General features: G+C 42.7%; 3 protein-coding genes across 6 annotated transcripts; all 3 read left to right on the top strand.

The window, feature by feature from the left end:
- Positions 1-12,317: 12,317 nt before the first annotated feature.
- APOH (apolipoprotein H) lies at positions 12,318-19,822 on the top strand. 2 transcript variants are annotated; one of them, XM_068210006.1, is made up of 8 exons: positions 12,318-12,478; positions 14,121-14,297; positions 14,881-14,977; positions 16,297-16,373; positions 16,924-17,112; positions 17,723-17,902; positions 18,358-18,555; positions 19,392-19,822. In XM_068210006.1, the coding sequence occupies exons 1-8, from the start codon at positions 12,415-12,417 to the stop codon at positions 19,460-19,462; spliced, it is 1,053 nt and encodes a 350-aa protein (XP_068066107.1). In that variant the 5' UTR covers positions 12,318-12,414; the 3' UTR covers positions 19,463-19,822. The 2 variants fall into 2 exon arrangements, with proteins under 2 accessions (XP_068066107.1, XP_068066108.1); XM_068210007.1 differs by lacking the exon at positions 14,121-14,297 and having other exon boundaries at positions 12,355-12,478.
- A 4,894-nt stretch (positions 19,823-24,716) lies between these two features.
- On the top strand, positions 24,717-183,774 carry CEP112 (centrosomal protein 112). Its single transcript, XM_068210027.1, has 27 exons — positions 24,717-24,833; positions 25,526-25,646; positions 26,569-26,759; positions 27,452-27,600; positions 33,007-33,097; positions 35,900-35,974; positions 43,535-43,582; positions 43,721-43,798; positions 55,380-55,466; positions 57,238-57,337; positions 58,491-58,609; positions 59,606-59,749; positions 61,977-62,131; positions 62,455-62,572; positions 63,518-63,593; positions 64,357-64,439; positions 66,835-66,914; positions 81,539-81,674; positions 84,901-85,008; positions 95,913-96,095; positions 123,189-123,419; positions 138,790-138,852; positions 142,591-142,740; positions 166,737-166,826; positions 179,945-180,046; positions 182,382-182,440; positions 183,319-183,774. Exons 2-27 carry the CDS (start codon positions 25,547-25,549, stop codon positions 183,320-183,322), a joined length of 2,820 nt encoding a protein of 939 aa, XP_068066128.1. The 5' UTR covers positions 24,717-24,833; positions 25,526-25,546; the 3' UTR covers positions 183,323-183,774.
- Positions 183,355-234,880, top strand: AXIN2 (axin 2). 3 transcript variants are annotated; one of them, XM_068210015.1, is made up of 11 exons: positions 183,355-183,373; positions 211,287-212,217; positions 218,035-218,175; positions 223,369-223,471; positions 225,347-225,487; positions 225,643-226,130; positions 226,244-226,426; positions 226,711-226,929; positions 227,445-227,540; positions 228,861-229,028; positions 233,105-234,880. In XM_068210015.1, the coding sequence occupies exons 2-11, from the start codon at positions 211,394-211,396 to the stop codon at positions 233,229-233,231; spliced, it is 2,490 nt and encodes an 829-aa protein (XP_068066116.1). In that variant the 5' UTR covers positions 183,355-183,373; positions 211,287-211,393; the 3' UTR covers positions 233,232-234,880. The 3 variants fall into 3 exon arrangements, with proteins under 3 accessions (XP_068066116.1, XP_068066117.1, XP_068066115.1); XM_068210016.1 differs by lacking the exon at positions 183,355-183,373 and adding an exon at positions 210,036-210,269 and having other exon boundaries at positions 226,247-226,426; XM_068210014.1 differs by lacking the exon at positions 183,355-183,373 and adding an exon at positions 210,036-210,269.
- The last annotated feature ends 6,990 nt before the right edge of the window (positions 234,881-241,870 follow it).

The raw sequence follows: 241,870 nt of genomic DNA, 5'->3' as shown, positions 1-241,870 counted from the left end.
AACATGTTTATTTCCATTCCTTTTGTACTGTATCACAAACACAGCCACCAAAACTGGAGAATCTGAAAGAGACACAACTTGGATTACATCGGGTTTGGGGCAATCTGCGTATTTTGCTGTTCCTTAAAATCTCACAGACCTGCTGAATCATTTTGGATTCCAGTTTCTTTCCTGCCACTGACTCTGGACCAGATTCATTCACTGAAATACTGGCAAGTGTGCCAGGCTCGTGTCAGGCCCCAGGGAAGAGCCAAATGGCACCAGTCACGGCACTACAGGATCACAGTAGGATTGTTTCCTGTCTCTGTAAAGCATCTATTTCATCTCAAACCTAGCAGTTATTTGTACATCGTGACTAGACACACTGGGCAAAGAAAAACTCCATTATGTGTGCCCAGACAACCAGGTAAACCCTTACAACACATCCTTGCCCTACTGTGTTTAACACACAACTCCTTTTACTGCTGCAGTTTGGATACACAGCACTTACACAGTGCTTTTATTATATTTACCTCCAATATCAGGCTTTGTCACCATGGCCAGGCCACTCTTACAGTGATGCTATAGGGGCATGGTATGTTCCACTCCCAGACACATTTGGGATGGGCTGTTGTGACAACAGCTCCTCTTGCTGGGAGGTTTTTAATTGCCTGGACACTCATTTTTCCTACTCTGGACTCAGGTCCTGTGGGTGATGCAGGAACCCATCCCTCTTTTGCAAATAACTGGAGGAAAGACGTCTGCCACCTCTTCCTGAGTGAGCACATTCCCCCAGCAGCTCATGGCTTGCTCTTCTGCCCAGGGGAGTGTTTGCAATTTGCTTCTGGTTCAGGCCATCTGGACGAGGAGTCAGCATTTTCACTGTTTGTGTTCAGGCATATACATGGCCATTAAATCAGAGCACCAGCTTTTCCAACCTCCTGGTCAGCAGCTTCAGAATTCCTGACTCCAAAGTGCCATTTATGGGGTCTTCTCATAGGAAATTTACTCCTGTATGGCTATTTGGATAATATCTTAGAGACTGTCACTGATAGAAGTTTCTATTGGATGATTTAAAAGTATTTTTTTTCTTTGTGTAACAAGCACAACTTCTGAAGTTCTTTCTATATTTCCATCGATACCACCCTAGGGCTGTAAGTGCATCTGGGTTCATTTTGAAAAAGGTTTCTCCTGAAATGTCTTTGCTTTTACTCCTCTGCTGGAACAGCAATCCACCGTCTGCATCACTTTTTAATCAAAAAGCAGTAAAAAAGGAAACATGTATCAGGCTCTGTTCTGCCTCAGATCCATTCAAAGGGAGCCAAGGAGAACACCTCCATCAACTGTTTTGGCAACTGTGACTGTTTTATTATTTCCTGCTTCTGAGAAATACTCAGCCAACAGGAATCACTTCCTGCTGGAGGCCCATAAGGAAGTTCACAAGCCAATTCCTCCTCACATTTCAAAGCAAATCACAACTGCTTCCCTCTCTGTAGAGTCAGGGGGACAAGTGTCTATTTTCCAAAGCGCTTTTAGGAAGGATGATTGCAACACTGCTGCCTACAATTTATTTGCTTCACCCAATCTCATCTTCCAAAGGAATTTCCACAGGGCCAGCTCATGAGACATCTCCACCAGCAACTGTTGTGGGATAATCACTTGCCATAATTAGGTCAAAACCAGTTACCAGTTTCCATTAATTCACAGACTAATTATCATAAACTAAGGAGCCAGGTTTTCCTAATTTATTTTTTCCATGCAGTATAAACTTTGTTTCTCTCTTTGTCTGAAATCACCCATCAAGTTTAATGTTGAAGCTCCCATTCTTAAGTTTATCATGTTTTAACCAGTCCTGGTTTTCTACCACAAATTCATTCACCAAAAAAAAAAAAAAAAAAAAAAAATCCAACAACAACAAAAAAGCCTGTTTATTGTTCTTACCCCTGCTTTGGTGACAATATACCTTAAATGTTTCCAAAAAAAATAGAAAAAGGTAGTCTGTGGTAACATAAACAGATACATTTCTGAAAGAAGCTGTCTTTTATCCCAGTGGTGAGGAGATTGAAATAATTTTCTCTCAGCGTGGGTTTCTGCATCTTTCTGTGTCTTTTAGCATCTGTGTTTAGAGTCTCCACAACTTTATCCCTGTCTTTGCAGTTACACTGGTCCTCCTCTCTGCCCCTTTCCCCTCAAAGTTCCTCAGAGTGCAGGTTGGGAAGCCCTGGGTCATGAGACGGGTTTTATTATTAAATTATTCCATGTGACAGACAGCTTGTTTACACAGGCCAGTACTGCATTAAAATACAGTCAAAAAGAACACTAAGTACAGGGGGAAAAAAGTCCTGTGAGAGATGAAATGTCACAGAAAGAGTATTTCTGAAAAAATCCTGGGGAAAAGAAAAATAGTATCTTATAATAATTAATAATTTCCCAGGGATGAAACTGCAGTCCATCGATATGTCCTAATCATGAAAATCCTCCTTCCCATTGTGACAGATAAATGATGCTATTATTTCAACTTGAGTTTCCTTGAAAGCCTTGCAAAACCCTTTCCTCATGCAAATAGCTTGTGTGTTATCCTCACAGCAGCTCTCCATAGGATTGGAAATAAATGGCTGATCATATACAGAACATTGAATGTAAAAGAGCTTTTTTATATCAGAGTTATCAGAATACCGAGTGACAACCCATTACTTTCTTTTCTCATATCTCAGGAGTATGAGGAGCATGGTAAAATCTCTCCTAGTTATAGAGCTTGATGCTGTTACACACTGAAGAGTGACGGGGGTCCTTTGGGATGTTTCCTGGATTTTGTTGCTTTCTAGATTGTACAAACAAAAATTTCTGCCTCAGCTGGAGTATTTGCTATCTTTGTTGTTTTGCTGATTTTGTCCTTCCCACTGGCAGTCACTCTGGAAAAAATTTGAATATCTCTTCCAAAAAGGAATTCACACCCTTTTGAGTGCATCAGAACAATTCTCTGGTGTAGGCAAACTTTCGGTCTTCAACTGTACACACAAAAAAAGGCAGAAAGACTGAGACTTTGAAACACAAACAAAGCACTCAAGCCATGTGGAAAAAACAAACTGCTCTTGTACCAGCTAAACAAGGGAGCCTCTGTGATTTATTTCGAGAAACGTGGGGCAAAGGTTTGTAAGGAACAAAGTAGGTGGGTTTGGCCAGGGCCAGCTGACCCCTGGAATTCCTTGCCCAGAAGAACCAAACCCAGGGGACCAGTGCTGGTGCAGGGTGTGAGCACGGGCTCGGGGCAGTGGGGTGGCCTGGGACGGACAGGAATTGGATGTCACAGGCCAAACACAGCACATGGGTGGCTCAGAAAGTTCCCCAATGGAAAATGCTCAGAAAGTGAGAGATCCTCTGGAGGAAGCATCAAGCACCTGGCAGAGACAAAGCACTGGTGGCCCTGCCTGAGCCACCACCCCCATCACCATTTCTGAGACCTTCTCTTTTTTTCTTTATTAAAAAAAAAAAATACTCGATCACTGTCAGCTGACCTAAATAACCCTCAAAACTCTATTTTTCCACCCAGTTTTTGCATTAGAGTGTAAGCTGTACCTGGAGGGTTTAAGTTTGCAGGTCAAGGCTCTCTGTAGGTACACATGGGGTGAGGCCTTGACAAGCAGAATGTCACTGTCCTGAAGCCTTCTTGTGACACTTTTGGGATCTCCAAAGGGCTTTAAGGCTTTCCTGATGTTAAACTGCTACAAAGAGTAAATGACTTTGTACTGCTGTATGGCTGGGAAACATCAGCTCCAGAATATCAGCCTGTGAAGCAGCAGAGAGCTCCTGGCAGAGCAGGACAACACCGTTTCCTTTTGGGGTGAACACAGATCAGAGAATCCCAGAGTCACTGAGGCTGGAAAAGCCCCCCAAGACCACCAAGTCCAACCTGTGACTCATCCTCACCTTGCCCCCAGCACTGAGTACCACGTCCAGGCCTTCCTTGGACACCTCCAGGGATGGGGACTCCAAACCTCTTTGCAAGCTCTCCAATTCCTAACCACCTTTTCCATGAAGAATTGTTTCCTGATGTCCAACCTAAACTTTCCCTGCTTGAGGCTGAGCTTTGTCTTTGCTGGCACTGAAGCCAAAGTGAAATTTCCCACCATTTCAATGTGAGCAGAAAGGTGTGGGCTATTTTATTTACCACATTCCCACAAATCTTCAATTGAAAGGGATGATTATTTTGCCAGAGTAGAATTTTGCCTTGTGAAGATGAATTGTAAATAGCTATTATGTATATCATCCTGCAACCCATTATTTCTGACAGGTCAATAGCATTTATCAGAGACACAAGAAATAGCAACTTTCACATTGCATTTTGTTTATTCCAGAGAATAAATGCAAGAGAAAAACAAAATTGTATCAGCTGGAATATGCAGGATATTCACTTCTTTTCCTGTGCCACCCCTCTATTATGACATGTTGACACAGGGAAAGCAGAATGCCATTTCCAATGGTAAGATTTCCAATTATACCACGTCCGTCTGTGCTCTGCACAAGTGTTTACACTCCTGGAAACACTAATAACTGAAATGACAAGAGTTTGGCTGGACAAACACAGCTTTAAAACATTTGTTTAATTTAGAAAGACTGAGAAGTGACAACACTGACGCACAAAACAAGCTAGCATTAATTTAAAAAAGAAACATTTCCAAAGCCCAGAGTGGTGAAAAATGAAGTGTCGAAAACCTCTGTGCCACAAAGAAGGAAGGAGAGGAACGATTCTCTTTGTCAGCACTGAACATTCATTCAACTCTCCACCAGAATTTACATTTAAGAAAAAAAAAAAGAAGCAGAAACAATCCTTTAATGACAGTGGGGACTATTTTTGGTCTTTTAATACAATATTGTGGATTAAAGACTGGAAAGATTAGCAGACTAATACATATCATAACAAGGAACATCTCCTCAGGTGGCTCTGAGTCAGTCTCATACTGCCATTCAGGTTCACAAGCTATTGTGACCTCAACAGCCCAAAATTTCTATCTGGATGTAAATAAAATTATTGACTATTTGCATATTATTTACAGATTTCAATGTGAATTGCATTTAAGATAGTTTTCTTCCAGAAAATGTAATTTTAAAAATCTAACATCTCACCCACAATGCTGTTAAGAAAAAAGAAAGACAACTCAGGGCATTCTATATGAATTGCCAGTGGCTTTTATTCCAGATTCGTTATGGTGTGAGACAAGACAATCTTGGTTTAAAAAGGTTTTGAACAGTGGTTGAACAAACTTGTCCAGAGGAATAATATTATTTAACTTGACTGTAACCTGATAACCACAAAAAAAAAGTCCTTATCATTAATGACCACATTATTAGATGACATGAGGGAGAAAAATGAGATTTTTTTTTTCCCTTAGAAATAATAACAAAAAAAAAAGAAACAAAAGATGCAGTGAACATACTTGTGCTTTCTGTGCATTTTCAACTTCTGTAATAAACACTTTTCACTTTGTAAAGTGCTCATGATCTGTTCTTTCCAAAACATCTGGACATCTTCTCCCTTCAAGACTTGAATTTATGAGAATGTCACTGATATCAGTCCCGGCAATGCTGGAACGATTGCAATTTTCTTTCACTCCTGTTGCCAAAATGCTGGCAGCATCATTCTGTCTTTCTGGACAGTGAAAAAAATCTCCATGTGCAATGAATAAAAGAAAAATGACCTCTGATATTTATTTTTGTTATTTTTACAGAAGATTACAAAATAAATGCAAAACTCCAAGCAGAGCCTGGCTTGCTGATGGTGCAGATAACACCACCAGAATCAGAATTTTTAGAGATATACATGTGGAGATTGTCAAAGATTTCCAGATTGTCAAAGCCTTCTGGAAACCACAAGACAGAGCTGCATCTTCCGAAGAAACCAACACACCAAAAATGTACTTTAATAAAGTGAGCACTTTTAAAAGCATGGCCTTCATTTCATTGTCCAAATAGGATTTGAGCCCTTCAGAAAATCTGATTCCAGTTATTTATACCGACCCCTCCAAAATCTGCTTCCTCTTAGGAAAGCTTCCCCTTGGATTTATTGCTGCAGATTAGAGGCTGGAACAAAGGGAAATTAGTTTATTGAGATCTTCCTAATGGTTCCCAGCACAAAAGAAGCATCCCTGTGGTACAGCAATAATCTGTAACAGGATCCAGACACAGAATAATGCCACGAGCATGGGGCACAGCCTCACCCCAGAGGTGGAGGAGCAGCTTCAACAGCAGCACGACGTTTCTAGAAAAATTCTTAGCTCACCGCAAACCCGCGGCATTACGTCTAAACTCATCCACTTGTGCTGAAATATTCAAGAGCACTCTCAAATAGCAGCTCGTAAAATCAACGGTCTTCCCTCTGGATCCAGCATTACGTGGAGTTTTCAGTTCTGAGATTGTGTTTTTAGATTCTTCAGGCTTGTCAGTCAACAGTGAAATGAGGAATCTCCCCCTTCGGAGTAACTTGCTAAGAATACAAGCATATATATGTTTAAAAGGAAGAAACTAGATACAAATGTATAAAAATATATTCTATTTATTTAATATATATATATTTATCTTATGTGTTATATGTTTTATATGTCGTATTATATAAAACATATAATAAATGCTATATATTATAATATACATTATATATTATAAAAATATACAAGAAAAAAAAACTCAGCCAACTGTTTGTGTAGATTAATAAAGACCTAGGGGGAAAAAAACCCTAATCTTGCAATTTTGTTAATTGTATATAAACTGATTCAAATCACGTATTAAAACACTGATGAAATCCCATTTTAAAAAGCATCAAATGAAACCAATGACAAGACTTGGACCGGCGTGGGAAGGGCTTGGATCGCCATAAGGGAGATCAGTATCCACTTTTTGATTACACTGCACAGGAACTGAGTCACAAAGAAGGTAGATTTAATCATCCGGAACGCTCTGGACACGGGCCCAGGGAGAGTTTCCCAGCTGATATCTGTGGCTCACACAGATCCCAGGGTCTCTCTGGACTGGGATGGATTGGAAGTCTCAGACAGGGCATCCCAGACACGGCCGTTCAGTGGGGTTTTAATGTGCATGAATATCCCAAACAGCTCCTCCATGCCTGATCCTCTTATCCATCACTTGGGAAAGCCACAGAGTGGCAGGAAATAAATCTGGTGGTGGCCAGGCTCTGGGACAGCACCGTGGCACCGTGCCAGGGCAGGGCTGGACAGAAATCCTGCCTCAGGGTCACGCCAGGGTGAGCCTGGCCAGGATCCTCTGCCGGGGCGCAGGGTGGCAAAATGATAATGACAGTTTGATGTACTCAGTGTAAAGTGCTTTCTGCAGCACAGAGTGCTCCTTGGAGAACCTGCAGCAGATCCTGGCCACGCCTGACCTCTCTCCAGCTTGTAAACAAGATGACAACCACAGGAAATACACATATATATATAAAATAATTTTAAAAAATAGGTCAGATGCTGCTGTCATGGAAATCTGTGGCATTTGGCTTATATAGAAAGTGGAAGAATAATGATGAAGAGAATCTTGAAAGCTTTGTTGCAAGCTTGCTGGGAGAAGAGAAGCAGTTTGGCCTGAGCGTGGAGAGCACCCTGGCTCTGAGGCTTCTCTTTTCTCTCTTTTTCTTCTTTTCTCTCTGATGGCTTCTCCCTGGAATGCACTGAGAAGGCAAAAAGGTGGGACCAAAAGCCAAAAGAAAGGAGAGAAAGTCTGTTCCTCCATGCTGTGCTTTTACACTGACATCTCAAAAGTTGTCCCTTGCAGATCTGCTCCCTGCACATTCAAACTCTCACAGAAAATAATTTGCCCCTGAGGCTTCATAATTAGACATTCCTGAAGAAGAAATTTAACACAAGATTTTTTTAGACTGCATTTAGATAAATTTATCAGAGGAACAGACTGTTTCACAATATTTGGGTCACAGCAGAACTGTGAGAGAGATTCTCCGGGTTTTCTGTGCAGGAAATGAGAAGGCGGAGAGGAGGAAGGAGCTGTAAAATGCTCTCTGGTTTTGTACACTGTGAGTTTAATGTATGTGAAAACTGGAACACCTTCATGCCTCTGCAGGAGAATACAGGCCTGCTGTCACCTAGAACACTTGTGAGTGCCAGCCCTCTGACATCTCAGATTCACACAGGAATGGGGATTTTAATACCCACAGTGGGTGCTTAAAGTGATTTAAGATCCAGGACTAAAATCATAATTATTTTGCTAACTTCAGAAAAAAATTCAGAAACATCAGTGCCAACTAGGAATGCAACTTACCCCTAAAGTTTGCTACTGAGTGAAAACAGTATTTTTAAGAATTATATACTCACTGTTTACTTTTTCTGTGACCAAGACATTCTGTTACTACATGTTTACCTCCAACATCAGAGAATCATTGAATGGTTTGGGTTGGAAAGGACCTTAAAGATCATCCTGTTCCAACCCCTTGTTCATAGGCAGGGTCACCTTCCACTAGACCAGACAATATAAAAATAGAAATAAATTTATTTATATTTATATATATAATATTTCACTGGAAAATAATACACTGCAAGTGGATCCTGGTTTCTGGCTAGCTGAACATGACCACCCAGTCACCAACAGGTGGAACAAGAGAAACAGTGGGAAAAAAGCTGGAATCTGAGTATCTGATCCTTACGGGAGAAGGATGAGATTGCTGGTCCCTTTGCAGCCCCAAAGGCAGCTTTCCTGCCTGACAGAAATCTGCAGCAAGCAGGGGCTGGCACACAGAGATGGCTGCACTTTATCAGAGACACAAGAAATAGCAACTTTCACATTGCATTTTGTTTATTCCAGAGAATAAATGCAAGAGAAAAACAAAATTGTATCAGCTGGAATATGCAGGATATTCACTTCTTTTCCTGTGCCACCCCTCTATTATGACATGTTGACACAGGGAAAGCAGAATGCCATTTCCAATGGTAAGATTTCCAATTATACCACGTCCGTCTGTGCTCTGCACAAGTGTTTACACTCCTGGAAACACTAATAACTGAAATGACAAGAGTTTGGCTGGACAAACACAGCTTTAAAACATTTGTTTAATTGTAAATGCACTCAGGCCTCTCCTTAATATTCTTCCTCAGTGTCTCCAGTCAACATATTCCTGTTGATTTGAGAAACTCCTGCATCTTGACCTGGCCATGTGGTGCACTTTGTGGTTGAAGAGAAGCCCTAAAATCTTGAGAGCAGAGGGCAGTGCAGACCCAGGCCTCAGTGTCCAGCAGGACAGGCCTCCAGCAAGTCTGTGCCAGGAGCAGAGTGTAACATCCTACACCTCCAGGAAAATGACAGCATCAACCAGAGAAGTAGAACAGCAGGTTAAAGGGAGGACAGAAGGTCATTAGCTGGCAACTGTTCCCTCACTGATCCTCAGTCTGCCTGCTCCTTGAAAACTTCCTGCATAATAACTCCAGGGGAGACCAATTCCAGTTGAAAGCCTCTGCTTATCTATTATCTTGTGTCCTGATTATTATAATGTCTTTTCCTACTGTCCTGACAGCTCCAGTTGATCCTGGTGTCAATGAACAATGCTGCTGCACAAATTGCTTTCACCATTAGTTTTCTTTTATTTTTCTCTATTTTTTCCTCCTTTCTTTTCATTTTTACCTTCACTTTCAAGGCCTTTTCTGGCTTATCCTCTTCCTCTCTCCTGTTTCTTGCAGAAACTCCTCTGATCAACCAACAATGCCAATCTCCATCATTTAATTGCTGCCTTTTCAAACATTCCCTCTGGATCTCTCCTTCACATTTTAGCTGGGCAGTGCCATTCCTGCAAAGGCAGTTTGTTCACATCCTCCTGCATGTCGTCCCTTCAGGCTGTGTTAGCACAACCCCAGGTAACAATGAGACTGCTGGGACACTGATCTGGTCACATCACACTGGCTGATATCCCCTCAGAGTGTTGCTGCACTGCTTTCACTGCTTGCAGCTGCCATTTCTTTCCTTAGGATATGACATTATCTGGGGCAGAGACCAACACTCCACTCTGTGTTCATGAGGTCTCTGATGAAACCAAATTCTGCTTCATTCTTTGGTTTGCAGGAGCTGTGATATTAAATAGCTCACATGTGAAAGGAGTGGGCTGGATTTGATGGAAGATCACCTGATGTATATAATTGCACACAATCACAATCACAGTAAGAACTGGGTCGGTTTTGCTCATGCTGTGACAAGGTGAATCCATATGATAATAGTCACATTTTCATAGAATCATAGAATAAAAAAATCATTGAATCAAAAAATCATAGAATCACAGAATGGGTTGGGTTGGAAGGGACCTTAAGGATCATCTTATCCACCCTCCAGCCATGGGCAGGGACACTTCCACTGTTCCAGGTTGCTGCAAGCCCCATCCAGTCTGCCTTGGGCACTGCCAGGGATCCAGGGGCAGCCACAGCTGCTCTGGGCACCTGTGCCAGGGCCTCCCCAATCCTCACAGCCAGGAATTCCTGCCCAATATCCCATCCATCCCTGCCCTCTGGCAATGGGAAGCCATTCCCTGCGTCCTGTCCCCCCATCCTTGGTCCCAACTCTCTCTCCAGCTCTCCTGGAGCCCCTTTAGGCTCTGCAAGGGGCTCTGAGCTCTCCCTGCATCCTTCTCTTCTCCAGGTGAACACCCTCAGCTCTGCCAGCCTGAGCAGAGGGGCTCCAGTCTCGTGGTTAACTGTCTCCTTCTCCAGCTTCTGGAACATGCACAGCTATTTGCAACAAACTTTCAGATGTTTCTTACTGCAGAGAAATAAGTTTTCAAGAAGAATCACAAACATTGGCAGTTACTATGCACTAATACACATAAATATTCATTCCCCTGTCCCTTTCACATGCAGTTTTAAATCTCGGTTTTAAGAGCGGTAACGTTTTCACACACAAAATCGATGGAAGATGAATGTGCAGGTAATTTAACTCTTTTTCCCGTTTTTTTAGTACAGAAAACTTTGGAATTCCCTGTCCAAGGCACAGCGCGTTGTGCCCCCTGCTGCGGGCGGGGGGAACTGCGTGTGAGCGACGCCGAAATGCCCCAAACTGTTCCCATCCATTCCCGGGATTTTAAACACAGAAAAGGAGAAAATCCAAACAGCGGGCGGACCCACGGAAGGATTTAAACCAGAGGAAATAAGGTTCATTAAAGCAGCGTGCCTTGAAGGGAAAAGCTCCTTGTGAAAGAGAGGAGGAAAAAGCAGGCTGTGACAAACGGAAAAATGATCAGCTGTAAATACAGAAGATGAAGTCAATCTTTTTCTGTTGGTTTAGCAGTGATACTTTGCCCTTCGGCACTGTGTATTTGGTAAACACTCTGAGCAGGACATTCACAGCGTTTTCTTTCTGAGAAGAATAGCATGTTCCCAATTGTTTAATGTTGTGGCTAAAATTCATGTTTCAAATACAAACAGAGAAATTTCATAAAACAAAAATAAACAAACTATTGGAGATCCCAGCAGTAAGAGCTTGACATAACCCAACTTCTCTCGGAGCTTCAAATGTCCCTCACTCCCCCTCACAGGCTGTGAGTCAGCAGGGGAGGAGGATACTTAGATTAGAAACACCAAACTGTGGAACAATCATTACACAAATGTTATTTTGGTTGCTCTTCAGATGCTCCTACAGTTAAAATCTGCTAAATTAGGAGAACTGCAGTGATCAGAACCTCAGCTGATACCTGTCGAGTTCTGACTTGACCTACCAAACTTGCAGCGCCACAACAAGGCTTTATGCCACCCAAAAACCTGATTTACGACCCCCTTGTCACAAATAAGAACAGGAATCATCATTTCAGCCTTCCTGCAGAGCTGGCACTGAGCACTTTCTCTGCTGCTTTTGTTTAGCTGGTAATTGGAAGACAACAGGAATCAGATCAAACGGGGCCCTGAAGTCCCAAGTTTCAGGCCAGATCATCATCTGTGTATACTGGCATGAGGTTGGTACCTCACTGGGGGCACATTCCAATACCAATGTCACTCCAAAACGGATCATTTTGCCTTGGAATGATTTTGCAATAACTATCAGGAGTCTTTGGTACACAGAAATGTCCACGCTCCAACGATAAACACGAGCCTCGGAGTGACAGTTCTATTATTCAACCCAATTTTGCATTCCAAATATCCTCATCCACTACAGATGCTGAGAATACTGTTTTCCCCAACACCATGGGTCCCAACAGGAGATGCTCTGCAGAAACAGGCAGAGAGGAGCCTGTGTGGAGCAGAAATTGCCATCTGAATTCCTGCATTATGCCCCCAAGGCAACATGTGAGGATTGTTTCAGCCTTTATTAGCAGAGACACAAGGAAGCTTTTATCTTCTGTTTACTGGGATGGGAATAAACACAAAGAGTTAATATGTAACCATCCTTTTGTGGGTTTTTAAGGGCAGAGCCCTGGCCCTGGGGGCACTCGGGACGTCGGGGACTGGCAGGATGCATCCCCTGGCACTGCTCGGGTGCCTCGTGGCTCTGAGCCACTGCGCTCTCGCGTCCAAAGGTGAGTGCCTTCCACTTCCCAGGGGCAGCCCCATCCTGAGGTGGGAATGGGGGAAACTGGAGAAAACAACAGGATTTTAAAGCCTCTAGATAATCCTGGTCAAGTGTTTTGAACATGGTTTTTCTCTGAAAGCTTTTCTTCTCTTTTCGCTTTTCCATTCTTCCCTCTGTCTCTTCCTGTGGTGAGGTGAGTGGCTGTGTACAAAAGCATAAAATGAAGGAAAGCAGAAGAAATGCTGACAGATGTGGGACTCAGGCTGCCCGGGTGCCAGGGGGGAACTGTGTGTGCCAGGATTTAACCTGCTCCATCCCTGCTCACCCCTCCCTGCCCGCACAGCTCCTGCCTCGCTTTTCTCCTCCTTTCCCCCATGCCAAGAGCTCTGGGCTCTGTCTCACGTCCCCTCTCTCTGTGTCTGCCATGTATTTCTCCATCCTGAGCTCTCTGTCCTTCTGTGCTCTCCCCTCGATGGCAGCAGGAGCCTCTCTCCATGTCCTCAGCAGGAGCTCAGGCTGCACCCTCCGTTCCTCCCTCGCTGTTCCCTCCTGTTCTCACCCTCTGGCTGATGAGCTGTTCCTGCTGTCACCGTGTTAAAGCTGTTTGGGAAGCAGAGCTGGCTCATGGAACAGAGGGTCTACCCCAGTGAACAGAAAAATTGGAAAAAAAGGAATTTAATTACAAGAAAAAACACCTGATTTCAGGCTGACCCCCACCAAGCAGAAGATTTGGATTAAAAATGAAAGGCATTTGTTTGCTTTTAAGTCCTTCTCACCCTGTTTTGTCCAAGGAAATTTACTGTAACTGAATCCACAGAATTTACAGAATCACCAGGTTAGAAGAGACCTTCAAGATCATTGAGTCCAAGCCAGCCCCAACACCTCAACTGAACCCTGGCACCCAGTGCCACATCCAGGTTTTGTTAAACACACCCAGGGATGGTGATTCCAGCACCTTCCCAGGCAGGCCCTTCCAGAACTTTATCACTCCTTCTGTGAAAAACTTTTTCCTAATATCCAACCTGTATTTCCCTTGATGCAGCTGGACTCAATTTGTGCACCACCTTCATAAATCTATTTTGGAGGAAAAGTAAATTTTCATTTAAAAAGTGACACCAAATCTAACTGGGACCATTGGTAGAGCTGCTGAGGAGAAGAAGAACACCACATTTTTTTTCTGGCTAGTACTTATGGCAGCCATCAGCTGCCTTAGGAAGACAAAAGCTCAGGGCAGAGAGATACTATAACTCATAACAACAGAGAACCTTCTGCTTCAAGCTGAGAAATCAAAACAATTTTCTGTCGCTGTTGAGGCAGGGACGGGGATGAAAATGACTCCAAGTCCAGAAGGCAAAGAATGATCCGTTTATTTGAAAGTACATCTCTCTTTTATAGAGAACAGCGTAAAGACTAATTTCATTGGTCTTAGAGTAAAAACATTTCACACCATTGGTGCACTACGAATAGCACACGGTGGCAGAACATATCTATAAACAATATGAACAGAAAGAGAGATAATAGATACTTCACATTCCTCTTGGACTTTTTCCCAGGCTTAGCCTGGTAGAACTCTCTCTCCTTTTCTCTCTGACTGAACTGAGAATATCTATCATTTTCTACCCAATCTCTTGTGAATTCCTTTCCTCCAGTCTGTCCCAGGCCACCAGAAGTGATGTTTGCCACACTCAGTGTAGACAAAAAGGTGTACGAAGTGGGTGAGGAAGTGGAGTACACCTGCCGGCCCGGGTTCATGCCCAACAATGGGCAGAGGAAGTACACCTGCCTCCCGACGGGCAAGTGGGCCTTCAACACCCTGCTCTGCCTCCGTGAGTACCCCCAGCAAGTCCTGCCCCTGCCTGCATGGATCTGAAAAGGGTATTTCAGAACCCACATGAGGAACCGGACGGATTTCAACAGGTCCCTCTCCAGTGGTTCTTCCCTCACTCGTTGGAAAACAACAGTGTGTGGAAGAGGGGTGGTGATGGAAAGGATCTTCCCATCTGTGTCCCACGCCTGCCCTTCAGCCCCTGCTCCTGGATGGGGATGGAGATTGGAGCTGGACAGGGGGAACGCCAATGATCCACCCCAGCCCAGCAGTGCTTATTCTCTAACAACATGTGCTGCTTCATAACCCCTGCATTTATTGCATCCCTCAGAGGCATCTTCATCATTTCATTGCAGACAACTCACATTCCACAGGAAATTGAGTGTTAAAAATATTTAATCTCAAAAACTTGCATTTTGATGGCAATCTAGAACAGCCAGACATGTGGAATGTAGTACATGGGAGTGGAGAAGTGTGAAAGACACCAGGATGAACTTTTATGATCTACTTGTTCCCACTATAATGAAATTATGATGTCATGCCTCATGAAATAATATGATCCTTTTTTAATATTTAATTAATAGCAAAGAGATGTTCCCCTCCTCCACCCCTGCAGAATGGGAAAATGGATTTTGAAGAGTTTCAATACCAGAGTACTGTAACTTTTTCATGTGATCCAGGGTAAGTATTCCCTTCCTTATGCTGCTAAATAAACCACCTAAATCATGTTGTAGTATCACCCACTGCCATACTGCAAGACAGAGAACATTGAAAACTGCACATGAAAACTCATCTACACTTCAGAAGTCATTTAAAAAAAGCCTGTCTGGTGATCCACCTCTGTTCAGTCTCAGCTATAACATTATGGGGCTTTGCTACTCCAAAGAAAAGTCCTGCAAATATAGAAACCACCAAAATAGCAGAGATTTTATGAAAAAAATTATTCTGGACTGCTTTCTCCTGCTTTTCAAATCCTCTTATTACATCATGAGATGAAATCCTACAGCAGAGAGTAGATAATCTCCATCAAAGTTATGCTGTTGGGCTCTGAGGACTGGAAATTGTGTTTCTATGCCTTTCCAAGCTCAGTAAATGAAAACATGAGGTTAATCCTAACTTACCTGCAGTAAATGCACTTTTCCTCAGGGCTACTCGTTAGCTTTAGGAAAAAGGAGGCATTTAAAAAAATAGTTATGATAAATGCAGGGAAGCACTTGAGAGTAGCAGGTATTTTATTGTACTTGGGTAATTAATGACAAAACAGGGCTTACCTGGAAGGTCACAGGTGAGACAAAGCCTAGAGCTCACTGAAAAGTGCCAAGAGCCTCAACAACCTCCTTCTGTAAAAGAGGAGCGAGATAAGGAATAAATAAATTCAACTATGACACCAAGTGCAGCACTGGGACTTGATTTGATTTTGTTAATTCTAATTTACTGGTTTTCAGCTGTGTCATATTGAAATACCAGACACATGATTAATATTTCTTTAAAACTCAGAGTAGATGTTAATAGTGTCAATATAGAGGATGGGAGTGAAGTGTGTAATGTGCATATGGAAATTGAAATGTCTGGGATTAAAATATAACAATGCACCTCGGTGACTTCAGTTCTTAAGAGCACTGAGTTCTTTCCAATATTTGGTCCTAATTGCCATAATTAACTGGGAACGCCTCCCAGAAAACCATACCATTTGCACTAGCAATCACAGATCAATACTTGCTATTTATATACATCCATAGTATTAATCATTTTTAGAAATTAACATGTGAAACAGAATATAAAGTTGAAACAACAAAATATCTTGTATCAAGAGTTCTGCCTGGGTCTTTGCAATATTTGGACATTAACAGTTTTTCAGATCTGATTCTAAACTTCCTTTGAGGTCAGGAACTGTTAAACTAGAGAAGGATTTCAGAGCTGGATTCTTAATTCTGTTTAGGAGAAATGACAGATCTTTGATTGATCTCCCTGCTCTGATAACCAGGTCTGTTTGTTTCCAGCTACAACCTTGTTGGGTCAAGAACGAGCCAGTGCATGGCAGATGGAAAATGGACTGGAACTGTTCCACAGTGTCAACGTATGTGTTTCAATAAAAAAGAACTATCCTTGTTCCTATTCCAGAAATATTCCTTGCCATTGCTCAGAATTATATATACTCTTATTCAGAAGTCTCCTCTAGTGCTGTGCAAAAGCTGGTTAGGAAAAATCAAGCAGAATGCTGCATAGTTGGTGTTATCTGTGTGGATTTTAGAGAAATACAGTTGAAAGGTCTGAACAAAAGGTCGGGATCAGGGATGCTATTTACAGCTGGAGGTAAGATGCTTATCCACTCAAATTCCTCCTCCTTGTGTATAAAAAGAGGATATTGTCATGCTTTGTACTTATGCAGGGCTTTGCTACAACCTATCCTGCAAAAACACTTGACTGAAAAGCAGGACTATTATCTGAAAAATCCAGCATAACTCATGAATTCTGTACTCTGAGGCCCCTCTGACACTTTTAATTTAAATTATGTTTTGCCAGCTGTGATTCCATGCGGGTTCATTTAGTCATAAGAATGTTGCTCCTCTGATTCTACAATTATTTGATCTTTAAGATTAAATTTTCTGAATGCTGTGCTTTTGTAGCGGTGACTTGCGCACCTCCCTCGCTCCCGGAATTTGGGGTCCTCTCTTTCCGTCGCCTGCATCCTGGAAATGTCTCTCATTTCCTGGACACAATCCAGTTTGAATGTGTCCCTCCTCTCGCCCTGATTGGGAACGAGACAGCCACCTGCACGGCCAATGGCACATGGAGCAGCATTCCAGTGTGCAAGGGTGAGTAACTCACTTTTATCCACACCAAAAAATATTCCAGAGAATTGCATAAACAAAACTAAATGAACAACAATATTTTAATTTTTTGTACAACTGTAATTGCAAACATACAGCACAATTCATCTGCAGCTGAATTCTGCAATCATTCAGGCTCGTGGATCAAGGAGATTGCTAACCCATGGCACATAACACGGGACTGGCAAAACATTTGCTGCAGGTGTAAAGGTTATATAAACAAACCCTGCTAAACATGGTGCATGGCGGGGAACCTGAGCCTGGCCTCCAGTGTGCAGCCAACATTGGATTCTAAGTGCTCAGATTCACCTAAGAAATAGCCAACCTTACCCTCAGTCCTAGAAACTTCCCTGCTTTAAGTTAAATTACACCACGTTTAAGTCATGTTATAACCACAGATTGCAATAGATGTGTACTTCAAACAAGTAATGTTTATTTATTTGTTGTGGCTTTAAGCTATCTTTCCCCTGGCTGTGTTTCCTGTGAAAGAGGCTGCAATGGCCCACCGTGAAAGTTTTTCTACATTTTCCAGGTTTATAGTTGTCTTTGTGACCTGTGACACTGCTAAAGCTTTGGGTTTGGTTTTGTCCCCCAGTTGTCACCTGCCCCACTCCAATAGGAATAGAGAACGGGTTCATAGAGTTTGCTGTGCGCAGAACCTATCACTACAATGAGAGTGTCAGCTTTGGCTGCCAGCCCGGCTTCGTGATGGAGGGATCCAAACATTCCCGCTGTGAGAACACTGGAAACTGGTCCACCAAGCCAGCCTGCAGAGGTGAGCACACCCCATCCCTCAGAAACCAGGGATCAAACTGAGCTCTCCCACCTGACCACTGCTCTGACCGTTGAGCTGTCACTCCTCTGTGGAAGAGCTGTGCTCAAAAGGAAGCCAAACAAGGAATTGCAAGGCCCTGATAATCTAAGCCCTCTCCCAACACTGGATGTTGTATGACACTGATGTATCTGGATTGACTTCAATACTCAGTCATGTAACTTTATTCCGAGTATTTCCTCTCCTCTTCTTATTTCATGTCGTTAGAAATTACACTGAGGCTGGATTTTCACAGGAAACTTTTGACCCTATGCTTCAGGGTCTGAATTTCTTCAGCAGAAGTTCTGTCCATATGTAGGACACATTTTTCATTCCCAAATGTCACATACACAGAATTCTGCTGGGATCTGATCTACCCCCTTTTCAAACCCGCTCCTTATAACTGGATTTTTTTCCAGCACCATGTAAAATACCAGTTAAGAAAGCTGTAGTATTGTACAATGGTGAGAAGAAGAGAGTTCAAAATGACCTGAAGGATGGCATTCTGCACGGGGAAACTGTATCCTTCTTCTGCAAGAACAAGGAAAAGTCCTGTGCCTACACTGTAGATGTGGCATGTGTGGATGGCAACTTCACCCTCCCTGCCTGTTTTAAAGGTATGAGCCAGGCTGCTCACAAACCAGCTCCTGGTGGGGGAATTACAACTGCTTGAGTGTGGGGGACAATGTCATAATTCATCTTCAAGCCCTACTTGAGTGGCTGTTTGAATTATTGGGTATTTGAGTTATTGGGTATTCTGGAAGAAAATGGCCTGAGGAGAGAATGCCCAGCAAGAATTTTCCTTTGGTTGTGTCAGACCCCTGCTTGAATTCCTGCCCTGTTCTAGAAGATGCTACTTAAAGATGTTACTAGCCCAAAGAAAAGGCCATATGTGAAGTATTCTGGGATTTCACAAATCCTTGGATCAGCACCTCCTTTAGGGACAAAAAGCCTGAACACTGCTGCAGGTCTGAGAACCTGACACGTTCCCTCTTATTCTGGTGAATTATTCCCACCTTGTGCTGATCAGGAAAACACTTTGGACCAAGAGTGTTGAAAGGCAGCTGAGAGCTGTGGGGAGGAATTGATGCTGGGGGAACAGCTTCACAGGCAGGCAGGCTTTTAGAATAAATAAACAGACATTACCAGCTTTGCTAGCAAGAGGGAAATGTTTCACACTTGTTTTGTCAATATTCAATTGCATAGAATTTTCCTTGTAAGTTTTATTTTCATTTCTAAGTGAAGGAAAAGCACAGCCTATCCATGATCAAAACATCTCTCCTCATATTTGGCTTCTGATGCACGTAGCTCAGCTTTATTAAGATAGAAAATAAAAGTGTATTTCTTCCAACAGTTTCATTATGATGCAAAGATTGACTGCTCACCTCGCTATTGTTTTCAGCTGTCACATGTTTCAAGAATTTAACCCAAGTTCTTCACTTGTCTCCAACAGAACGTGGCTTTTTTTCAACTCTGGTGAAGAAAGACCCCTCAGACATGAAAGCGTGTGAAGATGAAGCTTGAAGCAGAGAAATAACCCAGTACTAAATTTCTGCCTTACTGAGACAGAAAATTCCACATACAAGAGGAAAACTTAGGTCCTGTGAGTGTAACTTGGATCTTGTAAATGTAACTCAGGTCCTGTAAGTGTAAATTTCCAGGTGAACTCTGGAACCTGTGAATGCTTTCTTCCCTCCCCACCATCCCCTCCAGTCTCTTCCACAAGCTACAACACATCATTTCAGCCATTAACTTCCACTCTCTTGTCTCTGCCTTCTTCCAAATCCCTGCACTAGTGCTTCTCTCTCCACATTTCCAACATTTATGCAACTGTAAATGACCTCCTCAACAGCAGTTGCTTTACAATAAAGTGATTTTCAGCCACTAGTGTGTTCCTATTTAATATTACCTAATCATCAATCAGATCCTTTATCTTTAGACTGATTTATAGCAAGAGCCCTTAATCATTAGTAATTACTGGGTTCTGATTCCATTACCACTCCCCTGTGACAGGGAGTGGACCTTTAATTATAGATAGACAGAGGGTCATGAGCCTGGGATTTTCCAGAATTTACGTAAGTAGAAAGACTGAGATTTCCAAATGAGTTTAGAAGCCAAGAATCCAGCCATGATTTAAACATCAACAGCATCAGATAAAGGGATTTTTTAATATTTCTAAAAAAATTTGCTTCAGTTAGTAAGACTATTTACATTTTAGAGATTTAACTTCACCTGAAACTGTTTTAAACCACTGTTAATTTTTACCTCTGTTTCAATATTACACAATATAATTGCTTCAGTTTTGTTTTGTTTTGTTTTGGTTTTTTTTGGTATTTTTAAAGAGAAATGTACACCATTGAGCAACAGTTCTGATCTCTGATCATTAAGTAGCTCTGAAGTAAACTGTACTTTTCATTTGATTTATGATACAGGCAGCTTACTGGTATAATCCAGTTTGGCAAGTTTTGCGCTTATGTCTGTATTTTCATTCAGAAAAAGTAATTATAATTTCAACATACTAGAAAGTGATAGAGAAATATTTGCGGTACACTTACAATAAATCGTCATGAGTCATACAAGGTTCCCTCTGCAGTTTAAAAGCCTTTTCTTTGATAAAAAGCATGAGCTCCACAGTAAGTAATAATCCACTGCAGGACTTTTAAAAGGACCATTTAACATTAAGATCAAGCTACTTGTAAGATGGCAGAGCTGCCATTAAAGAACTCTAAACATGTTCTAATAATCTTTTTTCTTTTTTTTTTTTTTGTAAGGCTGCATATGAATATTTTAATAGTATTACTGATATAATTCATCCTTATGCTTCCTATTTTTATAGAGATTGAGGCAGCTGCTATTAAGTATTTAGTACTTTGTACTCAGCAACAATTTAATTCTCTAATGCAGAGACAGACAGACACATTCATGCTAGCAACTGAAGTGGGTATTTTGTTGGTGCAGCGTGTCTCATAGTTTGGTTGAACACGTTTAGGTGGGATCCTCAAATGAAGTTTGCAGGCCAGGATAGCCAGAATTCCTTCTAACACATACATAGCTCAGCTGGCAGGAGCCAATTAATTTGGAAATCCAGTCTAAATGTGGTGTGGATCCATCTCTGGGATCAGGATGTTCAGGGCAGTTGCTGAGATACCAAACACTGTTTAATATTAACTCGTGTGTCACAGCAAACCCTGTGAAGTTGGCGTAAGGAAACTTAGCATTCACTGCCACCCAAATGCAGCTTGCCCCTGAAAGGACTTATGTTTTGCACAAAAAACAGCTGCCCCAGGAAAACGGAGGTTTTTCTAAGGAAATTTTCCCAGTTCTACTTACCCATGCAGCAGGATAATGACTGAACAAATCAGCTGGCCCTGCTTCCTCACTGGATGTGCAGCACTGGAATACTTGAAAGGATCACCCTTAGGAGCCAATGTTCACATGCTGAATTTGTTATCTACTCTCCTGAAGCAAGAAGAGGGAGAAAAAAAAAATCTGTGACCTGTTAACTCTTTGAAGTAGTGAGGTATTTGTGAATCACAACTCTCCAGACATGAAAGATTTTCTCAGAAGGGCTGAAAAATAATGTCTTGCAACTCGAAGTGTTCCAGAAGCTGGTATGAGGCAGTGAGACCTGACTGCTTTTTTTTTTTTTCTGTATTTTTGAGATGTTTGAAAAAATGCCTTAAGCTGTGTTCATGTTACTTGTGGCAACCTGCCGAGGCAGTTAAAGAGATAAGAGAACATGGTAAAATGTGGTGAAAAGTACTGAATATGTTTTGCTTAAATGACCGTATTTTTACAATTCAAATTGGCAATTTTTTCTGTATTCTGGTTGGGATATCTTTGTGCTCTGTATCAGTGTGTCTACAGTGATTTCCTCAGGAGGGTCAGGGCACATCAGTGCTCCTCATGTCCAGGCTGCAGCTTTGGATGGAGACAAGACCTCAGTCATTTCCTCAACCTTTTGTTTTTCTTTCTGTTTTTTTTGAACAGAAGTTATGCAATTATCAAATCACTTCAGTAGGCTCCAACCTCTCTGGCCACCCTGGTAGTGGGTCTGCCTTGGGAAGCAGACCCAGAAACTGGATCTATTCCCTCAGGAAATTTCTCCTGGAGTAGTGGCTGCAATCATTGATTTTGCTTGGCCTCATGTTCTTTTTGATCATGTTCCAGCAAATTCAGTTTTTCAAAGTACTTTGTGATGAGTATGACAAAGATATATTCAAACCTGAAGGCAACGTGCAGAAACACAGCTTAGTCTGCTGCAAGGATCTACCATGGATTTAACACAGATGAAAAGTACTCCATGTTTCAATATATATCAAATGACAACTATTTTAAATTTGGAATTTCAAGATAATAAATCATCCTCGTAATGTACTCCTGAGATTTTACCGTGGTTGAAATACTCCTTCAATGATTTTTGCACTGCTTCTGTGCAAATGTGGGTTTAAGGCACTCAGAGTAGGCTCCAGTGCAGCTGTCAGAACTATGACCCAATGAGCCCTAACATGGAATCATTCCTGCTGAAAATTAGCTGGGAAATCAAAGAAAACAGCCAATTTCCTACTGTACATGTACAGGTTTCTTGTTTGACCTGTATGTGCATCTGAATCAAACTCAGAAGTGTTGAAGAGTTTGTTTGCTCAAGATAAAAGCGCTTTAGATGCTACACACAAAGCAAAGCCCATGACAGATTTTGGGGAAAGAGAAATGTATGAATCAAAGAGGTCAGAGGGTTTATTTGGGATCATACATACACACAATCACTTCATTCACTCAGGAGGAGTCTGAACAGCTGAAAGATTTCTCTAATTCTCTTGGATTAATTCATGGTTTTCTCAAAATGGCTATAAAACAAGTACAACCCATAGTTTTTGTGCAGAAGTGTGAGGCTCTGAAATTCTTCTATTCCACAACCACCCCTCGTGTTCTCTGTCCTTGGGATAGGACATGAACAACCCAGAAACCATCAGCAACATAGAGCATATTAAATGTTTTAAAGTGAGCTCAAAATCGCTCTATTACCTATAAGAATATACTTGAACAGATTTTACTCATAAACCGTGAATAAAATTGGCTCTGCAATTATTGAACCTTCTCCTAAAATTTAATTTTCATTTTATCCACTCATATTTCTGGCACCCACCCCCCACTGCTCAGGCTCAAAAGCTACTTCTGATTTATTGACCTTTAACTTCAGGGTGGCAAATATTTCTCACTAAGCTCTGAATAGAAACATTTTTTCCCCTAAATGTTGATGATAATGAAGATACAAAAATAGATACAGCCAATATCCAGCCAGCAGGAACAAAATACCACATCACAAAGAACCTGGGCTTGTCCCCCACTGCTGCTGTACCCTCACTTTTCTAGTCCCAGCTCTCCTGTGCTCACAAGGCACCAGGTCCATCCCCTGCATATCAAGGAGCTGGACCAACCCCATTAAATTCATAGCACAGAATCGTAGAATTGAGTTGGAAGAGATCTTAAAGCCCATCCCATTCCACCCCCTGCCACGGGCAGGGACACTTCCACTGTCCCAGCTGCTCCATGCCCCATCCAGCCTGGCCTTGGGCACTGCCAGGGATCCAGGGGCAGCCACAGCTGCTCTGGGCACCTGTGCCACCCTCACAGCCAGGAATTCCTGCCCAATATCCCATCCATCCCTGCCCTCTGGCACTGGAAGCCATTCCCTGTGTCCTGTCCCTCCAAGCCCCTGTCCCCAGTCCCTCTCCAGCTCTCCTGGAGCCCCTTTAGCCCCTGGAAGAGGCTCTGAGGTTTCCCTGGAGCCTTGTCCTCTCCAGGTGAGCACCCCCAGCTCTGCCAGCCTGGCTCCAGAGGGGCTCCAGCCCTGGGATCCTCCTGGAGCCTCCTCTGGGCTCTCTGCAGCAGCCCCAGCTCGTTCCTGTGCTGGCCCAGGGCTGGGGCAGCTCTGCAGGTGGGGTCTCAGCTGAGGGGCAGAGGGCAGAACCCCCTGCCCTGCTGCCCACGCTGGGGATCAGAGCCCAGGGCACGGGGCCGGGCACGCCGAGCTCCTCAGCCATCAACAGCCCAGTCCTTCCCCAGGAGGGCTCTCCATCCATTCTCCAGCCAGCCCGTGTTTGTGCTGGGATCGGCCAAGCCCAGGGGCAGAACTTTGCACTCGGCATCTCCCGTTTCTCCTTTGGAGCTCCCCGAGTCTCTGCTGGCGACTCCTGAGGCGTTTTCCATGCGTGTCTGAGCAGAGCCGTAACTATCTACAAAGGGAATCTGGGGGAGAGCATTGGGAGTAGCCACGACCGCACTGCTGGGCTGTGGTGACATTCATCACTCCGGGCAGGAATCACAGAATATCCTGAGCAGGAAAGACCATCGAGTCCAGCTCCTGTCCCTGCACAGACCCCCAGCAATCCCACCCCGGCCATCCCTGGCAGCGCTGTCCAAGCGCTCCTGGACAGCCTCGGGGCCGTGCCCATTCCCTGGGGAGCTTGGGCAATGCCAGCACCCTCTGGGGGAAGAACCTTTCAAAATCCAACCTAACCCTCCTCTGGCACAGTTCCAGCCGTGCCATAGCTCCTGTTCCCGGTCCCCAGAGGGAAGAGCCCCGCGCCTCTCAGAGCTGTGGCTGCGTTTCCGCGGTGTCCCACCAGCTCCTTCCTCGCACTCCTCAATCCCAAGAGCTTTCCCCGTTCCTGGGGCCGAACAACTCCCCAGCCCCTGCGGGCTGTGCTCCCCGTCTCCATCCCCCGCCCGAGGCCGCCCGGGCCGCGCCGGGCCAGCCCCGGTCACCGCGGAAACGGAAACGCGCGGGGCCGGGGCCGGGGCCGCCGGGAGCGGGGCCGGTTTGAACGTTCGGCCGCTTTGAACGTTCGGCCGCCGCCTCCCCCCGCCCTGGCCGCGACCCGCAGCCCCCGAGGTAACGGGGCAGGGCCCGCGGGGCCCGGCCGGGGCTGGGAGGGCTGCCGGGGACACTGGTGTGCGCCCCGGGCCGGGGCACGGCCGGGGGTACGGCCGGGGGCCGGGGCTGACCGCCGGGAAGGGCCGTGGGGCGGGCCCGGGGGTGCGGCTCCGCCGGCTCTGGAGCGCCTTCATTGCTGGAAGGCGCCGGGAAAGGTCCCGCTCCGCCGGGCAGTGAAGGGCGCGGGAGCGAGGAGCGCTGCTCTGGGCGGTGCTGCTTCCTGAAAAACAGTCCTGACCGCGTTTTGGTTCTGTTCCTTGGAACTATCGCTCTACTTGCTGTTTTCCCTCCTTTCTCCCCCATCTTCTTAAAAAAAAAAAATAAAAAAACCCCTCTAATTCTAAGGAATATCAAGTTAGGAATGCGGTTTCACACAAACGCCTTGAGGTGTTTTATACAAATTGGGTGTAATGAATATATTCATTGTGTGGTTGGCTATTCCGTTTCAAATCTAAACAAGCACATTCTCGTAGATTACACTGAGAACCTGTTATTTACAAAGAATCTGTCTTAGGTTTGTGTTTATTTCAACATAACACATCTAGTTTCACTTCCTGTATGTTCCAAGCACATCTTTGTGTGTAAGATGAAGAGAGACTGACGTAAAACAGTATTTGTCCTTTTCTACATCAATGGCATTAATTTTGCAGGTTACTTTGTGTGCTTTCAAAATGAGCAGCGAGGATGAAATAAAGGAAAAACTGGATGCAGAATTAGATGGCTATGTCGTGGCTATGAAGCCCTATGTCCTTAACCTGCAGAACAGTTCAGGTACAGATGGTAAAATGTGCATTTAAACACTAATAACAAAGTCCTGGGGACCGACAATTAGTATCTGTAGTTGTATCACTTAATCTAACCAGCCACTTCATCTCTGACATTACAAGGTACAGTTTTGATGGGGGATTGCACAACTTCTAAAGTTGGATGTTTTAGGTGCTTACTGCAATTGTTTGACCTCATCTGTCTTGTTTTCATTATGTAAATGTGCTTTTGCACGTTTACAATACATTAACATCTATCTTTAAAAACCTATTTTAGCAGAAATGAAAATATTTTAAGGCTATTGTTTTTGAGATAGCAAATATTTTTAAATTATAAAGTTGTTAACATTTGTTTGGGAATATGTAATAATAGGAACATCAACTAATAAATGATGTTGCATAAATCTAATTTTTACAACAAGCTGGTTATTATTAAACACATAAACCCTACAAATTAAGAGCTTTATGTGTAAACATTTAACCAAATGAATAATTTCCTTCTCTGATAGCAAAGCTTATGTAAATAGAGATTTATTTTTTTAAATAGATGAGGATTTATTATGTATTTAAAGCATTAATGCTCATGCAAGCTGTAAGTTGTAGTTTATGGCAGCTCTTCCAGTGAGTGCAGAATTCCTGGTGTTTCCAATTCCATGCTGTTTCCAAAAGTGATGTGAACTTCTGGTAAAATGAATTTATAGAAAATGCTTGTGCAATATGTAAATTTGAACCGTTGTTAAAAACTTTTTTTTGTAAGTGTTTAACTATTTCTTTTATTTGATATAGTCATTCGGGAATTTGTTTTGTTTTAAACTTTGGTGTAGAAGGGAGAAACCTACAAAATTGGTGACCAGTGATGGCTTCTGTTTTCTGCATGTGTTTGATTTGCTCTGAAAATGTATAGTGACCACATATATCTGTATTTTCAGAAAGAAAAAGATGCTTACTATGGATTAAAAAACTCTGCAAACCTTTGGGAGCAGGCATAGGAATAGTGGGAAGGGAGAATCGAAACCTTTATGCAAAACTGCTGCTCCACATGCTGCAGAGAGGAGTTCTGAACGGTCCCTTCAGCCAGAAACCAGAGGAAGGAATGCTGAAAACTTTGCCTGCCTACATGGTGAGTGTCGTTTCTTTATGAGACAAACTTGCTAAAATGTATCCTGGAATTGCTTTTCCATCTTAGGTTCGGCACAAATGTGACAAAGATTCTGAATGGGTTGAGTGGAACTGCGTGTGATAAATAAAGGCATTTCTTGTAATTGATGCTGGGAAAACCTTTCAGTGGGCAAAACTTCTTGAGACCTGTATCTTCAAAATTCTGGTTAGAAGGTTTATGAAAATATGTGTTTGAAGGAACAGAAAGGTAACCTTTTTCCACTTCTTTGGAAAAAATGTAATAAAGGGCCCTTGAGGCTTCCTTTGTTCTAATCAGTAGATACCTTTTGTGAAAGGAAAATGGTTCTTAAAGGTGGTGACTTTAGTAGCCTGAGAATACTACAGAACATCAGACATCATTAAAGTTGCAGTTTGTTTTTTGAAGGACTGAATATGCTGTGTCAACCCTTGACATCAACTTCAGTGACATAACAATGCCAATTTTTGCTAAAATTACCCATCCTGTAAGAAGTATTGGAAAATATTTACACTTGCCGTGAATTCCCATGGGTTGGGAAGATGGCATTTGCACACCTCACTGGAAAAGGAATGATTGTACTGCAGATAGTCCTGCAAGAAATGACATTAAGGGTGTGAAGAAAGTATCTGTGTAAATATATTCTCGTGTTGATTTTGCATTTGTTCTCATTCTAGTCAGTTTATTTTGATGAACCGAGTTCACCAAAGGTTGGGAACAGCCGCCCTGACTGCTTACCTGAGTGGATGGTGGGAGAGCTGGGAAACCATGACAGTAATGTATCCTCTGTGGAGGACTTATCTTCAGCAACAACTCCTGCACATGGGTAAGGTCTCTGTCCTTGCGTTAGCAGGGTTTGATTTGTATTAAATAGATATAAGGTCTGGTTGTATCCGTTTGTATGGGTTTATTGCACTCCCTCATGGACTCACCATCAGTCTTTACAGAGAGAAACTCTGGTAGCAGCTTCAATGTAATGAGAACTTCTAGACTGCTCTGTTCTTACTTTTCTCCACCATGTCTTCTTCTCTGACTTCTTTAGATCTCCTTCCATGTCCCATCCCCCTATCCTCTTTCTCTTGCTCTTGTTCTCCCCCTCCTTTCAGTTCCAGACACTTAACATGGAAAATCAAAGCCTACATCTGTAGTCTAAGGCCATAATGCTGAAAGCAGCTGTTTTATCAAATAGTTTTTAATGGCTTTTTTCCTTATAGATTTGAAATATAAACAAGCATACAGATGGTAGATTTTGAGATTGTTCTGTGACTGTTGCTCACAGGTTTTTTAGAGGAAATGGAATAGTGGCTCCTTGCAGATAAGCAAGCTTTGCTGAGCGAGATTAAGGTTTTGATTTTCAGCAGCCAGTGAGCTGAAAGAGCATCCTCAGTCCCAGTCAGCTGAGAATAGAGCTGTTTACAGCAGGGAAAAAGGGGAAAAAAAAGGAAAAATGTGTCGTTATTAAGGCTCATTTTCCTGTTGGCTTAGAAAGATGTCCCTGCAATTTTGAAGGAGTGACAAGCTGGTCATTTAGATGCTTGGAAAACTTCAGCCCTATTCTGTCTTAATTTGTAGGAATCTTAGGTAAATTCTAGTTTAATCTGCTGTTCTTAAGTATTTATTTTCTGGATTTTCTTCCATAGTGCAACTTCGTGCTGATTATCAAGATCTGTGTTCTTTTTATTTCTTTATGTGGCTGCATTTCAGTCATGGGTGGAATTTCCTCTTGTTTGTCCCTTTTAAAGTCTCATTAATGTTTAATCTCTCTGAAATCCTTGGTGAAGGAAGCACACTTAGACATGGAGTGAATAGTAGTCAAAGCTCAGTAGGTACTGTACAAGGGGAAATGAGTGTTTGCTCTGCTTCTGGCTTTGTTTCATTGTGTTAGAAATACATTTTCAAGTTTAGTTTCAGAAGTCCAGTGCTTTTTTCATGTCTTCACTTACATATTTCATAAGTTACCACCATTAGCTGTTCTTTTGTAGGCACACTGGTGTTTATGCTGTTTATCATCATTTTTCAATCATATTTTTAGTTTTTCAGTAGTGATTTGGATAAGTGACGGAGACTTGCACGTTAAATCACATTGAGTATCGTGAAACTCTTCTGTATCCATTAACTGTGTGTAATTCTAACAATCATTAGAAGTTACTCTTACATCTGAGGTCTCTGTACCTCCTTTTCTTGAGGATTAGGGGCTCTTCTGGTTGCTTGCATTCATGCTCTGATACGAACCTGTGGTTTTGATAACAGACTTGTGGTTTAAGAACCAGAGGCAGACAACGGAGAATTTCCAGTTGAGTTATGATATTACTGATTTGGGCTTGATGATACAGAGAATTCACTTGAAAAGAAATTATTCTGGTTTGGTTTCATTGTTTTAGAAATACATTTTCAAGTTTAGTTTCAGATAGATACAGAAAATTGTTAAGAGGAGCTGTTCAGATACCCTTAACTAAAAAAAAAATTGACATTATGAAAACAAGGAGTGTATAATGTTTTAGAAATTTTTTTTAAAGACCTTGGAAAAAGTTTTGTTACTGTTGTGCCACGTCAGGATACCTGGCCTGGGTCTGACCAGGTGGTGTCAGTCCCTGGGAGCAGCATTATCAAGTCCAAGTATCACTCTGGGTGTTAGAAGTAATAAAACCCTATCAGCACAACTCTCCCCTGTTAGGCCCAATTTAGCACACTGATATCTCTGCAAGGCCATATTTGTGGTATAGAAATACACCTAATTACTCTGAATTCCTGACCTCTGCTGTCAGCTGGGGTGGGATTTGCATATTCCTCCCTCTTCATCCCACTGGGGCTGGTCCCTGCTTGAGGAAAGCTGAGGTGCAGTGCCACCTATTCCCTCCCTTCTTTGCCATAGTTCTTCTCTCTTTTCTACCTGGTTTATAGTAGAATACTGGGAATTTGATGTCTTTTCCCACTCTGTGTCTGAACCTCAGATTCAGCTTGGCCTGTCAAAGTCCCCATACTCATTTTTGTTGTAGTGAAGCTTTATTTCACTTGTCCCCTTTTCTCCTGTGGGAATAAAGCAATACCTACTTTGGTGATCAGTGTGGTTCCCAAGACTTTTATGAGTTCTCTGGAGACCTGCATTATAAATTATTCCCTGGATTGGAAATTATTCCATGCCAGAAGAAGCAAGTAAATGTAATTGAATAATGTTACTAGTTTAAAGGGATTAAAAAGCAGCTGTACAGGCACAGCTCCGCCAGTGGATGCTTGGACCAAGAGTGGGGCTGTGTCTAAGGAAATCTGAATTTTTATTGGAAAATTTTGATAGTTCTGTAGATTACATAAGTTAATCTTCACTGCAATAAGAAACTTGATTCTCCTGCAAGTTTTGCAGAAAAATACTGAAGATAAATATTTCAGCTGTTGTGTTTTGAAAAATACAAAATATTTACATATTTAATATTTACCTAAATATGACCATGTTAAGATATTCCCTCTATCCAACATATAGATCCTGGTTTTCTTTGTATTTACAATTTTAGATGAGCAATCAGTGCAGGTAAAAATGCAATATATTAAATATTTCTGGATGTGCAGTTTGTAGGGAGAGCCAGCAGATGGTGACCGAGTTCCACTGTATTTGTCTCTCTTCTCTGAATGTGCACCGAGAAAACTGCATCCATGGGCATGGAATTTGTGTAGTTGGATGAAAATTTTGCATTCCAGCCATGACTCAGTTCCTACAACATTTTCTCAGGGCAAAATAGATAATGTCAGTGAGACATGTTGGAGTAACTGCTTGATGTTCTTTATCTCAAGATTCTCTCTTTTCAAAGACCCAAACAAACAGAAATTCTTTTCATAGTGATTTTTATCTTGCAGTACAGATAATTCTGTGTTGGACAATTTTGACTTTTCCATATTAAGTTGTTTTTCTGCCTAAATAAAAACCTTAGATATACAAACCTTACTTGCAAACTGGGGTGTTGATGAATAAATCCAACCAGCTGGGACTGGAAAGGTGCAGCTTTATTTTGAAATGTGAGAGGGTTGATTTGAGAAATGTTTAGATTGGTTTGAACAGAAACCTGGGCTTTCTGACCCTGTAGGAAAATTCTACTCTATGTTTATAGAGTGTGCCTGAAAACATTGTTAAAGGTTAGTGTGTAGTCATGGTGGACCAGGAAGAATCAGTGAATTTCCCTCACTTTCTTCCTAGAAGGAATATTTACTAATCTCCTTTATTAGCAGCAAATTGCTGCCTCCCCCCGTGCCAGCTCCCTGCTTGGGCTGAAGCAGGAGGTCACAGGTTGATGTCAAAACTCTGCTCATCCTTCACTCACCTGCAGTGGGAGCAAAAAGAATTAATCTTGTGCTTTTTGGAGCCTGACTCATATTAGCAGGAGGCTGGAAAAGGTAGTGGACAGGTGGTACATACTGGATGTGAGCAAAATTGTGTTCATCCTTAAGAATCTTTTCAAATACTGTTTGTACAATCAAGTAAAGGAGCTTCCTTTTCAGTTCCTCTTCAAAAGAGCAAATACAGAACTAAGAATGCATCTAGACTTTTGTCCTCCTTTTGGTGAATTTGAAAATATTACAGGTAGCTTGGGTTGGCTTGTGTATTAGTTGGTATTCCTGAATCTCTGGATGACGAGGGCATGAATTCTGTTTTCTCTCATTATGAACAATTGGAACTTTATTGCATTGTTAGGTAACCTGAGTATTACTCAGAAAGGAAATCTGATGAAAGAGCAGATTTACTCACAGGCAAAGATTTATCTCCCTTTAATTAAAGGTAATTTTGTGTCAAATGAAATCTTGGTAAGAAATGCAAGAGGCAGTCATTGTGTTATCATATTCCTTTTGATCTTTTTCACCCCTAAGACTTTGCTTATCTAAACTATTTACTGCTTTGTAATTGTTATTGTGCATCCATACATGTTGTTTAGATGGGATTTATTGGTGCTGGAAGGGAAGGTAGGCTCCCAGTTGTTGTATTTCTCTGTTCCCTGCTGTTCTGATGAAAGCTGGGGCCCTGTGCTTCATGAAAACTTTGTGTTTGTCTCTCTAGAAGTGACTGGTTTATATTGTAAATCCAACAGTTGTTGTTCTGTTCATAAACACTTCATTCATCTCAGTGTCTTTTTGGCATAGCAGCCATCTCATTTGCTGCCAGATGGAAAGGAAGGGAGGTATTGAATGGTCTGATTTGACTTTAATATAATATGGCCAGTCACAGGAAGGTGAAGGGACTGACAGGAGTTTTTAATTACCTTAATACCTGTGGATCTGACAGTGAAATATGTGCTGAAGGGTATTTCACTACTGTTTTGGATCTTTTGCTGTATCAACCCATCTAATAAATGCTTAGAACTTCTACTTTATTTTGTTCTTTTCCCCCCTGTTGTGTGGCTGAGAAATGTCTGTGACCAGGTGCATCAGTGACAATTCTCTTCACCTGTCTGCTGAACTGCATTTCCCTTTGCTCAAGTGCTTTATTTACAACAAAAGCTTTTCCAGAAAATCCCTCTGCTGGACAGAGCACTTGGTCACGCTCTGCTTGTGTCCTGTGTTGTGGGCATTTCTTTACCATCCCCCATAAATTCCACTTTAGTCCATAAAACAGAAATTAAATGAAACCAAGACAATCTTTGCGGCTTGTTCCTCTCCACCTTGGCCTTTCAAGCTACTGCCTTTGTACAGAGCTGTGTGTGTCGTTCTTGCCCTTTGTGTGTTGTAGGATCATTTACCTTGTTCTAACCTATTTTTTTGGTCTTAAAGTCTCCCCTATGGTGCAGCCAACCATAACCTTAATTCCTCTTTCTTCTCTGAGTCACTGGACTCCATCTGATGTTGTTTCATATTCTTAGCAATTGTGTTTCAAAAACTTTCTCCTAGATCAGCCCTCTCCTTAGCTTGGGTTTATCCTAAAATCCTCTGGGAGATGTTGGGTCATGTAGTAAAAGAAAAGCAAAGAACACTTTTTAATGTCCTGTCATGTACACAATATTTCTCGTGGGTTTTTTGGTGTGGGGTTTTATGGCAGTGTTTTTTCAAGGGAACTCTTAAGGCTTTTGTTTGCCTTTAATATGAAATTTTTCTCTTTTTTCTCAGTTTTTGGTTTTTTTCCTGATCTTTCCATCTTGACAGTTATTTTCTTGTGGATATTTTAGCCATTTCTATTCTGTGATTAACATCCTTTGTGTGTTACAAGTTGCTGAAAATGAATTCTTCTCTTTCTGCTTCCTCCTGTCATTAATAACAGGGAAAGACTCAATGAGAAGCCATCAGTAATATCCCGTTGTCTGAGCTCGTCTCACCGGACAGATGAAGATGACCCAGGCACATCACTGTCTGTAAGATGCTTCTCCTTTTTGTCCTAAAGCTCTGCTTTCCCTGAGTTGCTTTTATATATCCCTGTAAAGCTGTTATTTCTAGCTGTGTGGGTCATGATCCCTGTGTAAAGGTGCAGACATTTGGGAGGGAGTGATAGGGAGTGTCAAGCTTTTTTCTTCTTTTTGCCAGGGTTGGGATTAAATGTGCTAGAGGGTGTTTCTTGTTGGGACTCAGATGTTTATTAGTTCTGATCTATGTCACAGTCTCACAAACCCTGAGTTCTGCAGCACTTCACTCTGACAAACTAAAACTGGAGGCCTGTCTCTCTCTCTAAAGGCCTTTTAAGGATAAACTGTCCAATTAAGAAATGACACCTAAATTATTTTTACTTTTAACCCAAATAACGAACCACCCATGGCTGCAATGGGGACTTTTTTATCCAAATACATAAAACCACCCAAACCCATGGAGAAGAAGGTGAAGAAGAAGGAGCAGCCTCTGCCCCAAAACCTCCATCTTGCTTTATATCTATTACTGTATTCTAAACCCTTAAATTCTAGCTTTTCCCCCCTGTGATATCACACACTTCTATTCAAATTCCACCCCCACAATCCCAGTTCCGTCATTCCATTTTGGAAGCTTCTCCACGGCCTCAGGTCAATGCAGTGTTCTCCTGGGGGTCAGTGCCTGGCAGCACAGAAAGCCTCAAATTCTCAGCAGTAACCAGGGTTCTAACAAGGGAGGACTAAAGCTCATCAAAATCTGTTCTCTGCAGTGCAGGGGAACAGAATTTCTTGTAGGATGCTCTCAGTTCATCCTAATGCTTGACCTCTGTTTAGTGTTGTGTGTTCAGTGTCTGCTGCATTGTTTTCCCCAGGCTTGGCAACGTGCCTGCATTGACATCATCTTGTATTTTGCAATAACAGATTAAAGAAAGCTGCATAGATGCCTCTGGCTCTGTTCAGTGATGGTTGACCTCTGAAAGAGTGAATTTTGGACAATTTGTTTCATCAGACTTTCCACAATGAGCATTTTGACTGATGAAAGAGCATTGAAACCCTTTTAGTCAAACATATTCAATGATGTTGTTTATATAATTGCAAGCTTTGCACTGACAATTTCTCCTGACAAATGTGTTATACCAAGAAATGTGCTGTTTACCTTCCAAAATGTGCTCTGTGGCCTTGCAGTGTCCTTCGCCACACCTAGAGCAACCCTCACCCCTCGGTGAACACTGAATTTCCTGTTTGTTCCTCCAGCTCTGCCCACGCTTCGTTTTTGATTCTAGCAGAGCAATAGTTGAGAAAGATTGCAGCTGGGCACAGTTGAGGATTTATGAGGACATGAAGTGCAAATAGGATAAACTGGAAGCTCCTTTCTGAGGAAATTTGTGTTCTGCTGTGCATCTGGAATAGAGGATTAGCAAGGGGATGGTTTATCAGGGGAGGTTACAGGTGCTCAGTGGGCAAAGATCAGTGTCTGTACTCTGGGCTCTGATTGCTGTGAGTGTATTTATGTGTGTGTTGATTGTATGTATACAAATGGAATTTAAATTCAGAAATGCCATCATTAAAAATAAAACCATATGCTGGCTTTACTACATTTCTTCTTATTCGTTTCCTGTTTGTTTTACTTCAGGAAATATTCATTATGGAAGAGTTATTGTAAAAAAAAATTATATTCTTCAGTTGAAACCTGGATTTGGGGCTTCAAAGTTTTGTAGGGGGATTTTGCTGCTTTGGTTTGTTTATTTTTAGTTTGTTTTTTTGTTGTTGTTGTTGTTGTTATTGCTGGCTCTGCTGCAGCTTCCAGGTCCGTGTTGGACAAATCAGTGCACCTGATTGTTCTTCAGCTCCACATACTGGATTCTCCTGTGATTACAGCTCTAAAAGGGCCTTTAAGTGAAACACTCCTCTCTTGCTTTGCCAGTTTGATAGTGTTTGGCTGGCTGGAACAAACAATACCTTGCTCCATTGTCAGGGATATTTTGGGATTTCACAGGTGTTCTGGCATGGTTCAGGCCCAGGTAGAGAAGCAAGGATTCTTTTACAACCAAGTGTTAACAGCAGCCCAAGCTCTGGTCACTGGATGCTTGTGACAAATGGGATTTAAAGAAAAGATGCTGGCAGGCCCATACACAAACCTCACTTCATGAGAAAAGTAATTCAGGCTTCAGTGTTGTTTTTCTAAATACCTGGGCCAGGAAAATGTTCTGTACCAGCTTTCCCCATTTGATCCATTAAATGTTGGTGTTATTGTTATCCCACAGGAAAAGCTTTTCTTCTGAGAGGCAATTCTCAGTTACTTCCTGCAGCAGCAATAACCACAGCCCTGGCTGGGTGCTGGAAATCAGGGAAGAGCCTTGAGTTGGGCAGCAGCTGCTCTGTCCTCTGCTTTGATAACCATCCCTGCCTTGCTGTGGTTTCCTTTCATTTTTACATCTGCTTTTTTATTTGGAGGCTGATCAGGTGATCTCTGAATTCTGCATTAGCCCCAGAAAAGGCACTGTGGGGATGAATAGATGCCTGGAAATGGAGTATTTTGGGTCTTTTAGTAAATTCACCCTCTGTAAAGGAGACCATTGCTTTGCAAATAAATAAAGAAGAACATTAAAGTGGAGGGCCAGGCTAATTTATCCTCTGAACTGCTTTCTCAGCCCAGTGTCCTCTGGAAACTGAGCTGTTCAGGTGAAAACTGTCAGAAGTATTGTGACAATATTAGGAAGTGCAGTGTAGCTATGGCCAAGTCAATGAGAAGTTTAATTTTAAATTATCTATCTGCCAACAATTGTGATATTTTCTTTGACTTTTTTTATGTTCCAGGATGATCAACACAAAAGAAGCTTTTCATTGGATGATGATGACCTCGAAGCACGACTCAGTAGTTGGAATCTTGGGGTAACATAAACTTATTTATTAACTTGCAGTGGGAACTTCTCAGTAGTGTAGTTTGCTTTCTGAGCTTAGCCAGCAAAACTCTGTGTGGGAATCAGTCTTTTAGAAATGAGTTGCTAAGGCTTGGAAGGGTTATTTATGAATGTATGAGAAGAAAACATTGAAATTTTAAGTAATAATAATCTTCACACATTAAATATCGTTAGTCATAAATCAGGCTAAATAATGGCTGTTGGTCAAAACCAAGAGTTTTACTCTGGTAGAAATTCAGACTAATTCTTGATGATTCTGTAACATTATTTTTTATTTTTAGTTGTATAAATGAAAGAAGAGTTTGGCTTTCTGTGTTTATTTTTTTAACCAAAGCATAATTTGTAAGTCATTAATACAACTCAGGTTTTTTTTGGTCAGTGTGCCTCCTTTTGAAAGTGTTCAGAAGGCTTTTCTGTGTGTTCACCTCTTCCTTTCCCTTTTAATAATTCAAATTTATTGCTCTTATAAGACTTTATTCCCTTGGTTGTATTTTCTGTGGTATTAGTCCATAATAGGTCTAAGGAGACAATGAAGTACCTCTTCTCTCTAGCTGTATTTTAATATATTTTTTTCTATTGTATTGTTTTGTCTTTTTTGCAACCCTTTCACTTGTACCACCAAATCTTTAACCTGTCTAATTAGGACTGATACCCTTATAGCAATTTAATTTTATTAAGATCACTTTGGTTTTAACAGGGACATTTCTTCTTTCTTTTCTTCCTTATTTTGGCTTATTCTCACAGGTTGAAAGCTCACAGAGTTGCAGCCAAAGTTAGGAGTGATGAGAGTGAGTTTAATGAAATAGTTCAGCCTTGTTTTTTGAAAAATAACCATGTATTTTCATGTTGTCATTTTAATCAGCTGCCAAATGATCCTTATTCTTGTTACACTATTGTCAGTCCAGAGGGAAATGACAGCATTTAAAAATCTTGCCTATTACACTCCAGGTTTTTTGTGGATGGCCAAGTTCTCTTCAGTGCAATCAGAAATGATATCAGAGAATATTAATGGTTTTCTGTCCTTCTTGGTGTTTCTCTTGCTTTTTCCAAGCTGAGGGTGGAGATGGGTTAAAGTATCATCATTGTACAGGTGCCTGAAACAAAGGTGCAGTCACTTGCAGATTTTGGATATTTGGGCTGTGTTTATCCATTGGATGATGTGAGCAGAAAGCTGTAATACCTTGAGCTTTTTAAGCTGCTTGAAGGGGGAAAACTTGCTCTAGGCCATTTTACAAATTACACCAACTGATGCTGACAAAGGATCTCTTTATATCCTGCATTTTTATATCAGTGTCAATCTGCCTGATTATCTCTTATCTCTGTCATTTTATTTGTATTTTATTTCTTTTCCTAATTAAAATTCCAGTTTGCAGTCATGTTGTGCTGATAGTGGCTGGGTATTAAACTGTGATGATCCTCTGCTGATACAGGAGCTCCCTTGGATAACAAATTGGCTACCGTGGCACATAAATCAGTTTTGCAAGTCTCCTCTCCAGGGATGGTAATTAAAGAAGTCGCTCATGAGAGACTTTGATTGCCTGATAAGACTTGTTGGGAGTTACCTGACAAAGGGGATTGGAGGCTGTAAAAGAGAGGTCTGTGAAGGGTTGTGCTGAACAGCGTTTCCCTGCTGAGGATCACGGCCTCCAGTGGGTTCTGAAAGGGTCAGGAAGTTTTAAGTGGAGTGTCACACTTAAAGAATATGTCACTGCTAAAAATAAAAAGCCCCACTAAATGATCCCTTGAAATCTGTAAGGTTTGAGTGTCAGATGTGGCTGCTGTTATTTGCAAGCATTTAAATTGCCATGGGAGCATCTTGCTGTCCTTTAATTGCTACTCCCAGCTGCATACCGTTTGGGAAACTTAATTTACAGTGATCCCACCTGAGATGCAGAAGACCCTTGACCCAAAAAATACTTCAGTAGTGGGGGAAGATAGGAAAGGACATACAGAATGGCTTTCACTCTGAGCTGCCTGGGCTGAAGAACAGCTGTTTAAAAAAGCTTCTGAAATTTTCCTTGGGTTTTTTTGGTTATTCAAGTCTTTGTACAAGGATTTTTGTCAGTAAGAATCTGTGTAATTTTAGGAAGCTGTGAGTATTTCAGGCAAGTATATATGGACACCATGCTTTTATCCAAGGATCTGCAAATACCCAGCTAGGTGCACACATTGGTGAGACAGCCCTGGTGTCTTCCAGCTGTGAGGTGCTGCTGAGCCTTCACTGCTCCAGCTTGGGATTGAAATGACCACTTATCAATTGTTAATTTATTTTTACTGTTATCTTTCAGCCTCCTGCTTCTTTAATATAGTCTAAATTTCCCCTTCTTCAGAGCTCTTGTATTTTTAAGGTCACATTCTGGATGTGTTTTCAGTTTTTATTATATACCTATATCAGTGATTGAGATTTTTTTTTTAATATTATTATTAAAAATACTGTGGAAAATTTTGGGAAATGCTTTTGTGAATTTTCTACTAAGCTGAGAGGTCAAATCTGGAGGCTTCAGATATCTGTTCTTAATAATAACATTTTCTACTGGAGAAGTAAATCTGTTGTGTTGCTTTGGTGATATTGTTACTTTTTGTGAGTAATAAAAGAATTTTCCCCTTTTCCTTGCAGCATTCCTGATTATCCCTATCAAACATTTTACGATTCTAGTTCTTTGGATTCTAATCAGGCATGAGTAAATGTTTGACAAAAAAGTTGAGTTTTGATTGTGATAAATTTGCCTTTCATACATGGAATACTAGTTTACACTCATTTGACATACATTATAAAATGTGTTTTTCTTAGCCTGTATTGACTCTTATCTGAACTGCTGTGGGGATTATCAGGTGTTCATGCCTTGAAGCTGCATTTGCAATGCAGAGGAGAAATCCTTTTGTGTGGCTGTTTGAAGGGAAAAGTTTCAGAAGCAGAAGCTGAGACAAATAAATACCAGTAGCTGAGACAAATAAATACCAGTAATCTTTGGTCATGTTGTTACTTTGAACTTTTTGTCATTCTTCAGCCATCCTGGAGTGTAATAAAAGTAACCTGGGCTAGGGGAATGAGGAGAACTTTAAGGTCCCTTCCAGCCCAGACTTTTCTGTGATTCTGTGGTCTTATTTCATCAACAGCTGTCAATAAATGTCTGCATATTGTTGCAGCTCTAGTGCACTTCATAACTGAAGGGAAGATGACTATCTCCTGTTTATGTCTCAGAAATAATTAAATATTGTGAAAGATGTGTAGTGTCAGAAAAAGAGCCTCGTTGGATAATGGAATTAAACTGCCTTTTTTTCCTTTTCTTTTTTTTTTTTTTTTTTTTTCTCTTTAGCTGAGCTTTTTAGATTGTAGACAAACATAATTTTTGGATAAAAAAATTAAAGTTACATAAAGGAACAGCAGTGAATTAAACCCCTGCAAATTCTTACCTCACCTGTCTCTCACTCTCTCTTTCATGAAGCCTGTGATGCAGTTTCATTGTCACCAAATTGTAGCCAATTTTAGGGGTGACAAAGCATCTCTTTCAAACATCCCGGGAAATTCAGCACATCATTTTAGGTAGAAAGCACACAAAGAGATTGCACCCTGGGGAAACAGCAAAGGGCTTTTTAATCAGTGAGAACACGATTTTTCATCACTGGAATTCAGCCAGGACAAGAATTAACTCTTTAGCTTTGCCCAGAAGTGATGTGGGACTGACTGGACGCTCAGTCTTGCCCAGAGGAGCTTGTCCTGGGAAATGTGATTGCCTAGGAAAGGTTTGAGAAGACTGAGACCAAAAAAAATTCCGTGGCTGATGGATGTGTTCCTTTCTCCTTCCTTGGAGCAAAGTGTTCTAACACAGGGTTAAGTGGATGGAGTGCTGGGAATTCCTGGGAGGCTGCAGCAGCAGTGGATGCTGTGCCTGCTCTGTGTGCTTGGCTCACATCTGCCTGTGTCTTTCCAGTCTAGTTAAGCTCAACCATTTCTGCACAAGCCATTTGATTATCTTTTGTTTGGTTTCTCAGTCTGGCTGCTTACTATAAACATACCTACTGTATATGTTGTGGCCTTGGAGGGCAGCAGTGCTGGAAAAATTTTCCCACAGTGAACTCCAAGTGGTGTTGCGACTTCAAAAAATAAATTCTACTCCCATGCTGACAAACAGTCTTCATGTGCTTTAATGTCCTTTCACTAAGGCTGCAACAGCAGCACTGAAGTGAACTTCCCTACAAATTATGATGTTAGATAAGAATGTCCTTACTCAAATTTCCTGAAGCTACTCAGCAGTTATTTCTGTAGGGAACATGCTGGCTGGCTGGGTTTGGTAGATTAAAGTAAGAATTTAGGGCAAGGTTCAGTTTAGTTGTTTACCATTTCAAAGTCTTAAGTGTTCTTAACTCTTTCATGTGTGTTTTTGCCATCCTTGTTTTGAAAACAATCCCGTTTTGTCTTTGATGAAGGTTAGGGGGGAATGTGCAATGAGCCTGTAGACGCAAGTGTGGGGGTTTTATTCCCTGAATCTTAATATTTACAATATTCTGTGAGTGGACTGACACGGGCTGCAGTTGGGCATTATTGGAGATACCCATCCCTGGATACGCATCTTCCAAAGAGTGGAACAGGGCTTTGGAGGGGTAGTTTGGAACCATGACTTCAGTGTTGTCATTGTTGTGGTATTTTCTGAGCAAAAGAGCAAAGATTTGGTGGGAGTTTCTGGACTGGACAATATTTTCAGCCTGAGGGATGGAATGTAATTGATGAGGATGAAACTTATGGAAGTACTTAAAGCTCAAAATTGTGATTTTTCTGCACTGTCCTTACTTTTGGAGGAAAGCATTTCAACTTTTGTCAGTGCTTCGCTCATTACTTGCATGGATAGATTTAAAATTGTTTAACTCATAAATATTTAGTTTTGACTACTTTAGGTGTTGTTAAAATAAATAGAAATTGCAAATACTGCAGTTACAAATTATGGTTAATTTGCTTGAAATGCAGTTTTGGAATTTTATTTTTATCTACACTTCTGCAATACTTTTTTTTTTTTTTAATTTAAGAAAATATATATATTTTAATGAAGTAGATTATCTCTGTTAGGTGATGGGGATTTCTTCATGGAGATCTGATCACCCAACACCTTCACAGCTCTGGTGTAGGAGAAGGAGAAGGTGACCATTGCACTCCTCACAAATTGAAACATGATTTCTTGTCAGACTGCCTAATAGAACAGGAGAATCCAAAATCTTTTCTACAAAGACATTCAAAATACCATTTCTGTTAAGAAGTGGTATTTACAAATTAGAGTTCAGTTCTAGTTCAAATAAAGATGTCTTTCATGATGACATTTATTTGGTTCATACTCTTAAAAAAACATGTGATTTACTGCTCTTCTCATGGCAGTCCTGCAGTTTCATACATATGTATTTTGGCTTGTCTTTGACCTTTTGCTTATTATTTTTAAATTTGCATGTTTCTCATAAATACTGACTTTTTTTTTCTTTTTTGGGGCATTCTTTATTGTGATATTCCCTCTTTAATGTGGTTTAATTTGGAGAACAAGAAGTTTTGCTGAAGACCAGCATGAAAAGAATGAATGTTGAGGCATTAAATGTTTACAGATCAGTTTAAGTGGATATAATCCACAACAAGTAACAAAGTGGGAACATTTAACTTCAAAGCACATATGGCTGCTGTTACAAAATCAAAAAATGCAAGACTTAGGCCCTACAAAGTATTAGAGACACATTTTCCTTCTTTCCCATAAACAAGTAGGATGTACCTTAGCTTTTCAGATGGTTTTGAAGTGAAGGCTGCAAACAGCTGAATGTCATGGGCAGATAAAGGATTTTAATTAATTGTAAATATTTACAACAATTTAACGATTTTTATATTACTTTGGCTTTAAAAAGCCAAAGTAAAGGGTGATTCTGCATGAGAGACAGGGCTTTGCGAAATCATGAAGCTTTGAAATGTGGCTCTGCAGCCTTCTCCAGATTCCACCAGGTATTGGTGAAGGCTTCCACTGCTCCCACTGATGCCAAACTGGGGAGTACCTTGAGCTTCTGGCAAACACCTTCAGCCCTGGGGATCATCAGGAGTGTGGGCTGGATGGGGAAAAGGCCAAATTGAGGTGGAAGGAGGAGTATAATACCAGTAAAATGTAGGTAGAAAATCCTATTGCAGGTACAAATGTGTAGGACAAAGAAAATCCTCCAAAAAATTTCCAGAGTGAAATTTCTGTACCTTTTATTTTTCTCTCTCTTGATTTGCTTTTCCTTCTCCTCCACTCCACTGGATCTCCCATGGTTGGTGCTCCAGGCTGATCCCATTCCTGTATTCCTCTCCTCACGGTCTCTTCTGTGTCCAAAATTCCTCATTTTTGTGGCAGTGGGTGCACCCAGGATTCCTTCATTCACTGCTGGCTGCCCATGGATTTAATGCCAACACAGGATACTTTGTGTGAAGGAAAGTTGAGTGTAACTGTTTTGGTAAACTCCCAGACAATAAATAGGTTATTGTTAAATTATTGGTTTCCTGATGCTTTCAACTAAAGTATTAAAGTTTTGGATAACACCATTCATTGAAATGGAATGTATGTGTTAAATGTATCTGCAACAACTTCTGGGTGAAATGTGACAACTCGACGCCACACAGAAATCCTACATCACCTTTTGGGACAGGAAATGAATAATACTGTATCAAATTGAAATTTCAGAGGGATTAAGCCTCTTTTCCACTGATAAATTCAACACACAAATTTATTTCATGCTACTGTAGAAAGTGCAAGCATTTGATATATTTGCCATGCCTCGTTGATCAACCTAATCCTACAACAGTTTTTAAAATGTGTATTGCAATCTCATTCATATTCCAGATCTCACTGCCACATTTTACAAGATTATACCCTTGAAAGCTTTTTTTGGGCATTCTGCTTTCTCTGTGATGTGATGTTTGAGCCTCATCATCTGAGAAAATGAGAAAGATAGAGCTGTCTGATAGAGGAAGTGGGTTGGGAACAATGCTTTGTCTCCAGTTCTTAAAAATAGTGATTAAGAGAGCTGTTTTAATTATACAGCCATGTTAATGAATTATTTCCTTATGTTTTGTCTCTATAACATACATGTGTGGCTATAGTTTCAACGCACCCAACTGTAATTTTTCAAAAGCACTAGATTTTAATCAGTACAGTCTGTAAATGTATTGTACCTTTATACTGATTTCAATGAGAATTTAGCCAACAAAGGTGGAAATCTTTTGCATAAGCCTATGTATGTAGCTGCCAAGTATTTTTATGATTTGCATTGATGGAATTTTTACAACCACAAGAGGTGGGAGGAAAAAAGTGCAGTTTTTGGTCCATTTACACTATCAAAATTGCTGAGTAGATTTCCAACCAAATGATCTCTTAGGAAGATTTCCTCTTTCTATAAGATTTAAGGGATGTTGAAATCTCATCTGTGGCTCTTTGAGTGATGCAGTTCCTGTGCTAAGTATGGTTTAGTTATGATGTCTTGGCCTAAATCAGACATTGTTGACCTGCTGATTTTTCTCTGCCTTGTTTTTCAGTTAGAAAACCCCAGATACCTGCGAGAAAAACAGGTGCCAATGACTGTGGTAGGTATTTATATTCCCTTGATTTTTCAGAAGAGCAGACAAACCTCTTGTGTTATTTTTAATCACTGGTCAGGATTGATTGTACTTGGATTTACTGGTTTTGACTTCATTGGTTGTTTTGAACTTTTTCCTCAATAGATGACACCTAAAATTGACCTTGAGCAGAGCAGCCCCTCTCGGCACCACCAGGCACTGCTTCGAACACAGGAGAAAGAGGTAGGGCTCTTTTCCTTGGAAATTGGGCATTATTGTAGTTATTGTAGCAGAAAATCTCATGGAAGAGAAATTTGCTGAAGTGACAGGGCTTGTCATTAAATACTTCATGGATTTCCCAATTATTTAGGGAGTAAAAAAGACTTTCTGAACATATTTACTGGTCCTTTGAAAGGATTTTTAGTGGACAGTTTGATTTCTAGGAATTTTCCGAATTGCATTTTAATAGAGGGAGTGAATCCTTTGATTTAGTGAGGACTTTAGTTTGCTTTCTATATACCTTTCAAAATTAGCAGATTTTGACCTTATTTCTGATAGGATCTACATTATTTCTGTATTTGCTTCATTGAGCTCCAATCCTCTTTTGGTCGTATGGGGTTTTATTTTACTTCTTTGTAACTTTTTGAATTCCTGAGGTTGCTTTCCAAGCCTGGCTGTCTAATTCTCTCACACCATGGGTTTTTGCTTTTAATATGTGTAAAAGTAAAATTTTGTGGTCATTTTCACCTTTTTCATGCTTTAAGGATGTCGACTGCCTGAGATATTTTGTCACAAGCTGCTCATCCTATTTAAGACATTTCTTTTTTTAAAAGACATTGAATTAATGGGCAGAAAAGGAAACTCAAGGTGCATTAGGAAAGTGATTAATAGAACCCCAAACCCAACCAACCATTAAAAAAACAACTAAAAACCAAATCCAGCACTCTACTCTGTTTGTCTTCAAAATTTCTGATTTCATCCATATGCTCTTGGAAAATTGACACATATGTACATAGCTCTCTGCTATCCAGAAGAGCCTGAATCCACAAAGTACCCCAGATTATCTGAATTGGGGAGGAAAGGGCATCATCAGCAAAGCAGGAAAATATTCTTTCATTTCCTTGGTGTCTTGGTTTCCTTGGGTTGGAACTGTCCTAAAGTTACTTCCATGACAATTCAGAAAACATCTTTAACAGAGATACAGATGAGGGTAAAAGTGGTTGGCAGATGCTTCAGTTGTTAATAAAAGAGTATGTATGAAATGTTTTCTGCTACCTGGCTGCCTCACTCGATGCTCAAACAAGCAGCTGCACAATCCACATGCCTTTCACTTTCTCTGTTCTGCTGTTGATGTTCTTCTGTATTGACAGTGTTCAAACCACCAATTCCTCAGGATGAGGCAAGGTTTCATAAGATGTGAAAATAGCCCAAGAAATAAATAAATTGAAAGCACAGTGTTGTCATTTAAACAATATTTTCAAATTAAATAAATAGGAATGCGTGCCAAGGAGCTACATAAAATACCCAGTTAATACTTTGCTAGTTCAGTGGAAAAATCCTCCAAGCCACACAGTAAAAAATCCAGGACTTTTTGCTAATGGTGCTCGACTGTGGGCTGGTTTGAGCTGGAAAGGTTACAGACAGTGTTTCACAATCACCATGTGTGTGCTATTAACGAGAAAACTTAAATGTGTTTTCATCTTATTTTGTTTGTGAAGCTCAATTAGGAATAAAGTCCTTTTCATTTATAGAATGTGAATGTATTAACAGAAAAATGGTTCTGCACAAAAGGGTCCGGGGGAACCATTAACTGTTTTCAACCTCTTTGTAGTACAAGGGGAGAACATAAAATAGGATAACTGTGGGGTTTTTTGCTTTTAACCTTTAGACCTTTGTTCATAAAGCATTCCTGCACCTGTTTAGAGTCTGTAATGCTGAACACATGGCCATGAGCAGTGATAACCACATCACAGCCCTGCGAGAACGCCGATGTCATCAGGCAGCAGCTTTTAGTCAGCTCTTCCTCAAATACTTCTGACATGGATTAAACCATCTGGGAAATGGTCATTACTGAAAAATTGTGGGTTTAAACAAGGGAGATGCAACCCAACAGGAATAAATCCATGTTCAGCAGGACAGCAAAGCACAGCAGATGGGGTGATTAGTCTGTCTTGATAAAAAAGGAAAATGTCCCTTTGAACTTCACCTCTGGCCATCCTGTGTCACCCAGAGCTCCACAGGGAAGAGGAGGGGGAAAGGAAAAGTCTGATTTGTGATTTTTCAGAAAAACAGATTCAGTGCCATTGCTAAGGTACAGGTTTGGAATTCTTCTGGAATGAGAAAATAAAATCAACTGTGTTAATAAACTGATTTCTTTAACCTTTCTCAAACAGCTAGTTTATCTGATATATCACTTTGAGACATTCTGGTGTTTCTTTAAAGAAGTTCTCTTTCCTAATTTTTCATTTTGTCAGTCTTGTTTATTCTTAGCATTTTTTCTCAATTTCCTTCTGTTTTATTATTTTGTAAGCAAAGATATTTATTTATCTTATCTCAACAAAGGAAGTCTAAACAAATCAGAGGCATATTGGAAATAATTTTCACTTTTCAGCTGAAGGTTATACCTGGAGTAAATTTGTATTGAATTGTATATCAGCTCTTTATTTATTTTTCAGACAAACTGGCAAGCTCAATGCTTTATACAATAAATTGTGAAGTTTCATCTGTCTGGGTTAACTGAGAACATTGAGTGTTTCCAATGGTTTTGTTGACTTTATCAGTCCTGTCACTCCTCTGTTTTGATTTTTGGGAATCCAGTGATAAAGCCTTTGGACACTGGACCCACTGGTGCTTTTCCAGCCTCCTGAAGCAGCCCAGACTAAATGATCGTGCAGCTGGGGGCAGGAGGAATTGAGGGGAAGGCAGTGGCTGGGTTTTCAGGAGAACACCTGGGAGATAGCTTCCACCAGTTTGTCATGTCCGCTGGGGAATGAGGAAGAGGAGAGATGAGATAAGTGCTGTTAGATAACAGAGAACATAGAGAATGGGAAAAAGACCTTTTTTTTCCCCCCCTGGAAATGCGTCTTCATTGCATTCGAGCACCAGAAGTAAGATGAAAAATGAAGAGTGTTTTATGGGTTTATGATTCAAGAAGTCTTATCTTTAGGATGCAGCCTTTTTAAAAAGCTATTTAGGACCTTCATCTTTGTAATCTTTATTTCTGTTTTTCTCCTTTTATTTTGGGAATGAGCACTCCCTTTTACTGCGTGACACAAATTTTGTTTATAAAGATCATCAAGCCATTTATATGGTTTTACTGCACCAGAAGTGTTGGGATCTAGTGATATATTTACATGAAGATAAAATCTGCAGTGCTGATACAGTTAAGTCGTGGTCTGGCTAAAAGGGCTCTGGATTGAAGGTGTTGAAAGCAGCAGATTTACTGTGCTTCTCACTTATCTGGCAGGAGATTATAACTTGAAACAGAGCAAATTGCACGAGGGCTGTGATAATGGATTTCCCCCAAGAGGGACCATACAGAGAATGTAGGGGAAAGAATGCAGGGGGGAAAGAAAGTTGTAAAACTCGGGAGGGAGAGTGAATAACACTGGCTGGTGTTAGCATGGAAAAGAGAAGGGCAAGAACATTTGAAGATAAGAGTCCCTGCAATTAGGAGATGGTGATCAGTGGGCATTGTCCTGCTGGGTTTGATTTCTTCCTCTTAATTGCCCTCTTCCATAGTGAAGTATTTAAATATATGAAATTGGTGCCAAATACGAGCAATAAATAAACCCAATATGGAGACAGGATCCTAAAACAAGGACTCTTGTAATTAAACCATTGTAAAATTAACACTACTGTATCTTTGGCTGGATTTTTATATTTTTTTCATCGATTTTATATTTTTTTCCTCATTTAAAAGAAATGTTTTTGTTCATATCTTTCAAGTATGGTAAAAAAATATATCAGTATTGTTCTCTTGTGTAATATATAGAATTAAAAGTGTGTGCTAATGTCTGTGTGTGTCTCTAGAGTTTAAATTGTGGTGGATGAATATATAAACATCTGTGTATGGAATCAGGAGAGCTGGATACAGCTCAAGGAACCTCCTTAGACGTGTTGGGGCTGTTCGTGCTTTTTAATAACAGCAGGAGAGTAGTTTTGATGAACTTTCTGAAAGCAGTTGAGTGGGCCCAAAAACTGAGTCTTACAATAACTGGAGCTTCGTGTGTTGGATTTTTTTTCTTATTATCCCTCTGTTCTTCCAGTTCTCTTCCTTTTCTGATCCCCTTCTTCTGTCATCCTGTTCACTGGGGACTGTCCAAGCCATACTTCTGCTCATAAATGTCATGCTGATTTCCAAGGGTAAAGATTGTTAAGGTTTTTAATTCTGGTTTTTAATTCTTGTTAAAATGTAAGAACAAGTGTTGCTTACTGTTCAAACAAGTGTGACCCATATGAGGGGGCAAAAAGAGGCAGATATGACATAATTATCCCTTTCATCATGATTTTCACTTTTCTGTAACTCTTTTTTCTTTTGACAACTTGCTTCTGAAAACACTGTTTTATTTCCCCTTGCAAATATTCCAGGCAGTGACAGCAACTATTTTCTGGTTCATTTGAATTTTCTCCTTTTCTCCACAACCCCCGTGTCTGTTTTGAAGGCAGGGTGTGATTTATATGGAGAATCCAGTTGTAAACTGATTCTCACCACTGAGTAATCGTTCTGGGTAGGAATCTGTTCGTTCATATTTAAAATCACAGCAATCTTGACTGCTGCTAACATAATTCCTGGCTGATTAATGTCCTGCTCCCAAAAACATGTGCAGATTGTCCATTGTGTTCCTTGTGAGGAAGTCACATCCTGCCTTGCTTTGATAACTCTTCAGAATGTAATGTAATAAACCCCAAACCTTATTTTATTGCTAGACTGGTGTGAGACACACAGTGGATGTCAAGATGAGACATGTTTTCACAAACTGGCTGCTGATTTATAATTCCTGATACCAGTCAGGCTGCTTGTGGAGATCTAGATGTACATGTACAGTTATTTATTTATTTATTTTTTTGCAATAGTTTGTGAACTATGTCTTTAATTATTGCACATATGGGCTGGAGACATTGAGAAAGATCAAAGGGGTAGGTTAGCAATTCAAACTAGTGTTTTAACCAGTAGAATGTCCAGATGGTTGCCAAGCAGCTGGGAATTAATCTTTTGCTGCATGATTAATCTCTACCTCAAAGTGTGTCTCTTTTTAAAAACAAAAAAAAAAAAAAAGAGGAAGAAAGTTTTATTTCTTTTTTTTTTTCATGTATAGATTTTGATTTTTAACGGAGAAAAGACATTGACTAGAAAAAGTAGGTGCTGTGCACTGTTATTTCTACATGTTGCAGTGGTGAAAAGAAGGTGGGAGTGCAGTTTTACTGGCTGGTTTAGGAGATCTTGAAATGAGTATAAAAAGTTCAGTAGCTGCTGAAATGCAGCATAAAAAAGACAGGAATAACACTGAGGAGAAGAAGTCAGTGTTGATGACTCTGTATTCAGACTCATTCACTGGACTGGGCCCTGTGCAGAATTCCATGAAATTCTCAAGTGCTAACTTTCATTATATTCTTATTTCCCTAAATCCCTCTGAAATCTGTGTGATTCCTGCATGTTCATGGATTCAGCTGGGTTCAGTTCTCAGTGCTGGCAACTCAAGATACAGCTTGGTGCATTTTTGAGCTGTCTTTTATGAAATTGCATTTAATACTGCTGTGCCTAAGCTGTCTTAATTTCTAAACATATACACAACTTTTTTTGGTCCTTGCTGATGTCAGTGTCTCCCACTGGTGGCAGATATTTGTTCCATGTTGGAAGTGGGACCCTGCAAATAAAGCTGTTAAATAACAGGATATGTTGTAGTGCTAATATCCATGTTATGTTCATTGGCCAGAGAAAACATCCTTGAGAGCACAAATACCATTTCCAGTTATTACAGTTGTTGGGATACAGAGCTGGGTGCATTTCTCCTTTTCCTTCTCTGTACTACTTCTTCCCACCACCCCCAGCATGGAAATCCATGAAAAATACATTGTTCTCTCTTGAAAGGGCCTAATGACATTTACATATGAATAAGAACAATTGTCCATTCAATTATTTCTCTGTATCAAGCAAATGTTTTTTAATAATTTCAGTGTTATTTAAAAAGTCAGATTTTCCTTGATGGGCAAAGCTGGTAAGATTTGATTTAGCACAAAACTTTTAGTTTTTAGTAGCTGGAAGACCAGGGCAATGTCATATTCATTTTTTAATTAAGGGAATATATAGTTTTCTATTAAAGAATAATGTGTAAAAATATTGCAACCAGAAATAGCAATTGTATTGTTTTTGAAGAGTAAAGATACAAAGAAGGGTAGATGTGTGATGGGAATTATAAATGTTTATTAGGTCAAATAATCCAGTCCAGATCATAAACATGGACTTTTGTGGAGGGACCTTTGAATCTGGGCAAAATGCCATGTTTATAAAGGGGCTTTTAACATTCTAATTTCTGGCTGTTCCACTTGTTTAATGCTGTTTTTATTTCAGTGCATCTCTGGTTTCCTGAGCTCTTTGCAGCAGAGACTTTCCAAGACATTTATTTCACTTTAGTCATTGCATTGGATAAAAACATTGATGACATTCAATGCTGTAATTGGAGTGGTTAATGATGTATTGTTTCAAAATGTAGTTGTAAGTTTGTTTATTTTCTGAAATGGGAAGTGAACAGTATTTTTTTCACATCCTGTAAACTGAGTGCAAAGTTTTCAGCTATTCCATTTGAAAATGGAAGCTTAGTTCCAATATGATTAAAATTTACATTTACTGTAGAAACTTCTCTTCTAATATATTGCCATGAAATATAATTTTTTTCCTGTTTTTCACACCAGTGATTTTCTTTTAAATACTCTGAGTATTTTTTGTAAAATGGGGAAAGTATTAATATACCTCAAAGCTAATCTTAAAAAATTTTGAGGGTACAGTGTGAAACAGAAATGACACAATGAGATCATACAGCTTGTTAATGATCAAGTGAAATACACTGTTCCAAACTACCTTAGTCTGAAGTCAGTGTATATTTATAATAAATCTTGACTGTTTTGTAAGTCTAGTCTCTCATGTCTTGGCCTTCCTGTATGGTTTAAAACACTGTATAAATTATCAATATTTATTATTTTAACCCTGCATGTGAAAATTGAGTAAGCACAATTTGGTAGAAAGTTTGACTTGTTTGTTGATATTTTTTAAGAAACCTTTTTCTTCTGTAGAAATATCAAAGCTTTGTGTGCTGTGCACTGATTCCTTTTAGCAGCTGCAGAACACCAAGACAAATAACTTTTGTCGTGTACTGTAAGATATACAAGTCATTGTTCTGCATTGTTAGTTCTTACTTTGAAGTTCTCATTTATTGTTTACATCCTTCTCCCCCTTCCTCGCTTCCTCCCTCCCTCCCCCATATATTCATAGGCTTGGAAAAAAAAAAAAAAACTGGCAAGCAACAAGTTCTGTTTTGTCAAATAGCCAAAAACCGCAATCTGATGGATGTTAAAGCTCTGAGATGTCCCCCCTGGCCTGAGGGTGAGCCCTGGAATGAAGACAAGTGGGCGGGAATTCAGTGATTGGTATTGCTAACCCACTTACTGATTTGCTTTTAAATCAGGTATTTCAATATTTCGACAAATTTTTGTACACGGGGACAAGATAAATGTTTGTTCTCTGTCGTGAAAAAAGGAGAGATCACTTTTCCCCCCTCCCCTAGAGTTTTATGACAGTTGCAGATGAGATTGGGTCAGTTTAAGCCTGGCAGTTATTAAATGTTCCTAGCACCTGAGCTGTGCTATGGGATCAGGGCAGTGAAACCCCAAAACTCCATTTTCAGGTAACTATTTGCTGGTTTTGGTGGTGTTTTGTTTTTTTTAATGAGGAAGAAAGTGTGACTAGGCACATAAAAGCAGCTATGTTGCTACCACCCTTCATGGCTTTAAATAACAGGGACAGCACAGATGTTTGACATCAGTATTGTTTACATGGCCTTAGGGTTTAATTGCCTCATTCTCTTTGTGAGGAGGATAAACAATGAGAGAAATCCAAAGGAATGATGTTCAGCCAACAGCAATGGCTGCGTTTCATACATAGTTGCAAACTTCCCAACTATAGCTAAATATCTACACTGTTTTTTTCCTTATCTGAATGGTAACATGCCATAAATTTCATATTCTCTGCTGCCTCCTAACTGGTGATAAAAGATATTAAAACCAACGAGCGCGAGCGCCGTAAATTGCATTTAACAAAGTGAACGACTTGGAAAGTTGGTTTTATCTGGTTTCTCTAAAAGTTGTGAAGCTCTTTGGTACTGCTGTAGGTTATTTTGTTTCTTAATATGTGTTTAATAAATAAAGTCAAGCTGAAGTGCAGAGGGCAGTGCGTGGAAGAGCAGCACATGCAGTTACCTAGAGCTGTTCCACAGGAAATTGGGACAAGCTGAGATTTGGCATTTGGGATCTGCGGACAGGCTCCACCTCAGTTTGGTGTGGTTTTAATTTGAAAGATATTCCTTGATTGGAATTAGTATTTAATGATGTGCTTCAGCTTTCAAATGGAAGGGGAGGCATTTCACTCCCAGCTGGGGAGAGCTGAGCCCTTTTGCTTCCACCCCAGCCTTCATGAGATCACTGCACAAAATGTGTTTACATGACTCAATTTTTATCGATGTATGCGGTGAGATTGGGAGTCTGCCTCAGAGGGAGGGTGGGTCAAAAAGCAGTTTTGGAAATGAAACCAGTCCTCCAGGCTTTGCTATAGGACGCTGTGGTGTTGTCCTCATCTTTGCTGGCTTCTCCAGCAGTTTTCCACTGAAGAAATTGAGTGTTGGATTTTTAAACTGATATATCATTATTTTTACTGCAAATGCTCAAATTAACACTTCCAGAAGTTATGATGAAGATATATGTGGGGTTGGAACTATGGACCATTACTAAGTTTAAATGCTGTTGGAGATTTTTAAATTTTTGGGGTTTTTTTACCAGTTACTCAGTACAAACACAGCTTTCCTCTCAACACAAACTGAAAACTACATGTGCACATCAACTGTTGAATTTCAGACACTTTAATATGGGACTTCTAAGATTTCTTTATATGTAGAGATAAAATTAGAAAATTTCATCTCAGATTGTGGAGCTGAAGATGTGTGAGCAAAATAATGATTCCTAAAAATTAGGAAAGTTGTGGATGAAGCACATGGGGCAGAAAAGTGCCTAGAGTGCTGAAACTTCATTAAGTTTATACAAGTTGAGGAGCTTGAGTACTTTTCAAGGTGTCCCCTTTTTAGCCTTCACCTGATGAGGAGCTGGACTTTGTGATTTTTCACCTATTTTCTTATTATTTTATTTCTAATATTCAGTGGAAAATCAACCTACTTTGTTATTACAGTGGTTGCATTCATTAAGAGCTGATTCCTGTATCTTGGACACATTTTTCCAGTTGTTTGGTTGCAATTAGCTCTCCTTTTTGGAAAGCAGTCCCAGAACTGTGACATTTTAAGAGATGGCTGTTCTGGTGGAGGGGGTGTAATGAATTAATGAGCTAAAATTGATGGGAACTGGTGCAAGTGCAAGGGTGGTGCTAAGGGGAAGATTAATGAGAAGTGGGAACCAGCTTCAAGTACAGGGAGTTCTGTTGTCAGCCTGGGGGAAAACATCCTGTGGCTGAGAACAATCACTAGCACTTGAAAATATATATGTCCATCTTTAATCTGAGTGAAATTCTCGATTTTGATTTATTTTTGTATTATTTCAGTGTACAGAATAATAAAACCTAGACTAGCTCTCGGCTGATACAAACAACCAAGGATCCATTTCCATCAGCCAAGACATTCTGACATTTTTAATGAGTTTTAAATGTAGTTTGTATGGATTTAGTAGCTGTGTGAGGGCAGTAGCTGTACCTCAGTCATTCATAAGCTTTTAATGTAATTCAAGTAGATTGGAGTCTCTTTCATATTTAGTTTCTGGTATTTGTGTTTTTAGGAGATCTCCATATTTATTTATGACATGTTCACAAGCTGTCTATCTGGAAGTGGATTATTACTGTGCTCTTTTTATTAAATCAACACTTATTCATCACCTGGTACTAAGATTTTCTTCTGTAATGTCACTTTGTTGCAGTGATATTTGCATATATTTCTTTTCATATATACATATGTGTAGATTTCATGGATAGAAGATGCACTATTATCATAATGCTTATTTTGGGAAGATAAAAGAGTTGGCTGACAGCTGGGAATATGATTTATTTTCTTTGGATTAATTTTCAACCTAATTTTTTTCCCTCCTTCATTAATTTGCATAAGTCTATGTGCAAACAGTTGGGAGATGGATTTCTTTATCTGTGGTGTAATAAGTGGTTGTTGGATATCAGTTGATGAGTTCAGAAAATGAAACAATTTTCTGCTCTTCCTTCTCTTTTCTCTTCTTGAGGAGCCTTCTGTTTCCCTGCACAGCATTTTTGAGTTGAGTTGGGCTTTTGGAGCTCACATTTTCAAGTCACGATAATGTGATGTTTTCAAGTCCCAACAAACCTGTAAGACAAATGAGTCATCTAGGAAATGAATAATTTGTGCTGTGTTTAGTGTTGGTCTGTGTGAGATAAAGACTCATGCTTGAATGGCAGCTTTTGATTAGTCAAGGGCATGGAAAATAAAGGCAGAATGAATAATGCTGTTAATTCCTGTGGAGTTTGTGAGTTGGGATATTACAAGTCAGGTTCTGAGTTGAGCTAAATAATAATGTGAGAGCAGGAAGGGGCTGGATGATGATGGGAGTCCAGTGTTCAGCCTTGAGTTGAGGGGACCTCAGCACCTTTCAGAGCACCCAAAAGTCAAAGACAGAGTTTTCTGTTGGCCAAAGACCACTTAGAGTCATCTCCTGGAGGGGGTTTGGTGCTCCCTTTCTAAAGTGGGGGGGGATCAGGGTCTGTCCTCTGAAAAAGCTTTCCAGTCCACTTTGCTTTCTGAACAGTGACTTAATAAATATAGGGGTGGAACAGCCTGAGTCTGAACTCAAGGTGTCACTTTTGGTTTCTGGAGAAGCCTGAGAAACATGAAATTCCTCTCATAGCTGTCCCAAAGACTGCCTTTAATGGCGTGCTCAAAACATGCAAGAGATTTCAAAAATACTTGAAAGGTGGAAACTTAGACTCTGAGTAAGAATTGGCAATGTATTTTTGTCTTGGAGGGGTTCAAGTACAGCTTTGAACAAACACAGGCAGAACAGGAAATGTATTTCAGTGATCCAGTCCTTAATCCCATCATAAGTCACCTTTAAAAGGAAATGTGTTTATAATGTGAACTCCAGGAATAATAGAAAACAAACAAAAACAAACGTGCATCTGGGCTAAAGGACGTTCTTTATGTAAATGTAACACCTGCCTGAAGAAATTAAAATGAGTTTACCGAACTAGGTATAATAACAGAAATATTAAAGTTTTATTCCTAAGTGTTTATTTAAATTAAGGATGATAACTTGTTCTGGGCAGTAGCAGTTGTGTTTATTGCCAACTAAAACATCCTACAAATCCATTTTTCTGAAGAAATGTTGTAGGATGACATCTTTGGTAACAATTGTATTGAATAAATATTAAAATATTGAGAAACTGAATATAGGTTTTTTTCACAAGATTTCTTTGTTGGTGACTTCCCATTGCCTTGTGAAAGACATAAATGATTAATTTAAAAGTTATGAAAAGGTCATCAGTGTAATTTATTCTTTATTTAAATTATGTATCTATTGTATTTTGCTTTTAAAGCTGGAAATGAAAATGAAAATAGCAGAAGGTAAATTTCATGAAGAAAAACTGAAGTTACAACAGAAGCACGATGCTGATGTTCAAAAGGTAAGAAGTGTTTGTACTTTTTCCAAAAGCAGTGTATTAAACAATAATAGAGACTACAATTATCATAAATATTTATCAGTTGTTCTTTAGCTTCTTCACAATTGCAATTAATGTTCAGTGGAAGTCAAATTGTAGGTAACAGTTGGCATAAACTGAGAGGAATGCAGAATATTTTTCTTAGAGAAGGGAAAGCAGTTCCAGAAAGGAGATGAAAATACAAGGCAATTTGTTTGTTAGAACAAGACAACCTATTTTACCAGCATAACAACTTCTGTGGGAAATCATAAACTCGTGATTTTTCTGTTAGAGAGAAAACATTTGTGTTAGAGAAGAACGTGAACAAAATTAATTTTTCATGGACAAAATGCAAAATATGACAGTAGGAAAACCCAACAGATATATTATATGTATCCAGGCTCATCCAGCAGCAGTGCTTGCTGTCCTGTGTCTGTTTTGACACTGTCTTAGAGCAGAGGCAGGTCACCAGTCACCCCTTGATTTATGTTACTGCATTTTTAAAGTCTATGCACTTTGAATTCTTGCAGCACTGACATGGCTCCCACTCTCTGGGGTTGCCTTTACTGTGTCACATAACACCCCTCCTGGGAGGATTATCCCCACACTGTTACTCTTAACCCCTGTTTTAGAGGTGGGGTGAAGTCCTGGGAGATGCCAGGTGCCCCTGGCAGGGCTCTGATCCCAGGGATGGAGCGGGAATCCCGATCCCAGTGTCACTCAGTGCCTCTGCTTTGTTTCCTAAAGACTGAGTCACAGGCTTGGAGGAAGTTGGTTGACACAACTCTGTGACACATCAAAGCCTCCTGAGAGGATGTTAATATTTGGTCAGGTGCATATTTGGCTCATCTGTTCTCAAGGCCTTGGAGCAGAAGCAGTGAGCAAAGCTGAGAGTCTAAAGGAAACAGCTTTGTGAGAATAAGAAATAGCTTAAATGCTTTCTCATCCCTTGAGTTGTCATCCCTTCCTAATTGATGTTAGAATTCCGTCTTTTGAAGTTGTTTAATAACGTTGGATATTTTAGAAAAGGTTAAATAGTGTCGTATTAATCTTTAAAGACACAAAACGTTTATTGCAGATGGAGTAATATTGTTTTAAGATGAAAGCTTCTGTTTGATAAGAGATTTGGGGCACTGTTATAAAATTTCTGCGACTTTAATCTTTATCTTAAACACAAAGTTTAAATTAAAATACTATCTCAAAGTGTGTAAATATTCAAGCTTTTTTATTTCCAAACTCAGCCTGTACAGAAATGAGGATGTAGTTACCCTCCTATACTTGCTCTGTTCCAGTCCATTGTTCCTTAGGATCCATGTGAAGAATTTCAATTGGTGAAGCACAAAAGACTGTAATGAAGTTCACCAACTTATTTAAATATTTCTTAAATCTGCAGAGAATTTTAGATGCTTTTAAATACTATTAGGCAACATAAGTATGGAATTCTTTTCTATTTGCAGCAGTAGCACCATGAAACTTCCAAACTCAACAAAAGCACCACTGGGTTTGCGCAGGTTTAAAGGAAAACAAAAAAACTCACCTTAAAACATGGAACTCCTTTTTTAATCTGCTTTTTCCTACATTTGTCTAAATTTGTTCTTTGTTTATGGCTTGACAGTTGTAGCTGGAAAAGTGATTTAGGGTCAATCACTTAATCCTGCATGACCTGAGGACTTCTTGCAGGCCAGGTATCTTGTGCACTGGTTGTAGTTTGGAATGTTTTGCACTTATGTTACAATATTCTGAGTTTTCTCTGCAGATTTTGGATAGAAAGAATGATGAAATAGATGTGCTGAAGTCCACCTACCTAAAGAAACAAAAAGAGTCTGAGGATATGATAAGAAAACTGGAGAAAAAAGGTGATTTTTATCCTCATGGTTGTCTTCTGTGTGGTGGTATTGTACTGCATTCTCTTGTGGCTCTGGGCTTGCATGTTCCTTCTGCAGACATCCCTTTCTTCATCATTTGCAGCTCTTGATTTAATTTTTTCCTTTAAATTCTGAGATTCTTGTCCAATTGTCTCTGCTGTTCCAACCCAAGTGTTCCAAGAGGCCTGTGATCTATTACACAGGTTTTATGAGCGTCACCAGAAAAAGTTTCTTTGATGCCACTGAAATATTTTGGCCACTTCTTTCCTTTTTTTTTGGAATCTCTGAGTCAAAGTTCATTTTTTTATACATTCAGTACATTTTAATCAAACCACAGCGGGTTATTTTTAAGACTATTGCGGCCGGAGATTTCAAACAAGAGTACTCTTGAGTGTGTCACAAGTACAAAATTCACCCTCAGAGTGACTTGTCAGCAGTTTTTCAGTGTCAGTTTCTTTCAGAATTCCTTGGAGTCCATTCACACTATGGACTAAACCACACTGGAAAATAATACAGGAGTTTGTTAATCTATGGACAAAAAGGAAGAGTGTTCCATGTATTTTGTTTCCTGCTCCTTGGGAAAGTAATTTGTCCAACAAGGAATCTGGGGCTTCTCTCTGTGAGCTGGTGGTTACTCTTGGCTGGAACAGGTAGAGTTGGAGTTGCCCACACTGTTCCAGGTAATGAAAATCCTCAAAAAAAGTGGAAGTGTGAATATGGACCTGCTTTTTCCACTAATGGTGATGCCATCACTTGCAATTCAAGTTGGGGAACTTCATTTTCATGTATGTCTTGGGCATTCAACCTTCACAAGAACCTTTTCTCCTAAGGATGCTCATAAAATTAGGTTAAAATAACTTTTTTCTTGAGGTTTTACAGAGTTTTGCTGATGTATATTTACTCCTTCAGGAAGGAAAACTCTGAAATATTCTGTAAACAAAGTAGAAAATAGAGAACACCTTGTAATGACTCAGAATTTAAATGCTGCATCTTAAAGCAGCACATTCATGAAGTATTTAAGAGCCAAAAACCATCAGAAAGCCAGGTCAGCTGAAAAACTGACATAAACTGATTATATCTACTGCCAACACTGAAAAATCCCAAAGGTCTTGAATGGTTGTTTATTTTTTTCCATTTTTAACAGTTCAGACCCTTGTTCGTGAGTCCCAAGTTGTGAGAGAAGCCAAAGAGCGGCAGATTGTGGAGCTGAAGAAGATGTGTGAGCAAAGCAATGATTGCTTGAACAATGAGTGGGAGAAAAGGGTAATGAACAATACTTCCCTCCTTTGACAGACTCCTGCAGTGTTTATCTGGGAAAATACATTTTGTCATTTAAAAAAAGAAATATACAGAATATGTTTTAGGGGTGTTTTTTGTGCTGATTTTGTTTTTTCCTGAAGTAATCAAGACTCTCTTTGCTGATGCTTTTACACCCAGCTGCTCACCCTGTTCCTGGGGTTCATCTGGCCTCCTGGCAAGTCTCTGGATGTATTAGGGAAGTGTTTATTTCTGGTTGACCTGACATGGAATTTTAATCTGGATAAACCTGCTGCTACCTGCTGTCACGATGATTCCTTTGAACTCTTAGTCTTGCAATGGGTCATGAATTCTTCAATGTATTTTTATTTATTGTTCAACTCAAGACAGCAGCAAAGCAAAGGGAAGAGCATGTTTATTGTGAGACAGTGTCACCTTTGTCCAGATTATTGTCAGTATTTCTCTTGCTTCCCCCTCTCAGGAGAAGGAGGGTCACAGAAAGGACAAACCCACCTCCCTTCATGAAGTTTGCTGTACGCAGTTTAATTTTTTTTGCAGCCCTGCATGTAGAAATGAAGTTGGATTTAATTCTTGCCTTCTTAAAGTCTAATCATAAATCATAAATTGTCCTTTGTGATGAAGATCTTGAAGCTCCAGTGTTGGGTGTTTTTTTGTTTGTTTGTTTTTTCCCCCACAGAATCCCAGACTGATTGGGATTGGAAAAGACCTTAAAGCTCATCCAGTGTCACCCCCTGCCATGGGCAGGGACACCTTCCACTACCCCAGGTTGCTCCAAGCCCTGTCCAACCTGGCCTTGAACACTTCCACGGATGAGGCAACCACAATCTTTTTTTGTTTTAGAGAAACAATATTTTCAGAGAGGACAGAAGTGTGACTACCTGGGCTTTTCACTGATTCTACTGATATGCTGTAATAATTGAACACTTCCCAATGCTAGTTGCAGATGCCATTTGTTACTTTGTGCCTTTTTTTGTGGTGCAGCTCCACGATGCCGTGGCCGAGATGGAGAAGGAGAAGTTCAACATCCAGAAGAAGCACACTGAAGACATGCAGCAGCTGGTGGAGGAGACCAACGCCCGGCTGGCCAAGATGGAGGAGGAGTATTTGCAGCAGACACAGTCAACTGTAGGTTTGGTTGTAAATCTCTCACCACAGCAAGTGTCTCTTAAAGTGTTAAATCCATGTGTTTGTGTTCAGGTGGACTGGACATGCCCAAGGCCAGGTTGGATGGGGCTTGGAGCAACCTGGGATGGTGGAAGGTGTCCCTGCCCATGGCAGGGCTGGAATCAGATGGTTTTTAAGGTCCCTCTCGACCCAAACCATTCCATGACTTTGTTATTCATGCACATCCATCCTTAATTTCAATAGTGCAATGCAGTTTTCTCTCCTGGGAGAGGGCACTGTCCTGGCAGCCAGTCCAACCAAGGATTTTATTCCCAAGATAAAATTAAACAAGGTACAGCCCTTCAATCAATGTTACACTAATATCTTAGAATGAGTCCTTAATTGCAAATATTTGATTCAAGTCAGCAGAACTTCTGTCTTTGCATGTTTGTACACCATTTATATATTACATCTGTTTTCATAGAAACATGATTTTTTACTCACCCACCTCCTCTTTAATATCCTTAATTAGGTAAAGAGGAGGTGGGTGAGTAACAGAAGCAAATGCTTCTGTTAGATGAAAGATGATATTAAAAGGATTTTAAAATAAGTATTTATTATTCTAATTTATTTCATTCCTTTTCTAGATTAATTATAAGCATGTAATTAGGTGTAATCTGGATTTTGTGCCTGTTATATAAATGATCCAAAAAGCAAAAAAATTGACAAGTAACCTCAAAAAAGCATCCTGTACTTTTCATCAGGATGAAGTACAAGGAAAAGTGAATGAGTGAAAAGACAATGTCGAACAAAATTTATTCCTTTATTAATGAATGTTGAATTTAAAAATTAACATTCAGATCATGTCATAGGTAACAGTAAATACAGAGAAAAATGGACACAGTCTGTCAGCAAGATTGAATTTAAGAACCATCAAAACTAGACAGATCTTGCCGAGCAGCTTCTGATTTAATAATTAAACAAGGTAGAGTTCAAGGCAGGGCTTAAGATGAAAGACTAGACTGTCACTGGAAATTAGTTTTCTTTTTTCCTCTCTCTCCTTTCTCTCTCCTGATTTTTAAATTTTTTTCTGTTGGTATTTCAGAGTTTCCCTGTTCAGAGTTTCATGTTGTCAGGAATGCCAGTGCTGTTAGCAAGTGGGATTGGCTGAACAATTTCATTAATGCCACAGAGCTGATAAGGAGGGGTTTGTTCCCTGAACAAGGATGAACTTCCTTGAGGGACATGGGGCCAGCCAGGAATTATATTTGGTGGTATATTAAAAATTCCTCTTTTTTTAATTATTAAAAATAAAACCAAACACAAAACCCCAGAAAACCACAAAACAAACAAAAGCCCCAAGCCCCCAAAGCAAGCAACCCCTGGCCCCAGAAAACCAAACCCATACTGAGCAGCTTGGCACGGATGGAGAGTTTTGCTGTGCTGTGCCTGTGAAATCCCTGTGGCCACTTGCCGGGGCTCAGGTGACCATTCAGGTGATGTCTCTGTGTGAGGTTCTTGCAATGGCTCAGGTTCATGTCACCTCCAGTGACAGTCAGGGCAGTGGCTGCACAGGGCAGATATCTGGGGTTTTATTTTACTTCAGGAGTGGGTGAAATTTCTGTTCCACTTCCCTCATCTTCAGGCCTTTGTTAATATAAAAATAACTCTGATACCTACTCTGGGTCTGATTTTCTGACCCCAGACTCCTGAGGAATTCTTCCCTCATTTCCCTGCATATTACCATAAATTTAGGGAAGAGTGGGAAGGCCTAGAGTAGTCTCATGCTACCTGCCTGTCCTTACTCTGTTCATTTTTACATTCCTTTATATTGTGAGATGAAGTTCCAGGAAAAAGAGACAGCTTTTGAGAGATGCTTGTAATTTACCGAAATTTCTGGAAAGTCTATAAATGCTTTATATATATATCATCCATTGAGGTTTTCCATTGAAATACGGTTTCCTCTCCCATTTTAAAGGATCTGTAATTTAGAAATCAGTTGCATACGCTGTTCTGTGTAAGGGAGAAGAGATGTCACTTTGAGGGGGAATAAGCACCCACATTTTGAAGATATATTTATTTTTATATACAGTGTAGAATTTACTGTCATGATTGATGACAGCTTTGCCATTGTAACTCTTGTGTCTCTGCATTGCCAGAGAACCTCGTTGCTAAAGGCTACTGAATAACAACAGGGGTATTCCCGCATTGATTCTGGGCTTTTCTCAATAATTCTCTATTCTTTTAGAACGAGACAGTCCAAAAGCTGGGGGCCCGTGTGCAGCAGTTGACTGTTGAGGCAGAAAATAGTAATTTACATCGTCAGAAATTATCTCAGGAGAAGACTGAGGTGGAACAGCGCTACCAGGAGGTCTGCTCCCAACTTGAGGAGCTGAAAGAAAGGTAATTCAATAACAATTGCTGGTTAAACTTTTAAGAACATGGAATTTCCAGAAGCAAACATTATTAATTTTGTTCCAGGAACACACTGAATGGCATTTGACATTAGAAAACTCTCATGAAAATATATTAATTGGTGTCAAACTGATTTAGAGTGACCCAAACGACCACCTTGAGGAGTGTCTTACCTTTCCATTATTTATGAGCAGCTCATTCTGTGACAAGAGCACGTGGCAGACGTGCAGTCTCCGTGGAATTGATACTGAGCAGGTAAAATGCCGAAATATGAAAGCAATTTCCATATTCTGTTTGCTTGCTCCGTGTAGGTACAAGTTACTTCAGAAAGACAAGAACCAGATTATGCAGAAATACAAGGAGAACCTTCAGCAGCTACAAAGTAAATTTGATGTTGATAGAGATTTTCTGAAGCAGGAACAAGCTCAGGTATGCTGCCAGGTGGAGCAGGCAGGAAAATGGGGTTTATTTCTTAAGTGCTCTCCTCACCATCAATATGATGCTTATGAATAAATCCAAGGAATTGCTCAGTTCCCCACGTTCGTCATGAGTGTAAGTTTAAATAAAATTGGGTTTTAATTTTTCATTCCCGAATTTGACTGAAAAGTCATCTGAAGTCGGTTGGTCATTCTGCTGTGTGTGTGTATTTCTACAGCTGATTCAGATAAGGTACAATTAACATCCTCATTTGTGCTTCTGTAAAAAATTCTGGATACACCCTTGAAGACTTAATCTTTTCATAAAGCCTCTTCCATGTCAGAAAAAAATTCTTCCAGAAAAAAAATAGTCCTGCAGGCCTCCTAGTATTGAACATTGTGATAAATATTTGTTTAAGGAAATCATTTTATATTTTGCAAGTGTAGGTTTCACCCAAAATGTAATAACTCTGGTTTGTTTCTGGAAAAGCATCTGTCAGGTTGATATTTACCAATATGCATAGGTACAGAGATGGTAGTATTTAAAGTGATTTTCAAGTTAATTAATTGTAGAAAAGACTCGAGTTTTAAATACCATTTATTAATCCATAAAGCCATAGGACAAGTGGGGTATTTGGTGTTTATTTGCTGAAATTCTTGGAGCTTTGATGATACTTTGCTGCATTTCATTTACAAGGTGTTTTTCTTTCTACCAATTTTTAGTAGATATTAGTCGGGGGTTTTTATTATTAGGGGTGTTTTTTTGTTCTTTTGTTTCCATTTCTAAACTCACCAGAGGGCCCAAACTGACGTGTCCAGAGCCATAAACTCATACAGGTTTTTTTCTCCCAAGCTGATAATTTTTCCAGTTTCTGGGAACTTTAGAAAAATAAATTCAAAAATGCAAAAGAGCTGATGAGGAGTCCAAGACAAAAGCTGTTTTTTCTGTTAAATCCAGCAGACATGTGATGTGATTGCAGAATTACGCCGTGGAATGGCTGTGCTGAAACAACAATTGCAAGATTCTGAGGTGAGCCCTGACTTTCTCAGAAATGACCAACTCTTTTTACTTTATTTAATGATTTAAATGTTTAGATATCCATCCTTAAATGTACTTCTGTACATCATGCTGGCTTGTTTCTGTTTTATGAATGGAAATATATGAAATGTCACGTATGGTTAAAGGTTGATTTAAAAAATGTGGCTAAAAGAGAGGTAAGAGCAGAATCTTCACAGAAGTTTTCTGACTGTTTCTTGTAGTTCACATGTTAAATAAAAGAGTTTAAATCTCTATTGGTGCATTACAAAGAAGCCTGTCAAAGAATGATGAATATCTTATTTTTTCTCGTAAACTGTAAACATTTTTAAAGTTTCTAAATTGTTTTTAATTTGCACTGTTTAATAGTTCAGTTCAATATTCTGTCTTCCTGTAGGCATTTAAATTAATCCTTCTATTTCAGGGTAATGAGTTCCACATCTGTATCATGTATCAGTCCTGGTTGAGTTTTGGCATCTACTTTTCTTCCAATGTCTTTCATTTCACAGTTGATATAGTACAGAATGGCATTTTAATAGCTCAGGAGAACAAGTTGCTGTTTCTCTTTAGCAAACATGAATCATGACTTTGGAGATAGTTGTGTTATTTGGTGTTGGTTAAATTTTTTTCTATGTCAGAGAATTTTTTCATGATGATATAAAGTGAGTTTTTATTTTGTTATGGCCTGTTCTATGTGATAGCTAATGTCTGTGTTTGATGAATGCTCTGAAATGGAAGAAAAATGGGATTTGTTGATTTAGAATACACATCTTTACCTCTGCAGGATCAAGAATACAAGTTTCAGCAGGACAAGCTTCACATGCAGCGTGTGTATGAGAAACAGGTAATATTTCCAGGAAAATCTCCCATCTTCTCCACCCTTCCAGTTTTGTTCTGTACAGGACTTTAAGGTTTAAATTTTGAAACCCCCAAATAGTAAATTTGGGAATCCAAGCACTTCACAAGGTTTGGAAAAAGAATTGGACAAAATCAAATAAGATTTTAAGGACAGCTGTTTAAGGACAGGGATATCACCTCTGATTTTAGGAACCTGCTGCCAGGGGATGGATGCTGGGATGGCATTCCCAAAAAAGTGGCCCTGGAAGCCTGTCTTGTGTGTGTACACTGCTCATGGTGGCAGCTGCTGATATTGAAAGGAAAATGAGCTGAATGAAACCTGGCCTGACCTCTGCCAGTGCTCATGTGTTCTCCCATACTCCTTTTCCCCCAGAGAATCCCTATTCCATCCTTCTCCACGTGTTCTCTAGATTTTGTCAACAGGCATCGTTTTTACATCAGGAGCTTAAAGTAAAAAATGTAATTTTCATCAGAAACACTTCATCTTAAAGCACTTTGCAAATCCTGCCTGCTCTTTTAGACTCGGAACATCAATAGGCTTCAAATTAAACTTCAATTTTAGTGACATTATATGTGCAACTCATGTGCAGCCAGAGGGTGCCTTAGATGCCTGTTTAATTGAAAGGATGTGTTACTCAAACATGTCATTGCCAAATGTGGCAAATTTATAACATAAAATAATGGATTGTGATCCCAGCTACTTGTCACTTGGTAATAGCACTTGTGACATGAATTGTAGAGAGGTTTTGGTTTGAGTTAGTTCCTTCTGCTGACTTGAAGTCAAAACATGCTTTGTTCCAGGATCTGCCTTGGTTTAAACCTAGCCTACATTTGTCTTTTTAGTCAAGTCATGGGTTTTATGTTGAACTCAAGAAAAATCCAGGATTGGAATGATTTGCAGGCCAAAATAAAAAATATATTGGCACAATTTGACCGAGGTTTGAGGATCTTTTGGGAGAAAGCTTCTAAGCATGGGGTGAGAGTGTGTCAGCAGTACCTCCAACCAGTGAGCCCAGGGAGGGAAGTTGGAATTCTGCATCAGCAAACAAGGAAGCAGAGCCTTTCTTTTTATAGATAACTTGACAGCAGTTTGTTCATAAATTGTGGTGTAACTGTTTTCAGACTCAAATCTTTGAGAAAGGATGAGAAGAAAAATACCAGTGAATAATCTATGGGTATAAATCCATAAACCAGGATGGATTGGCCCATAAAATGCTAAAACAAGTAAAGGAATCAAGAAGTCTCTGCTGCAATCTGTTCATTTAAAAACCTACCCATTATCTAATAATCTTTATGAGTCTGCAGTGGCTGTTGCCTCTGAGGATACTTAAACATCAAACAAATCATAGGTAGGAACCTTAAATGTCACTGTTTGATTAAATGTGCTTATCTTCTGGATCAGGAACCAGTTAGGCTAAATGGCTTTACAAGCCAAGGAAACACCTGCTTTTTATAAATAATCGACTGATTGTTTTCCAAACATTCAGCTCAGCATCAGAAGAGTGACAGATTATTCCTGACAGCCATTCCCAAGCCACCTGTTGAATATATAGAATTTTACCAGGTTTGGCAGTAGCTTCTTCATTCTCTAATAGACAGCTCATGGATTTGGAGGCTCTTGGAAGCCAGCTAATTGTTCCTGGAGTGAACACCTCCATGGAACTGCTCCCAGCAGAGCATCCCTGAATTTGTTTTTTCACTGGCCTACACACTTAGTAAAACACATTTTTCTTTATTGTAGTGTCTTAACAGCCTGGAACATTACAAATGATTGTAGGTGGATGAAGGATTTCCTGTATGTCCCATCCCCACGTTGCTCCTTGAGCAATTCTAAAGCAATACAACTCTTGGATTATGTACAAACTCTTGGATTTAACCTGCCCTTGGCAAAAAACTTTACAAAAACTCGTGATTTGGACCACACCTGGGAAGTTGCCAAATTCAAGGGTTTTTGTAACTATTTTTAGGATTATTATTGCTAATTATTCTATTATTATTCAGGATGTTTATGTAAGGTATTTATGTTTTATATTTTTTATTGTAAGAATTGATCACAAGTGATTCACTTTGGGTGGTCACAAATTTGGGAGTGGGAGCTCTGAACCCTAGAGAATACAGTCCACTGATATTTCTTTATTCTAGACAGATATAATTCACTTTGAGAAGGAAAATAGCTCATTGGCTACATTCTCATACTTCATCTCTCCGTTAATCTCTGCTTTTGCATTTCTCTTAATTTTAGAAATCCGTGGATGGTTGTCTGCATCAGTGGAAAAGGAATGTGCAAATAAATAATTTTTAGAATCTAAATAACATTGATTTATTTTAACTCAGACACAGTTTTGGCTAAAATAGATGGTGTTTTTTTCTTTAAATGGCAGATTAATGACATTCGGAATGATCTGGATAAGGAAAGAGCAGATGCTCAAAAGAAAATTCACCACCTGGAACAGGCTCTGAAGTAAGTGAATATGGAAATAATTTTGAACCATCCCTGGTATTTTAAAATATTTATTTATTAATGTTTATTTATTAAATAAACTTATGCTTTATCTCATCTAGCTGCCCTCCTATAGTTTTCTTTCCAGTTTTAAAGCTGCACCTTCAGGGTTCTAATAAACCAGAAAAATTTAAAAAAACTAATGTAAGATCCAACTCACCAAATTTTTTTTACTTTTAAGTGGTGAGAATAAAATAGAATTAATGAGAATTAATTAAAATAGAGTTAATGACGTCAGCTGGTCTTGCCCTCTCAAATGAATGGGCCCAGGTTCAATTCAGAGTTTATTCATAGGAAGCAAATATTCAACACTAAAGACTTGCTTGAAAAGATGTATTTACTTAAAATATATTTTAATTTAGTAGAAGATGCTTCTGATTTTATATTTTATGTTTAATATCCAGAAATTACAATTCTAATGCAGATTTTTTTATCATTAATACAACACTTCTTTGGGGGAGTACTTGTTCTTCTTGTGGATCTGAAGCTGGGAGAAATGCTCTGTAGCAAACAGTTTTCATTAACTAACTTGGAACAGGTATTTTTGCTGACTTTGTCCATGAACAGCTAATCAGGCTGCACCAAATGTGATGTTTTCTGAGCAAGGGAGTGGTTTATGTACAGCAGATATGCACATAGGACAAGATCAACTCTTGCTATGCTCCTTCCATTTTTGATTATGTAAACTATTATTTCCATGTGTTAATCCAGTTAAAAGTCAAAGCTGTGGAAATAATTTCTAGGGGAAACAGATTATTCTGAAACAAAGCAGAAGTTATTTGCTAAAAGTATTCGGTTTAATATCACAATGTACCTTATCTAGGCTGGGAGAGGCAAGTAAAGATACTTTTATTCTATAAAAGTGACAGGGCTGAAGTCTGTATTTCTTTATTTCTATAATCTCTGAGGTATTTGGCATAAATAGAGACTATCTTAAATCACTGCAGACATTAATAAAAACTCCAGCTTTTAATCTTTAAATTCTTTACACTGGCTATTATTTATAATTTTGGGGAGGTTGAACTGTTATCAACTGCACTTAATCTTTTAGGGTTTTACCATCTGATTTGTTGATAATGAAGTTGTATTAATTTTCTTCCACATCTTTCAAATAATGTGTCAGTTTGCACTTACTTATGTTAATAAAACCAGTCTGGCTTTGCAGCCCCACGTGGGTGCAGAGGAAATTCTCTCCAGGCAGGATCTGTGAGCTGCTGGGGATTTGGAACCTGAGGAGCTCTTGCAGGAGCTGAGGACATCCTCAGTTATTTCAGCTATTCCTTGGCTGTATTTGAGCTTAGGTGTAGCTTGGACTTGGGGTAAGGATGTGAAAGACTGAAGTTTTAAGAGCCCAAAGCGCTGGTGATGCTCCAAGGGCCATGAATTAAAACAATGCTGGCAGAGCTCAGTCCCAGCCTTGTACTTCCTGTGGGTCAATCCTTTGGCCAAAACTGGGCATGGTCAGCTGCTGGGATTGAGGAGCCCTGGGGGCTGTTCAACAGGCTAAAAATCATCTGCTGTTTCCCCCACAGCAAGTGGTTAATACCTGTATGGTTCTATGTGTATATACCTATATGTTCCTATATGGTTTTCAAAGTGTCTCCTAGTACGGGCTGCTTCTACTCCTGTGGGTCCCCTCTAAATGGGAATATTCTATTTTTCCCAGGGCTGCTTCCATGTCCTATGGCACTTTGTTTCTCTTTTTTTTTTTTTTCTTTTCTTTTTTTTTTTTTTTTTTGATTCAGGGTGTTGAAAATAATGTAGAGAATTCTAATATGAAACCAAATGCACCTCTCCCAGTTGAAATGGAAAATGTTCACTTGTGGAGATAGTTTAATAAAACTCTATATTACTGCTCTTTTGATTGTTTTATAGCAGGGGTTTGTGGTTACTTTTAAGATTAATAATGGAATTAGTAATGCTAATAAGTAACTGAATAGAAATAACAATTAGCTTTCAAGTGTGGTTTTGTCTGGCTGGAGACAGAAGTTGGCAGATCCGTGAGGATGGATTTAGGATCCTAAAAAGATGCTGTTTGCAGAAATGCAGTGCCCTAGTGCAGCCCAGCTCACATTCTGCTGCTTGGGATTTCAGCTCTGGGTCTGACCTCTGCATTTCTGACCAGGAATGGAACAGACTCACATGCCCAGGACAGAGGAGCTGCCAATCCTACAGGGCTTTCTGCAATTCAAGCCATTCATGTGTGTCTTCACAATATTAAGATTTTTTCATAGATGTACTTTTATATGATATACAAGTAGATAATAGATAAGAAGCAGTGGTATTTATTGTGGCAGGAATTGATGGCTTCCTTATGGCTTTTTTTTTTTTTCATTGCTGCAAAAATTATTCCTTTTAGCAATCCTTTCCTATTGAGTCCATAAGATCCAATATCTTATGTAAAAATGCTTCATTTTGCTGAATTTCTTTAACTACTTGCAGAATGAAATTAACTAACTCTAAGCTCAGGCAGACCCAGTAAATCTTTAGAAAACAACCTCACCTTGCGTGAAGTGGGTGAAAATACAGTTCAGCATCTTCCTTAGAAATGATGCCTTGTGGAATTGTAACTCAGAACCCAGTAGGTGCATCAGTGCTTTCTCATAAACTACTTTGATCTGAATGCACTTTGATTCTGAAATGGCCACAGGATTATATCTTGAGTAGCTGCTGAGCTGCAAGCACATAGAAAGGGAAGTGGCAGGCATTTTAGGGGATTTTTGTTATTATTATCATTATTTTTCCAGTGCTGTGACAGCAAACAGTGCTGTTGCTGTTTCAAACGTATCCACACCGATGCAGAATGAAAGTGATTTGAGGCATTGTGTGGAATAGTAAAATCCACATTTCTGAAAGTATCTTTCACTTCAAAAATAAAAAAAAATGTATTGACACAGTTTCAATATAGAATAGGGGTTTATGTAGTTTACAGAAGGTTTTTTTCTTCTGAAGTTCATGGTAGAAATATCTGTCAAAAGCAAACCTTTTGTGAAAGAATTGCTCCAACACTCGTGGTGGTGACTTGTAGATATAAAATTTATATTTACTTCTGCAGTGCATGTCACAGGCATTGCTTAATAGCAGAAGTCACTCTGAGAAGTGCTGCAAGGGCTTTTCTAGAATGTCCTTTAAATGGCATTTCTATAAGAACAAAGTTTTCTTGAAAAGCTTCTCTGTAATTACTTGGGGGGAAAGGTTGTTTCTCTAATCCCCATGGTTTGGTTGCAGAAAATGTGTCATGAGAGTGGGTTGCAAATAGGCTGAATCTCTGCTGTTCTTATCTCTCAGTGAGAGGAGGAGTAGGAAATAGAGGTATATAATTTGTCACAGTGCAAACTGAGTAGAATGAAACAGAAAATAAATGAGAAAAAAAATCTGTATCCATTTGCTGCTGAAGAAATAGCATGGAAGAGAAAGAAAAGGTTTTGCTGACTTTATACAATATTGTTAAACAGCTTTCAGCATCATCTCTTGTGCCTTGTTCTCTGGAATTTGTATATTTATTCATTCAATATATTTATTTTGCCTCTGCTTATATTTTGGTAGCAGATTGTTCAATACTTTTAGTTTACTGTAAGAAATATCTATTTACCGTAGGGAAATATTCCCCATTTTATTGAAGATGACAACCACAACACCAGCTCAGTTTTGAGGTGGTTTGGTTTTGACACTTGCATGCTGGAGTCATGAGAGAATCTCAGAATGGTTTGGGTTGGAAGGGACCTTAAAAGCCATCCCATCCCACCCCCTGCCATGGCACCCCTTTCCTCTGTCCCACTGCTCCAGCCTGGCCTTGGACACTCCCAGGGACAGGGAGAACACCTTTGTGGCTGCAGAGACACATAAACGTGGTCACTCTTGAGACTGAGAGATTATGGACTAAATTCTAAACATCCTGAATAGTTTGAGGCTGTGATCATCTGTCACCTTCATGGGAAGTGCAGACCACGGTGATTTCTTCAGGATGAAGGTTGTGGTAGTTCTCATGTACTAGAGGTAATTATGGGATCAGATTTAATGCTTTTTGCTTTGCTTGCCTCATGCACAAATAAAATTTTCATATTCTCCTGAAGTGCAGATTTCCTGAGTTCTTGTTCTTCACTTCTGTAGTGTGTGAAGGAAACAAATGTTAAGAAGTGACTTTAGGAGAAATGAGATGAGATGAGATGAGATGAGATGAGATGAGATGAGATGAGATGAGATGAGATGAGATGAGATGAAACTTGCCCTGTACAGGTGCAGATGCTGTAGTTAAACACCGCAGCACCAAGGAATGCCTGCACATCTCCACTCCAGTGCTCCACAACCTTCTCTTTCTCACTCTTTGCCTTTTTTTTTTTTTTCCCCCAAGTCTGTCTATGGAGCCAAATCTCAGCACTTTGCAAGTGGGGATGATACAGAGCAAATGCTGAGCAGCTGCTTCATTCCGACTCACTTAATAAAATTATTTGTTTACATAAGGAACTACCAACACCTCTTTTTTTCCACTAGTTTCTACCCCTTGTCTGAACTTGTTTAAAATTCTGGGGAAGAAAGAGGGGCTAAACTTTCTAGAAACCAGTAAAGGCACTTCTGTCTATTAGCAGATTTTCCCAATCGTTTTCCCAGTGGTATTTAAAGCACACACAGTCAGTTCTCACAGTATTTTGGGGTTTGGTTTAGGTGGCAGACCAAATCTTTCCAGTCATGACGTGGTGTGAAGGTGGTGCCTGCAGGTGTTCAGCAAAATGCAGAAATGAAAATGATTTGCCTTTCTTTTCTCTTATGTACCTGTGTACATGCATAAGCTTGTGTGCATGTGGTTTCTGACATGGCAGCCAAGGAGAAGAAGTTGATTTCACAATGGAGGTGGTGCCAGGGAGTTTCCTCACTGAAGACTTCAAAAAGCTTTTCCCACTGCTTTTCGTTATTCCACTGTGAGAGCAATGCTCTGTGCTTCACCAGGCTGGGCTGCTGGTTCTGGGGGTTTTGTCAGGTGGTACTCACATTTTACATTTCAGGTTTTGTGTGTAGCACAGTTATTTCTGCTACAAGGTTTTGCCTCACAGAAAATATCTGATAAAAATGTGTTAGTATTCATATTTCCTAAATCAATGTGGAAGAAATGTTCTTTCGGGAAGAAAATACTTTTTTGTTGGTACCAGTTACTCTTCTTGAAACCTCAGTCATTTTTTTTTTTTTTTAATTCAAAAAGCTTCACTTGTCATCTCCTGGTGTGCTTTGCCAGTCATTTGGTTATTCTGGGTCATTCCTTACCTGATGTTGAGCCAGACCCATGGAGCTGGAGCTGTTCTCAGGCTTCTCCTGTGGTTTTAAACTTGGTATTGATGCCTGTAAAGCTTTCAGAGGGTGGCTTTGATCTCAGCCTTGCTAAAAGCAGAAGTTAAAATGAAATTAGCAGTGTCCTGGAGCCTCAGGCTGCCACAGGGAATGCCTGTGCAGCGCCACCCAGGGTCAGTAAATTCCCATCTTCTCTCGTTTTGATTTCCACAAGGTCCCTGTCTGCTCTGGGCCCTGGTGCAGTGGGATCGTCTGAGTTGATGAGATTCCGTTTTCATATTGAGTATTTTATCAAGGTTTTTTCATGCCCTGAGTATTTTATTAAGGTTTTGCTGTTCTGAGCCTGCCTGGCCTCCTCCAGCAGTGCTGGTTCTGCCTGGAGTTTCCCAGTTCACCTGCACTGGAGAAATGGGGACAAGGCAAAAATGGGCAGAAGGTGAGGTTGTCCTTTGCAGAACCTTCTCCTACAGCTGTGGCTGAGTAATGACTCATTTTTCATTGTATGGTTCTCTTTGATGCGCAAAGAGACGACTTGGGCTTGTTTGATGTGAAAAGCTCTTCTTGCTTTATTCAGAAGTACCTAAAAATGCATCAAACTTTAGCACAGGAAGTTTTATGTAAGGGTCTTCTACTCCTTAAAATTGCTTATATCCTGCAAAATTCCCTTGGTGTTTATTTAATTTTTCTTCTCTCTGTATTACCACAAAAGGAACAGTGTAAAGGTGAGGGGACATAGATTTGAGAGAAATAAATGGTGAACAATCTGCTGCTGACCCAATAAAGAGGGAAACAGATGAAGGCATGGAAAAATAAACATGTGAAGAGAGCTGGCAGAAGGAGGTAGAATAAATAGCAATGGAAATAATTAATTTTGTTTGCAGTTTACATTTGCATAATTGTTAGATCCCAACATTTTGAAAAGAAGTAAAATTTAGGCTTTTCAAAATATACAGAGGTTACAATTTGAAAAAAAAGCTGTGATTTACCGTGGATCTTGAGAATTTGATTCTACCAAGCCCTTTGAGAACTTTATATTTAAACAGCTGCTGCTTCAAATCCTCTTGTATTGGCTTCTTGGAGTGGCGTGCGTCAGAAATGCCACTGTACACAGCAAAACATTACAGCCTGAGAATCATCAATGCAGTGATAAATAAATAAAGGGAGTGATAGCTTTAACCACAAGATAATTTTTCATTTCTTTTTTCCTTTCTTGTTCCTCTAAGTTGAATCCAAATTCTGAGTAATTGCTTCTTGTTGTTGTTAATATTTTCAGGGTAATTGCCTAAGTGTAGCTGTTTTTCTGCAGTTAATTCCATTTTTCCTTGAAAATGGAGTATTTGTGTGTGGAGACAATTCTTGTCAGAATGGAAAAGCTATTACTATTTAAGGCCGGAAATAATTAAAGGAATATGAGCAGGCATTGTCTTTAATTCCAAGTGTTGCAATAAAAGAGCATTGTTAAGAGTTTATGCTCATGTTCATTGTGTTCATCATTATCTTTTATTAAATGCTGAGGGTTGTCTCGTTACAGCCATTGCAATATGATGAAAAAAGCCACCTCTGTGATTTAAAAACAATGGCAATGTGATGTGGCTGAGGAGTTGGGATATAGTTTTGCTCTTTAAAACTGTGGTTTTTTGGTAGGGTGGATTTTAGTTTGGTTTTTTTTTTTGGTTTTTTTTTCTCCTTTAAGAATCAGTGGAAAACCAAGCAGCTGTTCTCCACTTGGTGCTTGAGCATCTGAAACCTTTTAGAGCAAACCCAGTCAAAGTTTCCAGCATATTGTAAACATTCCCTAACCCTCGCTCTAGGGGCCACAACGTGGAGCATGAACAGAGGGCTCAGAAATATGGTAGCTTTGTTTAATAGTCTCACTTAAAAGCAAAAATGAAGTGTTCTATTAACTATTTACAGCCTTTCATTTTCTTTCCCCCCGTTTCTCTGGAGACCTACTGGCAATAATGAAATATGTATTGAAAGGAAGGCTCCAGTTGCACAAAAAAAAATGTAACAGTTGATTTTTAATCCTTGGCTCTGGGACTGTTACATCCCTCAAGATGCTTATAGAGATATCACATGACATCTTTTTAGTGATAACAACTGTGAAACTGGTTTGATATGGCACACAGCTTATGAAATTAAAAGTATTGCCTTGTGAGGTAAAGAGCGTTGCTGTGTCATGCTGTAGCACTTCATTAATTGCTGTAAATTGCTATTCTAATAATTCATGTAGTTAAGGACTATCACAATCATATTGACTAAATGAAAATACAAATAAACAACACTAATGGCAGAATTGTGTCCTTGTTACTCCAAAGGCTTCCCTCTCACATCAGCGAATGTTTCAGATTTCTTATTTCTTTTCTCATTTCAAGGTTATACAATGCCCAAAACATTGATGAAATGAGAAAAGCTTTCAGTTGGCTAAAGAAAGTTGTACAGATGATTGAATTCAATTACTGATTGTTAAAAAGCATGAAATGTTTCAGGCAGTCACCTCCTTTGAGTCACTTAGAAACCATCTACAAAACAGTACAAGGAAAAACTCTGTTCCTTGTTGTTGCTCAATGATTGTGATCTCTGTACTTCAATTGCATTTGATAATCTTAATTTTGCTTTTACTTTTTATGTGCTTTGTAGAACTTTCCTTCAGCTTCAGCAACAATACAACCAGCCTTCATGAAGGAGTTGAATCTGATAATTCAAACAGTACTTTTAAGGAAAATTGTGACAATCCATGTCCTCTTGGAAAGAAGAAATCAATGAGCCAAGTAGACACTCAAGGTTCCCCAGAATTAAATATCTTTATTATCTACTACAATATGATTTTTATTACTCTGAATCCTGAACTAACCAATTATTTTAAGCATAAAATTAATTACCTTAAGACAGTAGAATGACAGGATGAATTCTGAGCCCTTGTACCTCCTTAACAGTCTTAATCCTGGCAGTTCATCCTCAGCATCTTTGGTTTGCCAACCACTGTTGGCTCTGTCGCTCTTCACACAGCCTGGGCTGTGCTTTGTTAGTGTTAAGTGATTCTCCTTGCCTGGCTCTGTCCCGTGCCTGGTGATTTCTCACATAGTTTGTCCTTGGATGGTTTATTTTATCAACCCCCAGCTCTCAGTGCCACAGCGCCGTTCTCTGATCTCCATCTTTGCCTTCCCTGCTCCTCTTCTTTGGGTACCTCATGAATCTCTTTGCTGTCTGTGCTGGCTTTCAGGGCCACCTTTTAATTACAGACTTGTCTCCCCTTTTCTAAGCCATTATCTACACCTGTCTCTCTAATTCTCCCCTCCGTGTTGTCCTCGCTGAGGTTTAGCCGCGGTCTCAGCATGGGAAAGCCGTGATTGTTTAATCTCTGTTCTAATCCTCCTCCCTTGATAACTGAGCCCCTGTGCTCTCTCCTATATGTGGTGGATCTAAATCTTGGAGACAGTTTCTGCAATCTGGAGCAAAATTACCACGTTTTCCTTTCCAGCCACATTTACAGCACTTGCCCAACCTTTTAACCCACATCACATTCATCATTTGGCAGTTGCTCTTTTATTCTGTTTGCACAGCACCTAGCACAACAATGCCCTGTCATTATTGTAATGAGAAATAGTTATAATAATTATTAGTGTGTTTAACCAATGTCTGCCTAATTTGTGAGCCATTCATTTTGAATGTAATACATTATTCTTATTTCAGTGTGATACTGCACACATGGAGTATTATTTCCTCTGAATTCATTAATGGCTTTAAGGAGTGATTTAGTTTGTTAATGTTTTCTCATTATTTATTTAAAGCATAAGTATATAGTTTAAAACAATAATTGTAAATATCTTCCATTGTTGGAGCTTACTTGAAGGAATGCAGACCAGCTTTTTGATGTTAAACATCTCAAATTATGCAAACTGTAAACAATTTATAAGTGGATTTGTGCTTTTTCTCACAAAGACAAACTCATCTTATTCGTAAAACAGGGGAACACTTTATATTTATTTCTTGCCTTTATATTTTTGGCTTTATTTCTTTGAAGTGATGAAACAAGTTAGAATGCTTTCTAAAAACTCCCAAATATTAAAGTGCCCAGGGACAGGATAGGGATGATGTTTTGAAGGCAATAAATATTTCAGCTTCACATTTCAGTCTTTCTTCTTCACTCCTTTGATCTGGCTTTGGTTTAGTTATCATTCCGCTTGAATGACTTCACAGTGTCTCTCTTCCTCTCCACACCAAAAAGAAGAAGTGTTCTGCACATCTTCCATATGTTTGGGGCTGGCATGGTAGGAGAGCCCTGGTTGTTCCTCGATGTTTGTGGGAATCCCAGCCTGTGCCCAGGGATGCTCCAGCCACAGCTGGGATGGAGTTAGGCCCAAAGCTGAGCTATCACTGTGTGTTAAAAAACAGAGCAGAAAAAACAAAATGGATTTTTGTGTATATCACAGATTTGGCATTACTACTGAAGCATTTTTCTGTAACAATGCACCCATTAACCCCTTCTTTTACAGCTACATGGTATTTTAGGCCTGAATACATTATTTATGTAGTGGAATAGCTGCATGCTAGAAGTTAGGTCAGAGGGGCTGTGGCAGGGAGGGGTTTTTACTGGTTGTGGTACTAAAAAGTGGTAGCATGGGTCTTGCATTTGGCTATAAATTTAATTAACTAATTAAACTGCTGCGATTTGGTGGAGTCCTGGCTGTACCACAGCATCTCCATGTGAGGAACTCTCTGGGGACAGGAGCAGGATCATGGGTCTGCTTAAATTCCCCTATGTAAAATCAAATGTATGTGTCTGTACGCCGGATGGGTCCTCATATCTGTACACACTGAAGATGCTAAGGTGAAATTCCTGAATTTTGGTTTGCATGGGAAATTTGGGTATGTTTTGATGCAGGTTGTGTTTTCAGCTACACAGTTTGCTGTGTATTATATAAGAAATTGTGCTCTCCTTTGGAAATGTGTTTATACAGGGGTTTTTTAGGGTTTTTTGAATCTCAGTTATTTATATGAATGATGATAACTGATTTTTTTTCAGCATGTATTAGTGAGAGTCAATTTTTTGACATTAAATAAAAAGGAAAGCTGTGTAGAACCAACAGTATCCTTCTTCAGCTGCCTTCCAGCAAGTGAATAGTTTGCAGTTTGGTGGGGAGCAAAGCAATTTTCCCTCAGAAGCAGCAATATTTAGGAAAGAGAGGGAGGAATGGGCAAAGACTTGTGTGAGTACATCAAATCTGAGTACATAGGATTAGAGAATGTGTAATGTGGGAATGGCAGGGCAGCCTGGCCTTTCCCAGCAGATCTCAGCAGCAGCAGTGGGGCTGCAGGCTCAGCCATGACTCTGCTTTTCCCATACCTCAGCCTTCTCTCAGTCATTTGATTTTGTTTTAGGTAGCCCTGTGGGAAGCAGGGAGTTGGACTCAGTGTGGGTCCCTTCCAGCTGGAGATATTCTGGGATTCCTGTTTATCTCCAGGCAGAAACCCTGAGTCATAACAACCTGGGAGAGACAAGGGATGGACCCTCTCCCTCCTGTGGAGTCCATCAGAATTTAAATTTCAGAAGTTTATTCAGTGGCAAAATATATTCCTTGCTCTGCTTCTGTTCTCCAGTACAGCTGGGATTCAGTGGGCTTTGCTGCCAGCAGGTTTTGAAAACCTGGGGGAGAAATTGCCTGTTTGTGAATTAAAGCCTGGTATAAGTTTATAAGAAATCATGAAGAGTTTCACAACCTACTACCATTTTCCACTGAAAATCTCTCTAAACAACACACAGGGAGCTTGGTTGTGGGTGTACTGCTGGGGTGTGAAACTCTGTCCCTGTGCAGCCTTGGGGGTGAGTGTCTCAGTGTGTGCTGGCACTTCATGTCTGAAGGGTTTTAATTTGTTGACGAGGCTGAGACCCAGCCAGGTGCATCTCCTGCTCCCTGTGCTGTTGGTGAGCCCGTGCTGTTGTTCAGGGCATGGTGGGAGCCCTCCAGGAAGGTGTTGATTCATCCAACATCCCAAACTTAATTAACCTTTCCTGTTAACCCCTGAATTGCCCTGGGTTTTGTTAGTGAAGTGCTGTGAAGTCTCACTGCATTTAGTTGTTACCTCTTGGAAAACATTTTACAGAGCATGACAAATATTTATGATTAAGCATGAAGAGGAAGCACGTAAGATATTTGTATTTCTCATCAGTGCACTTCAGGGTGTTGATTTCTGAAACTGAAATTCTGGTCTTCACAGCCAACTTTCCCTGAGATGGTTTGTGCTGTAAGACTCCTCATTCTGTTGCCATGTCCTTTATACACTGAAACAAAAGGAATTTGCTACTTTTTAAATTCGGGGCAAAGAGTAAATTCACCCTGTTTTTATATTCAGACCAGCTCAGCTTTAGGGGATTTAAGTGATGTAATTGTATTGTACTGGGCCCCACAACTAGTCCAACTGAAAAAAATAATCTTCAAAGTGAATATTTTAGTGCTTCATGCAAGGCACATTGCTTGGTGTCTTGGGAAAAAAAAGTGAAGCTTTTCTTATATTTGTGAACCGAGGGCCATTGTTGTACAGGTTTTCTAAGCTTCTGTACAAATCTGAACTGCACAAAAAATAGTGTGCTGGCTCCCACATCCTTAAAAATGAAGTTTTTTTCCTGCTTATAATGAGATGTTGCATTTATTCATGGGATTAAATCCTTAAAAGAAAAGAAGGTGCATAAAACCACATTCCAAGAAGTTTACATCATAATATTTCAAAATAAAAATATCTTCATGAGGAAGAAGATGCATAAATTTGGAGCCTCACTATGAGCACGAGGCCTGACATCTTGTCCTTTTAAGTTTAGATTTTTTGTGTTTCCATCTGACTGGACCAAAGCTGTTGTCCCAGTGTCCTGTGACACTTGGCAGTGTGGATGTGTTTGAATAAGCTTTGATTTTTGGTTTTGCTTCCAGTGTGGAGTGGAATTATTAGATGTGTTTTGCAGCGAGAGAGATTTGTTATCCAGGGCCCATTGCTGATTTACAGATCTTTGGGAAAAGTGGACATTTTCCCCTCTCCATGGTCTCTCCAAGGTAACAAATGTGGGCAGAGCTCTTTCATATTCTTCTTTCTGAGGTAGATTTTTTGCTGAGAGAGGGAAGTGATGTGCTTGATGTAATTCTGTGTCAAACAGCTGTGAAATTAAAAATACCTATAGTCAGCAGCTCCCTGGGATGTGGGCTTTGGGGTAAAACTGAGCCAAACAGCAGGAGCAGATGGATAACTGATCCATCAGACAGTTCCTATCACTTTGAGCTCTGGAGGTGTCACTGGTGTGCCCATTCTGAGGACTGGTGGAGGAGAAGTTTTGTACTTGGGATTTGGATCTGTTGGATCCTCTGCAGGAGGAATTTAAATCCTAAATGGCATTTTGCCATTTGAGTTTAGATGGGGAAAGAAATGCTGATTTTGGAAGTGTTGTTTTTTGCTGAATAATTTTTATTGTCTCATAAATGAATGTGATGGCTCAGATTAACACAGATGTGCTTCCCCCTCAAAGGAGTGGGGGAAATGGAATCGATGAGGCTGTGGAAATAAAGCATATCTGAAGGGGTGATGGATGCTCTCTAGCAAATTTGAAGATAATTTGCACAGGTATTCTAAGGGCACAAAACCAAAACCCCAAAACAATCATCATCAAAACTGTGGTTCAGGACTTTTTTCCGTTTTCCTCCAGTTTCTGCTGGGGAAAAAGGGTATTTTCCTTTTTCTGTAAGGAGAGGAGCAGTCTCCCTATTCTCAATTATTCCATCAGCTGTGATTGAGGCACCAAATTTTTTTTTTTTTTTTAAATATGCATCATGAAAAAAAACCTCTAGAAGTAAACAGCAATGTACTGACTCAGGGCTTGTGGCATTTCTTTGATCTCTTTGCTAATGGAATTACGCGGCTCTCCTGCACTGCAAACGGCCGCTTTGTGAAGATGTAGGATTATGTTCTTTGTCCTGTTGTCAAAGTCTGGTCTGCAAACCACAGAAGAGGATGTGAGTACTGTAACTTTGGGCTTGGCAGCTTCCTGACCTTTCTGAAAGGCTCACTCAGTGCTGCAGCAGCTCCTCCAGGGCTGGCAAGGTGACAGACGAGATGAATTAACTGGGCTTTTCCGTCTCTTACGTGTCAGATTCTTTGTTTTATATGGAAATAATTTCTGTCAAAATGGGAAATTTATCGTGAGGTACTTCCTCTGCCTGCAAAATGAAAATGTCAGCCCCAGCTCTGTTTGAATGTGTCTTCTGTTACAAGCCATGCGTGGAGCCAGCTTTGTCCCTCGATGCCACCATCGTGTTCTCCAGTGTCTGAACACAAAGTCAGGCAGCTCTGCTGACCTGTGGGAGTAGGAACATGTCACAAAAAGTTAATAACAAAGCCAGTAACAAGTTAATAAAAGTTAGTAATATTTGAGGACTCACATCAACATTTCTGAAATATTTATAAGTTACCCGAACTTTTGTCTGTGTTGTGTCAATATAGTGAATGTCTCTGTCTTTTCATGTGTATCTTTTCATATATGTGAATGTACATAAAATATTACAGAAACATTACTTTTGATGTACCATCCAGTCTGAAGAAACCCAGGCTGCTTTCTACAGATGTATCAGGTTTAATATGTCAAATAGTGCGGGGCTGTTGATATGAAATATCTTTGCACAGAGATTTAACATCTGTCATTACTGTAAAGGCTGACTAGACATCACAGCATTATGGCTTTCTGATAGATTAAGAAGGAACCACGTGTCACGCATTGCCTTGCTTTGCATTTTGATTTATGACAAGCAGGGAATAATCCTGTACCTTGTCTGAGCAAAGATGGCACTGGGATACTTTTCTTGGTTTTTTGTTTTGTCTTTTTTTTAATCTGGAAAGGCAATCATGCTAAAAAGAGTTTGTTTAAATATTGTGGGGTGTTGAATCTAATTTAATGAAATCTAATTTGTATTTATTTATTGTTACTATTATTCAATTTTATTTATTAGATGAGAATAATAAAAGGGGTTCTACAGTGGGTAGAGAGCCATTGAAAGGAAGAGAGACTTTGAAGGTGGAGGTTTTGTTGTGAGCTGTGGACGCCGTGTTTGGGCGTGTGAAATTCAATCGGAGAAAGCGAAAATAACTCGGGCCTTCCATCGCCTTCTTCAAAGCCCTGCAAAGGGAAGTTGGGCAGAAGCTGGGACAGGAAATTGAAATCTGAATACTATTTTAAACTGATGGGGTTAAAAGGCCTCTCTTTTACACCAGCACACTTGTTCTTTTATTTGATACTTGAACTCTGAAAATTTTCTGTGACTTTCTAGGGAGAAGGAGGAGCAGCTGAGGCGGGTGACGGAGGTACAGAGGCTGCAGGCCCAGCAGGCAGGCGCTGCCCTGGAGGAGTTTAAGCGGCAGGTGGAGCTGAACTCAGAGAAAGACTCTGCTGAAATGAAACAGCGGGTGAGGAGGTCACAATGCCAGCCTTTCTGAAACTCTGGCGCAGTGGGATAGCGGATTCTGATCTTATAATGCCAGAAACATGCTCCGCTTGAGAGTGCTACATCAAAATCTTTCACAATGTAGTGTCTTTGCAGCGAGTCAGAAAGGGATGGTGGCAGGTGTTTCATCTTTCTGACAAAGCCAGAATTGTCATTGTTATAAAGATATCTGCAGTTATGATACTGATTAGGGATTTTTCAGGAGTGAGAGTATAAAGGGTTAGTTTATACACCCTATGGAACAACGCTTGTCATTCCCCACTTAAATGTGTCTCTTCCTACTCTTTTCCCAGCCACTCTGTCTTCCATTAATGAGCTCCTGTAATCAGTTTGAGCCCAAACAGGGGCAGAGCCATGGTGGCTGCTGGCAGTCATGTGCAGAGGATGGAAAAATCCACTTTTCTGTCCCTGAAAATCAGGGAGTTTGGTGGCTTAAATTTCTTATGGAGCAAACAGTAGTGAAGCCGTTCTCCTTGGAGTTTATAAAAGCAGCCCAAGGAGTGAAAGGGAACAAGCAAAAGGTGATCAAAAAGAAGGGGAGAGAAGGGATATTTCCTAACTCCTCCTGTGGTTGAGATCTCCAGACAGAACTCCAGTTTGTCATTCTGGATTGCAAGTTCCAACCTCACCTACCTTGACCAAACCTCACTGCTGACAGGAGGGTGCTGCAGGCTGGGACTGGAATGGGTGCCTGAGAGTGCTGCCTGAGGACTGAGGAAATTCCCTTTTTGATATTCTCAAAGTTTTTTGAAAATCTTCACTGCTGATATTTTTAAGACCCATGCATACAGCGAATAATAGAATTTGGAAATTAAAAAAAAAAAAAAAAGGTAAGAACAAACTTACAAAAGCAAGATGTGTTCAGCAGACCATACCCACAAGGGCAATACAACAAATCCCACAATTTTAATCTGACATTTTCTGTACTATGTGACCCTCCTGCAATTTCTTCATGATGACTTAAAATAATATCGTAGTTATGCTCTAAAAGGGATGTTGTCTAATTCTAGAAAGGCTAATAATAGTTTCATTCAGTTAAAAAAACCTTCAGCAAATAAAACCAATCCAATACATAAGAATGTGCAAAGGAATTTGGAAAACATAATCAACCATAATTTTAAAATGACAGTAAATTTCTTTCAGAATATTGCTGCATTCTGGGAAATTTTGAAAATCAGTTTTGCTGTACTTCATGAATCAGCCAAAGATTGACTCCTTCTTTTCTCTTTACTTCTTTCTCTTTACTGCTTGGGTGCTAAAATCTAGAAATACTAAATGATACCGTGCAGTTGAGTTCTAGTCTTCAGGAGCCAAGGTCCAAGGAAATACATGAGAGGAACACTGCTGAAGCTCTCTCTTCATGGCTTTGGCCTTTCTCATTCCTCTGAATCCACATACTCTTAGATAAATCCCCCAGTACATTGGGACATACTGGAAAATTCTGTGTTTTTTGGTGAGGTGGGAGGTATTACTTACAAAACAACTGCAGTAGCCATAGCAACACTGTCCTTTGATCTGCATTAGGAATACTGGACTTTAAACCCATTTTTGGTCTGAGATAAAGTTAATTATGGAGATGAGTAGGATGGGGTCATTTTCAGTTGTTGCAATCAATATTTGATTCTTTAGCTTGGCTCTATGATAATATCATTTATTTTGCCATCTGCTTCCTATTTTGTCAAGCTTGTGATTGTTAAGAGTCACCTGATGTCCACTGGTGAGTGGGTGGCATGTGTTTAACTGCAAGATCTACATTTTTTCCAGTAGTAACTAAAATAAAAAAGAGAAATAATACACAGGCTATGTCATGGAACTGTAGATCTGGGGCTTCCTGGGTTTGGCAAACGATGATCAAGAACCTTTGTTGCAGTTGTTGGAAATAGATGAATGTGACCTAATGAATAAACTGCAGAAGCCAGTAGATTGAAAGCATCTTTGCATATGTTTTTACTATTTCACTTTTTAGAACATTTTCATACTCAAAAAAACCACCAAAAAACTCCTTTAGTGCAGTAACAAGATCTATTATTTTTCTGGGTTTTATTAACCTGAGTAAAATATGGCAATGGACATGCAATTTGAGTAAGTTTGGAGCTGGAAGAAAATGATTCATAAAACATTGATTGTGGTCCCTTTTCTTAATGGTAGATAGTAGCAGTGAGGTTCAGGAGCTGCTTCCTCACTGTTCTCTTTTTCCACTTTCTATTTGGCCAACTGCTCCTACTCCAGTCCCTTCCTTTCCTGCTGGAGTACTCTGCAATAAAATGCTTTTCCCACTCCGAGTGCTGCCTTTTCTCCTCCTTCCTGCCTGGGGAGTGATGTCCAGGCCAATTGGCACAGACATCTGTTGAACACTGCGCACTCCCTTAGGCCAAGCAGGATTTTGGCTTGTGGTTCAGAAATTCATGGGTTTCTTCTTTTTGTGGAGCAGATGGGCTTGTGGTCCTTCGAACCCCTCCACCTCTTTTCCCTTTTTAGGGACACAGTTTATTCACTGCTTATGTTGGGATCTAGATCTGAAAGTCACTGATGAGTGTGCACTGCAGCAGAGTTACATATATATATTTATATATATTCCCTTGGAAACATGCCTGATGTGCAGCTAACAGTTGTGCTTTTGATACAAAAGCCTTTGTTAATTGAGTTGTGAAATTGCTTCCTTGATGCTGCGTGCTGGAATCTGTGGGACTCATTATTCATAGGCGATGACTATCTTCTGAGGACTTCACTTGCAGCCAAATAATTCTCTTTTAAGTTATTTAAAGTTATTTTCTGATTTAATGTAAACTTGCTTTAATTGTGTAGTTTATACTCTGACTCACACATGATTTCCCTTGAATTTCCACAGGCACTATATTTTTAAGAGAAATATATTTGAGTCTTAAATATGTCTACAGAAAATATTCACTTAATTTTGATGGGATATTCAGCACTGGTAAATGAAAAATTGAGCCAATCTTTTGTAATTAGGGAGTGGCATAACAGTGATCCCTATGTCCCTGAGTAGCTAATAACCCTGTAGAGACTGAATATTCATTTTCACTACATACAAATGGTGTTGTTATCATTCCCAACAAGTGATATTCTCCTCTTTGATGGTTTACAAACAACTGTAGAAATGTCAGAACATTTCAAGCTATGCCTTTAAAAAAAAAAAAATTAAATATTCCCTTTCTTTTCCCATGTAGATGGCAGAGGTTGAAGCAGATCTAAGCAGATCAAAATTGCTCCGGGAAAAGCAAGCCAAAGAATTCTCCTGGCAGTTGGATGAGATCAAGAAAAGATATGAACAACAGGTCAGTTGCTTTGCTCCTCCAGGTGGAGGGGAGAAAATATCCTTCCTGCAGCTGTAGGTCACTGTGTGCTGCTGTCCTTCCTATAAAAGCACCATTTATAGATATTATATTTATTTTTGTATGTAGAATTTTGTGATGGGGACGGAGGGGGGAGAACCTACACAGAAAATACTTTTTGTTTCCTCCTCACAATCCTTTGTACCTCCGACTCTTTCAAATTGTTTCCCAGGCTTACAGGTGGCAACACCTATTTTCATAATCACCAGGTTCAATTATTTAATGCATTATCTGTTTCTCTTCTTGTCAAGAAACAGCGGTTTATTCTTTTTATCATTTTTGACATGGGGAGTGTTCGTATGAATGCTTGTTTTGGCCCACTGAACAAGATTTTCTTCTTTGTAATGTAATTTCAGGGTTGGGAAATACTCAGGAAACGTTTGGGTGGAGACAAGAAAGTTTTGTTCAGTACTGCTGCGAAATGTAAAGGGGGGGAAAGCAGAAGGAGAGAAATTACTGCATGACACAGACTAGGGAGCTAAGGAGCTGCACCAGACACGGGTGTGAGCTTGGTCATGAAACTCAAGTGGCCTTTGTTGGTGACACCTGCTGAAGGATTGAAAGGGGGTTTTTAGTACTTTGTAGGAATGAGGTGGTTAATCCACGAAAGTTCTCTCTTATCACTGTTCCTGTGTGGATCTAGGCTTGCATTTCCAGCAGGGAAATGTGGTTTCATTTCTGTTTATCTTCTGTGCCGTGAGAGGACGAAACACTGCGGTTGGCTTTGGTGCCAGGCCTGCTCTGCTCCATCTGGAAGGGGCTTTTTCAGGGAATTAAGGAACAGGATCACTTTGGTAGGTGTTGAGAGACCCCTGCTCTGTGCTGGGGAGGAACAATGGTGTGTTTTGTGTGTGGCTCTTGGAACAGAAGGGAGTTTGTTGGATCAGATCAAAGCAACGTCACCACTTGTGCTGCCACCTGACAGAGGTGATATGCTGGTCTCTGGAAGGGTGAGGGACATCTCACAGGTGTTCAGCTTAACTGGGGGATGTTATTTGTGATGATTCCTGCCTTTAGTGATTCAGAAATAGTCAGAGATACTGGGGATTTGTGCAGGAAAGGTGAGGAAGTTTGACGTGTCAGGGACTCACTGAAAGGAGGGCGATGGGAGTGTCAGGGTCAGTTGGACATCTGCCTTAAAGGAATTTTTTATTTAGTCATATTTTCACATCATTGTAGTGATATGGTTGGCTCACATGTTTTCTTTACCATTCTCATGATTTGTCGTGCATCTCTAAAGTCCAAAGTAAGCATTTATTCAAAGATTTTGTTCCCATTTTCCCATCCCAGATTTTAATCTGTAGAGATAAATGCTAACCTGCAGTGTATCAGGAGTTACAACATTCCTGTTCTACCTACAAACGGTAATTTTTTTTTACTATTCATCGTAACATCCACCAAGCCATAGATAAAATTTTCTGCCCATATTCAGTTGACTTTGCACACTAAAGGCAAATGTTAATGTTTCATATTGTCATGGTTTGGTTTTATGTGTCTTCTTATTTCAGACCTTCCAGAGACTGTGTCAAAAAAACCCACAAAGCAAGAAATTAATATGCAAGTTAAAAATGTTTTGGTGAATCTATTCTGTAACAATGTTGATATTGTGGTAAACATCAATGAAAGTATTTTTCACTGAGATGTTTACTGCTTCCCATTTGTTTTATTTAGGATAACTGCTTTTACTGTGAGAAAGAACAGCTAAGCTTTATGAGACATCACTGGAACCCAAGGGTTTCAGCCCTAAACAGCTAAATAATGAGAGCCTAAGAAGAATTTTCAGTGGAATCCTGTTTATGCCCTTCTTAAAAATTTATTTCTCTGTCCTTCATCTGGAATGTTCTTTGAAAGTTGGTGAGCATGAAGAATACGTGCCCCTTCCTGCAGATTGCAGGGGGTTATCACTGGGAATGAGGTTCTTTTGGGAGGCACAAAGCCCCTCCAGCCCCACCACGGAGCAGGATGAGCTCAGTTCTTCCACTCTTAAAATTTCCCTTCAGTACTTCCAACTTCTGTTTCTCTGCACTGCTCTCTATTTATGCTTCAGAACTTCTAAGACATTTTTAAAGCAGACTTTTCCTTGCCTTGTTTTACTGCATATTTCTTTGGTTGTTACTTGGCAAGGAGCAGACTGATTTAAAGTGTTTAAATAGAGCAGTGAATTCCAAGTGGGGATACATTTTGACAGGGCTCCAGCAGATTTCCAGTTGGAAATAGACACCCAATCAAAAACCTGGATATTTTAGCTACCTGAGAAATGTAGTGATTGCTTCGAGATGTTCTGCCTCAAGTGTCTGAATCTAATTGTCAAATGAAATTTAAACATGAAAAGGGAAGGGAAATTGCCCTACAAATTTATTTTTTGTTGGCTTTCATGGTGAGTGGCAGGGGTAGCACTGATGGCAACCTGGACAATTCAGTTGCCCATGATTTTAATAAGATTGGTAATAAAGAACCAAATTAACTGATGTGTTATCCAGTTCTCCAGTCTGAGAGACATTTTGGAAATGTAGGCACTTGGAGCAGTGGTTTCACTTCTCTGCTGTCACAGGACTCTGCTTGAATACTGATTTCAAAGCAATTATTGGTGTGAACATGGACTTTTCATTGTGGGGCTGAAAGATGGCTTTGCCTGCAGATTAGACATACTGATATATTGATATTTATCTGATATTTATTACAACAAATAACCTGATACATTGATATTTATTCATCTTTGCTTCCAAAATAATTTGGTAAAAACCACAGCAGTTAATATTCATTAGCTTTTCAAATGCACTCAAATCCATTCATAAAGCAAAAAGGAACTTTTGGATCTTGCAGTATTTGGTTTCAGCTGTCACGTGTCCCTCCTGGTTCCAGCTTCATCTGATTCGGTGCCACTTGCTTTTGAAGTATCCACTGAGAACAGTCTCAGAGAGAGAAACTGGTGGCTTTTTTTTCTTCTTCTTTAAATATACTTTAGCTCAACTTTGTTCTACTTGCAGCTGTTAGATTTGAAAGTATATTTTGAAGAAAAAAAATAACTCCAGCAGTACCAGAGTTCCTATCTGCTGGGAGCAGCTGCTTTCGGCACTTCAAAGCCAGTGGACAGCACAGAGAAGGCCTCAGCCTTTCCTGCCTTTGAAATGGTTGCAGTATCTGCAGTTGGGCTTTATGGCACTGTCAGCACAGGAAGAAAGGTTGTTTGGTTTTTTTGTACCCTCTCCCTTTTTTCCTTTTTTCATTTTTTTCCCCCTACTTTCTAATTACGTCCTCAATTTAGCTCAAAATACCTGGGAAGTGTTTCTGATGAGTTCATCGTCTATGAGCCTAAATGTTTGAAAGATCACGTGGCCAGGCTTTTCAGTAATGGTTTTTAGTCAAATTTGACAGAAAACTTAAGGAATTTGCTGGGGTTTTTTTCCCATATCCTTGTCAGTTGAGCACTTTCTGAGAGCACATCTCTTGTGGGGAGTGGTGGTCCCATGGCAGAGATGGGCCATTCCCCAGCACACTCAAGTACATGCACACTTTTGTTTCAAGCAAATTTTCATAAATTGTCGAGAATGGAACACTTCCACCTAATTTAATGTGATCCTAATGCTTAAATAGCATTATTAGCTTGTCCTTTAAAAAAAAACCCAAACCATTAATAATCACTGTGATCACTGTTGCACCCATTTTTTGCTATGAACAGTTGCTGAAGTGACTGAGTGAATGTGACGTAAATGAGATGCAAGATTAGTAAGAGAGCCAAAGCCTAGGAAATTGTATTTTCCAGCATGGAGAGAACACACAAAAAACCAGTTGATGAGTTGTTGTGATAGCAGGATGGGGTTACCTGATGAGTTATGGCCATACTCTCTGAGATTAAATGCCAGCCTAGATATATAAATACTCCTTTTGGTTTGGTTCATCTTTAACTGCGTTTATTCTCTTTAAAAATAATCATTCATGCTTCCATAGGAAAGTGGAAAGTTGTTACATGATAGCTGAAGAATCTCCCTATAATCTCAGGAAATCCTTTCTTGTGACATTTATTGTTGGGTTCTGACTTCTGTAAAAGTTAGGAAGAAATCAGAGTTGTCATCTTGTCCTATGTATCCAAATAGGGAAGAAAGAGACACCTTCAGAAATATTTTCCTGGGTATTTAATGAAATCACTTTGAAATCATGCTAAAGACAAGTCAATAGGCAATGCCTTTAAGTTGGCAGCAAGACAAAGGTGTGGTTAAGTTTAAATATACCTTTTATAATAAAGAAAGTGAGGTAAAGAAGTGCAAAATATCCGGTTAAAAGTGAAAAAAGCATGTTTGTAATGTTACCTGCCAGCAGCAAGGACAACATCTGAGGTGCTTCTGGGACACTGTTCTTGTTTCAGCAGCGTGCTGGAGCAGAGGAAGGTGTTATTGAGAGGAGAGGAAGAATATTTGTAGATCTTTTTGTCTTTTATAACTTTCTAGTGAGGTTATTTTAAAGAAACGAGTGAGGTTCTCTGTAGTAATGAACTCTAATGGAGGTAACAAGCTCCACCTCCAGCTCCCTTTGTCCCCATACCCTTGCTCTGTTGAGTTCCTGCCACTGCACTTCCATCCTAGCTTTCCTTCTGGCCTCGTTCTTCATTTTCTGGTTTTTTAGCTTGTCTGTTACCAATCTCTTACCCTCCCAAGTGAAGGAAACACTTGCAAAGCCCAGTTTGAAATCTGCTGTTCCTCGGACAGACCAGTGTGCCAAGCATTTCTTAGCTGTACATTAACCTAGCCGTTTATTTTCAGAGATCCACAATCCATTTTTAGTATGCTTGTTTAGTTGTGAAGAGAGAGTCTTTGTGAAAAGCTTTGTTCCTCTCCTCTTTGTCTGTACTCTAAGATAATTGAAATACAGTCTGTTCTTGCAAGGAGGCCAAATGAGCATGTTAGTAGAAGCTCTAAATTTTTCATGTCATCAGCAACAAGCTGCATAAATTTCATTTTAAAAATTAATCTAGGATGCATAAACGTTTCCTTTGAACCATCCTAAGACACAGATGAATACCATTTGTGCAGAATATCTAAGGAATAGTTTCTTCAATCAACATCAACTTTTGACTTTATAGCTAAAACTCACAAATGGGAAAAGGAGATGAATTTAACCTCCAAGTGAAGAGTGAGTGGAAATCTTCTCCTGGTGCCATTGCTGCTTACAGAACTGTTAACCAGACAGATGGGTATTTGCACAGTCTCCTTCAGGCATCTGAGTTGTGTGTGATTCACAGTTAAAAGCCTGAGCTCCCTGTGTAGTCAGAGAATCCACTTTGAGGGGAGGAGGGAGAGGGAGGCGATTCCAGAAACACAAAGGGGTGCCTGCGGTAAACAGCAAGTCAGGCTGGGAAGGCAGCTCTGTGTTCAGAGAAGGTCCTTGCATAAACTGAATCCCTGAACAAAGACCACATACAGCAAATTCTGCACCAGAGCCTGCTGCATACAGGCATTTGCTGTGGCTCAAGGTCTGTTAGTTGGAAAGAAATATTTCTCTTTGCAGCCTGTGATGGGTTTGGGGGTGTGGGTGGGCTGGGGAGGGGAGGAACCTCCTGAATTCATCGTGGCACCAAGTTGGATTTAATCATGGGGTGCAACTCCATTTCCAGTATATTGTTACAAGAAGGCTGGAGAGGGATTTTTCACAAGGGCATGTACTGATGGGACAAGGAGGAATGACCTTGAGCTGAAGGAAGGCAGGTTTACATTAGATATTAGGAAGAAATTCTCCACCATAAGCGTGGTAAGGCCCTGGTACAGGTTGCCCAGAGAGGCTGTGGACTCCTTATCCCTGGAAGTGCCCAAGGCCTGGTTGGACGGGGCTTGGAGCAAGCTGGGATAGTGGAAGGTGTCCCTGACCGTGGCAAGGGCTTGGAATCAGAAGAGCTTTAAAGGTCCCTTCCAACCCAAACAATTCTGTGGTTCTATGATTAAAAAAAAAAATTACTCATGCCAGAAGATTGGGAAGATGGAATGATTGAGGTGGGGTTTGTGCTGCCCATACTTTAAAAATATTAAAATTCTAAAAAGCCTTTATAAGTAAAAATGTACAGATCAGGAATATAATTTTATATAGTGAGAGTGAGACCATTCAGGTGCATTATTTAAGGGGAGGGTAAATCAAACTGCAGTTTGGCTAAAGACCAGCTTGTTTCTTTTAGAGAATTTCTTGCAATTCTTAGTTTGAAGTTGAAAAAGAATTATTAGTGGTTGGTGAAAAGGTGTAAGTATTACAGAAAACACAGTCATACCAATTAAATTATTGCAGCCTGCAATGAAATAGAAAGTCATGTACATTACCCCAGGTGTGGTAATGTGTGCTTCTGCACAGATGTGTTTTTCACTGTCCCATTTGCCCTTGGCTCATTACAGTCCTTATATCTTGGGAGACCTTAGTGTTTCAACTTAAAGAAAAATCTCCCTCCCAAAAAAAAAGTAAATTAAAATCCATTTCATTTACCTGCTGCAAAGGAGCTGTGGTAAAAGAGTTTCTGGTTTTCTCTCTAACTTGCAGTGAAGATGCTCCTTTTCTGCCCAAAGTTATACTGAACCAGACCCCAGTGTGATTAACACTCACTCACTCCTCCAGCCTGCTGGATGAGATTACTTTCAGCAGCAGTATTTGCAGGGATGGGTAATCCCCATATCCTCATGGAACACACAGGTTTATTGATAGGCTTAGGAGACAGAAAACGCTCCATTTTGCTGGAGTTGTTATTTGGGGATAGATCATGTGCTGTGCCCTGCCTGGGCAGAGGCTGGGGCTGGTTTTCAGCAGGGTAATCATGCAAACACCTGATTTACAAACACTTAAATCATTTTAGGGTGGAAATACTGAAAGCAGACGTGCTGTAGGTGTGCTGCAGAGTGAGTTTAGCTCAGTGACACGTGCAATGCATTGGTGGCTTCTCCAGCCCTCAGCTCAGTCATGCCAAAACAGTGCTTATAAAATCATCCTGCCTTGCAAAACCATATTTTATATAGGTGCTACTTAAAATATTTCTGGAATTGCGGACATAAATTTACATGAATTTTCATACTTTGGTGTCAAATATTTATTGTAGCAGTTACATTTTTTCAAAGAGGTAGTGAGCTAACTAATTTCCTTTCCCTCCTTTGGGGACTCTAAAAAGAATTTCAAAGGCGTGCTTGTTCTTGAGAACAAGTTGAAATTGTTCTAAAATTGAAAAGCCTAAACTTAGCATGTGATGTAAAAGCAAAAACTGGGTAGTAGAAGGCCTTGTCTAAATTAGGGACTTTCAAAAGGTATTTGCTGGTGTTGATTAAATTACAAATCTTTGGCTTCTAAAAACATCTCCTGCAATCAGTGAGCTGTTTATTGTCGATCTTTGTTTTTCAGGCGTGCTAACAGCAGCAGGATTTCACCTTGGCTCGGTATTAGACTGTCTCTTGTTTTAGCAAATTGTCCTCAAGCACCTCCCCTTGTGAGTGCAATTCCATCTGCCTGTGTTCATCAGCTGAGTTGTCGCTGGCCTGGGCACAAACAACACTGCCAGATTGGTTTGGCACCTTTTAGTTTGTGTGTGTGAGTGAACGACAAGAGACTGTCACAATTCTTGCATTAATCTTTTTTAGCTCTTTGTTAAGAATTTAGTTTTCTTCTTAACATCCTTTTCTCTGCAAGTGTAAGGACATGTAAATTTTGGTTAAAAGCTAAATTTAGAAGAAATCGTGTAATTAAAAACAAAATTTAAAGTAAATAGTGTAATTCTGATGACAGTTTAGTAAATCACCTGTTGGCTGTTGCCTTGAACATGAAGAATTCAGCTAAGAAGGGATCATAATTTTCAAATATATGTGTTACTTGATAACAGCAGTGGTAAGAAAGGCTCTCTCAGGTCAGACAGACATTCCTGCTTGGTTTTGTGTCCAGGCCAAGGCTGGAGACAGGAACAGATGCGCAGGGAAGGGAATGAGAGATTTTCATCTTTGGGAGGACAAGATGAGGAAACATCCAAGGCACAATGAATGCCCTGTGATTATGGTAATAGGGCACACACGATTATTTAATGAATGTTTCTTTTCAGCCTCGCCCCTAATGCCCATTGTGAACGTCGTGTTGCTTGTCTGGCTGAAATGTATAGCACCTACCAGTGCCTGTCCCTGCACGCTGAAGTGCTGCGTTGGAGCAGACACTTGAATGTGATCTGATGAAGTGCTCAGCATCAAGATCTCAACATGACAGAATTTTTGAAGGAGGTGGTTTTGTTATATCATTCATAAAGGCGCTCTCTGCCTCAAAGAGGAGACAGAATCTGTCTGGTTTGTGAAGAATTAATACAATTTTCATGCAGTTTCTTGTGATGAAGTGCTGTTGTTGCTGAAAAGCAGCATGGATTCTCTCGTTCTGTTTTTTGGTATATGTTAATTTTTTTTTTTCCTTTAAGAAAACAACCCAATTAAAATACAAGAATGAGAGAGGGAGGAGTGGAAGAGAAGCCATAGTGCTTGGCAGCAGTTCTGAAGGGAGCAGGAGCTTCAGGAAGTGCTCACCAGGGCAGGGAATGGCTGCTCGGTCACTTTGTGTTCTTTATTTTATTGGTTGGGAATGTGGAATAACTGCTAATATTCATTAGGGAAGATGGGTGTGGAGGCCTCTGAGGGATGAAAATGCTCTGGTCCTCATCTTTTCTCTCCTCTCCTGTTTCTTTACCTCCGCTCCCTGCCAGAAACATCTTAAAGTACCAAACCAAAACCATCATGGGGAATGCGTAGCTTTAAATGAGGAAGGGTTTAAAATTTTTCTTCAACAAATTTGCCTTTTTAAACACCTCCCCTCATGGTACCACCCTTTCTCTTCCCACGGATGACCTGAGTGGGCACCCCTTCTGCTGAAGGACCTTTTGCTCATTCTGCCTATTAAATTAAAATCTTCTTGTGTATAAATTCTGAAAGTGAAGAGATTACTAAACAAAACAATTTAGTTTGGTTGGTGTGGTAAAGGTGTACAGAGTTGGAGAAGCAGGATGTGTCCCCTGCTCCCTCTGGGTCATATTCCCTGCCTGCTGCCCTGTCTTTTGGTTAAAAAGTGACATCTCCAATAATTGAAGCTCCCCACAGCAAACTACATGGAATAACCAGGTGAAAACCCAATAATTAAGACAGCAAAATATTTGAAGGGAAAGGCCTCTGCTGTTGACACGATTTCTTTTTAATCAGGTCTTATTTATGAAGGAACACTAAACATTTTTTCTCCTAAATCAGGCAATGGCTCTACAGTTATTTTAGGGAGCAACAGCTTTTTCTCTTAGGCACAGGATGGACGCCGCGAGCATCCAAGAGAAACCAGTTTTGTATAGAAACCTTGGGCAAAAACCCGGTGTGAAGAACTCTGTATGAGGATCCCAGGTCCAGCCTGGAAAATGTGAGGGGTAACCCCTGCAGGGACTTCAGGCATCTCTTAATGAGCTCTTTAGTGTTATTAAATAATGTCGATACGTTAAACCATGCAGCGTTGCATCTGTTCTCGCTCCGATTGCGGAAGAATGCTCCCAACCACAGCATGGACGGCACGTTTCCCTTTTAAACTTGCAACACGCTGATCTGCAGTTTGAGAAAATGCCCTTCTTTTAAAAATTTATTTTAACTTAGCTTCAAATTTTCCCCGCGGAAGCCGGACAACCAGCTGATATCATTCCAGAATTGAATGCTACAGCTTTAAGATAAGGTGCCGGGCGCTCTCAGCGCTCACACAGCGGCTCCTCCCGTTCGCTCTTTTTTTCCTTTCTCATGCTGAAAATACCCCACCATGTTAACGATAAGAGATGTCTCTCTTTTTTTTTTTTTTTCTTTTTTTTTTTGTTATTTTTCTTCCTTCCCCCCCTTCGTCCTTCTCCGAAATCCACCAAAACTGAAGAAAAATCCAAGTGACTGTTCTTAGCAGCTGTGTGGCCCGGAGTTCAGTGGGGAAGCGGCTTCCTGCCGTCCCTATTCATCACCTGCTTCAAAGGCGGCCTGGCCGCTCCAGTGTGCAGGCCAGGTAGGGTGCCTTTGTGCGCAGGCGGGAGGATTAATATCAAAGCTGCAGCAACCAGGCCCTTGGTCTCAGGCTGCCATTCAGGCAAGCAGGGAGAGGCTAAGAGTGGCCAAGGTCACAGCATCCAGTGTGGTGCGGACTGGGAACGGCTCCTGAGAATAGAGGGCTTCTTATGAAATCATGGTGCAAGCTTGCGGCACAGCAGGTGCCCTTCTGGAACACATACATCTGTTTATGTTGGGATAGCGTAGCTGACAACGGGATAATAGAGCTTTGTTTTTTTTATAATTTTCTTGCTCTTTTTTTTTTTTTTTTTATTTAAGGAGAAAAAAAAAAGACAACTCTATGCGCCAGCATTGAGGAATATCGCAGGAAGAGCGTTGGCTTTGGAAATCATAAAGAATTCTTGCAAAGCTTTAATTGCTGGGGTGGGGGGTTGTGTGTGTGTATACTTCAGCGAAGGGGCGAGCAGGCTGCCTATTAACCATTTAGGATCCTCAGTCCTGCTGAGGAGCAGCAGCGGGATACGGGGGCACCCGCCACACAATGCGACAATGCCTCCCCTTTTTTTTTTTTTTTTTTTTTTTTAATATTATTTTTCCGTACGCTTCTGACATTTGTACCAACAAATTGGGTAAGGATGCGCTGGATTTGCTCGGTTGTCTCCATTGTTGGGATTGTCTGGAGGAATTCTGTCACGCTAACGGTGGCTTTTTAAGAGGTGAGGTAATAGTGACGTAAAAATAAAATTGCCAACTTGATGAAATTAAGGGGGAAATTAAGCTGTAGACGAGTTGTCATGACGACAAGGATGTTCTATTGATGAACTGTACTCCTCCCTGTCCAATCAGATAGTGGAGCTGAAGCTGGAGCATGAACAGGAGAAGACGCACCTATTCCAGCAGCACAACACAGCGCAGGACTGCCTGGTCCGAGACCATCAACGGGAGATGGAGAAACTGGAGAAGCAGCTTCGCGCTGCCATGGCAGAGCACGAGAGCCAAACTCAGGACAGCAGGAAACGAGACGGCCAGGTAACGATCAATAACGCTTGAAAGGCGCCCGCTTATTAGAAATTGCTGATAATGAGTGTTTCCTGTTTGCCAGCATTGTTGGTGGTGCTCGCTGGGGGAGCATTTGCGAAACTGGCACATAAACGTGATTTTGATTTTCTTTTTTTTTCTTTTTTTCTTTTTCCGCTTTCCCCCCTCCCTTCCTACTGCTGAATAGGGCTTTAACTGCAAAAACCACAGGTAGCCAGATTAAAAATCCCATGGTGCGCTATAACTCGGCCTATTTATAATCTTGTCTCATTTTCTTTCATGATGGATTTGTTTAAGAAAAAAAGGTATCTGTTCTTTTTCCCCCCCAGCCCTCACACTCACCCCTCCTTTTCTTCTTCCTGGGCAAATCCATGTGAATTATATCTGCTTCGTTCGTGTGCTTTTTTTTTGTTTTAAATCTCTGCAGGTAACTCACAAATGGCTTTATTTCCTTTTGTTCATGTCTTTTTTGTTTCAGTTTTTGTATTCTAGATTTGCATTGTGCGTTTGGTTCCATGTGTCGGATGTTTGATAAGATGATGTGGGTTTGGGGTTGCTTACCATCACGTTTATTTTCCTACACGCACGTACCCCTCCCATCCTCCATCTCTGTGGTCACTGTTGGAAGCCATTTGGCAGAATAACCCCCAGCTGAGGTAGCATTTGACTCTTCAAACTTCTGGATGAAATGCACACTGTCAGCATGGAAAATGATCTTTATGAGTTTTCACTTCAAAAACCATCTTACTGCCTTTTTTTCAACGTATTTTGTAAGGACGGCATGGTATATTTTCCTAAGAGCCTTTATTAAAAAGGCCTGCAATGGCAATATTCTAAAAACTAAGGTGATTTTCTAGTTTAAAGAGTTTGCAGAAAATAATCTTTCCTAATCAGCGTTAGAATTGCTTATCGTGCATGGATTATTTTATATCCAAACTGGACATTTTGGTAAAGCATCTTTAATGGCACGTTTTCCGCGCACCACCACCTTCCCTAGGATATGTTAGGTTCAGACTAAGAGGCATTTTCACTCTACTTCCCTGTAGGCTGGTAGGCTGTGGCTTTTACTAACACTTCTAATGGAGCTAAATGAAACTGAATTGAAAATTTACTTTTGAAATCAATTGATTTTTTTACTTTGGACGGCTCAGACTATCGAAATCTGGCTTAAGGAAGTCCATTAGGAAGCAAACGGCTTCTTGGGAGTGGTTGAGAGGTATATTGCAAAGCCAGGACTTATTTCTCCTTTTCCACCATTGTGGTTTCCCAATGAAAACGGGATATACTTTGTGACAACAGTTGGGCAGGGGATACTCAGGTGGCCTCTGAAAAAAAAATTAAACCTCGCCTTTTATTTTCCGCTGCATTGTAAGAGCGAACAAAGCCTTAAATGGTTCAAGGGATTGGTTTTTATCTTTGCATTTTTTCTTTTTGGCCCAAGATAGATTCATCTCAGCTCTGGATCTGTTTGCGAGTGATTTTTCAGAGTTGTAGCCTCCTCTCACCTTCATTTCTGCTGTTGGTGTTTTTTTTTTGCGGACAAAGGCAGAGCTGTAACTCCCGTGTTAAAAGAAGGCAGTTTTGGAATTATATAGATTATTCTGTCTCCACACCAGTGCTCATCCCAGTTCCTGTGTTGCTCTGTAACACTGGATACAAAAGGAAAGGGACACTCTTCAGCAAATTCTGAGAACTGGGAGGTGTCTCTAAGTCCAGCTCTGGTTTGTGCTCTTGGGGGTCATTTCTGGCAAAGGTTGGAGCCCAAAGTTTGATTGTGCTTTTTGTTTTCAGGGGGATCAACGATGCTACTACAGGTGCTCTGTGGAAAGCTGGGAATTTTCACAGCTATTGGGGGAATCTGAACAGTCTGAAAAGCAGAGTTTGGCCTTTTTGCAGAGCTTTTCTTTGTAGTTTGAATATCCCTGTACAGTCATTTGAACATTACTGCCATGAGAATGACATGTAAATCAGGGAAGAACGGGCAGTTGCTTTGACAAGAAGAGCTTTTGTTTGTTTAAATTCTAGTGAGACTCCCAGCTTTCAAGGACGCAGATTTTTCCATTTGGGAAAATAAATTGCTCTTCGTTCCTTCCTCTGGTCTTTGTATTCAGATCCACTTCTGTCTTTGCAGTGAGCTCAACAGACAATACTGGTGTTTCTTGTGGAATTATAGCCCAGATTTTTAATAATTTTTTAAAAATCTTAGCATATGTTTACTAAAAATGCGTGTTTTGGAAATCTGATATGACTAATGGCCAGTGTCCTTTATGAAACATTTGTCAGGCTCTAAACAAAGGTAACCCAGTCATTTAATGGGTATTTAACAGCACTGCATTTTAAAAACCTGTTAATTGGGAACCATCTTTGACAGCAGTAATTTTTAGGAGTGCTTTGTGTTGCAGTGAAGGTGAGATGCAATAGGAGTGGAGGCCATTTTGCTTGGCGAAATGAAAAGTGGATTTGCTGGGTTATTCAAAAAATTTAAATAATAATTAGTGTTAATCACATATGAGTAGCTTGGTTTGAAGGACCTATCTGCTCAGTGTGGGGTGAATGATGTGAAAGCACCGTTATTAAAGGTATTCACTGGAAGTCGTTCTTAAATCCTTTTCCATATGAAAGAGTAGCGAATACTTATTTCTTAGTATATGTGGTTAAAATATGTATTTCTCACTATATTCCTGAAGACAGCAATAACTGAATACTGCAGATCAATTTCTTTTACTAATACTGCAAAGATTAATTTATGTTTCTTATTGCATATCCAAGGTCTCTACTTTCACGTAGGTCTTCAGATACTGTGAAAGACACTATACAAAATAGTTAGATTTCATTAAAACATAAATACATTTATTAATGCTTTAATCTCAACTAGAGTATAAAAATTAAGATTTGAGTGCCTTGCCAGATATTAATTAAATATAAAACAATGTTATTTCTTTGTGAAGTCTAATATATTTTCAAGAAAGGAATTTGATTGAAGCGTGTCACGTTTTGTGTTGATGATAAATTTCTGGGTAACGATTGCATTCTGCCTGGATTTCTCCATTTCTAGGAGTCTTGCTCTGATTTTTTCACCTGGGGTTGTAATGCTTGGGGAGGAGTAAATTGACTTGTAGGTCAATAAAAGTCAAAGCAGTACAAAGGCTTTTATGCCATGCTGTGTTCTTGTAGGCTTTTAAATCCTGTACATTTTCTATGAACTGCCATAATGTTGTTATTCTTTAAACAGTAGCTAATCACACGGGATTATGTTTTTTTTACAGGATAGTTTTGAATCACTACTTCCATTTAATTTAGATAGCTGAATTTTCTTTAGGAGCATTGTTAAGTTTGCTCATGCATTCTGCACCTCCCTTAGTAATTTTAGTTTATCCACCAGTTCACAGAACAGGGAGCTCCTTGCATGATGGAGACCTTCCTTTGTTTTAATAAAAGCAGTCTTGCTATGGAATCAGTGATTTTCTGAAGCAAGACTTCAGGTCACAGGGAATATATCCACTTTGCTTGGTGAAATGAAATAGCAAGGTTAGGAAATCTTAATAACTGAAGCGGAGGGCTCTGTGGTGCCAGTTGTGCCCTTATATTTCCCCTTTGTCCTTTGAATGGCCTTCTCTCCCCAGCATCTGCCACGTGCCCTCAACCAGCTCAAAGATTTCCATGTTCCAGCTGCTGTACAGATTTGGATCATTTTCCTGCTCGTTCTTCCACCGTTGACCTTTGGACAAGAAGAAGAAATAAAATGTACCCCTGTAACATCAAATGCAGCGCTTGGCTCTAAAGGAGAGGAAAGAAAGTTTCCACGAGGAAGCTGAATCCTCTTTCCAGGTTCTGTTCTGCGATAATTGGCCAGGCCACTGTGGTCATCCAGTCGTAATTGGGTCAAGAGCAGCTGGAGTGCTCGGGCACGTGCTGCCCGCGCCTGTCACTGATGTCACGGTGTTTAATTTTAACAGGCAACATTTGTGCTCTCAAAAATAAGGCTGCTTGAAGAGATCACTGCTCTTCTGGGGTGTCTTGGGGCTCTCAAGAAACCCTTATTGACTGGGAAAGAAAAACCTTGAGTAGTTCTGAAGCTGTGTGGATGCAGACATTGAGAGCCGAGCTTGTTACAAAAATCCCCGACCAACAGGCTGGAGGTGGTAAGAAGAGTTAATAAGGTGTTATCCCATGGCTGAAGGATCCGTTTCCTTTTTGCTCTCTTGCTTTGTGAACTTTCCATCATCCCCTTGGCCTTTACCATCCTGGTTTGCTTTCCCTTCTCAGAAATCAGCGGCTCCTCTGCTGGTGTCCCATATACAGCACATCCCATCACTTCTTTTCTGGCTTCTCTTTGGAAATTTCATTCTTTGTACTTGGGATCAACAATCTTTCTGCAGCTATTGCTTTGCACCTGGTTTTGTCTGAATTAATTTGAGCCTGTGGAGTTACAAAAAAAAAGCCAGTAGCTATCACTATTTTCACTCCAGCAATGATAGTTATTTGCATTCCAGCAGGTTCTTGGTATATGTTTGTGGTTCTGTGTAGATAATTAGTGTATCAACCAAATGGGGGAAATAGAGGACATTTATCTCGGCTTCATAAATGTATGAAGGGTGGCTTTGCTGCTGTGTGTCTGCTGCAGAGCTCTGTCAACTATTGACAAGAGAAAATACAGAAAAAAAACCAGTAGAGACATTACCTACTTGTTTAGTGATAGCTAAATACCCAACTCATGCCCAGTTTCTGCCTGTGTGCAAATACTGCTGCTACAGTAACTTTGCAGTACTATACTATATTAATAAGAAGGATTTGGGGAGCATTTTTTTTCAGAATAGGAGACTCTCTTCAACTTTGATTTGAAAGAACCTATTGTTACCTACAGTTAAATCACTGATCAACTCTTCTGCTTCATGTAATTGTTTGAATATCTCCAGACACCAGTTCCCACATGGTTATTCTCCCAGTATCAGTGGAAGCAATTTGCTTGAGGGGATCTGGGGGGTGCAGATAGAGGTAGCCTGGGAAACATTCAGATGCTGACAGTGCTACTGAAGTCACTTCTGTTTACAATTTGGAGTAAATAAATTATATTACTCTTTTTTTTCCCTTTTACTTCCTTTCCTTTTTTTAGCAGAAGATGTCTTTGGCATGAGAAGAAATGCACTGCTTGCAACGCAGGCTTTCTCTGCAGCCAATCTGAATCCTGGAGTTGCAATCTAAATATTTGTTTGTTGTATTTTACTTGGAGAAGGGCTCTTGGGCTGCCAGTCAGACTCCTGTAGACAGACAGCCGTTCCCTTTTAGCCTTTCCCAAACAAAGGCTTTTGGCTATATTGCAGCATGTTTAATTTACCACCAGTCAGCCCAGGATAATGAACATGACTGTTGATGTAAAGTACCAAATATTTGTTGCAGCACTTGTGTGGTTTTCCTTGGTTGTTATTCACAGTCTGCTGACTCGGGGCTGCCATGGATCCCATTGATGGAGAATATCTGCTGAAATCAGGGATCTGGTGCTGGGTTCCATGGAGATGTTTACACTGGGCTTTCACTCAGAGAATTGCTGTGAAATGGTCAAATGCAACAGTTCCTTGTGGAAATACTAAAATACTGCAAACCCGCAGAGCTGGTTTTCACTTGAGTAAATGCAGGGGAGTTGTGGGAAGAGTTTGGGCTGCAGCATTGGCATAATCCTTGAGATAAGAGTTAAAAATGAGCCTTTGCTCTGATCTGGAGCAGACAGTGCAGGCTCAGTGTTCTCTCCATCAGGGTCTGGGTCTCCTGAGCACATCCCTGTCCCTGCTCAGGTGAGGCCACCTTGGCATGTTTGTGTTCCTGTCCCACTCTGGCTGAGCCGCTGCCTCGGGTTGGGACACCTTTCAAACACCTGTTGGTCCAGCTCTGAACATCTGCCACTTGCTCACTTCATGCACCCTTCAGAGTGTCCTTGTGCGATGGTGGATGATCATCTCTGATGTCTCCAGCATTTTTCCTTGACTCTCACTCTTCTCTTTAGAACTGAATTTGGATTGTGAGGAATTTGGGGCGGGAGGTGTGACTTCACTCTCTCCTTTTATACTTCAGTCAGCCCAGCACTTGAAATACTTAAAGACATTTTTGGAAGGTATACATAATAGTGCACAAATTGTCATCTGCTGATTAAAAATGTTAAGTTAACTTAGGAGACAACAGACATTTTGTGCTGTCTACAGTGTATGTAAAAGAAAAAGCAGTTGCCATAGAAACTAGCTCATCACATAATACGAACTCTGAATCTGAGATGGAGTTCTTTTCAGCAAAATGGACTTTCTGTTTCTATAATATGAAATTGAATATATCTGGTAATTATTATAACATTGCAATCAGTGTTTTTATTTTTTTTTTTCATTTTAAATATTGGCAGCTGAAGGTGGAGTGTATCATTTCACTCGTCTAGGGGCAGGGTGTAGATCGTATGGCAGTAATTTTATTTTATAGAAGCACTCCTTGATTAGGAAGAAGTGATTATTTCCTGCATAGATGTTAATAAACATAGATTAATTTCTCTGAATAGAAGTGAGATCAGTTTTGCTCATCAGTGAGATGTAAAGGATGTTTATGCCAGGTTTTAACACATCCACTAGGTGTGGCTTTGCAGGCAGGGTTTGTGTGTGATGGCTGCAAGGAATGATTTACACTAACAGACAATAAGCTGTGCGTGGTGTGAAACATTTTTCACATTAAAGGTACCCTAAGGAATCGTGAAGTCAGAAATAATCAATTACAAACAGGTGCATGCACAAACAGGTAGTAACTGCAGCATGTGGGGTGGTGTAATGTAATTTCTAAGCAGAGGTAAAAATAATGTGTTAGTCTGCAGAAATGATCGATTTACAATAAAATCTCTTTATTTTGATTTGATGAATCTCTTGATTTGGTTGAAGGAGCTTGTGCTTTCTATGTGAAGATCAGTGTAGAGCAAAGCCAGGCTCTGAATTTGCTTATTGATATTACTTCCAATTGTGTCCAAGTCTTCAAAGTGTAGTTTCTGTGATATTGGATTGTTCCAAATATTACAAATAAATGAATTCAGTAAATGTCTGCTGCACAGAGGAGGGAATGCTTGCTCACAACTTTATGAATGGCTTTTAGTTCTTTTGAAAATTGCTTTTTCTGTTACCTCGTAATGTGTTTCAGAGAGTTGTTGAATAGAAGGAGTTGACTTCTAGTTCATAGAACAAGTGCAGCAATTTGGAAAACAGCAGTGCCATCCACTTCAAACGTTCCCCTGAGTACTGAAGGGACATCCTCTAATGGGAGACCAGCATTCATTCTGGAGTTTTTTCACAGCATCATAGAATAGTTTGGGTTGGAAGGACCTCTGGAGGTCACCGTGCCCAACCTCCTGCTCAAAGCAGGTCTGACTTCAAAACCACATCATGTTGCTCAGAGCCAAGTCCAGCTGAGTTTTGAAGAACCTGCAGTGGTGGAGATTTCACAGCCTTCTTGAGCCAAATGCTCCAGTGCTTTACCAATCCAGTGTGAATTCCCTTTTCCTGGATATGCAGCTGGAACATCTGTTGTTAAAATTTGGATCTCTAGGTTCTTGCCCTTCCTTCAAGAAGAGTCTGCCTCTGTCTTCTCCACAATCCCTTACGCTCAGTTGAAGACAGCAATTTGATTTCTCTTTGGTGTTCAGTTCTGCGGGCTGAATAAACCTGGCTTGGTGAACTTCCTGCAGGCCCTGGTGGTCCATTCCTCAGCTTGCAGTGTTTGAGGTCCCTGTGGATGCACCCTGCTCTCCACACTGACTGCTTACCCAGGAAATGCCATCTGCAGTATGGCACAGTCACTGTGTCCATCATGCAGGGCTTTGCGGCACGTGTTCTGCCGTATCAGCCCATTCTGAACTTTGAGAAGTGCCACTTGTTGGCTGACTCTTGACTCCTCCTGTCCTCCTGTGAGTTCTCTGCTCACTCTGGAGAGAGGCCTCTGCTCACACTCTGCTCATCCCTCCAGTCTGTGTCCCTTCAGTTTGACTGTACAGACCCTGTAAAGTCTGTATCAAAACCTTGCTGAAGACAAATGACACTGACACTTCTCCCTTTCCCTGCAGAAGACAATCACTTTATTCAAGCCTGCCTTGCCCTGGTTTATCCAGCTTGCTGTTCCCAGTGACCCTTTTATGCTTCCTGTGCCTGGAAATTAATTTCATGGAGTTTTACACCATCATTTTTCTAGGGATGGAGGTTAGGGTGTCCTGTCTGTGATTGCCTACTAAGGTGCTATGTATTGCAAATTAAGTAGTTAAATTTCTTAGAGTGTGCTTTTTCTCTCATCCCTTCTCTAAAGAAAGATTATCCAAAATCAATTTAGTCTCTCTTCCTTAGGTCATCAGATGTTAATTCCATTCACTCACTGCCACCATAAATCAAGTTTTGAACAGTAGTCTGGCTGTTAAATGATATATATCTTGATAGGAGAGGTTCTATGATCCGCTCAGCTCCTCAATTCAAAGGTATTTTAAATACCAAGTGAAAGAACGAGACACTGGGCGAGAAATGGTGACAATCTGTAGTTTGGAATGTTAACACCACTTGTTTTGGCAGCAATACTGCTCGTAAAACAATAAGATCCATATGGATGCTAATTTTCCCAATTTTGAGTAATAAATACAACCTCTTTATGGTTTAAGTAATGATATTACTCAATACCACTGCAGGGTCCAGTAGATGGTTTCATGATGAGGTAATAAATAGTGATTTTGGAGAGCTGATTTATTTGTGTTTTTCTTTTATGTGGTTTCTGATGGGGGAAGAAGAAATCTCAGAGCCAGTGCAAAGCCTTGCCTTCTCCTGTAGCTGACATACTTTGGCTGAAGATATGTCAGCTGAGAAATATGAGCCCATCCATACAGCTCTGCACGCTCCCACATTAAAGTATTATAAAGGAACCTTCAAGTGGAAAACCAGTAACAAATTGCAGCTGAGATGCTTATGGCAAATTGCACTGCCCTGCGTGCCCCACCGCTGCTCTGCCTGTTCCTCCACACGCTGCTTTAGCCTGGAAGAAAAATGGGAGCCTCCTCTGGTTCTGCTGTGTTTCACAGACAGGAGCTGCGAGGGGGACGAGCCCCAGGCCCCCAGGGTGGGTTCTCTGCAGGGCTGGGATGATGATGCTGGCACAGACACAGGCTTGAGTGTTTCACCAGTAAAATCTCTGCAGCTGTTTCCCCACTGGTCGAACCCCAGCATCTGTAGCAGCTCCTCCAAGTCTTTGCTGCCTCAGAAGTATGGAATTTGCTGTCCCATCCCATGGAGGGGCAGCCAAATGCTGTGCACTCTTTCAGCCCTGCTCCCAGCCCAGTGCCATGCCCGGTGTGTGCTCCCAGCTGCGGCCCTTCCGAGCTGCTCCAGCCCCTTGCCCATGGACTCCGGGCACACCACACCCCACACAGCGTGGGCTGGGGTTTGTCCCCTGCCAGTTCTGAGCTGGGGGTGACGAGGAGATGCCAGCAAAGGGCTCCTGACTGGCTTCTGTGGGATGTGCGAGCCAGGGAGATGGGGCAGCACAGCGCAGTGCCGGGAGTCTGTTGGACCTGGGTGGTGCAGCCCGTGGGGCACTGGCTGTGTGCTCGGGGACCACTCCCTGTAGGGGCCCAGCTCAGGAGATCCCATTTCCCATCCCCAGCTCTGAACTGCGGGCTCTCAGGCAGGAGCAGCTGCCCTGGCACAGCCCTGCAGAGCCCACTGAACAACCAGCATGGCCTTGGTATCGCTCCACACTTCCATCCTGATTCATTATCTCTTGTCTTTTCTGCTGCCATTTGGTGTTTCTGTTTTCCCTCACACCCAGATAAGAGCAGGGATTTTAGGTTCTGCTTTTGGGGATATTCCAGACAGAGAAAACATCGTGAGTCCTCAGCTGAGGGCTGTGGGCTTGTGCTGGCCTCAGATATTTGAGCTCACAGAACTGTGCATACCTTCTCTGCAATTTTTTTTTCCTTTCAAAAACATTTTTCTTTTTTTTTTTTTCCTAAGAAACAAATTAGAAATAAAATCCATTCTTTTAAAGTACAGTGATTATTTTCAGTATGGAGTCAGACAGCAGAGCTGTTCCTCAGCCAGTCACCTTTGAAGAAATGATTGTCACCTTACCTGAACAAAAACTGTTTCTTCATTTGAATGAGTGGCACAGACTGTGACAGTGATTTAAGGTCTTTAGTGGTGATTTCATGCAAGAAAATATTTTTCACAGTATGACTTGAAAGTAGACTTTTTTCCCCCAATTACTCTACATGTTGGCAGCAAATTAGCTTTGAGGGAATATTGTGCACATCATAGCTCTCTGTTGATGTACTGGGGAGTCATTTTTGGATCTTTCAGCTCAGTCAGACCAATGACTGACGTTGTTCACGTCTTCCCTTTCTGTGGATTTGAAAGACTGCCTTTTGACAGGGAGGGTGAGATGGAAAAAAAGCAGCCAAAGTACAAGAAGTGATTGGCAAAGTGATGATATCATCGAGTGTTCAAAGACTCTGCAAATTGAAGCTTATTACGGTGACATTTTGTCTTCTATTCAGCACTAATTGGAATCATGCCTGGGTGCATGATGTGGAAGGTACTTAATACCTGAGTGTTTATCATGACAAAATGACAGGAATCCATGTCAGGGATGCTGTAGATTTCTGTTTCATGGAGAAAACAATATATTTCAAACTGCAATTACATATCTCAGCGTCATTTGTATTCATGTGTGTGAAAGTCCTGCTAAAATAACACAAATAAGAAAACTTTACTTTTGACCCCTCACATATCAGCCTGATCATGAATATTCCATTTTCGGGTTTTAGAGTTGTTCTTCAGAGTTCGTAAAATCATCACTAAGGTAGTTTAAAGGGAAAAAAAAGGTTAAAAAAAGGGACAAAACCCTCTGACACAGTGTTTTCACTTGAAACAGATCTGAAAATCCCATGAAAAGTAAACTCCATCTTCCACACAGGTGATAAAATTCTTCTAAAGTTGCCTCTGACAGCTTAAGTTCTGTTGTAGACTGTGCTTTCTGCTGTATTGGCATCTGTAAAATGAATTTAGAAAAGAGAAACAGAGGAGAAAGTGATTTTTGGAAAGACAGCTGCTGCAAACACAGAGCACACTGTACATTTGAAGGAAGCTGCATGTTCTCCTGCTGTATTTGGTGTCCTTAGGGATTTCTGGGTTGGAGGGCACCTGTGTCCTGGCTGGGGTAGCAGCAGGAGCAGTGTGTTACTCTGCATCTTCATCTTGGACCTTATGAAATTCAGATCTTCAATTAAACCTGTAGTTTAGTATAAAATTAATATTTATTCAGCAGCTGATGAAAACAATAAGCTGGTAGATGACATTGTTACCTGAAGTGCTTTTTTTAAGGGAGTAGGGATTGGTAATTGCAGGGTAATATGTTTTTTAAAAACCCAAACAAAACAGAAACAAGCAAAAAGCCCACAAACAAACAAAAGGAAAAATGCCACCCCAAACACAAATCAATGGAGTGTGGATGCTCACAGGAATTACTGGTCATTAAGTGACTGATCCAGCTGCCTGTGTGTCCCTGTGAACTCCAGCAGTCCTGTAACTAATGAGATGTTGACAAGCAGTAGTTTAGGGGCTGCTGGTAATTATTTGTATTGCTGGAATCCTCTCGGGGGTCTGAGTCTATGTTGTGTTAGTGAAAACATGGAACAACAGACAGTTCCTGTCCCTGAGAGCTGATACCATAATTGTGCTTGTGGGATGCTGCAAGTGGGGGCAGCAGAAGGTTGGGGACCTGAGATAAATAGGGTTTATCAGTTGGTTTCTCTGTAGGTTGGAGCAGGGAAGCAGAAGACACAGCACACGAGCTGCCTCCTTTGAGTGCCTCTAATAACACCAAAAAATGCCCTTGTATGATTTGTCTGTGGCTCTAAGAGACAGCTGAAGAGTGCTGGCCCCTTGCCATGTCTGCAGTGGCTGCTGCTGTCAGAGGTTCTTGTGTCACTGGAAGGAAAAGCAGAAGTGTTTGACTGAGGTGGGAGATGAGCACATGAAGAACATTTTTGTCTGTTCAAAGTTTGGGAACCCCTGCAATGATTGCCATGTTTACAGACATGCTGGTTGTTCAGCATACTCAAGTTTGATAATAACTGACTGGAAGCTTTCTGAAGCTGTGTATTGCATGGATTTCCTCATGGGAAAGCAAATTTAAAGAATAATTTGTTATTGTTCCTTATATCTGTTGGACGCTGTTGTTGGGGAGTGGAGGGAATAGGACCCAAGCTGTCAATATACCATTGGTAATGTTAGACAGAAAATATTATTTTTTTCCTGCTAAAATCAATTTGGGATAAGTGAGGGAGTGTGTTTGTGTATATATGTGTGTCTGAGTGTGTGTATATGTATTATTGCCCTCTAATGGATAGAGTCTGAATGGCTCAGCTTTGTCTGCTTATATGGGACTTGTAGCAAAACATTATTTTCAGGATGACTGATATTTCCCATTTTAGAAGAACTTTATGATGTTTATTCAGAATTCTGATGCATCTTTTGTAAGTAACGTTCCTTTAGTTTGTGTAATTAATTTGGAATTCTGTAGAAAGTCCCACAGCTTAGAGAAGTGTCTGTTCTTTGTTCTCTGAAGGTTTATTTCAGCTCAGCCATAACTACTTGAAATTCAACATTTTATTCTGCTATTTTTACCACAGGGCAAACATAATAACTGAATTTTGAACAGATTTCATTTTGAACAGCAATGACATCAAGGGCCTTTTGGATGTGTAGATCTTGCTCCTTTTCCTTTCTTCCATCCAGAGATTGTCCCTGTCCCAACACCCCTGCTGAGCACCCCGGGTATCCAGGACCTGCCCAACTCCTGAGATGGGGATGGAAGAGGGAATGAGCTCTGCTCTGGTTGATGGGTGTTCCCAGGGGCTGCTCCACCCCATCCTGCTGAGCAGCTTCCTGCCTGCTCCCACGTGTCGTTTGTTTTCTAGGAAAAGTGGCAAAAGTGTGCAATGTAGCATTAATTCAGACTGAGTTTTCAAATCTACATGAGATTCATGATAAAGCCAAGTGGTCTAATGATGTGTGGTAGGGTTTGTTTTGCTTTTTAAATGAAACTGTCTTTGAAGGGAACTGTGGAATGACTCAAGGAGGAAGGCTGCAGGTTAGCTGGGAATGGGAATTTAATTGTCTGTACTGAGAGTTGTCCAATTCTCCATGTTCTCTATAAAGTGGAATCCTAACTCTGCCATGTTTCTTCCAAGCAGAGCTCTATTTCCATTCAATAAATACATGTGGGGGAATTCCATTTCAGAATTATGTTTTTTCTCTCTGCAGCCATGTTCTTTTCCTTTTCAAACTTTACAGTGCTTGCTTTTGCAGCAGGATAACTGTGCATTGTTTGGGACACATGGCAGAGCAGCCCTGGCTCATGGCTTCCTTCACCTCCCGCTACAGAACCACGGAGCAGTGAGTGTCCAGAGCCACCTCCCTCCCCTCCAGGAGGCTCCTGAGGGGGGTGATACACAGACATTCCTGATGGATATGGATTGCAACAAGCCAAATATTCCTACTCATGAAATCCTGTCAATAATCAGGGCTGTCAATAATCAGGGCAGAACAGCAGCTCATTTCACAAAGCTCTGCTACAGCACCTCCAATCTCTGCACGCTTTCAGCTGAGTCCCTCACATTTCATTTATGATCCAATTACAAGCTGAATGTAGGCTGGAAGAGCAGAAGGAGCAGCACATTAATCAAATTCCCTTGTAATGACTGTGTTCTCATGTGGGTGATGCTCTGAGGTGTGGTACAAGGTAGGGCTCACAGTGCTGGCTTTTCCTGTCCCTGCCCAGGGCTGGGCTGTCCCTGGGCTGTACCTGCTCAGCTTGGCAGGCATCCACAAAAGGCTATTGTAGTGATGGGAGAGCATTTTCCTGCCAGCAAAAGAAATTGTGCCCGTGTTTCAGGCTACTACATTTTCCATTTGTGGAGAAAATAGAAAAAATTTGCATATGTTAAGAGATAGAGGAAGGATGTTGCAGGAGCATCTTCTCAGCCCAAGATGGGGATTTTATCTGCATTTCTAAATATTGGTGTTTTTCTTCTGAACATGATGTTTCCTAGCAATATGCTTTTTCCCTTGGAAAAGTTATTTTCCACTTACAATACATTGGCAGCCATTGTTTGTATTGTTCAGGATCAACCCTAGGATTTTTCTAAATGTTATTTTGATTTGATGACTTTGTTCATCAGTGAATTATGAAAGCTCTGATTGTTTAGGGCACAAGAAGGGCACAATGCATTACTGGGTCACATGCTCACTTAATGCATGCACATTGTGGTGGCAGCAGTAATAGCTCCATTAAAGAACAAAAGGTAGCAACACATCGAAGCTCTGGATCTGGCCAATCCCCTCAAATTACCATAAATATTTGAGCAATCTGAATAGTTTCAGAGTCTGTAGTAAAGCTTTCCTGTTTTTATCTGGCACTGAAGGAATGTGGAATAAAGTGTTCATTTAACAAAGTATAAAAATATGTGTGCTATGCAGTTATAATCATGTGTCATTAATCAGAAAATACTGCAGAAACTCTGACAAATTAAAAACACAAGGATGTGTCTGCAAGGGCTTTTTCAGTCATTAAAAAGCTGCTTCACCTCTCAGGCAAACTATTTAATGGCAACTCCTTGCTCAGTGTACTGACATCTTCAAAGGCTCTGACATCTGTCGGCCTTTGAACTACCATTAAAAAATATTATCCCATTTCCATTCTTTTATGCCCATTTTTTTAATTATAGTCCTTCTTTCAAGTTAGGAACATGGTTGGTTTAAATGATGCTGTCCTTTCGTTTTCAGCCACCCAGCTGCGGTTTGAATAAATTGATGTAGAATCAAAGGCGGGACTTTAAAGGGAAAAGGTTTGATGGACTTGGACTCCGAACCAGATGAGGTTTTATGATGAAAAGGGTTTAATCCCAGCACAGGCATCGCTTCTATCAGTCGAGCAGTACAAAGCGATTCATATATATAGGTTCACGAGAAATGATCTATTTTTTTTTTTTTTTTAAACAGCACAGATCTCTTCAGGACTTGCAAATGTGGCATTAGCTAATATTCAGAGAGCTGATTTCCTTTCATCCAGCAGAAGCTTATGATTATAGTACAGTTCTCGAATTGGAAATGAGAGCTGCAACACAGATTTAAAGCTCTGCTGTCTGATTTGTATTCAATATACATGTCACTGCGGGACAAGGCAGTCTAGGCCGAGCTGGTTCAATGAAGGGAAAAACAGTTTCAGCATCAGAAATTCTGGGGGGGTGGGTGGGAAAGGTACCAATTAATTCGTACCTGCTCTACCTGAGTATTGGGTGGGATACTTAGTGGATTACTCTCAGTGCTGAAGCTGTGCAAACAAACCCTTGTGATAAGGTTTCTTTGGCGTCTCTGGCATCAGAGGCTACGAGGGAATATGCAGGATTTATCACTAATGGCTCCTAAAGCAGCCATTTATATGGAAGGCAATGTTTGTTTTTCTGTGCCTGAGTTTCAAGGAGGTTTAGCAGAGACAGCCCTGCTATTCCTTTATAGCCATAGCCTTCATTAATGTGGTAATTAGGCCTGTGTGTGGGGAAAGCCAAAATCTCTGTCTCACAAGTGCATCAGAAGCCATTTGTCAAAACTGCCACCTCAAGGTATCCAAGAAACAATCTCTCTACTAGTTCCCTGATCTTTGTCTTAGTAAAAATGTGCTACAAAATCATTTATTTTCACAGAGTAAGATTGTGCCCTTCACAGCAGTGATGCTTTCCAGAGAAGGAAAGCAGCAGGTTTCAAAAGTCTGCAAATTCTGTCCCCTTAGAAGGCTGATGTACAGAAAGGAGAGTCAACGGTTTCTCCTTCAAACCCTTCCCACAGCTGTTGCTCCCTGCCAGAATATTCAGTTTAGGAGTAGGACATTTTTCCTGACTTCTTAGTGCAATTTTCAGGCAGTGTTTTGTTTTGGTTTTTTTTTTTTGGTTTGGGTTTGTTTTTTTTGTTTTGTTTTGGTTTTTTGTTTTTGTTTTTGAGACAGTAGTAAATATAAACATGGGCCTTTATAAATGGGTTATTTCATTTGACTGCTATTTCACAGTCTACATGTTTAGTATGTATTTAGATTTTTATATTTAAACTGTGTATTAATATTTATTCAGAGTACAGTAGATCCAAAACAGTTGCATAAATAAATCCAAAGAAATTCTTGCCCCAGGATGCAGTGGCCTATTTGTCATTCAGAAAATGAAGTGGCATCAACTGAATTCAAGGACAAACTGAGAAGGATGAAAAGGACAGAGATCAACAGAAAGGTGCCAGAGGAAGTTATTGAGCCAAAAACCCTCTCAATTTCAAGAGAATAAATGTTAGGCACAGTTTTCATTTATTTTGAACAGATCATCCTGGGACTGATGTCACCTTTCTGAGCTGGTAGCTATGGAGCAGGAGGTTTCCAAAAGGTCTCTGGACTCAGGAGAGCCACTGTGGAGGTGGTGGGAATTGTGCAACCAGCACTCGAGGGTGAAGATGCAGAGAGGGAGACTTGAACCAGCATCAGCTGGGTGTGTGTGGCAGCAGGACCATCACCTGATGCCCTCAATGCCAGCCTAACGCCTGAGTTGCTTAAAGACCACCTTCTCTAGGATTTTCCTCCTGAGGTGGAGATCACACATTTGTGTGTCCTATATCAGGATTGTCTCCAGACGTAGACTACCACAATGTGCTTCTTCCCATGAGAAGTTGATTTGAAAAGGAGAAAACCAAAAGCTGGACCTGTGTGTGTAATTGTTCATCTGATTTGTGTAAGCAGCTAACGTGAGGATGAGAATTTACCACAACTGACTAACGGGAATGCTGCAGCTGTTGTTGCTGCCGTGCAGAAATGAGGGATCCATACAGTCAGAAGCTGATTATTTCTTTCAAATCTAAGCCTGTGAGTGATACAAGTTTTATTTCTGGAGCTGTTGCATTTCAGGATTCCTGCCCACGCATAATGCCAGTCATGAGGCTGAGAACAAGGACTTCATGTTTGGTTAAAGACTGTCACCTTTGCTGTAGCAGTGTGACATCAGAAATGAGAGAGGTTCCTGCTGCTTGGCATCCTTAACAGAGCAGAACCGGGCAGGTGGTGCTTTGAAATCCTCTGTTGTTGGCCCAGAGAATGACAGCATTGGGTTCCTTAGTTGGCTTCCTGTGATTATACTGGAGTTTTGAAAACTTTCTCTTGTTCACCTCAGTAAGAGTGAGGGCAGGGCTTGGACAGAGGTGTGAGCTGGGGGCGTTCCTCAGGTACCTGTGGAGATGCTCCTGGCAGAGGCCTGAATGGGAGCTGCCGTCCAAAGTGGGCTTTTCTACAAGTATGAACTTCAGAAATTAAAGATGGCAGATATTTGATGCATGGACAGTTGATTATTGAGGCTTTTTATCTGCATCTTGTCTTTGGTTTGTCCTGGCAGGTTTTGTGTCTTATGCTATTTCTGTTAAAGTCATCGTAAAACCCTTACGGGATGTGTGAGGTAAAACTTGGGAATATTCAAAAGTTGTGTGTTTTGAGCAACAAATGCATCCAAAATAAAAGTATGTGATGCTTTTCTAGATGTTTTTTTTTGTAATGGGGTTGTTTTGATTCTTTTATTTACAGTCAAATATTTTCTATAGTTGACAGGCAAAGACATTCTGATAGACAATTCAGCATGTTCCTCTTCTGGAGACAAATTGGGAATTACAATACATTTAATTTTGCTGCCTCATAGAGATGAATGTCTGTAGTAATCCTTAAATCTGCAATACATCGTGTCTGCATTTAAATTGGAATTACACATTATTCCGGAAGTGTTAATGCTTTTAAATTTAATGTGTGGAAAATTTAAATGCAAATGTTTTTTAAAAGCTTTGACTTAGGGGATGCTGGACACAAAATGGTGTGGGATTGACAGGTGATTCTTCCCAGTCCACTGCAGAGATCTTTAGGCTCCATTTCTGGATTCCCTTGCAGGAAATTCCTATCCTTCCTTAAATATCAGTAGCTTTTCTTCACTTTCAGAACAGGCTTTACTCTGATGTTATTTCAGAACTGAACATATCTGTAACATCCATCTGAGAGGAGTATTTGCCTTTCACATCCTGAAATGCAGAAATTAAAGCTTTAGAGTTTTTCATAAAGGAAAACAGGGAAGATGTTTGGTGTCATTTTCATCAATCATCATTTAGGGATGGATTGTTGTGATTTGTAGAATGCAGAAAACCTGGTTTTACATGTAGATTTTCATTTCTTTTTTTAGCCACTTTTCATTTTATCTATGGTTTGCTCTCACAAGTTATTTTAGGGGATCACTGCATTAAATAGGTATTTATGGGTGATTTATTTTCTTATCTCCATCATATTTAAGTTCCATTAATGCAGTTATGTAGGTTGTTATGTGCCCATTTGAGTGTCTCCATTATAATTCTGGGTAGAAAGACAGAAGGAAATGAGTCCTTTCCTGGCAGGTCCCTTAGCAGTTTTATTAGAATCATTTTGTTTGTACAAGGAAGAATACAAAGGTAAACATTCCTTTCATCAGATAAAAGCAGAGGAGAAAGAAGGTGGAATTTTTAATTTTTGTCTCACTAGTCTGTTTCAAAGCAAATTCAGTAAATCAGGGAAGGAGGAACTGCTCTGGATCAGTCTCCAAGGCAAGAGGGCCAAGTCTGTTACAGGTCTTAGAACAGTGAAATGGAAAATGTATTTACATTTATCTCACTTTCAGCTCGGTGAGTAATCCTTTGGCTCACCAGTTCTCTGCATTGTTTTGTTACACGTGTAAGCTCAAGGTTCTCCCCTTCAACTAAAACTCATTTTGTTGGGAAGGCAGTGACAATAACCAACCTAGATGAAGTTCTGCTTTCCAGCTGCTGTTAACTAAATTGGAATCAAATGTACTTATGTAAATTAAGAAATGGAAATAAGCTCCGTTAATTTTAAGCTCTTTGTGGAGATGTTCAAATGGATGTCTGATTTTCTTTCTTCCCCCCTCTCTCGTTTTTAAGCCCAGTTTGTAGCTTAAGTGCCATTTACATTAACTGGGATTTAGGCAGCTGACTGGCTTCTGTAAAAGTCCAGATCTACTTCAGTGCACTTCTTTTGGGAAAAAAAATCATCAAAATTTGTGTTTTACTTAATGCCATGTCACAGCAGACCTCAAAAATGTGCTGCCCCTTTCTAAGATGTAGAAACCAGAGTGAGGCTGATATTTTGAGTGTGACTTTTCCCTGCTGGCTTTTTGATACCTGTGTGTTGTTTGTTTCTTTTCAGCCTTCATAAATACCTGGCCGTGTCAGTGAACAGTTTGGGGGTTAAATTACCTGTTAATTGTTGCCTGAGTGTGTTTATTTATAGGAACGGCACAGGCAGATTAGTTTTTCCTTAATTTTGTTGGAAGTGGAGCTGAGCAGAAGGTAACTGCTGCTCTTAGTCAGTCAACACTTCCACTGTGTTTCAGGAAATTCTAAGCAGGGTTAGACAAAAGCAAAATCTCTTCTTGAAGGGTGCTGGCCCTTCCTTGGGATGATGTTCAGTGCAGGAATTGTGGTGAGGGGGATGTTGGCCATGGTTTGGATGCCAGAGGTGGGTGGTGTTTCCCTCCAGCAGCACTGTACAGGTAGGGTGGTGTTATACCAGTCCCCACACCAAAGTGAGACCCTGGTAGATACAAGATAAGCAGGGTTAGTAGGAATAAACTTTTATCAGATTCATAAATGTTAGAGGCATTTTTCAGACAATGCACAGTGCTGGAGTAGCCCACGAATCTTACCAAGGAGGTTTGACCTTTAAAAGCAGCTTAATGCTGTTAAAATTAATGAAATGAATATGTAATTAGCAGCTCAGCACCTCCCTTTACAAATCCCAGGGGGTATTTTCAAGAGAGGTGTCAGAAGTGCATGTGCAAAGGTGAGAGGAGTTGAGGTTTTGTGGGGATGGAGTTGATAGAACCTTTGCATAAATCCTGAATGTGGGGATTGAGATCTGACCCTGCTGAACTGCACATTTCACCCTTAGTGTCACCTGCACTGCTCTTACTGAGGTTTTTTCCACTGGATATTCATCCATCAGAGCCTGAGTAGCTTCCCCTTCTCTTGTGCTGTGCAGGTGCAGATCAGTGAGTGCAGCTTTGGTTTGTGTCTGTTCTCCTCCAAGACCCAAACTTGATAATATCCAACCTGATACATAAACTGAGGACATTTCACTTATGAATGTATTAATAACTTCACCACATCACTGCAGTGTAGTCACATAGAGGATATATACAGAGAAATATATAAATAGGATGCAGATGGCTCCTTTTTAAGAAGTTCTGCAATAGAACCAACATTCTGGAGAGAATTTTTTCCCCTCAAGAACAAGAACCCTTCAGTGTGCACAAAATACTATATAAGCATACAATAAAATGCATCACTGAGTATTGAAGCTGATATTTGAGTGTTTCCAGGAAGTCTTAGACCACTGTCCAGGACTATTTATAATGGTGGGGGTGCTAATTTCCATCATTTCCCCTGGAAGGGCTTGCACAGCCCCATGCTCTTGGAATGATCAATGCTCTTAGGAACTCAGCCCAACCTGCTGGTCTCTGAACTGTTGTTCATTTTCACTTCATTTCACACCATTTCTTTTATCTGCTCCCTTAAATGCCACATTTATGGGTCTGTGTGTTCTTACCCAAAAGGCATTTAAACTTGACAGTGTAATAGATTGTGCTATGAAAGCTAAATAGCTGTTTATTACTTATCCCTGCTAATTTGTGCTCTGCCACATCATTACCCATGTGATAATGTGCCACTGGTTTTCTTTGCAAATGAAATCTCATATTTTAAAGTATTCATAATATTGACAAATTGCTGATTTTAGGAGTCACGAGAGAAAAAGGCTAATAAATTCTTTCCATGTTTTAATTGAAATTGCCATGGTATAGAAATAATTTTTAATATAGTTGTTTAAATGGACATGATTGAGTTCATACAATACAAAGGAGCCACAAATAGCTCCAGCTGGCTGGACTGGCCAGTTGGAATTCCTTTGACATGGAGAAAAGCAGGTATAGTGGGACCAGTGAGTCAGACTCAGTAGGATGATTTGTGGACAGAAAGATCAGAAAGATTAGGACTGTGCCTGGCCCTTTCTTGGCAGTGTCCAGAGGGTAAAAATCATGAGAATAGTTCCTGCAAACCAGAACAAGATCAGTTAAGAGAAGGATTGTTGTCCCTCGCAGAGGCTGCAGTAGAAAAACTCATTAATATAAACCAATTTTGTTCTAAACACAAAATCAAAATGATACACATTTGAAGTTTTTACAGCTACACTTTTTTCTAAGCTTAGAGCTGCAAATATTTGTTTATTTTTCAGATTTCTTTTATGTTAAATGCATTGGTTGTTTTGTGATGGTAGAGAAACTTGTATGATGTTCCCCAGCATTTGATAAAGCATTGTTTGCTCACAAGAAAGCTGAAGTCGTTCAGATTCCCACTTTGTACAGATAATCCCCTTTACAGGAAATGTTTTACAGTAACTGTGCCACCAGTCACTGCATGGCTGGGACAGGACATTTCATGCCCCTCTTCTGGGACACTGCCCTGCTCATGGGTAAAAAGGGAGTCGTTGTCACCACTGAATCACTGGGTGTTCCTACTTTGTTCCTTATTTTCAGAGTGAGATTCGTTTTTATTGCAGACTGCTTTTCCCTTGCCTGGACTGATCTCCTTTCAAAAATAATCCAGTGCCCAATAACAAATGTTATGGATGCCTCATCCATCGCTGTCACACCACGGCAGCGTAGCAAGGCACAGAGACAAATGTCCCTTTCAGAAGGGCCCAGCTGATGTTCCCCAGCACACACTGCTCATTTCACTGTTCCTTCCTAAGGAGGAAATGCTGAGAAGGTCTTGGCACGCAGAGGCAGAAGCTGCTTATCTGTGGTCAGATAGGGCTGTGACTTACAGGCTGATATTTGAGGTTGTTATCCTAGAGAGGATCTTTGGGATCATCCAGCCTAGTCCATGCTACTGCTCAGTGGTTCAGGGGTTTGTTGTAGGTTTTTTAAAACGTTGCATGCCAGCAAAATTAAACAGCAAAGTGAGCCCTGTGCAGTCATCTCTGACTGGAGCCAAGTTAACCCAGCGCAGAAAACTTCTGAAACTCAGTTTGAAGAGCTGTCAGGAGCCCCTTGAGAAGGGCAGGGGCGTTTAACAGGGATGCTCTGTTCCAGCAGCCCGAGTGCTCCCAGCAAGGCAGGGCAGTGAGGTTACTGCAGCTTCATCTGCTGGCAGATCTTAGTCACTTACTGTAAATCTGCTGCAGCAGCACCTCAGCGCCTCTACATCTGCACCACAGGGAATAAATTAGGAGTGCATTTCATCTCAACTCTCCTCTGCCTTGTTTTTGTGACTTTCAAACGCCCTGGCCACTGGAGCTGAGCATGGTGCTGGGTGGATGTGGTTTGGTGTGTAATGCACGGGGAGGAGGGAGACAGCCTGCGAGCTCCGTGCGCTCATCCCCGTCAGGGTGGAGATGCTGTCATGCTCCAGCCTCTTCCTCAGAAACTGATCCAAGGAAATGCTTCATGGGGGTGAAGCAGCAGCTCCTGGAAAATAAAGGGAATTTGTGTTATTATTGTTTTTAATTAGGCCGTAGTCATTCGGTCCATTTCTCATCCCTGTTGCCTGTAAGTGGAACAGAGTTTCAGACATCAGCAACAGATTTTAATTTAAACTTTTTGCCAACTTTATATTTTCTTATGCAATTTACTTTTTAAAATTAAGAGCACATGTTTTCCTTCCAAATAACACGCAGTACATTTATTGGCATTTTAAATAGGCCAAAGTGAGTGACCAACGTTCTTCTTTTTCTTTCAAGTCTATTTTTTCCCTGCAGGCAAATTGCTGTGGGCTTATGACCCACCCTTTTTATGACACTATTTCAGCACAGATATTCTTAGTTAGAATTCTTAAGTTATTTCTTTGAAACAGAAATAGAAATCACCACCTTGGCCAGCAGTTTCTTCATCTAAGGGACACACAAATATGTCACATAAACCTTTATGAAATCCCTGTCGCACAGTTTATGTATTTTTGTTCCGTTGGGAAGCTGTGTAAGCTGGTGTTGTCTTTCTATTTGTTGTCCTGTATGTGGATTAATGGTCATTTGACAAAATGCTTCCTTGTCTGGGGCATGTTCCTGTGGCATGTCCATCCTGGGAATTGCTACAAACTTCTGCATCCTTTCTAAAATAGATACAGATCTCTCTTATTGCATGTGCTCATACCCACACCACTGAAATAGAGACTGCAGCACTTTGATCCAGAAAAGGCAGCAAGTGGCAGTAACATTTTGGCTCTATTGCGTACTGTCAGCCCTTATTTCTTATATTTAATCCTCGTTTAGCACAATAATAATTTGTTTAGATGGGGTGTTTAAGGTGAGTTTTTCTAACAGCAGCTCTTGGACTCAAGCAGTTGTTTGGACCATACAAACCATTTGGTTCCCAAACAGATTTGGGCAGCCAGAGGAGAATTTGAGAAACCAAGACTGAGAAACCAAGACTCAGTGTTACAAAGAAACCATCCTGCCTTTGGATCTCGAGCCTGAGAAGTGAGATTTTGTAACTGCAGCTTTTATTTTCCCACAGAATCATTAAGAAAAGACAGTTGCTCATAAGTTTTGTATTTCATGGATTTTTCGCAACAGAGAATTAAGTCATCTTGGGTTTTTTGGTTCTTTTTTTTATTCCTTAATTTGTCTACATTTAAGTCTAATATTAGTTTATTAAACCTGGCATGTGGAATAGCAGAGCCTTAGTGCTGGAAAGTTTGGGATTCATTTCCTGCAGCAGTGGGGACATATCCGTGTCACACAAAGTTGTCTCAGGCGCTGAGTTGGGCGTAAGCTGCTTCTGCCACTGACTTTGTTTATGGGAAAAACTAATCTGCCTGTGAGAACTGGACTTATTTGAAAGTAATTGACAGGAACTGTGTCTGTGATCCCCAGTATAAGCTTTTTCCAGTCACTTTGGAGAGATTAGATGTCTCTTAACATCATCTTGCTCGCAGAGAAGTTGCTCCAAAGGGACTCCTTTAATCATATTAGTTTCGCTGCCATCACCCCGTCTTCAGAGTCTTTCTTCTTCCCTAATAGAACCAAATCTGCTTTTGCCATCTATTAGGTCCAACATTAATGCTCTTTTGCATATTAATTACAGTTGCTTTACCTATAACATTCAGCTCACTCTCAGCTGTCCCCAGTTTTGGCTCTGGAGGCTGGGAGCTGTTACTTTCTCCTTACAGAAAACACTGGATTGTGTTTCATTTTCTAATGACTTTGTATAAGAACCATTGAATAAAGAAGGAAGTAAGGCTTAAAAGGTGTAACGGGAAATCACCCAGTCTTTATTTTGGCTTGTAGTGTAATTTGTGAATTAATTTTCCATGTATTATAAAAAGCTAGCCCTGATTTCTTATGCTAAATATTTTAACAAACTTTTTAGGGAACTTCTGAGCAATGTAATTTCTTAGTTTCACATGTGTGTGTGTTGGGGGTATAATTAAGGGAAGTTTTTTATTTTAAAATAGAAAGGAGAAAAGAAAAAAGGAGAGTAGGGGAATGAGCTTTCAAAAAGAACTCTCACAGATTAAAAGATAATTTTGGCTATTTCAGGCAGGACTTGCACTGGGGCAGCTGTTAAAAACCCCAGATTCTCAGTGTGTCAGTTTGGAACTCAGACCGTATCACCCATCAGCAATTGCAGCTCTTCATTGAGTTAGTGCTGCTTTGGTTAAGGAAAAGCCAGGCAGGCTGTCATGTTCTTGTGATCTGGAGATGAAATCATTTTCTGAAAGAATTATAAAAGTACATTGTGGATTATAATTATACACTGAAACTTACTTTACGTTTTTAGTCTGTATACAGATTTAATAAGAAATTAAACATGTGTAGAGGAAAAGCTCAGGAAAGGAAGGAAAGGATCTAGCACAGATTACAGTATATGAAACATATGTTTGAGATAATGCTGATAGGGCTGAAATATGTGGCCTGTGGTAGAGTTCTGTATACAAATGACGTGCTCATTCCTTCTCCACCATACACACACTCTTACCTTTGACATAGTAGGGACTAATGCCAGTGAGTAATTAAGAAAGCATGGAAGCAAAATAAGTTTCTGAGATGGTTGATATTATTTAATACATGTTACAGCTGGGATAGCTGAAGGACAAACTGAAGGTTTGAAGGGAGATGATGTCTTTTATTACACCATATAGTTCAAATAGCTTGAAAAAATAGGCAAACTTTCAAGCCTTTTTTTTTTTTTTCCTCTCTCAGATCACAGTATTTATAGGAATCTGTCTTGGGAGATTAATGTACAAAGCAATAGATCTGATAGTCATTCATGTCCCAGCTTTGGTCAGAAACAAATGTTTCCTTTTCAGAGTTTTGTACTAATGTGGTTCTCAGAGGCTGCAAATAAATGGTGTAGCTGAGTACAGACAGTGTATTAAAAATGTCTGAAGAAGAAAAATAGTAGTTGGAGAGAAACTGGCATTCCAGGACAATGGGAACTTTAAATATACACTGCTTTTCCTCAGATTTTCCTGTGAAACCTTTAATAAGCTTGAGCTGAGTCACCTGCACTTACTTGGTAGAACATCCATTTCTGCTCTCAGTATTATCACATCCTCTGTGAAAGAATCCCAGGCAACTGTGAAGTTTCTTCTGAAAAAGGGAGGAGAAAGGGGGAAATTCTGTGTGAGTTTTGTAGTGGAAGTGCTCATTTTCAGAATTACATTTATCAATGAACACATGGATGTGCTTTGAGTGTCATCCATCACACTTAGCTGTAGGGACAGTGCTTTATGTCCCAGATGTGATGCTCCTGTACCCCAGCGAAGAACCCACAGAGGAAATGGAGTTAGAAAAGTAACTAGTGAGAGTTAGTAAGTGTAATCTGAAGTAATAGATGTGTATCCACTCCTGTGGTAAAGTAGCAGAGTGCATTCTGTGGAATTAGGAGTTGATAGAACCCTGGCTACTGAGAATTTTAGACTTTCTATACTGACAAATACTGACCCACAAGAGAACACTGCATTTGACCTGAAACCATAGGAAGACTTCCAAAATGGAATGACAGAACTGGGATTATGGGTGTGTAGTTGAATAGAAGTGTGTAATATCACATAGTAGAAAACTTAGAGTTTAAGGTTTTAGAATATAGTAATGTATGTGAAGCAAGATAAAAATTTTAGGACAGAAGCTAGTCCTTCTTCTTTACCTTCTTCTTCACCTTCTTCTCCGTAAGTTCAAGTAGTATTGTGTAATTGGATAAAAAAGTCCACATTGCGGAGCACAAGTAGTTAGTTATTAGACTAAAAATAAAAATAATTTAAATAAAAATAATTTAATTATTTAACTATAAAAATGAATTTAAAATAAAATAATTTTAAAGTAATTTAATAAATTCTTAATTAGACAGTTTATCCTTAAAAAGCCTTATGGAAAGAGAAATATGTCTCTGCTTTTAACTTGTTAAAGTACTGTAAAAGTCACAACTTGTGAGACTGTAATATAAATAAAAACTAATAAACATCTAAATCCAAACAAGAAATACCATCTTGCACATTTAATCCTGACCCTGACCTTAGAAGAAAAAAAAAAATAAAACTCAACAAGGAGTGCTGCAGCTTTGTTCCTGTCACTTCCATCCCCTTTGTGTTCCCCCATCGGGGGCAGGCAGTGATTGATAAATGATCGATGATGCCCTGATAGCTCATGAGAAGGTTGCAGGTCATTTCTTAAGGATAAAAAAAGAAGGCATGGGTAGGATATGTAGTGGTTATATGCCACAAGCTCAATTTCTCCTCCAAATGTGTCCATATCGCCAGTGCTGTGGGCAGGGGGAGCTGTATTTATCCGTGTGCAGGAAGAGAAAGGGAAGAGCAGGAAGAGGGGCCAGGAAAAGGGACAGAGCATCCTCTGAGTCTGCTCCTCCCCCAGGTGACAGCCTGTTGGAGGAAACCAAGTGGGTTTTGTCACTTTGTTTGCTCTTTCTCTCAGGTGATCTCTGGTTTGGAGAACCAAATCCTCAAGCTGAGGGAGGAGCTGATCCAGGCGAACGCTCTGCGGAACCGTCAGCTGCTGGACCTGAGCCTCCAGCGGGACGAGGAGAAGCTGAAGGCATCTCGAGACAAGGAGGCAGCACTGAACAGTCTGAAGATGGAGATGGAAAAAGTGATATCAGACCTGAAAAAGAGGCACACGGCAGACACAGAGGCGGCCTTGAAAAAGGTGAGGGATTCGCAAAGAGCAGCTCCGCGGGGCAAAAGGGGAGTGATCACCCCAAAGGTCAGCTGAGCAAAGGTTCCCTAAGGAAAAATAAAATATTTAGGGATCACTTGAGTTGACAAAACAGATGCAGACCATGGGATGCCAGAGTCACAGCATGAGTGTGGGGCGTTCTGGGGTTCTGTGATGGAAAGCTTTGCTCTGGACACGCTGGGGCTGGGCAGCACCTCCAGCAGGGATGGAAGGTGCTGTGAGATGCTCAGGAGCCAACAGCACTTTAAAAGCACAGGTGATGTCACATGTAAACCCAGCCAGGAGCAAGCTGATCTTCCTCTGCTGGAATAGAGACAGTGGAAAGGGTGGTTCTGCCTAGCCAAGCTTTTTCTCCCTTAAAAAGAGGATGAACTCTTAAGGAGGGAAAAACTCAGGCTCAGGGTGCAAGGAAATTGTGTCTGGTTGCTCACAGGTCTAATTTTGCCTGTGGTGTACATCAGGTGAGAAAGGACTCTGGTAAGATTTGAAAATAGAAATTAATGTTTCAGATTGATCAAGGCTTCCCTCCCATTCTGTTCTGTGGGGTCACTGCCCACTGTTTGCTGAGCATCCCTTGGACTCCTGTCTTGAATTCAAGTATTCCCCCCATTAGGGAGGTAAAACATGCAAGTTTTATTTCAAAAGCCAAAAAATCCCCTACTTAATATTTATGGTAGACTCTGTGTACGTGTAAGCAGATAGTTGTTGAAGTCTCTTTTATACATTGCATTAAGGCACTAAATCACACATTTTCTTGCAAGGGGATGTGCAGTGGCACAAATTACCAAGCTGCATAGAGTGTTTGAGCAGCCTTTGTGCAAGTGACATTTCATTTACCTGCGTCAGGTTCTTGGTCTGTAATTTTAAAGAGCATTCGGAGGATTATGTTGGAAATCAGCCAGCCTGAAGCCATTAAAATGGCTGTGATCAACAATTCAGAATCTTTTCTGAATGTAAGGAAAGCTCTGCTTGGCATAATTATTTAAAGCCAAGGTCACAGAAAGTATTTAAACCTTTGAAATTCATCATTAAAGGATTAATTTTTAACTCAGGAAGACATTGTCATTTTTGCTTAAAAATGGAATTTGAATCTCAATTCTTTTCTTTCTTTGATCTTTTTTTTACATGTGTAGTATAGCAAAAGAAAAGTTAACTTCTTTACATCCTCAAATTAAAGTTACAAATAATCCTTCATAGGGCAATATCTCTAATAGTCTTGAATTGTCATTTCTGTCAGAAATACTGGTTTTCTTTAATTTGTTGGATTTTTTCCTATTTTTCAAAAAATTTGCTAATTTTAAGCTATATTAACTGCTATTGTATTGTTTTCTTTAACCTACTTCCCTATTTTTACCATAATCTGAAGAGCACATGTTGAGTAAAAGATAGGAGGGGAAAAGAAAGAAGCATCTCTGTTGAAAAGTCTTTCACAGACATGTGAAAATACCTGGCATTACCTTCAAATCTCCATTCCCCATTCTATTTCATTTCTGTCTTGCAATTGTAGAACTGTGGAAATTGGCCACAAAATCCAAAACTCAAAGTAGCTTAGAGGGCAAGCTCCATTTAAAGCTCAAAAGTAGCAGTTTCAGCTAATTTAGTTCAAATCTTGGTCCTAGTCCACAGAACTTTGATGAAGATGACTTTATCCATCAAGGGGAAAAAAGCATCTTAATTGCAGCATGAGCCATGAAATTTGTTTTTGACTACCAGATCTTGTTACCTGGAAATTTAGGGCAATATGAGAGAAAAATTTGTTCTCTAAATTTACTTTTTTTGGTGCCAATTCTGTGAAGATTGCTTTAAAATCCAGTGGGAAGCTGAATTTCACAGTTTAGGCGTGGAACATCTGACTGTCCAGATTTTCTGAAGGTCAATCCATTCTCAAGTGAGGGATCTCATTCCTCTGTGATCTGCTCTGGGAATAATGTTCATTTCTGTGTGGATTGCTTTGTGTCATTGTGGACTGTTGTTAACGTGAACATGAGGAAATAGAAAAGAAATGATTCATACTTCAATGACAAGAAAAACAGAACTGTAAATGGGTGAAGAAGATCCAGGATTCCTCTGGCACTGCCCTCCTGCTGTTGTGGGGACAAGAAGGAGAAGAGTGAGGAGCAGAGACAGGGGAAGGAAGAGTCTTCATTACAGGCACACTGAATATTTCAATATTTATTGGTGTTTGTAGACATCTTTTTGAAACTTAGGGACACATGATTTACTGAGGTCTTTAATTTTCTGTTGCTTAAAAATCCCATCTTTAAGGCTGGGACATTGTTTATTGTAATGTCAGCTCCTGAGCACTCCCTTAGCACTTGGGGGTTCTCAGGATTGGTGTCCGGTGGAGATTCCTGGGACATTGTTAGGATTGTGCACCATTTTTCCTGCTTTGCTCCTGTAAGATACAGGGGTTTTTCAGCATTTTGTACTTACCTGGTTGAGCTGACAGAGGTTTTAGGATCATTTTTCTGCAAAGTGTTTCGCCCTGTTAGGAGGGAATCCTTCCCTGTGAGGGTGGTGAGGCACAGGGTGCCCAGAGCAGCTGTGGCTGCCCCTGGATCCCTGGCAGTGCCCATGCCAGGCTGGGCAGGGCTTGGAGCACCCTGGGACAGTGGAAGGTGTCCCTGCCATGGCAGTGGGTGGCACTGGATGATCTTTAAGGTCCCTTCCAGCCCAAGGCACTCCGTGATGGTTGGGTGTTCAGGACACACTGCCCTGGAGCTGCTGCCTGCTGCTTTGGGCAGGGCCAGGTGTGCTCCAGGTTGCATCAGCAGCACTTGGGGCACGGGCACTCCTGAGCCAGGTGCAGTGGAGTGCACAAAGCTCGGAGCAGTTCCAGGTTTGCCAGGAATGACTGAAAGCAGGAGACAAAGTCTGAGTGTGTGCAGATGTGGGGCTTGGCCGCCGCCGCTGTTTGTAACGTTCTGTGGGATTTTCTTGGCAGAGGAAATGAGCATTCAGCAAGCACGGCCCGAGCAGAGCACTGGACAGGCTAACAATGCTCAAAGGAAGCAACCTTGGAACACTGAAAATATCTCATAAAAAAGCTCCCTTTGAGCAGCACACATGAGTAAACTGGAGTGGGAGAAGATGATGATGGGGTTTTTTTTCTCTCTAAATAATTTTCAACATTTAGCTTTTTATTGACTTCTTTTCTATATTTAAATAGATATTTTGACTCATTCTGTTAAAGGTTTATGCAGGTTCCAGGAACATCTAATTCTCTGTCAGTGCTGCTTTTCTTGTGGAGAAGTAATTTACATTTTTGTGTGTTGACTGTACTGAACATGCATGAAATTTGATTATAGGACAAATCTTTAGTCAAAAAAAAATCCAAAAATGAGTTAAACACTTTATTTTTGGGACTACTTCTGATGGAAGGAAGCTGTGAAGTGGTTCCCTGTGGAGAGGTGGGACACCAAAGTGGCATAAAACCTGGCCAGAGCCATGCAGATCCTGCTTGTAGAACTTTAATGATGTTGATGTTAGTTGTACTCTGAGATTTCTGTGATTTTAAATCAAATCTGATGTTTACAGTTTTTACCTGGTACAGTCACTCTACCTGTATCTGGTGTGAAGTCAATATAAAACTCAGATACTCGAGGACCTTAAAATTAAAGTGTCCACTTCCTTAATTAGGAATAATTATTCTGTATAACAGTTTTGTTGCAATATAATGTTTTTGTAATGGGGCCCTTTTCAAAACTCTTCAGACAGTGTCCTATAGATGGATACTTATTTTCTGAGCAATTTCTTGCATATAATTTGCAAATAAGGTACTGGTAATGTGCCCTAGGGAAGATTTCAGTCCCTCCTTCAGCATCAGGCTCTGTGTTGCTGGATTAATTCCTCACCCAGCACAGCCCTAGAGCAGCCCAGTTGGATGGAACTCCCTGGGTATATTTTCAGGAATATCTGTGATTCACAGTATCTGTTCTGGCACTGTTGCAGATGATGTCACACTGTTCAGCACTGGCAAGGAGATAGAAGATGAAGGGAAGGAATATGACATCTTCTGAGATGAGAGATGCTCCAAGAGATACTTGATTAAAAGTATTGAGTTTCCCCTAAACAGTTACTTCTGTTCCTAAAGTACAAGCATCTCGTGCCTTCCATGTGTTCCCATTTCTGAGTCCTGTCTCTCCAGCTCTGCTTCTTCTCTGCCAACTCCACATTTCATTAGCACCAAAAATGGTTCCCTCTTTGTCCCTAAGACTTTCTGAGAACTGACTGCCTTGGAACCTTTGATCTGGCACATTTCACTTCATTAACCTGGAGACTGAAGCCACAGTTGCAGATAACTTTGTTTGTGGGAGCACTCAGAGGAGCTGTTTTCACACTCACTGCAGTGATTCCCTGGTTATTTACATGGGGGCAAATAGGTCAGCCATAAAAAGTGGATGTGTATTCCTCCCAAGTGTAATGATCTCATTAAATTGTGTCTAATTGTAATGCAGACCTGTTTGTGTCCTTGCTGAATGCAGGCAGGACCCTCAACACTTGTAGATGTGCCATTTTCTTGAACTTGTTTTGAGTCTATTACATCAATTATTTAGCTTAGGCCCCAGCTATGAATAATTTAAAGAGCCCTCCAATTCTTACCAAGAAGTTGGATGTTTCCCAAGTATCTTAATTTTTTTTCATTATAATCCAAGAACTATTGTCTCTGATATTATCTCTCTGTTCCAGAGCAGTAATATTTTTATTGTTTTTGTTTTGTGGAGCCTGTGTACATTAAATTACATTTGGTTCTTGAATGTTTCTGAAACAGCAATAGTGATTCACCAACTAATATTAATAAAAATGAGTGCAGTATATTTGGCTTTGTTGGAGAAAATCTAGCAAAACCAGAAATGTGGTGCCAAAAGATCAAGTAAAAGCAAAACATGATGCCAAAAGATCAAATAAAAGCAAAACATAATGCCAAAAGATCAAGAAGAAATGTATTTCACAAAGAGGAAATATTTTTAACGTATATCAGCACAAAGAATGCAGATTATTTAGTCTGTCTTGATAGTACCTTTCAACAAATCCATTTAAAACCAGTTTCCTCTGCAGTGTGTCCCTTTTTGTACTGCTCCTTCTTATTCCTCCAAAGAAAAAGCAGGATGATGGTGGACCAGGAACATGGTCACAGGAATTGCATCATCCCTCAGGGGAGCCATTTGGAAGAGTCTTCAATCAACAGAGCCAAACATGAAGAAAAAGATGGTAGAATCACCTCAGGGATATTTCACTCAAATAGGACTAAACAGAATTTATGGCACTCTCCCTACTGGAGATGTTTCAAAGCAAGAGCTGCAGTTATTCACAGAGTTACTGTACACAGAGTCCTATCTCCTTGAAAAAAATAAAAATAAGAACCCCAAAAAACAATCCAGAAAACAACAAGTCAGATTTCTGCTCATCAGCTGTATTTTTGAATCTGGTTCCAGAGCTAGGAGCCAGGAGAAGTTGGTATAATTGTCACTGTGGGGAAAAAAATGTGCACCCATAAGCAACAGGCTCATTTTTTAATATCTTCATTAATGTCTGCAGGGAGATCAAGCACCATTATTTGCATTCACAAATAGCACCAGAGGGTTAAAAATGATTGAAGCAATGCTGTTAAGAAATGAGAACCAGACAAGAGCTAAATTATGACAATATATGGAATTAAATAGATGGCTTTCAGCAGAGCAAGGACTGATATGATTAAAATTAAATCTCAATCACGTGGCTCATCTTTCAGCACACTTTACTCATGTCCTGTCATATCAATGATAGCTGGGTAGTTGGAGAAGTTTGCCAGGGTTTTTTAGGGTTTAGTGGGTTTTTAACCAACTGGAATTCATCTGAAGTGTCTGTTGAAGAAGCATTCACAGGTGGGGATTTTTTGTTGTCTCTTGTCTCCTCTTTCTTTTTCAAGTGTGTGCCCAAATACCCCTCCCCGTTCTGCAGCACCTGGGCACACGCTGCCTCTTCTCCATCCCAGAACTTCCAGGTTTTATCCTTCAGAGTGTATTCATAAGTCATGGGGATGGTGGATAAGGTGAATGCTGAGGTTTTGCCAGTGGCAGAACAACTGTTTTAATTATTTTTTCAATCGTTTCCCGAGCCTTTCTTCACTCTCCAACCAACCTGTAACACACCAGCTTTATCTTGTAACACACAATTGCTTATTATTTCAGCTTTATTAAATAGTTTTAAAAGCCCAGTTGAATCATGACCTCATTCTCTCCCTTTTTCCCCAATACCTTGTATCTTGGAAAAGGCTGATTGCTTGTAGGTCCAGTTTTGTCTAATTTACCAGTTTTGCTTATCCTTACATTCCTGGGTACATGATAATATTTGGAAAACACTGGCTGTTTTCCAGTGTGGTGCTGACTGCAATGTGAGATTACTGGTGGATTTTATTTTAACAACTCAGCCAATTTATTCTTAGATTTGTTGAGAATTCTTGAGTGAGGTCTGGGTTCCTGAGCAGGTGTGACAGGAAGGATTCCCTGCTCCTGGATCCCAGTTCCTGCAGCCATCCCTGCTGGTTTCACCGGGGCTCCTCTGTGGTTTTGGTCGTGCAAATAACAGTAACTGGTGCTTATTCCTTGGAATTCGAAGTAGAAAATCCTCCACATTCTTACTTTGTTTGGAAGTTTCTGGGATGATGCATCCTTTGCACAAAGACATTCTCAAATCCCCCAAACCCCAGAGTCAGCACGAGCCACTGCAGAAGGTGCCCTATGGAACGTGTCCATCACATCCCTGCTTAGGTCAGCACAATAAAAAAAAAAAAAAAAAAAAACAGATTTCCAAATAGCTTTGTTTAGGAAAAAATGCTCAGTGATCAAGACCAAACTAAAGTAAAACATAATAATTGTGTATTTAAATACTGGCATGATTTGAAGACATTGTTTACACTCATTTGTTCTTTCTTCATATCATTATAATAGCAAAAAGCTGCAGGTGGCTTTTTTCTTTTTCTTTTTGGAGAAGGAGTGTTTGGGAAATAGGGAAGGGGTAAAACAATGTTATTAGTCCTTCAGAGTCATTAATATGAAGAAAGAAAAGTGCTCCAAAATTGCTTGCTTACAGCTGCAGAACATGTCATGGAGTAAAACCCACCTTCATTAAATGGGTGAGAAAGAATTCTAATTGTTTTGAAGTTCTTATGATCAGTCTATATGTGCTTCATTGTAACGTGATACTAAAGTGCCTCAATTATGATTTGTATATTTTGGTGCCAGAAGGGTTTTTTTCTTATGCTAAATTATTAAGTTCTGTCAGCTGCTGGGCTGTCATATAGAGATACAGTAAATCACATTATATTTTGTCATGGATTACACAGAGCAATAAATTTGGGAACAGAGATCAAAGTAGTTTCACAATCACATCTGAGTGTAGGAGGGGTGTTTAACTTGTAGAAAATCTGATTTAGGTGAAACTGTTGCAGTTCTTGTGTGAATTTGAAATGAATTTGAATGTTTGCTTGAAAATGAATAAGGTACAAATCCCCAAAAGAGTTCTCCTGTATTTAGTTCAGAGGAGTTAATTCTGACCTACAGCTGCAGGTCAGAGAACAGATAAATAATTAAACATTGGCAATATTAAAAGTCTTGCAATGCCTTATTTATGTTTTTAATTGCTTTGATGATGGAGCAATATATTCCATTTTCTTTTTAACCGGGCCTTTGCTGGACTTGGGAAGTTTCTCCTCGGCTCGGTAACACGGTCTGGCTCCGGGAAGTTGTCACTCTTTTGGGGAAGCTTTGTTGTATTTAAAATACAAAAAGTAATCCAACATAATCTTGCTAAGGAGCACTGATGGCTTCAGATCACAGATTTGTTGGGGGATATGGTTGTGTTTTCAGTGTCTGTCTTTCCAACTGTAGAAGCTTAACTTTTGTTGGGCTCTTGTCTAATGATGTAACTTCAAAATACTGAGTTAACTTCGTGATACTGAGTTAATTTAGTGATCCCAAGTTAATTCAGGGGTACAGAGTTTGTTCTTTGTTCCCACTTTTTCTTCTATTTAATAGCAAAGATTCTGTCTTAAAATTATACATACATAGATTATTTTTCTACTCATTGTCCTCCTAATAAATGCTTGTTCTTGCTACAAAACTTAACTTAAAACAGCAATGCAAAATCTAAAAACTTCATTCTTATCCCTTTATAATTCTTTCAGGAGCTTTAAAGTCGCTCCTTGGCAAAAATCAAGGTGTGTCAATTTAGCTGATAAATAATGATTTCTCAGTGCCTGGGTCTGAGAAGTCTCCAATTTCTGAAAGAATCATGTTTTGTTAAGCTCAGATTAAATAGTCTTTAACTGAGTCAAGTTGTGGATCAGTGTCACATCTTGAAACTGTTGCCTTCTGTGTGTGGAGGAAGCTTTAGCTTTGACTTGCATCTTCAAAGGTGTTTCACAGCCTGTCTCCTCGTGGTTTTGCTGGGTGTCAGCTCTGTGGGTACCAGAAATATCTGGGCCTGAGTGATTCTGGAAACTTCTTTACATCAGGGTAGGGGAGAGCCCGAACTCATGAGAGGAGTGAGGTGCCTGCATTTCTCGGGGATAAAGGCAGCTTGTCAAAGCTCAAATAATTCCTGTTGGCTGCACATTTTCTTTGTTGAAGCTCTGAAAAACAACATGCCATCACTTTTGATATAACGTCTTAAACTCAATTTAAATAACCATCTTTGCTTAGTTGGACAGAAGAGAAGAAAAGCAGGAAATATTAAAATGGTAATCCAGGAATGTGATTTAGAGACTCTAAAGTGGAGAGTGTTGCAATCTCCCCATCTTCACCAGGTTTACCCCATCTTGAGTGTGGAGCTGTGGGAAGGATCGTGCCATAATATAAAACCTGACCCCAAAGTTGGTGAAATAGGAAGATAATGAGAAGTCTCGAGCCCAGCTGTCCGGTGTGATGGATTGCAGATGAGAAGCAGTGACATCTGTGATGATCATTTGAATCTCTTCATTTGCTCTGTCACCATAAAACACCACACTGATTTCACCAATATCCATCTCACAGATGGTTGATAAGAGTAAATCAAACAAAAATCAGCCGTCTTTGCCTGGGCTGTCCATGATCCCAGCCCTGATCTTATCACACCCACCAATCTTTTGGCAAAATGTCCCAGAACAGCTTCAGATTAAACCACAATTCTCTGCCAGCCCTCTGAGTGCCTGATAAACTCAGTATTGTCTTCTGTAAAGGGGAGTTCAAGCATTAAACAATTGCATGTGGCAAACCCGGGCTGTTAATCTGGTGTTAAATCCTTGTCTTGTATGCAAGGCTGGTATTTTAGGCCAGTTTGTTTGAAATAATGTGCCTGGCTGACAGCAATATTGACTGGAAATCAGCATTCCTGATGCTGGGGAATATTTAGATGCTAAGTAAATCCGTTTAGATGAAGGTAATAATTGTGTCCTGGTGCAAGGCTGGTGTAACTTGGGCACCAGCCACCCTGCAGCTGGAGTCCCACAGAAGACTTTCTGGGTGCGTTAAAAATGCCTGTATTTAATTCCTCTGCAGAATTTCAGAATTATTAGAAATACTCTGTTGGTTTAAATGAGAAGTCTGGAATTTGGGCTTTTCCTAAGGCACAGTTTGCAGAAGCAGTTTCTCAGTGGGCCCCCACTGAGCACAGAACTGCAATGTGCTGCAGAAAGGCAATTCTCTGTGCAGGTACTGTCAAAAGTCATTTCTCTGCATTCTTGGGTTTTTCCCAGTGAAAAGTACTTCACACATGAATGAGAGAGTTTTTTCTCCTAAAGATGTAAGTTTAATGAAAAAAAATTAAAAAGGAAAAGATTTGTAGACCTCCAAAAGTGAAATGTAAAATAGAATATTAATAGGATTTTGGGATTTCTATCATTCATTTTCAAAACCCTTGAAGGCATTTGGTACTTGACTAATTATTCTGTTAACATCATTTTGAGTATTCAACTATTTTTAATGGTCTTTTGGGTGGTTCAGATTACATATTTGAACTGTGTGTGCTATTTTCACTGCTGAACAGAGATCCAGCTTTCATTTTTGTCTGATTGGTGGGGAGAGCAGGAGAAAGAGCAGGAGTTTGGTGTAGGAAGTCACCCACTGTCAGTGTTAGAGGCACATAAGGAAAATGAATGTTTCAGGCTTTGAGTCCAAATGGAATTTTTATGTACAATCAGATGAACTTTAAAGGTGATCTGCTGATCTCTGAAGTTTAAACAGATATTGTACAGAGAGTTTTTAACATACTTAATAACAAAGATTACCACCATTAGCCATTCTGAAGGTCATTTTCTTCTGACATCTATCAAATTACACAATCTTGAATTTTGGTACAAAGCATAATGCTGTCAAACTTAAAATAGAAATATTCCAGAATGTGGAGTGGTGTGTTGTTTTTTGAGGTAAATGGGCCCCATTTACATTAGTTCTTTGATGTTAAATTCCTTGCTGCACATCAGAGAACAGTTGCTTCTTCCCTGGAGCAAGTTTTCTTTCTTCTTCTTCCCCCACCCTTTGATTTTTTCCTTCTTTTTTTTTTCTTCTTTTTTTTTTTTTTTTTTAAAGTTTGCTTACACTTTTATCTAACTAATTATGGAGGATCAGCTTATGGATGGCCACTTTTAGCTAGTTGCAGGCATTTTGTAAAATGATTCTTTCATACATACTACCCTAAACAGAAAAGTTCTTTAATCTGCTGCTTCTTTATCAGTGAATATGGTATTTTGTGTGTGTGTGTGTGTGTGTGTGTATATATATAAAACTCTAGTTATGAGAGCTCTTTCCAAAGCTTGAAGATAGAGAAACGTGGAATTATTCAGATTGGAAAAGGTCTCTGGGGTTATGGAGTCCAACCATAAACCCAACACTGCCAAGCCATCACTAAACCCTGATTGTTGGGGTTGGAAGGGACCTTAAAACTCATCCAGTGCCACCCCTGCCATGGGCACGGACACCTTCCACTGTCCCAGGCTGCTCCATGCCCCGTCCAGCCTGGCCTTGGGCACTGCCAGGGATCCAGGGGCAGCCACAGCTGCTCTGGGCACCTGCGCCAGGGCCTCACCACCCTCACAGGGAAGGATTTTCCCCCAGTACCTTACACAATGCACAGATTTGTAATGTTTCAAGGCTTCTGGACAGCTTCATTTTTGAGAAATATCCAAGACATCCCAAATGCCTCCATGGGTGTTGCTGGAGGATGGAATTGTCCACGTGGCTGCCCAACCCCAGAGTGCAGCTGGAGCAGAGGGACCTGGGGGTGTTCAGGGCATGTGCTCCATCGAGTGGAACTGGGACTGAAAGTTCTCTCTGCTGCACCTCAGACCTTCAAATAGCTTATAAATACTTGGTAATTAGGGTAGGACACGGTGTGCTCTTGTGATGTGGTCCTGTCATAGATCCTGTGCTCTTTTACTGATACTGTTCTGTTCCATGAAAGGAGAAAGTGAAAATGGGGCAGTGTTAGAAGAGCATCCATTAATTCAGACACCACATCTGGAGTGCTAATAACTGTTTTAATTTTTTTGTGAAATGTTTTGTTGAAGTCGATGCAGTTTTGCTCAGCAACCACAATATGATGCTTTAAGGCTTGTTAAAGAATTACAGTTGGTTTTTAAAACCAATTAACTGCAAAAAGGATATAATCTTTTTAATGCAAAAGTCCTCTGTAATATAAAATAACTGCATGTAAAATCATCATAATCAGATAATTTTAGCTAAAATATGTATTAACTGTGAAACTAAACAGGAGTTTGTTTTTGAATCAGTGGAATTCCTCTGCTGCTTATCCAATTTAAACCTTTTTCATTATAAAAATGGGTATTCCAATTGATATTTCTGACAGGCTTCTGCCAAGTGGGAATTTCAGCAGCCACTTCTCGCACACGGAAAACTGGTTTCAGACCATTAACTCTATTTGTAGTGCTGCCCATTGCTATAAAAAGAGCTTGACTTTAATGAACACTGGCTGACCCTCCAAATGTTCACCTTCCACTTGGTTTCTTATTCATTATGTTTCTGAAATAGCAGCTAACCTGAAAGGGAGGGAATGCCCTTAAAATAATTCAGAAACAGCTCGTGCTTCCTCCAGCACGTGCACCCAGCAGCCACTTGGAAAAGAAGGAACCCAGGAAACTGCTGTGTGTATGCACCAGGCCAGTGTGAACCTTCTCGTTTATGAAGATAAATGTGATATAAATGCCTGCTGATGTTCCCTGTACACAGCTCTGTGAGTATTTACTCATTCCTTAAAACAAAAAAGAGTTAAAAGTGTAACGGTGCTACCTCTGCCCCGGGGAAGGTGGTTTATGTCTCCCTTGGTTGCAAAGCAACAGTCTGTATAGAGAGGTACTAAATTAGTTTTAGTTGCAGGTTTTAAGAAAGAAGAAGCTTCATATTTCTGCAGTTAAAAGATGGCAGTGGAAAAGAGGGTGCCCAGGCAGCCCCACGAGTTGGATCTTTTCAGTGCTGTAAATTGTGGTCTCTGCCTTCATCAGAGCTGCTCGTGTGGTTTGTGATGATGCAAGAGCTGCTGGGTGTTACAGACCTCAGGGAAAAGCTGAAGTCAGCAGGAGCCACAGAATTATGGAATGGTTTGGGTTGGAAGGGACCTTAAAAATCATCTCATTCCACCTCCTGCTGTGGGCAGGGACACCTTCCACTGTCCCAGGCTGCTCCAAGCCCTGTCCAGTCTGGCCTTGGGCACTGCCAGGGATCCAGGGGCAGCCACAGCTGCTCTGGGCACCTGTGCCAGGGCCCCACCCCCCTGCCAGGGACCAATTCCTTCCCAATATCCCATCTAACCCTGCCCTCCATCCGTGGGAAGCCATTCCCCCTTTTCCTGTCACTGCATGCCCTTGTGAAAAGTCCCTCTCCAGCCTTCCTGTAAGTCCCTGTTACGGGCAGGGACTGTCCATAGCTTTTAGTGCCACAGGGCCAATATAACCAGTTTTAGACAACCAGAGCCCATGGAGCTGTGCTTGTGCTATTTCCAGGGGAAGCTTTGGGAGCTCAGTACCTCTGCAGTTCAGACGCCGCAAATGTTTGGGACTGGGAAAAAATGTAAGAATTTATGGTTTGTTGGTGACTGGGAGACAAAAGTTATAAATATTTTGCTAACTGGAAGTTGTTAAAGCCATTATAAAATAAAATGTTGCAATTCCTTTTAAGTAAACTGGTAGGATATCCATTCTTTGCCTTTAGTTAGGAATAAAACAATGAAATTCAGAGTATCTTTCTTGTGGATCACCTCTGTCCTGTCTCTCAGAGGTCAGCCTGATTCTACTCAGTGTGAACAAACAAATTCTAATTTGTTTATGGAACTCATGAGTGGTTCTTCATTATTTATTGGGATTTCTTCTGTGGGTTCAGGAGGTTATAAAGCAGCTTCTATGAAAGATGAGGACTTTTACCCCAGGCAAGTTGAGCGAGAGCAGCTGTAACGTGATCTGTGCAGTGCCTTGCTGACGAGTCCCTCTCCCTTTCTGGGACTAACAGTAATTTATGCTATTGCTGTAATTTTTTTTTTTTTTTTTACTTCTCTTCTCTAAAGATAAACTGGCAGTTTCAGTCACTTTATGACATGCAGTGGTGATAAAACATCATCTGAAACTAGGCTGCAGTACAATGGAATGAGTGTTAACGTGGGTCAGCCCAAGTACAAGGAGAAACAGAGCATGGACAGAGCTCCCTGGGATAACTGGTGCTGTGTCACCACTCCTTTTATTTATGCACCCCACCATGGGCCCTTACAGTGTTTGTGGTCCACTTTGAGTGATAAATGGAGAAAAAGTGAAATTTAATTTGTCTGGTGCTCCAGAATTCTTCTCAATGCTGATTCAAGCCAATGTGTATTGCCATTATCTCTGTTTGTAACCAAACCAAGTCGTAATGTTATCTCAAAAATGATGCACAAATTTGATAATTGGTTTTGATAACTTTTTCAGTAGATTCCTTTGTGCCAACAAACAGATGGAGACATCCATATGTTTCATAATTTTAGAATTTGAAGGGATTGAGGATCTGAAATTGCAATTTCATGTAAAGTTTAGGATTACTTTGAACTGGCTGTAATATTCTTACGCTGAGCTGCACCTTACAGAGCTGCCCGGATTGCCAAGGATGATTCCAGCCCTACCATGACGATCCGCAGCTCTAAGCTCCTTGATTTATAGCCCAGTAAAATCAGTAAGACTCTTTGCCTTCCTGAAATCCCTGGAGTTTGCAGAAATGGAGCCTGAGCTGGATGCACACAGGGTTCAGAGGCTTTGTGGGCCCCTGTGGGTTTTTTTGGTCCCCCCAAAGAGGGGCTGGCGGGAGCCGGCGCTTGGGCGCTGGATGCGGTGCCGTAAAACTAAGGACGACAGATCAAAGGTTTGAGCAGGAGGTCAGATAGATTTTGAAAACTTAATCAGCTTAAATTTGCTTCAGAACTCAGCTGCAAGATACTCTGTCCCCCCTTAGAAAATATTTGCCTTAGACACCTGTCCTCAAGTCTGAGAGCCAAGGAGATGAGAGCGCCGAGCAGTTCACCTGAGGACAGCGTGGTGGGGCTGGGCTGCTTTCTGCAAGAAAAATACAAATCAGGTTTCTCTCCTAAAATGAAATTACCTTTTTTTTTTTTTATTAATATCACTATTATCAAATTATTTCTGAAATTAAATTATTTGAGGGAAAGAAAAACTTTAGAGCTGTTTTTTCTGGGGTTATAGAAATATTTGCTGGTTTGATTCTGATATGACCAAGCAGCCTCGTTTTCAGTTTGGTTTATTCTTCAGCTTTGAGTTGTGAAAAAAAAAAGCTGGAGCAAGGAAAGAGCTGTATGTCCACGCTGGTTCAGCTGCATCTTGTGTGGATTTTCAGTGTTATTCCCACCTTTCCCTAGGGAGGGATGAGCAATGGGACAAGGGACAGTTGCAGACACAGAACTGAGAGGTGTAGCTGCATCCCCCCTGTCACATTCCCTGGGACTTTCTCCTCTTTTTCCCCTCTCTGCTCAGATTCATCCTTATAAACTCGTTTACGTGTGTTTCCTCCTTCCCCTGCCCCACACACACACACACACACACACACTCTCATTCTCTCCTTTTTTTTCTTTTTTTAATCCGTAGAACTCTTTATGTTTTTCTAATAATTGGCAGCAGAGGTACAATTTCTCCCCTCTTTCAAGTGATGAATAGTTGGCCCGAGATCAAAGCCCAGCCCTGGCGGTTTTTTGGCTGCCACAGAAGGGCGTTGGGGCTGGCGCAGGGCCGGCGCTCGGTGATAGGCATGTGGAGGAGGTGCCAGGCCCAGGGCCCGGTGGCAAAGTGTCTGTGCACGTCCTGTGTCTGAGCTAACGGGGCTCTCTTTTGTGTGTGTTCCAGGCCAACAGGCGGCTGAAGCAGACGGAGGAGGGGTTCAGCCAGAAACTGGCCAAGGCCACGCAGGTAGGTGGCCAGCAGACAGGGAGCTCAGGTGAACCTGTTCCACTTGGGAACTTGATGAAAAGCTGAGTTACTGCTGGTCTTGACAACCAAGAGAAGTCATATCCTGTTGCTAAATCAAACATCCAGTGTCTTCTTGCAGATTTTAACTAAAATACTACAGAGCATTGAGCTGGAAAATAGAGGTGGGTTTTTGGAGTTCTGAATTTAATCTTTTTCATCTCCATTGTCATCTCCTGAGGACCCCAGAGGACTGAGTCCTCCTTCAGCCAGTGGGAAGGAAGGTGAGGTGGGTGGGTGAGGTTGGTGAAGGTGAGTTCTCCTTCAGCCAGCACATCTCACAAAATCAGGAGCCATTGCACAGCCAGGACTTGCATTTCATGTTAAAGGTGGTGTCACCCAAGGTTTTTTTACCTTTATCATTGACCCCCACCAGTTCTGCATTTCTGCCCAAAACAGCACCTTGAGGAATGTCAGTGTCCTGGAGGCAGACTGGTTTTGACTTGAGTTTTTGGTCTTCAGAGAACTCAAAAGATGAAAATGAGTCTTGAATTTACAAATATGCTTAAAAATAGGCTGGATAATTTTTACATACTTCAGCTTTCAGTTTGACTGACAGGTAGTACTGAAGTGTGAAAAATGATGGAGGTGCAACCAGGAGTTAAGCTTTTAATAAGAAGAAAATTGCCACAAGGATTTATTTGGAGGTGTCATTCTCCTCATTGCTCCCAGCCACAGCAGAATGTCTGCCTTGCACTGCAAAGTGAGTTTGCAGCCATAGTCCAAGAATAGTCTTTTAAAATCAATAAAAACACTACAAAGAAGGATTTAGCAGCCTCTAATATAGACAGAAATGATCAGTGAGACAATAAGAAGAAACTGCAAACTTTACTGTTTTACCAACACTTCAAAATATTTTAAACCCTTGATTTCGGCTTTTCAGCTCCTTTGAGTCTTATTCTCTGTAACACGTCCAAAATTGTGACTTCAGTTTTGGTGACATTTATTGTCACTTTTTCACACTGCTTTATCAGAATCTTTGCTAAATATGTCTTATATTCTATTTCTAAAATCTAACCTGTATTTTTACACATTTATTTGCATACAGAGAGGTTGGAGATACTTAAAACCTGACTGGGCTGATCCTGAGCACCCAGCTCTGGGTAACACTTCTTTAAACTGGTCCATTCCACCCTCACCAATTCCACGATTCTGTGGTAAATAGAGATAATGCTCTCTTTCCAAAATACCATTCCAGTAATTTTAAATTAGTAATTTATTAATTTTAAATTAGTAATTTAGTAATTTTTGAGAGCCTTATTTATAAAGAAAGAAAGATACAAAAAAAAAAAAACTCTTTTTTTTTATCTTTCCATCTAAACCTGAAAAGCAGGAAATGGTTAAAGCTCAGAAAAGTAACATTTAATCCATGTCAGACTTGAAGGAAGAGATCCCTTCCATTGCTACCTCTATTTTACCTTTTGTCATTGTCACCCACATGTGAGTGGAATCAAGGCAGCTTCTCCATGCCAGACACAATCCAATGTCAATACAAAAATGGTTCTTGGTCCATTTTTTAAAGGCAGTTGGAATAATTGAAGCATTTCTGAATTTTTAAGCAAGGGATGAGGGAAATTGCTTTAATTGTTGCAGCGGGAACACGTAGGTAGGGCAAGGTAAGAACTTTTTAACCTAAATGTCCTAATAAATTTTGTCAGACTGACAAAATTTATTATGTCATATAATATTTATTGGCCTGCTGAACAGTCTCAGGATTTGGGGACATGTTTTGTATTAAGGTGGCTTTGCTGTAGCTGGGGCATTTTACTGGTGAGAGCTGGACCCAGTTCCTCAGCACTTTCTGGGGCAGACACAGCACATCCTTCATCTGTCAGGGCTGTTTGGCTCAATAAAACAGTTTCACCCTGATGTCTGAATTTCTTTACTTGTATGGGTTTAAATCAAATCCCTCAAGTTACTTGGACATGCTTGGCTTTGGGGTTTTTTTGTAGCTCACTGTTAATAATTGGTCGATTGCAACTTTTCTTGTGGTCGCCTTGCTGACAACATCTGTCCAATCTTTCTCTCTGTGGCCTCTTGGAACATTCACTTTTAACACCCACACAGAGAAGATATTTCAAGAAATGTCCTCTGAAGTTTATACAAAGTAAATAGAAATTTTTGCTCTGAAAAGAACTGTACAAAGCAGATCTTTCTCCATCAATTCCTGCTGAAATTTCCTTGCCTGGATTTCAGAACTCCTGTGCTAGACCAGGGTCTCAAACCAGTAAAAGCTTTAAATCTCAGGTTTCTGTTATACTGAGGAGTTTGCTGCTTTGTTTTCTTTTTAAAATTACAAAATGGGACATACTCAAAATGCTGTAGTTTTTCATGGCTTCAAGTTGTTATCTTAATAATTTATAGAATCCATTGCTTTATTCTGCTTTCTCCTGTGCATCACACACCTGGTAAAATCACATTTCTGCAAATTGTCTGTCTTCTAAACAATTACCTGAACTGCAAACCCAGAGACACTGCTTAATCCTGGCTAAAGAGTTGCACCCTATCCAGATCATCTATAAACTTTGGCATATTGGTCTCAAAAACCCTTCTTTTTGATGGGCATTATCTTTTGAAATATGCATTTCTTTTTTTAGAAAAGCAATATAGAAATACAAAAGTAGATTTTACACATAATCTGGGTTACTTCCTGGGCTCTTCAGGTAGGTAAAAGGAAATAAATTTACTCCACAGTTTTAATCAGTGATTAAATTCTCAGATTTCTCAATGATTTTAATACCTTCATTTGTAGCACAGTTCTTCTTACACTAGTCCTGGCCTATTATTAGGGTTTTTTTAACTTGATTTTTTTTTCCTAAATAACCATGTAATTAATATAGATAAATGTTTTTCTGCCAGTGAGGAGGCCTGGCAGAGTCTAAGCACTCTGGTAGTCTCTCCCTGAACTGCCTGTGTGCTAAAGTGCTTTTAGAATTATTTTCTAATATGCTGCTACAGCAGCTTAACCTTAAGCTTGACTATATACATTAAAGTCAGTGGCTTTCCCACATGTTTAAGTGCTTTGCTGGGTGATGACATGTCAGTATAAAATTCTGTAAATATGCCTAAAGGATCAGGGTTAGTTATGACTTTCCCCAGTGATGAAAAAGGTAAAACAAATACAATTCAACAGATGACAAGTGAATCACCTGAAAGGTCTGGATGAAGGTCCTGGATGTGGAGTCAGGCCCTCACTGTATTGCTCAGCAAAATCTGCTCCTTTCAGCAGCTCAGAAATGTCACTGTCAGGTTTAAATTTCATTCCAGTGTGTGAATGTGGGCGTTTTTCTTCTCAGCAGTATCAAGGTGTAAAATATCCCCCCGGAAAAGGAGCAGCACCATCCCAATGTAAACTCACACTCCACCTTTCAGAGCGGTGCAAGACGGGGAACAGGCTCCAGTGTGAAGATCACAGATGTGCTTTGTTCTCATGAGTAAATATTTTGGAATGTCACAGTGGAAAACACTTCCAAATATTTTGTGTTCAGCCATTCTTGTCATTGACAGCCTTGCTCTATTCCTTTTCTCTGCGTGGAGTTCCATGCCCTGCTAGAGTGCAGCGTGCTGATTTCAATCATCCAGCTCGCACAGCAGAGCTTGCCGTTACCGTGTTTATATTAAAAAAATGCAAAATACGTGTCTTTTACTGAGGGGAGCTTCAACATGCTGCTTTCTTTACAGGAGATAGCTGAACTGAAGACAACCATTTCCTTCCTGACAGAGGAGAACAGCCAGCAGCGGCTCGTGGCGGAGCAGCGGCTCCAGGAAGTGGCACAGAAGTTGGAAGAGGAGAAGCAGCAGCTGATGACAAATAATGACAGAGCAATCAAGGTAATCTGGGGATTTCAGTCGCTGATGCTGCTGCCTGGGTGAGGGTAATTAAAAGTTCTGAATGCAGGGATGGTTCCTGCTCACACGGAGCTCACCCAGACGCCCCCAGACCTTGCCTTTGATGGAGCTGACGAGTCAGGCTCCCTCTGCTCGAGCTGATCCTATGCCTGCACAAAACGCCTGGATTTGGCAAATCTGATCCATCCATGTCCGTCAAATATTTGAATCTTTCCTGTTCTCTTTCTTTTTTACTGGCCCTACACGGAGCTCACCCAGACACCCCCAGACCTTGCCTTTGATGGAGCTGACGAGTCAGGCTCCTTCTCCTCTAGCTGATCCCATGCCTGCATAAAGCACCTGATTTGGCAAATCTAATCCATCCATGTCCGTCAAATATTTGAATCTTTCCTGTTCTCTTTCTTTTTTACTGGCCCTGATGTTTTAGTGTATTTTTAGCGCCTTTATGCTGTGCTTTCAGGGCTTGAAAGAGAGGAAAGGTGAAAAATAGGAGGGTGAGGCAGCAGCGTGGCCTGGGCTGCAGCCTGGTTTTTGCAAACCTTCCCAACTTTTATATGTAAGGCTCCACTGAAGGACAGTTTGTCCATAGCTTCCACTGAAAAATACAAGCAAAGTCCGTGCTGAATGTTAAAGGAATAAAGTATTTGTTATCTGTAGTTTTATACATATTTTATTATATTTTTTCAGGCGTATTTTGCATCAGAATTCCATTCTTTGGCCTTTCTCACTGTTTTAAGGGACTGAATAGCCACATTGTGTTCTTGCTGCTTTGATACCTTGACTCAAAGTGGCTGCAGAGAATCCCACCTGTAGAAGTGAGCAGAAGTGGCTTTTAAACATTTTTCTTCTCAGAGTAGTAAAGAGCAATGGGAAAATTTTGAAACTGTCATCTGCTCTGTTTGACAACAAAACACCTCATGAGAAGTTGTATAGAAGAATGAAATTCCTTTTCTCTTCCTTTGTAAAGGTATTCAATCATACCAATGAATTACATTATTAAATGTAAAAACTCATGGAAAAATCAACTCCTACCATTTACATTTTTTTTTTGTGCCTGAAAGATACCATGGAAGTTTTTAAATGTTGGAAATCCATTGGATTATGGTACAGTTAATGCTGTCCTCTGTATTGGAATGACTTGCATTAGGTTGTCATCACTGTCTCATCATCTGCAGAGTGGCTTTTTCCTTTTTTTCATGAATTTTTAATTGTCATTATTTCTTCTTAAGGAAAATGTCTGGCTTTATTTATGTGTTTGTTGAGGAAAAGAATTTTCTTTCTCATCATTCTGTGAAAGGTGTAACTGTAAAATGCTGGCTCTAATCTGTTATGCAGGTAGAAGCACCACAGGTAGGTTATTTTATCACCAGGCTCTGCAGAGAGGACACAGGTAAATCACATTATTTTCAGGTGCAGGTGAATTTTTACCACTTAGGAACATGGACTATTTGTAGTTCACTTTTCCAGTGGCCACCAGGATCTGCAGAAACCCCGTGACAGTGGACTCATCTTCCACAGAGTCAGAAATACACTGTAATTCAAGTTATCGTGTGCCTTCTTGAGTTACATGTTGGAAAAACATGGTTTAGACTCTTAAGCAGCATTTTCCTTCTGGTGCAAACTCAACTCTTGAATTTCTGGATTCTCTTAAGTTACATGCAGTGGAATAATTCAGCTGTTGGCAGCACCAGTTTTTGAACAGTAATGATTATAGGTGGTATGAAACCCTTCTGCATGTAAATGTGTTATAAACTTCATTTTGATGTCATTACTTCACAATGTAATGAAATCCATAAAAACCACAGGGAAATTCTGCACAGGATTTCTGAGCAGTGTCCCGGGGAGTTGTTAGCACTGGTGCTGGGAGTATGTTTTAAAAGATTTTGTCAACTTGGAGAAGAAATTGGAGGAGCTGTTTTGCTTGGAGTTCTTGAATTTTGTTTAGTATCATTAATACTGTATTTTAAAAAAAAATCTGCCTTTGAAACCACTGATTTAATGGAAATTTACTGAAATCCAGATACCCAAGCAGAAAATTCCTAGGAAGCTAAAATGCTGTGTATACTTCTGGAAACAGAAAAAGGTGGTTTTAATATTTGATCACTTTGTATTTTTAAGAACCACACATATTTCTAGGCAAGCATATGCAGAAATACTTTGCTTTTTATTAGCCTGGGGCAAAAAAAAAAAAGGGGGGGGGGTTGGTGAAAATGGAATCCTGGATGTCCTGGTGATGGGGAACAACATCTAACCTAGGGTAAGCTGAAGATCTTGATTAAAGAAACATTCCACAAACAAAGCAATTCTTAATATAATGCAAGCCTTTGAGGAGACTCAGTGTAGTAAAAGCTATTAAAATACTATCATTAAAAAACAGCCTTTGCTAAATATAACATTGATTTAAACTAACATTGAGGAACAGATTGCAATTTCCTCTATTGGTATTGGGTGGCTTCCTGTAAGACCTTCCAATTATTATTTCCTTTCAAAGAGAGAAATACATTTTTACAGAAACCAACTGGCTCTCAGAGAAGTTTTGGATTTAGGCAGTAAAGTGATATCCAGATGTGGATGCCATAATACATGATTTTGATGTTAATTCAAATTCCTGACTCTCTTTGCTAGTAAAAGATTTCTGATTTGTTATTATTGCACAATTGCATCCATCTCCTTCAATTCAATATTTTTTTAAGGTAGTATCTTAAATATTAGTCAAAAAGAATAAATGAAACTTTCAAGAACATTCTGCTTCTTTTGACAACCTAAAAAGGCAATTTGAACAAGGCTTTTTGCCTTCAGATGGCCTCAGTTTGGGTCAGTTTGAGACAAAAGCTTGAAGGCCTTGGCACTCTGTGTTAGGTCTGGCCCAAGGGCAAGTCAGACTTGTCATCACTCCTAAGATCAGGACAAACCTTTGGCTCTCACGTTCCTCTCTTGTGGCTCACAGGGTGACCCCTCTGGGTGTCACAGAGCAGCAATGGCTCGGGGCAGAGCCCACAGCAGCTGAGGTGTGACCCCAAAGCCAGCTCCCCCTCAGTGCCATGGATGTCCTTGCTTTGGGCTCTCCAGGAGCTCAATTCAGAGCAGAGCCCAAGGACACTGAGCTGGGGCAGAGGGGACACAGAGCAGAGCTCACCTGGTCACTGAGCTGTGCCTCAGGTGCGCTCACCCAGAGATCAGGAATCACGGTCCCAGGTCCAGCTGGGATCAGACCTGTGTGATGTTTTCCAAACACCCTGCGGATGTTTGGAAAACCTGCCTGAAGTGCCATGTCTGGTACCCCTTTGTGATGCTTCAGGCTGGGATTGCAGCTCTCCGGTGAGGGGCTGGCACTGAACTCGCAGTGTCTGGGCAGGAGCTTCCCTGGCCACTGATGTGTGGGGTAAACTTTTTTATTTAAAAAAAAAATTTAATTTTTATTAATTTTATTATTTTTTTATTTAATTAGTTTTATTTTTTAAATTTTATTTTAAATTTTTTAAATTATGTTTCCTGCATTCTCGTAGTGATCCACCCATAGCAGCCTGGAGCTTGATATTTCCAACGGTCAGAGCATTTACCAAACTTCTCTGCTGCTTTTGGTTACTGGACTGGGCAGAACAAGAAGTTGGTGGCATCATAAAGATACCTTGAGGTTATTTATGAAATCCCAGCCTTGGTTGTTTAGGCTTAGTTGTTCAGTTTTTTTATGAAATCCTTTTGGATCCTGGGATTGAAAGTACAAAACATTTCCTGGGATTGGAACTGCAAAACATGTTCAGAGCATTTTAATGCTGAAGTTGATGGCCAAGTGGGGACTCCACATCAAAAAGTAGATTCTGGAAAGAAATGGATGATGGAGAGCATACAGTGACAAACCCACAAGAGAAAAGGGGGAAAATGCTGCTTTTTTTGCCAGATGAACCACAATTGTTGTTTGATTCCTGTTACAGATTCTAGGAGACTGTTAAATCCCTGAATTAACACCAAAATTTCATTAGCAAAGCATGGTTGGAAGATGACATGTTTCAACACTTTGTATGTCAGCCAGCTTATGATCAGATTAATTCTGTTAATAAATAAGACTTAAAAGATTTCTAGGAAAGAATGGCCTATAATAATGTTCCCCTTTATGTGAAAAATTTTGAAACAGTTGTTTTTCTTTGTTATGTTTAAAAATGTTGAGAGGGGGAAAAAAGTCAAAGTGTTTTATAGCCATAGCAGAGCAAAGGGAAAAATTTTGGGGTTTAAATTGTCTGGGTCTTTGTGAGCATTGAGTATTCCTGGCATCCTATATATGTTAAATGCTGCTGTATCTTGGAGCCAAAGGATCTTTTCCTCTGCAAAGTCCTGAGGGTTTTATCAACACAGAGAATTTCCTCCATGCAACTGTAAAAATTACCAAATTTTTCTATCAAAAACCTGTGTTTTTAAAAATTTGATGCACAGGCTGATTTTGCTTGTAGTTCTATTTCATCATCAGCCGTGTTTATTAGCAAATTCCACTGGTAGCTACAAATAATATTCTTTATTAAAAGGAAAAGCACATTAGGTCTCTGGGAACATTAACTGAGTGACTGCAGCCCTGCAGAGGTATTCAGTTTTTTGTCCTCAAAACACCTTTTGGAGCACCAGCATTGCACTCTGCCAGGGCTGGAGTTGGTAATAAATAAATAATTCGAGTTGATTGGTTTAAAAGTCCCAAGCAAAGGTAAATCTCAGTGGTTTAAATGACCTTAATTAGTGCTTATTAAGGGATGAGAGGCAGCTGAGAGCACCCAAGCTAAGCTGCCCTGATGTGGAGAAGAAGCATTTTTAGTCCTGGTTTAAAAGGGAGACAGGAGGGCAAAGCCTTGACTTCACCCAAGGGTTGTGGCAAAGGTGGAAATGAAGGCTGTGGTGACTGGTGGTTCAGGAGGCTGTGATCCCGTGTAAGTGACAGCACAGGGGACATTAATTAGGGGAGAAAAGCCCTGAAAGCTTGGTGTAAACTCTAAATGAAAACCTAAAACTCAGGGTAAAGGCATATTTTGTGTCAAGGGCTTTTTGGAAAGGGAGTCTTGACTCGCTTTATTCCCCAGGATACACTGAGGTGGCAGAATTAACTGCTACAAGCTCAACTGCTAGCTCAGGATAAATTTTGTCAACAGACCCACATTATGGATAAGATTTTTAAGATATTTTGTTGCATTTTCTGTTTTAACTTGGATGAAGAAGTTTTTTCGTTGTTTGGATTTTTTTTTCTTGTTGTTTTGTTTTGCTGTTGGGTTTTGTGTCTTGGTTTTTTTTTGGGGGGGGAGGGTTTGTTTCTTTTTTTTTTTTTTCTTTTTTTTTTTTTTTTTTTGTTAGCCAGCAGTGCCTGTAGAAAGGAGGTCAACATTTCAGTGTTGGCACTGGCTGATGTCTTGTAAGACATCTGGTCAGAACATGCCCCACTGTTGGTGGTGGCTCTGTGGCCACAGCCGTGCCAGACGCTGTCAGTCACCGCAGAGCCTCGGAGATGTGCGTGTCACAAAGTTCTCCAGAGGCACTTCTAATCCTTCTAATTGCCTTTGTGCCCAAGCATTACCATGATAAACCATTTGGCATGGTGAAAGAAAGACTTGTAAGGGACCATCTTGACGTTAAATACGTGGAGTGCTTTTTCATGCATTTCTTTGTCACTGACTTTAGCCTGTAATAACATTCATAACTCTGCCGTGTCTTTTATTAGCAGGGAATTACAAGGCACCAGCACTGGTGCTTTAGCATTGGAAGGCAGACCTTAAAATTTACCAGGCAAATGATTTTATCTTGCCCATAACTTCCTATATTCAGTTTGATCAGCAGAGGAAGTCACATCTTCCAAAAGAATAGGTAAATTAAATCTGCAGGTCTTTTATGGCTTTGCTTTCTCTGTTTCACGGGGTCCAAACTCAGTGGCACCTGTTTTTCACAGTCTTTGTTGATGAAAATTGTATTTTCACCCAAATTCTGTCTGTCAGAGAAATGAGGGTTTAGCCCTGAGGTTTTCAACTCTTGCTTCAGCTCTGTCTCTTGATTCCATTACCTGGTTGTCTTTAAAAGCCTGTATTGACTCATTCCTTATAAATGATAATTAAAATAGGCTGACTTTCGTGTTAGGCTTAGATAGCTATTGATCACAACTGAAATTCTGATTTTAAAAACTTTTCCTTTCAAAAGCACCTCTCTTTTTCTGCTGCCACAGAAATAATTTCATTGTCTGAAGCATAGTACCTTCTCTTCAAAATTACAGGGTTTCAGATGTTTGGCCAGCCAGGCAATCCGAGTGGCTGAGCATCTGTAAGTACTTTATAATATCTTTGACATGCTTTGTGAGGCAAAGAATTGAGTCATCTTTTTTTTTTTTTTCCTGCAGCAAACTTTGCACTCTGGCATTTTTCTTGACTTTTCATGTCTCAACACATTGAAGAACTTACCATGGCCAACAGCAAAATCAGACTTACAAGTTTTATAAAAGACTAGAGCTAGTGCCTGCCTTTTCCTCTGAACTGCAGTCCAGATTTATCTGACAGGTTTAAAAGCTGGTATTTTTACTTTTTCCTACATTATCATTGTTGTCCTCAAAGTTTTATTTTCCCTCCAGAAGGGAGGGAAAGTGCATGAAGTCCTTTTTATTCCTTGTTAGCCCAAGAAGGGATGCCACCTGTCTCCAAATTATGCAGTTAAAGATTCTATAAATGCAGAATAAAATATTAAAATAAAGACAGCTAAACTGTCTTGCTTTTACTAATGTGAGCTACATTAATTTTGCACTGGAAAAATAGGGGAAAAAATTCAAAACCAGCCATAAAATTCACTGCTTTTAATTGACAAGACAAGAGTAATAACACTGAGAAGGGTCCTGGGTAATTAAAAAGGTGCAGACAAAATACACTTATTATTAGTAAGTGTTAAGTAATACTGATAGAAGCCCAAACAGTTTGTAAAGAAAGACAGACAAGGTTTAGAGCTATGTTATAAGAAAATGGAAATCAGCTTTTTTAAGACTGCTGTGATGCTCAGAGTTTTCTGCTGCATTTCAAAGGCGTTTTTCTCTCCAGAGAGCAGAAGGAGAAAGTGGTGCTTAAAAAAGACAGAGCTGGGGAGATACCCAGGAGTTAGGAGGCAGAATGCCCAGGAGGAAGAGCCTGTGCTCCAAGGTCTGGGACTTTACTGGAGAGGGGAAGAAAAAAAGATAAAGATAAAAACAAGTGTCTAATGCCGTCCAAAGACAGGGCATCTGTAAAACAGTCTGTGCACAGGGCTGTGTAGGCTTTCCAAGGGCTGTGCTTTGTTCCAGTTCCAGAGAGTTCCTGGAACGCAGCCTCCTTCCCTGCTCCTGGAACAGCCTTGACTGCAGGGCTTCTCCAGCCATGGAGGTGGAAACACAATCTGTGTGAACCACGGATTCCACCAACAAAACGGTGCCGGGGAAAGCGACGTCTTCAAAGCGAACCTTCCGCGGGCCACAAACGTTTGTAGCTCTGCACTGAAGGGTTTAAAGCCTGCCACAGCAAGGCAAGGTGCAGGGTTTGGCAAGCAGGGGTTTGGGGATGTGGACCTGCTTTGTTATCGACATCTCCGTTCCATGAGAGATCTCTCTTAGGGCCTGGCTCATCCCAGGGGCGAGCTGGAGCAGCACCAGGTTGCCCTGGCTGATGCCACTGTGCCTACACCACTTCCAGCATTTGTGTCCACATCCTTTTTTTTGCAGAGCTGTATGTTCTGCTGTGAGTTGCTTTTGATTTTGTGCTAATCGTGGTGCTGGCTGCTCCAGGGATATCAGCAGGAAAGAGTCACTGAGGATTTCAGCTTTGTGCATTAAAATGCTCCTGCCACAATGAGTGTTGACTTAAGAAATCTTCAGATTCCACTTAGAATTTTCTGCTGGCTCTCCAGCTTTATATGTAACTGAAACTCAAGAAGATCAAATATCAAGAGTGTTTTTTAAAAAATGACTGGCTAACACTTTTGAATGGCACATCACAGGGAAATAGAAATATCTTTGTTAAACTTCACCATTTTCATAATAGTTGGGCTTTTCTTAAGTGTAACAAGGAGAATCTGATACCTGTGCATGGTAACTATTTACCAATATTTAAAGGCAGGGTAGGAGAAGAATCAAGTGGTCAGTAGCACTTTTTGAAAGGCATTGCCTTAATGTTCTACAACTGGAATGTTTTTTCCATCCAAAATGAAAATACCTATTGTTTTGTTAGCATTAAAAGATTATTTACAAAGAGCTACCAAAGGAAAGCAGCCAAAGCTGCCATATTCCTGCCACTTTCTTGCGTCAGCAGAGTTGAGAATAAAAGAACTTCCCAAGTTACAGTGCTGCACTTGAAAAGGGAGAAAAGTCTGCGGCGACTTTTATCTGTGTGTTCAGCAGATCAGATGGCAAACTCACCCCAGAGCCGAGCAGGGGAGCAGCTCCTGCCTTTCTCTGGAGCCCCAGTGGTGTGAAACAGCACCAGGTACGACATCAAAAGCTCAAAATAAAAGCATAAAGTTTGGGGTTTTTCAAAACACCTGTCTAATTAGCTCAGCTCGGTGTTTGCCAGCTCTAGCTCTGACTTTCTCACAGTTGTGTGCTCAGCAGAAGTGGCTTGTTCATCTCAGAGATTTGGGTAAGAGGTTAAACCTACAAACACTGTCACCAAACCTGACCCGTCGGCTCCTCGGTACAAACATATCCCATTTCCTTGCAGCATCAATCGCCCCATTGTGCCCAGCTAGGAAAGGTGAGGTGGAGCTGATTGCCCACTTTTTCTAGAGGAACGAGATCATTTTAATTGAATGTTCCTATCAGCCAGTCCTTGTGGTTCGACATGGATTCAAAGTGAAGCTGCTTATCCGCCGCTTAGAGAACGCGTAGGCACCCATGGAATAACCTCAGCGAGTTTTCGGATGCCTCCATCCTCAGGGAAATTGGTTTGATTTGCTCTTCTGTAGAAATTTTGTGTACTGTTGGCAGCCAAAATAGCACGGGAGTCCAGAAGCAGGAGAAAGTCTATTCTGTGTGTTGTACTCTGCTCCTTTTCCCACTAAAATTTCTGCAGTGAATATTTTCTGTTTGTACACCTCGTTGCCTTTCAGCCCAAGGAACTTGCCTCTGTGTGTTCATACAGCACACGTGTATAATAAGATGGAAAACTAGAGTAATTTTATTAAAAATATACCTTATTCTTCGAGCCTGTTGCATGTGGATATGCCTTTTGTGTCCATCCCCCATCCTGCATTGGAGAGTGGGATGCCTTTCCTGGGAGCAGTTCACTGTTGCTGATTCTTGCACCATCATGTCTTGATTCACTGAAGAACAGGATCTGAGACACTAAATATTTGATTTGTTGACCCTTGAAAATAAGCATGAGGAAGACTGAGGGCTTGAGGCTTATGGAAAACACTATGAACCTCAAGGCTGAAGCTTTTTCTGAAGTGTTTCTGTGCAGGCATCTGTAGTTTTGTATCTTTGGCCTCTTCAGGAAGCCTGACTGATTTATGGGTCAAAGAGTTCACCTGTTTTCTTCTTCAGGAGTCTGTCTATGAAATTTATTCTCAGGAAACAGAAATAAGTGTTGCCTACAGGATAAAATTCAGGACATTAAATTAATTTCTTGGCAACATCCCCTCCAAAACTGCCAGATAACAGAGGAGTGGAACAGCTGTAAAGCAGGGATGAGTCAAGGACAACCAAAACCTTCCTACTCCGAGTAAGGAGGACGACACAATCACTTTTTAAATTCTCCTGTTACTAAAACTGCCTCTGCTTATTTTTAGATTAAGCCTTCGCTGCACTGAAGTCAAAACTTCAATTAAATCAACACATTTTAATAATTATGAAACCAAATTCTTCAGCACTGATGCACCTTCATGTACAAATCTAATTCCTGATACACCTCAAAGAGTGACGTGCAGTGGTGTTGGAACTGCTTCACTGATTCTCTTTTCTCTGCTTCTCTCACAGCTTCTCTCAGGAGAAATCCTAAGAAAGTTAAATCTCTCTGTTCAGAGAGTATGTGAATGCCACACTTCACTGGCCTGGACAACCAACTGTGAGGCCCAAATTTGTATTTCCAGTGTTGAATTTGTCTCCTTTGTTTGGCACCTCCAGAAAATAAATAATCAGTGAAAACCCCAGATTGCCAATTATGAGGAGTTCATTAAGATTTGCTGAAGTTCAAAGCAAAAACACCAGTTCCTCGCAGGTCAGGGCAGCTCTTCTAATGGTTCCTGCTTTGCCTCCAGCAGCAGCTCATCCCCAGAACCTGTTTATTTTTCTGCTAGGGCTGTTGGCAGGTGAATAGAGTCACATCAGATCACCTCACTTATATTTTATGATGGAAACCCATGCCCTGGATATGCCATTTTTCTGGCCCAGCATGGCATGAGATCATAGATTTCAAACCAGACCACGTTGGCCGTAGAAGACAAAACATGCAATGCCCTGTTCACTTCCCTCTTGAGATCTGCCAGGAAGTCCCAGTTCAGTTTTGCCCTGGGGTTTGCTATCTCACAGTTCAGATCATCCCAAAGGAATAAAGCCTGGTGTGGGGAGGAAGGAGAGCATCACTCGTGTCCTGAAAACAGATCATTTGTAAGACAAAAAAGAGTGGATGCAAGTTCTTCTAGAACCAGATCAGGGGAAAACAAGCCAGTCCCTTTTCTAGGGAAATAATTAATTAGGACATGGCAGAACTAAAGCTTCCTGCAGATATCCTGTGGTTTAGGAAAACACATCATTCGTGCACTTGCCAGGTGGGCAGTGGTGCTGGTCCAGACTCACAGAATCATTAAGGCTGGAAAGGACCTCTCAGATCTCTGAGTCCGTCCAGGCTCCTGAGAGTCGCTGTCTCAGCAGCACAACATTTTCATTTCAATGGAAGGTTGTGCTATCTCTCTTTCCAACTAAAATTGTTGAAAATATGTTAAACCCTGAAGTGCTGCAATGTTTTCCTTTCCATTTGTTATGTGAGTGCCCAGGGACTGCCATGAGCTCCCACCTGTGGTGCCATGGACCTCCTTGGCTTTTTCATTCCTGCTGCCAGCCTGACTCCCTTGCCACCCTGCACCCACCTTTCCACAGTAGAATCCCACCTGGAGGAGACCCAGGAAGAGGATGTGCTCGCTCAGGGAGGGATGATGCCCACAAGGAGTGTCCAACCCCCTGCACCCACAGCAGGAGCCCCGGGCGCTCTCCCTGCTCTGCTCTCTGCCAGCTTTGTTATGTAAGAAAGGGTAAAAGTACAAACAAGAACACTGAACATGAAAAGAGAGTTTGTTTGCTTACTGAGAATCCTGGCAGGGGCAGAATGGAGCTGTATAAATAAAAATTCAGGCTGACAAATGTTAGGTACCTGCAGGAACACCTGCACCACTGCACCAAGCCAGGACTCTGCAGGCAGCTGGAAGGAGAAATGCAGCGCGGGTATTGACACTTCTGGCTCCAGAAAACAACTCTATGTGCTGTATTTAAATTCCCCTTGCTTTTGTTTCTACTGTCAATATCATTCGTGTCCTTTCCAGTTTTGCACTTGTAATTCAGCAAGGTAGAACAGCAATTACTGAAGACTATTTAACAATTTGGATAGTATCAGTGGATTTTAATTGTCTGCCTGGAAACACCTTTGACCACAGCCCTGCTCTGAACTGCAAGGGACTCCTACCTGATGTAATGTTTTCTTCCTTCTACCAGAATAGCACATCACTTTTACTCAATGTTTGTGTCTATTCATAACCATTGTATGGAAATGTGTGTTTGCAGATGAAGGCTGGTGTTGCTGAGCACTCATTTGTGTTTCTAACTCAGCCTTGTGGTGGGTGTGAAGAGCTGATGTCCCTTCTCCATCTCAGCAGAGGCCAAGCTCATTTGTGCTTCCTTATCAGATCCTGAACCAGACTGAGCCTTATGAACTTAACCAGTACTGGAATTCTTAGATCTTTCACATTTCTTTCCTGCAGTTTTTGTCTCAGTTGTGATAAGGGGAAGGTTTTGAGGTGCATGAAGTCATCTGTGCAGTTTGGCTGAGAGACCTTAATGTGGAGCTGCACAAATGAGAACCTCATGGTGCTTCAGAACCTGATCTGTTTTCTGTTCTTTTTAGTCCTGTTGTATTTTAAAAATGTTGTCCATATATGAATGTTTGGAACTATTTACATACATTTTTTTAAAAAAGCTTTGTGTGCCTTTTGGGGGTATCTCGGCTGACTTGTCAGGACCCTGTGGGTGTTCCTGGGAAGCAGAAGCAGGGGGATATCTTGCTAGAGTCACAAATACCTCAGCAGGACTGAGCTCCTCTGTTCCTGTGCCTTTTCATGTAAGACTTTTCTGCCACAGCAGAAAGATCTGAAACAGCAGAGTTTCAGCTCAAAACTAAGCTGAAACAGACTTAACAAAACAACCCACAAAACAAACAAACAAACAAACAAAGCCCAAAAGCTCTCAATGGAAATCAATCTGCTTTGTCACAATTGTGATAAGAGCTCTTGACACCCCACTAAAACTGTATCTGAGGCACAGCAATTGCTTTGGCGAGTGCTTTTTCCCCTCTTATCCTCTTCCTAGCTTGCCTGTGTATAAATTACACCTTATTCTTACCTCTACTGGAGAAACTATTAGCACCAAAAAATGCAGCATAGGCTTGAATGTTTAAATAATTGCTTTTAAGGGAAACATACCCAATAAATTTAAACTAGACAAATTCTGATTTTTTTTTTTATTGATGTACAGTACAGCTGTAAAGAATACAACAGAGTTAGAGAAATACAGTGGGGAGGACTTCCAGAAACGAGTTATGCAGGAATTAGAGTAAAATGTTTTGTATAAAAAGCTATCAGAAATATTTAAATAAGTCATGGAGCCTGACATTGTTCCATGCTATGTGTGTGTCTGTCCATCTGAAATACTCTGCACTACTTTTGTAGAGCCCTAAAATGGACAGAAAAACTTCTGAAGAAACTGAAATAGATCTTCCCCATGTCTAATTTGGAAAAAAAAAAAAAAAGAACTTAAAGGATTTTAGAAATGTTTAGAAACATTGGCATTATGACAGCAAGATTCTCTGTCATAACGTCATATGATTAACTAGATCAGAAACGTTCTGGGATGTTCTGATCAGTTGTGTTAATGCCTCTTTTAAAAAGTATAAAGCTAATGCTCTATAAAATAGATACTTGAAAAACAGTTTTGGTTTTCCTCAGGCTACTGAGATTAGAGTTTTGTAATCTGTTTGACCAGCTGCAGAGGATGTTCTGTTTCATTTTTTCTTTTTAAGTAAATGAGCTTCATCTCAACATGATTAAAAAGTAAAAAAAAATAATCAGGCTTCAAAAATACTCCGTTTTCACTCATACTTTTAAATAGGAGCAACTGCATTGTCATGTCTTGTTGCAAATGTAATTGAGTTGGAGGTCATTAAAGACTTGGAATAAAAGAATTTCCAAGTTTCCAAGTGTGCATCCTCCCCTGTCAAGGATCGCCCCATTTTTGGCTTCCAGACATAATTTTAGCAGATATTACTTTGCTGCCTCTCACATCTCACATGTGTTGAGTCAAGCTCGCTCTTGTTCAGTTCAAAAAGCAGTGGTTTGCCTTGCGAGTTAATTTTGTTGATTAAGGTTACTTTGAAAGGTAAAAAGACATTATTAGATTTCTTTGTGTGTGCCTTGTGTGCAAGAAAATGTATATTATTTTATGTAATGGGAGAATTGCAGCAATACTGAGCACTTGATTGCACAAAATAAATAGCTTTTCTTTCATACGTACTGGGAATCAGATTGGCCCATTGATTAGAAATATTTCATATTTCTGTTTTAAAAGAGCATAACCAAATAAGAGGCTTTGTAAGGCCTGTTAGAAATGTTTATATTTCCATGTCTTCGTGTATCCGTGAGGAGCAATGCATTTTAAAGAGACATTTGTAGAGCACCAGGGGTCTGCTGGAGCCTCTGCGCGGGCTCCAGGTGTGAAGTATCTGAACACCCACTTAAAGTGGCAGTTTGGTGATAAACTTGGTTGGGAATGAAGCCCCGGGCAGCAGAAGATTGCCTCGTTCAGCCAGGGATTGATAAATCTGCTTTATCACAACTCCGGCGTTCTCCAAGTCATTGCAGGAAATTCTGCCCCAACCCCTGATGTTTGTTTTTGCAGAACTGTTGTTAAGAGTACAGCAAGCAGCAGAACCAGATGTTTTGCTGGTTAATTTGTGTTCACAATAGCAGTTTTTCAGTAGCACAGTGTTGACACAACGTTTTAGATGTTCTTGAGACAGAGCATCACAAATTCAAGAAGTTGCCTGAAAATGTTGAAGCCGACATCAGGTCTTCACAGGAAACCTGCTCAGAGAGTGGCAGACTCCTCACCGTTCCCTTTGATTGCAAAGTGTTTAATAAAAAGCAAATTAGGAAATGAAAATTGTCTCGCGGATCAATCAGGCGCAGGGGTTCTGCCTGCTCAGCATTATCTGTCAGACATTAACCTGATGGGGAGTGTTGTATTTTGTATAATAGTCTCAAAATCAGACTGAAAAAATACCTGATGTATTTTGTGTGTGCTCTGAGGCTGATAACAAACTCTGCAGTTCAAGTTTTAATAACTTGGGGGGAGCTAAGAAACTTCAAAAGCTTCGTGATAAATGTTTTTGACAAAGCGTCAGCTGAACATTAGGCAGAGTCTTGGTAAATCCTCTCATAAGTGGTTTAAAATGGAGTTCTGAACTTTTCCTTTATAAGTGTATGCTTAAGATGTTATGGTATCTTTGGGTTTAAAAGATTCATTTTATCTGGTAAATGTGCACCACTGGTGTTTCTGCCTAAGCCTGGGCAAGTGCAAGGGGGAAACAGGTCAGGGCTTTTCTTCTTTTGGCAGCCTCTGCACTGCTCTTGACCATGGCACTCGTGCAGGCTGGGAAAAAGGGGAATCAGTGTTAAAGCAAACTGCAGAATACTCCAGGTAAATATTACAGTAAATCTTCCAGCTGTCAGGCTTTTGATTGACTTCATCACAACAGCCCCAAAGTGTCCTGGTCATAGACAGAGCAGTGCCTGGACATGGCAAGTGCTTGTTGGGTTTTGTGGCCCGTTGAGAAAAGCAGATGAAAGCCAGTTTATTACAGCCTTTGAACCTTGCCTCCCTTTCCCTCCTGTCACCTGAGCCACTAAAACAAAGCAAAACCAATTCCCTCCTTGGCTCCCCCTGACAAAAATGCCCGACTTTACAATTTCTGCTGCTGTTTTCTTTGAACTGTTATCTCTGCAGGACCTTATGGCATCCTTTGCCTTTCAAAAGAATTGAGTTTATAATGTCCTGCAGTGAAGCCCTGACTCAGCAAAATGCTTAAGCTCCTGCCTAATTTTATGTCTACAAATAGCCCTGCTGGTGCCATCAAGATATTTGAGGGATGTAGCTTAGAATCACCGAGTCTTGAAAAGATTTGGGTTGGAAGAGACCTTAAAGCCCATCTTATCCCACTCCCTGTCGTGGGCAGGGGCACCTTCCACTGTCCCAGCTGCTCCCAGCCCTGTCCAGCCTGGTCTTGGGCACTGCCAGGGATCCAGGGGCAGCCACAGCTGCTCTGGGCACCCTGTGCCAGGGCCCCACCACCCTCACAGGGAAGCATTCCTTCTAATAGACCTAAAGACTTTGTAGGAAAATTATTCTAGAACTTCGGTCAGCTCAACTAGGTGTGTAGAGAAAATGCTGAGCACACATCTATACCTTCCAGGAGCAAAGCAGGAAAAGATAGGCATACTGAGAATGCCAGCAGTGCTCAGGTGATCTCCAAAAGACACCAGATGAAGACTGATGTGGAAGTGTTATGGAACTGCTCAGGAGCTACTGCTGATGATCCCAAGTTTATAATGTACTGGCAGTCAGTCTCTTGCCCATGAATTGTCAAAAATGAAAATAGCTTACATTAGGGCCTGCCACACTGCAAAATGTTTGCATGTATTTTTCTTTTATGTTAAATGACCTACTTTACATTTTTCCCCTCCTGCTGGAGAGACTTGATTCTGTTCCTAGAGTCAAATTATTCCTTTTCTTCCTGAGCCCCTTTCTTTCTTTCTTTCTTCCCACAGTCCCTCAAGGGCAGGATTTGTTAGACTTCCCAGGGGCATCTCCTGCTGGCAAATCTCCTAAGCCACAGCCTGGTGCAGCAGGGAGCTGCCTGACTGGTGGGGATGGGCAAAGCCCCCAGCTTGGAGAATTTTGCAAGATCTCCATTCCCATTTTAAAATGTTAGCAAAGTGAGCCAAACTTCCCAATGTGCCGTGGTGTAAATGGGAGCTCGTATTATTCATGCTGAATTCTGTGCCTTTGGAAATTACACCTTTTATCTGATTCTTGACCAAGGAATTTTTTTTTTTCATAATGGCAGCAGAAAATGGGCAACCAGCTCTTGTAGGGACACATTTACAAAGGTATTACCAATTTGCATTTTCATTCTGTGTTGTAATTCACGTTCACTCTTCATGAAATAGTGTTTAGTGGTTAAAATTAAATATTAGGCATGAAAAGTCACAGATTTGATGTCACTGCATAGTGGGACACTGTGAGGAGCAGCCTCTGTAGGTCTTCCTCTTTCCCCTACCCATCCAAAGCCGTTCCCAGCTTCACCAGATCCTGAAGTTGGACTGATGATAATAGGCTGGGAGTTCAGTGAAAGTAAAATAGGAAACAGAGATGTCAAATATCGCTTAAGGCATTTTGATTTCTGTTCCTGAGGAGTAATAAAGCCTAAATTTTCTGTACAGTGATAATAGCAATTGTAATGTACCTATAGGACAGAGAAATAATTTGTGTTATTAAACACCATGACTATTTTCTGTGTAAAATAATAGATTTTCTTTTCTCTTGCAGTAATGTGGGCCCCTGCATATAGGTTGTGGAAAACCTTGTTTGCAAAAACCAAGCCGTTGTTTTAACAGAAACTGCAGAAATTTTGCCTTTCATATTGAATCAGTAGCATAATGAGTCGTGGAGCAATAGTTCAACATCAAAGGAAACTTTTTGGATATATAGTGTGTTGCAACAACAGCGAAAAAGTTCCCACCAGAAAGGAATTTTGCCATATGTGAGCAGCAAACATATGTATTAGGTTAAAACCAGAAGATTTCCTTTGCTTTGCACCAAAACCAAGAGAGAACTCCAAGTGCAGAGGTTTTTGTGTGCAGTGTCGTGGGCAGGAGCTCAGTGAAAACCCAAAAAGCGCTGAGGATGCCCCAACAATTTGGCTCAAACATCACTAATTCACTTTTCAAACACCCTTGTTTTGCTCAGACTCATGGCATTACATCAATGGTCTTCACAGATATATTTGCCCAATTTATTTATAGTAGTAATAAACCCAGATCGATCTATTTATCTCATGAAATGTTGTAGAAAAAATTAATGATTGTTTTTAGAAGTCTGGATGGGATTCTTGGCTGCTTCCTTTGGATAGAGTTGTATTTGACTCTAAATTGTGAGACCACTTAATGTAAAGGAGTTTTTGCCCAGACAGCCTCTAATTCTGGCTTAATGGAGAGATAAAGATTTTGAAAATTAAATCTTTTAATGACAAAATTTTTAATCATCTCCGTGTGTATTTCTGGAAGACAATTCTCTTTAATTTTTATTAACATTCATATGGGGTTTTTTTTTCTCAAAGTTCCAGAGATTTTCTTCTCATGAAGGAGGAGAGAAAACACATCAATGGATGTAAATTGAATTTAGAAGGCACTTGAAGAGAGGCCTGTATTCAGAATTATTGTTGGCACATGTTTTGAGGATGCAAAGTGGAAGCCTTCTTCTGTGGGCATTAGTAAGGAGATAATTAAGACTACAGTAGGTAATTAGAGTAGCTTTTATTACTGCATCTTTCATTAACTAATTATATTAATTTGGTAACATTTGAAACATTCTTTGAAGATGAAAAGTGCTAACTCTCACTACCTTTAGTGGTAGCTTTACTCTGCACTGGTCATAAATTTCCAGGGCTTTCCTTGATACAGATGCACATCCATATGTGCAGAGTTGCTAATAAAAATTACATATTTCTAATAAAAAAAGATTGACATTATCTGGCATAATCTGATCAGGATGAGCAGCAACTTTTCTGCTGGCACTTTCTGTTTCAAAGTGAAAATACATTGATACTTAAGTTTTTTAGGAAATTTTCCTTTTTTTTTTTCAAAGTGGCACTTATTTATTCAACCCTCAGAGAAGAGAGATAAGTGGTTCTGATCCATGGCTTCCCATTGATGTGATGGGATCAGGAATCAAGCCTTATCTATTCTCAGGAACATACACAGAATAGGAAATTATTTCAGGTTAAAGAAAGAAAACATGTCACATTTATAAATAGTTTCTTTGCACTTGTAATCAATACACAGAAATTAAGAATTGTAATTGTTTCTGTTTATGTAATTCTTCAGAACTGAATTTTCTTTCAGGTAATCCAACACTTTGGAAAAATACCCCGTGGTTAAAGGATAATCAAATCAGTTTTCAGATATTAGAGACCAAATCCTTCCTACATTCCTGTTCCGTACTTGTTCCTGGGATTCTTCAAACTCTTACCAGCTTTTAGTTGATTTAGATCAAGCCCAGTAACTAACACCAAAAATTAATTCCTGCCTTGACAAGGGATTTTGGAATGCTGGCGCTGCACCTTTTTGTCTCTTTAGGGCTCCTTGTCAAAACTCTGTGCTTTACAAGTTGGGTTTTTTTTAAAAAAACAGCTTTTTTCCCAGCCTCAGTCTGCCCCTCGGGTATCCCACAGAATCCCTCTGATCCCGTGCACCATCCCAGCTTTCCTGGAGCCACAGGCCCAGCTCCACGGGCAGCAACCCCGCGTGTGCTGCTCCCTTGGGGCTGGAATCAACTCCGTTTGGGGCTGGAATCAACTCCGTTTGGGGCTGGAATAACTTCATTTGGGGCTGAAATCAACTCAATTTGGGGCTGAAATCAACTCCGTTTGGGGCTGGAATAAACTCCGTTTGGGGCTGAAATCAACTCCATTTGGGGCTGAAATCAACTCCATTTGGGGCTGGAATAACTTCATTTGGGGCTGAAATCAACTGCGTTTGGGGCTGAAATCAACTCCATTTGGGGCTGAAATAACTTCATTTGGGGCTGAAATCAACTCAATTTGGGGCTGAAATCAACTCCGTTTGGGGCTGGAATCAACTCCGTTTGGGGCTGAAATCAACTCAGTTTGGGGCTGAAATAAACTCCTTTTGGGACTGAAATAAACTCCATTTAGGGCTGAAATCAATTCAGTTTGGGGCTGAAATCAACTCTGTTTGGGGCTGAAATAAACTCTGTTTGGGGCTGAAATAAACTCCCTTTTGGGCTGAAATAACTTCATTTGAGGCTGAAATCAACTTAATTTGGGGCTGAAATCAACTCAATTTGGGGCTGAAATAAACTCTGTTTGGGGCTGAAATAAACTCCATTTTGGGCTGAAATAAACTTCATTTGGGGCTGAAATCAACTCAGTTTGGGGCTGAAATAAACTCCATTTGGGGGTAAAATAAACTTCATTTGGGGCTGAAATAAACTCCATTTGGGGGTAAAATAAACTTCATTTGAGGCTGAAATAAACTCCGTTTGGGGCTGAAATAAACTCAATTTTGGGCTGAAATGAACTCCCTTTGGGGCTGAAATAAACTCCCTTTGGGGCTGAAATAAACTCCATTAAATGTTTTGCTGGAGATAATCCATCCCCAGTGGGATAATAGGGGGAATAAAAGATGCCTACCCAGAAATGCAGCTCAGAGGTTCCTTTCTGCTTCCACATCATGGCTCTGGATCACAGTGACTGGGATGGGCTCATCCACAAACTCCACTCCAGGTCCCAAAATCTGCCCGGAATGTTCCAGCGGCGCCTTCTCAGAGCCGTTCCTTTTCCCTTCATCCTTCCCTTGCCTCTCGATGCTGTGTGAGACCCAAACAATATGATTTTATTTTAGGATCCTTTCCATTTATAGAAATAAATCAAATGAGTTTTCCCTTTCTCCGGCTGTAATTCACCCACATTGTTGCATTGGAGCTTATTATCTCATTTACATTTTTAAGAGCTTTTCAAAGTGTAGGATATCTGGGCTGGAAAGAAAACATTTGATTTCTTTGTTCTCTGGCCAACACAAAGCACTTCCAAGGTCAGGTATGGTGTAGACATTCAACAGCAGACATGTTTACATGGCATTTGAAAGCCAGTTTAACTAAAAAAAAATAATATTGTCTTTATAAGAGTGATGCAAGTCAGCTTAGCACAGCTGAGGGACAGGAATTCATCTGAACCTGGAAAAATTTAACTAAATAAGTTAAGTTTTGTTTTCTGTTCAGGGAAAAAAAAAAGCCTCTGACGCTTAAAAATTGGCCTGGATTTTTATTTTTAATCCCTTTTTCCTCATCTTGGCAGTTATTACTCATAGGCTCTGCTGCTCTTTGGGCAAAATGTGACACTTTGAAGTAGAATAAAAACTGGATTTCTAAACAAAACAAAATGTTGTTTAATTTTATTAAAGAAATGTTCTGGGGTGTACCTGGGGTAAATCCTCTGCTGTTTTTAAGAGTGTTCTATATGGCAAAAGCTTCCCTGTCTGATTCAGAGAAAGATCTGAGGTTCTGGTAGCTTCAGGAATTGCCATCAGCATTCAGGCTCTGGCCACTGCATGTGAGGCTTTTTGACTACAGAGAGAATTTTCAGTGTGATCTTCAAAAAGGTGCATTATTCATGACATCTCTCATGATCCCTCCTAGAAAATTAAAATCACGAGCAACAAACTTGTGCACTTCTAATTGCTATTTTCAGAGTTAATCACATGCAGGAATCTACAGCAACCATGAGATTCTGATGTTACTTTTTCATTTTGGCACGGCTTTGATCAAATGCTGAACTTTTGGTTTTACTTTTTTTGCCATTGTGCTGATACAATATCTGGAGTACTCAAATGAACATTAATTACTCGTGGAATTTATGCAGCACAGGAATAGTCCAAAAAGGGTCCAGTAAAGGTATTTGTGATTGATCCAAGGAGTTAGCTGAGTTGTTTTTTTGCCATCCCAGTACAAAACCTGCCAACAGCCAGTTATGATGTGATTGGAAAAATCTGGGAGTGCATACAGTAAATTCTGGTTTGGACAAATGGTGAATGGATAACTGGAAGAGTTGTTAGTTTGCTGTACTTACATGCTATAGTAAAAATACTTTCTTTCTAAATTTAAATTTAAGAGATTTTCAGCTCTCCTAATGAAATAAAACATGTGTGCTCCATGCTGGCAAACACTATCTAGAGTAGGTGAACCTAATGAAGGCTGTGTTATCTGAATTTCCCAAATTAAATGACTTTCAGATGCATTGCAAACCCTCCGATTTAAAGGAACCTCTTCTTTTATCCTCTGCAGAAGTTTGTTGTAAATAAGAGATGTAAAAGTGGAGAAGGGAAGGAAGGAGCAGGGCACCAGTTCTCTTTGCCACCACGGGGCTGCTGTCCTGTGCAGGAACAGTTTGAGATCCAGTTTTGTACTCAGGACCTGCGGATGGGGGTGATAGAAATCTGTTTTCTGGCACAAACTCATTTATATGGACTCACATGTATTTAAACATTTAAATGTTATCTCTTGGCCAGCTTCAAAGTCCTGTGAAAGGGTCAAACTTGCTCTTGAGCACAAGGGAAGGATGAGTGATGTGTGATGAGGTTTCTCCCCTCCTTATTTTTCACCATTTGGGCTGGAAAAGCTGATCCTGAAAGAGCAGGAGAAGATGGGTCATACTTTGTAGTTTATCCAAAATGTGCTCCAGGAATGTTCCTGAGAGTCATCCTGGGCTGGTTATGAATGGACACTGTGGGGTTATGGCAGGATCTTTGTTGAATTAATTGGGTTTTTGGTGATCTTCCTGAAATTTGGAATGACCCTGCTCCTTACTGCATATCTACACTGCTCATTTTAGCTTTTATGTTTGTTTGTGTTTTACCTCACAAGATAGATGTACAAAAAGCAAACAAAAAGCCTACAGTTCACATATAATTCCCACATATATTTCATTATATTAATGCAAATTCCTGGTCCTGCAAGACTTGCTGAGTACTGAAGATGGGTTATGTATTCAAAGCCTGGATTTCAACATTTCTCAGAAGCTCTGATAGCATAAAAGTCCCTGGGCAGATTTGAAGTTCATGCTTGGGTCTGGTTACAATTTTTGGCATCAGAACATGTAACAGTCTTACAGCTATAAGACTTTAAAGTTAATGCCTGGCATCACTTCAAAACAGCATGCAAGATCTATCATAAGTAGTCCTCTTATCTTATCTCAATAGCAATTTTAGCCTGTAAATTATTGGAGAGTGCAGGATTTCGGTGCTGTGGAAAAGAGCGAGGCATTTTTGCTGTTAAATCTTTGCACCATGAGGACTTTTAATGATCCTGAGTTGTGCACAGGTACCCTGGACCGCTGGAAGCAAACATAAACCATATGGCAGGTCCTGCAAAACTCCCTGAGTCCATGGGGTTCTTGGTCTCTCCTCTCAAGGGAAAGGCAGGGGCAGCAAGGGAGATTTAGGTTGGATATTAAGAAAAATTTCTTCACTGAAAGTATGGTCAAGAACTGGAACTGCCCAGGGAAGTGGTGGAGTCACCATCCCTGAAATGTTCAAAAAACAAGTGAACGTGGCATTTCATGATACGATTTAGTGACCATTGTAGGGTTGGTCAAAGGTTGGACTCGATGATCTGGGAGGTCTTTTCCAGCCTTAATGATTCTGTAACTCCAGGGTGCTCTGCAGAAGGCCTCTGTGCAGCTCAGCTTTTTTAAAAGCAGCACTGGAGGGCTCCTTCAGTGGCATTTGCAGCACGAGCCCCTTCCCCGGTCCAGCCCCGTGCTGCTTTTCTGATGGGTATCAATGCCCCGATTTCCTGCCATACAAAAGATAACTCAAAATATTCCCTTTCTGCAGCCACAGCCGCCTCTGTGTTGGTGTCAATCCCCCATCCACATTGTGCACTTTGCTTGGAGTCAGCACTTGCAGTTAACAATGCCTTTATTCAAGCTGACAACATCGCTAAGCTTTTAGTAAATGTGTAAGTAAATGTTAAGCGTGTATTCAAACATCCAACAATGAGGAGGAAACTTTCAAAACAAACAAAAAAAAATCTTTGAAACTTTGTATTGTTTGTTTGGTGTGTATCTGTTAGCAATAACACAGACTATCAGTTCCTTGGGGCACGCTGTTCCTTTGTTAAGCATGTAAGAAAAAGATCAAGGCTCTGAGTGACTGCTGGAATAAAAATAAATGTATAAGGAGAACAATCATGACAAAATAAATTTGTCGATGCATTTTATGAGCTTGGTTTAGGAGTGATTACTTCTAACTAAATAAGGATTGGGTAGTTGTGGTAAAGTGACAGGATCATATTATTCCTTTTATTTATTGCCATTTATACTTCATTTGTAGATCACGTGCTAGATTTGACTACAGGGCAGGAGGGGAGCCCCTCATCTCGGCCAGCATCCCACTTCAGTAATATGGAATACATTTCCACTCCAAATTCCAGACATTGCTTTCCAGAGAGAGGATTATTCTGGCTTAAAGAAAAAAAAAAACTGTTGGTACACTGCAAAACTGCTCCTAAGAAGCTCAGGTTGTGCAGATAGGATGACAGCAAAAACCTGGGACATTTGCAAATGCAAATGGTGCATTATTTCCATTTGCCTTCCAACCTTTGAGAGTATTTCTTGCATTTTTAGGATGAATAGTCTATAACAAGATATAAAAACAATATATTTTTAGGATGAGTAGCCTATAATAAGATAAGACTTTTAAGATATAACTATTTTTCAGTCAATGGTCTCACCTGTAACTTTTCTGAGTGGCCAAACTGCCTCTGTCATGTCTCAGCACCGAGTCCAGCTGGGCTCACAGTGCTCCACGTCCTTCCCCAGCTCGTTGGAGACGTGACCTGGAAGTTTTGCTGCCATCCCATGTTTCTCACGTGTGTTTTGCTGTTGTTGCAGGCCTTGCAGGACGAGGTGGAGAATTACCGTGGGCAGGTTTATGATGCTCAGAGGAGGCTCCAGCGCAACGAGCTGAAGGCCCAGGAGCAGGTACTACTACAGGGTGCTGTCCTCACCCCTTGAGCAAGGAGGTGCAATGGTTAAAAATAATCCCTTCCTTCAAAGCAAAAGCACATCTTTTCCTGCAGAATTCTCAGCTAGCTTTCTTTTCTGTTTTGTTGGTAATAAAAGAGAATTAAACTGTCTGAACCCTTCAGGCAAATACTTATCTGCTACTCTCTATTGCAAGTTGGTATTTCAGCTATTCTAGCTGTTAAATGGTGCATTTATTTGGAACTGACTGTTTGCAACTGCCTGTAGTGCTTTAATAAAGGTTTCTGAGACTATTCAAACCTGTTCTTTAATGGTTTGTATGGAGAAAAGTAAAATTGGACAATAACAGCTAAAAATAATCTTTAGTCCTGATCTTCTGCATTCATTGTCCAAACATGTCTGTAAACAGTTTCAGATGATTAATAGTGCTAATTTTTTTCTGGACACTTACAGTGAAGTCAGAGATTATTTAGTATGCTTTGAGCAAAATAGAGTGTGGTGTTTACAGACAGTGTTGGAACAGAAGGTCAATGATCTGCATTCAAACCAGATTAAATTGAAATATTCAGAAGAATATGCAGGTGATGAATGTCTGAAGCAGATAGGAATTTATGTATTCCTAATACAAATAAGGTTTTGAAGCATTTGAAAACTTTATTTGGTGCTGAGTAAACAGTTTCAACAGCATATATCCTACATAAAGCATTTCTGACTCTATGTCTGCAGGAGTAATCAGTTGGGGTGGGTATAGAAGAGTAATAATCATTAATTTCAGATTTTTTTTCCTCAGTTTTGTCATCCTACTGGCACGTGGGAATTCTCTGTCACCCTTGGTGTTTAATTAATATATTTCCTCTCTGGAGTGTCAGTGATGAGCTGTTTGTTCCCTTCTGTCCCCCCCTCTGCCTCCCAAACCCAGATGTTGGGCCAGGCTCATCCTTAGCTGCAGAGCCTGCAGCACTGGAGGAGTTTGGTGTAGTGAGTGAGCTGGCGTACAAACGTTGCATTTGGCTTCAGAGTCTCCTGGAAAAGAAGGAGGAAAATCAGCTCTTTAAAGCATGGCTGTCCCTCCCAGGGAACAGCACTGGCTGCAGGCTGGGAGGGATGTCTTCTTCCAATTTTTTTATTTTTTAATGTTTTTCTTTAGTCTCTGCCACTGCCATTTTGCTTTTTTTTTTCCTGACCCGTTTTCAGAAGGATCCAGAAGAAGAAATAAAAAGTAACTCATGAAATACAGAGGTAGAAAGCTGCACATGCAGATTCACAGGGTGCCTTCAAGGTTTCCTCCTACATGAGCATCTGCTCCAAACCAGCCTTCAGAACTCTCCTGTCCAGACTTAATTAATGAAGGAGTGGTTCAGATGGTAACATCCTGTTCCCCAGTATAATGGAAGAGGAATGTTATTTCAGTCACACTGTGCTGTTCACCTTTGAGCTTGATGTGTTGGCAGATTTGGTAGAGCTCATATCCAAGTTCCTCAATGGTCTTGTCTCTGCCTTCCATCCATTGGGACTTTCTGAAGCAGCTGGAGCCCCTGAAGCTGGTTTGGTTTAGGTGGCTTTGGTCTGTTTTGCAGACAAACATTTTGGAAGTTGTTACTTGTCTCCTCTGTGACTGGTTAATTCATTAGTTCTGCTTATCTCTCCAGAAGAAAAATGCAAAAGTGACGGGTCTGACATGTTTCCAGTTACTGGGTTTGGCCAGGCTACCTGTAAACATGTTCATCAAGTGTTAACAGTAGTTAACAACTCATCAGCTGATCAGGGACTTGAAATAATCAGGGCAGTAACTTGATTTCTGCTTTTACCAAATACCGTGTGAATCAAAATTGCATAAAACATGGAGATCTGTGCTGGCGCCATTACAAAAGTCACTTTTCCAAGCTTTTACATATCTATAAATAAGGAGGAGCGAGGGTTAAAGAGCTTCTGTTTCTCATTAAAAGGAAAAATCTTATGTTTTGATTCTATAACAACAACAAACAAATGAATGAGACATGAAAAAACATTTTGTTGTGCTTTTAATTAAAACTAAAAAGCTGTTTCTCGTTACGGCTTGTTGGGTGGTATCTTAGTGCTCCATGCTGGCCGTTTTTCCAGTGCAATGTCCTCATAACTCTTCAGCCTTTAAGAGTGACTGACAGAGCCACCAAGTTTAACTCTTTATCACAGTGACCCTCTGGTGATCACACAGGCTTAACTTTTCGTTGTTATAATCATCCAGAGACACAAACTATCCTATAAATAAAGGGGAGAAAATGCTTTGGGCTGTCAGCAAGCCCTGAGCTGCTCTGGAGGCGAGCGTGGCGCTGCACTGGGAGAGGAGCTCTTGTTTTCATGGAGCTTTTCCATCCCCATACTTTGTGTTCTTGGATGAACTCGTGTTTCCTCCTGTTTAGTTTTTCTCTCCCATTTTACAATGTGGGTCGACGCAATCGCTTTGTGTCGGTGTTGTCTCACCAGTGGTGCCATATGACAATGATCTCTGGATGATGGGTTCCAATCACATTTCTCAAAAGTGCTGGCTTAAATAATTTTATCTTTTCCATAAAGGTTGTCCTGTCCCTGTCCTGGTTTTCCAGTGTAATGTTGCACTCGGAGAGTGGAGTCCCAGAGCTGTATAATCTTTCTTCAGGTCAAAATGTTGGATATTTCCTTTAAAAATTACATGTCCAACATCTTGAGACATAAATAACTGTATTCATGGAAAGTGGTAAACTGGCAGTAAATGTGAAAACTGTAATATATAGTTTCATATATATTGTTACTGTTGAATATATATGGTCACAGGACTGCTAAAGCAGTCTGGAAAGGTTTCTGGCAAATTTGGGTGTGTCCAAACCATTTCCTTGCAAAGCAGCAGTGAAGCTTCTTGTATCTCAGTCCTACATAACTGTGGGATCAGCTTCCTGTCCAGTGATGCCATTGTGTTCCTGTATCGTGTACTTCTGGAGTGAATGTATCCCTTGGTTGTCTCTGAGGTGTGCCTGGATCTAATGTGAGACAAAATTTCCTACTAAACATCATTTCTTAAATCCTGTGGCTTTGTGCATTTGTCAGTCACAGTAAAAAAATCTCCATTGTTCATACAGGAGGCTCAACATCCTGTGAATGTGTAATTAAAAATGACACACATCACTGAGAGCTTAATGAATCCAGGAATTTAGGCATGTGCAACAAGTCTTGCTGAATTGGGGTCTGTATAAAAATTCAGGGTAATGATCTTTTTTTTTTTTTTCTATAATGCATAGATTTCTTTAGCATTCATTTCATTTCAGATTCTTTTTTGAAGGGTAATTATCCCAACTCAGTTTACTAAAAAGCTCCAAGAATCTGTCTTCTGGGAATTACACACAAGAATTGTCTCAGAAAAAAAGTCCTATTCTGTTCATTCCTTGTTCAAATGTTTCTAGCCATAGATTTGGGTTGAGTATGATATAAAATTTGGGATAACAGAGGAGAAAAAAGTTCCTCATGTTTGCAATCAACTGAAGCAGCAACCCTATAGATACTCAAACCATGGGGATACCTTCAAACAGTCAAGTCATAAATAGAGTTTTAAAGGAAATTCCGAGACAGAAAATCAATTATGTTCAATTCATTAATATTGCTGAGGAAATGAAGGAGAATAGCAATGGAGGTTTTCAGCCCTTTAATTTCTTTTTCCTGAAACAGATTATAAAAAAAGGAGAAAGGAGTTATCTGAATGAGGATGTTATAGAAGTATTTGGCATAAAATGGAGCAGCTTAGTTTAAGTGGATTTCACTCATGTTCAAATGAAAACAGGAGTGATAATTGTAAAAGAGCCATGATTCAAAAGCATTCAGCCAGTTTTCATTTCTAATGTTTATTATCCTGACTTGCTCGATTTTCTTATGACTGCTGGATATTTACCACATTCAGCCCAACTTACTGTTTCCATGCCAACTAAATATGTTTGTTCTTAGATGAATGCTGTGATGCATCCTTCTGAAATTTCAGTTGCTGTGTAGCACAGAGGAACTTCTAAGGTTTGCCACACCTTCTCCTTGGTGGGAATAGTGCTGCTGCCAGTGGATTTGTGGAGCTGGGAGCAAGGAATCAGTGAGACACACATGAGCAATAGACATTGATGCCCACGGTATGAGTCCCAAGTAGTTCTTAATCTGATGGCTGGAGCTCTTGAGTAATATTAACTCTTTAGTTTAGGGCTTTTGGGCTATTTCTTCTTAGAAATTATCTAGTGGAAGTTGTCCTTGCCCATGGCAGCAGGATTGAAACAAGATGATCTTTAAGGTCCCTTCCAACCCCAACCATTCCACGATTCTGTGGTTTAAAGGTATCAGAGTTTTAAATACCATCAGATGGCAGCCTGGGATACCTGTCTCAAATTCCCAGATTTTCTCCAAGTGTTGCATCCTCAGAACATTATAGTCACCCAGAATCAGGCAAATAAGCTCTAGATTAGCATATTTAAAAGCCCAGGTTGCAGATGAGGAGGGTGGAGGGAGCCTTTGTGTCACCGAGCCAAGGGACACTTTGGGGGCTGAGATCCAACCAGTCAGCACGGGCTGGAGGTGCTGATGAAATTCTGCTGTTTGCTCCACGTGCTTCAACCCACAGCACTGAAACGCTTCCAGAATTTCTCCCCCAGAGACCCATCTCTGCTCCCACAGAAATGGGAAGCCCAGGCTGGATGTGGAGGATCTTAAACCACAGCAGTGATTCACCAAGAGCAGCCCTTGCTGGGGCTCAGCAGCCTCTGGAGCCGTGGGGAAAAGAGTGAGAACCTGAAAGAAATTTCCACTGTGACTTTCAGGAACTGCACCAGGTATTGTCACATTAAAATAGTTCCTGTGGTTTCTGCCTCTGACCAGCAGGATGGATGGATTTGAAGAGTGTTTTTGTGCAGTTCTGTGTGGCTGAGGAGGGACCTTCTGTCATCTCCTCCATCCACTGCTCTGCTGACACCCCCAGCGCTGGGGTCGGGAGGGACCTGTGTGTTTCAGCTGTTTTCCTACCATAAAACCTTGTGAAAAATGCAGGAGACCAACAGGCAGAGGGACAGAGCTCCCCACAGGCTGAAAATCTGATGGTTCCACATCTGCACAATAGAGAATTTCTTTTCTAACTGGTGAGAAAATTTCAAATTTGAAGTATCTTTATTGAAAATAAGAAGTTGGAGAGCCACAGAGAAGCAGTGAAGAATCCAGTGGGAGTGGGAGCACTGCTCGGGCTGTCTGGCACACACAGACCATAGCATCCAGATCTGAGGGGGTTCTGGGTCTCTCTTCAGCCTTCCCAGTAGAGACTGGTGGGCAGGAGTCACTCTGATCCTGGTTCTATCCCTGTAAGGGACCTTTCATGGATACAGGTGCCCCATAGGTGTATGGCAATGTTGATGTCATCAAATTTTGTTTGGGTTGGAAGGGACTTTAAAGATTACCCAGTCTCACCCCCTGCCCTGGGCAGGGACACCTTCCATAGGCCAGGTTGCTCCAAGCCCAGTCTTGAACACTTCCAGGCATTGTGGACTTTAGGTACAATAAATGACCACATACATTATTTGGAGCCCAATTCTACTACTTTTTACCTTAGTAGATGTCTCAAATCCATTGATATATTCATTAATCACTTTGATACAACGGCACCCCAATAGTTTTTAATTAAGACTGAGATTGTTAGGATAAAGCAGGATTTTGCATTTGCCACGTTTTATATTTGTGTTTCATTTCCTTTAATGGCGAGCTATGGAAGGGAAGAGAATTACAAGGAATATAGTAAATTATTCTGTATAGCATGAGGTTTCAGATTAGCAGGAGGAGATAGAAGCTGAGATTCAAGCACAGAAAAACAGCTTTGCAGGTGGGATTTGAAAGGAGCTGGAAATGAATGGAGTTAAAAGTTCCCAGGAGCTCCATATGGCAGGAACTGCGGGAGAGGAGGCTCTCACCAACTGTGCAACTGTCAAAGGAAAAGAGTCAAGGATAGGGGTGCATGTGTGGAAGTCAGTGATCAAATGTTAGCTTTGGTAATCAGACACAACTGGAAAATACACAAATATACACCTCCTGAACAGAACAGAATAAATTATTGCAGCTGGGTGGCCAGCTGGAGAAAGAAGGCAAACAGAAAGTACGGGACAAATAGTTAAAAGGGAAAAGGGAATTTTTACCAAAAGAGAATAGAAGCATATGGCAGCATGCAGGAATTAGAGAGTGTTTTAAAATGTCACTTTTCTTGCTCTTTGTCTTAAATAACAGTGAATGGGAGAGACTGTCCTTTTAAGAAGGCAGTACCTCATACTAGAGCATCTGTGGTTTGCTTACGCATTATCCATGAAGGGAAGTTTGCTCTTTCAGAAGCTGCCGAAGTAGGACTACAAGGAACAGTGATATTGGTGCTTAATGCAAGGAATTAAAAGAAAAAGGAAGTGGGGATGTCTGGAGGAGCCAGTGGATGACACAAGAGCAGAGCAGCAAAACCTCATCTCCAGTCGTGCTCCCAGCAACGCCTTTTCAGTTAGGAAACTCCCAGTCTCTTTCTAGGAGATGGAGCTAAAAAGGATTGGGAAAGACCAACTTTATGGTGATCTTTACCTTCATGCAAATTCTAAGGCACTCTTTTGCTGTCAGTTGAATCATCATCCATGGCAATTGCATGCAGGCAGTGCAGCTGTGCTTCTGCTGCACTGCCCATCCTTCCCAGCCCTGAGGCTCTGCAAGCCTGGCAGCTGCTTTTCCACTTGAGACTCTGCTTGGATTTTTGTTCTTGGAAATGGTGGTCATAAAAGTAACTTCTGGTTATTATCTACAGAACTTTGCTTGTTCACACAAGCTTTTCACGGTGTGAAAATGCAGATCCTGATGCTGCTGCTGCTGAGCTTTGTCAGCCCTCGCTGGCCTTGGGGAGCACTCGGCACCTCCTGAATCAGGGCCTGGAACCTCTCCCTGCTGAGCCACCCCGGATGGCAGGGATTGTGTGGAAGGTGACACGTGCTGGAATGTAAAACTGAAACGCATAAATGTGTTCCAACAGTGGTGTTAGAGATGCTCAGAGCTTCATTTCAGACTTAATTATCCTGATAGTGCATGAGGAATGGCCAGAGGCAGAAATTAACCCCATGTGTTGGACCTGATGATCCTTGTGGGCCCCTTCCAGCCCAGAATATTCTGTGATTCCATGTTCTCAGCCTCGGCCCAGCAGCACTGGGGAGCACCTGGGCTGGTTTGGGTCTGGCTCCTCTGGATCGGGGGGTGTCAGCGGGGTGTCCCCCTGTGTCTCCCTCACCCTGTGGAGGGGACAGCCCTCCTGCTGCAATCCCAACCTCCTGGGCCAGCGAAGGGACGGCAGTGACAGCAGCTGAGGGGAAGAGTGCAGGGGGAACAAAGATGGCATCTGCCATGAGTCATCTGGAAGGAGAAGAAAATAAGTCCAGGATCCTCCAAATCCCAGCTGGAACAATAGCAGGGCCCTGGAGAGGGGGGGCTGAGAGAACAGCGTGAATTTTCTAGCCACAACATTCCTGGTTGTTCCATGGTGTTGACAGTGAAAGCTTTTATTCCTCTCCAAGTCGTGTAGTCCCAGGAATGCTGTTCTTGCCATATGCAGCCCACTGGTGGTTTTTTTTTTTTTTTTTAAAAGCTTCTTTTGCAGCTATGAATTATATGGACTCAGATTGCTTAACTACAATCAGAGGATTTTCCAGGTGGGAGATCTTGTTCAAGAAAAGAGAGATGAAAACACAAGCCACTGAAGTAACAAGGCCACTTGGATGCAGGTTGAGAGAAGACAAAAAATGACTTGGAGCAGCAAACTCAGTGCCCAGCGAGGAGCTCAGCAGGGCTGGAGGTCCCCATGGGTCAGTAAAACAACAAGGCAAAAATGTCTTGGATGCTGGGATGGTTTACTGGCTACAGACAGACACACAAAGGGGACGGCTATGCCACCAATTTATCTTTTATTGGAACTGTCAGGACAGGGGAGGTGCTCCAGCAGGATTTTCTCAGTGGAGAGCAACATGGTGTTCACTTGACAAAATAACTTGCTCAGCTGATCTTGCCTGGTCGCTGTTTTCAGCTGAGCCAGATCTGTGGGATTTATGGCATTCATTACTTTTCTTAAGAACTCGAGAACATTTGTATCGAGTTGCACGCTGTTCCTCCAAATCTGGGAGAGCCATATTTCAACAGCCCTTGCACAGCAAGAGTCAAAATTCCCTCTGCCTGGAACCGGACTCTAAAGCAGCGGATATTTGTGTTTGGTGATTTTCTGCAAAGACAAATGTGCAGACCTTGATCTTCACTGAAACAATTGATACATCATTGGATTCTTCATTAGGAAAAACCATTTCAGAAGACTTCAAGCTCCAGTTAAATGTTCTCTTACAACAGAGGTTGGAGGGATCTGGAAGTTATGGAAATTGCCAATTTTGGTTGGTTTGTTCCTGGGTTGGGGACATTGTTCAGCGTCCCCCAGGCCAGCTGAGGGAGGAAGGGGCACATCTGGACTCACAGAGGTTTTGTAGGAGTGGAGCTGTGCTCACTTAGACTTCAGGAGTGCTGAAAAGCAAAGGAGGAGTCCCTGCAATTAGGGAGGATACAAACAACAAGTGATTAATCATTCTTTGCATGTTGGATTGGTTTTTTACTTGCATTTTGGTTTTTATTTTTTGGTGGATTCTTTTGGTTGGTTTTTTCTGTTGATTATGGGGTTTTTTTTTAATTGGGATGGCATTGTAATATTTTATTCTTCACTTGCCCTTTTCACAGTGCTTTCAGAAAATTCTTTCACCTGAATGAAGCTGACCTATGCATCATTTATATTATTATTACTACTACTACTACTACTACTACTACCACAGCCTTCATTTAGAAGGAGGAGACTTTATTCTGAGATTAAATTATCTCCCTAAGACTGAAAGGGTTATTTTTACCCTCACCTGTCTTCAGATTTATTTCAGCAGATCTTTCCTGTCTCCATTCAGAGATGTTGCAGAACAGATCCATAACCTTTTTAAAAAGGTTTTTCTTCTCTTAAACAGCATTATAGCACACAACTGTTGATATAGGAAAGGATTTAGGAGAGACAAGAAATAACTTTTCTCATCTTATTCACCTTGAAACATGGAGAAAATTTGATAACAACTAAAAGATTCTAATTATTCCTTTTGGTCACTATCCTAGTATTCCCTGGCACACATTAGCCTGCATAAATATTATAGACAGGCAGAAATTAAGATACTAAAAAAGCCACAACACCCTGGTTAAAGCAACTGTCTTTTGATTCTTATCTGACATAAACACAAAATTAACTTCATGCCCTTCAAGACAAGATTTTTTTTCCTAAAGGAACTTGAACAACTTTCTGTGGTCCCTTCATTTACTTCAGTTTCTTGTGCAGTTTCCTTATGCTCCCCTGGCTCAGATAAAGTCCTTTACAGCTGGAAGGTCTAGAGAAGATGGTATTTGTTTGAGGCTTTTGAATTTTGGATTTTTTGTTTTTATGAGATGGGTATTTTGCAGTAGGGATGAACTCAGCATCACAGAGCTGTGGGATGTCAGGAGGGAAGAGCTGGGTGTTGGGAACCTGAGCAGGATCTGGTGGAGAGCATGGACGAGACACGGAACACCCTGTGCTTTGCAGGCAGGTGGTAGCACGTGGCTGAAATTCATCTGGTCACCTTGAAGATGCTGCATTTCTCCTGGATGTGCTTGGGTTGTTTCTTTCAGAAAGGAAGGAGAGAGAATGGAGCACAGTGAGGAGCCAGTGGAGCACATTCCTGTGCTCCCACCCGCTCCTAACCCAGCTCCCAAACATCCCTCTGAGGTTTGTAGAGAAGATGGGTGGCTGCAGAGCTGAGCTGTGCCAGCAGAAGACTCCAGGGAGCAGTAAAATTGCAGCAGAGCCCAGGGAAGTGGTTGCCACCATCCCTGGAGGGATTGCAGAGGTGTGTGGACGTGGTGCTGAGGAACTCTGGCAGTGCTGCTTCATGGTTGGACTTGACCTTAAAGGCTTTTTCCAACCTGAACAGTTCTGAGATTCTGCTGATAAGCACTGGGTTGGTTGGTTTGGAAAGCTCAGGTTTGTATATTTCTCTTCTGGGCATCAAACCCAGCTTTTCTGTCTTTGAGAATGGTCAGTGCCCAACATAATTTCCGTGTCGTCTGTGGAATTACGACTCCCATTTTTGCATCACTTTATATAATTGTGTCACTGTTGGTCTCTTCTTTTTTTACTGATTTACCAGGTGACCAAGCACACATGAGCTATGTGTGGCAACTTCAGCTTTCTGCTGACACCAAAGATGATTGATGGTCAAACTCCAAACCTCATATATTAGCCATCAACCTGAATAAACAAAGACCAGTGTGGCAGCTTAATATTAAAAGCTATAAAACCTTCCTGGGGGTTCATGGATTAAATCAGCTCACCAAAATGAATTTTCAAAGGGAAAAAAAAAACCAAAAAAAAAAAAAAACTTTTTCAGGACTGAAGAAAAATGAACACAAGTAAATGAAATAGAGCCATCCTCATCCAGCCGACTAAAGCCCTCCTGAGGGATGAAGAATTGCAATTTTAAACGTCCCTCAAGTGTGCAAGAGGAGACACAGTATTTGTGGATCCTAGGGAGGCAGCTTGAGGCTGTAAAAGAACAAAAAAGCCTTTAAGGCATAAAAAACCCTATCCCTGCAGACATAGCTTTCGTTGGTGAAAAATAAATGCTAAAAAATTAAACCTTTCTGCCATTAAAATGAATACCCATTAGCCCACTGGGTGTTATTTTTCAGTTGTAATAAGTGATTTAGATTTTTGCCAGGCACTATTTTAATCTCTTGGGTCAACAAACCTTGATAGTGACTTCAGCCAAAAATACCAGCAGGTTGTTTACCATAACACGGCAGGAAACAGCTGGGCACTTATTTTCATCTTATTGTGATGCAATTACCAGTGAGCAGAGCTGTAAGTAGCATGTTTTGTCTGCTCAAACAAATGGGAATTGTATCCAAAAGAACAGGTTTCACCGCAAAAAAAAAGTGCATGTCTTGTGTCTGAAACAGAGTAAGGGATCAGTCCCAAGCCAAACTGCAGCTACCAGGGCTTGTTTCTCATTCTCCCTCTCCATTCTCAGCTGACCCTGTAAGATATCTCCATACTTCAAAGCACAATACAACATTTCTTGCTGGCTTTCCAAGAAACACCTTTGTCAAAAGAGAATGATCCTCTGCAGCTCTGCAAAGTTAATAACAAATGTTCCCAGCATTGTGAAAGCACTTATTTAGAGGACAGCTGCAGATTAAACTGTTAAAACCAGTGACCTGGTTGCAAGAAAACTCTTGCACAATTAGAAAATTATTATTTCCCTCACAGAGCTGTATGAAAACTTCTGTTACATCTGCATATTGGCCAGGTGATCATCCAGATCCTCTTAGCCATTAAATAGATGGTTATTAATCAAAATTTAGGAAATAAAAGCATTTTGGTGCTCTGGCTGCCTGTTTCTGGTCTCGTCTCACCAAGAATAAATGGAACATGTTGAATCAACTGAAATGTATGTTTCTGCTCTATCAAGGTCCCCACCCAAGTGAGCTGTTGGCTCAGAAAATATTTATCCTGGCAGACCACTTATGCATAACTTTGGAAGCCTTGATAGAAATAGTAGCATGAATTTATTGGTGTAGCTCTCAAAAACATAAATTTTGATCGCTGGCTTATACACAAGCAGAGTTCAAACGAGGTTTCCTGTCTCACCTCTTTTTTTTTTTTCCCTTCAGATTTGCATAGTGGCATCACTTCCTTGCAGTTCCCAAGGAAAGCCTCTAATTGTCCATTTGCATAGAGATTTGGCAATTCCTCCTGCCTGACGGGGTGACTCAGAGGGAGAATTTTCCTAACGTTTCATCAGATTGTTTTATTCCTTTTGTATTGATAATTGCACGCTGCATAATGCAGGTTCTGGCGGGAGCTGCTTTTCCCATGGGATGGTGCCGGGATGAACTCGGCCTCGGGTTCTCACCTGTGGAAGCTCTGGGAGCTGGGATTTGGAACTCGTGGCTTCCTCAGGTGTGAGGCTGAGGGTTGGATTTGTGGTTGCAGTGGTGGAGTTCAGCCATTTGGGAACAAAAAGCCAGCACCAAACGGTGTTGGTGAAAAAAAAAATCCGTTTGAAAGTTTCAAGATATTTTATGAGTTAATCTGATATCGAAGCCCTTTGATCCTTTATTTACACATTCAGCTGCTAGTCCAGAAGAACACCAAAGTCCTTGCTTAATTTGAATAAAGCAGTTAATCCTATTGGGAGTTAAGTACAGATGTGAAGCCCTGATTCAGCCAAGTGGGAACGTGATGGGCTGGCCTGAACCACACTCCCCAAATCATCCCAGGTCAAAACTCATCAGATCCAACCATTCTGGAGAAATAAGAAGTACAGCCCTTCCATGTGATCTCTCTTCATGTAACTCTGCTCTGTAACTCCTGTTTACTCAGCATCTGTTAAATAAAGTTGCAGATGAAAATTTCCTCCTATTTGAACCTCCTCGTTTTGGGGACTAAGATGCTCAAATCTGCTCATTGAAAGTTCTGTAGTCTCCATGAAGCTGAGGAAGACAGAAAGTGCAATGAAAAATAGTTGCAGGATGAAGAATAACAATAAAAAGTCCACAAAAGCACCTAGAAGTTGAGACATTTTGTAAAATATATCTTGGAAAGCAGTAACTCACCTTGTCTGAGGGAGCAAGGGACAAATGTCACCCCACTGACCTGGTTCAGATCCCTCCAAAGACAAACAGAAAACTTCTGAATGTCAGTTTGCAAGGTGTGTCTGTATAAATGCTCAGTTCAGATGGACATGATTAAGAATGATTATTGCTTCTTCAGACCATGTTGTTTTCTCATTTTTTTTCCTCTCCATATATATTTTTATTCTTATGTTTTCTTTTGCCTTTCTTTGTGTCTTTTACCTCTTTTGTTCTTTACAGGTCTTCACTGATCTTTCTTCTCTCTCCTTCCCTCTCTCTTTTGATAGCACGATTAATTCTGTGTATGTTTGACCTCCAATTTGGGCAAAAGAAGCCAAAAAATTTACAGCACCTAAGAGCAGCCATCTCTATATAAATTTCTCTTCATTCTGTTACAGTTGATTACTCTACGAGAAGAATATCAAAAAATGCTCAAAGGGCTGATGCCAGCATCTACCAGAAAGGAATTTGAAGACACCATTTCATCTTTAAGATCTCAGGTAAATTCTTATTCTTCAGCATTTTAGGCTGGATAAAAGCCATCTCTTCTAGACAGGAGGTTATGACCATCTGAAACTTAGCCAAAAATACTGAATAAGTGTCAAAACGAAATTATGGCAGCGCTCACATGCTTCTCACTCAGTGTCATATTTCACAAAACTTTTCTCCTCCAGTTTGAGAGCTACCATGTTGTAGTTTTTGATCCCAGACTTTTCTTCCAGGAAAAGCTGTACTTTATTCAGTATTAGGGGTTTTTCCTCAGCCTTTCAGATCCAGCTCACAGTTATCTTTCATGTTCCTTATGCTGTTCCTCCTGAAGGAATCCTTTAAAGGCTGCCTATAAAGGGCAAAGAAGAGGATCAGAAATAATTTTATTTTCTTTCCAGCCTATGTAATAAAGCAAACTGGATATCTTTCAAGATACTTGTCTAAATGATCATTATGATATTTTTACATTTTCCTATATAAAGAGGCCTTGTAATGTTTTATCTTGAATATTGCTGACCACTAGTTCTTCTAGATTAATGCAGAATCAGTATGATTTCTATGAACTAGACTATTAAATTTCCTAATAGGAATATCCCAATGTCATTGGAAATAGGGAACTGCTGATTAAGTGAGTGTGTTTGCACATGGTTCCCACAGAAGTTAATTGGGGCTTTTCTATTCAGAGTATTGGGAGCTGGAAGAAAACAAAATGCCATAGTTGCCTGAACTGCAGTGAGGAAGGATAAATAGCCATAAAGAAGGGTGATCATAGCTGTGGAAAAATGGGAATGCAAGGAAAATGCCACTTGAGTTTGCAGGACTGTGCATGTAACCGAGCTGGGAAGGACTGGGATCTGGGATCTGGGATCTGTCCTGGCTGAAGGGAAGAACTGGGACAAGGACAGTGCCAAGCTGGTGGCTCAGAGCTGCCCTGAGCTCTGGGAAGGGCAGAAACCTGAGAACACAGAGTACAAGTTATCATCACATCCTTATGCCAATTTTCAGGACCATTTTTCAAGAAATTACTGATCTACAACATCTCATTTCTCTTTCCTGCACAACCTTCCCTATGGGGATGATTGGCAATTTCATGTATTTGGGGATTTTCCCCTTTTTTTTCTATTTGCAATGCATAAGAGTTATTCCATAGCATATTTTGCTCTGCATGAGACACTTCCCCTGGCAGAGGCCACCTTCATTGGAAGTAGGAAGTTTTAACAGTGGAAACTCATAGAAATGCAAGGAGTGACACAACTTCAACACTCTGGTTGTAAACATTCTGCTTCCACCTCAAGGAATCCCTAATGGAAGTGATGTTCTTTCTCATTTAAATAGCTGTGGGAAATAAAGAGTTAAGGGTCTGTTGGGGAGATCTATTTCCAGTTGATAGTAAAAAGCTATTTTTAAAGGCTCCTAAAAGGATTCTCAGCACTGCCTGGTAGGAAGCATCACTCTGAGCTAATACAAGAGCACCACACCTCTTAATGAGTTAAAAAATCAAAAAAAGTAGAATCCTATATCCACCTGCAGAGCTTCTGTAAGCAGCAGCAGCATTTCAAAGGAGTAAAAGTAACTCCACACATGAAAACCTGGGTGCTCTCCCAGAAATCCATCGCTGCTGGCTGCGTTCCCACACGCGCTGGTGTCGGAGACCGCTCGGGGAGCTGGGCTCTCTCTGAAGCACAGGTGTCCTGCTCTTTGAAAATTGTTGAAATTCCTGTTTGAAAACATCAGACAAGAAGGGCACTGGAATCCCTGCACCTGTCAGGATTATTTATTGTTGGAGGAGGATGAAGAGGATAGGCTGGGTAAAAGCACCGCGCGGGGATAAAAATAAACAGCAGAAAATTAAAATACTTGAGGCTTGGGTGAAGTTTTCTAAACGTGTTGCTAAATATAAAGGATCTGCTGCCTGATTGTCTGCTCCTGGAGAGATGGCCAACGGGGGATGCAGTGTGTTAATGAGCATTAGCTCTCATACACTTGGGGAACAGGTGAGTACCTCCATCACAAGAGCAGAAGTGCAGGGATCAGAGCACAGGAATCCCATGGGAGCTGCCAGGAGAACGGGAGCTCCCAAGCCCTTGCACAGCCCAGATGGTGCCACCAGCTGAGTTTATCAACTGGTTTGACTCTGTTCCTGAAGGAGTGAAGAGTGCACAAGCAGAGCAGAGCCAGGGAAGCCAAGAGAACAGTCTTCCATTAAATATTAATTCTTCTACGCTGCTAAAGCGTTACTGCATTTTATTTAGGCAGGAGAGACCATAAAAATTCCTTTTATGAAATGAGTACAAATATATTGATTGGAATTTTGTACCCTGTTTTCATGTGGGATGTATTTTACAGGTAAGTTTTCTGCAGAAAAGAGTCCTCCAGGAAGACCTGAACGCCTACCACGCCAAAAAGTACGGGATTATCTTTGATCAATTTGTACCATTTCACACCTGTGGGCCCCAGTTCTTGAAGTTTTAAGGCTTAATTCAAACCCTCCAACATGGGTGCAGTTTGAAAAGCTTCTTATTTTCAGTAAACAAGCATCTGAGAAGTTTTCCCCAGTGCTTAGTCAGTACTGCTAGAGCAAGATTAGAGAAGCTGCAGGTGCTTTGCAAGTCTGGGCTTTGCCTGCGTGTCGAGGGTGAGGCGGCGGCTCCTGCACAGCTGCGGCTCTGCAGTGATGCCACCTCCTTTAAAGATGGAAAACAATGATGCAAGGCAGAATATTACAGATCACATCTTCAAAGGACCGGATCTCCACGAGCCTGAGCGCTTCTTTTTTTTTTTTTTTTTGAGACGTTTACACCCTCCAATATAAATTATGGCAAGTGCTGCAGCCATAAAAAGCCTGGCTGTGCCTTTAGAGTAAGTGATTCACGTGGAGAGGTGAGTACAAGGAAACTTCCTAGGAAAGCCACTCCATCTTTACTATATTTATAGACATTGATGGTGTTTCGTATCTCACATGAGGGTTTCTGCAGCTAAGAATGTGTGCTCGTAAAAATTGTGTCAGCCTTTGTGAGATATTTCAGCAACTGGGAGAAGGTTAGCAGTGTGAGAGTTGGTGAAAATATTAATCCTGAATTATTTGTTGAGAGGAATTAGCTAAAGCTAACTGGAAACTGAAAATGTCATAGATCCTTGGTAATAAGTCCAGCATAGGTAACTTTGTTAGATAAATAGAAAGCTCCAGACCCACTGCCCACTGGACCCAGCCCTGCTTTCAGCCTGTTGTGTTTTTATAATAAAAATAATGAGGTATAACTGACAAAAATCTCTTCCTTTCCAGGTAGCCGATGGATCGGTGGAATCTCTGTGATTGCCAAATGGACTGCTTTAAATAGGTTTGAAGATTTGGCTCTTGTAAATTATAATATAAAGATTAGTGGTTCTTTTGTTAGCACAAAAAATGAACTTCGTTAAAACATATTCACAGCTCATGCCAGCATAGATTTTGTTGTATCTTCCTTTCATTATTTTTTATCATTATTTTATTACAGATTTATGCTTTTGATACACGGTTTGATGCCACGCTGAGTTTGCTTACTGAACAAGTAGGCTTTGCTCTACCAATATTTTTGTTACTCCTTTCCAATACCATTTTTTTCATTTTTTAACATGAAGAAAACCCCATTTTCTATTATTATTATTATTACTATTATTATTGTCCAAGATATTTTAACATATTTTGACATTCTTCTGTGTCCATGTGTTTACATAATATTAAAATATTATTATTTTCTTATCTTTTTGTTTTCACATTATTGTCCTGCTTGAGCATCTCACTCACCTCAGTAGCCAGGGGAGTTTTGTGTGGCTTTGTAAAGTGGGAATGTGTGCTGTGTTTCAAGGGATGATTTGGCACCATGGTGGCACTGCAGGCAGCTCTGGCTGTCGGTGGGGTTGGATACTCCGGGCACAGGGAACTCCTTCCTCATGGGCTGATAACAGAGCCATGGGTGTTGTTGGAAAAGAGTCCTGGGTGAGATGGCCTTGGTGCCACGTGGGCATGCGCCGGTCCCGGGACGTCTGAGCAGATTCCAGAGGGTTTTCTGGGCTGAGGTTTGAGGGACAGCGGGAAGCTGAAGGATGTGGTCAGCTCCCAGAGCTGAACCTGCCTCCCAGCCGTGGGACAGTGCTGGTATCTCCATGGGCTTCCACTGGAACATTGGAATGTGTGCATTTAGGTCTGGCTTTGTTGTTCCTGGGCACCATCCTGCCGGTGGTGTTGGGATCAAGGCACAGCGCTTGAGAAGTGGCCAGAAATTCCTGTTCCAAGTCCATCTGTGGCCCTGGCAGCACCAGAGAGACCCTGCTGGTGGGGATGGCCCCCTCTCCTACCTCACCAGTACTCCCGTGCCACAGCCTGGGCAGAATTTGGAGGCTCCCTCTCCCCTGAGTGCCGTGGTGGAGGCGGCTGTGCCGCCAAGTCCCAGCTCACCAGCTGGGCTCTTATCTGCTCCTGGCACCAGGATCAAGGAGGAGAGGCTTTGGCAGGCTGGCTCCATCCACCCCTCCTCCTGGCAGCTCCGTGCCGTACCTCAGCTCTGGCTCTGGCTGCTTTGCTGGTTGTCAGCCCAGTCAGGGCCTGGGCAGGTTTTCCACCTTCCTTGAATCAACAAGTGATTCTTCTAATTACAGATAAGGCTCCTCTGATAAAGGAGGAGGTGCTGTGGCAGGTGCCACAAAGCCTGGCCTGGGGGAACTGGGAGATGTAGGAGCAGGAATTGTTGGGAAGCACTGAGCTACTCGTGGGCAGTCAGATGTTTTTACCCCGAAAGGTGCAGGGCAGTGGTGGCTGGGCTGTGCAGGAGGAACAGGCTGTGGGCACTGGGATGCACCCACTGGGCATGGCCCCGTGTCCAAATGGCAGAGGTGGGGACAGTGACAGCTCCTCTCATGCCTGAGGGAAACGAGGCATCTTTGATTCTGCTTCTCTGCTTGTGTTTTCCATTAAATCTGCGTGGGTTTAGTGCTTTTGACAGCAGGAAAGGGTGTACATCCATAAAGAAACACATGGACACTCTTCTTGCCACTTGAATTCCTGAATTTCCTTCTTTTTGGTGGAATGACGTTGCTGATGTCACTGATGGCCATAAAGCAGTTCGAGAAAAGTACATGTTGGTCAATCAGGGGGTTTCAAAACTCTTGTGAAACTCCAGCATCAACTGCAGCTTGAGGACCACTTTGAAGCTGCTTATGAACCTTGTAAGAACTTAAATGTAAGTTTGGGTGGAATTCTCTTGTAGTTGTTAACATTGCTCTGGTCATTTTCATGACAAGTAAGAATTAGAGTCCAAACTGAAGGATTAGAAAGATTTCCACAGTTATTTCTTGCTCTCTGCCTCTCTTTCCCCCACTTGGTAAGGAATTGCCAGCTGCCAGGAGTTGGCTTCATTGTCCCTAAACAAGCACTGGCCAAACCAGCTTCAGTGTGGTTAAAACCTTGTTTCTATTTTATGTTTATTTTTGTACTTATATTTAATTCACCGATTTTGCTCCATGACAGAAGACTGTTTCACCCTCTATAAACCCCCCCAACAAAAAGTCACTGTAACATTTTTCACCACTACCAAGGGAGGTGACCTTTATCAAGGTGACACTTTATTTCGGTGCCACTCACAGTTCTTGTGTTACATGGAACAAAAATGCTCCTTTTTGGCCCAGCTGGAAGAAAAGGGATACAAGGTCCCTCCTTCTGCTTGTGTCTGCAACAGAGCTTTAATTGTGCTGGGGACAGCAGGTACTCCTGGTGCTTGCCCAAATCTCTCCTGACTGCGGTGGTTTCAAACTGAGAAATTATTTTGCTGCACAGAAAAAAAAAATTATTTTATAGTGATTAGAAGAAAATATTTATTGAATTTTCTGGAAAACATGCACAGCTTTGATCCTGACGCCGAGAGGTCTCGATAAAGAATCTCTATAGGATCTGATTTTTCTAAAATTCTCTTAATGCACTGAAAGTCCTCCCCAAATCAAAGAATGTACTGGGGGCACCACACTGCTAAATTATACTTGGTCCCATTTGGAGGGTACAAAGGAAAAGTAAGACGTCAGATATTGTATGAAGAAGTTTCAGAACACAAGGTCATTTTAATTCAGCCTTTTTTTTTCCAAGGAGCTATCTTTTCCAAGCTTTGATATTTTCTTCAGAAAGGTCATTTCCTTTAAGCCTTTGTCATTAAAGACTTGTTCTTTAAAGTGCTCTATCAAAGCGTGCAGAAATTGCAAGTTACTGAAACTAAAATGCATGATCAATTTTAAGTCTGCCTACTAAAGCCCTCTTAAAATTAGATGTGCTCTGGTACTGGTGGCTTCTTTGATAAAGCCGGGGGAAGATATGCAGTTGGTCAATTCAAATCACAAAAAAAAAAAAAAGGTAATTAAATAAAACTTTTCCTCCCTAAATTGGGAAAAAATATGAAAAAGCATTGAAAGAACTGAATGAAGGTCTGATTCTGCAAAAACGTGTCTTGTGTGAGAGAAGGAGGTAGTGTGCTGCATGTGGGAGCAGTTTGTAGCATTTACACATAGTGACTGAGCAGCTCTGTGGTGTTATCCGGCATTTGTCATAATGTAAATAAGGCAAACCCCTGGATAAAATATCATTTATTTACCATTTGCTGCCACAACTGGTCTCTCCTTCACTGACAGAGAACCAGGGAACAAAAAGAGTGGAGACTGTGTCGTGCCCTTGTTCTGCCATCCCTAATCCCAATCTCTTTTCATCTCTTTATCCCATGAACTGTGGGATAGTTGGCTTCAGGTCATAAGAGCTTTGCTTTATGAAATTTAAATTTATGGCTACAGGTCATAAGAGCTTTGCTTCCTTTCAGGCATCCTTGGGAGAAGACATGTTTTCTTTCCTGGTAGTGCTTCATCTTCTAATAGGAAACTTTAATTTTCCTTTCAACCCAGATATGTCCATTATTCAGGGCAGTATTTTCAGCAGACTCTTGGGAAGGTGGACACAGAGCTCACCTTCCCACAAGGAGGACTTAGGGCTGAGACCTCCTTTGGGCAGCTCTCTAAAGCAATTTTATCTGCAGAGGTAGGTCCCAAAAGCCTGTTTGCTTCAAATGCTCCATGGACATACAGCTTAGTGGGAATGGAGGTGGGCTTTAAATATGGCAACACATGATGCAGACAATATCAGGGCTGAAAACAAGGAAATGTGTGTTGGTAGAATGAGCAAAGTAAAGGAACACCTTTGTCTCAGCTGGACAGTGAAGTTGTAACAATGCTTCCACCTTTATAAAATCTATAAATCTAACAGATTTATACTTTAGGAATCTCATTCTTCTCCCATTGAAACCTCATATCAAAGTTTAATACCAGGAGAGCTGACCATCTTTTCAACAGAAGGTTGTGAGTCCTAATTCTCTTGTTGTCTCAAGCTTACACTCAAGTTAACTTTGTCCAGTTTTACCCAAATAAAGGATTCAAGGAATTCATTAAAACTCTAGCCCTAGAATCCATCAGAAATCTGTTGGTGGAAGTGGTCCTGGGCTGAAATCAAGGATGTAAGACCACCCTTGTCTCTTCTCCGAGGAGTGCTGGGAAATGCTGGGGGTGCAGGACTTGTTCAGTGAGATTTAGCTGGCACAGGCTCAGGTGTGTCACATGGCACTGAAGATGTGGCAGTCACTCTCAGGACCACAGCTGAACACTCTTCTCCCAGAGCAAGTGTTTATAGAGAGGGATTTCTCAGTCTAACTGATTCCTTCAAATTCAGAGCCCATCTAAATCTCTCACCTAAATTTTATAGAGTCAGTTTTCATACAGCCAGACTCTCACTGAACATCTGAGGGTGGTGGAAAAGCAGACCTAAGGAGGCAAATGGCCCCACATGGATTTCATGATCAGTCAGAGCCTGGGTGTTTGCAAGGCTGTGTTTAATTGTGCTCAGGAATGATGTTACATCTTCTGAGACTTAGCGACACTTGCTTGTCATCTTCTTGTTTGTTCATCCTTGCTGGATGAGGTCACTGACTAAATTTCAGTGTAGATCTGAATCTGCAGTGAAAACTCTGAATGAGAACTCTGCTGAGGAGATCCTGGAAGGACCCCCACCATCTCAGGTTTGCTCCAGCACAGATTGGTGGCCCTGTGCTGCTCCAGTGCCTCTGTTCAGACCTTTGGTGTGGTTCTTCCTGCACCACTGGGCTGCTTTGCTGCAGTTTGAAATATAAATAGTGAGCATGGTAAAATGGAACCAGGCACTTGCACCAGGGTCCAGCTCCCACCCCACACCCTGCCCCAGCACCAGCAGGGCCAGAGATTATGGACAAAAAGCTGCGGGACAAACCAGCCACTTCCCAGAGGGGCACTTCCCACCTGAACCGTCAGCCTAACTCAATAAATCCCATCTGCAAACACTTAACCTTGAGCCTGTCCCTTCAGTTCAGGCCTATCCCCATCCTTGGATGTGCTGATAAATAGGGACCTCCTGGGGTTTGAGCCCCACAGCCAGGATGGATGGTTGGCTCCTGCCTTTAGTGCAGATCATACCTGAGCTGGTTCATGCTCCCAAATGTCTCCCTGGAAGCTTCCTTCTCTAAACAGCACTGCTGTGCAACAGAATCTCTTAGGTTGGAGAAGAGCTTTAAGATCATTGAGTCCAACTGTATCTGCACCATCTTCCTGCCTGAAAAATCCTTCAGCACCCTCTGAGCTGCCTGTACAGCCCTTGATGTCAGCAGCTCCAGCTTTGCTGTTGGGTGATTAGAAAGGCTGGTGCAAACCTCTGTTCCACAAAGGATGACTGAAGTTCTTACCCCTGGTAAGCTGGTGGGGTAGAAGCAGCTTTCTGTATGGAGTGGGCTTGTTTTATGGTTTTTCATTGGGGTATGCTGGAATCAGCATGTTTAACCTCTCTGGTGGATGCAGGAAGGGCTGTAAATGACTTCCTTTCACATATTTCTAGTGAGGGCTGATCCTTTCTCTCCAGGCAGTGCAAACCCATATTTTGGGATAGATGCAGGAGATGTGACTGTGCTCAGCTGGCCTGTGATGCTGAGCCTTGTGCAGGATCCAGCCCTTGGTGTGGTGCCACCTCGGCAGGTGTCCCCTCAGGGTGTCAGCACCTGGAGGTGAGCACTGGGCTCCTCAGGGAGCCCTCCCTCCCCGGCCACTGCACTTTTATCCTCACATAAGGAAGAGCAGGGCTTTGCTGGGCTTGAGCTTTGTAATATCAGTGTGGTTTTTGGTGTCACTTTGGAAAATAAATGCTGTTGTGGTAATCCTGTAGGAGAATGCATGGGAAGTGAGTGCTTGGTGGTCCCTCTGTGCTGTTTTGGCAGAAGATGCTGGGTTAGCCCATGGGGTTGTTTCCAGGAGCATGGTCAGTGTAAGGTACAGGGCTGTGAGCAAGAGAGTGAGAAATGCCAAGCGTAAACTGAAATAATATTTTTTAATTTGTGAAATTCCCAGAGGCTTTCTCAATGATGTGAGTAAATCTCTCTGGATCTTTATTTTTCTTTTTTTCATGTAACAGCCATTTCCAAGTAAAGGTACATGTGCCCATGAGTGCAAAGCTGTGAAATAGCTGCATGGATGCTTAGAAACTTCTGTTTAGAGATGTGAAGACTAAAAGGGACTTGGAAGTGGCCTAGGGACATTGTTCTTAAAACTTCCCTGAATTAATTTTCTACTTCAAATCCAGTGGGTTTGGCTGAAAAAGATCATCTCTATTAGAAAAAAAAAACTGCTACCCAAATATTGCTGAATTCCTCTTTTACATTGTTCTTGACTGTGATCAGAAATTCCTCCCCTGAATTTGATGTTAATTACCTTCTCTTTTTAATTTGTGATTATTTTTGATGTCACTTTTTTTGCTGTTTTCACTCCCTTTTTGCACATCTCACGTGCAATACTGTTCCATCATTATTAAAGCATAGTTATCCGTTAGTATAACTATGTATGCATAGCATATAACATAGCATACATTAGTAGTTATATTATACATAGTATTATTTATATAGTTACATATTATACATAGGTTGGCGTAGCCAAAAATACTCTGCAAACCAGAGGCTGCAGTTGTCAGTCACAATTTTTTTCCTTTTCTCCCTAAGTTGATTCTTCTCCTAATTCTTCCCAGGCTGGTGGAAACCAGTTCTGTGCAGGGGCAAACTCAGAGCTGTCCTGCTTGGGCACAGAAAGTCGGGCTTGGGAGAGCCAGAGAGAAAATCCAGCGGAGGAAACACCTCCGTGAGTGGCTGTGGCTAAAGCCTTGCTGGAATCACCCTGGGAGCAGTGCTGGCAGTCCCCGGAGGCTCCTGCAGATGTTGTAGCCCGAGGTCACAGCCTTTGCCCTCGCCTGGGAGCCGGGAGCCTTCCCGGGCTGTTCTCCGCCGGGCGGGCAGGGGGAAAGCCTTTCCTTTCCTCCCGTGTTTCCAAAACAGCGCTTGGGGATTGATGCTTTGCCTTGATTTGTGTGCCCCAAGGGCTCTTTGATTGAGCGTCTTCACAAGTTAATGTTCTCCAAGAAACCCAAACACCCTGGGTAATTAACGATGCGCAATTATGGGTGGGTTTATTTGTATCCTGACCTGTCATCTGGGCTTAGATGGGGATGGGGATGAGCTTCGGGGGGAGGGATGGAGCAGGGGGAGAAGGTGTGAACCCCAGTCTAATTCACACTTTGCATCTGCAGGCACCGCTGCGTTTAACCTTTTCTTGCCCATGGGAAGGTGAAGACGTGGTTGGTCCCTCTTGAGGCACTCGGGTCTGTTGTTTTCCCTGCCAGGCAGAGCGGTGTCGGGGCAAAGCAGCTCCAGGGAAAGCAGTGACAAGGCAGAGCATTACAGGGGAGAAGGAGGAGTGATGTATTTACAGCAGTGCTGCCTCCTGGATGCATTGGAGTTCTAGATGATAAAATTTTTAAACTTTCTGTACTAACAGGCTCTAACCCCCAAAAGAACACGACACTTGACCTAAAACCATAGAGAAACTTCCAAATTTGATTAATAACTCTAAGATTACAAGTGTGTAATCTTAATTTAAAAAGTTTTAATTAAAAGTGTATAATATCACAAAGTAAAAAACTTAGAGTTTGAAGTTTTAGAATATAGTAATGTATATAGAACAAGATAGAAGTTTTACAATAGAAGCTGGTCCTTCTTCATGAGTTTAAGTAGTATTTTGTAATTAAACAAAAAAGTCCATATTGTAGGCTTCAAGTAATGAATTATTAAGTTAAAAGAAAAAATAATTTGTGTAATTTCTTAATTAAATAGTTTAACCTTAAAAGACCTTATAAAGAAAAATAGTTAACTATTTTGTAACTTGTCAGTAAAATACTACAAAACTCACTACCTGTGAGACTATAACATAGAAAAGAAAAAAATAAACATTTAAATCTAAACACAAAATACTGTCTTAAAAACCTTCAATCCCAACCTCAACAGAAAAAAAAAAAGAAAGCAAAAGGTAACATCCAGCATGGGCGTTCCCGAGCACAGATGAAAGTCGGGCTGGCAGCCTCTGCTCTCGATGCAGCCTCGGCCTGCGGAGCCGTGCCGCGTTTAACGCGGTTACGCGAGCGAGGCGCCGCTGCCAAACCGTGTTTTCCTCCGCGTGTGGCTTGACAGAACATCGTGTTTAACCTCAGAGTAGATGGGATAAAACAAGGTTCTCTGTCAGGGCTACAAATTCATGTTTCTGTCTTCCACTCCCAGCTGTGGCCGCTTCCATCATGGGGATAGGTAGGAGATTTTTGAGAGGACACAGCAGCCTAAAACCTTGATCTTTTTAATCTTAATTAGGTGTCCTTCCAATTTATGCACCTAAACCACTAAACCCCATTGAAAAATGCCTTCAGTCCCTAAAGAAAAGACCTTCCAGTGATTTGCACCAGCTTGGCCCACATCTGCTCGTACCCAGATGTTGCCCCAGCTAAAAGCAGCCTCCATTTAGTCCCAAATGTTGCATACGTGTTCAAAACATCTTGTAGAGCCCTGCATGGGAGTTAATGTGTAGCAGGGCTCTCAGCTCAGCATCTCTGAAAGCTGTCCAAGGCAAACCCATCCCCAGCACGTGGCATTCCCATCTGGAGAAGGAGAACAGGGACCCAGCTCCATCCTGCACAGTCCATGTATGGAAAAGCTCGAGTGCTGATGGTCTCTAGCACAGCTCCCCAATATAATGGTGTAATAATTAACAACAGCATCTGAGTCTCACAGCTCCTCACAGCCTGGTCCCCCAGAGCTGATGCTGAGTCCAAGAGCCCCGTCTTGATTGTTGATCTCCTTGGGGTGGATTTGAGGCATGGAAGATTTGTTGCTCGTGCTTTGGCACATCTGTTTGAGAAATCAGTTTGGCATTTCTGCTGGGAGCTGTGGAGAGGGTTGCTGCAGACCTCCCTGCATGGACCAAGGTTTGAGGGATGATTTGTCAGCACCTCTTTGTTGTTCACTCAAAATCTTGCCCCACTCAGTGGTGTGGGAGAGAACCCATGATGGATAACGGTATCTCCCTGCTCCCAATCTGATGGATGGGAGCTGTTCATACATGGAGCCTTCTCCTGGGAGTGGTGTGATTCCAGAGCTCTTCCAGGACAGCTCAGAGCACCCCCTGAATGTCCTAACGAGCCCCCTAATGAGTTTTGTTCGGGGGCTGCAAGCACAGCTGCCGTGGGGACAGCTGGGAGACGCAGGGAGCTCCTGGGCCCTCCATATGGATGCTCTTGACCTCTGAGGCCTCTGAAACTCCATGTGGCTGCTGAGGACACTAGAAAGGGTCAACCCCCTCTCCACACCCCCAACAAAAGGAGGGTTTGGCAGACACTGCCAGGACCAAGCTGTGAAAAGGTCCTAGAGGGAGGTGGGGGAAGCGCTGCTTTTCCAGGGACACAGATTTGCAGCGCAGCAGAATTCCCTTGTAAACACGGGTTGGAAAAGCAGCTCCCATATGCACAAACCTCACTGGGTGCCCAACAAGTGGGGCCAGACGGGTCTGACGGGGCTGGGATCCAGCCACTGCCATCGAGAGGCTGCTGCAGCTCGGCCGGGGTGACTTTGAACCCCCTCCCCGTCCCCACAGCTTTGTTATCGGGGCTATTGTGGGGCTGCCGGAGCCAATCCCCGCCAGCCCCGATTCAAAGTCCAGGTGCCAACCAACTTGAACTCTCCAGCATCCCTGCCGTGAAGCAATTATTCCCTCAGACACATTCATTGTTCTCATTACACCATAAATTGTGAATGAATTAAACATGCACTTACCACTATGCACCACAGCTGTCAAGGAAAATAACACACCAATATCGCGCGGGGCTGGATCCCGCTCCTCTCCCAAGAAGGTTTGCTGCTCACAGGGAAGGAGGCAGCAGCCAAGCTCACCGAGGCTGGTATTTTCTTTATGGAGAGGCCAAATCTCTGTTCCCACTTACAGCAGCTCAGGGCAGGACTGTGTCCCTTGGATTTGATGTTTTAATTATGGTTTTTCTCCCCTTTTGGCCACATTGATATCGCTGCTGTGCAGGGGAAAGGCTGGTCCTGAGCTTCCAGACATCCCATGTCTTACTTGGAGCACAAAATCCTGCTGTGAGTGTGAGAGGAGAAATCCAGCCTTGCTTTGGGCTGGTGGGATAAAGCCTCTGGAGCCCCTGTGCCAGCAGCCGGACATCCTGGCCCAGTGAGTGCTGGGCCCACTCCCACAAGCATCCCAGTCCACACTGGGAATTTCACTGTAGGTGACTGAGAGCTGGCAAGGGAAGCTGTAAAGGAAAGGTGATTTCGAGGAAAGCTGTGAAAAGGTGATCCAGCAGCCTGACTTGACTTTAAGGTGCTAGGTGCATTCACACACACACAGGCACTTTCCCAAGAAGCAGAATGGGCATTTATTTATTTTCTAATCTCTGCTCCACATCCTCGGAGTTTATAGAGCTGGAGCAATCTCCTGCCATGTCCAGATAAATTCCCTGATTGTTCCTTCTCCAAAGAGAGGACCTGGAGCTGGCAGTTACCTTGGGGTACAATGTTGGGATTCACCAGACGGGATTACAGAGGGGGCTTTTCTTCTGAGTGCAGGAGCTGGAAGTTTGTCTGCATTTCTCTCCTTGCACCGCATCTCCAAGGAGGTTTTCACTTTCTAAGAAGGATGTTACCCACTGAGCTATTCATAGCAGTTAAATGAGAAAAGGGGTTAATAAAATACATGCTAGAAAAAAGAAAATAAGATTAGAAGGACTGATGTTTTGGCTGTGAGGCCTTCAGTGGGCTGCAGAGAGATGGAGGGGAAAAAAAAAAGAACAAGATTATTATTTCTTTTCTCTGGCTCAAAGAACTTCATGGCCAGAATGGCACCACTAATCCAATTTTCTTTCTAACAAGTATTTTATCAACACCTCTTTCTTTTTTCTCCCCTCTATTCTCCTTCCTTCAGTCTCTACGCTGACATCTGATTAGCTGCATTAAAACCAGCTTCAGCTCCAGGCTGGCTCTGCTCTGTTTGTGGGGCTCTCAGGAGCTGGGGACTCTAGGGACTGTGCCCATCTTCCCCTGCTCACGTGTGCCTGTGCACACACAGTCCCTGCACTTTCTGGGCACCTGGTTTTCCCTGGCTGACCACAGCAAAGTCTCTTTTCCAGGCGCTCGGCCCCGCTTGGCAGAGGATCAGATGCAGCTCCACTGAAAGCAAACAGCCGCCTTTCCGAGGGAGTAAATATTTCGCAACGTGTTACTTCAGTCTTATTTATTATGAACATATTTTCCCTTTCATCCGGGGATTTGCCAACTCTCCGGAGTCACAAAACCTCGCCGTGGCCTCGCGAGGGGCGGCGTGGCTCTCCTCCCCCCTGCCATTCCGGGGGGATCCAGAGATGTGGATTTCACCCTGCCCTGGCTCCCCTCTGTGACAGGGGGATGTGCTGCAGGAGCCTGGCATCGTCCCCTGCTCCTTCCCAGGCACGCCTGAGGTGGGAGATTTGGTGTGAGCAGTGGTGTTGGGTCGTGGATCAGAGTGAGGAGAAGTTCCCATTAGGACCAGTCAGCCCCAGTACGTCTGGAGGGGTTTTGGGGCAATACATTACAGGAATGGGTAAAACATGAGGAGTTGCTCTCCTGTTATCTGCCTTCTCTTCTAAACCTGCTGGAGGGAGAAAGAGGGAAGATCTGGTATGAGGGATGCTGCTGGGGGAAACCATCAAGAGGAGACCCTGGAGAGGACCCTTTATCTTGGGCAGAGCAGAAAATTAATTAAAGCCTTAAAAGAACCTGATTCCTCTTCATCAAGCCATGACTCTGGTCTGGCTGGGGGAAATTGCTGCTGCACTGACCTCCCTTCCTGGAGGTGTGATGAGGCTGGGAGGGGTCCTGTGGCTCCAGGCACTGCTCCCCTGGGTAGATTGGCTTCTGGTAATGCTGTTCTCTCCTTCCCAAAAGGGTTAAGAAAGCAGACCCCCCCCCCACCCCAGAAGGTTTGCCTACGTCTGGGGAGGTTCTGAGTTGGGCTTTGTCCACCTGTGAGCACAGCAGCAGCTCTGGGGCTGCTGGCACCGTGGGGTGCAGCCTTTGCCTGGGTCACTCCTGGTCCCCTGGGAGATAAAATTCCCTGTGTGTGTCAGGAGCAGAGGTCACAGGGGAGTGTACTTGGCCACCCTGCTGCTTTCAGAGGGATTGGGATCATGTAGAGCCAAGAGATTTTCTCTACTGTGTTTGACTCTGTTCCTCCATATAAGAAGCAAAAAAAAAAAAAAAAAAAAAATTGAGTAAGTAACAATCATAGTGCAAGAGGGGGTGTCACTGCAGCCATCCCCTCCTATGGGATGGGGCCAGCCCTCCATGGGATGAGCCCATGCTCCCCAGGGCCGGGGTTTCCAGCAGCTGAGGAGGCTCCCCAGGAGCTGGGCTGTGCCCTGACCCAGCCCAGACAGTCTGTCCTGCATTTTTACAGGAACAAGGAGAACTTTATTCCTTTGTTACCTCCTTGGATCACCTCCCTCTTCCCTGATCATCCAGGTGCTGATAACTGGCCAAAGATCAGAGCAGCTGGAGCAGGAGCGAGTGGCTGAGCCCTGGCTTTGCTGCCACAATTTGGGATTACTGTTTAGGCAGGAATTAGCTGGCACAGGGGCCCCTCCTGGTCCTCTGGGTTCGTGCATGGAGGGCTCTGAGGTGGAGGAGCAATGACCCGCCGTGGCTCGGGGTGCGAGGCAGCATCTCGGGCTGTTCCCATTTGTTCCTAATCCTTCTTGGCTCTTCCCTTCACTGGAAAATGAGACCGTGTTGGAACATGACCTTGGTTCAGCATATTAATTAGTGGGATGTTTAAGATAGGTCAGCAGTTAAGTGCAGACAGGCACAGTCATGCTCAGGGTAATGTCAGGGAGTTAATCTTGCCATTCCAGTGGGGTGCACTCAGCACCAGCTGGGGGAATGACGATCAGCTGGATCTTTGCAGTCAAATTGGAGTTTTGATGGGAAATCAAAATGTTCTACAAGCAGAGAGGAGTTTCTGAATCATGCTTTTTTCCTGCCCTCTATAGCAAAGCTGAAATTCCAGGGCCAGTTTCAGCCAAACCCCGGAATGTGGGAATTCTGGGATGCAGCAGCGATCTGTAGTGGACATGGTGGTGTGACATGGAGGGGTGACTGTGTGCTTCTCCACTCCCCCATGCTCTCCTTGCCCAGGTTTCCATGGGAGACGCCTGCCATCTAGGTCTGTGAAATGCACAGAGTAAAAACTACACCTCCCATGTTGTACTGAGTTTAAAAAAGAAGGTTATTTAGTTGCAATATAGGGTTTATCAGGATTTTCTCTGTGTTGGCTCCGTTTTCTTTGGAAAACCTTTCCTGTCAGCACATTTTCCACTGATTTGATGGACAAGACCAGCAGGACCCCACTGAACCAGCAAGTGACCCCCCACTCATGGCAGTGGCAGCACGAGCACCTTGGTGTGCACTGGCCACCAGCCGTGACCTCCCTCTCTCCATTTCTTCATGCCAGATGTGGTGTTTGATGTCCCTGCCTGGTGTCACCTCTTTGACCAGCCCTGCTCTGGACCCCCAGTGCCACGTGCCTGCTCCACAGCCACCCCTCACTCCGTGTAGGCTTCGTTAGCATTTCTCAATCAACGCTTTGTCATTAGTGGCTGGGGCCACTGGGAGCTTTGAATGAAGGTGGAGCCAGGCCAGAAAAAGATCCTCTCCTGAAAAATTATAATGAAAGCAATAATGGCTGGGTCCTTGAGCAATGCCTGCCTAGGACAATTGTTGTCTGGAGGCTACTTAATTACGAAACTCTGTTCTCAGCCTCGGGCTTCACGGTCTTGTGCCTTTACTCTCTCTTGAGCAATGTTTTATTGCTATTGTCCTCAACCTACTTCGTATCAAGTTCAGAGTATCTGAAAGTTATATGAAATATATGTTGGTTTCCTATTCTATTTGCACAAATTTCTTGTATTATGGGGTTTGTTTGGTTTTTTATCGGTATCTGAAAGCCTAAAGCTGGGATTATCTAAAGGATTATAGGAGAATTAGGCACCCAAAGCCAATTGATTTTTTGCTGTGAATTAGCCAAGTGCATTTGGAGGGCTGGAGGTTTTGCTCTGTGCTCATGGTTTCAGGTCCACCTTGTAGTATCTCGGTAGAGAGCTCAGCACAACTCGGGTGGCCTTAAAAAGGTGCTGAAGCAGGAGCAGTCAGTAGGAAAGTGCAGGTACGAAGAGGGAGACATGGCCCTGAGACATTCAACCGCCTTTGAAAATCTCCTTCTGACTCCCTGAGGCTCTCTTGAAAATGCCACTCTAAGTTACCATCAATTTTGATAATTAAGCACTGATTTAATTTTAGAGTAACAATAATTGTCAACATTTTCCAACCCAAGCACCTTAAATTAGACACGCAGCTCCGAAGGCTGGCGCGGGATCAAAGCGCGGCGGTGCGAGGCTTTCGGGAGATGCTGAGCACACACCGAGGTTGTGCTCAGGACTTCACAAACCCAGGCCATGTGGGCTTGGTCCCCTGCCAAACGAGGTGCACTCAACATGCGTTTCAACACCTCGCTTTAGGCACCTCGGATTAAAAAAATTAAAGGAAAAGAGTTGGCTGGGAGTGTTGCTCCGATTTTCCCCGGATGGTGAAAGCGCAGCTTGGCTGTGGTTCTGTGAGGAGAGGGCTGGGTCACACCTTGGAGCCCATGCAGGGTGTGACAAGGATGTCACCAGGACCACGACATAGCCAGGTGGATTCTCTGAGCCTCCTTCCCCGGGCTTGCCATCCTCCAAGAAGGGGCTCGGCGTCCCACGGTGGCTTTGTGGTGGGTGCTGGCAGCAGGGACAGGTGGCCAAGGACCCCTTGGGTGACAGCGGTGTGCAGGTGGCAGGGATGCTGCTGCTGCCAGGGAAGGGCAGGAAGGATTCCCTCTGGGGCATCCTACGTGAGATGGAATCCTTCCGGAGAAGGAAGATGCTGGGATCGCCCGGTGCCAAGGCTTGGGGACCCCTTGTTTTGGGGTGGGGGTCACTGCTGGGGCCGGGGAGGGAGCCCAGCGCCCGGCGCCCATCCCGTGTCCCGGCCGTGCAGGGCGAGGTGCCCTGGCGAACATCAAAGGCTGATGAAGCCAGTTCTTTACTCGTATCTCTTCTCGCCTTTGATGAGGCTTCACCTCGCCGTGCTCCCCACGCCCAGCCCCACCCCGGGCTGGTGCTTTTGCTTTATTTTTAGCAGTGATTTGGAAATTGCTTGGGCTCCTCTTTTTTTTTCTTTTTTTTTTCTTTTTTTTTTTTTAATTTCATTCCCCCCTTTTTTTCCTCTTCATATTTCCTTCTTCTTCTTTTTTTTTTTTTTCCCCTTTCTCCTTTTCCTTTTCTTCCCAAGGCTCTGTCAGAGCTCGGTGTCCCCCCAGCTCCCCGAACCCCCAACCAGCCGTTAAGGGCACATTCACACCTCTTTTCCTTGCCTTGTCTCCCCTTTATTCTTATGAAGCTCTCATTGATTATTGCCCTTAAATTCCTCAGTCCGGTCATAGATAAAAGGATAACCACTTCAAAGCAAAGTGTTAAGAGTTTAACCTCGAGCTAAAAGAGTGGACAACAAGGTAATTGAGGGTAATAACTGATCACAGACCTACTTTCAAAGGCACATGCAAGCCTCACTTTCAGATGGCTTTAATTTTATTAACATTTGTAGCAGCTCTAGATGCTTTTGAATCATTACAAACTTCAAAGCTTGAGGTAACACTCCAAATGGAGAACCTGACACCAGGTTTTTTGTTCAGACCCACATCATATTGATAGTCTCTCTTGCAAGCATGTAACATCTCTTCTCAAACTATAAAAACCTAGATGAAGAAAATATTGCCAATAGAGAAGATCAAAGCCTGAACCTCCCTTTGAATGATCCCAAAGAAGTCAAAACAGAAAACAACAAGGGGAAAAATGCATCTATACTACTCCAACTGTCTTTATCCATATTTAAACTTGTCTGCTGAAGCAGATGAGGATGGATCATTCTCTCTGAGTTTTATCAAACTATTTGGCTGATCCTCTGTTTCTCTTTGGACATTTGGAGCAGGCCCTTTGTCTTTTTGTGGCATTTAAACCCAAGAATTTTGGAACAGCACATAGAGGAACAGCCCTGACCCAGCTGGGAGGGCAGCCAGGTGAGGCAAACAAAAAAAAATATATACCAAAAACACAGAGACTAAAATGAAAATTATAAAAACACCCCTAGCTGTCCCTTCTCCAGCCCCTGATAATCCCAGGAATAAAGGTCATCTGTGGATGTTGAGCCAAATGGGGTCAGTGCCCTCTGTGCCCAGGAGGTGCCCGTGGGCACGCCGGGCTGGGTTTGCTGGTGCAGCTGCACAGCTCCTTGTGCCTGATCCCAGTGCAGCCATCCCAGGGCCCACACGGTGAGTGAGCCCAGGAATTGATCCAGGGTATAAATAGCCATTTTCTTTGTCTATTTTTTGTGCGGGAAGGGTTATTTTTAGCTGGGTGAGTTCCCTGAGCTAATGCCTGAAGCATTCACAATGAAGGGGGTGTCCCAAGGAAACGGGCTGGCCCTGCTGCCAAAAAACACATCCCTGCTCCCCTCTGCAGAGGGGCTGCTGCCACTTCAGCTGGTGCCCAGGCTCTGTGGAGCTTCGGTGGTCAGGGAGAATCTCCCCAGCCTCTGTAAAGTCATCAAGAGAAGAAAAGTTACTTGGAATATTTTTTTCTTACTGGTGCATAGCAGGTTTTATAGTGGTGTGATCCTTTCCTCCTGATTTGCATCGGTGTAATAGCAGTATTAGGCAGGTTATTATTTTAGTGCACTCCAGGACAAAGGGCTGGGTTTGACTCCAGGGTGTTGAACAGTGTCTCAGATGTGACTACAGCTGCTCCAGTGCTCACAGAACCATGGAAGGGTTTGGATGGGAAGAAACCTTAAAGCTCATCTCGTTCCACCCCCTGCCATGGGCAGGGCCACCTTCCACTCTCCCAGAGTGCTCCAAACCCTGTCCAGCGTGGCCTTGGACACTTCCAGGGATGGGCTGGTCCTCCTGGCACAGCTCAGGACTCCCCCTGCTCCAGCCTGGAGGTGCAGAGCCATCCCAGCTGGAGCACCGGGGGCTTTTCAGGCTGAAGGCCAGGGCTTGGCGACCAACTCCAGGACCCTGACCCAGGGTTTTTTTCATCTCACTTGGAGCCACGAGTGACAGATCCACGTTCCCAGTGCTGGCTGGTGTCAGGTGTATCACAGGAGAGCCTCATTATCCGTGTTCACTTCAAGAGCAGATGTCAGCGTGTCTGAGCTTGTGGAAACCACATCCTTTTAAATGTATTAAATAGCTCTGTCTTGAGCCTCCTCTGATATTACATTCTCCATGAACTGAAATCAATTCAATATAAGCTGTTCTCTCTGTTCCTGGGTTGGGCATGTGCCTGTGTAATGAAGGGACAATGGTGTATTGCTTAAATCTATGGAATTTATCTAATTTTATTGTCTAAAGTGATGGCTGGAAGAAAAATCAGCTATTTCAGCATTTCTTTCATTGAGTCCATTATCAGACAGGGTGGAAAACTGGAACCCAGCACTAAAACATGTTACAGGTGCCCAAGGCAAGGCCTTGCACAGCTGGACCTGCACAAGGTGTGCTCAGAAATCGCTGCCCCTGTGGCCAGTTGGTTCCACTGGAGCTGCTGCCATCCCCCAGGCCAGCATGGAGCAGGAGGTGCCCCATTTTCCTGGGAGCTGATCATCATCCCAATGACCTTCAGTGAGAGAGGTACATCATGGCAGTGCTCTTAGCTAATTTGAGCAGCCAGGCATGGGATGGGGATCATAACCAAAGTGTTATTTCCATGATTTCCAAGGTTTTCTTTTCCATTCCCAAGCAAACCCCTTCATCCATGGTTGAGATGAGGTAAGTGTTCTCCTTCCAGCTTGCAGGGGGCTTGAGTTGAAGCTCTTATTTCCATTCCATGCACAGAGGGGAATAGACCCTTGGAGGTGTGAAACACCACAGCAGCGTGATTGTCCTGCCTCTGCATCACCCACAGCAGGATTTCATCTTTTACTGCTTTCTAGGAGTTTTTAGGGCTTCCCCCAGGTGGAAATGTTCCCATTACAAACAAAACTTATCTCAGGAAGCAGCAGCTGGGACTTAGGAGGTGACAGCAACCTCCTGCTCCCCTCAGTGCTTCCTGCCATGGTCACCATCCCCTGTCAGGGGCTCCCCCTGCATCATCATTAATGAGCTGATCTGCATCTTTGATTAGAAGGGCTTTGATTAGATGTGTGGAGGGGATGTGCCGGCCTTTTCCAGGGGAATAACAGCAAGGAATCTGCTTCAGTGCCAGAGGATCCTCCTGGGGATGGGTTTTGTTCCCTGGAATGGTTCTTGGAGGAACAGGAGTGCTGGGGAAATGATTATCCAGACACTTGTGAATGCTACCAAAAAAAGGAGGGGTGGAACTCTCATTTGTGATGTGAAAGAGCCTGGATTATGCTCTCAGGATAACAGGAGATTTGAGTTAGAATTGTTTTCAAATATTAAAAAAAAACCAAAGTGTTCTCATTTCAGGCCTGCTGGGAAAAGAGGGAAAAGCCCAGAAGCTGGTTTGGGGCTGGGGATGCAGAAATGGGGATATGTCTGATAACACTTCAGTTTCTCCTGAGTTTCAGTAGTATGAGGTTCCCAGTCCCCCCAGTTTCTTATGGGCAGAAAGGATACTGGGTAATTTCCAGGCTTCTGTGAAAGGATTAGAAAGCAAAAGGAAAAAAGATTAAAATAGTATTTTGATGGTCTCTCCCCCAGCATGAAGATTTATAGTAAAAAGAAAAAAAATCATTAATGAAATGTATGTCCAAGCAGCCTTTTTGGGTCTGGTCAGGAGAGAGACTGACCTCACACTCAGCAAGTTTCCCTTCCTTTTAATGAAAAGGGAAAACAAAGCTGCCAATATTAATTATTTAAGGATTATGGTGGAGGTTCCCACAGTGGAAGAAAACACCTCTTCATACAATCAATAGGGCTTTGGCAGAGGAAGATACAGTCTACTAAAAGGAAATGTAGATAAACTGGGAGAAGAGGGAGCAGTAAAATGTGATTTTAGATGAAATGGCACCAATAATTTGGTGCTGGTTTGGACACAGGTGCTCAGGAGGGGTGACCTGAGGATGTGGGGGTGAGGCTTTCTCCATGCAAAGCCTCCTATCTCCAGCCTGCATTTCACACCTGGAAATAGAGGCATCCTTAAGAAAATTAATGTTTCTTTTGTGGCCTCAGGACTGGTCCAGCTTTTGAGAGGCATCACCCAGCTCCTGACAGCACCACGGGGGCTGGAATCTCACACCCTTCACTGTCCTTAATTCTGAGAATTGAATGGACAGGCAGAAACAAACCAAAGCAGGTATAATTTTAGGGTACTCAACTTTGACAGCACACCTAAAAATAACCGTGCACAAAGGGCTTGGGTTTGGTTTTTTTTTACCCCTGGAAGTGAAAAGTTTTATTTGACTTTATGATCTGCAAGTTTTCCACTAGTCAGAAAAGCCTGTTCTCTCCTAACTGTTGTCTCTCCTCCTGCTTTTTCCATTACCATCCTGCTTTAAGGGCTGTGTGGATCAGGATATTCGGGTCCAGGAAGTTTTTTTGGGATGCACAATAGCAGGCAGGGTGGGAGTGGGCTGTGGCAGCCCAGCAGGCACCGAGCTGCACACAAAGGGTTAAACTTCATGCTGCAGCTGCAAAGCCCAATTTCTTTATTTCCTGTTAATGACATTATTGCCTACATAAAACCATTGAAACATGTTTCTTTCATTTGTTTAATTTCAAATTCTGAGCACACTAGCTGGAAACTATGTTTAATAGTTAAACTCAAAACATTTGGATTTCCTTCCCTCGCTGAGATTTGCAGGGAGTGCACTTCATCCTTAGTTGGGTTTTCAAGGAGCCATTTTTACACAGCCATAGGAGCCAGCCAGAAAACAAACCAGATTAAATTGCAGAATCAAATCACATCAGTTCAGGCTGGTAACACATCATATATTTCCCTTCCTCTGCAGTCAGGCCAAGATACCATCAGCCCCAAGTCGTGTTCTCCTCCAGGAGCATCCAGAGCCAGGACACCCCTCTGTGCACGCAGGAGAAGGGCTTCCCTGAGCATGCCTGGAAAAAATGTTCCTGTTTCCATGAAAAAATGGAATGGAATCTCCTTCAGGCCCTGCTGGCAGTGATGCTCCTGTCACCTCCCCACGTTCCTCCTGCTGCGCCTCACATGCCTGAGAAGGGCGGTGTGGGAAGGAGGAGGGCACGTGTAGGTGGAGCTGAGCCACCTCAGACTGGAAGGGCAGTCCTTAAATCTGAGCCTTTTGGGCAGATAAAGCTCCAGGCTCCAGAGGCATGGTGTCTGGTGATGATTTTAGCAAAAGCTCAGGGAGGGGTTTGTCCCACTGTCCGGTTTGTCCCCTCAGGGTGATGGACACTCACAAGCCGTTGTGTAGAGCTGATTGCTTGCGTGGTGGAGGGTCTAAAAATCACTTCATGAACACTCACAGGATTAGAGCATGGAGAAATTGGGCTTTGAACCACTTCAGATCCAGCTTCTCCTTGGCACCTTGTGCTAATGAAACCCAGAACCACCGTTTTTTATCAGAAGCAGTGAGTAGAGGTGAAAAAACAAGGAATGTGGCCCTGAACAGGATTTTAAGGAGTCATCATTGACATGACAAGAGAGCCACACTCATTGTTCTGCCATGGCAGCATGGGTACATCTCTGGGAGCCACAGCAGTGCTCAATTTACCATCAAAAAAATCTGTATTTGACCAAAAAAAAAAAAATCCAAGAGGATTTAAATGTTGCATTCAAGGGCCATATGCAGGGACACCTTCCATTAAACCAGGTTGCTCCCAGCCCCATTCCATCTGGCCCTGGACGTTTCCAGGGATGGGGAATCTTGCAGCCCTGCTGTCCTTGTTACAGGAAGGATGCCTCATTGTGCATGGTGAGGAAAGGGTTGTGGAAAAAATAAGTCATGGGAAGCTGGTCATAAATATCCTCGTTTGCCTCTTTTGCTCCCACCCTCTCTTCAATCACTGCTCGGTGCAGGTGATGGAAGGAGTTCAGAAATGTTAATAGATAGCAAAGTGCTCGTGTGTGTTTTATCAGCTCTCCTGGAACGGTTAATGCTGATACGGTGCCCCTTTCAAGTCTGAAAAATCTGGGCAAGCGTGTGCAGATAGCAGGGAGTGCACTGAACAAAACATCAAGGAAAAGAGTCTGTAGGGGGGAATGGAAATGGTAAAAGGATTATAGGAGAGAAAATGTATCGGACTTATCTGGCGATAGTCGGTAACAAAAGTGTGTCAGTTTATGAAATGAACTTCAAATCCCATAAAACTAATTGTGTGTTTTCTTGTCTTATTTGTGAGTATCTCTGGCAGTGCTCTTCCCCCCCACTGGAAAAGCATGTCATTGTGAGGATAATACCCTGTGCCTGCAGTATATGGGGAGATTACACAGCCCATCGGGTTCATACCTCTTAAACTAATGATGTTAAACTAGTTTATTAAAAAAAAAGAGAGAGAGAATAACTTCAAAGGTTCACATGTGGGTTGCAAACCTCTCATGTCTTCTGTATACAGGGTCTTCCTCTTATTTTGATCAAGGCTGTTCCCAGCACTTCTGTTGAAATAGTCCCAAGCCTTTGATCTCGTTATCAACGTGACCACCAGTGCGAGCGCGGTGACAGAGGGTGACATCAGCCACACTCGTGGGGCTGGATCCTACCCTCTGTGGGACCTCCCTGGGCTCTGGGCAGTTTTCCTGCTGGGAAAGGGATTTTTAGACCCCGAGCCCTTGGCCCACTCTGGCTCGGGGTCTAAATCCCCAAGGTGGGAAGAGTAAATAGGGAAGGGCAGGCACAGGGATGGAGTGGGGGGCAGGGGGGGAGGGCTTGGAGGAGTCTTGGAGGGGATTTGACCCCCAGTGGGGGCTGTGCATGGAGAGGAGGGAGCTCTCTCAGCATGCTTGTTTCATGTTTCCTATTTATTTTCCATCCACGTCCTTTTGACTCCCTGGAAGTGTCCAAGACCAGGTTGGACAGGGCTTGGAGCAACCTGGTCCAGTGGAAGGTGTCCCTGGCCATGGCAGGGGCATGGAACAGGATGAGTTTTAAGGTCCCTTCCAACCCAAACCAGTCTGGGATTCTATGATTCAATGATCCTACAGTGGTTTTAGCAAAGGTGCATCAGCAGAGTCGGGGTCAGGCAGCAGCACCGTGCCCTGGCCTGATGGTGGGGGCTGGACAGGCTGTGCTGGCATCTCTTGGGCTGGACAGGCTGTGGTGGCATCTCTTGGGCTGGACAGGCTGTGGTGGCATCTTGTGGTGGGGCTGGACAGGCTGTGGTGGCATCTCTTGGGCTGGACAGGCTGTGCTGGCATCTCTTGGTGGGGCTGGACAGGCTGTGCTGGCATCTCTTGGGCTGGACAGGCTGTGGTGGCATCTTGTGGTGGGGCTGGAAGGCTGTGGTGGCATCTCCTGGGTTTTTTGAGTTTCCCCATGAGCAAGGCAGTTCCCTGGCCCACGGTGTGTCCCTGTGCACAGGGAAGGACTCTGACTTTGTCCCCTGGTTTAGGACTTGTGGCTCCTGACAAGCACAGTGTGGCCACTGCTCTGATGTGCTGGGGCTGCTGGATTTGATTTGATTGAGCTCCTGGTCTCCTGTCACCCCCACAAAGCCCCTTACAGGGACCAACAGAACAGCCCTGGTGCAGCCCCCAGAGCCTGCACACTGCTGGTGTCTGAGCTGAGGTTCTGTGGGAAGACAACAACCCGGAGCCATCTCTTTTGCAGCAGAGCACCTGCCTCGTGGGCACACGGGAGCCAGGTTAGCTGGGTGCACTCAGGAGGAGCCCAGGGAGTGTGGACTGGCACATCTGCAATGCTTCCAGAGCCCTCCAGGCCTTAAAGACCCCTCTGCCTTTTTCTTTCCCACTTTTTTTTTTCTTTTTTGTTTTTTACTACCTGCTCTAAAAAAAGCTCAAAGGAAAAAAAATTAATTTCTCTTTATTGTGTAGCTTCACTGTGAACTGATTCTTTTAATCTAAAATTATTCCTTTTTGGTGCCACAATCTGACTTGAAGCTTCTTTGCTGCCTGTGAACATGACACACAGCAGCAGGCAGAGAGGAGGGGACAGGCTGTGTCTGGCCTTTGCTGGGCACCAGGAGGGCTGAGCACGGCTGGAGGACACTGCTTTAAACAGCTTTTTGCAGTCCTTTTCTCCCTCATTTGACTGAGTTTTTGTCTCAGATGTAGAGCAGGGCCAACAAATAAAATATAAATAGTTAATTTTCCCCTCTGCTCAAACTGGGAATTCAGATTCAAGTTTAGACAGGAAAATCAGAAGGAAATTCAAAGATACTCTGCTTTCTTGATGACTGCAGCTGCTACCTGAACACAGAGATTCCCTGTAGATCTGCGAACAAGGACTTCCAGAAGCTGATAAAGATGAAGAAAACTCTGGAAGACCTTCCTGTACCTGCCACCGCCTGCCTAGTTCACCGGATTGCTTTCAAATCCCAGGCATCCGCGACTCTTCCCTGTTGGCAGGAGGAGAAAACAGACTCCCTGACTGGGCATGCAGAACATGAACGGGGCCACCGCCGCTCTGGGCAGGACAAGCTGCTCCCTGGGCACCTCCACACAAAGCCACGGCCCCAGGGGTTCCCCCTCCCCTCGTTTTGTCCCCTCAGTGTCCCTCTCTGGCACAAAGGGGGTGGTGAGTCAGGCAGGTGTTTGAGCGGGCTGCTCCTCTGCGCGTGCAGTCCCCGTAATCTGGTGAATGAAGTCCCTGTCTGAGTTCCTGGGTTGCTCACCCACGGCGGTGGTATTGCACAACGGGATTTGGAGAGAACCACACGGTTAAATGACATTTTTATGAAATAGGATGAATGAGACTTAATGAGATTTTCTTCCAAAGGGAACGAGTCCGAGGTTTTCGGCCTCCATTATAATGGCTTAATTTTCTGTGCTGGAGCAGTAAATGGGACTCGGAGAGGTTTTTATCCAACACTGTTTCAAAGAAAGTTGTAAGGAGAAAGAGGTGGTCAAGTCACCTTCTCATGGTTGGAGGTCCTGGGCTGGAGGTGACACCACTGTCACCATCCCAAGGGGCCCAGAGGGATACAGGCTGTTTGTTCTCCCAGGAAAGGACCATGTTGTATGGCTCAGTAGCATCTGGTATCGTGGCATGTTGATATTTGGCATTATGAGCTGCAAAAATATTAATAATCCTAATAATTCATAACTGCTTGTTGTGCCTTGAAAGGCACAGCAGTTATGTGCTTGTTGTGCCTTTTACTGTTCAGCTCGTGGGCTTGGCAGGACACTTGCTTTCCATGTCCAGTGGTGCCCATTCCTAGGCCTGGAAAACATGTAACTGGGCAGCAACAACAGATTCACCCTTGTATTCTTTCATTATCAGTCCAGGTTGCCGAGTCCAGGCATGGTCAGGTCATGGTGCTGTGTGAGGCTCCCAGATGGATTCAGCCATTGGGTGGGTGACAAAATTGTGGGTTCAAAGGACATCACGTCCAGGGCCACCACAACACTCAATCTCTTGGGCCGTTTGCTTTTTGTTCTGGTGCAGAGGGGGCTGAGCAGGGCCTGGAGCAGGAGGAGTGGGAGCTCTGTGCCGTGGCGTGAATGCAAGCTCTGGGTTTGGGGATGGTGCAAACCAGCAGCTCTTCCTTACAGAGAAGGGTGGGAAGGGAAAGGGACAGCTCTGTGGTTTGATCCTGGTTTCTGAACCCTCGTTTTAGGATCAGGCTGTCCCTGGGACCAGCACTGGAGCATCCCCGGGGTGCCCACTGCTGTTGTCCCACGTTCCCCATCCTTCCCTTGGGATTTCCTTTTGCAGGGCAGGAGGAGAGGGGTGAGGCACTGGGACTGCCGTGGTGCTGGGAGCAGGGTCCATCTGGGCTCCAGTTCCAGGGCTCTGGGGTCTGTGCTGGCTGGAATGGGCAGCTCTGGACTGTGCCCTGGATGTGGGACAGGGCAGTGTGTGACCCCACGGCCTGGGGACAAGGGCTGGGCCAGCGAGGGGCTTCACCGTGCCTTTGCATTTCCCAGGACGTGCCCTAATGATGTTCAGGCACAGCCAACGTGGAAGGTGACATTTCTTTGGCCAAAGGCTTTGCCACCTGCCCTGCCTGGAGTGACAGGACAAGGGGCAGTGGCTGCACACTGACTAAGGGCAGAGTTACATTGATTATTAGGAAGAAATGCTTCCCTGTGAGGGTGGTGGAGCCCTGGTGCAGGTGCCCAGAGCAGCTGTGGCTGCCCCTGGATCCCTGGCAGTGTCCAAGGCCAGGCTGGACATGGCTTGGAGCAGCTGGGACAATGGAAGGGGTTGCTGCCTATGGCAGGGGGTGGAATGGGATGGGCTTAAGGTCCCCTCCAACCCAAACCAGTCTGTGATTCTATAATAATGATAAAAACCAAGCCAAGCTGGACCCCATCAGCTCTGCCAGCCGGACCAAGGTGGAGGGATAGCTCCTGATGGGGGAACTGTGGAGCCCCTGGGTCCAGCCTCAGAGCAGGCTGAGGAGGAGGAGGGCAGGAGGCTCCTTGGATCTGGAGGGCAGGTTTGGGGGCCAACCCCTAATTAAAACCTTTTGTATGAAGTTCCAAACCCTCCATTCCGTGCCTGGTTAATATTTAACAGCTGGGGCCGGAGATGGGAACACAACTGCGGCCGGGCTTTGGCTGCTGTGCCAGTTCTACAGTTCTATTGCAATAAGGGATTGTTTAATTAGCTTGCAGAGCGAAAACAGGCTCGCTCGCGGATTATATATATATATATATATATATATATATATATATATGTATATATATAATAACACCGGGACCCACCCCATTTTCTCCCTGACATGAAAACTTTTAGCAAAGTTTTTAATGCCGGGGAGTCGCCCCGGCCCTGCAGCGCTGCGGAGGGCTGGGGAAGGGGACGGGAGATGCGCGGAGGTTGCGCGGGCGCTGCGCGGGGCGGCGCAGGAAAAGGGGCGCCTGCGCCTTTAAGGCGGCGGAGCGGCGGCTGCGATCGCTTCCCTTTGATAAGGTCCTGGCAACTCTGTAGCCGCCGCGGGATGCCGCGGGAAGGGCGCAAAAAATAACTCCTGCCCCCCAAAAAATATAATAATTTGATTTTCCTCCCCAGCGCTCACCTACGCACCCTTCCTCCCGCCCCCGCCCGCGCTGAAGCCGCCCCCGCGCACGCCTCGCACCGGGGATGCCCCGGGGGTGGGAGCACCGGGACGAGCAAGGGGTGCTCCTCTGGCTTCTCCCTCTCTCTCTTTTTAATTTTTTAAATTCTTTGGGGCCTTTTTCTCTTTTTCTCTCTCTATTTTTTTTTTTTTTTTTTTTTTTTTTAGTGCGCTACCGCCCTTGCAGGACCGCTCCGCCGGGCTGCGCTTTGATGCTGCGGGGGGAGCCCGGGGCGGGGGGCGGAGGGAGGGGGGGGCGGGACCTGCGCTTTTGTATTTAAAATAAATAAAATAAATAACCAGGGGAGGGAGGGAGAGGAGGGAGGCGCGGATCGCAGTGGGCTCCTTCCCTCGCAGCCCCCCCCTCCCTTTACCCCCCTCTTTCCCGATGCTCTCCGATGCGGTTGCACCGCCGGGGAGGAGAGGAGGAGGAGGAGGAAGGCGAGGAGGAGGAAGGCCGGCGGGGGGAGCGGGTGCAGCCTGCGCGCTGCCGGCGGCGGGGAGCGGCGGGGCCGCGGGCGCGCAGCGAGCTCCGGCTCGGCGGTGAGTGGCAACTTCGGGGGCGGCGGCCGCCGCTTCTTCTGCTTGAGATACGGCTTTTTCTCCTAATTTCAGTTATTCCCTTAAAATTATTTTTCTTTTTTTTTTTTTTTTTCCCGTGGGGTGCCCGCGCTGCCGCCCTCCGCGGGCGCGGAGCCTCCTCGCTGCCCGTGCCCGCCGCGGCTCGGCTGTTGCTCGCGACTCGGAGGGCTCCAAGTCGCTCCGGACTTTTTTCCCCCCTTTCCTTCCCCTCCGACCTCCCTCCTCCCAGCCCGTCGCCATTTCTGGAGCAGGTTTTTATTATTATCGTTATTACTTTGCACGCCGGGAAGCCCGGGGCTGGGGGTTGCCCCCCTCCGACCCCCCCTTCCCATTTCTTGCCCCTTTTCCAGAGCCGGGGTTGCTGTCCTCGGCTCCAGGGGGGATGCGGGGGGCCCGGGATGCCCCGCAGCGCCCAGGTACGGCCGCCTCGCCTTAACCCACCCTCGGGGGTGTTTTTCGGGAAGGGGGGGTCCCTGCTCCAGCCTGGCTCCCGCAGAGAAGCGCCCCAACATCGCTTCTCGCAGGAGTGGGGGGGACACTCGGGACACACGCGGGTCGGGCAGCGCGGGGGGAGCGGGGCTGGGGTGAGGGGCAAATGGAAACCAGATGCCGGGGCAGGGACGCCCCGAGCTGCCCAGGGCTGCGGGGGGGCCGCGCTGACACCCCCGCGCCGGCCCCGGCCCCGCTAAAAGTGCGCCGGGAGTTCAGCGGAGCGGATCTGATAGTCGCGATCGGGCTGGCGATAGAGCCGCGCTCCCTCTGCCCTGCCTCCCTCCCTCTCTCTCTCTCTCTCTCTCCTTTTCTTTCTTCCTTTTTTTTTTTTTTTTTTTTTTTTGACTGTGAGGAGTTGAAAAGCCTGTTTACTTTTTTGCCTTTGATGTTGGGAGGATCTGGTTTTGATTAGATCAATACTCCTTTTTTCTTCCCCCCCCCCACTTTTTTTTTCTTTTTTTTTTTTTTTTTCCCCTCCCTTTGCAGAGAGGAGGCTCCGAGGATCCCCTGCTGACTCTAGGCAGAGGCAGGCAGAGGCACAAGGCAGCTCCTGAAGCAACTGGGAGCCCCTCTCCCCAGCGAGCTCCGGAGCCATGAGCAGCGCCGTGGTCCTCGCCCACCTCCCAGACCCCAGCAGCAGCTTCAGGGAAGACGCCCCCCGACCCCCTGTCCCGGGGGAGGAAGGAGAAGCACCATGCCCGCAACTCGCCAGCTCGTTTCTCCCCAAAAGCCAAAGCTTCAAGGCCATGCCGGTGCCTCCTGCCCCGCGGAGGAATGAGAACGGACTCGGGGAGCCGGAGGGCAGCGCGTCCCCAGACTCCCCTCTGGCCAGATGGACCAAATCCTTGCATTCCCTGTTGGGAGATCAAGATGGTGCCTATCTTTTTCGGACCTTTCTGGAAAGGGAAAAATGTGTGGATACATTAGACTTCTGGTTTGCCTGCAATGGCTTCAGGCAGATGGACCTTAAGGATACCAAAACTTTACGAGTAGCCAAAGCTATTTACAAAAGGTACATCGAGAACAACAGCATCGTCTCCAAGCAGCTCAAACCTGCTACCAAGACCTACATAAGGGACAGCATCAAGAAGCAGCAGATAGATTCCATCATGTTTGATCAGGCACAGACTGAGATTCAGACTGTGATGGAGGAAAATGCTTACCAGATGTTTTTAACTTCTGATATATACCTCGAATATGTACGGAGTGGAGGAGAGAATCCCGCTTACATGAACAGCAATGGACTGGGGAGCTTAAAAGTTGTCTGTGGCTATCTCCCGACCTTGAATGAAGAAGAGGAATGGAGCTGTGCAGACTTTAAAAACAAAATCTTGCCTTCGGTAGTTGGACTATCCAGCAAGACGTTGAGGGTTACAGCGAATGTCAGAGCCACGGAAACGATCGAGAATGGATACAGGTAAGGGAACCCCTGGAAATTGTGCTTTGTTTTAACTTTAAGGACTTTGAGAGTGTTTTTCACAAGGCTGTTGGGGTGGGAATCGAGGGGAGGCAGGGCTTGCTGAAGGGCTGGGAGCACAGCTGCTTCCCCACACCTCCAAACACTGGAATTTGTGGGGTGTTGTCTGAGTGTGGGGTTTTTCCCCCTCTACAGAGGAAAACAGGATCCTGTGCTCTGAAGCCCTATTGGCTCTTTCGGTTCTTTTATAGATCAAAAACTTCATAGCAACTATGTCCTCCGGACATACGTTAATTATTGGTTCAGCTTTCAAACCTATTAAGAGCAGTAGTGGAGTGGATCACAGAGACACATGAATAATGTAACCTACCAGTTCCCCAACTCCACCATCAACCGGTGTTTAACGATGTTGGTTATGTGGGAAGCAATTGTGCGGTCGTGGAAGAGGAAATGTGTGCACTGACTGCATCAAACTCTGCAACTTGGGCAGAATCTGCTTTTATTTTGACTCTGTGTGTGTGTGTGATGTGCAGCTTCTCCGTGGCGTGGGGTGTTGGTGTCATGTCAGAGCCATCTAGGGCGGTTTTGAGCCAGTGCATACAGGAGGATACCTCAAATTTGAGTGTTTAAGGTGGTGGAGGCATTCCAGGTGTGGAGTAGCAGATCTTTGGTGCTCTCGTGTTGGCCGTGAGCTCAGGGTTAAGCTCGGTAAGAGGTGGTTGTCCCCACGGGGATGTGGGGATGTTGTGCGGTGACAGGCTGTCCTTGTGCCCTGGTCCTGGGGTGCATCTGCATTGCCACAGCCTTCTCTTTTGTTGGAAATGTTGATGGCACAGCGGTGTGAGCGTGAGGAAAGCAAGAGCCATCTCGAAGTACGGGGGGGGATGGGAAAGAGAGACTGTGAGCAAATGATGAGTTGTATAATCCTCTGAAAATGTATTCTTTCCTCTCCCCACCCTTGCCATAAATGTGGATTGTTGAATCAGGGCTGAGAGGAGAGGGCTCTGCTGCAGATGTGCGCTCTCCTCCGCCGGCCCGGCAGCCTGGGGGTTGGTATGGTGAGTGTTTGACATCTCGTTTACAGGAATTTTGAGAGTGTGTCTGTGATTCATGGACATCAAAGGGCATCAGGCTTCTCCCGGGGAGGCTTTGCTGGAGCGCTCCTCTCCTGCCCCCGGAGAGCTTCCAGCTGTGCCGGGCTTGCCGGTGCCGTGGGGCGCTGGCAGGGTCAGGGTCCCCCGTGCCCCGGAGGGTGCTCCAGAGCCGCCTCGGTGCTCTGCTGTGCCGGGGGCTGTCCTGCCAGCGGGGCGGGATGGAGGTGCTGGCCGTGGGGACAGAAGGGATGCTCTCCATCCCGGCGTGGCCTCCGGACCCCTCCTGCCGGGGGCTGCGGGGGGCAGCGCTGGCAGCTGCTCTGTGGAGGACTTGGGCTTTGGGATCCTCATCTCGTGCCTCAGCGTTTCTGCCTGAGCATCTGCTGTTCTCCAGAACTTGGTTTGAACTGCTGCCCTTCGCTGGCTTTCCAGGAGGGGGATGTTTGATGCTTTTATCTCTGAGCCTTTGTTGGGATTCAGAGCTGGAGGGGCTTGGCTGTATGTTCTACCAGAGCTGCAGGCCCTGCTAAACCCACATGTGCCTTGTCCAGGAGAGCTCTTGCAGTGCCGTGGCTGCTTGCCTGATTAGTGCTGGGCTTTTTTTCCTTTTCTCTACCCACCCCCCCCTTTTCTTTTCTTTTTTGTCCAGGGATTAATGCAGCTTGCTCCTCACATGTCAGATCTGCCCTCCTAGGACATTAGGTAGTGCGTTTTGCTTTGATCACCTTCTGTTGAATTTCCAGGAGCTTTTGCTCTCCACGGGGCCAAGAGATCTCAATGCAAAGAGGGGAGGTCAAGCTGAGATGCTGCTCAGTTCCTCCCATTTGTGAAGCCACTTGTGCGTGCATGTGCTCAGAGCTGATGAGCATATGGATGGGTTATCTCTCATCACTCAGCATTTAGGATTGCGGCTAGGATTGGAGCTGAAGCTTGCACAAAGTCTTTCCTGGTGAGTGGCCAAACCACACCTCCCTCATGTGTGTGTTGGAATTAAGGAATTTCTGCTCAGTGTGCTCTGGTTTTGAAGGGCTGTGCAGGCTCTGGCCATTCGCTTCGGTGGGTTTCAATGTGATTATCCCAGCGAAAGCCCCGAGCCCTGGGCTGAGCCCACCTGACGGTGGAGCACAGTGGTGCCAGGCCAGCCTGGTGCTCGCAGGGGAGACCACCTGCAAAGCCCAGGGCACGGAGTCACGGCCAAACCCACGGCAAATGGGAGACAGCAGGAACCGGACAGGCTGAGAGACTTTGTTTGGCCCCAGTGCCAGTGATGGACAGGAACAGGAGAAGTCAAGTGAAAACACAGAGTTTGCACCTGGCTGGGGAGCAGGCACTTGCAAACTGCTGGCTGTGTATCTGGAGCCCTAATACAGGGAATATTTTAAAAACAGGACCTCCCTCTTGTCCTCCCAGGCGACTCCCCTCCCCTCTGGGCTGTGGTGTGGTTAAAACTGGCCTCCCCACGCTGCTGTGCTGGACCTGGCCCCATGCTCCAGGAATTCCAGCTATTATTTATACGCGCTTCTAAATTTATCACGCACGACTTTGTGTACACAGAGAGCGCCTCTTCCTTTGCTGTGCCGCCGGGGGAACGTGGGCTTGCTCAGCCCAAGGTGGACTCATCTGCCTCCCATTAGGCTCTAACATCAGTGGGACTGGCCTTGCTGGGGGAAGGCTGGGGCTTGCAGATGGCCTTCTGCCGGCTCCCAGTGCTTCCTGGCCTTTGAAAGGACCCGCTGGTGCAGCTCCTTGTGTGTGAAGTTATTGGAACCAAGTTTGGCTTCAATTATCAAAGTAAATGATGCCATTGTAAAGCTATGCTCCAAGCAGTGTTCTACAATTAGAGCGTGGAAGCTGTGATTAACATAGTTGTGTTAAAATATACTTTTTTTTTTCAGGTTTGTACATGTTTGGGTTTTTTTGCCTTTTTTTTTAATGTTTTTAAAACCATGGTTGCCCAGTGATGTTTGTCCCAAGAAAATACTTAATGAGATTCAGTGCTGCCTCCAACTGCTCCTTGTACAGTTTTTCTCTCTGTAAAAGTCTGTAGTTTAACCTGCCCAATTGCTTTTATCTCTAAAAGCAATCTGACAATAAAAAAAAACACCCCCCACACTCTGAAACTGCACCCTCATAACAGGGGATATAACCAGGAGCCCTTCTGAAATTTTCATGGTATTATAATACTCTGATATGGCCATTGCCTAACATAGCAGAGAGAGAGAGAGTTACATGCTGTGTGTCATCGCATCAAGATAAGAATAGGCTGAGAAACATCAGACATTCTCCTTGAAGCTCCAGAGCAACTGCTACCTGACAGCTGAAAACACTTTGCATATTGAGTTTGGAGCTGGGCTGTTTGTGTGTGCAGCATCTGTGGCTGGAGACCACCGCTTTCCCTGGAATTTAAAACCCTTGCAGGCAACTTGATGCATCTGGGCGCAATTACTGGAGTAAGGTGGTCAAATTAAAAAAGGGGGGGGGGGAGATCCAAAAACATTAAATGTAGCAAAACAGCCCCCCACTGGTTTTCTGAAACGATGGGGAGATTTCTGTGGGGTGGTATTGGATGTGGAGCAGGGATGAGGACTTTATAAGTATGTCAGCTTTAGGGGTTATTATTTTTTTTCTTGTCCACGAGGTGTTGGTAGGTGACTGATGCTGCAGTGCTGCTGGGAAGATGAGTTAGTTCCGGCCACTTTCTCTAATAATATGTTTGGACACACCTCCCTCTCCCTGTGCCATACCCACAGGGACCTGCTGCCTCCGCCCCCAGCTCAGCTTTGCAGGGATCCTCCTGTGAGAACAGCATGGCAAATCCACCCCCCGGGTGTGACAGGGGTGACAGACACCTCCCAGCAAGGTGCTGGTGCTGTGCTGGGGAGCACCTGCACCCCTGAGCCTCGTGGAGCATCCTGAGCCTTGTGGTCCTCAGATGCACTCTAAGGTGCTGAGATGGTTTCAAATCAAAGAGTAGGAAGAGCTGCATCCCTTACACGTTGACCCAAAAGCCCACCAGGGCCCTAGGAAGGGTCTCTGGGACTGCACATCCCCCTGATCCAGAGTAGAAGACTCCATGGTTTTTAGAGGGACTTTCTTGTAGTAGCAGCAGGATAACTTTGCTTTCACCCACATGTGGAATTAATTTGTCTTTGAAGATTTAACTTCTTTCCTGTGGCATTCCTTACTATCTCATTTTTTTCCCTTCTTCTTCTTCCCAGTTATATATTTTTTAACATCTTGATCTCCCCATCAGAAATGCCTTGGCCTCCTTGGAAAGGAATGCAGCCCCGGCTGGGCTGAATACCTGCCTGCAGCCAGCCCCACACTGCTCATACCGGAGAGGCCCATCTTCCCCACCAGCCTTCCTCCTCCTTTTTTCCATTTTTTTTTCCACTTTCCCTTATTTTTTAAAAACTTAAGCCTCGCCGAGGCTCCTGATTTGGTGCTGGGGGAGGAGGGATGGGGTGATGGGGGCACAGGGATGAGGACGGAGATTGAGGGGGGGCAGTGGGAGGATGTTGCTGTCACTTCAACCCAGCTGGTCCCTCCAGCCCCAGGGGGGCAGGGAGATGGAAAGCCCATTAGAAAAAACCTGCTGAGCCTGCTGGCACATTCCTTAGGCCCCCAAGTCCTGGGTAAGTGGCCCTAATTATTAAAATCAGCAGTCCTTATCAGATGACAAGGCCTTTTGCTTTGATATACAAAGGCAGAAGCTTAACAACCCCATCTTGCCCTGGAAGAGGAACAAAATGTGTGCACCTTAACATGCAGCTTCCAAACCTCCCTGCATAATCCCCTTATCACCTGCCAGGATATGTATATTGGTCCTGGCTGGGAAGTTGGAGTGGTGGAGGCAGCGGGCAGGGGGATGCCCATGCAGTGACCCTGCCATGGTGACCTGGCCCTGCTCCATCACAGCCTGTGAATTCTTCACAGAGCTGCTCTGGGGTGCTCAGCTCAAACATCCAGGCTGGACTTTGGGTTTGCTTTTCTGAGTGAGGAGGTGTTGAGGTCAGTAACCCACGTGCCCATTAATACAAATGTGCTGGCCTCTCCTCACATCTCCAGTCCATCCTCCTCTTCCCCACCCAGCTCTACGCCAAAAAACACCAGTAGGAGGTTCTCCTAAAAGCTGGGCTTTTTGGTGTGTGTTTTTATAGTGCATCCATCCTTGGGAGGCCAGGCCTGGGACAGCGGATCTCAGCCCTGCCCTGTGCCTCTGGCACATGGGGGTCCTGCCCCTATAGTTCCAGGCAGTTCTCCTGGTTCAGGCAACAGAGGCACCAATAACTTGTGCTTCCAAAGGGATCCTAACCCTTGTCTTCAAAGTAGAGCTAAGCATTGTTGGCTGGTTTCTTGTGACTTTCAGTGGGACTTGAGCTGTGAACTCCTTGGGCTTTTCCCTGCTGGTGCCAACAGCAGAACTCCTGCTGACCTCAGCAGTGCAGTGTCAAGCCTTAAGGACTGAGTTTTTCTGGGTATCAAAGGATGCAGAGGCACTTCCTGGGATTTTCTAGAGCCCTTTAGAAGACACTAAAAGTCTTTAAGGTTGTGTCTGGGTCTGTTTAGATGGAGTGTCCTGGTTTAGGCGGTGTGCTGGCTGAGGTCTGAGCAGCGGATGGTTGGTTGGTTCTGGAGCGGTTGAGCGTGGTTCCCATGAGGATGGTGCTGCCACGAAGCCCAGGACTGTGTGGTAACTGGGTTCCTGTTCTGCCTGTGCCAGGTCCTTCAAGAGGAACGACCCCGTTAACCCCTACCACGTGAACTCGGGCTATGTCTTTGCGCCGGCCACCAGCGCCAACGACAGCGAAATCTCCAGCGATGCCCTGACGGACGACTCCATGTCGATGACGGACAGCAGTGTGTGAGTACCTGGTGCTGGCCACATTTTGGGATGGGACACCTGCAAATCAGCTGTGTGGGGCTTAGGGGAGTGATGGGCATCACCCTGCTCGACCCAAAGGGGGTGTGTGCCCCAACCAGGGCATGGCAGCCTCTCGCTCGCTCTCTCGCGCCGTCGCTGCAGGTATCGGATGCAGGGAAATAATGAATCCCTCTCTTGCCATTTTGCAACTGCAGCTGAGCAAACATGTTCTGCCCTGCCTCATGGTGCTGCCTGACTAACCCAAGGAGTGAATGAATCTCCCTGAGCCTTTGTCTTAAGGCCAGGCTTCCTTAACTAGTTATCAGTCATCAAAGAGGAGATTACTTCCTGTAGGAAGTACTTTCTGTAATTAACGTTCGTCATTAGTGTCAGAATGTACATTAATAGGGCCAGTGACCTGAAGGGGCAAATAGCTGCTCATCTAGTGTGGCTGGGGCAGTCTTCAAAGAGCCATTTGGATGGAGCTGCGTGGATCAGGTGTGGGTGTTTCAGGAGCATACAGGCATGAGAGATGATGCTGTGGCTGAGCCCAGGAACGGCAGGATCTGTCTTCTGGCTGCTGAGGAGTGTGCAGCTGGGAGCAAGGTTTGACTGTCAGTTTGCTTTTCCCAGCAGGACAGAAATGGTGCTTTTGTTTCTGTAGAGGGGACAGTGAGGCTCACTTAGTGCTCCTAAGGACCATTTTCTTCAGCTGAGCAGAAGGCAGATGTTGCTGTTTGTGTTTCATGGTCTTCACTTAAGTGCTCTAGAAGAGCCCACCTGTAAGCAGACTGCTGCATTGCTGGTCTTTCATCTTGAAACTTCTTCAGTGTCTCTGTCAGACATGTCCAGTGGTCCCTGTGTGCTCCTCAGAGAGATTTTCATGCTGGGTTTTTGAAGTCAACATGCGTGAAGATGCACAACGGAAAACAGGATTTACCAAAAATCCTCGATGCATAAACAAAAAGCCCTTTTTTACTTTTTTTTTTTTTTAACGCACATGTGTGTTTTGAACTGATATTACGGAAAAAAAATAGTTTGTTGTCCCAGCAGATTCCCTTATTGAACAATATTGGCATTAAATAAAAGAGCTGAATCATAGGGTGACTTCTTTATTTCTTCTTGCTGGCTCTGGTTGTATGTGATCATGTGTCAACAGAGCATTCATTGGGTTAGTCATTTCTGGACCAGTGTAGGGTCACTTGGGATTCACAGGGCTAGGATTATACCCTCTCTTCACAGCAATGCCAATTGTAGGCCTTATACAGATGAGAGCACTGAGTGAGAAATAAAGTGCATGGTGGATGAAAGGCTTAACTGAATCGCTTTCAGCCCATTGTTAGTCCAGGGGAGCTTAGCGGGGATGAGAGGGCAGCAGCCCGCTTTGAAATTTGCTTGAACAAGTGAATAGGAGCTCCCCATAAAGCAGCGCCTGAAAGGAGCTGCCTGTTTTTTCCTGCAGTAACAATGGCCCGCGCAGGCTGTGAGAGTTTGGGGAAGCTTGGCTGATTAAACTGCCCGCAGCTCCGGGCTGGGGGGTGGCAGAGGGGCAGATTTCCTGCGCCACGCTCCGGCCCTGGGGCTGGCAACGGGTGGCTTTCTGCAGCTGGGAGAGGTAAACTGGCACTTCTGGAGGCTGGGCTTAAAGTTGAGGCTGCTGTAAAACTTCCTTTGCAGAGGAGGAGGGCTGCTGCCAGCATCTCTAGAACAGCTGGGATTTTTGGGCGCTCCTGGCAGTGGCTCTGCTGGAAGCTGGAGGTGGTGGGGGCGTGCTGGGGGCACAGACCCACCCTGGCTGAGCCCAGGTGCTGTCAGGTTTTATCCCCCTGGAACGGGGGGCCTTGTTCTGTTCCAGCAGTGTGAATGCAAATTAGTTCTTTTGGCTCATATTGGTATCAACTGAAGAGGAAAAACTTGTTCTGGAAAAGTCTGTCAGACACAGCAGTAAAGTGAGTTTGGAGCTTTTTTTTCAAATAAATCTTAAGTCTGAACTGCACTGGGATTAGGAGAAATCTCCAAATAATGAGTAATCTGCCTTTTTTATTTTATTCCAGAAGCCAGGGATTGGTCTGTCCCTATATATTTTGTATAATAGCCACAAAGCATCATGCAAATTTCTATTTCCATTTCTTGATTTCTTGATTTGGGGGGGGGGGGGGGGGAGGAAAGGGGATTTTTTTTTTTCTATTTGCTTATATCTTATTTATGGATTTACTTTGGACACAGGGGAATGCTGCTGAGCAAACTTCAAATATTACCTTATCTTACAAACCAGGCTTTTGATGTTGGCAAGATCAGAGGCTTGTTTCAGAGCCGTTGCCAAATGAAGATGGGAGTGAATGCATATGCGCATGAGTCTGATATTTCAAAGCAGCAGTAAAACTACATTCAGGTTAGGTCAGGCACATCTGAGTCAAAAGGCTAAGATAATTGGCTCAGCTTAAATGGCAGCTGACTGGGTAGAAGACTTCAAACTAGTGTTTCCCCCAGAAACAGATTGGCTTAGCCCCAGCCTGGTTAGCTGAAATGTTTATAATTAAACTCTACTATTTAGTGCCTCAACTCTGTAGCTCTTCAGCCCGCAGCTTTTAGTAGCCAAGAAAGTGAGTACAAGTGTTGGCTGTTGGAGCAGGGGGAGAGGTGGCACCTGGAGAGCTGGGGTTAACCCTTGGCCTGCCCCAAAACCTCAGGCCAAGTTCAGCCCTTTCATTTCCAAGGTACTTTCCCCTGCTCAGCATTAGGGCTCCTCCTGCCCCCCATATCTCTTGCTGGTGGCTCCAGCTCCATCCATCTGTCCCTCCTGCAGTCAGGGGTCACTTGGTCACCCCTTCAACCCTGGCCTTGTCCATTTTGCCCCTGTTTTCCAGGAAAGGGTTTAGCCAGCTCTCAGCAAAGTGGCTGCTGAAGTCCCTTCCCATTCCTCAGGCTGACTTTCCCAAGCTGCTCCACAGCCTCCCCATCCTGGAGAAATACCTCTTGAGTTTTTTCATTCTTTTTTTTTTTTTAATTATTCATGTTGTTACAAGTTGCAGAACTCTTCTGCCAGGGCAGGGCTGTGGAAGCAGGTAGCTGAAGGTTTGATGTGGGGCTCTCTGCTGTAACCAGAGGAATTTTAGGGGGAAGGAGCAGTTCTTGTATCAACCTGAATGACAGCAAATCGTAAAGTGAGGAGCCCACGCTGTTGGGTCAGCGTTGCTTTTCCTCCCTCTCCTCCTTTACAAGTAAAGTCCCCACTCCTGCTCCATAGCCTGTCCCAGGACTGTCCCTTTGGGCAGAGATAATCCTTGTGGAGCTCACAACTTGGGGATACCCCACAAGGAGGTGTGTGCCACAGCAGAGGGGTTGGGGGCAGCATCTAGTGCTGGCAGAGGTGGAGGGAGGTGGGGAATGCAGGAGGGCTGCAGGACTGCCTGGTTGTATCCCTGTGGTGGACACACATTCCTTCAGCTGCTTCCCTGCTCCTCCCCATGTGGCCTCTGGGACTTCATGGACAGAACACATCTCCTTTTCCACGGAGTGTGTAATGGGATTCATCCCGTGGGTTCATATGCTCATGTTAGCATTTTTACTTTCCTTTGAAATGCCGTTTTACTGGGCATTCTCTGTGCTGAAGGTCTTCCCTAAGAGACCCTTGTCTCAGGATGCCCCAGTTAACAAACACAAGGTACAAGTGGTTTTGTCTTCACTTTAGATTTGCTTTTCCCCCATCCTCCCCCAAAACGAAGACATGTCATGTACCCCAAGCCCCTTTGCCCATGGGTTTATAGAGCAGAAATGCTTCACGGGGAGGTGCTTGGTGGCCACCCGTGGCTGTGTTGGCTGTTCTGTGCTGGGCTGCTCCTCCAGAAAGCTCCTGGAGCCCCATGTTGTGCAGTGGGGACATGGGACAATCAGCTCCTTTCATTTTCCTTGTCACATGTGCTCAAAAACTGTGTTTAGAGGAGGTGCTCATCTTGTGGCCTCAAGGGCCTCCCAGCATGTTCATTTTTATTATAAAGATTTTTCCAAGTTTATTAAGATGGGATTGTTCTCATCCTTCATTCCAGCTTTGCAGCTTAGTCTTGCTCATTAATGGCAACTGAGGGCTTTGGCCAAGATCTTCACAAAGCTCTGCCATCACCTGCTTCCAGCTTTGAGTGGTGGCATCTGATCATCCTCCTCCAGGGGAGGGGCATGGTGCCTCTGGGAAGGTGTTCTGCTGTCTGCCTACCATGCCCGTGGCCAGAGGAGGGGACACGCAGGGACACTGTGCCACGCTGGCTCCTCTGGCAGCAGCGTGGGCCAGCGCTGTCTGCTCCTCCTTGGGCTGGAGTTATTTTCTCCTCTCAGGAGATGAGTCAGGTGTGGGGGCAGGTGGATGAAAGGGACGGCACTGGAGATCAAGGTTCTTCGGGCAGTCTGAGGGAAGTGGTGGAATTAGACATTCAGGATCTCCAGGCGTGCTCTTCCGGCTGGCCCCGCTGTCTGTGGAAGGCCCTTTCATCCTCACTGGGGTAATTTTTTGTGTGGCCGGGTAAAGGTGCCTGGAGTGGGACATGGAGGGGGATGTTGCCACTGGAGAGCCTTGAGCTCCTGGCCTGGTCCCTCCTTGTGGCTTCCTGGCAGGAGCTGGGGTGGCTGTGGGCAGCAGTGTCCTGTCCAGAGGACAGGCCATGACCGTGTTTGTGCCCCGAGGTGGCCTGTAGTGGCCAGCCTCAGGGCAGGGGAAACATCCTGGATCTTAAATGGGACTAGAGGTGGGGAGCAGCCTCTGGATGGCCATCCATCCTCAGCCTCTTCCTTGTTCCTTCCACTGTGCCAGCAGTTCATGGGATGTTCCAAAGCTTGAGGAACATTGTGGTCCTAGAGAGCATAATTGGATGGGGAAAAATGTGAAATTAAAGGTCAGAAGCAGAGACGTGGTGTTGGAAGGGCCTTGGAAGTGAAGCTGATGGGATCTTTGGACGTCTGCCCATGTGGAGTTGCCTTCAGCTTTTCAGCTTTTGCTTAATTACTGCACATCCATGTGCATCCTTTGGTGACACAGGCTCTTCCCACACCGCCGGATATTTGAGGCTTCAGGTGTCATCCAGAGGGCTCAGCACCTCTGGGAACGAGGGCCTGCGGCTGCCTGGGTGGTTCCAGAGGGAATGGAGAAGTGTCTCAGAGCATGGGGACAGCCCCAGCTGACGGTGGCTTCTCTTCCATGTGCAGAGATGGGATCCCCCCGTACAGAATTGGGAGCAAGAAGCAGCTCCAGCGGGAAATGCACCGGAGCGTCAAGGCCAACGGTCAAGTTTCTCTACCTCATTTTCCGGTGAGTCCAGGAGGGAGCTGCGGGGTCTGGGTGGGCCATGGGAAGTGCTAGGACTGGGGACAGGCACACATGGAGGGAAGGGAGCAGGGAGGAGAGCATTTCCATCCCAGGGTGTTGCCAGAGGAGAGGTGCTGCTGGGTGTTGGGCAGGAGCCACGTGCTCTCGGCATCGTTCCAAAACCCTGCTTGTGCATGGTCACATCTTGGTCCTTCCTGAAACCACCTGCTCATTAGGAGTTTTCAGGGGCACCGAATTTGTCCTGTTGGTTAAATCTCAAGTGGAGATGTCCCAGTTGGGTCTAGTGGGAGCCTTGGCTCTGACTGCCACCCTGACACTCCTGCGGTGCCGAGCAAGGCTGGGCCTCGTGTGCATCGCTGAGAGAGCTGAGTGTGTGAGCTGGGGGCGAGCAGGAGCTCCCAAAAGAGAGAACTGGCAGCAGATCTGTGCCTGGCTTTGAGGGGATCCGATGCACGGTGCTGCCCTGCTCTTCAAAATTAACTTCCTGACTTGCTAATTCAGTTGACTTGCAGCCTCTCGATTCCTGCAGTGAATAAACTGTTTACACAGACAAGTGTAAACTTATCTTGTCTTGAGATTAATATGCTAAAATTCCTCTTTCTGCTGTCTTAAGCAGCAAGAAGTCATAGATGATATTTCTGGTGGAAGGTCGGGGGGTGGTTTATGTGGTTTTTCTTTCTGGTATTTTTTTTCCCCCTTCCTTCCTAAAGAAAGTTCTATAGCCTGAGCTTGTAAATTAGATTATTTTGTCCCAGGGCGTGCAAATCGACTTTCTCTGTAAGGCAGTGCTTTGATCAGGGACTGAATAGAGCCAGCTTGTGTAAGAGTGACAATTTCCAGCAGAGTGGCCTTTTTCTACCCTCACATCATTTCTGGAGCTAAGTGGTTGCCGGAGAGAGGCCCCACCTCATCTGGTGGGTAGTATGTGAAAGAGTTGGCAGTTCAGCTTTCTGCTTTCGGGGGGGGAGAAAGAGAGAGAGTGGGGGCGAGGAGTGGGGTGTGTGGGGATGGCAGGAGGGAGGGCAGAGTCAAGTGGGTGGTTTCTTTTTCCTCCTTTTTTTTTTTTCCTTTCCTCCCCTTTTCCTGCCATGTTTGCTTCTTTTGGCAGAAATTCGCGTTTTGCCTTTTTATATTCTGCACTTGATTTGGAGATGTTCCCTTTTTCCCTTGATAGATCTGCTTGAGGCAGCCAAGCTCAGCAGTGTAGCACCGCTAGCCTGCAGCAGCTTTCTTCATTTTCTGTACAAAGAGATGGAGGGGGGGGGAAGAGATCTAGGACACTGTTGAGACAACACTACCTCAAAGGTGCCCAGTGTGTAGCCAGGAAATAAATTACCAGCACTTCTCTGATCTGCAACCGTTTGACTTCTTTTTTTTTTTTTTTTTTTTTTTTTCCCTCCTTTCCCTTTTTCTCCCCATCTTATTTTTTTTAATTTCCAACTCCTTTCTGTTTATACTCACTTTATTCCTTTAGTTAAAGTCTCTCTCCCTCCCACCTCAGAGGTTTTTTTTTTTTTTTTTTTTTTGATGTTTGACAACAGTCTTTGAAGATTTTCTACTTCAGAGTAGCTACTGATGGGCTGGTTGTACTACAGAGAGAACAAGCGGGGTTCCTCAGAGTGCGACCAACTGCTCCTGCCGAAGGCAAACGCTGGTGGGGAGGATGTCACTCCATGAGGCCACAGCACTAGCTCATAAAAATCCAGAGCAGACCATGCCTAGTTGCGGTCGTCTTTTCATCCAAACATGGAGACACAACAAGCGTAGCGGGGCCGGCGATGCCGCAGCGGCGAAGCGCCCGCGCCCCGTGCCGCCCGCTAAACATTGCCTTGTGCCTTCTGTCCCCGCTCCTTGTAGAGGACCCACCGGCTTCCCAAGGAGATGACCCCGGTGGAGCCAGCTGCCTTCGCCGCCGAGCTCATTTCCCGGCTGGAGAAGCTGAAGCAGGAGCAGGAAACCATGGACTGTCTGGAGGAGAGGCTGCAGCAGATCAAGGAGGTAGGATTAGCGTTCCCAGAGCTCCGCGTGCCACCCGGCCGGCCGGCGGGAGGGGGCCGTTCCCTGCCCGCGGGGTGGCGGGGGGAACATCCCGGCGCGCGCCTCGCCAGCTCCCGGCCCCTTCCATTCATTCCCTGCCATCCCTTGTCTGGCAGGACGAGGAGAAGGAGGGCGCCGAGCTCCCTGCCAGCCTGCAGAGCAGTCGGGACGTGGCCAACCCCCAGCACCCGCTGTCGCTCCTGCCCTCGGGCAGCTACGAGGAGGACCCCCAGGCCATCCTGGACGAGCACCTCTCCCGAGTGCTGAAGACCCCCGGCTGCCAATCGCCCGGCGTGGGCCGGCACAGCCCCCGCGCCCGCTCGCCCGACCGCCTGCCCACGGGCAAGCTGCCGCCCGGCACGGCCTCGCTGGCCGCCTGCGCCCTGCTGGGCAAGGGCTTCATCACCAAGCAGACCACCAAGCACGTCCACCACCACTACATCCACCACCACACCGTGCCCAAGACGAAGGAGCAGATCGAGGCCGAGGCGGCGCAGCGGGTGCAGTGCTGCTGCCCGGCGGGCGGCGACTACTACTGCTACCCCAAGTGCAAGGGCCACCCCAAAAACACTGACCCCCCTCTCTCCCCGCTGGAACCCTTCGGGTAAGTCACCAGCATCTCCATGGCACCCACCCCAAACGTCACCCATCGTCCCGCTGCGGCGGGGCTGATGGGGACGGGGGCTGACCAGGGCTCGTGTCCCTTTTTGCCACCAGCAGGACGGGGACGCTGCTGAAGAGGCCGGGCCGAGGAGTGGACAGCGTGGCCCCGGCGGCCGGGGACGGGGGGCAGCCCGGCCCTGGTGGGGTGCAGCTCCCGGGGGGTGAAGCGGATCGGGCGCAGAACGTCTGGCAGTGGATGCTGGAGAGCGAGAGACAAAATAAGCACAAGGCCCATAGGTAAATACGCAGCTGTCTACAGCAATATCGCTCCCGGTAAATATTTATATATTACATGGGCTGTCTATTTTTACAATCGCTAAAAACAAATGAGACTCTTTGCTCCTCCGGTTTAATATAAAAGCTGTTCCGCAGAACCAGAAAAACCACAAAAATGTCATGTTTTTGGCAATAAACCTCCTTTCATGTTATGACAGACTTTTGAGAGGGAGCGAGCAGAATAGGAGCTGCTATTAAAGTCATATTTTCCAGCTTTTCTAACCCGACTTCTTCCCTTCCCCAAGCACACAAAGCACAAAGAAGGCCTACAGCTCCGACTGCGCCAAGGGGGCCCCCGGCCGCCACCACCCGTGGGGGACGGGCAGCCACCCCCGCGGGGCACAGCCCGCCCACCCCTTCGTGCAGGACCCCGCCATGCCCCCGCTGACGCCACCCAACACCCTGGCCCAGCTGGAGGAAGCGTGTCGCCGCCTGGCCGAGGTCTCCAAGCCGCAGAAGCCACGGTAACGGCCACGGCCAGGACGGTCCTCGTCCGCCGTGGGGACAAACGGGGCTGGGGGAGCTTTGCTGTGGGTGGACGGGGATGTGTCCTGCCCATCCAGGCAGAGGGACAGCCATGGGGACGTGTGACAGCCTCCTGGCCGAGCCTAGAGGATGAGCCTCTGTGTTCCAACCCCACCCTGCACCGGCACAAATAGTTGGAATCCGAGGCTATTACTTCCACTCTTTTGATGGCTGTAATTTGCCCGTTTTTCCTCTGGGACAGGCTCCAGCTACATACCAAGTGGGGAATTGGACTGGTTATCGTTCATTTGGGTATGGAAGGATAAATTAGCCCACAGCATTTTTAATTCTTCCTTTGATTGTTTACAACATGTGAGGCTTGGTACAAAGAGCGAACTTAACGACCCACAGGAGACTTCAATTAAGAAGATTGTATTTCAACAATTTTTTTCTTAAAGATGTTTTTTCTCTTCCCCCCCCCCTTCCCCACTTGCTTTCTCCCTCCCCACTTCAGATGTTCAACCTCAAATCAGCAGAGGGACCGAAACCACTCCGCTGCCATTCAGGGGGGAAGCTCCCCTTTCTGCAATGCAAGTCTAACGACAGAAGAGTGAGTATTGCACGTGCAGAAAATGAATGGGAAATATATATATAGATATGTAATAATTATATTTTCATTAAATGGATTGTGCTTTGAAAGGAGAGGAAATTCTTATATCTGAAATTTCCCCTTTCAAACATTCTTCTTAAAGGAAGAACAAAACATTTTCAAATCTTGTCTCCGGCTCTTTTTAACTTGCATTCCTGTAAAGTGGACAAAGATTGGATTAGTCTAATTACAGGATGGTTCTTTTAACAAGAAATCTGCTACAGAGAGGTCTAAAATGGCCTAAATAATTAAAGTTTTCTTTCTTACCCTCTTCATCTTAAGCAATGAGTAATGTTTGAAGTCCAGACTGAGCCACCTGACTAGAGCCTTTCATTTTTAATTGGTTGACCTTAAGTCCACCAGCTGTCTTTGCTAGCAGCTTTTTTTCTGAAACCACTCTACAAAGACTTAGAACAAATTAGGAAGACTAAATTACTGCGGACTAACACTTTGTGACCTTTTGACATGCCAAGTGTACATTGCCTTAGAAGCAGTTGTAGATTTGGCTGCATGGTATTCACTAGAGTGTTGCCATTTTGCTGGTTAATATTGTTTTAATTATTCTTTAAGAAGTGTTGCTTGGGTGCAAATGGCAGAATCCAGTTAATTTTATCCTCACTGGGAAAAAATAAGATTACCTGGGTGCTTGAGGTGGAGCATCTGGCAGGGGGTTTACTTTGGGGCCTGGTGGTTGCAGGTGGGTTTGGGCATGAGGGGATGTTTTATGTGAGAGCAGATGAAAAGAGCCTTTAAAATCCTGGGGCTGTAGTCCTGGGGCTCACTGGGGAGGCTGAGCCCAGCCTCCATCCCTCAGCTCCCCCTCTGCCATGCCATGATCCCAAGGGGGAGTGGCTTCAAGCTGAAGGAGGCTGGATTTAGGTTGGATATTAGGAAGGAATTGTTCCCTGTGAGGGTGGGGGGCCCTGGCACAGGTGCCCAGAGCAGCTGTGGCTGCCCCTGGATCCCTGGAAGTGTCCAAGGCCAGGTTCGACCCTGGGGCTTGGAGCAACCTGGGACAGTGGAAGGTGTCCCTGCCATGGCAGAGGGTTGAAACTGGATAATCTTTAAGGTCTGTTCCAACCCAAGCCATTCTGTGATTCCCACTGTGGAAATCCAGCTGTGCAAACACATCCCAACCAATTCCCAGGCAGTACAGGAATATCTGATTTTCTGGGTATTTCTGACAGCATTCACCAGCTCCACTGCTGGTTGGAGTGAGGTGAAACAGCCTGTTCTCAAATGGAAAACCGGAGAGTTTTGTTTGTGTTTTCTGTTTTGCAGTCACAAAGAGCCAAAGAAACTGCCAGTTGTTCACACCTCTCAGTCTGGTGAGCTGGTTGTCACCTATTTTTTTTGCGGAGAAGAAATTCCCTACAGGAGGATGTTAAAGGCCCAGAGCCTGACACTTGGGCACTTTAAAGAACAGCTGAGCAAAAAGGGAAATTACAGGTAAGAATGTGTGATTTGTTTGTTCTTTAGTGTGTTACAAGTCAGAAGAATTAGCAGAGTTTTGCAGGGCCACGGCAGTGACACTTTGGATTTTCAGAGGCTGTGGATCTTCTTAGTCTCTTCCCACTCAAAGCAGGAGCAACGTGGAGATGGAGAGAGGAGCCTTGGCTGTAGGGCCACCTCCTCCCTTCCACCCCAACCTTTTCCAGTTGCATTAGGACCTGTGCTGCAGCCCTTCTCCAAAAAAGATTCAATAGCAGGGAAGTGTGGGATGGCTTTATGGCAAAGGCACGGAGCAGTGGGATTCAGATTCCAAACTGGGGTCAGTGTTCACCTGGGTGCTGGCCTCCTGCTTTGCCTACTGTTTAACTATTTCATTTTGGATTATTTTTTGCAATGGTGTGGCCATAAATGGGGTCAGTGATGGGCTGGGATGGTGCTGCTGAGGGACGTGGAGCTGGAGCTCGCTCCCTTTTCTCTTCATCACAGGGGAAAAAAACCTGTGCCCTGCAGGGAAAGCTCCACCAACAGTACCCAGTTCCTCCTCAGAAACACCTGCTGCTCTGGTTTCTAGCTCCCATCTCCCAGTTTAACCAGTTTGCTGCTTCCTGTGCTCAGTTTGCTGCCTTGGCTCAGCTGTGGCTGGAGCTTCACATTGGCTTTTTTGGCTGCCCTTTCCCAGTGGATCTGGGCACCCTTGGGATGCTCTGTTGGCCACTTCTCCTGCAGGGTGAGCAGGACAGGGACACTGCAGCTTTTTTTTTTTTTTTTTTTTTTTTTTGAATTTGCACTGAATTTGGTGGTGCTTCAGAGAGCTGTGTGTCCTGCCCTGTAACTGGCAGCCTCTGATTTAACCTGCAAATGTTCATTTTGCTTTGGTACAAGGAATTCCCAGCTTGCTGCCCCATCACTGGCCTCTCTCTAGGTGTGGAAAGTCCACCTGTTCAGGCCAGGGGTTGGTGACTCTGGGCACTCCCAGGCTGGGGGATGCCAAGCTGGGATCTCTCCATGGCTTTTGCACAGTGAGGCTGAAATATTCCAATTCCTCTCCAGACCATTTTTGCAGCCCACCCAGCTGCCATCGGATGGCACCAACCAGCAAGTGCATCCAACCTGGGCACCCTGCAGGATAATCCCTGGGCTTCTGACACCCTTGTGCCATTTTCTAGCCCCTAAAGCCCATCCCACTGTGCTCCTCCTCATTTGCAGACCAATTTCCTTGACCTCAACGCTGCTGTGCCACTGCCCAGTGGTAGTCCCAATTCCTCCCCAAAAAACCCAACTTTTTTATTGTTTGTTGGTTTTCTGTGACATTTTTCATGTGATGCCCAAGTGCAAGACTAGGCTCCTGAAACCTCTGTGGCCCAAAAGCCCCTCCAGGTGCAATTATTTGTGCCTTGTCGGACTGTAATTACTTTAGAAAATGTTTTTAAGTGACTGACAAGGATGAAACAATGTTTTGCTTAGATCTCACCCCTTTACACCTGGGTAAAGACAATACAGAAATTTATAAAAGGAACTTGGGTATGTGCCCAGTATTTTATCTTGCACAGACACAAGGTGAAACTAATTACACAAATGTGTGTACCTCCAGGGAATCATTTTGATCTAAGCTTTGACTTTTGGCTGGACTTTGAGTGAAACTGCGGGTGACCTTCAGGGGAGAGGTCCGCAGTGCCCGGAGTAGCGTGTGTGTTACGGGGAGGCACTAACTAGGCTGCTTTGGTCACATCTGGCATTGATTTCTTTTTAAGGCACATTTAATAAGCATGTCTTTGAAGCCCTTGCCTTTCATTTAATGCACAAAGACATGCAGAAATGCTCCACTCTCCAAATTCTTTATTGATTGGATCAGTTTGCGAGGCGGGTACCTCGGGCTCCCGCGATGCCAGAGCCCCGCCGGGGAAGCGCTGCCTTGGCTTTCCACACCCCCCCCAAAAAAAAAATTAAAAAAAAAAAAAAAAGGAATTAAGCAGTGATTTAATACTGATGGCGTTAACAAAAAACAAACATACACGCACAGAAAAAAGTGGGTGGTGTCGGGTAATCTGGGGATGGCAGTGGTTCAAGACAGAGCTGCAAGGCCGGGCCCGCGTGCCTCGATTGGTGCCAGATGTCCCAAAAAATAAAATTTAAAAAAAGAAGAAAAAAAAAAAAAAGGAGCAAAGCTTGCCACATAAAATATGTTTCAATGGAAAGCCCATTGCTGAGCAAATAGGAGCTGAGTGACTTGTTTGAAGATGTTGTGGGGGTGGATTTTTTTTTTTTCTTTCTGCTTTGCCTCCTCCTTTTCTTATTTTTCCCCATTTCTCTGCAAAATAAGGTTGTAATTATGTAAAAGGTCATAGTGTGTTTTCTCAAATAAAAATTTTGTAAACACAGCCAGGGCTTGGGGAGGAAGTTCTTGGGAAGAGCGGCTGTTATCTGGACAGGGGAGAGGGAAGAGAAAGTTCTTTGTAACTCATTCAAACTTTCCTTGGGTTTTTTGGGTTTATTTCAAGGCTGCTGTCCTGGGGAGTTGTGGCCTTGACCTGCAGCATGGAAGCTGGTGGGAGTTGGGCTATTGACTTCCCTGAGTGCAGGCTCTGAAGGACTCAAATAATATGTTTTTTCCTTGCTGAGCCATTAAAGATGCAACATGTGTCAATTCTGCTTAGAAAGACTTCACAAAAATACATCCTAACCATACCTGGACTAATTGAGGTGGTTTTATCTCATTGACTGAAAAGAGAGCTCTTTTATCCCCCTACCAAAATAATGTCCCTGAAAATAAAGAGATATTTCAAAAATGCATCATAAAACAAGTCACTAAATAAAAATGCCTGATTCCAATGCCCTGCTGTGGCTCTTCCAGTTTTAGTATTAAAAGTGAGCTTCATTTGATCTCCTTTGCCATCCTAAAGAAAATAATAATTACAAGCCCCTTTCTCCCTGACAAACATCTGCCAACCCAAGTTGTCTGGAAGCTACAGGGGTGGGGTTAGTTTTATATATTTTTTTTTTAATTTTTTTTTTCATATAGATACATATTTTTTTCTTTGTAATCCATCTGCTGGAATATTTTCCATCCCTGGCAATCAGATGGCAAAGCCCTTTTCCAAGGGAAAGCAGGAATCTCCAAGGAGGTGTTGGGCGGCAGACGGACAGACTCCCTAAATGCTACCCCTCTGAATGGAAGCCCTTCATTTGTGCATATGCAATTAAGCAGCCTTAGAAGGAAGAAAGCTCCAAACGGGATAAAAGGAACCTTTAATCAAGAAGCTGAACGGTCTAATTCAGGATAATAGAGGGGTCCTTACTGTTTGACACAGGAGGGGTGGGGGTGCTTTTTGTCTCTGCAGCGTTGGCTTCATGATCTAACGACCCGGAGCAAAAGAGCAGGAATGCAGGACACTGCTACTTGACCTCCTGGTGTCACGGCCCAGGGGCTGGACCAGGCTCTCTCAGAGTGCTCCTGAGCCTCGGGAAGCAGAGCAGGAGTTTGTGTCCCTTAGCTTGCACCCAGGAATGGGGTTGTTCCAAGTCCAGGATGTTTTTTCCAGCAGGATCACCGCAGAGTTTCAGCTCCTGCGTTGCAGGAAGCTGGGATGGTTTGCTTTTCATCCATCCTTTTAATAACAGTTGCTAATTTTAATGTTGGGCTTCAGCTTTGAAACAAGAAAACACATGAAAGAAAGAAGGTGGGGAGAGAGGGGAACCTTAAAAATGCTTGGCTTTGAATTCCTGTTTATTTATTTTTAAATGAGATATTTGACCAGAAATCACCGCGCTTTCTAATTTTCTTTATGGCTGGCGATACCACTGCCAGTGTGTGTAATCTGCTCACTGGAGAAGCTGTTGTCACCCCTGAGGAGCATTCACAGCCCTGCTCCTTTCATCCCACCCCATCCCTGCAGCCCTGGGGATGCTTTCAAGCCACCAGACTCGAGCACCCCAGAGGTGTTCCTGGAGGAACATCCTCAGGAGGGAGAGATTGGAAACACTGTGGTTATAAAAGAACCAGCAAAGCACCCTTTGCCTTTTTACCTTTTGATTTATTTGGTTTTTAACCCGTGTTTTAATTCTCTTTGCCACAGATACTACTTCAAAAAGGCCAGCGACGAGTTTGACTGCGGGGCGGTGTTTGAGGAGGTTTGGGAAGACGAAACCATCCTGCCCATGTACGAAGGAAGGATCCTCGGGAAGGTGGAAAGGATTGATTGATGGCATCTGTGTTTCTCAAGAAAGCTTAACCTAGGAAAATCTTTGGACACACAACAGTAGTGATGACAAGGAAAGAGGAGGAAAAAAAAAAAAACAACCACTCTGAAGGAAAAGTTTTGAACCAATGAAGAAAAAAAAAGTGAAGTCTATGAAGACTTTGCTGAATTAGCCTTAGAGGAAAAAAATGGCATTTATTATTCATGAGTTGGGTACTGAGATGATAAAAACCCTGGACTATTTATTAGAAACATGACCACTGTTGGCTCTTGGAGATGCAGACCGTGTTTGAGAGACTTCCATACATAATATATGATTTCCTGGGGATCTGAAATCTATGGACTAAGAGAAACTGTGTATAGCTTACCTTAACAGTAATCCTTATTGATATTTATTGAACAGTCTGTTTTCCCTTAAGTCCAGTTTTTGGATATGCTGCTTTAACAATGGAGAGGAGAGGGGCTGGGAAGTGGGGTGAGGGGAGGAAGGAGTATTTTATTTTTTTACGTTTTCCCACTATCTAAAATTTAGGAGTTTGGCGATGAGCACATTTTTTTTTTGAAGGGGGAGAAGGGAAGGAGTGAGGTCATGCCCAGTATTTCTCCGAGTGAAGATAAAACTTTCCTAAAGAAATAATATTATTAATAATAATAATAATAATAATGATAATAAAAGCCGAAATAAAAATCCATTCACTTAGAGACCGGTGCATTTTAATCTATGCTGCTCTAATTTGAAATAAAGGTCTTAAGCATTAACTCTATTTAGATGCAATATAACAACAGCAACAACAGCCACAGGTTATTTTGTCCATGGATTTTGGCGGGGTGAGGTTTTTGCCTTGCTGCTCTTAGTGGTTTCCAAGGTAGAGCAAAACCCCGAGCCTGGGAGGGCTGTGGAAGGAGCCATCCCTTTCCCATGTCCGTATTCAGCACTGCACGAGGTTAAAAGCCCGTGTGGATTCCACAGAGCTAAAGGTTTTTAGCTGTTCAATGTTAGCACTACTTGTGTTTCAAGGCTGTGTAACTGCGACAGGGCGTGTTCAGCTCGGTGTGGAGCGCGTGAGTCCTTGTGTGGTGGGGTTTGGTTGGGGTTGTTTTTTTTTTTGGCTGGGTTTTTCTCTGCCTCACCTTGAGCCCCCACAGGCCGTGGGAGATGTGGGAGAAGGCTCTGGAGCTCTGTGGGGTGGGGTTTTTGGGGCAGGACAACCCTTTGCCGAGAAAGACCTTGCATTTCAACAGTTGGGTTTTGTGTTGATTAAGTTAATCTGTGCAGTCTGTTTGCCATTGCTACTTTGTGTAAGTCTGTATATATTGTAGAAAACGTATGGTGGAAATATTAATACACTATCTCTAGTGTTTTTTAAATTTAATCAGTACAGTACCTGTGCCTGCATGGTGTTACAGACCATGCTTCGCCCTATATTCAGGGTTCAAGCTTTCCCTTGTTTGTTTAAGGGGTTTATGTATAAATATATTTTATGCCTTTTATTACAAGTCCTGTACTCATGACTTTTGCCATGGCATTTTGTTCTACTTATACTGTAAATTATGCATTATAAAGAGTTTCATTTAAAAAAAAATTACTTGGTACAATAATTATTGTAATTAAGAGATGTAGCCTTTATTAAAATTTTATATTTTTCAAATTAATATTGTCTTGACTTTTTTTTTCACCCTTAATGCCTTAAAAGGGTTTTTTCTCATCTGTGGTGGTAGCTGGAAAGAGCTGGTGAGCTTCGCTGCTTTGGCAGGGGCTGGAGGCAAGGCAAAGGCTGGAGCTGCGCTTGGGTGTGAGGATTAAATAATTTACAGCTCCTTCAGGTAACTCACCTGCAAATTGAACCTGGTCTTGTTTCCAGGCTGCGCTGCAGAGCTCACCTGATGGCCTGGGTGTGACATCCACAGGGATGTGCTGGTCCCCAGGCTGGAGCTCCTGTCACGGCACACGTGGTGGGTTTGGCGTTGGGTTTTGGGGATGGTCACAGCCTTCCCCAGCTGTGGTTGAGCTGGGACTGCTCACCTGCACCCCATGCCAGAGTAAACCCAGCTTTGTGAAGCTGAGGGCAGTGCCCAGCTCTGTAAAGCCCCAGCTCAGGTGGCCACGTTGGCCACGGTGAACTGGGGCGAGGTTTGCTGGGAGCTGCTGAGCAGGACAGGCACAGGGAGCTCCTCCCTGTGCTCCTTCCCTCTCACTCGTGTGGTACAGAACCTATTTTATAGCTGAACGGGCTTAATTTATTCCTCAGGGAAGCTGCCCATACCAGGGATGGATTTGTCTCCCAGCTGTCGCCCAGACCTTCCCGGCTCAAGCGAGAAATGCTGGGAAGGCAATTGTGGAGCTGCTTTTGGTCTGTCCTGTTGGTAACCAGAGCCAGCCCTTTGCTTCTGCCTCACCAATGGCACTGACTAGGGCTTTTTTTTTTTTTTCTTCCTCCCCTCTCTCCACCCTATTTTTTCTATGAGGTTTTAAATTATCTGGGTTATTTTGTGTGTTTGAGAAGACTTCATTTAAAACATCAGTAAAACTTGTATCAAAGGGCTCAACTTCACACTGAGTACACAGAGCTGGGGACTGAATCCTGCAGTTCAAGGGAGCTGCAGGCAGTTTTACACATTTAAATGGATGGTGCCTTGTTTTAAAAAAACCATCTGAAGTTCATGGGGTTCATCTTAATTGATAAGCTGGACATAACGGATGGGTGTAGGGAGACTTCAACAACATAAGGGAAGAAAGATTTTTTTTTCCCCCCCTCTCCCTCTTTTTTTAGTCTACCATCAAAGGTTGGGAACTTAGCACTACATCGTAGTATTATTTTTCTTCTGCTATTAAAATGAATCACACTGTGCCTAATTCTTCTTGGGAAGATGAATGTGTTTGAGGCAGCTTGAAGCCATTCAGTGCCTCACAAGCCTTTGCATCTTTCTATCAATGTTCCAAAATACTCACCTCTGTTTTTTTGGATGTCTGTAGAAACAATATATAAAATGGCTTCAAATACATGGCAGGCTGTTTAGTGGAGATGAAAGGGTATTTGAATAGTCTTTTTAAAATGAATGAAAAGTGAATACTCTCTTCTGTTTCAATTATAAGTGGGACATGGAGCTCGTTAGACACCACCTTAATATGTGACACACTGAAAAATGTTCACCTACCTTCAGCAGTTCAGAAACATTTTGTTTTTTAGCTTGTCTCGGGATAAAGATTGTGATTACAGGTCTGGCATGTTCCCTGCTAAATGGAGAGGCAGCGTGGGAAAGTTCTGCTCTTACAGCTTGAAAGTAACATCCAACCAAATTTTTTTTTTTTTACACAGTACAGAAGATTGAGAGGGAGTAAGAACCTTATTTTGACAGAAGTGTTTTTTTTTTTTTTTTAAGTTTAGCTGAAGTTTATCAGGTTTAACCAAAACCATGTGAATTCATGCAGAAAAAAAGGTGCCCACAGAGCTGCTTTTGGTGTCAAAATATCCTGTTATCCTGTTAGATCTTTTTCAGAGGAGGGACCCAAAATGTTCCAGTTTGGGTTCTTTACCAGAGAAGGGACCCAAAATATCCTGGGTCATGGGTCCTTTTCCAGAGAAAGGATGCAAAATATCCCTGTTTGGGTCTTTTTCCAGAGGAGGGACCCAAAATGTCCCAGATGTGTGTCCTTTTCCAGAGGTAGGAACCAAAATGCCCTGGCTGGGGTCTTTCCAGAGGAGAAGGATCTATAACAAGAGCTCTGCTCCACAGGAGCAAATTTGAGCAGGGCTTGAGCTCTGCAGCGAGTGATCCTCAACCACTCCACACGCTCAAATCACGCTAATTCTTAACACTTAGCGCAGGTTTTTGTCTTCAAAGCAGCCTGGAAAGGCTCCTGAAGCCCCACAGCACCCACAGAGGTAGGTGGCCTCAGCCTGGGGTGGATAATTGCCGGGGTGAATGGTGGCCAGAGGAGCTTCAAAGCCATGTGTTACCATCCAACAAAAACACCAGCCCCAGTCACTGCCCAATTCAAATGTGTTGATGGACCTTTAACAGTCCTTGGGAGCATTTGGGATGTGAAGCCTGGAGGCTGGGAATCATAAGCGAGCCCCGAGGCGCTTTTTTTGGGAAAAAGAAACACTTTCCCAAGTGTTTCACAGCTGGAATTTGTTGGGGCGTGTGGCGATCAGCCACAATGGTCTTGCTCCATCCCAAATCAAGGCTGGAAGCAGTGGGGAGTGGGGATGGGCTGAGTGGGGAGGGACAGCTGCAGGGCTGGTTCTCCTCTCTGGCTGGGGACAAGGACCCTGGAAGCCTGCATTTGGTTTTCTTCAGCAAAAACCAGGCTGCATTTGGATGCACAAAACTTCCCAGCCCTTGCTCCTGGGCCTCTCTGCTGGCCCGGGTTGATCACAGCAGATACAGTGAAACACTTTTGTTCTCTCTCTACCCTGAATGTTTGGCATCCCCTGGCCCAAAGGGTGCAAAACATCCAAAAACTGCCCCTGAGAGCATGAGCTTAAAATAACGTGGAATAAATAAAAAATAAAATCCCCTCTCCCTCCATGAACAGAGACACCACACGTTACTTTGAAAGGCACCAGTACTGGGAGGATGTCTTGCACTGGTGAAGTACCACAAAAACTCCCTCCCTTCCCCAGGTGCTGGGATCAGGAGCATGTCCAGTTGCCCCCAGCATTTCTCAGGTCTCCCTAAGGTTGTTTTCTCCCCCCTGCCCTGGGAGTTTATTCCCTCCAAACCCTGACCATGAGTCAGCCACCAGTCAGCTGGGCTGGAGCATCTGCTGGTTTCAATTCTGCCTGCCCCATACCGGCAACTGTATTCCCTTCATTTGTCACCTTCCATTAACCTCATGTTCCTCAAACACCTTCATCCAACTACTCCATTCCGGCAGCAACCTCTGATTAATTAAAAAGGAAGAAAAAAAAAAAAAAAAAAAGAAAGGAGCACACTGTCTTTAAATGAGGTTCCTATCCCATTGCTTTCAAATGCTCTCTCTTAATCACAGAGCCCAGAAAACACCCACACACTGGAGGCTGGAGAATTATTTAAGGCAAATCATCTTCCTTCCCCTTCTGAAAAAAGATCAGACTAGTTCTGGATGGTGAGAGCAGCTCTGGTTCAGGTCCTTTCCATTCTTCCCACAATGTCCCTGATTCCTGCCCGCAGCCTTGCCCAGCCTCCCCACACAGCCCTGCACACACTCCTTTCCCCCTTGCCCTCATTAGCATCTTACTAATCATAATGAAAAGTCCCAGGATGAATTTTTCTAACATTTAAACCATGGCCTGCCATATGTTTTAGCCTCTCTTTTAAATTAAATGAGTGTTGTGGTGCGTTTAATCTTCAGGGAGCACTGAAATCGCAGAGAGAGAGAGAGGAGGCTAATTTTGGACATCAGATCTAGGTGATAGCATAATTTCAGACAATTTTGGCTGACCTCCCTGGGCAATGCCCTTCATCTCTTTCATGAGAAGATCTATTTTTAGGGAAGAAAGCCCATTAAGTCTTGCCTTCCTTAATTCAGCTCTTCACATGATAAGATTTGACAGGTAGATCTTCTTTTTTTATTATTATTTTTTAAAAAGAAAACAGAAAGACCCTCTGGGAATTCTGGCTTTCAACATTTGTCTTGGGCCCTGCAGGAGTCTGGAACATCTCTGAACCCCACAGTTGGTCCTGCTTTGAAAGCACCGCCTCGTCATTGCTCATGCACGGCTCCTCATCTGCAGTCACAGCACTCCCGGCTCCCTGCTCCCTCTCCCACTGCCCTGGCAGCTCTCCTTGCCTTCCCTTTCCTCTTGCTTCTGCTGTGTTGGCTCAAAGCAAGCTCTCATTCCCCCCAAATCCTTCAGAAGTCAAAGGATAAATGGGATTCATGACAGGGGTGGTCCTACCTTCCTTGGTTCTTCCCTTTCCCCCCTCTTACAGAGCTGCACCCTCAGCATTGTCCCAGCAAGGGAGCCCAGTTGGCCCCTCAAGGTCTCACCCAGCCCTAAAACAGGGACAGCATGGAGTCCACCAAAATCCCTCCACCCCTTCAAAGTATCTGCAGGTGGAGCTCAGAACAAAAGGTTTGTGCCTTTTCCAAAGCTCTGGTTTCCTGCAATCCTTACATCCCTAAAGGTTTCTGGGATCTCTACAAACAAACCAACCATTTCCAAAATGTTCCACAACAAACATCTCTCCTCTACAGGTACAAAAGGTAAAGGCTCACACAACCAAACCACCAGTCCCAGCAGGACAGAGGCAAAGGCCATGTTTGGGATTGGACACTGCTCCTGGGAATGATGCTGTGACACCAGCTGGTATCCAAAGGTGATTCAGGAATAACGAGGAGACAGCTGGTGAAATGGTCAGCAAAGAGGCCACTCTGGCTGGAACAGCTGTGGAGGGGTTAAACCATGCACAAACCAGGCAAAGCTCCGGGTTTTGCATTGAGATTCAAATGCCCAGATCAAAGCAGAGCTCCAGGAAGGAAGAGCCAATTTAGGTTGGAACCAGAGAAAACTTTCTCAGCTAACTTCTGGGAAGTGGAACAAGCAAGTTTCAGAAAGCTCCCATCCAAAGGGAGAGGAGTTTCCACGGGAGCGGAGGAGGTGGCCCTCGCCCTGTCCCTGTCCTCCCAGACACAGAATTATTACTGGCCACCAGCCCCCTCACACCCATTGCCACCCCCATCCTGCTCTTTGGAAGCCGCCACCGAGCTGCTCGTGGCCAGCCTTGCAGAGGAGGGTGAGCTGGAGCGGGTCCTGCCACGCTCTGGTGTCCCCGTGGCAGCGGGCGCGGTGGCATCCGCGTCCCGGCGTTCCCCAGAGCCAAACACCCCGAGGCTGCAGGCACAGCTCCTGTCCCAGCTGGGCTCCACGGCCCTCGGGATGGCTGCTGGCCCGACAGCCAACATTTGATGGAGTGGCCAAAATACTATTTCCAGCTTTTTTTTTTTTTTTTCCCTTGCTGTTTATTCCAAACCAAACAAACAAATGAAAAAAAAAATAAAAGAAATAAAAGAAATGTTCAAGAGTTTAGCTTTGCTAATTTATGACTCTGTGCTCTGCTCTTTCTCCTTCGGGATTCACTGCCCTGACCTCGGATACAAGGGGAAGAGGAAGGAGAGCTCTCACCTTGCCAGTGTGAAAGGTTGCCAAAGCAGGGAGAAAATGTCTACTCACTTACTCCAGGAGCATGCAGTGCTTTTGTGTTCCAAGTCTTTGTAGATTTGCAATGCCTTTACAACCCCTTGCAACTGTCCAGTGTGGGGTGGTTAATTACCAGGTAAAACAAATTTTTTTAGACTCCATTTAATTATTTGATTGCACAGTAACCAAAGAGTGTAAGAGGGCTGTAGCCAGAAGGCACTTCAAAGCAAGGCCTTGATGTTTCTTAGTGGGCATTAATGGTTTCTGAAGGCAGGAGATTGTTTAAAAAAAATATTAAAACCCTCCTCATGATCCCGCCAGCAATCTCAAAAAAATGCATAAACACTGGAATCCTCTGCCAGGGAAGAAAAAAAAGAGTTCAAAGGGATCTGAGAGTTTTCATGTAAAGTTTAGAGTTTAAGGCGTGACTGTTGGCTACGGAGCCCCACTGTTTGAACTCTTGTTTATTAAAAACAGTTTCCCAGCATTTCACAGGGTTCAGAAAGACAACAGCGAAGTGCAGCCTTTTTCACAGCACAGCCTTTAAAGGCTCCATTGATTTCTACCTATGTGTTTTATCTTCTTTTTTTCTTTTTTTCTTTTTTTTTTTTTTTTTTTTTGATCAGATGCTGAAGTTTAGCACGATATCCAAGGCTGAGCTGGGGCTGTGGTGGAGAGAACCACTCTGGAATAAGAGTTTGCCACGATTTTTAAAATACTTTTTTAACAGTTCACTCCAGACTCTGCAGTGTCCCAGAAGGCTGGATGACAGCAGCAGCAGAATTAGGAAATGACAACTTGGCTGGCCCCAGACTCCGACTGCCTTTTTGATATTATCGCCAACCCTCCAGCCTTTATCTGAGCCTCAGCTCTCAATCAATGTCCAGCCAAACAATCGGCCACTGGGAAACCAAAAGTCTTTTTTTTTTTCCCCTCAGGATGGGAGATAATCCTTCAGCCTGCCCTGTCTGGGCACGCATCTTATTTTTGATGAGCCCACCAGCACACCTAGAGCAGGCTCATTCCTTTCTGTGCTTACACTTCTCCTTCAGTCAGCCTCGTTTGTCCAAAAAAAACCTTCTAATTTTGAAAGTGAAGGGTTTTTATCCAGGGTGAAGGGGAATCTGCAGCGCGTTGCAGCTTGGTGCTGCTGGCCATGGCTGGAGAAGAGCTGTGCTTTGAAGGGCCAGCTGGGCTGCTCCCAGCAAGATGCCTCAATTCCTGCAAGGGCAAGGAGAGCAGACACACAGGAGCACTGGGAAAATCCTGTGCTGTCCTGGGAAAAAAGCTTGCAGCTGAGTGTTTTAGCAAGTTCTTTAAGTCTAACTGCAGAGATCTGAAGATAACACAGCTCAGAGCCGCCCAAGCTCTGCCTTGAACAACAGAGGGGTCTAGAAGTACTGCCAGAAGATGTTATAAAAGGCACATTAGGAGCAGAATTAAAGTCAACATAAACCAAAACAAACAGAAACATCTGCTGAGCAGGTAGCCTGAGAATAAACTCCTTATTAAAGCT

This window comes from Anomalospiza imberbis, chromosome 19 (genome assembly GCF_031753505.1).
Source record: "Anomalospiza imberbis isolate Cuckoo-Finch-1a 21T00152 chromosome 19, ASM3175350v1, whole genome shotgun sequence".
Lineage (NCBI taxonomy): Eukaryota > Metazoa > Chordata > Aves > Passeriformes > Viduidae > Anomalospiza > Anomalospiza imberbis.
Note: the sequence above shows the minus strand (reverse complement) of the source record. Positions and strands in the feature narration are given on the sequence as shown.

Coding starts and splice junctions, on each gene's coding strand:
- APOH (XM_068210006.1), top strand. CDS start 12,415: ATGCATCCCCTGGCACTGCTCGGGTGCCTCGTGGCTCTGAGCCACTGC. Junction 12,479..14,120: donor CTGCGCTCTCGCGTCCAAAG/GTGAGTGCCTTC, acceptor CCTTTCCTCCAG/TCTGTCCCAGGCCACCAGAA. Junction 14,978..16,296: donor ACTTTTTCATGTGATCCAGG/GTAAGTATTCCC, acceptor GTTTGTTTCCAG/CTACAACCTTGTTGGGTCAA.
- CEP112 (XM_068210027.1), top strand. CDS start 25,547: ATGAGCAGCGAGGATGAAATAAAGGAAAAACTGGATGCAGAATTAGAT. Junction 35,975..43,534: donor TCAGTAGTTGGAATCTTGGG/GTAACATAAACT, acceptor CTTGTTTTTCAG/TTAGAAAACCCCAGATACCT. Junction 142,741..166,736: donor ATAATGACAGAGCAATCAAG/GTAATCTGGGGA, acceptor CTGTTGTTGCAG/GCCTTGCAGGACGAGGTGGA.
- AXIN2 (XM_068210015.1), top strand. CDS start 211,394: ATGAGCAGCGCCGTGGTCCTCGCCCACCTCCCAGACCCCAGCAGCAGC. Junction 218,176..223,368: donor TCGATGACGGACAGCAGTGT/GTGAGTACCTGG, acceptor TTCCATGTGCAG/AGATGGGATCCCCCCGTACA. Junction 227,541..228,860: donor GCAAGTCTAACGACAGAAGA/GTGAGTATTGCA, acceptor TCTGTTTTGCAG/TCACAAAGAGCCAAAGAAAC.